General features: G+C 36.3%; 5 protein-coding genes across 12 annotated transcripts in view; 3 read left to right on the forward strand and 2 right to left on the reverse strand.

Annotated features, from left to right (window-relative positions):
- Positions 1-7,257: 7,257 nt before the first annotated feature.
- LOC127881595 (dedicator of cytokinesis protein 3-like) lies at positions 7,258-181,102 on the reverse strand. Of its 8 annotated transcripts, XM_052429592.1 has the most exons (56): positions 180,930-181,102; positions 155,459-155,554; positions 153,336-153,376; positions 150,172-150,227; positions 148,850-148,946; positions 146,102-146,250; positions 145,619-145,739; positions 144,131-144,309; positions 143,178-143,259; positions 142,594-142,723; positions 141,390-141,459; positions 140,565-140,692; positions 139,560-139,685; positions 138,478-138,504; positions 136,120-136,244; positions 133,689-133,787; positions 133,409-133,472; positions 133,044-133,156; positions 124,383-124,554; positions 122,146-122,249; positions 116,977-117,066; positions 116,123-116,223; positions 115,555-115,642; positions 111,629-111,684; positions 108,851-108,965; positions 106,917-107,109; positions 105,629-105,756; positions 104,078-104,110; positions 96,878-96,976; positions 91,005-91,283; positions 82,690-82,880; positions 79,824-79,896; positions 78,636-78,736; positions 74,996-75,203; positions 72,317-72,405; positions 50,468-50,566; positions 43,006-43,066; positions 42,532-42,657; positions 40,986-41,102; positions 39,716-39,802; positions 38,241-38,384; positions 35,468-35,609; positions 32,418-32,584; positions 30,637-30,800; positions 29,593-29,776; positions 29,271-29,390; positions 26,320-26,426; positions 25,643-25,694; positions 23,973-24,110; positions 22,480-22,510; positions 21,899-22,009; positions 20,722-20,742; positions 14,887-14,952; positions 13,905-13,921; positions 12,245-12,309; positions 10,333-10,504 (listed from the first exon to the last, which is right to left on the reverse strand). In XM_052429592.1, the coding sequence occupies exons 1-56, from the start codon at positions 180,973-180,975 to the stop codon at positions 10,471-10,473; spliced, it is 5,922 nt and encodes a 1,973-aa protein (XP_052285552.1). In that variant the 5' UTR covers positions 180,976-181,102; the 3' UTR covers positions 10,333-10,470. The 8 variants fall into 8 exon arrangements, with proteins under 8 accessions (XP_052285546.1, XP_052285548.1, XP_052285549.1 ...); XM_052429586.1 differs by lacking the exon at positions 13,905-13,921 and having other exon boundaries at positions 7,258-10,504; XM_052429593.1 differs by lacking the exon at positions 20,722-20,742.
- A 1,659-nt stretch (positions 181,103-182,761) lies between these two features.
- LOC127831156 (uncharacterized) lies at positions 182,762-227,080 on the forward strand. Its single transcript, XM_052356150.1, has 11 exons — positions 182,762-182,861; positions 183,874-184,158; positions 184,825-184,919; positions 186,264-186,432; positions 187,467-187,578; positions 189,207-189,349; positions 200,080-200,218; positions 205,467-205,608; positions 212,922-213,027; positions 213,599-213,700; positions 224,187-227,080. The coding sequence occupies exons 1-11, from the start codon at positions 182,762-182,764 to the stop codon at positions 226,757-226,759; spliced, it is 3,966 nt and encodes a 1,321-aa protein (XP_052212110.1). The 3' UTR covers positions 226,760-227,080.
- On the reverse strand, positions 217,685-221,711 carry LOC127881637 (uncharacterized). Its single transcript, XM_052429715.1, has 3 exons — positions 221,150-221,711; positions 219,496-220,469; positions 217,685-219,303 (listed from the first exon to the last, which is right to left on the reverse strand). The coding sequence occupies exons 1-3, from the start codon at positions 221,485-221,487 to the stop codon at positions 218,951-218,953; spliced, it is 1,665 nt and encodes a 554-aa protein (XP_052285675.1). The 5' UTR covers positions 221,488-221,711; the 3' UTR covers positions 217,685-218,950.
- Positions 227,081-254,085: 27,005 nt separating the features above from the next.
- LOC127831158 (uncharacterized) lies at positions 254,086-274,292 on the forward strand. Its single transcript, XM_052356151.1, has 11 exons — positions 254,086-254,518; positions 254,756-254,983; positions 255,153-255,606; positions 257,490-257,497; positions 262,320-262,383; positions 262,515-262,594; positions 263,078-263,218; positions 270,994-271,290; positions 271,525-271,752; positions 271,892-272,345; positions 273,436-274,292. Exons 1-11 carry the CDS (start codon positions 254,233-254,235, stop codon positions 273,437-273,439), a joined length of 2,244 nt encoding a protein of 747 aa, XP_052212111.1. The 5' UTR covers positions 254,086-254,232; the 3' UTR covers positions 273,440-274,292.
- A 10,391-nt stretch (positions 274,293-284,683) lies between these two features.
- The window catches only part of LOC127831159 (uncharacterized), a 37,380-nt gene continuing 35,835 nt past the window's right edge, over positions 284,684-286,228 (forward strand). The window contains exons 1-3 of the mRNA XM_052356152.1: positions 284,684-284,819; positions 285,049-285,276; positions 285,429-285,808. Coding sequence (XP_052212112.1) covers positions 284,684-284,819; positions 285,049-285,276; positions 285,429-285,808 — 744 coding nt within the window. The remainder of the gene's footprint in view (positions 284,820-285,048; positions 285,277-285,428; positions 285,809-286,228) is intronic.

Consider the following 286,228-nt stretch of genomic DNA (forward strand, 5'->3'; position numbering starts at 1 on the left):
GTATGTATGATACAATCCTACAAAAATACGGAGGAGAATTGCTATTTGAATCAAATTTACGAACGCAAGATATTAAACGTATATGTAAAGACAACGAATTTCTAAAAAACATAATTCAAGGATAGAAAAAGACGTGTTAAAATTGCTATAAACATAACTTCAGCAAACATATTTTATCGAATAATAGTAAAATAAAAATTGAAAATAAAACATTGTACTGGAAAGATTGGCACGACAAAGGAATCGTGTTTGCTGATCAGTTAATTGACTTTCGCGTGAAGAAATTTTATAGCTTTACTGAATTCAAATATATCTATAATTCATCGGACAATGACTTTCTTAAATACAATAGTCTTATAAGTAACATACCAAAAGACATATTGGAACTTGCAGACGAGCGTTTTTTAACAGGATCAAGGAAAAAAACATTACAAGATATAATCAAAATATCGCACCAACCAACTAAATTTGTATACAATCTTCAGCTGTCTGAAATAAAAAATACAATTCGAATGCAGAAAATAGATGGCAAAATATTTTTTTAAATAATGAGTTAAATTGGGCCTAGATATACACGCTAGTGTTCAAAACTTGTACGGATACAAAATTTAAGATACTTCCAATATAAATTTATTATGCGTCTAACTGCTACGAATACATATCTCTTCCGGTGCAAACTGACGAGCTCTAGCTTATGTGATCTGTGCAATGAATACGATTAAGATATTGAACACTTGTTTTGGAAATGCCGAGTAGCGAAACATTTATGGAACAGATTAGCGGACTACATGTATGATTAAGGCATTTTATTATATTTTAACTACGAATTAATTTGTTTTGGACAAATGGAATATAATAAAAACATGCAAACTACATGCAAACTATTAATTTCCTTATTTACTTAATCGGTTGTCACAAAATTGAACATATAATTATATAAGGCCTATTTTGTGAAAACTTTCAAAACGTCCATAACCATTGGGCGTAGGGCTATCAAATTTGGTATGTAGAGACATCTAATAGTCCTCTACCAAATTTATGGAACAGATTAGCGGACTACATGTATGATTAAGGCATTTTATTATATTTTAACTACGAATTAATTTGTTTTGGACAAATGGAATATAATAAAAACATGCAAACTACATGCAAACTATTAATTTCATCATTTACTTAATCGGTTGTCACAAAATTGAACATATGATTATATAAGGCCTATTTTGTGAAAACTTTCAAAACGTCCATAACCATTGGGCGTAGGGCTATCAAATTTGGTATGTAGAGACATCTAATAGTCCTCTACCAAATTTATGGAACAGATTAGCAGACTACATGTATGATTAAGGCATTTTATTATATTTTAACTACGAATTAATTTGTTTTGGACAAATGGAATATAATAAAAACATGCAAACTACATGCAAACTATTAATTTCATCATTTACTTACCGGTTGTCACAAAATTGAACATATGCTTATATAAGGCCTATTTTGTGAAAACTTTCAAAACGTCCATAACCATTGGGTGTAGGGCTATCAAATTTGGTATGTAGAGACATCTAATAGTCCTCTACCAAATTTCTTCAAATTATGCCCCTTGGGTCAAATTTGACCCTGCCCCGGTTGTCACAAAATTGAACATATGCTTATATAAGGCCTATTTTGTGAAAACTTTCAAAATTTACTCGTCCATAACCATTGGGCCTAGGGCTTATAAATTTGGTATGTAGAGACATCTAATAGTCCTCTACCAAATTTTTTCAAATTACCCCCCTGGGATCAAATTTGACCCTGTCCCTAGGGTCACAAAATTGAACATATGTTTATATAGGGTCTATTTTGTGAAAACTTTACAAATCTTTCTGTCCATAACTATTGGGCCTAGGGCTACGAAATTTGGTATGTAGTGACATCTTATAGTCCTCTACCAAGTCTTTTCAAATTATGCCCCTGGGGTCAAGCTTGATCCTGCCCCGAGGGTCACAAAATTGAACATATGCTTATATAAGGCCTATTTTGTGAAAACTTTAAAAATCATCTTGTCCATAACTGTATGGCATAGGGCTACCAAATTTGGTATGTAGTGACATGTAATAGTTCTCTTCTTAGTTTGTTCAAATTATGCCCCTGGGGTCAAATTTGAAACTGTCCCGGGGGTCACATAATTGAATATGTGCTTATAAAGGGCATTTTTTTGCGAAAACTTTAAAAATCATTCTGTCCATAACCATTGGGTCTAGGGCTACCAAATTTGGTGTGTAGTGACATCTTATAGTCCTCTACCAAGTTTGTTCAAATTATGCCCCTGGGGTCAAATTTGACCCTGCCCTGGGGGTCACAAAATTGAACATACGATTATATGGAGTCTATTTTGTGAAAACTTTAAAAATCCTCTTGTCCATAAACATTGGGCCTAGGGCTACCAAATTTGGTATGCAGTGACATCTTATAGTTCTCTACCAAGTTTGATCAAATTATGCCCCTGGGGTCAAATTTGACCCTGCCCCGGGGGATCACAAAATTGAACATATGCTTATATAAGGCCTATTTTGTGAAAACTTAAAAAATCTGTCCATAACCACCCGGCCTAGGGCTATCAAATTTGGTTTGTAGTGACATCTTATAGTCCTCTACCAAATTTGTTCAAATTGTATCCCTGGGGTCAAATTGGAACCTGCCCCGGGGGTCACAAAATTGAACATATGCTTATATAATGCCTATTTTGTGAAAACTTAAAAAAAAATCTTGTCCGTAACCATTAGGCCTAGGGCTACACAATTTGGTATGTAGTGACATTGTATAGTCCTCCACTTAGTTTGTTCAAATTATGCCCCAGGAGTCAAATTTGACCCTGCCCTGGGCGTCACAAAATCGATTATATGCTTAAATAGTGCCTATTTTGTGAAAATTTAAAAATCTTCCTGTTCTTAACCATAATACATAGGGCTACCAAATTTGGTATGTAGTGACATCTAATAGTTCTCTACCAAGTTTGTTCAAATTATGCCCCTTGGGTCAAATTTGACCCTGCCCGGGGGGTCACAAAACTGAACATACGCTAATATGGGGCCTATTTTGTGAAAACTTTAAAAATCCTCTTGTCCATAACCATTGGGCCTAGGGCTACCAAATTTGGTATGTAGTGACATCTAATAAACCTCTACCAAATTTGTTCAAATAATGCCTCTGGGGTCAACTTTGTCCCTGCCCAGGGGGGTCACAAAATTGAATAAACGCTTATAAAGCGCCTATTTTGTGAAATCTTTAAAAAATCCCTTGTCAAAAACCATTCAGACTATGGCTACCAAATTTGGTATGCAGTAACATCTTATAGTCCTCTACCAAGTTTGTTCAAATTATGCCCTTTGGGTCAAATTTGACCCTGACCCGCGGGTCACAAAATTGAACATTATATACGCTTATATCTTGCTTATTTTGTGAAAACTTTTAAAATATTCTTGTCCTAGGGCTACCATATTTTGTATGTACATGTAGTGAGATATAGTAGTCCTCTACAAAGTTTGCTCAAATTATGCCCCTGGGGTTAAATTTGACCAAGCCCAGGGGGTCACAAAAGTGTACATGTGCTTAAATAGGGCCTGTATTTAAATGGGCCTTTTCACAGATTTTGGCATTTTTTAACTTATTCATTAAATGCTTTATATTGATAATTGTAAACATTGGATCGTAAAAGCTCCAGTAAAAAATCAAGAATAAAATTAAAAAAAGGAAAAGAACATTGCCCGGACCAGGTTTCGAACCAGTGACCCCTGGAGTCCTGCCAGAGTCCTGAAGTAAAAACGCTTTAGCCTACTGAGCTATTCCGCCGAGTACACATCCTCAACGTATTTTATACCTTATATAAGCAATCTTCGTAGTTTCACAAAATTTAACGACAAAAACAGAACTCTCCAAATTATTCAATCGTTTCGCGTTGCAACGCTTTATAAATTTTTAGGTTTTAAAATCGTCAAAAGATGCATATAATGGCTATATTAGACCATGGTAAATGTTCAGTATTACTGTTTCCTCACAAATATCATAACTAAAACGAAAATTTGCGAATCTGAAACAACTTTTTTCAATTTTGTCAATTTACCAAAGCGTGAAAAGATCCCTTTAAGTATTTTCACATGCAGAGAATATTTGTTTCAGCCTTTTTTCAGCAGTGGAGCGATACAGAACCATCATGGCCCTCTTGTTTTAAAGTTTTGTCAATTTACCAAAACATAAAAAGGCCCCTTTGAACATAATGTGAATTATTCATCTCAATGCATATATTTCTCAGCCGAATAAGTATACTGCCCCCAAGGTTTTGATATATTTTTAATATTTTATTTAGTATATTTCAGTACTGGTACCTTTCATTACCTTGTTCTCTTATGACCTCAATTAGATACACGCATACACAGATAATGCATAAAACACTGTTCTATTTGCTTTTGTTGATAACCCAGATAATTTGTCCTATCAAACTTATGATTAAAATTGTCCTGGTTGGTATTAGAGACAAAGTTTATTTAGTGAATAAATCTGATAAGGAGGCTACACACCAAAATACTGTAGGTTTTCACATATACCGCCCAGTTGTTTACCTCCAAATTTCAATTTTAAAAGTTAGTGGGCGTTATACATTGATACAACACTATCCAGGTTGCTAAATTGCAAAATAAATTATTGTGTAAATATAAATAATAGCCGCCTTTTTTTTCTTACAGACTGAAGGGGAAACAACAAAAAGTGGTTAACAGCAGATATGAATGGGGTAGCAATATTTTGTAATAAAAATTAAAATGTTTGAATAAAATATGAAAAATGTCTTTGTTTGTGTTTGAGCACTTCTACATTAGCAGCTTAGTTGGGCTGGTTTAAAGGTAGGTGTTACTGAGGTCTTTTTCGCGGGTAAAGGTAGGTGTGAACAGGGACTACTTTGTGTTTTTCAGTTTGGTTCAGATTTTTGGTGCCTTCATTGTACATCACATTCACGCCTGTGTAGGGCGACGAACAATAGTCCCACTTGTCCAATATAATAGATGAACAGTTTTACGTTGATACTGACGTCTCAACAACCGTAGCCCTGTCTCCCATGTGCCACGAAGTTAAATCCATGGTTTTCCCCGAGGAAGAATGACATGATGTACATAAATTCATATTTTCGCATTGCTTTACAGGAAATGCATGTGGACTGTTAATCTGTTGCTAGATTATTACAGAAGTGTCATAAAATATATTGCTATGCAACCCATGCTCTTTATCATTATGACGCTTTTTCATTTGAATTCAAAATTAAGCTTTCAAATATCCTGGATTATTTGATTGCGCAATAGTAAATGGCGACCATTTTCATTCCGATTTACTAGTCTTTTTGACTTGAGATCTTATTTCTTCTTTTTGGAATTATAAAAACAGGTAGTGCGCTATACATGGGGGCGTGCTTTACATGACAACTTAGGGTAATAAACAGAAGATACAGATATACATGTATTAACTTATTACAGATGTCACAGGGTCTTCTTTTTGGAACCTCTCGTACATATCGATAACTGTACAGGATGTCTGCTTGTTGTCAAAAGTCGCAATAATTACAAAGATATATTGTGCCCAAGTAGCGGTGTAACCAACGCAAGAGTCACCCTTAAAATATATGAATACACATACCATACAGCAAATGATGGTCATGGAACATTTAGGACGATCTACACACCGTCTTTTGATGATCACGATCATTTTCTATCAGCTGTTTGCTCTGCAAAATGCGTCACAACAGAACCGCTCATCACACGTGCCACACTTTGTGTTGCAAGAATGTATTGGATTTATCTGCCACAATGCTATAAACAATTCTTGATACTGAAAACCAAAATATCTTCAATGAACATTTTGGAGGTCTCGGTGCTTTTATTTTGTAATGACAAGCCGATATGTTAACTCTGGAACTTTGAATGCGCTTACGTAAACGTACAGTTGATAAGAACTTCACAATGATCTCGTTTTTGTAGGCGTTTTACTCATGTTCTCTATTTGATTAACTGTAAAAAATGCTTGTATTATAATTGGAAATTTTATATCCATATCATGTGTTCTCACTTTAACAAATAATGTAAGAGACGTTTCTACAAAGAACAACACTACGTTCCTGACATAGACATGAACGAACGTTACAATGGCCAAAAGAATAACTTGCCTGATAGAAATACGTGTACAATCTTTTTATTTTTTTAATAACGTTATCGTGTGTACTGTACATTCTAGTTTTAAACGGACAATTCAGTTGAAAGATTTTTTTAACGAAATTTAACTGGAATAATCCTTGGGTGACCCACTTTCTAAACTGTGCAAATGATTCTTGTTCATTGATTTTGTAATTCACCAGAGCTAAAATAGATTTTAAAAGGGAAAACTTCAAAAATCTATGTCTCTAAAACCGCAAGGGTCAGGGTTTTAATATTTGGTGTTCGATTGACAGGTGGCGAAATGTACAAGTGCAGACGATCTCTCCTTTTAAATATGCAGCATATATTGTTTCAGCAAAATTAGCCAATCATTTTAATTCATTGACTGTTTTTAAACCTTATGTCAATGTCCTGTTATTATTCCTTCCATCAAATTGAGCCGAATAGCTTATTCGCCTATTTCGTTTGGTCAGTCTTGGTCAGTCTTGGTCGGTACATCTGCTAGGATACCATTTTCTGTCAGCTGCCTTTAGACTAAGAGATAAACATTCTTGCAGATTTATAAACTAGGGAAGGCTAAAATATCTGCTAAATCTCTTAGAAATTCCCTGAGTTATGGGTCTTGAATTACCTAAAAAAAATGTACCTGTTACTGTTCTCTTAAGTCTAACAATTCATCCAACCAAACTTTGTTAATATAATTGTTATATATAATGCTTCAACCAAGTTCAATCGTCAACCTGTTTTCTTAAGAAATTGTTTACATGTATGCCAAATAAATTATCTGAAATTGGCCTGTTTCGCTTTTTGCATTCTGTAATTCTAAAAGTGTACATGAAATCTACACTCGGGTAGTTCTACAGTTTAAATTCAATCTTCAGCAAACTTCATGAAAATGTTCAACCTTATATCTTAAAGCAAAGTTCTGTGATTGAGCAAAATCCCTGTATTGTATCTTTGCCAAATGTTATTTTAATGCTAACCTAGAAGTAAAGTGTCACTAATATTTACAATTAGCATATGCTGGTAATATTTCAAGCATCCAAAGAACTACTTTGGATTTTTTTACAACACCACACAAACCTACATCTTAAGGTTTATTACCAAAATTACCATGTCAATACAACAAGAAATCAAAATAAACAGCACATACAATAACAAGCCTCTCGTGAAAATCAGTAACAAAAATGACACAGAAAACAGATTGCTGTGTTTACCCTTTACCACTTTGATACGCATTTTTCATGCATTTTTAGTCCCTTAGAAAGTTATATTAAATTGCAGACCTTTCTTACTAGATTTAAGTTTTTAAGGCTTCATCTCCAAACCTTAGGTACTGATGAGCAGCAAACAGCATAAAACCTGAACAGACTGTGAGTTACTCGCATGCTGTTCTGGTTTTATGCTGTTCGCCCATAGCCATTTTTACTTTGCTTTTGAGTGGGAAAGGGTTAATTTTAATGCCTCTAGTTAGTTAATGCGTAGGGGTGTCCTTTATACTTTAAGGTTATTATGTTTTATGAATATGGTATATAATAATCCAAATACCTATACATTACCATGTTTTATAAAGGGATATAAGGACTAACAAGCAAACAATATTTACATTGAACAAGCAATGGGGATGCATAGTTATATGTTCTTGTGTCACACGATGTACACGCAAGTAATAACAAAATGTGATAACCTGTGAGAGGGGCTGTATGATAATAGTATTTAGAGTCAAGTAAGTGACTACTTATGAACATACGATTTTTAAATGTAGATACATGTTTGTGTCTTTGCTGCCATGGGTACAAATTGTTCACTTTTTTTGTTCTATGTGCAATATTTTGTGAATCAGTAGTGCAAGAAATAAGTGTATTACAAATACACTGACTGTTACATGTTTAAGTAAACAATTATTAAGTAATATTATTCACAATTATTGTATTTTATATAAACACAGTTTACACTTCATTGCTCATTAAGCATATAAGTAAAGAAGGTCAAAATCATGTTAATATAATACAAAATCCAATGTTTTAACCCTTTACCACTTAAATAACAAATAACATACATGCTGTATACGTGGAGACATACTCTCATTGTGGTCAGTATATAATTCATTTTTAAAGGTTAGTCTAATTAACTTTACCCTTTACCACTCACTTACATATTTCGACGCATTTGTAGTCCCTTAGAAAGTTATATTTAATTGAAGACCTTCCTTACAAGAATCAAGTTTTAAGGCCTCATCTCCAACCCTTAGAAACTGATGAGCAGCAAACAGTATAAAACCTGAACAGACTGCGAGTTACTCACAGGCTGTTCTGGTTTTATGCTGTTTGCACATTGCCATGTTCACTTTGCCTCTGAGTGGGAAAGGGTTCATTTTTAGCAAGAAACCAAAGCTGTAAAACTCAGTCTTGAAACAGTGTTCAAATAGATCAATGGGGTTAATTCATAAAGATTTGTTGACTTATTTATACACAAGAGTATTTACATATATGGATACTGTATTTGCCTTTTTTATGTACAAAAATATATTAATTATAACTTTCTCGTACATATATACATGTCTCAGATTGTGAATATTTAAAATAATAAATGCAATTCAAGCTTGCATAAATAGGTTTGTTCAAAATGTGATAACAACAACATAAAACTATTTATTTCTGTCACAATCACAAACGTAATCAAAACAATACTTGCAAACTTGCAAGGACATTGTCAGGAAGATTTTTAATGAATGCAAAACTTGTGCAAGTTTATACGGGCAAAATTACGGGGTTTTGAGACACATCATGTTAAAATGGGTCGTACACAATACAAGACCAGGGGCCGTATTCATCAACCGATTCTTAGACTTAAGAATATAGAATAGACTTAGAACCAAGAAAAATGTGTTCAGTGTTTGAATACATACAGGCCTCCACTGGTGATTATGTCATTAACAAAATGTTCTATATGAAGAATAATATAGATAGAGATGTTTACTGCAGAGTTTGACTCAAAATTAAAGAAATTCTTGAATATTCTAATTTAAAGAATTTTCTTTATTCTTAGACTTAAGTCTAAGAATTGTTTGGTGAATACGGGCCCTGACCCGTCTGAGCTATGGCGTTGACATGTCAAGAGCTCCCCTTTTTGCTAATGAGGCCACGAAACCTGCATGACTTTAAAAATATCAAAATGTTGGCCTCATATGGCTTTAGACCCTTTTTTCGCATGACAAGGGTCGTATGGTTCTTCATTATTTGAATTGATCAGCAGTTATAAATGTTTATTTCACTCTTATTCAAGTATTAAGTTTGACATTTTTAAATCCCATACAACTATATTCCAAACAATATGCAATTACAATGCAAAACTCAAAGCTAAAATATAATATATATATACATAGTTGTTTTTTCATAGTATTTATAAAAAAAATATGGGAAGAAAGGTCAATATTATCACAGAGTCCTTGCCCATGAAATGTTAAGATAAATATTCAAATATCCACCATGTAAGACATAAATGTCACTTTGTGACTTGCTTTATTTGAACATACATGTATTTCACACTTAAAACAATTATCTTAACTGTTTACATATTTGGATAACTGAATATGAACACAAACAAATTAAAATGAACATGAAAGTCTCCTACATTAACATAAAAGAATAATTATCTAGCATTACAATAATTGAACAGTCAAAGCCTTGCTTTATCTGAAGATATTTCACACTTGTAAAAATTATCTGAACTGTTTACATATTTGGAAGACTGAATATGAACAAAAACATTAAAATGTCCATGGGGCTCTCCTACATGACTAACTATCTAGCAACAAAATAATTGAACAGTCAAAGCTTTGTGACATCGCTGCCGGAATTATAGGAGAATGGCTGTGCCTTTGGTTTAGGACTCGAGGGAATGCTGGGAATGCCTGAGGAGCGTCTTGGAACAGGAGGTGGGTTGGCGGGTCTCGTTGGACCATCGCTCGTAGAGGAGGAGGTGTCACTCATTTCTTTGGAGTCAAGATTCCCGTTGGCAACGTTGCTCCTCATCTGTACTGTCGGGCGTAGGTGGGTGGGGAGAGGCGGTGGAGTGGAGGTAACGGGTGACGTCTGCCGCAAAGGGGTGCCACCCTCTGACAAGTGAGTATGTCGTTGGTGGGTGGGGGGAGGTGCTGGTGAGGAAACCGGTGACACCTGCCGCACGGCTGTGGTGGCAACAGGTGATGTCTGCCGCAAGGGGTTGACGTTACTCTCTGACAGGTGGTGTTGTCGAGGGGGCAGGGGGGGCACAGGTCGGGAACCAGTGTCACCATTCAGGTGTGTGGAAAACTCCTTCGTGTCATGAGACTGGAACAGAGAGCAAGCATGGCATATTGAGACTTGAACACTGTATTTCAAGACTTGAACACTGTATATCAAGACTTGAACACTGTATATCAAGACTTGAACTCTGTATATCAAGACTTGATCACTGTATATTGAGACTTCAACATTGTCTATTGTGACTTGATCACTGTATATCCAGACTTGAACACTGTATATTGAGAATGGAACACTGTATATCGAACCTTGATCACTGTATATAGAGACTTGAACACTGTATATTGAGACTTGAACACTGTATATTGAGAATGGAACACTGTATATCGAGACTTGATCACTGTATATAGACTTGAACACTGTGTTTAGGGACTAGAACACTTTATATTGAGACTTGAACACTGTATATTGAGAATGGAACACTGTATATCGAGATTTGATCACTGTATATAGAGACTTGAACATTGTATATCGAGACTTGATCACTGTATATAGACTTGATCACTGTATATAGAGACTTGAACACTGTATATAGAGACTTGAACACTGTATATTGAGACTTGATCATTGTATATAGAGACTTGAACACTGAATATAGAGACTTGAACACTGTATATAGATACTTGAACACTGTACATTGAGACTTGATCACTGTATATTGGGACTTAAACAGTGTATATAGAGACTTGAAAACTGTATATAGAGACTTGAACATTGTATATTGAGACTTGAACACTGTATATTTAGACTTGAATATTGTATATTGAGAATGGAACACTGTATAATGAGAATTGAACACTGTATATAGATACTTGAACACTGTATATTGAGAATGGAACCCTGTGTATAGAGACTTGAACACTGTATATTGAGACCTGAACACTGTATTTTGAGAATAGAACACTGTATATCGAGACTTGATCACTGTATATAGACTTAAACACTGTGTATTGAGACTTGAACACTGTATATTGAGACTTGAACACTGTATATTGAGAATGGAACACTGTATATCGAGACTTGATCACTGTAAATAGAGACTTGATCACTGTATATCGAGACCTGAACACTGTATATTGAGACTTGATCACTGTATATAGAGACTTGATCACTGTATAAAGAGACTTGAACACTGTATATTGAGACTTGATCACTGTATATAGAGACTTGATCACTGTATATAGACTTGAACACTGTATATTGAGACTTGAACACTGTATATTGAGACTTGAACACTGTATATAGAGACTTGAACACTGTATATAGAGACTTGAACACTGTATATAGAGACTTGAACACTGTATATTGAGACTTGAACATTGTATATCGAGAATGGAACACTGTATATCGAGACTTGATCACTGTATATCGAGACTTGAACACTGTATATCGAGACTTGAACACTGTATATCGAGACTTGAACACTGTATATTGAGACTTGAACAATGTATATTGAGACTTGAACACTGTATATTGAGACTTGAACACTGTATATTGAGACTTGAACACTGAATATTGAGACTTGAACACTGTATATATAGTCTGCTTGGGCTCATCAGGGAGGACACTAAGCTTTTATGGTATTTTTCATATAAAGAAAGACTCTTCTTAGCAAAAATCCAGTTTAGGCAGAAAGTGTCATCCCTGATTAGCCTGTGCAGATGGCACAGGCTAATCTGGGATGACACTTTACGCACATGCATTAAACCCCCTTTTCATAGAGCCCAGCTTATATATAAAATATCAGTATATAAAGATAACACATACAAGCCTTGGTTTCCTTGGGGGTAAGTCGGGGGTTTCTGCGTTTGGCGATGAATCCAGCACAGGAGCTGTCGTAAGAAATTAAAATGTTATTTAACACCTTTTAAAGAGTGGCTCTAAAAGCCCAAGACATTTGCTGCAATCAAGCTAAATACATACTTAATAATATCTGATGAGCTTTGGTCCTTATTTGTAACAGAACAACAAACACTGGTTTTACCTAGACTTTATTATGCTCCCCTCAAATTTATTTTGGGGGGAGCATATAGTTCCTGCTTCGTCTGTCCGTCAGTGTGTCTGTGTGTCCGTCCGTGCTCAATTTTTGTCTGGGCTATTTCTCAGAAACTAATGACCGGAATTCAATGAAACTTTATGGGAAGCTTCACTACCAAGAGGAGATGAGCATATTATCAGCGGATTCTGGTCAGATGATTTTCAACAGAGTTATGTCCCTTTGAAATTTTCTACAAACTGTATATATAGTGCAATTCTTGCCCAGGCTATTTCTCCCCAACTACTGACTGGAAATCAATGAAGCTTTATGGGAAGCTTAACTTCCTTGAGGAGATGCGCATGTTATTTGTGGGTTCTGGTTAGATGATTTATTTAGAGAGTTATGGCCCTTTGAAATTTTTAAGTTGCTAAACCATCCATTGTATTATTTTTGTCTAAAGTTATGCCCCTTTCCTTTTATCTGAATACATAGTGCAATATTGTGACAAAAAAAAACTTTGGGGAGCATCACCCGTCTCCGATGGTTTCTTGTTCAACTAGCTAGGACACAGTGTTCCAGATGAGATTCGCATAAAGCATGGTGCTTATTTGCCAAAATTTGTAATATTATCCCTGTGTTAAATTTTCAATATACCACGTGTTTTATTAGTATATATTTCATGTAACATGTATTTATATTTTAAACATCATCTTTAAATAATTAAACTAGTTTCCCTGGGAAAATTTGATTAATCTATGAAAACTGAAAATAAAATTTCCTGTGTAACAACGTGATGAAATAAAACAAAGGTATGGTGTGGAAGATGGTACTGTGCCCTTATGTCTAGGCCAAGCTCAAGCACTGTCAAATTCTCAACACCGTCACTAAATGTATTATGAAATACCAACGTTTTTTATTGTTTAAATATTTTAACTACATCAATCAAGAAATGTATTATGCTCACATGTGACTGTCAACCTCTAACCTGCCTCGGAACTTAGGTTTGAGCAGGTTCGACTGTATCTATTTGGTAATTAAATGAGCCTCGTTTCTGGGTCCACACAAGCTAATCAGGGAGAACACTTTCTGTTTTAATGAAATGTTTTCGTTAAAACGAAGTCTCTTCTGAAAAAATCTACTCTAGGCAGAGAGTGTTGTCCCTGATTAGCATGTGCACACTGCACGGGTTCATCCTGGGTGCAACTTAAGCAGATGTTTTAAGCCCTGTTTTCCCAAAGAGAGGCTCATACTTGGCCAGATATTTCCACATTGACCAATATATTATGAATGTGCAGTCCTGACAAGGTTTTGTGACATACATAGGAGCAGAAGTGCATAATGCTTTGTACTTTGAAAGGGGCGTACAAAAAAATGGCGGTCAGGTTGGAATATACATGTTTCTAAAAATACAAGGTAATGGACTTGTTTTATTTCTATTTTGATAATTACATTTGTATCCTGGTTTCCTGTAAAAGAAAATGTTAATACCATACATGCTGTATACTTGGAATAATCCTCTTATTGCGGCTAGTAGGGAATTCCTTTTTAAAGGTTATTTTAAATTACCATTTACCACTTAGATACGTATTTTTACGCATTTGAAGTCCCTTAGAAAGATAAATTTACTTAAAGATATTTCTTACTAGATTCAAGTTTTAAAGGCTTCATTTCCCACCCTTAGGTACTGATAAGCAGCAAACAGCATAAAACCTGAACAGACTGTGAGTGACTCGCAGGCTGTTCTGGTTTTATGCTGTTTGCACATAGCCATTCACTTTGCTTCCGAGTGGAAAAGGCTTAACTTATACTGTAATCCCATATGGTTATGAACCTTGGTGCAACACATACAAAAAAATGGCAAAAATCAAATATCTTATCTGCACAAACCAACTTTCTAGTGGTCAGAAACGTTTTAATATATCTATTTTTTAAATATTTGAATGAATGATGAATTTAAAAATCAAAAAGCTGTACAAAAAAAGAAGACCCTCAAAATGATTCATAAAGCCTATAAAGGTATATACGAAAAGCAAGGACGTATAACAAATCGCCTTAATTAACCTAAACAAAGCTACTGTTTATAAACAATTTTACTTGACAAACAATTTAAGTGCGTGTTTTTTAATGCTTGTTTTCATACACAATCCAAAAAACCTATTATGGGAGGATCAAAGAAAGTTTATCAATGATAAAATAATTTTATGTGACATTGAAAAGTCTATTTTAATTGGTTATTTGTAACTTGACCATTATCAAATTATTTTGAAAATCGTCATTTTACCACACCGTGAACAATTCCCTTGAATTGTCAATTAAATTAGTAATTTTAAATTTTACCATTTTCAAATTAAACGTGGCTTTAAAACACAAAAACAATCAATATCCACAGATAGTACTTTACAATTCTCAGAATATCTCTAAATGAATGTACCTGTTTGAGATGTATTTAATGTTGGTGTTAACAGACCGGCATTTGGTGTTGATGGTATTGTTGGAGCTGAAAAAGAAGTGAAAAATGTATAGAAATAAAAATTGGCATTTAACAGAATTTTCATTAAGAAACCTAAAAAAACACAGCGGATCAGTTGCTCCAATGGACAATTTCCATTTCTGAAATAAAATGTAACCAAATTAAATTGGAATCTGATGTGTCTTCTATAATAAAACATTACTGGAATAAAATATAACAAATATTGTAATGTTAATGTTTTTAATTTGTTCCAAAAATGCACCTAAAAACTGTCTGTCTAAAGCTTGAAAACATCCAGGTATTATTCAATTAAGTTCACAGTATTTTGTTTTACAGGTAAGTAATAATGAACTGCCAATCATTTTGTTTGTAACATGACCTGAAATTATTATACCAATAACTTTTTATTTGTGTTTAGCAGTTTAAAAACTTAAATTATACATGTTATATAATACAAATTATGACATTTTTATCAGTAGTATTTGAAATATGTTTTAAGGGTTAAACATACTTAAAAATGTTGTACATATATTTGAAATGTCAAAATATTTTATGATATTCAAGAATTAAGATATTTTTTTTTATAATTGATGCCATTGCAGGGTTTATTCAGGTAGAACAAACATGTTATAATGTGCAGTAGAGTTATTATTTAAGAAATGTACTTATAAAATGTACTCAATTTCAAGTCAAAATGACTGCCACACCCTCATTTGGCATGAGACTTTTAAGTATTTCCATGACAACACTATCACAGGAAGTATACTGACAAGACATGACAAACAAGAGGGTCTGAAAGGCCCAAAGTCGCTCACCTGAGATAACAAGATATTATTGGGACAAATCTTCTAACCAAGTTTCATGAAGATCGGAAAATAAATGTTGCCTCTAGAGTGTTAACAAGGTTTTACTATAGCCATTTAAGGAAAAATGCCCCGCCCCTAACAGCCATGTTTTTCAACAAACCGGCATCATTTTTGAACTTGTCCAAGATATTATTGGGATGAATCTTCTGACCAAGTTTCATAAAGATCGGACAGTAAATGTGGCCTCTGGAGTGTAAACAAGATTTTACATATATAGCCATATAAGGAAAATCCCCGCCCCTTGGAAGCCTTTTTTTTAAGCAAACATAATTATTTTCAAATTCATCCAAGATATCTTTGAGACCAATCTTCTGACCAAATTTCATAAAGCTTGGACAATAAATGTGGCCTCTAGAGTGTTAACAAGGTTTTACTAAAGGGATATATAGCCATACAAAGAACAATGCCCCGCCCCTGGTGGCCATGTTTTTAAAGCAACCAAAACCATTTTCGAACTCATTTAAGATATCATTGGGACAAATCTTCTGACCAAGTTTCATGATGATCGGAAAATAAATGTGACCTCTAGAGTGTTAACAAGGTTTTACTATAGCCATATAAGAAAATAGCCCCGCCCCCGTGGTGGTCATGTTTTTCAACCAACTGGCATCATTTTTAAACTCATCCAAGATATTATTGTGATGAATCTTCTGACCAAGTTTCATGAAGATCAGACTATAAATGTGGCCTCTAGAGTGTTAACAAGATTTTACTTTAGCCTTATATAGCCATATGGGGAAAAATGCCCCGCCCCTTGGCAGCCATGTTTTTCAAGCAAACGTTACTATTTTCAAACTCATCCAAGATATCATTAAGACCAATCTTCTGACCAAATTTTATGAAGATTGGACAATAAATGTGGCCTCCAGAGAGTTAACAAGGCAAATGTTGACGCCGCACAACGCACGATGGACAAAAAGCGATCACAAAAGCTCACCATGAGCAAGTTGTGCTCAGGTGAGCTAAAAAGCCATCACAATGTCACCAGCAAAGACAAGTGAGAACACATTGAGTCTGGGTTAAAGAACAAACAAGCCGAACTAAACTTTTGTGAGAAGATGGACTTCAGAAGAATTAAAGTAGTATATGAAACATAAATATTGCATATCAATTAATATTTCTGACCAAGTTTAATGAAGATTGGACTAAAAATGTGACTTCAATGAAACAAAATTTCTCTATAGCCATATAAGGAAAACTGCACCTACCCCTGGAGGCAATGTTTTTCAAAGAGCTGGAACATTTTTCCAACTCGGCACATAACTTAAAAATATTTATTTCTACCAAGTTTTATTTAGATTTTCTGACGACAAAGACGGGAATTAAGTGCGAGTTATTCTGCTATAATTTTGGGCAGAGCCTAATATTAAAGAATACTGGTAAAATGTACATGCTTTAACACCCCACATAAAAATTGTTGCAAACTTAATAATATTTCTTTATAACTTGTTTTCACAATAATATTATATGCCATGAAACAATCCATAACCATATTTCCCTTAAAGACACAAACATTATAAAACATGTTGTGTTAGCTGACATGTTACATTTGCTCAATTTTTGTTTTATGAAAATGGAGCCATGTTATTATGCAATGGTAAGATGGCTTCACCGATACGCACCAGTGTTTACTCATTGTAAGATGGATTTACCGATACGCACCAGTGTTTTTACTCATTGTAAGATGGCTTCACCGATACGCACCAGTGTTTACTCATTCCCTTCTCAAAAACATGTATTTAATGCGCATTAAACGCAGCATTGGCATTCTCTATACTTTTCGGAATTCACAATTCTGTTTTGCTGTTGTTTTTTTACATAGAATTTTCTAAAGGATGTCAATTTTCACTTTAAATACAAACAAACAATAATTTTGTACACTTATAAACATTCAACTGCATAATTTTAGAAGAACCAATACATAATTTATAGAAAATTACTTAGCTTACATACAAAATAAATAATCCATTGTTTTACACTCAACAAACAACAAAACAGCGCAAAGTTGTACATGGAAGTGAAAATGAAAAATAGCATATATTTCTCAGACAATGAAACACATTCAAATCGAAAAATATTTTGAGTAAATGTGTAACAAACTACTTCCGTTTGAATCAAGCCTGAATAATAGCATTGTTAAGTATACACATATAGCAAACAATTGTTTCAGCATTTTAAACATTTACAGATATCATAGTGTGCCTTGACATGTTAAACACTGTGCTGATGTCAGAGAGTATACATACATTTTTATTACCTGATGTCTTATATGAATGATAATTAATTATTTTTTGCTATTTCTTCGTCGAAAAAGAAATTTGCAATGTTTTAAACTGTTACCGGTGAATATCAAACTGTTGACCGGTCAACAGTTTGAACTGTTGCCCGCTGGAATAATGACATCATTTCGTCGAAAAAAATGACGTCATTTTAAAGTTAAACAGTCAAAATTATTTATTTTATCGATTACTGTTGTGTGTAAATAAAAATTTAGTTTGCAGTTATTTCTATGTTGGAAATTTGATCAGGTAATAAAACACTTATTTAATGGATGCTTGGTGAACAGTCAAAACTGTTGTCCCTCAGTATCAGGGCTGACATTTGGAACTGTTGCCCTCGGCCTACAGTACCAAAGTCATCCCTGATACCTTGGGAAACAGTTTTGACTGTTCACCGCACATCCATGAAATAAGTGTATAATATTTATTGAGCCTCATCCTTTGAAAAAGGGGTTTAACGCATATGGGCAAAGTGTCCTCCCAGATTAGCCAGTGCAGCATATGGGCAAAGTGTCCTCCCTGATTAGCCAGTGCAGCATATGGGCAAAGTGTCCTCCCTGATTAGCCAGTGCAGCATATGGGCAAAGTGTCCTCCCTGATTAGCCAGTGCAGCATATGGGCAAAGTGTCCTCCCTGATTAGCCAGTGCAGCATATGGGCAAAGTGTCCTCCCTGATTAGCCAGTGCAGCATATGGGCAAAGTGTCCTCCCTGATTAGCCAGTGCAGCATATGGGCAAAGTGTCCTCCCTGATTAGCCAGTGCAGCATATGGGCAAAGTGTCCTCCCTGATTAGCCAGTGCAGCATATGGGCAAAGTGTCCTCCCTGATTAGCCAGTGCAGCATATGGGCAAAGTGTCCTCCCAGATTAGCCAGTGCAGCATATGGGCAAAGTGTCCTCCCTGATTAGCCAGTGCAGCATATGGGCAAAGTGTCCTCCCTGATTAGCCAGTGCAGCATATGGGCAAAGTGTCCTCCCTGATTAGCCAGTGTAGCATATGGGCAAAGTGTCCTCCCAGATTAGCCAGTGCAGCATATGGGCAAAGTGTCCTCCCTGATTAGCCAGTGCAGCATATGGGCAAAGTGTCCTCCCTGATTAGCCAGTGCAGCATATGGGCAAAGTGTCCTTCCTGATTAGCCAGTGCAGCATATGGGCAAAGTGTCCTCCCTGATTAGCCAGTGCAGCATATGGGCAAAGTGTCCTCCCTGATTAGCCAGTGCAGTCTTCACAGGCTTATTAGGGATGAAATTTTCTGCTTTCTAATTTTCTTTTAAAAGAAGTCTCTTCTAAACAAAAAGCAAGTTAAGGCAGCAAATGTTGTCCCATGATTAGCCTATGCAAACTGCACAGGCTAATCTGGGACAATACTTTACGCATATACATTAAGCCCGCTTCCCAAGAGCATGGGTCATAGACTTTATAATGGTGCTTAATTTCTTGTTCTTAATTCAATCGGGTTCTTATGCTCATTAAGGTGATAGTTGACCCATTGGGTTCTTATGCTCATTAAGGTGATAGTTGACCCAGATGATTATATCAGAAACTTTCCTTGTCTTATAATGCTAAGTAACTTTTTAAGATCCTTTTAATGGATATATAAGCAATATAAACATGCTTCAGTATGCATGTTTAGTGATAACCACAAAATGGCTAGCACACCGGCTTTATACACAAAACCATAAGGATTCACAAACTGTGGGTTAAATCCATGAAAAAATATGTTAAAATTTTCATTTGAAGTACAAAAAAGGCAAAACTGAGAACAAAAGTTATGAGGTACAAAAAGGATTTTTAAAAAAGTTTTTCAAAGAAGCAACAAGTAGCGTACATTCATCTGACAGAAGTTGCATTTCCAGAAAGCTTACTTATATTGATAACAGGCGTTTCCTTCCTACGATGACGCATGTGACGGTCTTCAACTGTTCAAAAGGCACACACTTGTTCACACTTTACACATACATTAACCACATCATGGTGAAATGACATTGAGTAACATTAAAAACAGTTTTCAAAAAACAAATTTATATTGTGGGCATAGGAAAATAAAAATAAAATGGCAGGAACTTCATGCACACAAAGCAAACGTTTCTCAAAAATCATGTTGGCGAAATACTTCATACTAGGTTCATCTAAACATTTTTTTTTAACTGTTAACAACTATTTCACATAAAAAACACACTAATGTTTGTGTAATAAAATAAACAAAAATATATCCTTTAACAAAGAGCTGCGAAGGAAAATGTTTTTGTTTGTTTTTTGTCATTTTTTGTGTGGGGGGGAGGGGGTTTACAAAATTGGTAATATTCCCTAATTTTAACATTCCTGAGCAATAAGGTCAATCAGCAAGCCATGCATTTCTCCAATTACTATTTTTGCAACAATAAAAACTAACAGGACAACAAGATTCTGACAGTGGGTTCAAATCAAGACTCTGTGTACATCAAGCTCATTTCAAACATGGCGCAACCGAAAACTATCTCACAGCAAGCGCACAAATGTTCATACAGCCAACTAAACAAATCATTTCTTTTGGCAGGTAGTTAAAATAAAACCAAGTCGGGATAGGTAGAAATAAAAACAAAATCTGGATAGCCCAAACCTTTGTGTGCACTTTCATTACAACATTACAACACTTGCACATGAGTTGCCTTACCTGATGGATATATAGGTCTCTCTGTAATGCACAATGTACAGCAAAGCATGAACTATAATCATATCAATTTACATATATCATTTCTTGTTTTGAACACACCCTATAAGTTGAAATCTGGATATCCACTTTTTTGGAAAACCCCATCTGACATGTAGGTTCACACAACACTTGTAACAAATGGTAGTTTCACAATCTGATTTAGTTTGTGAATTTCAAAATATTTCGATAGATCAACATGGTTTGTAACCGAAGTTTGATGTGTTTTCCAAAATCAATAGTAAATTCCAGACTATGTCTATTAAATTTGTAAAAGCTGGTTCTGGGAAAATGAGGTTTAATGCATGAGCATAAAGTGTTGTTCCAGATTTACCTGCGTAGTTCAGACAGGCTAATCGGGGACTGCAATTTCCGCTTGTATGGTACTTTTCATTTACAGATTACAGATAAGTCTTTTCTTACAAGAAAATCCAGTACACTGGAAAGCAAAAGTGTCACCCTGATTAGCAAGTGCACACTGCACAGACAAAAGTGTCACCCTGATTAGCAAGTGCACACTGCACAGACTAAAGTGTCACCCTGATTAGCAAGTGCACACTGCACAGACTAAAGTGTCACCCTGATTAGCAAGTGCACACTGCACAGACTAAAGTGTCACCCTGATTAGCAAGTGCACACTGCACAGACTAAAGTGTCACCCTGATTAGCAAGTGCACACTGCACAGACTAAAGTGTCACCCTGATTAGCAAGTGCACACTGCACAGACTAAAGTGTCACCCTGATTAGCAAGTGCACACTGCACAGACTAAAGTGTCACCCTGATTAGCAAGTGCACACTGCACAGACTAAAGTGTCACCCTGATTAGAAAGTGCACACTGCAAAGACTACAGTGTCACCCTGATTAGCAAGTGCACACTGCACAGACTAGTCTGGGCTGACACTTTATGCACATCCATAAAACCTTGTTTTCCCTCAGATTGGTTCAAATGTATAATAGTTTTAGTTATATATATTTATGTAATACTTGATGTTGAGCATGTAACAAGTGTAAATGGTTACTGGTATTACTTTAACATCATATTCAATCGATTCATGACCAATGCAACTCAAATAATGCTAACCTAATCATTTCAGACACCTTATATGAACAACATATCTCAGAGAGTTCAGTACGATACCTGAAGGTCTGCGTTTGGGTGGTATACTGGGTACAGCTTTTCTTTCTGAAAAATGCTTGACCACTGTAGAATGACGAGGCAGATTGCCGGTGGATACGGACATCTTTGAAGCTGTTCAAACACATAGTGATTTACAACACTGAATATGTGCACAGTGCAAAGCCCTTGAAAAAAGGGAGAAAATACCGTTTATTACAGCATAAAGTCATTTTCATTGGTATTTGCATACAACTGAATACAATTTCTGAACTTTATTTGACAGAACAAAAAGATTTGATTCACTTCATGTTTAACCTTTTAGAAAATAACATAAATTGTTTAGCCAAGATCTAATAAACTAATTTTGTTGTTGACAAGTTACTTACAAAAATAAAAAAATGACAATTTAACGTATCAATATCTGCAGGGTGACAAAGTGCACATTTATAACAAGAGAAACCTAACAAAAATACAAACCATGTGATCATTTGTAGCATAGTTTATATTTACTATTTAAGAATTTAAAAATTGACTCAAGGTTAATGTAAACAGACTGCAGTTTATAAACACTGAGTGTTGCATATTTTCTATAAAAAACTTACCCTTTAATAAGGACATCGTTTCATTTCCTGGCTGAAAAAAACAACAACTTTATCATCATCATTGACAGCAACAAAACAAGCATCTTAATAGTTGTAAATATAATTTAAAATGCCTTTATTTACACACATGTTTCTGCTATCCAATTTTTATATTACAGTAACTAGGCATGTTTAAATTTATTTAATGACTTCTACAAACTACAAATGCAGTATTTCTTCAAAGAGTTTTTAATATTGATACATTGTAGTTAATGGTTATTATTTAAAAACAAGCATTCTTATTATTTTAGGTACTAATACTTTTAAAAGCAAACTTTCTTTTAAGAAATCAATTTTACTAATATTTTAATATAGTTTATATGTTTAGAACACAGTTACATATATGTAACAAGAAACCGTCGGAGACAGGTGATGCTCCCCAAAGTTTTTTTTTTGTCACAATATGGCACTATATATTCAGATAAAAGGAAACGTCTTGAGGGCACAGTAGTTGGGGGGACAATAACTTTTTTATATAAAATTTCAAAGGGCCATAACTCTGTGAAAAATCATCCGACCAGAACCCGCTGATAATATGCACATCTCCTCTTGGTAGTGAAGCTTCCCATAAAGTTTTATTGAATTCTGTTGATTAGTTCCTGAGAAATAGCACGGACAAGAATTGCACTATATGTACAGTTAATGGAAAATTTCAAAGGGCCATAACTCTGTGAAAAATCATCCGACCAGAACCCGCTGATAATATGCACATCTCCTCTTAATAGTGAAGCTTCCCATAAAGTTTCATTGAATTACGGTCATTAGTTGCTGAGAAATAGCCCAGACAAAAATTGTGGACGGACGGACACCTGGAGGGATACATGATCATACGACCAGAACCCACTGATAATATGCACATCTCCTCTTAATAGTGAAGCTTCCCATAAAGTTTCATTGAATTCCGGTCATTTAATGCTGAGAAAAAGCCCGGACAAAAATTGTGGACGGACGGACACCTGGACGGACACACGGACGGATGGACAGACAAAGCGGCAACTATATGCTCTCACCAAATTTTTTTGGGGGAGCATAATAAATGTACAATCATTACTTATAAATAAGTTATTACATTTTACTTCCAAAATATTTAAGGGTTGAGAGAAGTAAGTAAAGTAACACAATTATATTGGTTACAAATAGGAAGATCTTATATTGTTGGCTACGATATCACATGAAGATCTATTATGATCACAAGGTTAAGCTTAGAGAAAGAAACACGTTCATTAGTCATTTAAATTATTATTGTCACACTACCTACACCCCGTGCAAAATGTATGGGAGAATAATTCAAAGAAAATGACTGAGTTAAAATTTAGCATTGAATTTAATAAGCTTCTACCATCTCTCAATCTCAGTTTCCATTTCAATATGCACTGGAAACGAAATACACATTTTTAAAGCAAACATAACAATCCAATATTGCCTGTTTCCATGGTTACCAAGTTCTGACAAACCTGACTAGCATTTCCATGGAGTTGCAGGGAGGAGGGCCTGCTGGGGACCGGAGGGGGTCCGGACCAGGTCCCTTCCTCCGGGAAAGGGACATAACTCCACCTGGTCCTGTCTGTTGGGGCAAAGTTAAACAGGACATCCTGTAGAGAGGAGGCAGTGCAAGCAAGTGGGTTATCTGAGTACACGCCAAGCAGATATAAGCAGAAGAGGTCCAAAGACCACAGAACACGGCTGGTAATCTCTGGTGCCACCTCTTTTGTGTGCATGTCGTCACATAGGAAGATGTTTTATTAAGATTGTTAAATTAAAAAAATCTCTGTTCATAAGTGCTACCTTGGTAGTATGTTGGCTTTTTTATGCCAGCGGATCAAATGATCGGGGGTAAATTGTTTTTGGCCTGTCTGTCTGCCATTGTATGTGTGTGTCAGTCCCAAAACTTTAACCTTGGTCATAACTTATGCAATATTGATGATAGCAACTTGATATTTGGCATGCATGTGTTTCTCATTTAACTGTACAATTTTAGTGGTGAAAGGTCAAGATAAAGGTCATCCTTCAAGGTCAAAGGTCAAATAAATGACTTCAAAACAGCGCCGTAGGGGGCATTGTGTTTCACAAACACAGCTCTTGTTTAAACTTATCACTGAAAAGAGGCAGAGCCAGAGACTATCACCCATGACAAACATGGAAAACCTGATCCCTTTTATTCCAGAAAACAATATTGTCACATTTACATGTTTATTGTGAACAGAACAATAGCTTGCAAGACTTCTTGTCTCCTGATGAAAACAACACTTTTAATATTCAAGTTTCTTAAAGTAAATTTTAAATATTTTACTACTTTTGATACTCCTTTTTTTTCTTAATGTTTTATATATAAACTGTGAAGAATGATTTTTTCATAAATATACAATGTGCACATTTTATCAAAATAATGATTGATTGTAAATCTTATGATTAAGAATGTATGTAAGATGTAATAAGTGTTGTATTTCTTCAATCTCTGTAAAAAATTGCTTCATTTAGTAATCATCGGTATTTAGTATGTCATGACATCAAATACTGTGGAATCTATTGCATCGTGGAGTAAACTTTCAATGCGCTTTTTAGGCAGTTATGAATTATTTACATCAATCATTATATAGTAAATGTAAAAAATTGATTATGAAAATTATATTTTTCAGGAATTCATGACTCAACAGTGCTTTGCAAGCATGTTTGCTCTTGAATAGTATGTATAATTAGTTCTATGTCATACCTACACCAGCGCAGTAGATTCTGTTCACTCTAGTTTCTGTTTCTATATTCACTATTTAAGTCAAGTGACAACAAAATATCATTTTAATATTTAAATTAACTTTGAGATTAATGCAATGAGTCAAACTATAGTGCCTGCATCATTGAAATGAAAATTCTTATTTTGATAGCACTTACCATTCAGAAAAAAGTTCCTTAGAAAAATATTTCATTATATTTCAAGAGAACAGAACCTAGAGTTAACCTTTGTTGTGTGTATATCTGTCTAATATGTGTCTAATATATTCCAGATATAGGCATTAAAAGCTCTGTGTGTGATGGAGTACAAGATATAAGCACACATTAGAAGGTGAAGGTGGTTGCCATGGTGTGGCCATGTAATTGCTATGGTTACATGGTTGCTACGGTAACCTACCTGCGGTGGGATGTCCACTTTGGGCTTAACTTCAAACGACACTGCTGAGAAACTGAAGAAGAACATTGTGAACTTTTACTTGACATTTGTTATGTACAAATTATTTCAAACATTATTACAAGCAACATAAATTCAAACAGGTTAATTACGAAGAAACACACGACTGTAACTATAGTATAAGGAATATATTTTGTCTTTACACTTTCTTTATTATTTTTAGTTAAAATACCAATCTTTGTATGAAAGGGTTTATAAACTGAATTAAGTTTAAGAAAACTACATTACATAGTAAAAATGTATTGTAAATCTTTTTATATTTCTAAGAATGTGTCCATAAAAATTGAACAAATGAAGATCAAAGCATATATTTCCTTCAATGTAAAGGGTTTTCGCCAATTTAAACAGTATTTAAATGACAATCAAGCCACGCTTTAAAAAAAAAGGGGTTAACAAATGTGCTTAAAATTGTCCCAGATTAGCCTGTTCAGTCAGCACAGGCTTATCAGGGACAATACTTTCCGCATAAACTGGATTTTCATTTAGAAGAGACTTCCTTTAAACTCAAAATTCCATAAAAGCAGAAAATGTCCTTGCTCGACTTTTTCAGAAGAAGGCTCAATGTTTTTTTTCTGGGTAAATGAAGGGTATCTTAGCACAAGGCTCAAATGAATATGTACCTGCCACTAGAGCTAGATTGGCCGAGTTCACTATCTAACACCTGGCTGGTCAGACTCGTCTGGGACACCTGGCTGCACAGACTGACCTGGGACAGGTGCAACTCTCCCTGTAACATGTGCCATAATGTACACAGACTGACCTGGGACAGGTGCAACTCTCCCTGTAACATGTACCATAATGTACACAGACTGACCTGGGACAGGTGCAACTCTCCCTGTAACATGTACCATAATGTACACAGACTGACCTGGGACAGATTCAACCCTTCCTGTACCATTATGTACACATGTAACTCTCCTTGTTACATGTACCATAATGAACACATGTAACCCTCCCTGTAACATGTACCATTATGTACACATGTAACCCTCCTTGTAACATGTACCATTATGTACACATGTAACCCTCCCTGTATCATGTACCATTATGTACACATGTAACCCTCCCTGTACCTTTACCTGTGACATGTACCATTATGTACACATGTAACCCTGCCTGTAACATGCACCATTATGTACACATGTAACCCTCCCTGTAACATGCACCATTATGTACACATGTAACCCTCCCTGTAACATGTACCATTATGTACACAAGTTACCCTCCCTGTAACATGTACCATTATGTACATATGTCATGTATGGAGAACATATGTAAAAACAATAAACAATTACTTAAATCTATTTATTTTGAATGTTCCATTATGTACACATGTCATGTATGATGAACATACGTAAATAAATTTACATTTAGTTTAAATCTATTTATGTTAACTGGATTGAATCTCTTGAGCCTTTGGCATCTTGAAAAGCTCTCAGGTCTTATTCCTGGGAAGAACCAGTACTTGGTATCTTTTGTGGAGATCTTAAGTACACTCCCACTATGGGGATCAAAAACCCATGAGCTCCTGGTCAGTAGGGGGATACCATATCCAATACGTCATTGCGACTTTAAATAAACAATATAAAATAAATAAACATAAATATACATTCTGTTTGTAGGGACCCGATTGCAAAGCAGTGACATAGGTGCTTCAGATGCCCACCAAATTCCCTCCTTTTCAACAGCCCACACCATGTAAAAACAGTGGTGTAATGGGTATGGTGTCTGCCTAGCGAACCGGAGGTCACAGGTTTGATCCCAACTGTGGAAGTGTTCTTTAGATCTCCCAAAAGACACTAAGACACCAAGTACTGGTTCTAGGCCCAGGAAACAGTGTTTCAAATAAGTAGTAAGTACTTCTAATGCAATCAAGCTAAAATAAACTAGAGCTTTGTCACAGACGTGACGAATACCCCCACATACCGCATTGACACAGAATATTTTGCATGTTGTCTTCACACAAAAACAGCGGACACCATGCTCAATGTTTAAAACGCACTAAGTGACAAGTGACCTAGTTTTTGGCCCGGCAAGGACTATGTTCGAACTTGGCCTAGACATCATCTAGATACAACTTCTGACCAAGTTTGGTGAAGCTCGGATAAAAACTACTTGAATTAGAAAGCAGACACCATGCTCAATGTTTAAAACACACTAAATGACCCTGTGACCTAGTTTTTGACCCTGCAAGACCAATATATTCGAACTTGGCCTAGACGTCATTGAGATACAACATCTGACCAAGTTTGGTGAAGATCGAATGAAAAAAACTTGAAATAGAGAGTGGACACCTCATACAGACAGACAGACGGACTGACCGACAGACAGACAGACAAGCTCACTCGTATATACCCCCCTAAACTTCGTTTGTGGGGGTATAATAAATTTAAACTAAACAGTGGTTTGAGTGACATCATTAGATAGCTCAAGCAGTATAACTCTATGTATTTTGCAGAAAATGATAACATTTAACATGCCATACATTTAAAATTCAAAGCATATTTATCTCAATAATCAATGTTAAGCGTTCACAGAAATATGAAGTATAGTTTATTCTTAGAACAGGCACCTCTGATTCAGATTAATTTCAAAATCTTATCTGAAATGAATCTGAATGATACGATGGAATAACCCAGTTTGGCTTCCATTCAACCGGAAGTGCGCATGAAGTTAATAAAAGCTAGACAAATGTCCCACTTTTGCCCATATTGAAGCCTTGAAACCCTTAATCAACGTTGAGTTCACAGTGCTTTCATTGAGTAAATTCCAGTCAAGAATGGTTCGCGGAAAGAAAAGTATTTAAATTTATCACTGTCTTTGTGTAAGGATGTTGCTGTTTACCTGGCTTGTGAGTTGTGAGTGTATCTTTATAATATCACATGCTACAATTACATGGTGTCAGAACTTTTTTGGGGGAGTTAATTTAACAATTACAGAGCCTTGTTTTTTACTTCTCAACTACTCACCACCTAGTGCACGGGGACCTTTAAGAAAAATATTATATATATATAATATAAATGTACATATTTATATTGTATAAAGAATATTTTCTTAAAAGTCCTTGTGACCTTGGCCCTTAACCCTTTCCCACTAAGATATGTATTTTCACGCAATTGGAGTCCCTTAGCAAGTTATATTTAATTAAAGACCTTTCTTACTAGATTCAAGTTTTTAAGGCTTCATCTCCAAACCTTAGATACTGATGAGCAGCAAACAGCATAAAACCTGAACAGACTGTGAGTTACTCGCAGGCTGTTCTGGTTTTATGCTGTTTGCACACAGCCATTTTCACTGTGCTTCTGAGTGGGAGAGGGTTAAGTCACCAACTAATTCTTAGAAATATGAATAAAGAAGTCTTCATTTTAAAAACAATACCTGCACGTTTACAAAGGTATTTTTTCAATTAACAACTTGTTCTTAATTTAGAGTTATATCATAATAAGTCTTCACTTCCATGCTGGACTTCACTTCCCATTTGTTTCAAAACATAACTGTTTATAAGAGTATTCTTTATTTTTAGACTCAAATCTAAGAATTTGTTGGTGAATACTGTCCCTAGTGTACGTACGAGATCTTGCAATTGGGACCTCATCTTCTTGAACGCCTGCTCCAGATTCTGATGTAGAGGCATAAGGTCGGGCGGTACAAACTTCTTGTGCATTTGCATACCTCTTCCAAGGACAGAGATCTGCAAACAGAAAATAAAACAAACATATGTGACTGTTACATAAGACAATTAACGGTATGTAATATTCATTATACTTCAATGTCACTACTTAATACCATGTACTTGCTTTACAACTATTCAAATAATAACAAATACATGTATAATAACTAGGTCTGACATGTGAATTATATCTTTATATTTATTTAAGTTGTTTGCCACTGACTTGCTCTGTGAGGAGTTCCTTCAACTGCGTTATGTAGATGGCGTCCTCAGGGTGTTGAGATTCGAACTCGGTGTTTAAGAAAGCCTCGTGGAACTTGGAGACCCCTCCCTGTACGACAGCCTGGATCGTTCCGTTCAGTCGCATCTCCAACTGCGTGAAGTACAGCTTGGGATTGGCAAGGCACCTGCAAGTATACACAACGCATGGCACCTGCAAGTATGTGCATCACATGACCCTGCAAGTATGTACAACACATGGCACCTGCAAGTATGTACAACACATGGCACCTGCAAGTATGTAAAACACATGGCACCTGCGAGTATATACAACACATGGCACCTGCAAGTATGTAAAACACATCACACCTGCAAGTATACACAGCACATGGTACCTGAAAGTATGCATAACACATGACACCTGCAAGTATACACAACACATGGCACCTGCAAGTATATACTATGGGAGGGCTAGGAAGATTTTCTTATAAGATGTCATGTACTGTTTCTAACCAGGGAACAGAGTCTTTGGTATTGATGTATTTGAGCTAAAGAAAACTTAACTAACAACATAGTAACAACACTATTACTAGTCATGGCAAGAATAAATTACTTGTTTGAGAGCCTCATGCTTGGTAAACAGGGTAAAATGACACTTTCCACTTAAATGGTATGTTGTATATTTTTAAAGAAAGTATCTTCTTAGCAAAAAAATCCAGTTAAGGTGAAAAGTGTTGTGGACTGCACAGGCTAATCTGGGATGACATTTTAAGCACATGCATTTTCTATAGAGCACAACTCAAATGTGTTTTCACAGTACCTGTCAATGAGAACCTACAGTATGTGTATTCACAGTACCTGTCAATGAGAACCTACAGTATGTGCATTCACAGTACCTGTCAATGAGAACCTACAGTATGTGTATTCACAGTACCTGTCAATGAGAACCTACAGTATGTGTATTCACAGTACCTGTTAATGAGAACCTGCAGTATATGTATTCACAGTATCTGTCAATGAAAACCTGCAGTATATGTATTCACAGTACCTGTCAATGAGAACCTGCAGTTCCCCATTGCGCTGTTTCAGTTGTTCTAACGCAACCCGTATTGGCGACAGCATCTCCACCTCCATGTCAATGACCTCAAACCAGCGCAGTATACCCGGGAATTTGTATGCAGTCTTCATCTTCATACGCTCAATGCAGAGCGTCTAAATAAAGCATGATTATGCACATTTGGCCGTTGTCCACTCAGGCACTACTTAAAAATACCCGGGTGCTCTTTTGTATACAACAATTTTTCCCAGGTACCAAAAACCCGCTTAAAGGCACCCTGCCATACTCAGAGGTATATTTTTGTATCTTTTCTGTACCCAAAATAATTTGTACTATAATTAACAAGATATGTGTTTGTCAGAAACACTATTTCCCCTTCTGCGCCACTTTAAAGCTATATATTTGACCTCTGACCTTGAAGGATGACCTTGACCTTGACCTTTAACCACTCAAAATGTGCAGCTCCATGAGATACACATGCGTGCCAAATATGAAGTTGCTATCTTCAATATTGCAAAAGTTATGGCAAAATGTTAAAGTTGGAGCAAACAAACAAACACACAAACCAACCAACAGAAAGGGAAAAAACAATATGTCCCCAACTATAGTGGTGGTGGACATAAAAACACTGGTACTGTACTTTTGAGTAGTACCTGAGCCAACAATGACCAATCGAGCCATAGTTGGCAATATGCAAAATGATCAAACAATTCATAAGATGTATTAACTTTGCTGACTAATTTATCATTTGCTTAATTAATGCATATAAGATACATAATGTAGTTTTTATGTCTTCTTTTCATAGGTCTTTTTTTTTTAAACAAAAAAAAAATATTAAAAGATAGAATATTTAAAAACAAGAGCTGTCACCATAGGATGACTTATGCCCCCTATAAACGCTTGATAGAAGTTTCGAGCTTTTTTCAAAACCTACACGCAGATTTCGAAACCTAAACGCGGACCCTAAGTTCAAGGTCAAGGTCACAGGCGTCAAAATTTGTGTGCATATGGAAAGGCCTTGTTCGTATACACATGCATACCAAATATGAAGGTTATATCTCAAGGGACATAGAAGTTGTGAGCATTTTTCAAAACCAAAACGCAGATTTCAAAAAGTAAAAACCCGGACCCTTAGTTCAAGGTCAAGGTCACAGGGGTCAAAATATGTGTGCGTATGGAAAGGCCTTGTCCGTATACACATGCATACCAAATATGAAGGTTATATCTCAAGGGACATAGAAGTTATGAGCATTTTTCAAAGCCTAAACGCAGATTTCGAAACCTAAACGCGGACCCTTAGTTCAAGGTCAAGGTCACAGGGGTAAAAATGTGTGTGCGTACCAAATATGAAGGTTATATCTCAAGGGACAAATAAGTTATGAGCATTTTTCGAAACCTAAATGCAAAGTGTGACGGAAAGACAGACAGACAGACAGACAGACGGACAGACAGACTGACAGTCCGATCACTATATGCCCCTTTTCTTCGAAAGGGGGCATAAAAATCCAAGTACAGCATATTAATATAATTTGTAAGTTCTGTCATCATGGGGATTTTAGCAGATTTGAAGAAAACTAAAAATAAACGGGTTAACACTTGAAATAAATTAACTAAGAAGTGAACTCAGAGCATATTCCCCCATCAAGAAAATAGCGAATTACTAGAAATAGACAAATTGGTTAAAAATTATGTGTGAAACTTGTTTGTTAAACATTCCTGTAAAACTACGACTAATTCTGCCAGCGCGAGAAAAAAATTAAGCTTATACTGACCTTGATTTCGTTGTCAGGGTCCTTGACCCCTTGGTGGTATGGTCGGTCAAACTGGAATGTGTCAACCTCATTGCACATATAGAAGTTGCGGATCTCCAGAGGAATATCCTTCCCATAGAACTCTGGCCGATCCTGCGGGATTGGCTTCACAGAACAGATCTGTATGACTGGGTTATCAGGTCAAGGTCATATGGTTCTTGTATAATAATTACATGTATATGGGCCATGCTCTGTGAAAAGTGGGTTTAATGCATGTGTGTTAAGTATCATCCCAGCTAATTAGGAACAACACTTTCCGCCTAAACTAGATTTTTGCTACCAAGAGACTTTCTTGAAATGAAAAATTTCATAAAAGCGGAAAGTGTCGTCTCTGATTAGCCTGTGCAGACTGCACAAGCTAATCTGGGATGACACTTAATGCACATGCATTAAACCCGCTTTTCACAGAGCAAAGCTCATATGTATAAACTTTGTATGATAAGCCTATGTATAAACTTTCAGTCATTTAGACTATGGGAATTATAAGATTTATGTTCTTTTTTGTCAAATTTATTATATACCAATAGTAAATTAAAAGAAATAGTTTACCCATAACACCTTTAAAATTAGTATGTTTTTCTTTTCAAAATTGTTATTAATTTCTTCTTTTATTTTGTTTGGAAATTTCATTGAATTTACACATATATGTATTGTATACATTGTATTATTTTTTTGGTTAACATTATAATATACTGACACATGACATTACTTTATTTAAAATTGTATGCTCTCAAGACGATGTAAATATGTATCAGTCTTAACAAACTGTATGTTATGTTCTGTTTTTGGATGCATCATCAAGGACATACCAGCAAATGTAATTTGCTTATACCTATGGATTTTTAATATAAGTTAATTATTTAAGAACACAGACATTGTCTGCACATGATAAACCGTGGTGCTTTCAATCAAGGTCATTTAATACTAATTAGCTCATTTTATAGGTAGAACTTCATTTATGATGTTTAATTATAAATGCTCTTCAATACTTGCTAATTGTTGAGAGTTTGAAAGTTTTTAAGTCGTGATAATTTGGTCCATTGGTTACTCAACAAGAGCATCGCATAACTGGTGCCAACGCTCGGCTGGGGGTGCAGTTTTGAATAAATGAAAAAATGAAAGCTTGTCAGATTATTATTTTTTTTTAAAGAGGTAACAGTGACTTTGACCTTTCACGTAGTGACCCAAAAATGGGTGTGGCGTATAGAACTCATCAAGGTGCAGCTACATATGAAGGTTCAAAGTTGTAGGTGGAAGCACTTTGATTTTAGAGGCAAAGGTAAGGTTTTAGCACGACGCGGACGGCAGACGACGAGCTGGTTATGACAATACCTCGGGTTCTTTCCGAAAACAGCCGAGCTAATAAAATGAGTCAAAAGTTATGCTTTTTTCTAAATGTTGATTTGGTCAGCATTATTAAATCGAGTCATAGCATAGGGTGAAGGTCCTAAAAAGTGAAACAACAAGATGATTTGTTGTTACAGGTGCACAATTTGTTTTTGCTTTTTGGTGTTGACCCTCTTTCAATATATAAGATATGCTTTTAATAATTAAAGAGTGTTCAAATAAGTAAACAACTAGTCATATGTGTGTATCAATGTATAATCAACATTTTGTACTTGATCAACCCCAAATAAGCTCAAAGGTCAAACTTAATAACACTGGAGTAACATTTGTCAACAACTTAAGTACGCAGTCAGTGTGTCTGCACAGTCCCAAGACCTTGGGCGGAAACGATCAGAGGAAAACATGAAATCTGAAACCAAAACACTTGAAAACCTCTTAGCACACTTGCTAGGTTTGGCAGCATTACAGGACTACTAGTGAACGCTGTAACCCTCCCATTCACAGACCATCACATACAGCCCTAGTTCGAATTTGCCGTGGCCTAATGGATAAGGCAACCGCCTTGCAATCGGGTGGTCACGGGTTCGATACCCACTTCAGGAGCATTTTTAAAAATCTTCTCCAGGTACTGGTTATAGGCCCAGGAAATGGACTCGAGAGCATTTCTATAAGCCTAAGGCTTGTGATGCAATAGAGCTAAAATAAATAGGTTTAAACTTAAATACAGCCCTAGTCATTGTATCAGGTACATACTTTGTCTTTTTTAGTTTCAGTTCCGTACCTCTGCATGCAGTTCATTTAATGTTATAATTTTTTATAACTAATGTAACTGAAAAATTTCAAGACTAAGATATGGGTATGCAAAACTTACTTATCCATTACTAGTCATAAATAGTGAGATTCACACGAACAAAATACATGTACGTAAAAATCATACATCGTTGATGTCATGGAGGGAAAGTATTTCAGATTATTTTAAAGCAGTAAGTAGATCAAAATAAAAACATAGCATCTAAAAAAATTCTCTACCAAAATGATTACAATCCGACATTATTGACTGGGTCGCCATTTACCAACTGGTTTCACTGAGTCTTGTTCTGTGAAATCTTTGCTAAAGGCATGTGCTTACAGTGTTGTCTGTGAAATCTTTGCTAAAGGCATGTGCTTACAGTGTTATCTGTGAAATCTTTGCTAAAGGCATGTGCTTACAGTGTTGTCTGTGAAATCTTTGCTAAAGGCATGTGCTTACAGTGTTGTCTGTGAAATCTTTGCTAAAGGCATGTGCTTACAGTGTTATCTGTGAAATCTTTGCTAAAGGCATGTGCTTACAGTGTTGTCTGTGAAATCTTTGCTAAAGGCATGTGCTTACAGTGTTGTCTGTGAAATCTTTGCTTAAGGCATGTGCTTACAGTGTTGTCTGTGAAATCTTTGCTAAAGGCATGTGCTTACAGTATTGTCTGTGAAATCTTTGCTAAAGGCATGTGCTTACAGTGTTGTCCTTGATAAGCCTAGGCAGTTCACCTAAAATGGATTTTTGTTTAGCAGAGACTTCTTTTAAACCAAAAATTCCATAAAAGCGGAAAGCGCCTTCCAAGATAGCATTATGCCCAGTTTTCCCAGAACCATACTCGGCTGCTTTCCCGCTCCATGGCAACCAAGGATACACTGTTGTTCCCCATCCTTGAGAGCCTCATTCTCAGGGTTGTTGTTGCGGATGATCTGAGCCAGCGGAAACTCTGCAGAAAGGTGGTTGATGATTGTGGCCAGCTTGAGGCACTCGTCTCCGCGGTAGATGAACTGCTTGTTCTGTGAAATATGGGAAGAGCCTTTAGCATGAAAGAGGAAGATAAACTTCTTGTTCTGTGAAATATTTCAAGGGGCTTTAGCATGACAGAGGTAGATAAACTGCTTTTTCTGTGAAATAGGGGCAGGGGCTTTAGCATGAAAGAGGAAGATTAACTGCTTGTTCTGTGAAATCTGGGCAGGGGCTTTAGCATGAAAGAGGAAGATAAACTGCTTGTTCTGTGAAATCTGGGCAGGGGCTTTAGCATGCAAGAGAAAGATAAACTGCTTGTTCTGTGAAATATGGGCAGGGGCTTTAGCATGAACGAGGAAGATAAACTGCTTGTTCTGTGAAATATTTCAAGGGGCTTTAGCATGACAGAGGTAGTTAAACTGCTTTTTTCTGTGAAATATGGACAGGGGATTTAGCATGAAAGAGGAAGATAAACTGCTTGTTCTGTGAAATATGGGCAGTGGCTTTAGCATTAAAGAGGAATATAAACTGCTTGTTCTGTGAAACACCGGACAGAGCTTTAGCACGAAAGAGGAAGATAAACTGCTTGTTCTGTGAAATATGGGCAGGGGCTTTAGCATGACAGAGGAAGATAAACTGCTTGTGATGTGAAATACAGGCAGGGGCTTTAGCATGAAAGAGGTTGATAAACTGCTTGTTCTGTGAAATATGGGTAGGGGCTTTAGCATGAAAGAGGAAGATAAACTGCTTGTTCTGTGAAATATGGGCAGGGGGTTTAGCATGAAAGAGGAAGATAAACTGCTTGTTCTGTGAAACACCGGACAGAGCTTTAGCATGAAAGAGGAAGATAAACTGCTTGTTCTGTGAAATATGGGCAGGGGCTTTAGCATGAAAGAGGAAGATCAACTGCTTGTTCTGTGAAACACTGGGCAGGGGCTTTAGCATGAAAGAGGAAGATAAACTGCTTGTGATGTGAAATACAGGCATGGGCTTTAGCATGAAAGAGGTTGATAAACTGCTTGTTCTGTGAAATATGGGTAGGGGCTTTAGCATGAAAGAGGAAGATAAACTGCTTGTTCTGTGAAATATGGGCAGGGGGTTTAGCATGAAAGAGGAAGATAAACTGCTTGTTCTGTGAAATCTGGGCAGGGGCTTTAGCATGAAAGAGGAAGATAAACTGCTTGTTCTGTGAAATCTGGGCAGGGGCTTTAGCATGCAAGAGGAAGATAAACTGCTTGTTCTGTGAAATATGGGCAGGGGCTTTAGCATGAACGAGGAAGATAAACTGCTTGTTCTGTGAAATATTTCAAGGGGCTTTAGCATGACAGAGGTAGTTAAACTGCTTTTTTCTGTGAAATATGGGCAGGGGATTTAGCATGAAAGAGGAAGATAAACTGCTTGTTCTGTGAAATATGGGCAGTGGCTTTAGCATTAAAGAGGAATATAAACTGCTTGTTCTGTGAAACACTGGACAGAGCTTTAGCACGAAAGAGGAAGATAAACTGCTTGTTCTGTGAAATATGGGCAGGGGCTTTAGCATGACAGAGGAAATTAAACGGCTTGTGATGTGAAATACAGGCAGGGGCTTTAGCATGAAAGAGGTTGATAAACTGCTTGTTCTGTGAAATATGGGTAGGGGCTTTAGCATGAAAGAGAAAGATAAACTGCTTGTTCTGTGAAATATGGGCAGGGGGTTTAGCATGAAAGAGGAAGATAAACTGCTTGTTCTGTGAAACACCGGACAGAGCTTTAGCATGAAAGAGGAAGATAAACTGCTTGTTCTGTGAAATATGGGCAGGGCTTTAGCATGAAAGAGGAAGATAAACTGCTTGTTCTGTGAACACCGGACAGAGCTTTAGCATGAAAGAGAAAGATAAACAGCTTGTTCTGTGAAACACCGGACAAAGCTTTAGCATGAAAGAGGAAGATAAACTGCTTGTTCTGTGAAATATGGGCAGGGGCTTTAGAATGAAAGAGGAAGATCAACTGCTTGTTCTGTGAAACACTGGGCAGGAGCTTTAGCATGAAAGAGGAAGATAAACTGCTTGTTCTGTGAAATATGGGCAGGGGCTTTAGCATGAAAGAGGAAGATCAACTGCTTGTTCTGTGAAACACTGGGCAGAGCTTTAGCATGAAAGAGGAAGATAAACTGCTTGTTCTGTGAAATATGGGCAGGGGCTTTAGCATGAAAGAGGAATATAAACTGCTTGTTCTGTGAAACACCGGGCAGAGCTTTAGCATGAAAGAGGAAGATAAACTGCTTGTTCTGTGAAACACCGAGCAGAGCTTTAGCATGAAAGAGGAAGATAAACTGCTTGTTCTGTGAAACACCTGGCAGAGCTTTAGCATGAAAGAGGAAGATAAACAGCTTGTTCTGTGAAATACGGGAAGGGGCTTTAGCATGAAAGAGGTAGATAAACTGCTTGTTTTGTGAAATACAGTAAGGGGCTTTAGCATGAAAGAGGTAGATAAACTGCTTGTTTTGTGAAATACAGGACAGGGCTTGAGCATGGGAAGTCCTAACTTGAGGTTAAAGTATCCAATTATTTTAAAATCAGACATGTGAAATAAAAATTATACATTTAATACATTTTTTTAAATACTTTGTGCAAGTTATAACATTTAAGGCTTTTGCAATAACTATGCCCAAGTTCAAGGGCACATACGTGTGTGACACTTACTCTCACAAATAAAGGGAAGCTCTTCCCATAGTAGGTGACCCTGTAGTAGGCCGGCTCCTGGCGCGGGTAGAAGTCTTCTGGATTGTCCGGGTTCTCTCCGGGAACAGCCTCCATGATCTTCATATAGAACGAGGCCTTCTGTTTCTGTAGTGCACAGAGAAATACACATTGACTGATGTAAAATAAACAATGACTGACGTGAAATAAACATTGACTGATATAAAATAAACATTGACTGACGTAAAATAAACATTGACTGATGTAAAATAAACATTGACTGACGTAAAATAAACATTGACGATGTAAAATAAACATTGACTGACAAAAACAAGAGATGTGTTTGTCAGAACTACAATGCCCCCTACTGTGCCGCTTTGATTTTTATATTTTTTTCATTTGGCAGGTACAGATAATTATCTCCCTTTGAAGCTTATTACTTTCCTTGAATTTGTTTTGTTGACCTTTGACCTTGATAGATGACCTTGACCTTTCACCACTCAAAATGTGCAGCTCCATGAGATACACATGCATGCCAAATATCAAGCTGCTATCATAATCGACAAAGAAATTATGAGCATTTTTCAAAACCTTAACGCGAAACCTAAACACAAAGTGTGACGGAAAGACGGACGGACAGACGGACGGTCCAATCACTATATGCCCTCCTTCGGGGGCATAAAAAATAACATGAAATAAACATTGACTGACGTAAAATAAACATTGATTGACATGAAATGAACATTGACTGACCTAAAATAACTATTGATATTTTTAGAACAACTTACTTAGGTACAATTGTGATTTGTTCTTGGAAAACAGGGTTTAATGCATGTGTATTAAGTGTTGTACCAGATGAGCCTTTGCAGTGTGCACAGGCTAATCAGGAATGACACTTTGAGCTTCACTGGTTTTTCGCTAAAAAGAGACCTCCTTTCAAAGAAAAATACCATAAAAGAGGAAATTTTCATCCATGATTTGCGTGTACAGACTGCACAGGCTAATCTGGGACAACACTTTACTAACAAGCATTAAGTTCAGAGCAAGTCTTGATTGATAGTACACCATAGGATTTACAGCAATGCCAACTTTGCTAAGGCCTATCATACCTAGCATAGATGCAACCAAGAATGTGTGCAAGCCTTGTTATATGAAAGGATTAAGACCTTGACACTCAAATCTTCCCTTAAGCTTAGTAACACAGAAAAGTCTAACAATTAAACATGGCCAACTGGACAGAATAACATAGGGTAGTTTTCAAGAAGATCTCCCAGTTTCTTGTACTTTTAAGTTTTGCTCATAATATTCTGCAGGACAAAAGACGGTAATAAACAAAGACAACTGGACAAAATAACAGAGTTAGGCTTACAAGTAGATCTCCCAGTTTCTTGTACTCAAAGTTCTGCCCATAATATTCTGCAGGATTTTAGATGGCAATAAACAAGGACAACTGGACCAAATAACAGAGAGTAGCTTACAAGTAGATCTCCCAGTTTCTTGTACTCAAAGTTCTGCTCATAATATTCTGCTAGGTCCTTACACAGGGGCAACGCATACTCCCACACCTGCAAGAAACATGTGAATGATAAATCTCACAACATACATACTCCCACACCTGCAAGAAACATGTGAATGATAAATCTCACAACATACATACTCCCACACCTGCAAGAAACATGTGAATGATAAATCTCACAACATACATTTGCGTCTTGCTCTGAAAAAAACGGGCTTAAATGCATGTGCGTAAAGTATTGTCCTAGATTAGCCTGTGCAGTCTGCACAGGCTAATAAGGGACAACACTTTCTACCTAGGATGGATTTTCGATAACAATAGATGTCTTTAAACAATAATATATTAAAACGGAAAGTGTTCTCCCTGATTAGCCTGTGCAAACTGCGCACTCATTAAGTCCCATTTTTCCAGAGCAATGATCAATCTATTCAAAATTTTCACATAGAATGTGCACGCACCTACTCAATGTGACAATAATCAGCTTCCAAAGTTTTTGTGAATGAAATGTCCCATTCATATATCTTGCCCCTCAACTATAAAAACTCTGTCAATTGTATGCTTTAAAATATTAACTATGATTTCCATTAATTATCTATTTTTGAACAACACATAGACTGTGACAAGGCGTGTTGTAGGTGGAGAGGTTGATGTATTAACCCTTAACCACTTAGATACATATTTTCACGAATTTGTAGTTCCTTAGAAAGCTTGATTTAATTTAAGACCTTTCTTACAAGATTCAAAGGCTTCATCTTAGATACTGATGAACAGCAAACTCCATAAAACCTGAACAGACTGCGATTTACTCACAGGCTGTTCTGGTTTAATGCTGTTTGCACATAGCAATTTTCACTTCCCTTCTGATCGGGAATGGGTTAATGAGGTTTACTATGTTTATTGTATGAAGGTGGCAAAATATGCATAGGTAGCTGGAGTATAAAAAAGTAACAAATTTTTCAACAAGGGATCTGGCGCCATTTCAACAACCAATTCTAAGACTTAAGAATAAAGAATAGACTTAGACTCAATAAAAACACATCACAGTTTGAAAACATGTATATACAAGTTATACATGGTGCATATATTATTAGCATAATGGTCTTAACAAATACCTGTATAATTATTGGTGTTCACTGCCATGGAAGACATAACTTTCAATTAATTATAGAACACATCATACTTAAGTCAAAGAATTGGTTGGTGAATACGGGCCCAGCTCTAAAGGTTCATACCTTGCCCTTGTCGAAGGAGTTGATAATCTGGCGGTACAGCATCTCCTTCCTGTCGCGTTCCTTTTGCTCCGTGTATGAGAGGCCTGCCGGCAGGAGCTTGTCACTCCAGCCCAGGGACTGCAACAGACACATCAGCAGGTAACCATGGTTTCCAGGTGACAAAAGACACATCAACAGGTACCCAGGGTTACCATGTGACAACATACACATCAGCAGGTAACCATGGTTTCCATGTGACAACAGACTCATCAGCAGGTAACCATGGTTTCCATGTGACAACAGACTCATCAGCAGGTAACCAAGGTTTCCACGTGACAACAGACAAATCAGCAGGTAACCCTGGTTTCAATGTGATAACAAACACATAAGCAGGTAACCATGTTTTCCATGTGACAACAAACACATCAACAGGTAACCATGTTTTCCAGGGCTACCATGTGAGTTGGGACAACATTGGCTTGGTCTTTGTCATATAAAGGGATAAAAGCAATCCAATCATACATAGCAAGTCAGGATTTCAGATAATGTTTAGGAAAATAGCATGTCATTGTCTGTACTTTGCGAACAAAGGCATAATAAAAGAAACCAGCACAGTATATTAGTATTTGATAAAAGGTTTTGGAGGAACATGAAAGTATTTTTTATCATATAACTTGACTTTCTTAGCAAAACTCCAAGGTTAATAAGTAACTGACATGCAGAATGTAAGCACTGTATTTGTGAAATTTGTGAAACAGTTCTTAGCATGATAAAGCTGCATTATCATTCCTTTAAATTAGCCTACAAAATAAATTGCACATTGGAATCCCCAGTTCCTTTTCACCAACCCATTCTTAGACTTTAAAATAAAGAAAAGACTCACAACTAATACATTATTATTATGAATTTGAATAAATAGAGGTTACTAATGATCTTATGTTTTAAACAAATTTTTCTTAATAAAGATTAATTATATTAGAAGAGTTAAATGCCAAGTTTAACTCAACAATTATACCTTTATATTATACCTCACATAAATTTGTTTCTTCTTTGCGTATATATACTACACATGTCCGTTATTTTGAATAGTGCGCGGTAAAGATGCGCGCGCATCTAGTCAGCGGGCGCTATACAGTATAGCGCCCGCTGACTAGATGCGCACTTATCTAATAGTGCCCGCTAGAATGTCAGTTATTTGTAACATTTTTTGTGCAAGTTTTACAACACAAATATTTTTCGAGTACTGTTTCCTTTGTTTACAAAATATCGCACATATTATTAATAGTAACTGATAAATATTAATGGAATTTATATTGTGTTATTTATTTTTATTTCTATTGACATTTATCTTCACAAAAATGTTCGGTATAATATAAGAAATAGAAAACCTCACTGAGGGCCCAATGGCAGAATAGTGACCAGCCAGGCAGCCCCAAATAGTATATGGACCTCAGCCTTGAGGTTTTCTTAAATAGAACATTACAGTTTTAAGAATATTCCTTATTCATAGACTTAAGTCTAAGAATTTGTTGGTGAATACAGGGCTCTAGCTCCCACTACAACTGACCTTGGCGTACAGCTGCAGCGTTAGACCAGCCTCTGCGTAGTTATTGGCAACCATGTGTAGCTCGTGCAGTTTGTTCACATAGCGGATGTACATCTCTTCTCGATTCAACTCATCTTTGTAGAAATTCTGGATTTCATGGCATACACTTTGACTAACATTTTAATGTTGTTTTTATTTTTTATTTTTTTTAAAACATTGCATATAGTTTAAAAAAAGAAACACTAAGTTTTCTTGATTCAAAACATTGTAATTAGGATTATCCTTGTGTTAAGATAATTAAGTATCTCGTAAAGAAGTATGAGTTTTTCATCATGTAATAAACAAATAATTTATTAAGTCACCACAAGGAGATCAGCATCTAATTTGTTTTTTGTTTTAATTACAAACATTTTTGAGGTTAAATTTGCATTCTTAATAAACAAAATGACTAATTAAAAGGTTTGCAACCTAATGGTGAATTCAAAGGTTACACACCAGTATATTGAAAGTGCAATGCATCCGCTTGTCTTTGTTCTCATCACCATCAACAACTTGTCTGCAAATAAACAAGAACTGCGTGTTCCAATAATGGTTCAAGACATTCAGACCAAATAAGTGGAAACTACTTGATGATATAGTAAATTACTTAGCACCGTAACATAGGGGGCATTTGTTCAACATTTATTGACCACCATACTGACAGCATCATTTGAGCATCGTTCTGGGAAAAGGGGGTTTATGCATGTAAGTAAAGTGTCATCTTAGATTAGCCTGTCCAGTCTGCACAGTCTAATCAGGATGACACCTTCCACCAAGACTAGATTTTTGTTTAGAAGAGACTTCCCGTTAAACGAGAAATTCCATAAAATTGGAAAGTTTTGTACCTGATTAGCCTGTTGGGACTGCACGGGCTAATATCGGATGACACTTTACCCACATGGATTAAGCCCTGTGCTTAAAGAGCACAGCCCATTTGTTCTAAAACATCATAAAACCTTTACCACTTAGATACCTATTTTGACGCATTTGTAGTCCCTCAGAAAGTTAAATTCAAGACAAGACCTTTTTTACTATATTCAAATTTTAAAGGCTTCATTTCCAACCCTAAGATATAATGAGCAGCAAACAGCATAAAACCTGAACAGACTGTGAGTTACTCGCAGGCTGTTCTGGTTTTTATGCTGTTTGTACATAGCCATTTTCATTTTGCTTCTAAGTGGGAAAGGGTTAAAGAGCACAGCCCATTTGTTCTAAAACGTCATTAAACTAAATAGAACCTTTTACCGTATCATTGCTCGATAAGCCCTCTGTGTCACCATATTCCGACAAAAAGGTTTTATCAGCACCATTTTTTAATTCCCAAATGTCTAACGCTTGGATTAGAAACAGTAAAACAAAATTCTCTAGAAGCTTTCACAGAGTTTAGGACATAAATAAATGGTGCCACAGACCTGCAGATTTTAAATAACTTACTAACAGGATATTTGTATACCCCACCCATGGTTAGACCAATTAATTATGTAGCCATAAACTTATCAAACGCCTTGCATAAGTGCTCAAATTGATTATTTCCTCTATAACTTACTTCTCAAGGACTTCTGTGTGCTCTTAAATTTGCCACATGTGCTCCTAGTTGAACTTTTCAGATTTGCTCCTGTTTTTGCAGATATGTTTTCCTACATTTTTTTTCTGAACATATGGAATGCGCAAAATTGGTCAATTTGTCATGTAATCGTGTTGAATTAATAACAAAACTCTTGACATCTAAGACCTCACATCAGCATTAAATTTAATTTGAATGAGATTCAGGGTGACAGTTGTGAGCATATGGAAAATGTAATTGGTCTTGGTTAAGGAATTCAGACCGGCACGCTTCGTAAAATACATGTACAAACATGTGAGAACACACTGGAATAAGACATCAATCTAGGAATATACAGTCTTTTTTTTTTACAATACATCATATGCAGTTTTACCTCTTGCGTTGGTAATTTTGACATGCTATAAAATAGACACAATACTTTGTGGGCATTCAAAAAATACACACAAATACAAAATATTACAAACATTTTCAAATAAATTTTGCTTCATGCCTTGCAAAAAGGTTTTGGTAAATAACAAGAGTACTCGTTTAATAATTTACAAAAAGTGTGGGATTCTCATTTGGTCAGCTGATATGGTATGGTAACTTTGTTAAGTAACTGTCCAATGTCAAACAAAGCAGATAAGTTTTACTCTTTGAGTGCTGGAACCCAGTTTTGAAGGTCTTTGCAAACAGTTTGGATCCAGATGAGACGACACAGGATGTGGCGTCTCATCAGGATCCAAACTGTTTGCTATTCTGATAGTATTCTTTGAAAAAAATCAAAGAAAATGCTAATTTTAGAAATGCAGCAGCCGACATTTTAGCAGATGACAAATTTCCCAGCTTGCAAAGGGTTAACATTCTAATGTGTGAGGCAAAACATGCTAATTTTATCATAATCTGTTTGTAATAGATGTAGATCAACAGATCAATAACTGCCCAGCTGTCTGTAACCCATTCATACAAGTGTTTACCTTGCAAGCATGATGAAATGTAAACATGCCTTCTAATCCAAACACCTAGTCTTCCATATTCAGTGATTTTTTTTGCGGATTTATATCTTACAGCCTGTGCCTTTTTTGATTGGGAAAAGTAACGGGATAAACCATTGCTATTCAAGTATTGGGAAAAATGTAACATTATTAATATGATACAATATAAGTCCCCTACCGGCTCCAACATTGTCAGAAATTCCACCATTTTAAGATTTTTAAAAATATATATTTGTTGCCATATCAACCAGAATTTATGATGTAGGAACAAAATAAAATGATGTTCATAATGTCCATATTGCCATCTATCCATATTTCAAGTTTCATGAAAAAATATTAAGAACTTTAAAATTTATCGCAGGATCCAGAAAACCACCATTTCAGCAGTATTTCTAATCTATTTGTTGTCATAGCAACCATAATTTTTGACGTAGGAACCAAATGAAATGACGTGCATAATGTCCATATTGACATCTATCCATGTTCCAAGTTTCATGAAAATATATTAAGAACTTTTAAAGTTATCGCAGGATCCAGAAAAGTGTGACAGACAGATTGACTGATTGACAGACTGACTGACTGACAGACGGAGCGCAAACCATAAGTCCCCTCCGGTGAAACCGATAGGGGACTAATAACAGTATTCCAATATTTTATAAGTGAATGTTTAACTGCATTTTAAAGGTTATGTAATTAAGTGTTAAATAATTACTGTATATCCCTCTATATAATAAACTCTATTAACAAATTATTAAGTTTATTGGAAAAGTTCTGCATCTTTTTAAGGTAGTTTTGGTCAGATTTCGGGAAAAAAATGTTACTTTTTGCCATTGGGAAGCAGCTTGTAAGAGGCTGTAATGTGGGCAAAAAAATCACTACTATTGTTTACAGGGACATCTGATGATAATCAAAGACTAATTAGGCACCTGTGACTAGAAATTTGTGCAAGTGTTGGTCGGTTCTTAAAATCATTAGGCACATAATATATGCCCAGATGTTCATCATGTTATTGGAATTTCTGCACAAAGTTTCCATGCCCTTTACCACTTAGATATATTTTCACGCATTTGTAGTCCCTTAGACAGTTATATTTTATTTAAGATCTTTCTTACTAGATTTAATTTTAAAAAGGCTTCATTTCCAACACTATAATACTGATGAGCAGCAAACAGCATGCTGTTTGCACATAGCCAATTTCACTCTGCTTCTAAGTGGGAAAGGAATAGAGTTTATGGCATGACTTTCACCCTCTATGTCAATACATCTTGTGAAGTGACCACTATGTTGCAGAGTTTTAATGCATCCAGCTGTTGTTTTGCTCTGAAACGTGTCAAAGCCTGCAATGAATTTGTAATTATAACTTTTATAAGTATTATAAGTTTTGTTTGAAACTTTCATAGATGTGAATTTGCAAAGATACTTCAACAGGAAAAAGTAACACCAAGTTGTTAGGAAAGCCTAGCATGATGAAAGCCTGATAAGCCCTGCCTAGTGAGGAGATACACAGATGGACAGGGACACTGAGGTACTAGGGCTCGATTGTTCATTGTCAAAATATTAAGTAATTAAGTATACCTAAGAGTACCCGGGATAAATTAAAGTAATACCCGAGCTGACAATGACCGATCTAGCAGAACTTGGGGTAAACCTATAGTCTCATAGGGGACTAACAAAATAGGTTTCATAATAAATTACAGAATACACTTAAATGCAGATATTTAGAAGAAAAAAAATCAGTATCTGGTAATCAACTTATGCACATCTGTTTTCCTGAGTCAAAATTATGTCAAAGTCAATTATATGGTTTAAGTATTTTTCTCGCTAATAAATTACTGCCACTTCAAAAAAGAGGGATCTCAACTTTCTACATTTCCTGATTCCACATGCTACCTGTCCAAGTTTCATCTACCTGGTAGTTGGAATTTTCAAAACTCTGAGTATCATATTATGGGCAATATAGTGCATTACGCATTAGGTACTGTTAAAGTTTAGTCTGGGATATATTCTTTAACTGACTCATTGATGGTTCATACAATATTTATGCTGCAAAAATGCACATGAACATGATGTATTGCCATGCTTTTGGATATTAAAAGGAATGTCTAATATTATGTTTAATTACAGAAGCTCCAAGGTTGACTCAGTGTCAGATCCTAGAAGACTTTCACATCCAAAGTATTAATTCAAAGTTTGATCAAAGTTTCCATGTGACAATCGATTTAAAGTCCAAACAGAAAAACTTAACAATCATTTCAGCTGACTTAACTAAAACAATCACTGTGCATGAATATTAAAATAATTGTATTATTTGTGCAATTATAACTGTTTTTATAATGTCGCTTTAGGTGCAGGTTTTTATGATTTCCTCTGCCCTAAAAGAGCATGACCTATGAACATGCATCCAGAGATGCACATTGTAACAAGCAAAGTTAAAATGGCTTTTGCAAACAGCATAAAACCAGAACAGCCTGCCAGTAACTCACACTCTGTTCAGGTTTTATGCTGTTTAGTGCTCATCAGGTATCTAAGGGTTGAAAATGAAGCCTTTAAAACTTGAATTTAGTAAGAAAGGTATTTAATTTAATGCAACTTTCTAAGGGACTATAAATGCGTCAAAATACATATCTAAGTGGTGAAGTGTTTTATAGCCACAGGTTTTTATGTTTTCCTCTGTTTACCTCTGCACATACATCCATAGATGCACATTCAGGTTTTTTTTCCCCACTTTTTGGGAAGATAGCCCATGGCTTTGGAATTGGGAATTTTATCGGCATTTTCATGAAATTGGGAAAATAAATTTATCAGCCTTTTTTCCACACGAAAAGTCCACTGATTAGGGAAATTCTAAATTTGATATAACTGTTTATTATCATTCAAATTAAAAGAACAAAAGCATATAATACTTTATTAGATGTAATTGAATTAAAATTGAGATAAAATACGCATAAGACTTCTTTCTAAAAAAAAAAAAAAAAAATTTTTTTTTGGGGGGGGGGGGGGGGGGAAATTGGGAATTTTTGCCACATTTTGGGAAAAAGTATACTTTTTGGGATTGGGAACATAGCCGAATTTCGGCTATAAAATCGGGCCAAAAAAAACCCTGACATTGTAACACCTTGCAATTGCAGGAAAGAAGTGTACTTCATTAACCACCTCATGAAATCTCAATGACAAACAATCCATTCAGCATCTGTCAGTGCTTTCATGTTAACACTTACTTCCACCATCACTTGAAAACTTGAAAACTTCATGGCATCGAAGATACAGTCTTTCAACATTTTCTCACACTCAAAAGTGGAATATTAAACTAGACTTTAGCTGAAAGTATCATAGACATTTGTCATAACATTTTGGGAACAAACAAGAGGATTTCTTTCAAGGGCTCCTTCATAATCATGATCATAATCAGGCTTCAAGAAATGTGAGTTGTTTAGCAAATGTTAACTACTTCCTTTGAAATTAGGCTGTTAACTTGAATCATCGTCACTGCTAGGCTCTTGTTAAACATGTTCAATGTATGGCACACATTATTTCTATAATAAAACAAAAAGGGATGTATGTTTTTGCTTGTGGGTCAAATGTGGGATCTAGCAAGGATCAAATGTGGGATCTAACAAGTGGTTTTGTGATGCAAACAAATTTCTTAAGTCCCTACACATAACCTTAAGGGCAAAGCTGTTATAGCAAATGATCAATGAAACACATCAATTATAACAAGGGCTGTTTGTAAAACATGCATGCCCCCCATATGGGCTGTAAGTTGTAGTGGCAGCCATTGTGTGAATCAGGTTTTCTGTCACTGTAACCTTTGACCTAGTGACCTGAAAATCAATAGGGGTCATCTGCCAGTCATGATCAATGTACCTATGAAGTTTCATGATCCTAGGCGTAAGCGTTCTTGAGTCATTATCCGGACACCATCTGGTGGACGGACCGACAGACGGACCGACCGACCGACATGAGCAAAACAATATACCCCCTCTTCTTCGAAGGGGGGCATACATATATAATTCTAAAATAATATTGTAATATATTTTTAAAGGAAATAAATTGATATTTTTTTTTGGTCTTTATTCAAGTATTTTGTTTGTCACTATACAGTAAGTAAAATCCTGGCCTTAAACTAAATCCACAATTGTTGTATGCAATGTTCAACTTGCCATGTACAATCAGTTGAACACAAATGTAGTTATCCTTAGTAAGCATTCTTCTGAAGGAAACAAAACCCTGAAAAATTATAGATGTTTCAGACTTCCAAACATTTCTACAATGTTTAAACCAGTGATTTTTTTTGCCCATTTGGGAAAAGTACTGGTACGAGCCCCATTGAGAGAAAAAACCCAGAAATTGGGAAATTTCCCGTTGAGAAGCTTCTATATTGGGAAATTGGTGTATTTGATTATTTGCTCCCAAATACTTTAAAATTGATAACTTAAGTGTTTTCAAGTTGTCAATATTATATTTACTAGGTTCAAGCCATAGAGCTGAATAGGGAAACTAACTAAATGTTGCATTTTATTTATTATTTTTTACAGTAATTGGGAAATTTGTAGTTTTTTTTTCTTATTGGGAAAGTGCCGTTTTCTGGTACTTTAAAAAGAAGGAAAACAATTGCTGTTTATACCTATTTATTATCGAATGACTATCAAAAGCCAATGGCTTAATGAGACACTGTAAGTCTGTTTCCTGGGTCGAACCTGTACTCAAGTGTCTATATGAAGCTCTTTATTTAGAAGTGGGACCTCCAGATCACTAGACAGACATGAAATCTTTAATGCCACTATGTTTCTTAAAAAATAAACGTTTTACACCGGTGTTATCCACAATGACAACTTAAAAATCATTGTTAATAAAAAAACTTCCCATAACTTTAAGAATAGTAAATTTAACCAAAGACGACATTTTTGAACAACTAAACTCTTTTCCTCTCAGTGGCAAAGTGAAAATGGTTATATGCAACCAGCAAAAAGACAGACCAGCCTTTGAGTCACTCGCAGTCTGTTCAGGTTTTAAGCTGTTTGCTGCATATCAGGACCTTATAGTTGGAAATGAAGCCTTTAAACCAAAAATCTACAAAGAAAGTCCTTAATCTAATATGATTTTCTAAGGGAATACAAACACATCAAAGTGCGTAAAAGGGTTAACCCTTTCCCCCATAAGAAGCAAAGTGAAAATGGCTATATGCAACCAGCATAAAATCAGGCCAGTCTTTGAGTAACTCACAGTCTGTTCATGCTTTATGCTGTTTGCTGCTTATCAGTACCTTACCATTGGAAATGAAGCCTTTAAACCAAGAATCTACTAAGAAAGTCTTAAATCTAATATGATTTTCTAAGGGAATACAAACGCTTCAAAGTGCGTAAAAGGGTTAAAGACATACCTGTAGTCGAGGAGTTTCTCCAGTAGGTGGGTGACGGACGTGACAAAGTGCTCCCCGGTCTCCTTGAGGTCTGGCTCTGACCTTACACGCTCCATCAGCCTGGAGAAAAACTTCATAGTGTCAGATCACCTCGACCACGTATATAGTGTCAGACCACGTCCACCACGTATATAGGGGGAAACACGAAGGGAATAGTGTCAGATAACGTCAACCACGCATAAAGTGTCAGATCACGTCGACCACACATATAGTGTCAGATGACGTCGACCACATATATAGGGGGAAACACGAAGGGAATAGTGTAAGATCACTTCGACCGAGTATATAGGGGAAAAACACGAGGGGAACACAGGGTGTGAGGTCACATACACCTTGCTAACTGTCCCCAATATTGACCTCTCTCACCATATGTGGTAAGAAATGTTGATTTTTATACATTTAATTCTACAGCTGCAAGATGTATCAAATAATTTAATATTCTTCCTTGCGTTTCTAAACTTACAAGTCAACCCACAATTATGAAAAATTTAAATTATATCCACAGTTTTACTTGATATTAAATTCTTCCTTTATTTCACGTATTAGAACTGTCCCTGTTTTGTAATGAATGGCTGTTTCATAATATTCCAACATTAAAATGTCGAGTTAGACATGTTCTTATTTAAATGCATTCAAACATTTTATATAGGCATTTCTGTCTACAACTTCCACAAACAATTGTTCACATAAAAGATCTTCTGATATATATCCTATTTTCTGCAAACCTACACAAAAGAAATTATTTCCACTATGGCACTATCTGTAACATTTTAATTTATATGCATATTTTCCTCCCTTTATTGAAAGTTTTTAAGATAAATAAATGTGCAAATCTTCCAAAAAAAGGTTAATAAAATATAGTATATCTTTCCTTTATGCAACACAACGCAAATATTATTTATTGAGTAATTATTGAAGATTATCTGTTGAATTTATTTCTATACACAATATTTTGTTTCAGTAATATCTGGATTGCATTTTTGCATGTTCACTCCACTTTCATATCCATATTCCGTTTTAAGTTTTCTGTTTTGATATCAAAAGGCTGGGAGCAATTCACTTATCCCTCATCCAATCAATAATTGGCACCAACTCAGTACAATTCTTCTGGGCAGGAGACCATCAACCAACTCTCTCCAGTTCCTAGAAATATTGCTGCCAACTATTGGCTTACCAGATATGCATTAATTACTCCAATTTGAAGAAGAACTATTTAAAGTCCGCTAATAAGCAATAATCTTTTCAAATGATAACTTAAAGCTGGCAACCTCTCCCTTTCAAGTTTTACAGACAATGTGCTTGCTTCAATAGAGCAAACATATGTTCTCTCAGTTGCTACAGATATTAAAATCTACAGGCAGTCTTAAAATGCCTCAAGTCATAACGGCAATGAAGCTAAAACAGTGGAAAAGTAAACAAGCCAAAGGTGTAAACTATTCTGGCAGGCTTCTATGAAGAGGTAAAGTATTTAATTCCAGGCCATCTGCCCCCCTTGAGGCATTTTATATGACAATAACCATGTGCAAAGGTGAGGGTATTGCTATTTAATATATGGATTAATGTCCCCAGAACATCCTTTATTTACAAAGCCTCAACAAATCTTCCTAATTGAGGTTCCAGCCCAACTCAGGTAAATTCGCCTTAACAAATCTGCCTTATTAAAGTTCCAGCCCAACTTCAAGTAAATACAATATTTAAAGAAACTTCACATGCAGATTTTGTTATTTTGAAAAATGTCATTCATTATGTTTACCAACAAACCGATCATGTTTTGAATATCTAAACTAATTATTACAACTGGAAAAAAAGTTGAATACAAATTATTGCCTACCCCAGGATTTGAACCATAACCTCTGGAAGCAAAAGCTAGAGGTATCTACCACCGCACCATGCAGGCTTTATTATTGTTCAATTAATTATAAACACTATGTTAGTGCAACACTTATTTACTAAGTTATCAAGGCATGACAATTGTTTGAGTTTTTACCGACTTCAAATGATGATTATCCATTAACAAACAAATATTTTAAGCAATTTTCAAGTTTTTTTTCGCTGACTTAAACTCAATGTTAACAGTCTTCTTTTTTTTTAGAATCTATCACAATTATTTTAAAAATCATTTTGAACAAGTCCCTTTAAAAGTAAATGTTTCACAATTGCTTACGCTTTTGGGCATTCAGCCCGTTGGATAAAACAAATATCAGTTTGTCACCATTAGTAGGTACCATATGAGATTGTGAAGACTTATTTCAGAATTCGGTACATGAAGACAGAATCTCTGGAAACCATTTGTCTCATTTTATTGCTTTAAATTTACTTCTCAAATGCAGGAATACCAAATTCTTTAGGATTGCAAATTGAAAAGACAGGCAGTTTCTAAAACAAGAAAGATCAAATAGCACTTTTAGAAAAAATAGTTTCCTGTTCCATACAAATTAACTGAACTCTGGAGATAAAGAAGAATTAAAAATGCAGGAAAATCTCTTTCTTCTTGCTTGGGAATTGCAAAGACTGGCAGTTTCTGAAACAAGAATGGATAAATTGCATTTTGAAAAAATATAAAGCATCCCGTCGCATACAAATTGACTGAACTCCGAGGAAAGAAAAGAATTTTAAATGTACTAGAGACAAAAAATATATGTGAAGCATTTTTTAAATCCTTCAGATAAAAAAAGTTCATAATGAACTAAAACAAGAGATGTGTTTGTCAGAAACACAATTCCCGTGTGTATTTGAGATTTATTTACAGGTCGTCCAGCGTCTTCTCGACTACAGATGTATCGACCTGCCCCTGTGACCCTTCAGGGGAGAAAATGTCATTAGTACATAAGATTGCTATTATTAATTTAAAAAATGAAGCAGTATATAACTGACGGTATGTGTTATTATTTCTATCTACCGCTAATAGTCCAACGGAATATTATATTTTATCTAAGTAGCTCGTGTCGCGCAAAAATTTAAACACGTGCAGTCGCACAACAGGAGCGATTCCGCTTGGAGGCATCAACAGTGAGACGCGATTAATGATAAGTGGGTTTTTGTAGGCCGCTATTACCCCTGCACTTAGTTCTAGTCTCTGTTCAGCGTGTTTAGGGCATATAAAGAAAAGATGTTCAAACGTGTTATGAATGTTGCACTGGGGGCAGAGGACAGTTTTGTAATAGTCGCCGTGCAATCTAGTCACCCTTAGGCGCATGCGCAAGTAAGCCCTGTCCTCCCTTTTAATGGGACTATAGATGTTAATCTTATGGCTAGGGTTGGTTAACAGCGGTAAATTATGATCGGCGCAGTACATTGACCATTTGTGATCCTGTTCATTATACCCTTTTTGGTTAATGATTGCAATTAGTTCGCGCGCGCTAGGCTTTAAATCAGAGGGTAGACCTTCATGGGAACCTATTCTGGCAAGTTGGTCAGCGTGTTCGTTACCTGGAATGCCTACGTGACTCGGGATCCATACGAATTGGAGAGTGATATTGTTGTTTGCTAGTTTTGTGATTCCCTTTAATGTTGCACATATTAGGTCGGGACGCGTTTTCGATGATCCTGCATTAAGTGCTTGTAAGGCGCTGAGAGAATCGGTTAATATCGCGTAGTTTGAGCGTTCGTGAGTTTCAAGTTCGTTAAGCCACTTTATGGCGCTGTTTATTATAGCTAGTTCGCAGGCAAATATAGACAGTTCTTTATTGTATTTTACCTTGCACTGATGTATAATGACATTTTTGGGTTGATACACTACAAAAGCCGCGCCTGCTATTTCAAGTTCCTCATTTTTGCTACCGTCAGTGAAAATCTGGGCGTAACCCATATTTATCTGTTACATAGTTTTGAGCTATAGAGCCACTGTTTGGGTCGTTGTCGGATTTTTTAATTAATGTTGTTAGATGTAAGTCAATATTTGGTTTTGATAGATTTCTTAAGCTAAAGTATGTAGGTTCCTGAGTTTTAATGTCAATAGTCTCATAATATTTGCCTAGCTCGAGCACGTTCTGCGCGTACGGGAGACCACTCTTCTTTTTCCTTTTTTGGTAGGCCGGGTCTTCAGTAACACTAAGATTAATTGGGAGGTGTGGTCCCATAGATAGCGTGCGCGCGCGGTATTTAAGTTGGTTAATTTGCCTTTGTTGACCCAGTTCTATCATTCCACATTCAGCGTGCAGCAGAACGGTGCTTGTAGATTTACGTGTACCAGTTATAATTTTCAGTGCCGTATTTTGGATTACTTGTAATTTATTGAGTAATGTGTCACTGGCTGAATTGTACGCAATGCTTCCGTAGTTTATTTTTGCCCAGATAGTGGCTTTATAGATACGCATAAGGGCTTTTTTATCCGTACCCCAGTTGTTTCTTTGGATGCATTTTAGAAAGTTGAGGTCCTTTTGGCAGCGTACAACTAGTTTAAGGATGTGGTCTTTCCATGTTAAATATTTGTCAAATGTCATACCCAAAAAAGTAATGTTGTCAAGAAGCGGAAGAGGAGCACCACATAGAGTAAGTTGTGGGGAGTTAGGGGTTTTCTTAGATCGAGTTGCTTTACGTGCATTGGCCGCTACTTTTTGTGCACTGGCAAGGAATAAGATTGCTTGGGTTTTTGTGGGATTTATTTGGAAGCCATACGATGCGCTCCAGTTTTCTATTGCAGTTAGGGCTTTTTGGATTTTAGTAATTGCTAGATTCGGCGATTTTGATGTGGTCCATATTGCACTATCGTCTACAAAAAGTGATAAATTGATTAGATCAGTGTTATTTTGTGAATTATGTGCCTTAATTTCTCTGTCTAGGGTGTTCATAGTCACGGAAAATAATATTGGAGATAGGACACTACCTTGGGGACAGCCGTTTATAGTCTCAACTGATTCTGATGTCGCGTCATGCAGTCTCACTTTTATTTTACGCGTTGTAAGAAAAGCTGCAAGCCAGTTGAGCATTTTACCCTCTATTCCTAACGTATTAAGTGTTTTAATGGCGTTTTCGTTCCATAGTTTATCGAATGCAGCTGTGAGGTCTAAAAATACGGCTGCTACGGTTTGACCGAGATTTTGGGCTCTTTTAATATCAGCTTCAAGGCGTACTAAATGATCTTCGCAAGAGTGGTTAGATCTACAGCCCGATTGGACTTCTGAGATTTTGTTATGTTTTTCTAGATACGCGCAGAGTCTCGGTTTTATCATTTTCTGCATTAGTTTGGTGAACGTAGAGGTTTAAGAGATCGGCCGATATGAGGCTGGAGAGTCTTTAGGCTTATTGATTTTAAGGATCGGAATTATTGTGGCCTCGTGCCATTCATCAGGAAGAGTACCTTCAGACCATGATTTATTATAAAGGGCAAGTAATTCTTGTTTCCCCGAGAGTGGAAGTTGTTTAAGTATCTTATAATGGATGTAATCGTCGCCCAGCGCGCCGTTTTTGCATGTAAGGAGAGCTGATTCGAGCTTGAACAGGCTAAAAGGAGCATTGTACTTGTGAGTTTTTTCCTCGGTAAGAGATTGTAGCCAGACAGGAAATTCATTTTTTGTTTTTATTTTCTTTGCAATAAATGTTTCAGAGTAGCCTTCGTCACTGCTTACTTTTTGATAATGTTGTACCAGGGCAGAAGCTTTATCTGCGTTAGATACAAGAACTTCGTTGATAACGAAAGATAGGTGTATTAGTAGGGGGTCTGCCTTGCATGCGCTTAACTTGATCCCATAGTTCTTTGCTAGTTGTTTTATGTGAGAGATTATTACAAAATTCGTTCCAGCTTTCTAATTTAGCCTTTTTTAATACTTGTTTAGCACTTTTGCGGGCTTCCCTATATTTGTCATACATAGGTCCGGTTCTGATTCGGATACATTTTCTCCTACATTTTTCACGATATTTAATGGCGTATGTGCATTCTTGATTCCACCATGGTACAGACCGTTTGAGTTTTTTAGGTGTTTTGCTTACAGGGATTGAGTTATCAAGCGCAGTTTTAAGTTTTGTTATATAGGATTTAAAGTAAGAGTTGGTGTCAGTATTATCTACATTAGGAAGGAACTCATTATTACACTGAGTTTTAAAGTTGTTCCATTGTTCAGGTGTGGCTTTGTGTATTTTCCATTTGTGTTGTGTGGACGGAAGGGTATTCTCTATGCTTGTCTTAATGTTTATTATGATTGGAAGATGGTCATTTCCAAACGAGTCGTCAATGACATTGAAATCGCTTATAGCTTAAAGATGGGCTGAGGTAAGGGCTAGATCGATCGCGCTGTCGGGTTGATCTTCGCGATCAGACAATCTCGTTATTTGACCGTCGTTAAGGAAGTTTATGCTGTTATTGTTAATTAATTTTAAGAGATTTTCAGAGTTATCGTCGCATCGTGGATCACCCTCGGGGTTCCAGCAGGGGTGTTTTAGATTGAAACCGCCAACAATAATATTATTCTTTCTATGTTCAACTGAATGGAAAATTTTTGCATAATTTTTACACGTATTATCTTTAGTTTGAGCATATACGCATTGAATGCGGAATGATTGGTGCTTAGTCAAGTACAGTGTGAGGGCACACGATTCAATAGGGCAATCTTGATCAATGTTTATTGTAGTAAATGAAATGCCCGATTTTACATATATTGTTACCCCAGTGCCTATAAGTTTTTCTCTTTGTTCACCTCTCACAGGTTCTTGATATCCTTTTAAATGAACTTGTCTGTGATTACTTTTGTAGTTCGTTTCCTGGAGACATACTACATGCACTTCGTTGTTATTAACATAATTTTGAAGCTCGTACATTTTTGCATTTGAGTTATGGGTAACCCCTCGGGCGTTCCACGACATAATTGTAAGACTGTTTATATTATGAGTATGAACTGTCGCAGACATTGAGGGTTTGGTGTGTTAAATTGACCTAACGTACGGGCTTAAGGCTACTGGATTAACTTAATATATTCCGTACGCGTGGCGAAAGAAGACCGGAAACGGCGGTGCAATCGCGTGTCCTTTGCGGAGGCTATGGCGCATGATCGGGGTCGAGCTGTAACGGGCCATGCGTAGCCGGTTTCTATGTATATTGAAGGGAGAATACGCGGGGTGGTCGGATATCCTGTGTCGTTGCTGATGATGGCGTTGTTGCCTAGGTTGTTGTTGTTGCCTTGTTTGTTGCGGTGATGGTATAGGATTGAGCATTTTTTTAGGGTGATCTGAAGTTTGTGAGCTGGAGGGTAGCTTATGCTGTTGTTGTTGCTGATGGCGGAATGTATGTTCAACATTGTTTGTGGCTACAAAAACACAATTCCCCCTATTGCGCCGATTTGAAATAAAATTTCAATTTATCATTTGGCAGGTTTAGAAATTAACTCCCTTTTAAAGCTTATTACTTCCCTTGGATTGTATTTTTTGACTTTTGACCTTGAAGGATGACCTTGACCTTTCACCACTCAAAATATGCAGCTTCATGAGATACACATGCATGCCAAATATCAAGTTGCTATGTTCAATATTGCAAAAGTTATTGCAAAACTTTACTGTAAGGTTTAAGTTTTGGGACAGAATGACAGACGGACAGGCCACAAACAATATGCCCCCGATCAATCGATCCGGGGGCATAAAAAATAACCATTAAAACTGTGTTTCATAATTTGATAATTGTTGACCATGGGACGTATAGTGGTAGGATGATTGTCTATTTAACGTATCAAACTTCTATGACTGTGTTCAAAACACTTTGAATACTGTTTTCAATATTCCTTTTATATGATTATCCTAAACCCTGCAGAAATTACAAGCTAAAGTGAATACATTATTTCATTTCTCTGCACAGTTTCTTTTCAGCTGCAGAAAAAAAACACAGACAATTAACAGTCAATTAATTTTATCTCAGCATGGTAACACCCACCATTGTGTAAGAAATCAAAGCCATCATTAGCAGCCACAGAATCTGCCCTTATCTCAAAGCCCCCAAACTTCGCCCCCATATGGCAGACATTCATTTTCTCCACAGGTTCTAATTGGCTTCTGACTGCCTCAAAAATGTGATTTATATTTGCTATACATTCAATATAAAAATACAGCTACAGGTTTTTAAGAGCCAGGTATTGGGCAAAGGAATAAACATGCCAAAGACTGCTCCAAAAATAATTTGAATGATTTCCTTTTTTTCCTCCTGTGCAACATTTTGACAGCTTCCTTTTTATTGTCAGGCATATTAATTTATATTATAATTATAAAATGGGATCATGACTGATATATTTAGTGAGGATTTAACAACACTGCTCAAACAAGTTTGCAGTGTATGTTTGAAGGAAATAAAATAAAATACTTTTGTTTGTTATAAAAACAAAAATAATATATCAGGAAATCTAATGTAATGTCTATAACTTTCAAGTAACAGTTATTAAAAAAAATATTATGCTTTTTCAAATAATTATTACCCTGATCCTTAACTAAGCTTTAAGTAAGACAAATATATTGTTTCAACAATTTTGTTGGCAACATTAAAAGATTGTTTTCATGATAAACACAATATAATTTTAGGAAAAATGAAATTCCAGAAACAATCTGAACCATTTATCTTTCACTGAAATTCTTCTGATTGAAGGACGTTCTTGAATTTCTTTATGAAGGCTGTCAAAACAATAACAAACAAGCATTTTCCAAATAAAGATGGACTGATATAAGACAGACATTTTGAAGGTTCCCTACATCCACTTATATTTCGGTGGCCTGGCATATTTTGACAGGAGTTCCCTGCAGTTTTAAATGTCATACAAATCTGACACTTCTTATAGTACTTCATTGTGTTCAATGAATAGTAACCGACATATTGTATACAGAAAAAAGTCCACAAAAAGGACGAAAAAGTGTTCTTTGGCGCGGCATATAATTATGTGATGATTGGCATCTACAGATCCTCAAATACGGGGCCTATATTAACCAACTGATTCTAAGACTCAAGTTTTCTTAATATTCTTAAAATTCATATGTGCTATAACTATTTGAAAGTCAGCTCTAGCATAGCAGGTAACACATCTGTAATTCTGTGTTAAGAGCAATATGTAAATGAAGTAAGCATACAACTAAGCCTGTATATTCAAAATGTGATGTATTTTTATTTATCCTGTCACATGCCTTTAAATCAGCCCGATAACCAGGTAACCTAATATCCCAAAAGATATTAGGCTAGATGACCACGTTATCTCGAATATCCGTCAGTTGCTCTTCGCGCATGCGCATGCCTGTACTATTTCCTTTTAATAAAATATACTTATTTCAATTTAAAAAAATACAAAATAAATGTAAAGTACTGTTTGTTTAAACATTATTTTTTTAACAGCATAATTTAGTCTTTGTGTATTGAATTAATAACGATTGACTCGATTTCTGTGTTGTTTAACAAGATGAAAGCTAGCGAAGCGTTTTGCATGACGTGACATCACAATATTTTAGTCGAGTGTTTTTTTTCCCATATTAAATATTTAAACACAAAATAATCGAAAACTAGATATTTTAGAAACATTTCAACGAATGTTATAAATGTGACAGGATAAATAGAATAATAGGTTGGTGACGTGGATGGAAAATGGTTATCTGGCTCGTCGGAGGATCTTATTGGGTGAGCCGATAACTTCCTCTGACTTGCCAGATAACCATTCTCCATCTACGTCACCAACCTATTATTCTCTATATAGTCCAATTCTTTATTCTTAAGTCTAAGAACGAGTTAGCAAATACGGGCCCTCATTGACTTTTAAATTAATTGATACTTTGAATGTTTTATATTTACGCTGTTGATACACGTTATTTTTAATAGAACAATTCATCAAGGTCATATCAATTGCACCCTGATATGCACTTATACATATAAGTTTTATATTTTTGCTTTTGATACATTTGGAAAAAAAAAGAACAATTTATCAAGGTCACATTAACTGTGCCCTGACATGCACTTATAAGTATCCCGGTAACCTACAACCTCTAAGTTCCAGTGCACAGGTCTGGTAACATTCAACTCTTGAAACCAAATTGAAGAATAAGAAATTAGATCTTTGTTTTGGTTTAAAACCTACATTGACTGCACACATGGTTTCTTGTTAATAGCCCCTTAAACTGCAATTGTACCACGGAAACTGGGCCAGTGTGATATCAAATAGGGGTCATTTAGTGAATGGAACATTTTCAAGGTCACTGGGAGCATGCTGGGGTCATGTAAAGCTTGACATAGGTTGTTATGGATACCAATGTACATCCTAAAGCTAGTGGCCATTACTGGGATATCACAGATTCTGCCGTAAACATAGCAATCAAAGTCAAATTAATAAAAAAAATGTATATAACACAGTATTATGTGAAGTTGGAATAAGACATCAATTTGGGAAATTTATTGTGTTTTTTCAACTGCATAATTTGCAGTTTTACATGTTGTATGTATTTAGTTTGACAAATTATAATTATAATAGATACTTGCATATATAATATCATCATTTAAATTGATTTTAATTCAAAACTGGATTATTCATTGATTTAAAAAAAAATCATAAAATGAAACTGTGTCCATGAGGCACATAAACACTGTTAAAAATTCAGTTAAAATTATAAAAATACAATAACTGTTAATGAAAAATCATGGAAATTTGCTTATTAAGCTTGAAGTATAGATAAAATATTTCAAAACTAAATTCAAATCATAGAATGAATAGTTTTGTTTGAGAAAATCACCAAAATAATGTCCATTTCCAGTTTGATTTCTTATTCCAAATTCACATAATACAATGTTAATATATAATTCTAGGATAGCAATTGAACACATATTTCCTGTTTAGCATTAAAAAAGAGGACTTCTAGCCCAAACAAACCACAATATACAACATATAATGTTGGACAGAGATGAAGCTGGAGAGCAGTCAGAACTTCTGGTATTTGTGAGAAAAATATTTGCCATTCTTGTAAAAGAGAAATATAAGGGTGAGCGAAATCTTACCGATTTGACTCAATAATTACTGTATGTACAAAAAGTAAATAGCAGTTTTCCATAAGGCATGCAGGAAAATCCAGATCCTGCTAACACTGTTCCATCAAGCTTAACGTAAACAATTATAAGTGAAAGCAACCTCCAACTTTCAAATAAAATCAAAGCGCTGAAGGCACTGAAGATGTTCGCTATTGCATAATTTAGCACGCAATTCATTTTTGAAAATCAATCGCAAGTTTGAAATGAACACATGCCATTCAACTTTATTAAGTGTGTGTCGTAGCGCACGGGCCGAGTTTTGTGTGCACTTTTTATCATCCTTATTATTTCATAGAAATAACGAAGACAAAATAAAAACAACATGCTTTTTGGAAGTTCTGAAAGCATAGAAAGTATGATGAAAATGGTAATGATAACTTAATATAAAGAAAATGTGCAGTCACCATCATATTAAATGAATATTTTTTTCTAATATCAAATGACTATCACACCCAGAATATAAATTCATAATGAAAGTTCCGTGTACAAAACTTTTGATTTTTGACACCATATACAAATTCAAAATATACAACAATCTTCCTATCTTGTATATGGAGGAATAAAAGTATATAAACATTGCTGTTTATGCTTAACTTATTACCCGAGCAGTTCACACGGTGTCAACAACGCTAACATAAACATAGGTATAGAGCACTAATGCGCTTTTAGGCGTAGCTGTTTTAGTTTTCATCTTAGTGACTTTTACATAACGCCAACAGACACGCATGAATATTTTCGAATATTTAATAAGCTGATTCGAGATACAACCTCTGAATTTTTGCTACATCACTGCGTATGTGCTCAATTCAAAGGATGTAGCACTGTTCAGTGTACGGAATTCCGGACTACTCTCTGTATGCTCAAACGACACAAATTGTGGCCCTGTTACAATTACGCGTTACAATCCATCTCGCAGAATTTCACTTTCGCCTCCAAGATGAGTAAACAATCATTAGCGAAATAGTATAGTGTCACGATAAGAGAAAATCGTCTAATTATCATACCACAATGTTTGCCGTACTTGGTCAGCACGTCTGGAAATCATTCCTTAATGTGTGGATAGGCTGCCATTATTAACAAGTTTGCTATTTTCAAATCAATTTTGTATCAAAAAGCATTGTTCTTAAATGTGGCATTTTCAATTCGCAATGAGATTTGTAATGACCCTCGTCATGCGAAAATGGGTCTTATTCCATATGCGCCCATCATATAAATAGCCCACTCAGCTATCCCTCCTTCTGGTAAGGAGAAAAATAACATATTGAGTAATTTTAAAGCGAACAGCATCCCCTATGGCCTGACTGCGCAAAAGCACATGTTGGGTTTAACAAACACTTGCCGAAACGCATAAGACCCATTTTCGCATGACGGCGCTATTGACGTGTGATTTAAATGTGTCGAAAGAAAACTGCGTTTAAATAAAATATAAACATACGATATATTTCGATAGTGAAGAAAGATACTCATAACAAGGCATATCAGGACACATATGAAGTGCTCTCCCGTAGTATATTTTTTATTTACTCACACTAATGTGTGGTTTGACAATGCTAACACACATTTCATGCGGTGAATATGCAGCTTACAAGTGAAAAACACAACACAATAGTTTAACTTTTGTTTAATTGTATTTAATTATTTAGAAAAGTAAATTGCTAACTTTATTTCAAAGTCAGCGTATACGCCGACTACATTTTAAAAAGACATTTATTGTTATAAATATATTTAATATAATATATTAAGTTGTTTTCGGTTTTAGCGATTAAAAAGCATTTTCGAGGTTGCCTATAGTATGCCTGTAGTAATTGATGAACTCATATCCAACTGTCTATGTATTGAAAACTGTGAATATAAACAATCTTAACCTTCTACTAACCTTCTACTATTGCATTCGTATTATTATTATAAATTGTTTGTTATATTCGGGTTTAGCAATTAGGAAACTTTTTTTTGTCTATCGTATATAAATTGAGAATATAAATAAGCGTCAACTTTTTCCCGAATCTCTCAATTTACTACCTGTACTACGTCATTGAGTTGTATGCGAGAGCGTAACCTATTGCGTTGTTATAACCCATAAACTTTCCTTTGTTTATCGACAGGCGCATCTATTAATAGCCTCATATCATGAATGCCAAAACAACCGGGAAAAAGAACCACGTGACCAAATAGGACGCAAAACGCAAATACCATGCGACTACGACTTTTATTATGTAAGAACGCTCCGCAAATCCTTTGAAGTCGGAGCCTTGTGATTGCTATTACGTAAATAATTGACCTCTAACTGAAGTAAGCAAAGGAAACGCAGCACCTAATTGATCCATTCCTTCTATATGCGAAGGAGATTGAATTTTACTAATGTATGGTTTGCCTATTATAACATACATTATAATGCGGTAAATATGCGACTAACAAGTAAAAAACACTATAATTAAACTTTTGTTTTGAATTAAGTTATTTAGAAAACAAAATTCCAAACCTTATTTCAAAACAGCAAGACTACATTTTTTAGGGAATATTATTGTTATATTTAAATGTTTTTTAACAGTTTCATCGATAATGAAACATTTTTGTATGTTGTCTATCGTATCCCTGTAATAATTGTTTAACTCGTGGTCAACGTATTATTAATTGAGACCTGTGAATATAAACAAGCGTAACCTTATACTACTGCGTTATTCTCACACGGACTCCCCTTTGTTTATCGCCAGCCTCAGATTTATGAATAAGCTGAGCGAAAATACTACGTCACGCACACGCAGCAGAAAGTGAACTATTTTAATCATTCATAAACAATCTCCTCCACGACACGTACAATACGATCATCGTTTATTGATTCTTTTCTATAAAACACCGTTCGAAAATATTGAATGTAACACTATATTAATATAATGTTTCCATTTGTGAATACACATAATTGGAGAACTCAAACCTCTTGCATAAATTATACAACTCTTTCTTGCGCGGATACGCAAGTTGGTATTAGGTTAATCATACCTAGGCCGTATCGATCTGAATTTCACACTAAGCACTTTAGACGGGCGCTAAAGCGCCCATCTAAAAACAACAGCATATTACCCAGTAGCTTGAAATCTTATGGAACCGGTCAATTTTTCTGGAATGCTACATCTCCTCACCTGTTTAGTGTTAATTCACAGATTACTGGAATGGTTGCCAGAAAATGTCAGCAAAAAGTAAATATTTGTCTGAAATTGTTGTCTTCATAAGCCAAACCAGAGTACAAAAAGGTTTAGCAAGACAAGCGTGAACATTCTGAGGCGGTTTCCCAAGCTTACAGTCAAAATTTAGAAAGAAATCTAATACAAATATAACCGAGTTCTGTACAAAAGATCAAAGTGACTTTTATATATCGTTTGGTTTTTACAGGGCTATTTGCAAGGAAAAGCGAAGTTTCTAAGATTCAGCCTTTTTTTAAAACAAGAATGCCTTCTCTTAAACAAAATCTCTTGAAAATATTGCGCCAATTCGAAATAAAAATGAGTAGTGCTTACTATTAGTTTCTAACTGTAACAATTCACACGCTGAAACTTTTGGACAACAAAGTTTGTAACTTTGTCAGGTAAAAAAGATGCAAACTTCTATAATAATGATGAGAATGTATACTCAAGACTGTTTGAAGATTTGAGAAAACATTGTAACAAGAGCACCGCATAACGGGTGACACGCTCCCCTACGGTGCAATTTTGAATAAATGAAAACTTGTAAGAATTTCTTTTCTTTTTGAGGTCACAGTGACCTTGACCTTTGACCTAGTGACCCCAAAATGGGTGTGGCATGTAGAACTCATCAAGGTGCATCTACATATGAAGTTTCAAAGTTGTAGGTGGAAGCACTTTGATTTTTAGAGCCAATGTTAAGGTTTTAGCACAACAGCTGACGTCAGACGGCGGACGGTACGACGAGCTTTCTATGACAATACCTCGGGTTTTCTCCGAAAACGGTGAGCTAAATACTGAAAGCAAGGGGCATAGGCCCTGATGTACCCACCTGAGGCTATAGCCATCTTAAAAAATGTCTCGTCTCAAGACAGCCATATTTTTAATTGGACAGACCTCATATCTCAAAGTGTTCACAAGCTTTTTCTTCCACGTGATCTAGTGACCAATTTTTTTCTGTTACTGACCTAGTTTTGAACTCAACTTCTTCGTTAATATGACCTAAAATAGCTTCTAGCAAAATAGCTTTTGACCCTTTGTTACCCAGTTTTGAAACCCAACTGATACATGGTTGTTGAAGACCCATGATGGATGACCGACAAACAGCGATACAAAAAGCAAACAAAGAGCAGGTTGTGCTCAGGTGAGTGAATCAAATTGTGTGTTAACCTATCCAATCTCCCTTCATACAGGGCTTCATGATCAGGAAAAAATGTTCTATGTCATCTAAAGAAATATAAGGCACATTAAGTCCCTTATTCCACTTTTGTACACAAAACTCCACATATGTACAAAACAACATATGTGTTTGTCAGAAACACAATGCCCCCTACTGCGCCGCTTTGATTAAATTATTTTTTTTCATTATAACAAATATTACTTCCCCTGTGAAAATGATCTGTACCTGCCACATGATAAATAGAAATTATCGCCCTTTAAAGCTTGTTACTTCCCTTTGATTTTTTTTACCTTTGACCTTGAAGGATGGCATTGACCTTGACCTTTCACCAATCAAAATATGCAGCTCCATGAGATACACGTGCATGCCAAATATCAAGTTGCTATCTTCAATATTGCAAAAGTTATGGCCAATGTTAAAGTTTTCGGACGGACGCACAGCCTGACGGACAGTTCAACTGCTATTATGCCACCCTACCAGGGTCATAAAAACCAAACCTTTATCTAAGAGTTATGTAGGTAGACTTGCACTTCAAAAATCAGGTAAATATCTGAAAGCGTTTCACACTAAAAACCCCAAAAAGTGTTATTTCAGAGAAATTGTTTAGTCCAAGGCTGACACTTAATTAAAAACAAATGGACCTGAACAAAAGTAAAAATAAAATGCAAATTCTTCTGTAATAAAATCCATTTTTCAAAATAATTATGCAGAGTTTTATTCCAAATATTTTTCATGTTCATGTTACATCTCTATTGTTTTACTTTAAACAATGAATCAGTATGCTGTCATATTTTACCTTTTTTTAGAAATGATTATCTACTAATAACTTAGCAAGACAACATAGAGATTTCATTACCACATGATTTTAATCCCTTAAGTCTTTATTATAACAATACCCATCCTATCCCTCCTATCAGCTCATCCTTTGCAATGTAGTCCTATCAGCTCATCCGTTGCAATGTAGCCGATATTATCAATTTTATTTCTTCCACTGTTTAACAGGATGTTTTAAAGTAATCCTGGTCAACAACCCCCAGCCTTTTGATCTCCCATCAATGTACTTTCACAATATGGGGTGAGATGGGAGGGCTATTATCATTATCATTTCAGGCTTTTAACATACACTTGATAATGACACTGTAACTGTATGGTCATGTTAACCTATCTTTATAATCCAGGCAGACAATACAGTTTGTCCTGTGCCTACTTTCCCATATAGCTCCTTGTACGACTGTATTATGTGAATTTTAAATAAACATTGAACTTGCTATTGACATCATATTGGTGATCTTTCTGAAACAAACCTATTCATTTAATGTTGTTAATGCTTTTTTTGGAATAATCAGCTATAATCTCACTATACTTTCAGTTTAACAAACACTTTTACATGGCTTTGACAGTATTTTTTATCATTTTAACTGTATTTTTAAACTATGTTCATTCACACATAAACATGGTTTCATTTATAGAGGGTTAAAAAAATCCAATTAAACTTTAAGTTTTGTAGTAGCTGTGTACAGTAAAAAGATGCAATTTTATATGCAATTGTCTATTTTACTTATAATGTCAACATTACTATATACAAGGGGTAAAACTGCATACAATGCATTGTTGAAAAAACACAAATGTACATGTATTTCAAGATTGACCTCATATAAATTCACATAAACGTATGTTTTATGAATATCTTACATTCAGTTGGGTGTTATAATAAGAATATTAATTTTATTAACAGAAAGCTACCTACACACAAAATTTCAGTGCAATATCTTCAACCAAATTGCAGTCATTGAGCAGAAACTGTCTCTTTGGCTTGTCACACGGCAGACCGTGACCAGAAACAACCAATTTACATCCACAAGGTAGAAGCTTGATCTAAGCAAAGTATCATCAAGAGTGTTCATTGCAAACTAAAGTTATTGACCAATTACCATCTTTTTTGATAAAGACACCTAGCTGTCTGCAATTTTTAATAATTCATTCATATTAAAGTATCTCCACTTAACGGAAAAAGAAGATAATTATCAAATAGATTTATATTATAAACAAATGATGTGTTTGTCAGGAACACAATGCCCCCTATTGCACCACTTTGAAGCCATATATTTGACCTTTGACCTTGAAGGATGACCTTGACATTTCACCACTCAAAATATGCAGCTCCATGAGATACACATGCATGCCAAATATCAAGTTGCTATCTTCAATATTGCAAAAGTTATGGCCAATGTTAAAGTTCTGGACGGACGCACAGACTGACAGACGGACTGACGGACAGTTCAACTGCTATATGCCACCCTACCGGGAGGCATACAAATAAAAAAATTGTGCAATGAGCCAATAACCAATAATTTTCTTCTATATCACATAATGGTAGGCATTTTTATGCACAAAGTTTATGCAAAAGAAATACCTGGTGTCTGATTTTCTCCTCTGTTTTTTCTCCGCTGCCTGACATTTGGAGCATGTGCAGTTAGCAGAACAGAACACAGAGGAAGTTCTGCGGTATGCCAAACTTTTGAGACGCACCATTTTAAAACTTAAAATATATTTTACACCTAAAAGATTTTAAAACTGTTTTTCATTGTGGCAAATTAACTCCAAACATTGTTCCTGGCTACCATTTAGACAAAAAACTATGATGTCAAAACCAAAGCCACAAGTATTTCATTTCCCATTTTAGTCAGAAACAGTTTTCCACTTATCAACACACATATTTACATCATTCATTATAGAAAATTAAAAAGCATATAAAGATACAATTTTAAAGAACTTTCATGTCTAAACTATTAAATGCACAGTATTCCATTATTCCCAGACCTGCAATCTCAAAGTTTGAGTTAAATCCATTAATAACTAACACAGGAATCATCACCAAATCTTGTTCATCAACCAGTTTTTATGTCTTTGTACACGGGTACACAAATACCAATTCTGTCCTCAAATATACTTAAACAAATCCTTATTCTTCTGAAGCAGCCACGGTTGTGAATTTTGAAAATTCTATCAAATCTACCATTTTATTTGATCCAATCTATTATCTATTTTCATTGTAACAGAGTAATAGAACTGAGCACTTTAAACACTTAGCACAAATCAGGATTTATTTTTCCTTTACAAGATTTTTATATCTTGGCAAATATCATTACAACTTGTATCAAAGGCTATAAAAGACATTGACAAAATTTACCGAATCCGCTCAATTTAATTTCGATTTAAAGGAAGCCTTTCATGTAAGTCCACAAGCCACGCTGACTGACAATATGTCATAAGCGTCCTTTTTTTTGACAAACATATCCCAATCACTCATATTACATGCTTCAGATGAAACTATTGAACTTCCCCAGGCCTTGAACAATGGAGATAATTGAACAATACAGTTGTCATGGTAATCATTTTCACAAATATTCGCACCATTCTCTAAAGTAAACAAATACTTGTCTTTAAATCATTAAAGAAATCATTGTTGAGAATAGAATATTTGCCATAATTTGATGGTCAACATTTTAAAGAGTTGTTTGCCAAGTTTGCCTTGCATTCTCAAGGGTTAACAGGTTGAAAGTCCATCAATGAAAAAATTGACATAAAATTTTATGTTCAAAATATGCTTAAATTTGGGGTGGCTTTATGAAACAAACAATACTTTAAAACTGCATTAAGCAAATAGCCAACACTATAGCCACCACTATTATAAGCTAGGGTGAAATTCTGAAATAAATTCCTTTGATATTTCCCTGAGATGAGCTGTAAGCTATTTTATGCAATTACTAACAAACAATTTTCAACATTATATTCTAACACAAATCTTCATTTCTATAACTGAGTGCAAGTAAAATTAGCAACAATTATTTTAATCTATTTATGAACAGTGAACTCTATATAATATTTTCCCTTCAGACTAATCCAACAATATTCACAAACTTCTCTTTTTATGGTAACACTGCAGTCATGTATCCTTAACCCTTTGCATGATGGGAAATTTGTCGTGTGCTAAACTGTTGTCTGCTGAATTTCTAAAATAAGCATTTTCTTTGATTTTTTTTTAAAGAATACTATCAGAATAGCAAACAGTTTGGATCCTGATGAGACGCCATGTTCTGTGGTGTCTCATCAGGATCCAAATTGTTTGCAAAGGCCTTCAAAATTCGGTTCCAGCATGCAAAGGGTTATTTAGCTAGACAAAGAACATGAGAAACAGCATCAGAGAGTCTTTATCACCAAAAACACACAGTTTATAATGTTAAATTAAGTTGCAAACTGTTTTCACATAATTTTAAAACCAGAAATTTATTGTCATTGTGATACAACAGTCAATAAAAAAATTCATGAAATGATTTGACAAAGTCTCAATTGATTTGTTTTATCTGACCTTTGACCTTAAAAATTATTGTGATCTTGCCTTTTTACCCAGTGACCTAGTTATAGTGTTTGCCAATCATGATGCTTGTAAACGTATACACTGCAAATTGGTCTTTAAAACCTTATTTGCTCAAGACTATGTTAAAACAGCTGATCTTGATGTGTGATTTGACCTTTGACCTATAGGTCAAATGCCAAATTCACACATCAAGATCAGCTGCTTTATAGTGACCTGGTTTTTGTGTGTGACGCTCAAGTCTCATCATGCTGGTCACTTTCAGCAGTGCTTTTTTGCAAATCCATCCAAAGGTTTGCTCTAGACAGAAGTATTAAGCATTTATTTAACAAAGAATAACCTTTGCCCTTGAATTGTGACCTTGATTTTTGACATAGAGAGTTGCTTTTCAGAAGTGGCACTACAAACCATCAAGCATATCACTTTTCCAAGGCTAGGTTTTCTTTTAAGTTACCTACACACTACATTTGAATGCAATAACTTATCCAAATTGAAGAAATTGAGAAGAAACCATTTTTACTATCGTTTAGTAACATTGCATTTGACCTTGAGCTGAATAGCCTCAAATACCAACCTCAGCTTGACCTTTATTCAAGCTAACCTTATTTAAAACTGACATTATTTATTATTAAAGAGCTGGCTACATATATTTGGGATAATGCTATATATAGGGGCATTATATTAAATAAAGGCAATTAGGCTCGTTATCCAACTCGTTTGAGATATTATAATCATAAAAAATTGTCAATTAATTTGCAGATGATCAGATTAAAACTACTTGAGTTAATGAGATGGCATGGTTCATTTTGCCAATTTTATCATAATTCAATTGCCATCTTTCAAAAGTTCTTTATGCGATCTGATTGGTTATCAAACTTGGTCAAGATATATTACGCCCCCACACATTTTTACAAAGTTTCCGGATGATCTGATTTAAACTTTTTGAAATAATGAGAGGCCATTGTTTTCTTGACTGCTGCTCTCCCAGCGCCTACTGCAGGTGTTCCAATTATATGCCTTTCAATTATATCCTTCCAATTATATGCCTTCCAATTATATGCACCATTTTTAAAACGGACATTCAACAATCCATGAATCCATTTAATCATAATGCAATACGTGTATATTTAATGATGACACATGATGTTCATTTAAATGGCAACACTGAAATTAAATAAATGCTTACATTTCAAAGGATGAGAATGCATCTTTGAAATGTGCAAGAGTAACCCTGATGTATCTACTAAACTCCAATATTAATATTGGAGTTAAGTAGATACAATGTTACTCTTAACCCTTCATCAATATGTTTTTATATAAGAAAATAACATAAGCGTCGCTCTGAGAAAAGGGGGCTTAAAGGAATCAGTAAAGTCTTTCCAACATTAGCCTGTGCAGCCTGCGCATGCTAATCAGGATCAACACTTTGAGCCTTAAATGGATTTTTGGTAAGTAGACAACTCATTTAAATAAAAAATACCATTAAATCAGAAAGTGTTGTCCTTGATAAGCCTCAGCAGACTGAACAGGATAATCTGGAATGACACTTTATGCACATGCATTAAAACCTGTTTTTCCAGCGCAAGGCACAAATAGAACAAGACTATTGCCAAGCAATATATGTCCCCTACCGGCTCCATCATTGTCAGAAATTCCACCATTGTCAGATTTTTTTTATATTTGTTGCCATAGCAACCAGAATTTTTGACGTAAGAACAAAATAAAATGATCTGCATAATGTCCATATTGCCATCTATCCATATTCCAAGTTTCATGAAAAAATATGAAGAACTTTAAAAGTTATTGCAGGATCCAGAAAACCACCATTTTCAGCAGTATTTCTAGTCTATTTGTTGCCATAGCTACCAGAATTTTTGACATAGGAACAAAATGAAATGACGTGCATAATGTCCATATTGCCATCTATCCATGTTTCAAGTTTCATGAAAAAATATGAAGAACTTTTAAAGTTATCGCAGAATCCAGAAAAATGTGACAGACAGACTCACAGAGCGCAAACCATAGGTCCCCTCCGGTGAAACCTTTAGGGGACAACTAGTTACACAGTTACAGTAGCTAGTGGAACAAGTATCAGCTAGTAGAATTATCTTACATTTTGTGGAACAGCTCCATGTACTGATCATCACCCATGTGCTCCTGGGTCAACAGGAAGTCAAGCCTCTCTATCAGGGAACTCGCAACCTGAACAAGAAATCACTGCAAGGTCTCACTAAGCTATTTTATGTATTTAATGTTTTTCTGTTGTTTATAATGAAATATCAGTGATGTCCAAGACACAATTCACTGTTTCCAACAGCGAAAAATAACAATGAAAATCTCTAAATTTTTCACTGCTTGACTGTGTGATATGATGATTTTTTGACATTATGGCATTATCGGAGCAAAATCTGCCCACTGAACACTTTTTAAATGTAAATAAAGGGTAAGAAAAGCATTTAATATAAATAATATTAGTTGGTTATTGCAAGAGTATCAATTTATTCTCCAGTGATCATAGAAAAGAAATATATATTTGCACTTATGGCTGCACCATTTGTCATAAAAATTGTTTCTATTATCGCTTTTGAATTAACCCTTTACCACTTAGAGAGATAAGTTTTTTGACGCATTTGTAGTCCTTCAGAAAGTTGTATTTAATAAAAGACCTTTCTTACTATATTCACATATTTAAGGCTTCATTTCCAACCCTGGTGAGCAGCAAACAGCATAAAACCTGAACAGACTGCGAGTTACTCGTTTTATGCTGGTTGCAAAAGCCATTTTACTTTGCTTCTTATTGGGGAACGGGTAAAAATTGATAATCTACTGTAACCTACAAACATCCTCTATTTATACGGACATTCAGCAGTAAAATAATGCTGAATAGTTGAGGAGCAATACTGAATAGGCAACAATCATATATCTTATGAATGTGACATTAATAAGTAACTTTTTTTTTAAAGAGTTAAAAAGAGTAGGCAATTAGTTAATACAAAGTAATCATATGGCGATAATGGTGTTCTTTTGGAAGCATAGCCCAAAATAAGAGTTTTTTTTTTTCTAACAATACAAAACAAAATGTTCATGAGAAGTTTCATGAGGTATCAAGGAAATATTTAAAGGGCCTGAGTGTCCAACCAGACATGTTATTGATGTTTCACACCTTCACATCTGTGAAAAAAAGCATCCTATGCTCAAAAACCTATTTGCAAGAAAGTCATGTATACAATGTGCAACTTGCATATCTAAGCGATGATCATATGTGCTTGTAAGCCCTGAAATTATGAGGTACAAAAGAGAATTGCATATTTTCTAGCATTTTTGTATTTACAACCATCTCTCATTCACTTAGTTTATATATATATATATACATATATATATATAAAATTTTCTTGAACTTTAATCATGATGTGTGCATTCAAAATTTTTATCCCCACGCTTTTTGAAAGTGTGGGGATATTGTGGTTATCTCCGCCGTCCGTCCGTCTGTCCGTCCGTCTGTCCGTCCGTCCTGGCCACTATCTCCTTCTACACTATAAGCACTAGAACCTTGAAACTTTCACACATGGTAGCTATGAGCATATGTGCGACCCTGCACTATTTGGAATTTTGATCTGACCCCTGGGTCAAAAGTTATAGGGGTTGGGGTGGGGCCGGGTAAGACTCATTTCACTCATTTTTATGCCCCCCCCCCCCCCCCCCCGGTATGGTGCATTGGCCATAACTTTTGCAATATTGAAGATAGCAACTTGATATTTGGCATGCATGCGTTTCTCATGGAGCTGCACATTTTGAGTGGTGAAAGGTCAAGGTCATCCTTCAAGGTCAAAGGTAAAAAAAACAAATCCAAGGGAAGTAATAAGCTTTAAAGGGAGGTAAGAAATGAACCTGCCAAATGATAATTTTTTTTAATAAATCAAAGCGGCGCAGAAGGGGGCATAGTATTTATAACAAACACATCTCTTGTTTTATGTTATTTTACATTAACTTCTTCATTTCTACACCGATTCACTTCCAATTGATACTGAACATCTCTTATGACAATACGGTCAATCTCAACTATGCATGGCCCCATTACTAACCCTGGGGTGCCCCCTGGGTCAAACATGTGGCGTGGGGATACGTGTCGGCCTCTGCCGCGCCATTTCTAGTATAATATATATACGGGGATAAAAACTATTCACATGAAATAAAAATAAAAATATAGACGCCATATGTTGTAAAATGTTTACCGTAAGTGTCAAGGTCGAAAAACTGGCATAACTTTTGTAATTTTATCAGAGGATGATAAAAATACCAAATGCATGACGTCATATAAGCAGGAATAATGTATGCGTGTTTTTATTTATTGAATTTTATTGAAAAGTTAACAGAATGCCTTAACTATTACATTAACATACTTAATCTAAACATAAGAACATTCTACAAATGTAAGTTTGTCAACATAAAGAGGTTGCCGCGGCATAGTCGATATGGTGTCCTCCTAGCGACTGGGAGGTCATGTGTTACACACCCACTGTGGGAGCATTCTTAAAATCTCCCCGAAAGACACTAAGTACTAGTTCTACCCAGGAAAAAGACTAGAGAGTGATTCAATAAGCTTTTGGCTTTTGATGAAACCAAGGCAAAACAAATATGATTTAAACTTAACTAAAACTAACTATAAAGATGAAAACTCTAGATTAAAAATCAAATAGTTAAATTTCAGAATATTAATAACAATATACAAAATATAAACATAAAACGACGAACAAATACAGTTTTGTGAACATGAAGATTTCAATCCACATACTATATTGAAGTGTCCATGGACCTTCTGCTCGCACGCCATCATGTCAAAAATAATGGGCAGGGTGGCCTTGCGCACCTCCACGGCGGGGACCAGGGTCAGCTGTAGGAACGGGCCCATCAAGGCAGGCATGAAGTTGCGACGCAGGACTCCCAGCGACTGCCACAGCGTCTCAACCTGCACCCCCATCAGTACACGCATGTCCTGGTATCTGGCATAGATTGAGGCAAGGAATAACAAGAGTTCCGCGGTCGGAGATGACCGCATTGAAGCCGGATTTTTGATTTAAATGACAGGAAAGTACCTTTCGTGTTTTTGTCAATGCAATACTTAAATTACTGAAATATTGTTCACTGTCAATTGAAAGACTTTAAAATGACCAGTTGTTCTCTTGACCAGTGGTCATCTGTTAGTCATGGCAAAGTCCATGTCCAAGCATACGAAAGTTAAAACAACTTTTAATTTTTAACATTCAAGGTCACAGTGACCTTGACCTTCAATGACCTTAAAATGACCAATTGTCATCTACTAGTGCTGGCCAACCTTCATGTCCAGTTTGAAGACTGTAAGTCCAAGCATAAGAAAGTTATACCATGAAATAAGAATTTTAACATTTTTACATTCAAGGTCATGGTGACCTTGACCTTAAAATGACCAGTGGTCATCTACTAGTTCTGGCCAACCTTCATATCAAGTTTGAAGACTCTAGGTCTAAGCATACCAAAGTATTAACAACTTTAACATATTTACATCCAAGGTCACAGTGACCTCGACCTTCAAATGAATGACCTTGAAATGACCAGTGGTCATCTAAGTGTGCTTGCAAACCTTTACGTCAAGTTTGAGATTCTAGGTCCAAGCATACCAAAGTTACAACAATTTTAACATTTTAACATTTAAGTTCACAGTGACCTTGACCTTCAAATGAATGACATTGAAATGAATGACCTTGAAATGACCAGTGGTCATCTAAGTGTGCTTGCAAACCTTTACGTCAAGTTTGAGATTCTAGGTCCAAGCATACCAAAGTTATAACAATTTTAACATTTTAACATTGAAGGTCACAGTGACCTTGACCTTCAAATGAATGACATTGAAATGAGCAGTGGTGATCTTCTAGTACTGGCCAACCTTTATGTCAAGTTTGAAGACTCTAGGTACAAGCATACCAAAGTTATAACATGGAATAAGAACTTTAACATTTTTACCTACCAAAGTTATAAGAACTTTAACATTTTTACATTCAAGGTCACAGTGACCTTGACCTTAGAATGAATGACCTTGAAATGACCAGTGGTCATCTAAGTGTGCTTGCAAACCTTCATGTCAAGTTTGAAGACTCTATGTCCAAGCATACCAAAGTTATAACAATTTTAACATTTTAACATTTAAGGTCACAGTGACCTTGACCTTCAAATGAATGACATTGAAATGACCAGTGGTCATCTTCTAGTACTGGCCAATCTTTATTTCAAGTTTGAAGACTCTAGGTACAAGCATACCAAAGTTATAACATGAAATAAGAACTTTAACATTTTTACATTCAAGGTCACAGTGACCTTGACCTTCAAATGAATGACCTTGAAATGTCCAGTGGTTACTTACTAGTTCTGGCCAACCTTCATGTCAAGTTTCAAGACTCTAGGTCCAAGCATACCAAAGTTATAACAACTTTAACATTTTGAAATTCAAGGTCACAGTGACCTTGACCTTCAAATGAATGACCTTGAAATGTCCAGTGGTTACTTACTAGTTCTGGCCAACCTTCATGTCAAGTTTCAAGACTCTAGGTCCAAGCATACCAAAGTTATAACAACTTTAACATTTTTATATTGAAGGTCACAGTGACCTTCACCTTCAAATGAATGACCTTGAAATGACCAGTGGTCATCTGTTAATCCTGGCCAACCTTCATGTCAAGTTTGAAGACTCTAGGTCCAAGCATACCAAAGTTATACCATGAAATAAGAACTTTAACATTTTTACATTCAATGTCACAGTGACCTTGACCTTCAAATGAATGACCTTGAAATGACCAGTGGTTACTAACTAGTTATGGCCAACCTTCATGTCAAGTTTCAAGACTCTAGGTCCAAGCATACCAAAGTTATAACAACTTTAACATTTTTTATATTGAAGGTCACAGTGACCTTGACCTTCAAATGAATGACCTTGAAATGACCAGTGGTCATCTGTTAATCCTGGCCAACCTTCATGTCAAGTTTGAAGACTCTAGGTCCAAGCATACCAAAGTTATACCATGAAATAAGAACTTTAACATTTTCGAGCACGCCGCCCGCCCGCCCGCCCCCCCGCCCGCCCGACAACATCAATCTATAAGCCGAGATTTTTTCGAAAAAAATCCGGCTAAAAATGTATGAGCCTGACTCTGGGAAAATGGGGTTTAATGCATGGGCAGGGGCGACACTTTCCATCTAAATGGAATTTACACTTAGCACTTTCACTTCTTTATAAAGATCTTTGTAACTGAAACTGATAAAGCTGTCATTCGTACATGCTAATGTTCAACCTAATATCTAATAACATCAAGATCATAACAGGTGCCAGGTATCACATTATTTGTAAACAGCGGTAGACCCAAGAATAACACTTTAGTCTAGTGAAAACCGACCTTCAAGTTTCCTACACAAGTTGGCAGGTACACAACACCTCAAACTCGTTCAAGGCCAGGTAGACTTATTTTAGTCCCAAAATAAACAACAGCTAAACACCAATGTACAAAACGTTAAACTGAACGAATCCTTGTCTTTTGATTTTAGTTACTGCTTTAGACGATCAAAATGGTTGGCATTTTACAAAAGGAACAAAGAAGGAGCAAAGTAACACTAAATAAAACAATGTAATTGACAAAAAAGGACTCTACATTTTGAATACTTAGTCTCATGAAGATTTTTCTGTCAAAATTACATTCATCATAATAATATTACTATGAACTGTTCACTCTGTTTCTATGTGTAGAAAGTGCTAGCAAATCTGAGTGTTTAAGACAATAATCTGTCAAAACGAAATGTAATTTGGTATTGTAAAACAACGAAAAAATAAATTTCGAACAATTTTAGTATTTGAGCCTTAGTTTAAACTTATTTATTTTAGCTTGATTGCATCCAAGGCCTAAGGCTTATTTGAAACGCTCTTGAGTCCGTTTCTTGGGACTAAAACCAGTACATGGTGTCTATGGGGAACTCTAAAGAACACTCAATCAAAACCATGACTTGCCGGTCGCTAGTCAGACACCATACCCACTTCGCAATGGCGACCTATTTGTGACATACTCTGGGCAAACAGGGTTTAATGCATATGCGTTAAGTTTTGTCCCAGATTAGCCTGTGCAATCTGCACAGGCTAATCAGAGACAAACCTTTACACCTAAACTGGATTTTCCTTTAAAAAAAACTTTGTTAAACAAAAACAACATAAATGCAGAAAGTGTCATTCCTGATTAGCCTGTGGGATGACACATGCATTGAGCCCTGTTTCCCACAGGGCAACTCAAATGTACTTTAGTCAGATGAAACAAAAACATATTATTTGTATACCTTTACATTTCATACACTTTCAGCATAAGTTTTCTTGGATTAAAGTACAACGGCGTGGCAGTTCAAACAACTATTTCTGTGTTAACCTGTTTCTGAATTTCTCTGCTTTCACCTCCGAGTACCGGTCCAGCTGCAGGCTAGGCTGGGTGATGAAGGCAACCACCAGGTTGAAATACATGTTCCAGATCTGGGTAAAACATGGTTAACAGTTTTCAAAACATGGTTAACAGTGGTCAAAACATGGTTAACAGTGGTCAAAACATAGGTAACAATAGTCAAAACATGGTAAACAGTGGTCAAAACATGGGTAACAGTGGTCAAAACATGGATAACAATAGTCAAAACATGGTTAACAGTGGTCAAAACATGGGTAACAGTGGTCAAAACATGGTCAATAGTGATCAAATGGTCAAAACATAGGTAACAGTGGTAAAAACATGGGTAACAGTGGTCAAAACATGGGTAACAGTGGTCAAAACAGTGAATATCCCCACAAGGTTGAAATACATGTTCCAGATCTGGGTAAAACATGGTTAACAGTGGTCAAAACATAGTTAACAGTGGTCAAAACATGGGTAACAGTGGAAAAAACATAGTCAACAGATGTAAAAACATGGTTAACAGTGGTCAAAACATGGGTAACAGTGGTCAAAACATGGGTAACAGTGGTCAAAACATGGTTAATAGTGGTCAAAACATGGTTAACATTGGTCAAAACATAGGTAACATAGGTCAAAACATGGTTTACAGTGGTCAAAACATAGGTAACAATAGTCAAAACATGGTTAACAGTGGTCAAAACATGGTTAACAGGGGTAAACAAAATGGGTACTAGTGGTCAAAACATGGTTAACAGTGGTCAAAACATAAGTAACAGTGGTCACACATAGGTAACAGAGGTCTAAACATGGTTAACAGTGGTCAAAACATAAGAAACGGTGGTCAAAACATTGCTTTAAGTTGTCAAAATATTGTTAACAGTGGTCAAAATAATGAATACCACCACCAGATTTCAGATGTGGGTAAAACATGGGTAACAGTTGTCAAAACAAGCAATGTCATCACTTGGTTGAATTGGGTAAAACTTGATTAACAGTCAAATGTTAGTGTTACTGCTCATCAGTACCTTAGAGTTGGAAATAAAGCCTTCACATTTAATCTACTCAGAAAAATCCTTTATCTTATTTGTTTTTCTAAGGGACTCCAAATGTGTAATAAAGAAAATAAATAATGCAAATCTGAGTGGTCAAGGGTTAAGGCTCCAGAGTAGTTACCTCCACAGAAAAGTCCTTCGTGAAGTGTTTCTGTATGGCGTCTGCAAAGTGTTCCATCGACAAGAACATGATGCTGAAAAAAAAAGGTTTTCCTTATTGCAATGTGGGATTTTATTATTAGTCAATGGCATTTTACTGATCTTGTACGTGTGGTACAGCATCACTTAAATTAGACGCATTTAAATGAATTTCTCGGATTGAGTACCATCCTTTTCATTTGCAAGTTAGCTGTTCTGTATAAAGTAATTTCAACTGTTGGGGACCACTATATAAAGCTAAATGCCAAACAAAACAAATCTTGGCCTTGCTTTAGAGAAAAAATATGTTGTCACTATATTAACCTATTTTAATAACGTGACCCACAGGCATTGATAGTTGTGATCCATTGGACAATATTAAATAATCTTTGCAATCTCTATCTGATGTCACTAACGAAAGCTGTGGGCCATGTGCTTTGGAAGAATTTTATTCAGTTATTATCCAACACAAATCTATATAAATCATACTCAGCGTTTTTTCCCTCCAAAATTACAGCCTCTTACAGGCTACTTTCAAATGGCAAAAAGTAACATTTGTTCCCAAAACACTCTGACCAAAATAATGTTTTGTTTTTCCCAATGGCATGGTTTATCGATCACGCTATTTTTCCCAATCCAAAATGCACAGGCTGTAAAATATGAAGCCAAAAGAAATCCCTGTCATATGATCCTGGAGTGTGGCTGATTCTGACCCAAGATGCATGATTTAAAGACACTTTGTTAAGGACCATGTCATGATGTTATATACCAAAAAGATTTTAACAAGAGGGCCAAGATGGCCCTAGTTCGCTCACCTGAGAGGAATCGGTTCATTCAATCTTTACCACACGTCAAACTTGACCTAGATATTATCCAGACAAAGATCCTGGTCAAGTTTCATCATTATTGAACCAAAACTCTGGCGTATAGAGTGTTTTTGGTTTTGTAAGATTTGACCGGGTGACCTATATTTTGAGTTGACCCCCCTAACCAAACATCAAACTTTGCTTACAAAAATAAATATTATGACCAAGATTCATAAAATCTAAACAAGATTGTGACCTCTATAGTGTTTACAAGGATTTTGTATAATATAATGAAAATTTGGACAACCTAAGGGCAATAATTATGGCATTAATTATGTGATTTTGCTCATTATCAAACTTGACTGAGATTTCATTCAGCAACTTTGATAAAGAATGCTTGAGAAATGTGAATGCTAGAGTGTTTACAAACCAAATGTGGACGGGCGGACGACAGACAAAGAAAGCCAATCCTAAAACCTCACCTGAGCAATCAGGTGAGCTAAAAAGTGTGTTTTACCGATCTGAGCCATTTTCCAACTTGTCAGAGAAATCAATAAAACCAATGTATTGACTAAGTTTCAAGATGATTAGGTAAAAAATGTGACTTCTATAGTGTTTGATCACAAGGTTTCTCTCTAGTCACATAAAAATTGTGACTTCTAGAGTGTTTACAAGGTTTCTCTATGGCCAAATAAGGACACTGGCGGTGATGTTTTTCAACAACCGGAACCACTTGTGAACTCAACCAACATATCATTAAGATAAACATTTTGACAAAGTTACATGAAGATTGGGCATGAAATGTGACTTCTACAGTGTTTACAAGTTTTTTCTTTTTTTTGACCTAGTGACCTAGTTTTTTACCTGGCACGACCCAGTTTCGAACTCGACCGAGATTTCATTGGGACAAAGCTTCTAACCAAGTTTCATGAAGATCGGAAATAAATGTGGCCTCTAGAGTGTTTACGAACAAATGTGGACGGACAGACGACGGACAAAGACCGGTCACAAAAGCTCACCTGAGCAATCAGGTGAGCTAAAAATTATGTTCTGACCAAAGATGCATTATTTAAAGAAACTTCGTTTAAGGACCATGACATGATGTTATATTCCAAGAAGATTTTGTAACTTTAATAAGTCTACATAAATCATGACACCCCTGGTGTGCATCCAGTTTTGACCCATGGGGCATGATCTAAATACACTTCGTAGAGGACCATAATAATTTGTTAGACAACAAATATAAATGCCCGACAATCTATTCAAAATAGGGGCTGCACCACCACAGATGATTTGAATGATAATTATTACACAACAAGAGCACCGCATAACGGGTGCCACGCTCGATTGCGAAAGCTTGTCAGAATTTTTTTTTTTTTTGTAGAGGTCACAGTGACCTTGACCTTTGACCTAGTGACCCAAAATGGGTGTGGCGTGCAGAACTCATCAAGGTGCATCTACATATGAAGTTTCAAAATTGTAGGTGGAAGCACTTTGATTTTAGAGCCAATGTTAAGGTTTTAGAATATTCAACCTTTCCCAAGAAGCAATGTTAAAATGGCTGTATGCAACCACCATAAAACCAGAACAGCCTGCGAGAAACTCTCAGTATGTGTAGGTTTTATGCTGTTTGCTGTTCATCAGTGTCAAAAGGGTTTCAAATGAAGCCTTTCAAACTTGCATATACATGTAATGAGCAAGGCCTTTAATTTAATTTGATTTTCTAAAGGACTTAAAACTCTTCAAAATGTGTATTTGAGCAGAAGGGTTTTTAAGGTTAGTGATGTAAATGTATCTTGCTGATTTTTTAACATCCTTTCTACCTGTCAAAGTGAGATTGATCACACACCTATTTAAAATGGTGGCCACAGCACCACATATTATTTTAATGATATTTTTTTATGTTATTTATGACAGAAAATCTGTGATTTTCACTAGCATTGAACTGATTAGACCAACTTCACATGTTTCACATACATATCATACCTGCATATAATGCACCAAATACGAAATATAAAGGTCAGTAAAATAAATGCATCATACTGATTAGAGACCATCCTCATGGTGGACCAGTCCTGGGGGAAGATATGTGGGTCAACCAGCACCTTGAACACCAAAAGCACCTTCATGAGGAAGCCGTGAAGTTTCGGGCCGCGGTGATTCACAAACATCAACGCCGAGAAGTGCTCATCCTCCATCAGACGTAGGTTCTCTAGTAGACACGCTATGAGGCCCTGAAGTAAAAATGTTTTAATTCCATACAAGACCCTTAATTAACCATTACCACTTAGATACGTATTTTGACGTGTTTGTTGTCCCTTAGAAAGTTACATTTAATAAAAGAGCTTTATTATTAGATTCAAGTTTTAAAGGCTTCATTTCCAACCCTTAGATACTTATGTGCAGCAAACAGCATAAAACCTAAACAGACTGCAAGCTACTCGCAGGCTGTTCTGGTTTAATGCTGTTTGCTCTCTTGAATAAAAGGGGAACTATGCAGTAAATAAAAAACTTGGTAAATAACTTAGAGAAGTAAAAGGGGGATACTTCATACTAGACCTTAAGATTAAAGAGGAACTTGATATATGCCCTGAAAGAAAAGATTTTTGTGATATAAAATCATTGAATGAAAACTTGATACATGACTTGATATTCGACTTGAAATAAATGGGTACTAGATAAATGGCCATAATTAAAAGGGGGACACTTGATATGTGTTAGATGGGATTAATTTGATGTGAGACTTTAAAATAAAAAAAGCAACTTTGATATAAGACTGCTTACTTAATTGAAGAAACTTGATAATGAGACCCCGAAGTTAAAGGAGAACTTGAATTGCGATCATGACATAAGATGGGAACTAATTATTAGTATTTGAAGTAAAAAGGGGAATTGGGAGAAAGGGAGAAACTTAATAGAGACTCTAGCAAGGTAATATGGGAATACTTCATATAAGACGCTTGATAAAGTGAGTACACCTGAAATAAAAGTGTAATGTGATACAATACCCAAAATTAAGCTTGAAACTTGATATGCAACCTGAAGTAAATGGGGAACTTGAAAAATGGCCATAATTTAAAGTAGGACAAATGATATAACACTCTGAATGTTGAAGAGGTAAACTTGAAAAGTGACTGCAAAGTAAAACAAGGAACTTTGATGTAAGATTTTGAAACTAAATGGGGGAAATTTGATGAGATGCTACAGTAAAAGGTAAAACTTGATATGAAACTCTGAAGTTAAATAAGTAAAGGTGAAATCATACTGTGAAGGGCTAAACTTGATATAAGACTGTAAAGTCTGTGGTGGAAACTTGATATGAGACAGTGAAGTTAGATTGTGGAACTTGATATGAGACTGTGAAGTTAAATGGGGGAAATTGATATGAGACTGTGAAGTTATATTGTGGAACTTGATATGAGACAGCAAAGTTATTGGAGAAACTTGATATGAGACTGTGAAGTTAGATTGTGGAAACTTGATAAGAGACAGTGAAGTTAGGTTGTGGAACTTGATATGAGATTTTGAAGTTAATAGGGGAAACTTGAAATGAGACAGTGAAGTTAAATTGCGAAACTTGATATGAGACAGTAAAGTTAGATAGTAAAACTTGATATGAGACAGTGAAGCTATATTGTGGAACTTGATATGAAGTTAATGGGAGAAACTTGATTTGAGACAGTGAAGTTCGATTGTGGAATTTGTTATCAGATTATGAAGTTAATAGGGGAAACTTGATATGAGACAGTGAAGAAAGATTGTGAAACTTGATATGAGACAGTGAAGTAAGATTGTGGAACTCAATATGAGACTGTGAAGTTAGTTTGGGGAACTTGAAATGAGACAGTGAAGTTAATGGGTGAAACTTGATATGAGACAGAGAAGTTAATGGGTGAAACTTGATATGAGACAGTGAAGTTAATGGGTGAAACTTGATATGAGACAGTGAAGTTAATGGGTGAAACTTGATATGAGACAGTGAAGTTAATGGGGGAAGCTTGATATGAGACAGTGAAGTTAATGGGGGAAGCTTGATATGAGACAGTGAAGTTAGCTTGTGGAACTTGATATGAGACAGTGAAGTTACGATTGTGGAACTCGATATGAGACTGTGAAGTGAAAAGGGGGATTCTTAAGTTCTCTCTTTGTGTCTCCTTAAGTGCATGGCTGATTAAATTAAACACCAAACTTGCATTAAAAATTTTATATGATAAAAACTTCAAATAGTTAAATGAGCATAAACATCATAATAATAAATAGGTATGTTATAAACCCATGGCCAGTGCAAATAATAATACAAAGCTAAAATAACACATGTACAAATGGCAAATAACAACAACATCAATTCCAGAGAAAACTACTTTGTTTATAAGAAATACATTAATTATTTAATGTTGGAAAGCTGTTGGTGCAAATGAAATGTATACTTTATGAATGCTTCTATATTTACTTTGTTGACTCAAGATGCACCACATGCTCTCGCAGGTATAGAAATTATGCAATGAATACATGTACTCTCCAAATCTTCATAATTCCCCTATTTCAATGCATTTTTTTGTTACTAGACTGGACAGATCTTCTCCAGAATCAATTTATGCAAAGTTTTTTTTCATAAAAGTTTGTGAACTGGAGTTTTAAGGAAAATATGAAAATAATGTTACTAGAGAGAAAAACTGTACAAAAAGAACAAAACAAACAATAAAACTGGAAAATAATATTAGAATCCTGTTGGAAACATGTCATGCCCATTGTCAATAATACCTGTAATCATTTAACAAGCTTAACCAAGCACATGTTTGACTTTGAATCTATAGTTTGACCTTGACCTTTGCCAAGGGGCATGAAAATTACTAGCTGAACCAAGCACATGTTTGACTTTTGATCTTAAGTGACCTTGACCTTTGCCCAAGGGGCAACAACATTACAAGCTGAACCAAGCACATGTTTGACTTTTTATCTAAAGTGTGGACTTGACCTTTGCCCAAAGGGCAACACAATTATTTGTGACACATATATGCTAAATTATTTGTAAAATTGCATGGTGAATGATGCAGTTCAATTGCAGACAAACTGTATTAAGCCAAGATTGGTCATACAACCTATAAATGTGACCTCGACATTTGAGGTAGAGAGAAAGGCATTACACACAGCATGTAGTCATATGATAGTGGTCATTTGTGATACGTTATTTTAAAATTGCAGAATGAATGACAAAGTTATAGTTCCGACAAGCACCGACACATGCAGCTATGCATGCACACACTCTCGACCGTTGTGAATGCTGTATTCAGCATTTCATAACAGGCACAACAAAAATCAAAATAAATCAGAGCCTTTTGAATAAATGCATGCTTAATGATAGATATGCACATAATGCACAAAATTGTGAACATTTTTTTCTTATTTTAATGAAAAAACAAATTAAGAATAGTCTCACTAAAAAACATGGAAATGTATGTTTGTTTTAAGTCACCATCCCCTTTTTCACGAAAGTCTTTGAAATGAAAATTTAAGTTTACTATGAACATAAATGTTTAAATTCGCATGGTCATCATTTCCAAAAGACTCAAATTAAGGCAAATTAATGTAAACAGGAAGAACCAACAAAAAGTTTAAAAATTCAATCCAGCTAAAAAAATCCCTGACCACAATTTAGATTTAACCTGGGCCCTCCCAATTCCTGGAAGGAAGCCACTCTACCGTGTCACTGTAAAAGCCAGCTCATAACGCAAGGCAGTATAAAATCTGCTTATATCTACCTAATACAGGTATTAATTTTTTGAATGCGCTATTTCAGCTTCAAGTACTATCTCAGAGGGGGTAATCATGTGACAAAAAAGATGGCAACGTCCATGCCGCGACAGTTACTTTTTACCCTTTTACACCCTTTATTACTTGTATTGATTGTAAAAACGCCGCTCAATTTCAAGCCATATCAGCAAGAAAGTGATGAGCGTTTATTTGGTATTAATATTTGCTATTTATCGCGAATTTACTCGCTGCAAATTTTCTAGCTGGAGTTTTTATTTTGTGACCCGCTAAGAAAGTTTGCAACAAGTAAAGTCGAGATATAGAGCGAATATTAATATGATATGAATGCTTATCACTTTTTTGCTTTGACACATTTGACTGATATTTCATAACTATGTGGAATATATAGAACACTATTCTTAGAATCAATGGCACTAAACTAAATAAATCAACAACCCTTTACAATTGTTTTTAAGGTGACTGTTCTGATAATACAGTGTCTACATCACTATTCTTTGAATATAATTGACAAATGCAAGAATGGAGCTTTAAAAGAATAAAGATGGATGTTTTAATTATAATTAATCTTCTAGACTAAATCATGCTTTCATGATTGTCATACAAAATATACAGAGGTCCTTAACAAATAATTAAGGGCTGTGCATAACAAAAAGAATGATAGCATGCATTTCAGTTAAAACAAAGTTGATAGAAATATTATATACTTATATAAACCCTATAAACATATATAAACTTAACTTTAATTTCCAGAAGACTTTCTTTTTTTTTCTTTTTTTTAGTCAGGTATTTTATTTTTAAGAAGTAATTAATTAGATATTCTCCATATAATTTTATGAACATTCAGAAGACAGAATCTCTATCATATACATGTATTCCTAGCATAATTATATGATCTGAATTTTGGGAAAACCAGGCTTAATGCAAGTGAAGTCTGTACAGGATAATCTGGGACTATGATTTCCGCCTACACTAGATTTTTGTTTAATATAGACTTTCTTTAAAACAAAAAATCTGTAAAAGCCGCAAGAAGACTACACAGGCTAATCTGGGATGATACTTAACGCACATTCATTAATCCCAGTTTTCCCAGAGTATCACCAATATACAAAAGTATGGCATTTCCCCAGGATTTTGACCAGGCACAGTGGCAAGGCAGCGCGGAAGGGAATTGATGCCGGTGGGGGGTACCATTTCGCATATAGATTTTTTATTTGCATCCTGTTCTAAATAAAGGTCTACAATACTTTAGACCTATTAAAAGAAATATTTGTTAACTCTTTGTTTTTACTCAATTTATTTCATTAAAGTCATGTAATATTAACAAACAAACATAAAGACATGATTGGAAAAACAAGCACCACTGCAAAATTAATTTTTAAGTCCAGGCACTGCGGGCCAGCTGTGCTAAAACCGCCTGGGGAAAAGTCTGATTAGTATGGCTATAGATCTAAAAATTCTAACCATTTACCTTCTACTACTAAGATAGCGCAGCTCATAAAGTCACTATGCTTGTCATGCTCAAACTACAGCATGCTAATACAACAGGTAGGGTTATCCTCCAGTAAATACCAAAACAACTAGAATTTCCTTGTTAATAACATGAAAATAACGTTAAAATAATGTTTTTTTAATTATGTTTTCACTAAAATAATTATCGCATTAAAATAAGAATAAATATGGTTTAATCCAATGATTTCTGAATAATGAATCAAATTTTATATTAACTTTCAACATGGGCTGTTTGTAAAACATGCATGCCCCCCATATGGGCTGTCAGTTGTAGTGGCAGCCATTGTGTGAATACGTTTTTTGTCACCGTGACCTTGACCTTTGACCTAGTGACCTGAAAATCAATAGGGGTCATCTGCCAGTCATGATCAATGTACCTACGAAGTTTCATGATCCTAGGCATAAGCTTTCTTGAGTTATCATCTGGAAACCATTTTTCTGTGTCAAGTCACCGTGACCTTGACCTTTGACCTAGTGACCTGAAAATCAATAGGGGTCATCTGCGAGTCATGATCAATGTACCTATGAAGTTTCATGATCCTAGGGGTAAGCTTTCTTGAGCTATCATCCGGAAACCATTTTACTGTATCGAGTCACCATGACCTTGACCTTTGACCTAGTGACCTGAAAACCAATAATGGTCATCTGCGAGTCATGATCAATATACCTATGAAGTTTCATGATCCTAGGCATAAGCTTTCTTGAGTTATCATCCGGAAACCATTTTACTGGTTCGAGTCACCGTGACCTTTACCTTTGACCTAGTGACCTGAAAATCAATAGAGGTCATCTGAGAGTCATGATCAATTTATCTTTGAAATTTCATGATCTTAGGCGTAAGCGTTCTTGAGTTATCATCCGGAAACAATTTTACTGGTTCGAGTCACTGTGACCTTGACCTTTGACCTAGTGACCTGAAAATCAATAGGGGTCATCTGCGAGTAATGATCAATGTACCTATGAAGTTTCATGATCCTAGGCGTAAGCGTTCTTGAGTTATCATCCGGAAACCATTTTACTTGTTCGAGTCACCGTGACCTTGACCTTTGACCTAGTGACCTGAAAATCAATAGGGGTCATCTGCGAGTCATGATCAATGTACCTATGAAGTTTCATGACCCTAAGCATAAGCTTTCTTGAGTTATCATCCGGAAACCATTTTTCTGTGTCGAGACACTGTGACCTTGACCTTTGACCTAGTGAACTAAAAATCAACAGGGGTCATCTGCAAGTCATGATCAATGTACCTATGAAGTTTCATGATCCTAGGCATAAGCGTTCTTGAGTTATCATCCGGAAACCATTTTACTGGTTCTAGTCACTGTGACCTTGACCTTGACCTAGTGACCTGAAAATCAATAGGGGTCATCTGCGAGTCATGATCAATGTACCTATGAAGTTTCATGATCCTAGGTGTAAGCGTTCTTGAGTAATCATCCGGAAACCATTCGGTGGACGGACGGACGGACATACGGACGGACCGACATGAGCAAAACAATATACCCCCTCTTCTTCAAAGAGGGACATAAAAATTGTTTTCCCAACTTATGAATGAATATTAATTCTGTTTCGAAGCCTCCAAATTCTGATCACAAATAATTAACAAGAGCACCGCATAACGGGTGCCACGCTCGGCTGCAAAAGCTTGTCAGAATTTTTATTTTTTATTTTTTAGAGGTCACAGTGACCTTGACCTTTGACATAATGACCCAAAATGGGTGTGGCGTGTAGAACTCATCAAGGTGCATCTACATATGAAGTTTCAAAGTTGTAGGTGGAAGCAATTTGATTTTAGAGGCAATGTCAAGGTTTTTGTTAAAGTTTTATTTTAGAGGTCACAGTGACCTTGACCTTTGACCTAGTGACCCAAAAATGGGTGTGGCATGTAGAACTCATCAAGGTGCATCTACGTATGAAGTTTCAAAGTTGTAGGTGGAAACACTTTGATTTTAGAGCCAATTTTAAGGTTTTAGCACGACGCCTACGGCGGACGTCAGACGAGCTGGCTATGAAAATAGCTCGGGTTTTCTCCAAAATCAGCCTCGCTAAAAATCAAATTTAAATGGACATAAATACAGAAAACTTGAGGATAACTACAGTACAGCCATTGCGGAACAAACATAATCCTCGGCTACGCCACTTTCAGAATATTAGAACGCTGCGGCCGCGTTGTGTGTTCACTAGGCGTATTGCCAAGATAATATAATTGAGAATGTTTGTGTGTCTTGAGCACTTTTATCGTAAATATTTACAGGAATTTGCTTTAAAACTGGAATATACGGGATTATCCGGTAATGATTAGCGATATCAACTGTATAATATAAACAAAATGAAACGACTTTATATACGCATAGTCAAACAATAGTTATAATAAGCTGAAAAATAATATAAAGACAATAATCATACTACGCGAAAAACGCACACAAAGTAACTTAAAGTACATTAGCTGATTCTACAAATGACAATGGTAAATGATAATTGCAATATTATTAATACATGCCTGTGATAATCATGTTTTGTTTTTATAAATTTGATTTTTTTATTAATTTGCATTCCTTTAAAATAATAATTATTTCTATCCAGATAACAGCAATTACTCTAGAAACGGGAATGCAATCACTAAAAACAAAACAACAGCATGTTTTTTTATTAACTATTTTATCTATTATGAATCCGCGCACATTAAATTAATTATGATTTTAAATATTATTATATTTTTTCTTTAATTTTTTTTTTTACTAACTAATCATTCTAAAAAGATTTTGATTTGAAGATGCGCATCGACTTGGCGTCATGTCGAGGATCGCGGCTTGCCTCTGCATGTCTCGGCAGACATTTGCGAAGCTTTGCGGCAAAATACACTTGCCGCCGCATACTGACGCGGCTTCAACAGCCGACTCGGCATCGACTCATTGCGCCTTGCCTCCGCAGATCGCAAAATACGTTTGTTCCGCGTCGGCTGTACTGTACTTCTGCACCATAAACAGAAACCCAACAAGATGGGGGAATACAAGACTTCATCCAAGTTCATACAAGGCTACAGCCAAGGCCAAGGTCAGTGAAGGTTTACAACATACACAATGCTGGGATTCAAGATGGCGGGTGGATACTGTCTCTTCACAACCTGATTCTGACCCGTTGTCCCCGGGTTCGGTCTCAAGGAAAGTCTTAAATGCCTTGGAAAATACAACATCCTCTGATGCCCGTGGTAACTTCAATCGACTATTAGGAAAGGCAACATCCTCTGACGCCCGTGGTAACTTCAATCGACTAAACTTTGTCTCGTGCTTCATGGTATATGCACTATGTGTGTGGCTTTTTCTTATCTTCACTCTCGGCAAAACCTTTCGCCTCGGCTATTGTTATATTAAGACAGACTTTATGATAACTTTTTTTTCAGGAAAAATTTTGTTTCTTTAAGTACTCTCTATGAACTGCAGCTTCACTACATTACACCATTTTAACCATTTACCACTTAGATACCGTAAATACACGAATATAATATGCACTTTTTTACCTGCCAAGTTTTTCATCAAAGGGGGGAGGGGCAACTGAGCTTACGGTAATTGTCATGGCTACACCGTATATTACCATACATGCTAAATAAACCAACCATTGGTATTATAGATATATTATAATAATACTTATTATTTTATTATTATAATTATTATCGTTCTGAATATTGTCAAATGGAATTAAATGTTATAAAAAAATAGCGTCTCTGTTTCTTTCTTTTGCACATTGCAAAATTGTCACATTGGAATCAAATCAACCATATGTTTGTGTAAATAAAACAATCAAACGTAAAATAAACAAAAGACAGAGATATTTATTTTGCAACTGTCATGACAACAGCTCGATAACACATCGCAATCAATATTACTGTGAAACAGATGGTTGATAACGCCAAATTGATTTGGTATTTTCATAACACAAAAATATATTGACACATTTTTTCGGAAATGACAGCGTCATGGCCGATTTCGGACACTGATTTTTTTAGTGCGTATTATACTCAGATTTTCAATTTTTACCGATAAATTTGGACCAAACTCAGGGGTTTGTATTATACACGAGTGCATATTATATTCGTGTTTTTACGGTATGTATTTTTACGCATTTGTTGTCCCTTAGAAAGTTATATTTAATGTAAGACCTTTCTTATTCAATTCAAGTTTTAATCCCTTCATTCTCAACCATTAGAGACTAATGAGCAGCAAACAGCCTAAAACCGGAACAGACTGCGAGTTACTCGAAGGCTGTTCTGGTTTTATGCTGTTTGCACATAGACATTTTCACTTTGCCTCTGAGTGGAAAAGGGTTAAACTATCTAGACATGCAGCTTGTTTTTATGACAATATTTGCTATGCAGTTTCACCTTTTTGCATTTATGAATGTTCACAAATAATCAGTAAAATAAACACTAGCATATATATTGGCATCATATAAAAAGATTTTTCAACAACACTGGATTTTGTATTGGCTTTTATTTCAGATTATAAAATGAAACTGTGTTCATTATATAACTGTTAATAAAAAAGTCATGAAAAAGTGCTTTTTCTACTAACAGTATTGACAGAAAATAACACAACTATATGCAGAGCATTAAATGAACAGTTTTGTTTGAGAAAAACATGAAATTGATCTTATTCCAAATTTACATTATAAAATGTAAAAATTAATTATCACTTATGTAAGAGGAAGTATTATTTAACAATTTAATAGGCAGTGATATATCAAATATAGCTATTATTAATTAATATTATAATCTAACTTCTTCCTTCTACTTTATGCCCACATGCAATTTTGCTACAGAAAAAAAATGCTTCTGTTTCAATTCCAATTACACCAAAACTACAAACGATTTTATTTTTTATAATAAAAACAATAGATAAATCAAGTGATCATAAACTAAATAAGGCCTTTAATCATAACCAAATCGTATCGATAGAGCAATCAAAATGTCCATACTCAACAAGTTTCTAAAAATATACATTTGAACTATGCTCTGGGAAAAGCGGGCTTAACCCTTTGCATGCTGGGAAATTTGTCCTTTGCTAAAATGTCGTCTGCTGAATTTCTAAAAATAGCATTTTCTTCGATTTTTTTCAAAAAATACTACCGTAAAAACGCAGTCATAAGTCGAGATTTTTTACCTCCAAAATTTGATTAAAAAACCGGTATCGACTTATGAGGTGGTCCATGAAAAAAATAATGAAATTCCATGAAAAAAATAATGAAATTCGACGAAGATTGATCCCCGCGGCAATAGTTGTTGTTGTTGTATAAAAAAATTGTTGATTTACGACTAACAAAACGTCGTATTTTTACTGATACTTCCCAATTAATATAATCACAGTTTGCAATAACTCTTGTTTTTATTTTGATAATTTAATCCAAAGTCTTCATGTAAGCAGGTGTTGTTTTTTTACTGTTCATGTAAACAAAGAATCAAGGACATTATTTAAAGTCTCGTGAAAATTCGCAATATGTGTGAATCGACAGTTTGACGTCATCAAAGGAAAGCCGTTTCCTGTCAAGAAGCCATAAAGAACACCTTTCTCGCCGACAAAATTGGATTCCTTTGTTTAGAGAAGCGATATGCTTAACCATGGTTTGTAACTCGCTTGCAATCGTTCCATTATGCTTGAGCACGTGTATAGCTCCGCCTTTGAAACTGTTTCAGAGAAAAAGGTGGAGTTAGCGGTCTCTTGGGTATGTCAATCATTGTTATAAAAACACGTTTTACCGAGACACTAATCAATTGCTTTGACAGTCAGATTAAAAGTACAAAGATTGGATTACAGTGATAATATTGTTTCATCGGATTAAAAGCGGAAAATAGTTTGTGGATAATTACTAGTGTGGATTATTGAGTGCAACCATTTATTAATTAGATAAACAAAAACACAACTGGAGTTACGATAAATCTTTGAAAATGCCTGGCAAACGCAAACGCCAGGCTTATGACAATGCATTTAAATTACGTGTGATAGAGTTTCCGGAGAATTTAAATAACAACAGTGCTGCTGAACGTGAGTTTGGTATAAGTGAGAAACTAGTGCGTCATTGACGTCATGTGCAATGTATAGAATACTACGGCAACTTCATGTACATTTAAAATGGCGTCCGTTTATGAAATTCGTAAACAGAAAATTTCTGACTCGACTTATGAAGCTAACATACTAAAAATCTCCAATTTTGGTACCAAAGTATACCCCCCGACTTATGAGCCGGGTAGACTTATGACTGCGTTTTTACGGTATCAGAATAGCAAACAGTTTGGATCCTGATGAGACGCCACGTTCTGTGGCTTCTCATCTGGATCCAAACTGTTTGCAAAGGCCTTCAAAATTCGGTTCCAGCGCTGAAAGGGTTAACCGCTTTTATGCATGTGCGTAAAGCATTGTCCCAGATTAGCCTGTGCATATCAGCTCAGGCTAATCTGGCTTGTTGAATTCCATCTAGACTGGATTTTCTTTCAGAAGAGACTTCCTGTAAACAAAACATTCCAAAAGTGTTGCTGCTGAGAAGCCTGTGCTGATTGCACAGGCTTGTCCGGGAAGACACTATAAGCACAGGCATTAAGCCCAGTTTTGCCATAGCCCGACTCACATATATAAATATGGCTATGTCATATAGCCGTAAAAATGCTCACCAATATTAAACTTCTCATTGTGGAATATATTTTGGCATGAATAACATCATAGAATTGTTTTGATTATTCGTATTTGCTTTTAACCCTTTGCATGCTGGGAAATTTGTCTTCTGCTAAAATGTCGTCTGCTGAATTTCTAAAATTAGCATATTCTTCGATTTTTTTCAAAGAATACTATCAGAATAGCAAACAGTTTGGAGCCTGATGAGACGCCACGTTCTGTGGCGGCTCATCTGGATCCAAACTGTTTGCAAATGCCGTCAAATTTCGGTTCCCACACTGAAAGGGTTAAATGTGTACCTGTACAGCAAGTCAAATGATAGCATAACAGTATTTGTGATGGATACTTCTTAATCTTTCGAAACTTATTCCAATTGGAAAAACTTATATATATTAACTGAAAATGTATTTTGTTATGTGTACAGTCCAACCTGTCCGAGCAACCGCCTGTAAATAGCGACCAACAGTCAATAACGACCACACCGATTTCCTCCCGAACGATTTCACTATATATTGAACCTGCGAATAAAGCCCACCTGTGAACAAAGACCAACGACCACCCTTTTACATTCCCAAATCTCTATTTTGATAACTTACAACGACCACTGCAATCATAAAAAACAACGATTACGCAACTTTCAAAACACAAAATGGCCGCCAGGACGCTGCGTAGTAACGTGATACACACCTTACCAGTGGACTCGTCGGTCGCTATGGAGATATTGGCAAGTGACAGTTTATTGCACTCGATAGCAGTTGTTTGTTTATTTAACATGCATTGCTAATTGGTAGTCGCCTGCTTCTTTTATGCATTTGACAGTTTGTCAAAAGTGTAAAAATTTGCCTTTGTATTTAAGTGACTCGCGATTAATGTACTAATTGCCGAAAATATCAAAGACAAATTTGGGGCTTTCATAAACTAATTAACTAAATTAACGGTTTCATATCATTTACGATGTCTATTAAAGACAAAAATTTTGATAGTCATTCTCTTCTTAAATTTCTCCGTAATAAGACGTTCATAGATTATAGAAAAGTAAATTGTCAGTTCAAGTTAACCATCATGGCTTCCAAGCGTAAGTTCTTGACGTTGGAAGAACGCGTTAAGGTCATTAGTTTGTAAGGTAAAGGACACAGTTGTAGACGAGTGGCTAGTGATCTTGGTGTAAGAAAAACTCAAATTCAGAGCATTTTAAAGCGTAAACATGAGATTATGGACGAATTCGAGGAGAACGTAAACTGTGAAAGTAAATGCCCTAAGCGTGAGTCGGAATTCGCGTCAGTGAATGACTTAGTGCATAAGTGGTTTGTTGACGCAAGTGCACGGCTCTTGCCTGTGTCTGGACCTATGATCCAGAAGTTTGCGTGTGAGTTAGGATATTTGGACTTTAAGGCTAGCAATGGCTGGCTCGAGTCTTTTGTAAAAAGAAACAGCATTGTATTTAAGATTCAGAGTGGTGAGCGGGGTGAAGTCAAGAGTGAGATTGTAAGATGTACATGTACGTATACATGTATGTCAATAGTTATTTATACAGTATATGATAAATAAAATAAATAATAAAAACATAAGGGAATAAAAATACAACATGTAATAAATATACAAATGTAAAACAAAACTGTGTTTTCAATCCTTTATTTCATTATACATGCATAAGTATTCAAACATTTAAACAATAGAGCACATACATAGATAAGGTACCTGTTAAAAAACTACTAGCATATTTTGCAAAGTCTCGATCGACCCTGCGAATAAAGACCACCTGTGAACAAAGACCACAACGACCAAATCCCTTGAGTGGTCGTTATTGACAGGTTGGACTGTACTCATAAAGATGTAATTCAGGATAATGTGGGCGAGCTATAAAATGTACATCACTAAAATACTGCATATGACCAATAAAATAACCCAGTTAATAAATCTTCAATTTTATAAGCCCATGGAATGTAAGCAGTGTTTTTTTGCCAAATTTGGAACCTAAATATGGCCACATTCCTAATGACAAAGAGTATAGATTTTTCACAAATGACAGCCTAAAATTCTCAATTGAAGGTTTTAACAAATTGAAGAGAGAATTGTTTTTCACTTTAAAATTATATCAAAATTGTTCATCTCCCTATCCAGCTATATAAGTTTAACCTTAGTTAGCATACATTTAAAACAGAATTTTAAATTTAAAGTACTTGTTACACAAAATACCAATGTCCTGTTGTGATATTTCCATTACAAAGCTAGGGCCCCCGTCCCCCAAAAATGCACACAAGCAAAAATTATATACTAGTAGATAATCTTACCACAGAGGCAGGGTTGGTGCTGAGCTCAATAATCTGCTCCAGGGTGGCATCGAACAGCGTCTCCATGATGTTCTTGATGTTCTCGCGAACACTGTCCGTCTAAAACACATACACCAAGACATTCATGGCATCTAGGGTTGTTTAAAGATTTTAAAGTCCCACAAACACTCAAAATCAACGAGGTTTACGAAATTTTCATTGATTTTTAGTATTAATGGGGCTTTAAATTCCCCTTTTTTGCATTTCCTCTTGAAAATATTGACCATGTCCTGTGAGCTTGAATCAGCCATCTTCCTTGCCCAGTTTGCCCTACATTATGAACACACAAACATGTTACCATTAATATTGCAGAACTAGATTACCTCCCTTGTATTATTATTATGAGAGATGTCACTGTTTGGCAGAAATGAACCATATACACATCATAAGAATTAGTATTTCAGAGAAAAAAATGTATTAATTAATATCTATTTAATGCTTTTGGTGGTTTATAGAGAAATATCAATGAAATAAAACTGATATTTCACTGTTTCAAATGGAAATAAAATTGAAAGTTATCAATATTTTTCACTGCTTTACTGTGAAATGACGTCATTTTTTTACGAATTGACGTCATTATACCAGCGAAATTCTCTGGTTTAACTCTTTAACAATATAAATAAAATAAAATAAAACAAAAATTTGTTGGATTAGGTGGAATGTCGATGTAAATTCACTTGTGATCATAGAATATATATATTTTCTATGATCACTTGTGAAATATAATCAATATTCCACCAAATCCAACAAACATCCTCTATTTATACTAAAATACTGTTCATAGGAATTTCTTTCTTTCCAATTAATAAATGCATGGTATGAAACACAGCAATTTATATTGACACATAAATTAGTCAATATAAAGAAGTTAATTTGCATAAGAACAGTTGCAGTGTAATGAATAATAAATATTTTTATTGAATTAAAAATGTGTATGAAATACTTGCTGAGTAATATATTATTAGCTTTTATCCCACTTTTACAGCGAATTCGGTTGATTAAAGCCCGTTGATTAAATATCATCTATAATCAACGGCAGGAAATGACGTCAATATTTAGATAAAATGACGTCATAAATCCAGTGAAATTATCCAGTCAAACTAATTTTGTTTAAACAAAAAGGTTTACAAAATAAAAAGTGGGATAAATAGAATAATAGGTTAGTGTTGATTATAGATCAGGTTTATCATGCTCGGCACGAAAACGAAAAAGCACTCACCAAGGCTCGTGCTTTTTGTTTTCTAAGCCTCGCACGATAAACCTGATCTATAATCAACACTTACCTATTATTCTCTATATTTAACATCAAAGTGTAATAAAAGATGATATATTTTGACAAGTTCACAGCTAAAATACCATATTGGACAAGCCAATGTCCAATTTGACTTTCCATATGCCAGCCGTGTAGGAGCATTCATGTCTTTAAATGACGTTGTGTGACTTAAGCTATAAACATAATTCTTCTTAAGAAATATGAATTATAATTTTTTTATTTTAAGTCAAATTTATATCGAAAGCCTCAGGTTTATAGAAACGCTCATCTATGTTCAAGAGAAGATAACTCTAGTACATGTGCATCATGGGGGATGGACAAAGTGTCTTGCAAATATACACTTCATGTTGATAAAAAGTTTCAATTAAATGCTTGAGGTATGTGAAAGTAGTTCACTTGAAAATCTTACAACTTTATAAGAGCACTTCTGAATACAATTTTGTTCAAAAGTTTGTAATTGAAGGAGAAACAATATTGGGCTGTTGGCATACATGGGAACTACTACCATAAACATACTCCAAATAAACTATATAAAATTAAACACAATATGGTTTCTATGATACTACATGAGAAATTTAATAAACAAGCTAGGGTTTTTTGTTGGATACTAAAACTTCACATAAAATTAGATTACCTCCCTTGTATATTATTACAGAGATGTCCCTGTTCAGTTCGAATTTCCTGATCTGTTATGTTTTTTAAAGGGAGAACACCTAGATCTGGAAAAGGATTTACGTATAAAACTGCAGTTCATGTTCATGCAACACAATCTATATTCATATAACATAATGATACTTGTACTAAACATTTATGATTACACAGAAACATACATGTATACAGGCATAATATCTTAACCAATTTATGCCTAGCGTCTAGAAAAAAGGCCTTTGCAAACAGCGAAGACCCTGATGAGACGCCGCATGATGTGGTGCCTCATCACGGTCTGAGCTGTTGACTCAAAGGAATTTCTGTAAAAAATATTCTAAATATAGAAATAAATATACTAGACATCCCTAATTTTGGAAATAAATTGATCCAATTTAGGATGGGAGAGTCCACTAGGCATAACTGGGTTAAAGAAAATTCACATGTTCCTCAGACTATTCAACAGTAAGACACCTTACTCATCTCAAGCAATCTCTAAATCTTACATAAAACAAGACTATTGCCTAGCATTATAAGTCCCCTACCATTTCCAGGATTTTTTAATTTAAAAACAAAATATATTTGTTGCCATAACAACCAGAATTCTTTACGTAGGAACAAAATTAAATGACGTGCATAATCTCCATATAGCCATCTGTACATGTTTCAAGTTTCATGAAAAAATATGAGGAACTTTAAAAGTTATTGCAGGATCCAGATTAGTGTGACAGACTGATTGACAGACTGACAGACAGAGCGCAAACCATAAGTCTCCTCCGGTTTCACCGGTAGGCGACAAAAAACGATTTAAAAGGCCAATTAGTTTCTTCCTAGACCATTACTTGCAAATTGATGAGCGATTTAGTTGCTTATTAAGCTTCACCACATTATTTTTCCAAAAGATGTTTTCATAACATTTGGTTAAGATAAAACCTGTGATTTGTAATAAGTAGGGAAAAGTCTTTACAACAAAATTTACTACCACCATACTGCAAACAATTACAACAAATTCATAAAGGACACACCAAATTTAATCATCATGTTCGTCTGATTTTCCGTACCTAAATAGTCAAACTGTTTTTCCCGCACAGTGCTTTTTTCCCCGGGCTGCTTCATATTTTTTTAAAGAAGAGTTTTTATTATTCTAAGCCTATGTATTTGAAAGCATAAACTTCTTTACTTCTCATAACACAGTAAATAGAACATAACATCAGCAATTAGCTATCTAGTCCTTTCTTTAACAAAAAAATAATTTTCCAATTATATATGTACATAGTTGTTCTCAAACAGCTTGTAACAATAATATGTTTGCAGAAATCATTCGCTCAGTGACCAATTCTTCTGAATGTGAGGAGATGCCCATATTAAAGTGGTTCAATTTATGAACAAAGGCCTAAAGGCTGTATGTCCCTCATCTGAAACATGTAGAAACTAACCTGCTATGTGTAGATTTTGTGATGTTGTGTAATATCTGTGGTTTTATCTATGCTTTTATTCTATACGTCACAGACTTAATGCGGTCTGAGACAGTATTAGAACAATACAAGTTTTTTCTATACACCTATTAAAACAAGAGATGTGTTTGTCAGAAACACAATGCCCCTATTGCGCTGCTTTGAAGCCATATATTTGACCTTTGACCTTAAAGGATGACCTTGACCTTGCACCACTCAAAATGTGCAGCTCAATGAGATATACATGCATGGCAAATATCAAATTGCTATCTTCAATAATGCAAAAGTTATAATAATTGCAAAACTTTAACCTAGGTTAAAGTTTTGGAACACACACAATGAATGACAGACAGACAGACAGACAGACAGGCCAAAAACAATATGCCCCCGATCTTTCGATCCGTGGGCATAAAAAACATGACAAGTAGTTTTTCCCTAAAAACATGGGCATGCAAACATTGGATCCTAATGACAATAATACTTATGCTAATTTTGACACTTGAAAACATTGGTTCAACTGTTTTGTTGAGAATGCTCTTTAATAAATAAATCTAGTTTAAACAGGATCTTAGTCACCATAAAAAAAAATGTGTAATAATAATACTTGATTGTTTTGTCACCAACAAATGCCATATCACATGCAGGACTCGCCACAGGATTCTGTTAGGTCATAAAATCAAAAACAACAGTTGGTAAAAAATATGTCTCCTTTATTAATGTCTACATTCCTTTGGAACTTTTATAAGCACATAATATAATATTTGACTATTTAAAAACAGGGGTGCCCCTAATTTGGAAATTCAGGGAAACCTCTACTCTTAAAGACCTTGAGGAAAGGCCTGATATGTACTTTAATGGTTGACTGCTAAACCTCTATTCAAAGACCAGCCCGCTATTATGACCACTTCATGAAGTCAATTGAGTGATCTTATTAGCACGGTTTAACTTTGTGTACACAATATTTTGTCATATTCTGCGCTATTTGCTGACCTCCAATTTCATTGGACATCAAATAAAATATTGTATTTTTATTTAAATTACACTCACTGCCTCAAGTTTTTAAAAGTTAAAGTCTGTAAAACAACTTATCAATTGCTGTGGCTTAAGAGACATGAACATGAGATGTGTTTGTCAGAAACACAATGCGCCCGTTTGATTTATTTATCTTTGTTTTTGATTATATCCCTTTAAAAAAATATTACTTCGCTTGTAAAAATGATCTGTACCTGCCAAATGATAAATAAAAATTATCTCCCTTTAAAGTATATTACTTCCCTTGTATTTTTTTACCTTTACCTTGAAGGATGACCGTGACCTTGACCTTTCACCTATCAAAATGTGCAGCTCCATGACATGCATGCCTAATATCAAATTGCTATCTTTAATATTGAAAAAGTTATGGCCAATGTTAAAGTTTTCGGACGGACGGAAGAGGGGTGGACTGACAGACAGTTCAAATGCTATATGCCACCCTACTGGGGGCATAAAAAGTTGTACAGTATGTTCATGTAAAATATACGGCCAGTGAAACCAAGCAAAACAAGAAACCGTCTGAGACGGGTGATGCTCCCTAAAGTTTTTTTTGTCACAATATTGCACTATATATTCAGATAAAAGGAAACGTCTTGAGGGCACAGTAGTTGGGGGGGACAATAATTTTTTATAGAAAATTTCAAAGGGCCATTACTCTGTGAAAAATCATCTGACCAGAACCCGCTGATAATATGCATATCTCCTTTTGGTAGTGAAGCTTCCAATAAAGTTTCATTGAATTCCGGTCATTAGTTGCTGAGAAATAGCCCAGACAAGAATTGCACTATATGTACAGTTAATGGAAAATTTCAAAAATTTCAAAGGGCCATAACTCTGTGAAAAATCATCCTACCAGACCCGCTGATAATATGCACATCTCCTCTTGGTAGTGAAGCTTTCCATAAAGTTTCATTGAATTCCAGTCATTAGTTGCTGAGAAATAGCCCGGACAAAAATTGTGCACGGACAGACAGATAGACAGACGCACACACGGACAGACGAAGAGGCGACTATATGCTCCCCCAAAAATAAATTTTGGGGGAGCATAAAAATTATCTGTGTTCTTCACAAACAAACAAACCCCAAGGCAGTGTCCCTTATTTCATTTCTTGATCAAATATATAGGGCAAGGTCAAGGTTAGGTGGATTGAGGATGGTCATATGTGACAACAGTGTAAGTCTCAAAGAAAACAAGAAGTGCTGCTGATAATAAAAAACTGTAAAATAACTTGAAACTATCACAATGGAGTGGTTTTAATTATCATGAATAAGTCAAAGACCAGGTAAAAGTGATGTTAAATGATATGCATGATATAATTATGGTGATAAACAGGAGCAAAATCCAGGTGTTCATTTATAAATGGTTTTGTTGATGTTATTGTGAAATCATTAAAATTGTGTTATATGAAAATCAGGTCAAGGTCAAATTGCAATTGGTGATTTGGAACAGTCATCAGCAACAGCTTCTTTACACTTTCCCACTCAGAAGTGCAAACAGCATATAACCAGAACAGCCTGCGAGTAACTCACAGTCTGTTCAGGTTGTATGCTGTTTGCTGCTCATCAGTATCAAAGTGTTGGAAATGTAGCCTTTAAAACTTGAATCTAGTAAGAGAGGTCTTTTATTAAATTTAACTTTCTATGGGACTACAAATGTGTCAAAATACGTTTCTAAGTGGTAAAGGGTTAAGTATCAAAGTTGCAGATGGTGCTGGACCAAAGAGAAAAATCTACTTATCCTGTCTGGGACAGAAGGACGGAAGGAAGGGAGGACAGACTTAAAGATGATGAGACAAACAGGACAATAACATGAGACACAACAATTCAATCACTACACACTGCTAGTTTCAACAACATAACTTCCACCACCAGTAAAAAACATGAACTTAAAACTGGGATATCCTTACAATCACAACAGACATTATAGTAACACTGTATTATGTGAATTGGGAATAAGACATCAATTTGGGAATAAATTGTGTTTTATCAAAAGTGCATAATATGCAGTTTTATATGTTGTATTTATCTAGTTTTACAAATTATAATTAAAACATATACTTGCATATATAATAGCATCATTTAAATTGATTTTACTTCAAAACTGGATTTTTTATTAATTTAAAAAAAAATCCTCATGAAATGAAACTGTGTCCATGCCGTACACTTTAAATGATAACAATTCAATCAATGTTAATGAAAAAGTCATGGAAAATTTCTTATTACGCTTAAATTATAGATAATATATTACAAAAATATATGTAGATCATGAAATGAATAGTTTTGTTTGAGAAAATCACCAAAATGATGTCCATTCCCAGTTTGATGTCTTATTCCAAATTCACATAATACAGTGTTTAGTGTTTTTGATACACAATATCATGTTGCACTACCATGCTAATGATCTAAAAAACAATGAAGCAACATTTAATATGAGAAATATACTGATCTACAATGTCACTCCCAACTAGCGTGCAGTTTTTTTCAGTTTGAAAATGTCGTTCTTTTCTTTTACAAATAGCAAATAGCAACAATCTAAAACAGACTTTGAGAAATTAATACTTATGCTATCTGGCCCTTAGCTGAAAGTTGAAAATACTAAAATATTTCTGGCACTTTAGACTTAGAAGCGCAGCAGAAACTATGGTCTAAAATGCATGAACTGCCTTTCAACTGACATAAGGACAAAAATATGCCCAAAAGATCAAATAAACCTGTGCCCGCAAACATAGGGTGAAAAGGGATAAAGATGGAACATACCCCAAAGTCAATTAGACGGTGTGTTTCTGAAGTCTAAAAAAGTAACAGCAAACATACACTGAAAATAGTGTTCATTCAACATTTACATTAGTAATAACATATAAATTCAATGAAATTTTAAGAAAATTACAATTTGATAAAAATTTGCAATTCTTCAAAGCACATATAAAAGCAAAGTAAGTACTCAAGAAACATGAACATTTCGCTAAAACATAATGTTCAAATGTTGGACTTATTTCTCATTATAAAGCAGATACCAAATACTGTAAAATTATTTATGATTGTTAGCAAATGACTTTTGTGGACACACAGACAATTCTTGTTTTTTTCTGATTTTGGAATAAAAAGAAATAACAAAAAGTAAATCTCCCATGGATATACATGATTTTACAGTATATCTATTTCCAGAAATGGTGACCTTCAGGTTGAACTCACCACCAAATATGTAATCACCAGCAAAGTTTTCATTTTTAGATTCTATTTATATGAAATTCATTACAATAGCTCACTACATTATAATAGCCCAATGCTGTTTTAAGTAACAGTGACCTTGAATCTAACCATCATTATGAAATCAAAAGCGAATACGTGGTAGTTTATGTATGAAGTTTCATGGCAATTATCGGTTTGATACCAGTTTTGGACAAGAAACTTATGGTCTCAGTTATTTTCTGCACTCAATAAGCAAAAGGGTAATAACTCCAAAAATACTGGAGCAAGAGTTATGATACTTGAACTCTGACTGAGAGAGCTTACAAAAGTTACCCACCTTATTCTGTGAGAGAGCTTACAAGAGTTACCCACCTTATTCTGTGAGAGAGCTTACAAGAGTTACCCACCTTCTGTGAGAGAGCTTTCAAGAGGTACCCACCTTCTGGAGCTGGAATATCTGATCCATGACGTCCATGTACAAGAGTTATGTTACTTGAACGCTGACTGAAAGAGCTTACAAGAGTTCCCAACTTTCTGGAGCTGAAATATCTGATCCATGACGTTCATGTACAAGAGTTATATTACTTGAACTCTGATTGAGAGAGCTTACAAGAGTTACCCACCTTCTGGAGCTGAAATATCTGATCCATGACGTCCATGTACAAGAGTTATGTAACTTGAACTCTGACTGAGAGAACTCACAAGAGTTACCCACCTTCTGTGAGAGAGCTTACAAGAGTTACCCAACTTCTGGAGCTGAAATATCTGATCCATGACGCCCATGTACAAGAGTTATGTAACTTGAACTCTGACTGAGAGAACTCACAAGAGTTACCCACCTTCTGTGAGAGAGCTTACAAGAGTTACCCTCCTTCTGGAGCTGAAATATCTGATCCATGACATCCATGTACAAGAGTTATGTAACTTGAACTCTGACTGAGAGAACTTACAAGAGTTACCCACCTTCTGTGAGAGAGCTTACAAGAGTTACCCACCTTTTGGAGCTGAAATATCTGATCCATGACGTCCATGTACAAGAGTTATGTAACTTGAACTCTGACTGAGAGAACCCACAAGAGTTACCCACCTTCTGTGAGAGAGCTTACAAGAGTTACCCACCTTTTGGAGCTGAAATATCTGATCCATGATGTCCATGTACAGCTCTATGGCCAGCTTGGTCTGGTGTTTCTGCTCCAGGCAGCTCTTCACCTCCTTCATACACAAGTCCAGCAGAACGTGACGTGATACTAAAACATCCCGGATAAAACATATGGGAGAACAGGGTGAGAATGATGGTTAGTTTCATTTAAACATACGGATTGTGCTCTCTGAAAAGGGGGTTTATTGCATGTGCGCAAAGTGTCGTCTAAAATCAGGGACGACACTTTCCGTCTCAACTGGATTTTCGTCAAAAAGAGTCTTCCTTTCAACGAAAAATACAATAAGAGCAGAAAGTGTCGTCCCTGATGTGCATATGCGAACCGATGACACTGTACACACATGCATTAAACCCCCTTTTCACATAGCGCAGCACATATTCATTTAAGTTTGATTGCATTCAAAGCTATAGGGATATTGAATGCTCTTGAGTCCGTTTCCTGGAAGAACCAATACTTGAAGTCTTTTGAGGTGATCTACAGAACGTTCTTAAAGAGGGGATCGAACCAGTGAACTCTCAGTCACTTGGCAGACACCATATCCACTTCACTATGGCGACCTCTAGCGTGATTAATAGTGACCAAACAAATTGACCTGGTCATAAAAGCCAAGAAGTCAGGAATTTTGTATCAGAAACCCATGACAGAGAGAACAAACATGCGGCTTCTGATCATTGATAACCAGGAAATTTAAATGGGCCTAAATTATTAAAATGTAAGCTGTTTTAACAAGTTGTTATGGCCAGTTAAATAGACCAGCCTTGTAATATTGTGCTAACAAAAAATATTGAATCCTAGTAAAAGTAAGATATTACTAAAAAAAAACATTAACAACAAGCGATGTGTTTGTGAAACACTATGTCCCCATATATTTGGCCTTTGACCTTGAAGGATGACCTTTACCTTTCACCACTCACAATGTGCAGCTCCATGAGATACACATGCATACCAAATGTCAAGTTGCTATCTTCAATATTGCAAAAGTGTACATTAAATTAGCGATTTTGACCCATATATTTGACCTTTGACCTTGAAGAATGACCTTGACCTTTCACCACTCAAAATGTGCAGCTCTATGAAATACACATGCATGTCAAATATGAAGTTACTATCTTCAATTTTGCAAAAGTTATTGCAAATGTTAAAGTTTGCACAAACAAACACACAAACCAATCAACAAACCAACCAACAGACAGGGCAAAAACAGTATGTCCCCCACTATAGTGGTGGGGGACATAAAAACTCCATACCATCACATTTGAAGAGCCTCGTACTGACAGTCCTCCTTAGCAACTCGAGTTTCACCTTGGTGATGTCATCAGGAAGGGAGGTAACTGGCGGCATCCTCTGGAGAGCCTCATTTACCAGCTGGCTTACCTCCCTTTCCTTGAGCACCTCCAACAAGGGAGTGTACACGGCATGCAGGTAGGTCAGGATACAGGACTGCAATCAACATAAATGTTACACTGAATAAGCTGAAATGTATAAGGGTCAGTAGAGTTCAAGTCTGGGCATATAAGCGTGTAATTTATATAATTGTGAGGCAGAATATAGAATTGCAATCGATAAATAAAGTTTAAGACTACAAGGTCATAACATGAACATTATGTTAAACCATGCATTGCAGGTAACATCTGAAGCCACATGTAATGCACTATGGTATTTGTATTACTCATCTTCTTCTGTATTTTCAACAGTTTTGTATTTGTTTTTGTAATAGTCTAACTAAAATTTTGTGCAACGAGTAAATACATGTATAATAACTGCAGATAATGATTGATTTATATTATTTATGTATGTACTATGTATAAAGTTCAACAACATCGCTTACTCATAACTTAAGTACTCATAATAAATATGTTGATAGTATTATTAATGTTGTTATCAATTGCATGTACTTAAATGTGTTCACATTGGTCATCGGCCTTTTGGAAATATTGTAAATAAAATCTTGAAATCTTGAATCTTGTAACAAGTTGTGACAATGAAAAATTGGAACCTGGGGCAAGAGAGTTTCAACTCCAGAGGCATCATGTAAAAATATTATAAAGAACCATTCATTGTTACATGCCAAATATTACACCTTTCGACCTCGCAGTTTCAGAGCAAAAGAGTTTTGTAAGTTCTTTTGCTATATAAGTCTATTTGAAATATTTGACCCTTGCATTTGGCCAGTTTTAACATGGGGGTCATGACTAAAAAGAGGGTCAAAACCAGTAAACAATTTACCATACCAAATATGACACATGGACTTCACACTTTCAGAGATGAATATTTATACTAATAAGGTCTTTAATAACAATAATATTGTTTCAAAAATTTAAAGCGGAAAAAAGGGAACAACTTTTGTCATTTTTAACTTAAGCCAATCAATTCAAACATGCACGTCTTAATATCATATGGAACAATCCTAGAAAGTTTGAAAGTTGTACATTCGAAAATATTAACAAACTTTTCTGTAATTTTGTTTACGGACAGACAGATGGAAAGACTGTAAGATGTCTATGAAGATTCCAGTCAATCACCCTTGACTTGATAGCAGGGAAGTATAACTATCGTATAAGGCTCTTTCTGGGAAAACTGTGCTAAATGCATGTGGGAAAAGTGTCATATCAGATAAGCCTGTGCAGTCCGCACAGGCTAATCAGGGAAGACACTTTCTGCATACAACGGATTTTTATTTCCATGCAATCTCCTTTAAACTAAAACTTCCATATAAACGAAACATGTCGTCCCTGATTAGCCTGCGCAGACGGCACATTAAATCCAGTTTCCCAGAGAGAGGCTCATATGATGCATTTGAAATGCGAGAAATTGTCTTATATATGTAGTATTCATTATAAATGCGAGAAATTGTCTTATATATGTAGTACTCATTAAAAATGCGAGAAATTGTCTTATATATGTAGTATTCATTATATATATCTCACAAAGCCAATAAGCTTAGAATAACGTAATACTTGTTGAAATTATTAAACAACGTTTTTACATTATGTGGTCACTAAGTATTGACCTCTTCCATGTGACATTCTCACTAAACCATGTTCTATTGCATTCTTTTTAAATCGATCTTTCTTCAAAATGATTTATGTTTTGTATTTAATTCAAATGCATGCTATTATTGCATATGTTAAAGTCAAAATATACTATTCTGTTCCGTTCTGTTGTTGCATCGACAGCTCACCTGATTGGACTGTAACTTCCTATCAGTGGATGACAGCATGGTACCGATGGATCGGAACAAACCCTGCAAGTTGTCCTGGAATTCTTGGGCATCGCTTGCCCTCTGATTAAACAGGCTGAAAAACAGGAAAACATTCATGACACACTGGAGACAGTTAGGCAATATTTGCCAATAACTTATGTCTAATCAATCATGACATACTGGAAAAAGTTAGGCAATATTTGCCAATAACTTATGACTAATCAATCATGACACACTGGAAAAAGTTATGCAATATTTGCCAATAACTTATGTCTAATCAATCATGACACACTGGAGACAGTTAGGCAATATTGGCCAATAACTTATGTCTAATCAATCATGACACACTGGAAAAAGTTATGCAATATTGGCCAATATCTTATGACTAATCAATCATGACACACTGGAAAAAGTTATGCAATATTGGCCAATAACTTATGTCTAATCAATCATGACACACTGGAAAAAGTTATGCAATATTGGCCAATAACTTATGACTAATCAATCATGACACACTGGAAAAAGTTATGCAATATTGGCCAGTATCTTATGACTAATCAATCATGACACACTGGAAAAAGTTATGCAATATTGGCCAATAACTTATGTCTAATCAATCATGACACACTGGAAAAAGTTAGGCAATATTTGCCAATAACTTATGACTAATCAATCATGACACACTGGAAAAAGTTATGCAATATTTGCCAATAACTTATGACTAATCAATCATGACACACTGGAAAAAGTTATGCAATATTGGCCAATATCTTATGACTAATCAATCATGACACACTGGAAAAAGTTAGGCAATATTGGCCAATAACTTATGTCTAATCAATCATGACACACTGGAAAAAGTTATGCAATATTGGCCAATAACTTATGACTAATCAATCATGACACACTGGAAAAAGTTATGCAATATTGGCCAATAACTTATGACTAATCAATCATGACACACTGGAAAAAGTTAGGCAATATTGGCCAATAACTTATGTCTAATCAAATTGTATGCTTGTTCAATTTCAAATGTACTAAATAAGTTCATATGTCATATAAAATATGAGTACCTTTTGACAAACAAGACAAACGCAATGGCTTCAGGGCAAGAAATCATTTGAACAAATCTTGGAAGTATGTTTGTGAAGATTTGGTAAAATGTGTGACTCCTCAGTTATTAAAATGTTTGATAAAGCCTTAAATTGAAACTACACCACACTGGCAAGTCTTTCTCACTCGAATAAATGTTTGTGTTTCATAAAGGTTAATAAAGGTTGGAAAAAATGTTTTACTTTTACAGATCTCATCTGAAAAAAATATCAGAGAAATGTTAATGATGATTGGGCAGAAAATGTGTCTTCCTGATTATTAACCCATTACCACTTAGATATATATTTTTCACGCATGTGTAAGTAAAATTTAATTAAAGGCCTTTCTTACTAGATTCAAGTTATAAAGGCTTCACTTCAAACCCTTAGATACTGATGTTCAGTAAACAGCATAAAACCTCGCAGGGTGTTCTGGTTTGATGCTGTTTGCATATAGCCATTTTCACGTTGCTTCTGAGTGGGAAAGGGTTAACAAGGTTTCACTATTGCTTTAAAAGGAAAACTACCCCATCCCACAGGTAGCCATGTTGTAAAAAAAAACGAGACTGTTTCAAAATTGTCAAAAATATCATTAGAACAAAATGTTCTGAGTAAGTTTCATGAAGATTGGACAAAATATGAATAGAATGTTGAAAAGTTGTGATAGAAATAAGTGGAGAACTGCCCCATCATGACAGCCATGTTTAATATTTAACTGGAATCATTTTTGAACTTGGCTGACATACAATAACAACAAGAAAATCAGTAAGTTTAATGATTCTGCAAAAAAGCGACTTATAGAATGTTCACAAGTTTTTTTACTAAACTTGACCTAGTGACCTCATTTTTGAACCCACATGATCCAATTTTGATTGTCACATAGATATCATTATGACCAATATTTTGACCCAGTAAGTTTCATGAAGACTGGGCAATACAAGCCACCTCTAGTGTATGTGTGTTTGCATTTCCAAGTTTATGAAGTCATTTCCACCCCTCAGGCTCTATTATGTGTGGAACAGCACTCCTAAATAATTAACTCATGAAACTTGGGATGAATTTTGAATTTTAGCTGCAATTTCCAGCTATTTAGTTATTACTTAAAGACTTTGATTTTTTGGTTTGGTGTTGTTTCGTGGGGAGAAGCTGATGTACCCGGAGTTAACCCCACCTTTCCAGAATGGTGACCATTAACCCATTTATGCCTAGTGGACTCTCCCATCCTTCTAAATTGGATCAATTTGATACCAAAATTAGAGATGTCTAGTATATTTTTTTCTATATTTAGAATATTTCATACAGAAATTCCTTTAAGCAAACAGCGCAGACCCTGATGAGACGCCGCATCATGCAGCGTCTTATCTGGGTCTTCGCTGTTTGCCAAGGCCTTTTTTCTAGACGCTAGGCATAAATGGGTTAACCAAACTCACATGCTTCCAGGAACAGCTAGGGATTGAAGCCGTGTTGCCTTGGTGAGTAGCGCATTTACCAACCACTGCGCTAACCAAACAGCCATAAGTGGCCCGTAGAGTATTCATGTGGTTAGTGTCGAAGATGGACAACACAAAATGAACGACAAATATGATACAGAAGGCATTCACAAAAGATCACCATGAGCACTTAGTGAAGAGTTGAAAAGTTACAGTGCTAGTGAGAAAGTTCTTACTCTTTTTGTTGCAGAAGCCTTGATTGCACTATGAACCGAAAGATGAAATCTATCACCTGCAACAAAAAATCAATATTTCGTCTTATTTAGTTTTGTTGTTAGAACAACATACAAGGTCTGGAAAAAGTATGTATAGTTAAATGGTGAGAAAGTTGTTAATAAAAGATAAAAAAGCTTCATAAACAAAAGTTATCAACATATGAAATAAGCAAACCAAATATGAAATACATTTTAATTTGACTACAAAAAATCTTCATAAACAAAGAGCTACCTAAATATAAAATTAACAAACCAATTATGTAATAAATTTAAGTTTGTCTACAAGAAAGCTTCATAAACGAAAATCTATCTACATATGAAATAATTTAACAAATATGAAATACATTTTAATTTGACTACAAGAAATCTTCATAAACAAACAGCTACCTACATATATAATTAACAAACCAATTATGTAATAAATTTAAGTTTGTCTACAAGAGAGCTTTATAAACACAAATCTTCACATTAAATAAGCAAACCCATGGAAATATGTAATAAATTTAAGTTTGACTACAAGAAAGTTTCTTAAAACAAATCTATCTACATATGAATTTGACTACAAGAAATCTTCATAAACAAACAGCTACCTACATATTAAATTAACAAACCAATTATGTAATAAATTTAAGTTTGTCTACAAGAGAGCTTCATAAACACAAATCTTCACATTAAATAAGCAAACCCATGGCAATATGTAATAAATTTAAGTTTGGCTACAAGAAAGTTTCTTAAAACAAATCTATCTACATATGAAATTAACAAACCAACTATACAACAAGGGACAATTGTCACAAAACCAGGTTTTCAATTTGAAAAAAAAAGTCTGATAAAGGGAGACAATTCAAAATGTGATTGTTACTGATTGTTCCTAGTTAACCCCCTTGTGTACAATTCAATATATTTTTAGTCGTGGCGACCTTAATTTAAAAGTCTGATAAAGGGAGACAATTCAAAATGTGCACTATTACTGATAGTTCCTAGTTACTCCCTTTGTGTCAAATTCAATCTATTTCTTCAAAGTGTGACCTTGACCTTGGAGATATCATCGTAATTCTTTCGCATGACACACTGTCCAATGATTGTGAACAAATGTACAGAGTAATTTTAAAATCTCACAATGAATGACATAGTAATGGCCCGGACAAGATCATTTAATGCCATTTTTGACCTTTGAACTCAAAGTGTGACCTTGACGTTGCAGATATCGACGTAATTCTTTCGCATGACACACCGTCCAATGATGGTGAACAAATGTTCCAAATGATTTTAAAATCTCACGATGAACGAGTTATGACCCGGAAGCTTGTTCTGCCCGCCGACATTCACCAATCTAATAACCAGTTTTTTCCTTCCAAAAAAACCTGGTTAATAAATTTATGTTTGTGTACAAGAAAGCTTAACATAAACGAAAATCTATCTACATATGAAATTAACAAACCAATTATGTAATTAATTAAAGTGGACTACAAGAAAGCCCTAAACAAAAATATATCTTCTTATGAAATGAGCAAACCAAATATAAAATCAATTTATGTTTTTCTACAAAATAGGTTTATAAACGAAAATCTGCATACATAGAAAATAAGCAAACAAAATAGGTACTTTAAGTTTGTATAATAGTTGTTTCTTACAACACACACCATGCCATTCTTTTAGTTTCTGTTCATCAAACATCTGCAAGAGAGCCTAATGGAAACTAAATATTTAACAAGGGCTGTTTGTAAAACATGCATGCCCCCCATATGGGCTGTCCGTTGTAGTGGCAGCCATTGTGTGAATACGTTTTTTGTCACTGTGACCTTGACCTTTGATATAGTGACCTGAAAATCAATAGGGGTCATCTGCGAGTCACGATCAATGTACCTATGAAGTGTCATGATCCTAGGCAAAAGCATTCTTGAGTTATCATCCGAAAATCATTTTACTATTTCGGGTCACCGTGACCTTGACCTTTGACCTTGTGACCTCAAAATCAATAGGGGTCATCTGCGAGTCATGATCAATCTACCTATGAAGTTTCATGATCCTAGGCATATGCGTTCTTGAGTTATCATCCGAAAACCATTTTACTATTTCGGGTCACCGTGACCTTGACCTTTGACCTAGTGACCTCAAAATCAATAGGGGTCATCAACGAGTCTTGATCAATCTACCCATGAAGTTTCATGATCCTAGGCGTATGCATTCTTGAGTTATCATCCGGAAACCATTTTACTATTTCGGGTCACCGTGACCTTGACCTTTGACCTAGTGACCTCAAAATCAATAGGGGTCATCTGCGAGTCATGATCAATCTACCCATGAAGTTTCATGATCCTAGGCGTATGCATTCTTGAGTTATCATCCGGAAACCATTTTACTATTTCGGGTCACCGTGACCTTGACCTTTAACCTAGTGACCTCAAAATCAATAGGGGTCATCTGCAAGTCATGATCAATCTACCCATGAAGTTTCATGATCCTAGGCGTATGCGTTCTTGAGTTATCATCCGGAAACCATTTTACTATTTCGGGTCACCGTGACCTTGACCTTTGACCTAGTGACCTCAAAATCAATAGGGGTCATCTGCGAGTCATGATCAATCTACCTATGAAGTTTCATGATCCTAGGCGTATGCGTTCTTGAGTTATCATCCGGAAACCACCTGGTGGACGGACCGACCGACCGACCTACCGACCGACCGACATGAGCAAAGCAATATACCCCCTCTTCTGCGAAGGGGGGCATAAAAAGAATAGGAAAACTCATTATTTATCACTCTAATATAGGGTATTTATAAATATATATAAATTTATTTATTTATAAATTTGTACTATTGTTCTTTTACTTGGCACTTTTATTTTGAATTTAATACAAAAAATGGGGAAAAAATCATGACAGAGCAATAAGATTTATTAAAAAAGAGTGTGTATCTACATATGAAAAACTGTAAGTAAAATAAAAGTTACCCACATCAAAATTCAAGAGATTTTCGTAATAACTCTCTCAGTTTTCAGACACTGTAAGTTTTTGGACACCCTCTTTTTTTAGCAAAAGTAATTATTTTTCGTGACTCTTTATTTGCAGACATACGGGTATTCAACCATAATTAATGTCTCTTAATTTTCAGATAGTATATTTTACAGCACTATTCTACATACTTTGGCCCTGTTTTCGCTTTTCTTGTGACACTTCGAGCATGGATTTTTAAAACCCGATTAAAGTCATAAAACCTGGCAGATGCTTGCCTGAGGGCAATTGACCATTACATTCGCTTTAGTGGGTAAATAACCACGTACACCGGTAGAAAACAATAGCATTTGAACCAGTTTCGTCCTGGGGGAGATCTAAAGAACGCTTCCAGAGTGGGGATAAAACCCGTGACCTCCGGTGACTAGGTGCCGTAGGAGGACACCATATCCACTATGCCATGGCAACCTTGTATTTTGTGTCTCCTATTTTGTATATGGCTTTTTTTCTTGTTTCTTTTGCAATACAGCCATCATGAATATTCTTATATAAAAGATATTTAAAAAAACCTACAAATCAGCACTTAAAATAGTGTTTTAAATGAAAACACCTTGTCAGACCCTTTATTTCTACATTCTTCATGCTTTGTTTCGCATACAGAAGACAGTCTATCTGATAATGGGGCTTAATGCACGTGCACAAAGTTTTTTCCGAGATTAGCCTTTGCAGTCCACACAGATTAATCGGGAACGAAACTTTCCGCTTTTATGGTATTTTTCACTAAAGTAAGTCACTTCCGAACAAAAATCCAGTTAAGGCGGAAAGTGCTGTCTCTCAAAAGCCTGTGCGGAATGCAGAGGATAATGTTGGGCGACACTTTACACATGTGCATTAAGCCCTGTTTTCCCAGAGCAGAGCTCATATGTTACGACACCTGAAAGCTCTGTATAAGTTGAAGATTCTGTTTCTCATGATGAACATAGGCATCGTCCACCATTCGCTGGAAACACGAGCAAAGGGGTCTGAAAAACAGAAAAGTCGTAACTGAGGAATAAATGAGCTCAAACAATTCTTGATATGCAATCCATACCATAACATGTGGCTACACCATTTTAAAACATTGCAATATGAAAGCAAAATAATATAATGCTCATGAAGGCCCTTACAGTGACTACCTCTTTCATGTGAGAAAAAGTTTACAAATATTTTAATTAAATATACACTGATTGCAACTGGTGGCAAAATGATCATTTTTTTTTAATTTAAGATTTCTTTATGATAGCCCAGTTTACCACTTTCAACATGCCATTTTATTAATTTGTAAACAAAAACTTGTTGCTTTTAAACATATGAAAGTAATAGGAATTATGCATTTAAGAATTAGATTGCAGTTTAAACCTTTTTAGACATAAATAAGTATCTTCAAATAAAGCAATGATCCAATGTTTCTCATAATTAAGTAAATAACTGCACATGCATGGTTTGGTTTATATGTCACTTACTTATGCACCAGAGTGGCGGAGAATGTGTCTGTGATGTAGGACTCCAACACTGGCTTGAACATTTCATACCGCACATGGTGAATCAGAGTGAAAATGTGCACCTTGAAATCAAGAGAAAATATTGATACATGGGAAAGCATGGGTAAATGCATGTGTGTAAAGTGTCCTCCAAGATTACCTTGTGCACTCTGAACAGGCTAATCAAGGATGACACATTCTGCCTAAACTCGATTTAAGTATAGAAGAGACTTCCTTTAAACAAAAATGCCATACAAGCGGTAAGTGTTGTCCCTGATTAGCCTGAGCGGCCTGCACATACAAATCTGGGATGACACTTTACACACATGCATTAAGCCCGGTTTTCCCAGATAAAGGCTCACATGATTAAAACAATACTTAATTTCTTCATTTTGTTTTACAAAGCATGTCAATGTCAGCAGGTAACATTTGTTTCTGTCCATGGCAATTTCATTGGCTTTGAAATCATATCTATCAATATAATTATTGATCAAACTTAACAGAGGCTTATGTAACTGTGAGAACAAAATCTGTGTTACAAAGGCCTTTCCTTCTGCATAAGAAAATTGCATTTTTGAGAGCAATAGTAAAAGCAAATTATGTGGCTCATGAAACTGTGAGTAAAAGGAAATTGAAAGCTAATATCCAACAATTATTGTTATAATTGGTCAATTAAAGGTTAAGACAAAATAGTTTTATATACTCTTTTTCAACATTTAGTGTTTCCTTTAATATTTTGAAATTAATTATGTTTTTATATCATCAATTTGTAAGAATCATTTATCTGAATTGTTTCTTTAAAATAATGTATGCTTGATTTGGAGAATATCAATTACCAGGGTTTTGAATATTTTTGGAGCACACGTTTCTATGGCAACCCTATCTGTCATCATGTCAAACAGGGAGTTGAGAATGTCATGAAGGAACTGAAAATATACAAGGACACAGCTTATAGGTTTCTGGGCTCGTATTCACAAAACCATTCTTAAATTAAACAAGAGGGCCATGATGGCCCTGAATCGCTCACCTGACTAACCTTGCCACATCAACTTAAATTCTATCAGCCCATATACAATCCCAAGCCAGATTTCATTAATTAATACATTCTGACAAAATTTCATTAAGACGTGATGAAAACTGTGACCTCTTTCACTTACACAAGGTTTTACTAGCATTGGCCCGGTGACCTAATTTTTGACCCCAGATGACCCATATACGATCAGGGCTCCCCCTGGCACAAAAATTTCTATAGCCAACATTTTAGCCAAATGTAATTTTTTGTAGTAAAATTTTAGAAACTGTAGCCAGAGTTTTAGCAAAGCATTAGAAACCACCTGATGACAGTCTAGGCTAAGGGGTGTAAAAGAAGAAACTACAAAACAAAGCTTTAATATGTTTATTACTATAATCATCATGTGTGCATAACAAAAATAAACAGTTTACAACAAACCATTTATAGAAGTACATACATCATAACTCAAGCACATGTTCATAAAATAAGCATATGATAAATTTACATTACATGAGCACATGATATCCTGAACATACATTTTAGCAGAAGCCCATAATCCACATCATGTGTGCATAACAAAAAAAACAACAGTACAACAAAACATTTATAGATATACACACATCATAACTCAAGCACATGTTCATAAAATAAGCACATGATAAATTTACATTACATGAGCACATGATATCCTGAACATACATTTAGCAGAAGGCCATAATTTGCCTCAACTTCAATCCAGCCAAAATATTGAAAGCACGTTTGAAATCAAACTTTTCCATTGGTGGGCTTCTATGGACAAAATCAACAAGTTCTCCAAGTTTTCAATTTTAATAGAATTTCTGAGAGATGTTGAATGTCAATTCCCGTTCTACCAAGCAAATTAACTACATTCTCATACTGTGAAACCATTTATTTTCGACAGCACAAAATTTCGTCATTTTTATAAAAATGACGATTTCGTCAGCACTTAAATTCGCCGATTTCTGATTTTGAATTTAAAAAAAATGCGTCAGTCAATATCCGATTTGTGTGTAATACATATGTCAATAATTTTAAAATAAATAAATTGATACATATAAAATAGTAATAAGTGTGGTTAAACGCAAACAATCAAACAACAAACAGCAATTAAATATTCTTTATTAATTTGTGATAAATACGCATGTTGATCACACATCGTCATCTTTTCATTTGGTTTATTGTCTTTCATCGGCATTCGCTGCGTGATGGCTAATATGCAACACCCCTGAAAAACACAATGCACCTAATGGGTAATAAAGTTATAAACAATTAGCGCTAATTCATTACCATTCTACATAAACGAAATCAACGCATTCGATACAGCTGTAATGCACACGCGTTTTAAAGAAGTGTCACGTGTCAGTTAAGTACCTTGTGTAATCTACATCCCTTTGTGTCAAAACCGGATTAATCTTGATTACGAAACAGCAGTGAATGTGTGCATGGATTATGTTGGAATTTAATGCCTCATGTCTACGGTATAGTTTTAAAATATTGTTCAACTTGGTGTTTGTTTTTGTTCAAACATAGAGCATGATTGTTCGTTAGGATCTTAAATTCGCCGATCGGTCGACTGACGAAATTTATAAAATTTAATGCCTGACGATTAATAATGGTTTCACAGTATATGCTCTCTGCATTTGCTCTTTGAAGTTCAGCCATTTCAAACTCATCAGTTTCCAAAAGTATAACATAGGTCACCAAATTTTGCTTCACTGAAATGTCTGTACTCTCATCGATCATGATACTGTACTTGCATGATGTCTGTATCTTCTGGAGAAGATCACTCCTCAGAACGTCTGCCATACAGTTTTGAAATACCGACACACTGGAGCTGTGTTCATATGACGTGTGGCTGTCAACTCGAAGGTCATTGAGCTGGGTTGCACCCTGAAATTATATTAATACAAATTTGCATCCTGAAAATATAATTTAAAGTATTTCAAGTATATTTTGCTCAATATTTGTAGCAAACTTAAACAAAATCAAATTTTATCAATCAATTTAAAACAGATCAAATTTGTTTTAAAGATGTTTTATTTATTTTTTTACCTGCAAGACACACAATCTGTTCATGTCTGGAACCAGCGATGATGCGAGAGGATGTTGTGCAGCAAAGTACACATTAGTCATAGCCGACACTACAGCCGCTTCACTTTTGGATATTGCTGCAGCCTGCGCATTTGTCATTGATGTTTTCAGACTTCAAGCTTGTGAGGCCTCTTTGTGATCTGAAATAAACAAAATTAAATATGCTAAATTTCAAAACAAAAAGCTCATTTCGAAAAGTGTCAATATATATTTATTATGAACATAACAAAATATTATTGTTATTTTTAATATATTATTAATAATAAAAAAATTGTTCATGTATATTCATTTTAATATTGATTGTCATTCTTTTTTATTACCTTTTGATTTTTCGTGTTTTGAAATGTTGTCTTTTTTCAACATACTTCACCCAAAGTGAATGAATTTGATTTTTGAAACTGTATGCATTTTTTGCAATACATCGTTTTTGATTTTGCATTATAGTCTAACCACTTGAATTCCGAAAGCCAAACATCTTTGAATGATCTATTATCAGATTTGAATTTTTTTTAGACCGTGTCATTAGATTCGTCAGAGTATAAAGGACGCTTATTGCCTATGGTCGCCATAATGGCAGTTGCAATTTCCGACACTTTCTCCAAAAATGTCAAGAGTTTTGTACCCATTCATCTATCGTCATTCACAATTGTAACACATTTAGCCTTTAATCATTACATTCATTACGAACTTCTTGAAATTAAAATCAATTATCAACTTCTTTACTTACGTTCATTGTGTGACTAAGTTGATAATTCGCTAACGGCTTTTACTCAAATTGATTGAAATTGGCAGCAATCTTTAATCTTTAATCAGTTATTGTTTATTTAAGACGATAAGATGTACGATTAAACCATTGTTTTGTTTTCACACCAGTCATTTTCCTTTGTCTCGATGACCGGTTCTGACCGGTGTTAATGCCGACTGCGTATCAATTTTTCGGGTCAATAACACGGCAATGTATTGAAGCACAGTCTACAGCTGAAAGAGTTTATTATCTGGAACGGCATTTGTTAGGAAAAAAAATTGTTCGCCGAACGTTTATTTTATTCGCTGAATTTTCGCCATTGGCCAATCTAGCGAACGGCAGCCGGAGCCCTGTAACGATTCAAAATCAGTTATTATCAGGATAAACATTCTGACCATATTTCATTAAGATCAGATGAAAACTATGACCTCTATTGTCTACACAAGGTTTTTCTATTATTTGACCTAATGACCTAGTTTTTGACCCCAGATGACCCAAACACAATCCCAACCCAGATTTCATCAAGATAAACATTCTGACCATATTTCATTAAGATTGGATGAAAACTGTGACCTCTATTGTCTACACAAGGCTTTTACAAGGTGTTCTATTATTTTACCTAGTGACCTAGTTTTTGACCCCAGATGACCCAAATACAATCCCAACCCAGATTTTATCAAGATAAACATTCTGACCAAATTTCATAATGATTGGATGAAAACTGTGACCTCTATTGTCTACACAAGGTTTTTCTATTATTTGACCTAGTTTTTGACCCCAGATGACCCAAATACAATCCCAACCCAGATTTCATCAAGATAAACATTCTTACCAAATTTCATAAAGATTGGATGAAAACTGTGACCTCTACTGTCTACACAAACAAATTGTTGACGGACACAAGCACACACGCATGCACGCACAACGGACGCCGGACATCACACGGTCACATAAGCTCACCATGTCACTTCGTGACAGGTGAGCTAAAAAAGAATAGACTAAGAGCCAAGAAAAAAAAAACACTCTGACTTTGAATATGTACAGACTACAAATTATTGGCGACAATAAGCTGTCGTAAATAAAGAATTACATAATTAAATGTGCTTAATGTCAGGTTTGGCTCAATGTTATATAAATTCTTGAATCAATTTAAAGAAAAGCATTTTTTGCTCAGTCTTAAGAATTGTTTGGTGAATACAGACCCTGGAAGACATGCAACGTTTTGGTGGCACAAAAATGAGATGTATCATTATTGTACTGGAATATTACTTTTCTCATGTTAAGGCAATACCAAATTGAAGTCAATGGCATACTACAAACATATACTGGTACATGACTATGATCATTATTGGATATTGGTCACCATTTGTGTGCAGTTGTGAACCCCGCATTTTTCTCAAATTTTCTTTCGTCAGTCTATAAAGGATTAGTTAAGTTTACCTTTTTTTTGGTTTGCAATTAAGTGTTCCAAAAATATAATTTCAAAAATACTACAAGTAATAGTACAAGATTTTATGGAAAATGATACATAAACTTACAAACATAATTACTTTTGTGTATACCATCAATAACTTTAAAATAGTAGTTAAAATCAAGGAACAAAGGGACTTTTCTTTTTTTAATAACTGTCTTATAGGATATATTTGACAAATATGTTACCAATAAGGTCATAAAAGAACATCACTGTACTAGGTCATCAAAATATGCAATATAAATAGGTAACCTTCTAAATCAACAACCTGTTTTACAACACAGTCATCAAACAAGGTCATTTAACTAGGTCATTAATCTGGGTCATTGAACAAGGCAATTTAAGTTAGTTATCAATCTGGGTCATTTAAGAAGGTGACTTAATGGGACATTAAATGAGATCATGGGTTACCTTGACAGTTTCATCACACTAAGTTATTAAACTAGGTCTTCAATCTGGGTCATTTAGAAAGTGTTTAACTAGGTAATCAAACTAGGTCATTTAACTAGGTCATCAATCTGGGTAATTTGACAAGGTGATTTAACTAGGTCATCCAATGAGGTCAATGGTTATCTTGAAAATCTCATCAAACTATGACATTTAAATAGGTTGTCAATCTGGCTCACTTTACAATGTGATTTAATTAGGTCATCAAACGAGGTTACCTTGACAATCTCATCCTCCTTCATCTTGCACAGGGTGTCCAGACTCTGGTCCAGTTTACCCTTGAACTCCTCCCCTCGCCAGTTAAGAATGCATGGCAAATCACCTGCAAACGAACAACAGAATACATGGCAAATCATCTGCAAAGGGACAACAGAGTACATGGCAAATCACCTGCAACGAGACAACAGAATACATGGCAAATCACCTGCAAAGGGACAAAAGAATGCATTGCAATAACCTGCAAAGGGACTACAGAATGCATGGCAAATCACCTGCAAAGAGACAAAAGAATAAGTGGCAAATCACCTGCAAAGTGAAAACAGAGTACCTGGCAAATCACCTTCAAAGGGACAACAGAACAGATGGCAAATCAACTGTAAAGGGACGAAATGCATTGCAAATCACCTGCAAAGGCGGAACAGGTGTTATTAAGTACATGGCAATCACCTACAGTTGGCAAAATGCGTGATTGAGTACATGGCAAAACACCTGCAAAGGGACAACAGGCGTGATAAAGTAATGAAACATCCCAGCCCAGTTTAGAATGCATAGCAAATCACCTACAAAGGGACAACAGGCATGATATAGTAATGCAACATCCCAGCCCAGTTTAGAATGCATGGCAAATCACCTGGAAAGGGGCAACAGGCAAGATTGAATGCATGGCAAATCACCTGCAAAGGGGCAACAGGCAAGATTGAATGCATGGCAAATCCCCTGCAAATGGGCAACAGGCAAGATTGAATGCATGGCAAATCACCTGCAAAGGGGCAACAAGTGTTATTTAGTGCATGTCAAATCACCTGCACAGGGGCAACAGGTGTTATTAAATAGTGAAGCGCAATGCCTCAACCCCACTGAGACCATTTTCGAAATCAAAACTTTTTCCATCTTTATATTTAGTCTCAGGTTAAGTCTTAAGGACCTTGACATGATGGCAATTTATACATGTCCCTTATCTTAGACAACACATATGAATTTATTTCATGCACTACCTATATCTTGTATTATAAATGTATACAAGTTCATGAAAAAATGCTTTTTGGGCTATTTCCTTACTCCCAATTTCAATCCATGTGTCACCACTAATGATAGATCAGTTAATTTATGATTTCATATTGAGAACAATTTGCACAACTATGTAAATTACCGGTAGCTAATTTTGTAGTACTTTGAATATTTAGTAGTTAGGCAATATAAAGATAATCTCGATCAAAGACTAATAACAGCACACATTTCTCATTTGTGTTTTATAATAGTGTAGAAGACTAGAGCTGCAACGATTCGATCTGATGCATCGAAAACCGGTTTTAAATGCGTCGATTCGATTAGGATACCAACCCTACCAAATTCGATTCGATTCTTTAACATATATAGACATAGATACGTAAAGCGCGCTGTACTCTGATTATTTGATATGGGAAGTTATAGGTTTTATCTTTACCTGTAATTACGATGCGCGCGATTGGTTACTTATTACTTTAATCATCCAATCAATAAGCGTGTTCCGGTCTACTGGCGGAAAAAGCGTCAAAATGGCTGAAAAAGTTGTGGCCGACAATTGAAATTATCAGATGCGCATAAAAAGCTAAAATCAAAAGTGTGGAAGTATTTTGGGTTGGGATGGTAGCCCTTCCGATAAAGCTATGTGTAAACTGTGCTTCACTGATGTGGCGTACCATAAGTCCGGCTCAACCACTAATCTAATACAACATGTCAAACGCAAACATAACGTTGATTTAGCAGGAGGTAGCACCAGTGCCACTACTAAATTTGCTAGTCTTTTTTATGTGTTTTATTGAAATATTGACATAGTTTGTCAGAAAATTGGCAGTTCTTGCTAACTATTTCTTACAAATGTTAATATAACCCACTTTCAACAGTTTTTAAAACACTGTTGAACCAACCAAATTATATCAGACAAACACACAAATGCCTAAGATATCTAGGTATGCAACACATTTGAACAGAAATGTTTATTTTGAGGCAGAAGAGTGAATATTTGATAAAACTACGTTGAATGATAAATCGAATCGAAACAATCGGTATCGGACTGTCTGAAATCGAATCGAGCTTTTGGTGAATCGTTGCAGCTCTAAAGAAGATGTTAAGTTCTTTAACATGTTTAGAAGGATACTTCTTGTGATACTTAAAAAATTCCAATACTTATTCATAAAACTATTTTTTTTTGTTCCTATGAAAAAGCATGAACAATTCTTTCCCAATTATTTCTTACCATTCTGTGTGAATTTTCCAGAACACAAAAGCGTAGCTATGGTGAGGGATTCCCGTTCGTTGGCCTTGGAGAACATGTGTTTTGGAATGTTGTTGATCTGCTGGGGATCGTTGAAATCATCCAGGAGGAACGGCAGACGGAAAAACTGCTTGGGATGATGGTTGTCTGAGACCTAGTTACAGTAGTGCAGGTTGGTGAGTACGAGTCTGACGGGAAATATTGAGCTTTCTGGGAAAAGTGGGCTTAATGCATGAGCGTAGAGTCATCCCCGATAAGACTGTGCAGTCAGTAGAGTCATCCCCGATAAGACTGTGCAGTCAGTAGAGTCATCCCCGATAAGACTGTGCAGTCAGTAGAGTCATCCCCGATAGGACTGTGCAGTCAGTAGAGTCATCCCCGATAGGACTGTGCAGTCAGTAGAGTCATCCCCGATAGGACTGTGCAGTCAGTAGAGTCATCCCCGATAGGACTGTGCAGTCAGTAGAGTCATCCCCGATAGGACTGTGCAGTCAGTAGAGTCATCCCCGATAAGACTGTGCAGTCAGTAGAGTCATCCCCGATAGGACTGTGCAGTCAGAGAGCGTAGAGTCATCCCCGATAAGACTGTGCAGTCAGAGGAGTCATCCCCGATAAGACTGTGCAGTCAGTAGAGTCATCCCCGATAAGACTGTGCAGTCAGTAGAGTCATCCCCGATAGGACTGTGCAGTCAGATAGAGTCATCCCCGATAAGACTGTGCAGTCAGATAGAGTCATCCCCGATAGGACTGTGCAGTCAGAGAGAGTCATCCCCGATAAGACTGTGCAGTCAGAGAGAGTCATCCCCGATAAGACTGTGCAGTCAGATAGAGTCATCCCCGATAAGACTGTGCAGTCAGTAGAGTCATCCCCGATAGGACTGTGCAGTCAGAGAGAGTCATCCCCGATAAGACTGTGCAGTCAGATAGAGTCATCCCCGATAGGACTGTGCAGTCAGATAGAGTCATCCCCGATAGGACTGTGCAGTCAGAGAGAGTCATCCCCGATAAGACTGTGCAGTCAGATAGAGTCATCCCCGATAGGACTGTGCAGTCAGATAGAGTCATCCCCGATAGGACTGTGCAGTCAGAGAGAGTCATCCCCGATAGGACTGTGCAGTCAGATAGAGTCATCCCCGATAAGACTGTGCAGTCAGATAGAGTCATCCCCGATAGGACTGTGCAGTCAGAGAGAGTCATCCCCGATAAGACTGTGCAGTCAGATAGAGTCATCCCCGATAAGACTGTGCAGTCAGTAGAGTCATCCCCGATAGGACTGTGCAGTCAGTAGAGTCATCCCCGATAAGACTGTGCAGTCAGAGAGTCATCCCCGATAAGACTGTGCAGTCAGTAGAGTCATCCCCGATAAGACTGTGCAGTCAGTAGAGTCATCCCCGATAAGACTGTGCAGTCAGAGAGAGTCATCCCCAATAAGACTGTGCAGTCAGTAGAGTCATCCCCGATAAGACTGTGCAGTCAGAGAGAGTCATCCCCGATAAGACTGTGCAGTCAGTAGAGTCATCCCCGATAAGACTGTGCAGTCAGAGAGAGTCATCCCCGATAAGACTGTGCAGTCAGAGAGAGTCATCCCCGATAAGACTGTGCAGTCAGTAGAGTCATCCCCGATAAGACTGTGCAGTCAGAGAGAGTCATCCCCGATAAGACTGTGCAGTCAGAGAGAGTCATCCCCGATAAGACTGTGCAGTCAGAGAGAGTCATCCCCGATAAGACTGTGCAGTCAGAGAGAGTCATCCCCGATAAGACTGTGCAGTCAGAGAGAGTCATCCCCGATAAGACTGTGCAGTCAGAGGAGTCATCCCCGATAAGACTGTGCAGTCAGAGAGAGTCATCCCCGATAAGACTGTGCAGTCAGAGAGAGTCATCCCCGATAAGATTTTGCAGTCAGAGAGAGTCATCCCCGATAAGACTGTGCAGTCAGAGAGAGTCATCCCCGATAAGACTGTGCAGTCAGAGAGAGTCATCCCCGATAAGACTGTGCAGTCAGAGAGAGTCATCCCCGATAGGACTGTGCAGTCAGTAGAGTCATCCCCGATAAGACTGTGCAGTCAGAGAGAGTCATCCCCGATAAGACTGTGCAGTCAGAGAGAGTCATCCCCGATAAGACTGTGCAGTCAGAGAGAGTCATCCCCGATAAGACTGTGCAGTCAGAGGAGTCATCCCCGATAAGACTGTGCAGTCAGTAGAGTCATCCCCGATAGGACTGTGCAGTCAGTAGAGTCATCCCCGATAAGACTGTGCAGTCAGAGAGAGTCATCCCCGATAAGACTGTGCAGTCAGAGAGAGTCATCCCCGATAAGACTGTGCAGTCAGAGAGAGTCATCCCCGATAAGACTGTGCAGTCAGAGAGAGTCATCCCCGATAAGACTGTGCAGTCAGAGGAGTCATCCCCGATAAGACTGTGCAGTCAGAGAGAGTCATCCCCGATAAGACTGTGCAGTCAGAGAGAGTCATCCCCGATAAGACTGTGCAGTCAGAGAGAGTCATCCCCGATAAGACTGTGCAGTCAGAGAGAGTCATCCCCGATAAGACTGTGCAGTCAGAGAGAGTCATCCCCGATAAGACTGTGCAGTCAGAGAGAGTCATCCCCGATAGGACTGTGCAGTCAGTAGAGTCATCCCCGATAAGACTGTGCAGTCAGAGAGAGTCATCCCCGATAAGACTGTGCAGTCAGAGAGAGTCATCCCCGATAAGACTGTGCAGTCAGAGAGAGTCATCCCCGATAAGACTGTGCAGTCAGAGGAGTCATCCCCGATAAGACTGTGCAGTCAGTAGAGTCATCCCCGATAGGACTGTGCAGTCAGTAGAGTCATCCCCGATAAGACTGTGCAGTCAGAGAGAGTCATCCCCGATAAGACTGTGCAGTCAGAGAGAGTCATCCCCGATAAGACTGTGCAGTCAGAGGAGTCATCCCCGATAAGACTGTGCAGTCAGTAGAGTCATCCCCGATAGGACTGTGCAGTCAGTAGAGTCATCCCCGATAAGACTGTGCAGTCAGAGAGAGTCATCCCCGATAGGACTGTGCAGTCAGTAGAGTCATCCCCGATAAGACTGTGCAGTCAGAGAGAGTCATCCCCGATAAGACTGTGCAGTCAGAGGAGTCATCCCCGATAAGACTGTGCAGTCAGTAGAGTCATCCCCGATAAGACTGTGCAGTCAGTAGAGTCATCCCCGATAGGACTGTGCAGTCAGTAGAGTCATCCCCGATAGGACTGTGCAGTCAGAGTCATCCCCGATAGGACTGTGCAGTCAGAGTCATCCCCGATAGGACTGTGCAGTCAGAGTCATCCCCGATAGGACTGTGCAGTCAGTAGAGTCATCCCCGATAGGACTGTGCAGTCAGAGTAGAGTCATCCCCGATAGGACTGTGCAGTCAGTAGAGTCATCCCCGATAAGACTGTGCAGTCAGAGTAGAGTCATCCCCGATAGGACTGTGCAGTCAGAGTAGAGTCATCCCCGATAAGACTGTGCAGTCAGAGTAGAGTCATCCCCGATAGGACTGTGCAGTCAGAGTAGAGTCATCCCCGATAGGACTGTGCAGTCAGTAGAGTCATCCCCGATAAGACTGTGCAGTCAGAGTAGAGTCATCCCCGATAGGACTGTGCAGTCAGTAGAGTCATCCCCGATAGGACTGTGCAGTCAGAGGAGTCATCCCCGATAAGACTGTGCAGTCAGAGGAGTCATCCCCGATAAGACTGTGCAGTCAGTAGAGTCATCCCCGATAAGACTGTGCAGTCAGAGGAGTCATCCCCGATAAGACTGTGCAGTCAGAGAAGTCATCCCCGATAAGACTGTGCAGTCAGAGAGAGTCATCCCCGATAAGACTGTGCAGTCAGAGAGAGTCATCCCCGATAAGACTGTGCAGTCAGAGAGAGTCATCCCCGATAAGACTGTGCAGTCAGAGAAGTCATCCCCGATAAGACTGTGCAGTCAGAGAGAGTCATCCCCGATAAGACTGTGCAGTCAGAGAGAGTCATCCCCGATAAGACTGTGCAGTCAGAGAGAGTCATCCCCGATAAGACTGTGCAGTCAGAGAAGTCATCCCCGATAAGACTGTGCAGTCAGAGAGAGTCATCCCCGATAAGACTGTGCAGTCAGAGAGAGTCATCCCCGATAAGACTGTGCAGTCAGAGAGAGTCATCCCCGATAAGACTGTGCAGTCAGAGGAGTCATCCCCGATAAGACTGTGCAGTCAGAGGAGTCATCCCCGATAAGACTGTGCAGTCAGAGAGAGTCATCCCCGATAGGACTGTGCAGTCAGAGAGAGTCATCCCCGATAAGACTGTGCAGTCAGAGGAGTCATCCCCGATAAGACTGTGCAGTCAGAGGAGTCATCCCCGATAAGACTGTGCAGTCAGAGGAGTCATCCCCGATAAGACTGTGCAGTCAAATGAGTCATCCCCGATAGGACTGTGCAGTCAGAGGAGTCATCCCCGATAAGACTGTGCAGTCAGAGAGAGTCATCCCCGATAAGACTGTGCAGTCAGAGAGAGTCATCCCCGATAAGACTGTGCAGTCAGAGAGAGTCATCCCCGATAAGACTGTGCAGTCAGAGGAGTCATCCCCGATAAGACTGTGCAGTCAGAGGAGTCATCCCCGATAAGACTGTGCAGTCAGAGGAGTCATCCCCGATAAGACTGTGCAGTCAGAGAGAGTCATCCCCGATAAGACTGTGCAGTCAGAGGAGTCATCCCCGATAAGACTGTGCAGTCAGAGAGAGTCATCCCCGATAAGACTGTGCAGTCAGAGGAGTCATCCCCGATAAGACTGTGCAGTCAGAGGAGTCATCCCCGATAAGACTGTGCAGTCAGAGGAGTCATCCCCGATAGGACTGTGCAGTCAGAGGAGTAATCCCCGATAAGACTGTGCAGTCAGAGAGAGTCATCCCCGATAAGACTGTGCAGTCAGAGAGAGTCATCCCCGATAGGACTGTGCAGTCAGAGAGAGTCATCCCCGATAAGACTGTGCAGTCAGAGGAGTCATCCCCGATAAGACTGTGCAGTCAGAGGAGTCATCCCCGATAAGACTGTGCAGTCAGAGAGAGTCATCCCCGATAAGACTGTGCAGTCAGAGAGAGTCATCCCCGATAGGACTGTGCAGTCAGAGAGAGTCATCCCCGATAAGACTGTGCAGTCAGAGAGAGTCATCCCCGATAAGACTGTGCAGTCAGAGAGAGTCATCCCCGATAAGACTGTGCAGTCAGAGAGAGTCATCCCCGATAAGACTGTGCAGTCAGAGAGAGTCATCCCCGATAAGACTGTGCAGTCAGAGAGAGTCATCCCCGATAAGACTGTGCAGTCAGAGAGAGTCATCCCCGATAAGACTGTGCAGTCAGAGAGAGTCATCCCCGATAAGACTGTGCAGTCAGAGAAGTCATCCCCGATAAGACTGTGCAGTCAGAGAGAGTCATCCCCGATAAGACTGTGCAGTCAGAGAGAGTCATCCCCGATAAGACTGTGCAGTCAGAGAGAGTCATCCCCGATAAGACTGTGCAGTCAGAGGAGTCATCCCCGATAAGACTGTGCAGTCAGAGGAGTCATCCCCGATAAGACTGTGCAGTCAGAGAGAGTCATCCCCGATAGGACTGTGCAGTCAGAGAGAGTCATCCCCGATAAGACTGTGCAGTCAGAGGAGTCATCCCCGATAAGACTGTGCAGTCAGAGGAGTCATCCCCGATAAGACTGTGCAGTCAGAGGAGTCATCCCCGATAAGACTGTGCAGTCAGAGGAGTCATCCCCGATAGGACTGTGCAGTCAGAGGAGTCATCCCGATAAGACTGTGCAGTCAGAGAGAGTCATCCCCGATAAGACTGTGCAGTCAGAGAGAGTCATCCCCGATAAGACTGTGCAGTCAGAGAGAGTCATCCCCGATAAGACTGTGCAGTCAGAGGAGTCATCCCCGATAAGACTGTGCAGTCAGAGGAGTCATCCCCGATAAGACTGTGCAGTCAGAGGAGTCATCCCCGATAAGACTGTGCAGTCAGAGAGAGTCATCCCCGATAAGACTGTGCAGTCAGAGGAGTCATCCCCGATAAGACTGTGCAGTCAGAGAGAGTCATCCCCGATAAGACTGTGCAGTCAGAGGAGTCATCCCCGATAAGACTGTGCAGTCAGAGGAGTCATCCCCGATAAGACTGTGCAGTCAGAGGAGTCATCCCCGATAGGACTGTGCAGTCAGAGGAGTCATCCCCGATAAGACTGTGCAGTCAGAGAGAGTCATCCCCGATAAGACTGTGCAGTCAGAGAGAGTCATCCCCGATAGGACTGTGCAGTCAGAGAGAGTCATCCCCGATAAGACTGTGCAGTCAGAGGAGTCATCCCCGATAAGACTGTGCAGTCAGAGGAGTCATCCCCGATAAGACTGTGCAGTCAGAGAGAGTCATCCCCGATAAGACTGTGCAGTCAGAGAGAGTCATCCCCGATAGGACTGTGCAGTCAGAGAGAGTCATCCCCGATAAGACTGTGCAGTCAGAGGAGTCATCCCCGATAAGACTGTGCAGTCAGAGGAGTCATCCCCGATAAGACTGTGCAGTCAGAGAGAGTCATCCCCGATAGGACTGTGCAGTCAGTAGAGTCATCCCCGATAAGACTGTGCAGTCAGAGAGAGTCATCCCCGATAAGACTGTGCAGTCAGAGAGAGTCATCCCCGATAAGACTGTGCAGTCAGAGGAGTCATCCCCGATAAGACTGTGCAGTCAGAGAGAGTCATCCCCGATAAGACTGTGCAGTCAGAGAGAGTCATCCCCGATAAGACTGTGCAGTCAGAGGAGTCATCCCCGATAAGACTGTGCAGTCAGAGAGAGTCATCCCCGATAAGACTGTGCAGTCAGAGAGAGTCATCCCCGATAAGACTGTGCAGTCAGAGAGAGTCATCCCCGATAAGACTGTGCAGTCAGAGGAGTCATCCCCGATAAGACTGTGCAGTCAGAGAGAGTCATCCCCGATAAGACTGTGCAGTCAGAGAGAGTCATCCCCGATAAGACTGTGCAGTCAGAGAGAGTCATCCCCGATAAGACTGTGCAGTCAGAGAGAGTCATCCCCGATAAGACTGTGCAGTCAGAGAGAGTCATCCCCGATAAGACTGTGCAGTCAGAGAGAGTCATCCCCGATAAGACTGTGCAGTCAGAGGAGTCATCCCCGATAAGACTGTGCAGTCAGAGAGAGTCATCCCCGATAAGACTGTGCAGTCAGAGAGAGTCATCCCCGATAAGACTGTGCAGTCAGAGAGAGTCATCCCCGATAAGACTGTGCAGTCAGAGGAGTCATCCCCGATAAGACTGTGCAGTCAGAGAGAGTCATCCCCGATAAGACTGTGCAGTCAGAGAGAGTCATCCCCGATAAGACTGTGCAGTCAGAGAGAGTCATCCCCGATAAGACTGTGCAGTCAGAGAGAGTCATCCCCGATAAGACTGTGCAGTCAGAGAGAGTCATCCCCGATAAGACTGTGCAGTCAGAGAGAGTCATCCCCGATAAGACTGTGCAGTCAGAGAGAGTCATCCCCGATAAGACTGTGCAGTCAGAGAAGTGGGCTTAATGCATGAGCGTAGAGTCATCCCCGATAAGACTGTGCAGTCAGACGTAGAGTCATCCCCGATAAGACTGTGCAGTCAGAGGAGTCATCCCCGATAGGACTGTGCAGTCAGAGGAGTCATCCCCGATAGGACTGTGCAGTCAGAGGAGTCATCCCCGATAAGACTGTGCAGTCAGAGGAGTCATCCCCGATAAGACTGTGCAGTCAGAGGAGTCATCCCCGATAAGACTGTGCAGTCAGAGAGAGTCATCCCCGATAAGACTGTGCAGTCAGAGAAGCTAACGTAGAGTCATCCCCGATAGGACTGTGCAGTCAGAGAAGCTAACGTAGAGTCATCCCCGATAGGACTGTGCAGTCAGAGAAGCTAAGCAGGGATGACGCTGTATGCTTTTATGGTATTTTTTTCATACAAAAGAATGCTCTTCTACATGAAAATCCAGTGTAGGTGGAAGGTGTTGTTTTTGATAACTCTGTTCAGACTGCACAGTCTAATCTGGGATGACACTTGCCGCACATGCATTAACCCCGGTGTTCCCACAACAAGACTCAATTGTATTTTCCTGATGTTCAGATCTCTTGGAATTGGTGACTGCCAGTTGTACAGTAATATCTATCCTCATGAAATGCTACAACGACTGAGCTTAAAACATGCAGCTGCCATTTGAAAAAAAAGTCATTTATTTGAGGGTAGCTAATCTAGGTATTTAATGACTAAATTTTAATCTATAACAAAGAATAAATGCGCAAATGCGAAATAAAATCCCGAGCTGAAGCACAGACAGTGACTATGACATAACTTTGCATCTGCTATCATCAGTAATCTTACACCAGATATGTGTGCTTACACAAAGTAGATATTAGAATTTAACATGCACAAAAAAACACAAAAGAAACCAGTAGACACTTAACAGCAAAACTTTGGATATTAAAAATTTTCTAGTCAATATCCTTTTATATCATGTTTGAATGTTATACCCAGGTCATGAAATAATTGTTTAAAAAAAGATTCTAATTTGCATAATTCAATTGACTGGTTAACCAATGAGTAGACTGGTTTTCAAACTACCAGATTGGTTTATAATAAAGTAGAATCATTACCTTGTAGACACACAGTTCATGCAACCCGTCCCGTATAACGATGTTAGACTTGTTTGTGACGCGAAAGAACGCAAAGCCAAACATCTTTCGACCTGAATCCTTCTTTTGAGAAACTGTAACGCAAATGTTAAGTTGTAAATAATTTCTATTGCTCTTAATGTTGACAAATGAAGCATCAAACTGGAGTAAAGATTTGTTTTTGTTTTATACCGCCAATATTTATTGACCAATAAAGGATAAAAACTTCTTAATACATGCATTATATGGAAAAAACTTTGTTCAATGAATGTAACACATTGCAAACATCCCTCAAAACCTAATTTATATGATAAGTAATTTTTAAAATGCAGAAACAATATAGCTACCTGAACAGTGGAAGAGCTCAAAGCAAACATGGCAGCCTGGGAACGTATCTATGGGAACTGACAACTGAAAAGAAATGACAACAAAGTGTCCAAGCAGAACTGAACAAGAGCTTGTAACATAAGTCACTTATAATATGTTTACCCACATCTTGTTCCTTTTGTATTCAAGGCATACAGTCCAAATATTATTTTAATTCTTGTTTTTCTAAAGGCTTATTAGAAGTTGAATTACTGTCTAATTACTGCATCAAGCACAAGCATCCTTACAAAAATGTCTTACTCTTATGGTTTCATCCCACTCAGCATGGTTGCTATGGTAATACACAGACGACTGGTAGCTATTCAGGGCTTTCTCCCCACAGCCATACACAATGCAACCCTGGAAGCAGACATGGTACAATGCATGTACGATAGTACACAACATAGAGTAATGATGATAAGAGATACAGTACAGACAAGGAATATTGTATGTACAATGGTGCACACCGTCGTATAATGATGGTAGATATATAAAGTATTAGGATAAACTTAGAAATAAAAAATGCAAAGTTTGAACTCAAACTATATAAGCAAAAATTTCTCTTATAGCTACAAAGATACATAGCTATATAGGGATAAAGACCACATCAAAAACATTTATTAGCATACAAGCAAGATATTAACAAGAAATCGTCAGAGACAGGTGATTCTCCCCAAAGGTTTTTTTGTCACAATATTGCACTATATATTCAGATAAAAGGAAACATCTTGAGGGGCATAACTTTGGACAAAATAATAAGATGGATGGTTTAGCAACTTAAACATTTCAAAGGGCCATAACTCTCTAAATAAATCATCTAACCAGAACCCACAAATAACATGCGCATCTCCTCAAGGTAGTTAAGCTTCCCATAAAGCTTCATTGAATTCCAGTCAGTAGTTGGGAGGGACAAGAATTGCACTATATGTACAGTTTATAGAAAATTTCAAAGGGCCATTACTCTGTGAAAAATCATCCGACCATAACCGGCTGATAATATGCACATCTCCTGTTGGTAGTGAAGCTTCCCATAAAGTTTCATTGAATTCCGGTCATTAACTGCTGAGAAATAGCCCGGACAAAAATTGTGCACGGACGGACGGACACACGGAGACAGACGAAGCGGCGACTATATGCTCCTCCCAAAAATTTTGGGGGAGCATAAAAACATATTACCACAAGATGTACGTTTATAATATGAACATCATGTACTCTTTATTCATTGTATTTGAGTCCTGGAGATGTTTTTGTAGTTTTTGTGCATTTATGTCTGGTTAAAAATTGTCTAAATTGAAAATGATTTAAATTTCAACGTGTTTTAACGGAAACCATCCTTATTTTTTGCAGAAACAGAAAGAATTAAATTTGTTCTCTGTACAGGTTGATTTTTTTGACACGTTGTACATAAGACTATGTTCCATATAAGTTAAATAGTTTAATACAATTTTCTTTTCGAATTTAATTAAAATCTTGACATAGGTATAGCTGTTGAGTTTTTTGGAAACAAAACTAACGGGTAGTGTCAAGGTGACAATTGTTCCAAAATATATATCTATGCTGGGGATCAAAACAGTTCAATTATTGGTCTTTCATACAATTCACTGAAGGCTAATGCTTACATCTCAATATTCCCTTAACTCTCTACGTACGGGAACCAAATTTTGAAGGCCTTTGCAAACAGTTTGGATCCAGATGAGACGCCACAATATGTGGCGTCTCATCAGGATCCAAACTGTTTGCTATTCTGATAGTATTCTTTGAAAAAAGTTGAAGAAAATGCTATTTCAGAAATTCAGCAGATGACATTTTAGCAGACGACAAATTTCCCAGCATGCAAAGGGTTAAATTACTAACATAAATCTTACAATGCATCAGCCATGCTATGGGAAAATGGGGCTTAATACACGTGCATAAAGTACGGTATAGATTAGCCTTTCCAGTTTTGTATTTTTTGTTTAAAGGACGTCTCTTCTAAGTGAAAATCCAGTATAGGCGGAAAAGTCCCATCCCTGAGTAGCCTGTGGGGACTGCAAACGCATATAAAAAAAAGCGAAATCAGGTCCCTAGTTCAAATGCAAGTGTCCGCATATCTGTGGTGATTAAAATATGAAGGCCAGCCAACATTAAACTGAAAATATGAGCCTTTTATTTACCAAGGCTGTGGCAGGGTGTACAGGCTGGGGCTTATTTCCAGCACTGTGTCCCCAACAAATGAGCCAATTAAGCCATGGAAAAATGGAGCTTAATGCATGTGCATAAAGCGCAGTACGCACAGGCTAATCAGTAAGGACTATTTCCATTTGAATGGAATTGTTAATTTAAAGGAAGTCTCTATTAAACAAAAATCTCGTCTAGATGAAAAGTGTCCTCCCTAATAAGTCTATGAGGAGTGCACAGGCTAACTTGGACAGCTCTTCACCAACATGCATTAACCCTTTGCATGCTGGGAAATTTGTTGTCTGCTAAAATGTTGTCTGCTAAATTTCAAAAATGAGCATTTTCTTTGATTTTTTTTCAAAGAATACTATCAGAATAGCAAACAGTTTGGATCCTGACGAGACGCCACGTTCTGTGGCATCTCATCTGGATCCAAACTGTTTGCAAAGGCCTTCAAAATTTGGTTCCAGCACTGTTAGGGTTAAGTACCATTTTTCCAGTGCGAGGCTCTAGTGTTTCATGATGTAACACCTACCTTGACCTCCTGACCTGATTCGTTGTACACTGTGACCTTGACCTCTACATTTTTGCCGGAGGTCTTGTTCCCACGCTCAAGGGCCGCTTTTTTTAAGGTAACATAGAAGTCGTTGCGTATTTCTCCTAGAAGACGGGCAACATAAATTGATGATATAAAACTATTAGACATCCAAATTATATTTCTGCTTATTTAAAGCAACAAACTACCAAGTTTGGTATTTGCGTTAATCCAACAAATAAATGTGCAAAAAAAACAGACAAGCAAGAAACCCAACAAAAATCACTGACTGATCATGAGTTCCAGATCTTTTTAGAAAAATATCAAAAACCGTATTAAAATGTAAAATATAAATTTGAAAGTACCATGCCATGCTAAAAATATGTTTTACAACACAGCACTTTCAGTTTCAAACAAAGAACTTGATGAAATGGAGAAAATACTAACCAAAATATGCATAATTGCCATGAATATTTGAATTACATATACATTGTAGTTTGAAATAGCGTGCAAACAGAATTATATTGGCATTGTTATGAAATATGCTGACATTTCAAAATTAAGTATTATTTATATTTATTAAAGCAACTAACACTGTTTACACTGAATAAATTTTACAATTGTTTTCACCTGACAACAACAATATTTAGCTTTGTGAAAACTGTCTAAAAAATTTCCTTCTACAAACTAAATTAATCTTTTTTACAACTTGTATCATAAGAGCTTTTATAGACAGAACAGCAGTCTTGTACATGGTTATTTTTTTCCAAGCAGGATGTCAATCAGTTTTAATAACCTAGCTTTAGTAAAAAGTTTATTATTATTTCTGTAACAATAGCAACAACAATTTTGGTGTGGCAAAATTAACAAGGGCTGTTTGTAAAACATGCATGCCCCCCATATGGGCTCTCAGTTGTAGTGACAACCAGTTTGTTGCCACTGTGACCTTGACCTTTGACCTCGTGACCTGAAAATCAATAGGGGTCATCTGCAAGTCATGATCAATGTACCTATGAAGTTTCATGATCCTAGCCATAAGCTTTCTTGAGTTATCATCAGGAAACCATTTTACTATTTCAGGTCACTGTGACCTTGACCTTTGACCTAGTGACCTGAAAATCAATAGGGGGTCATCTGCCAGTCATGATCTATGTACCTATCAAGTTTCATGATCCTAGGCATAAGCGTTCTTGAGTTATCATCCGGAAACCATTTAACTATTTCAGGTCACCGTGACCTTGACTTTTGACCTAGTGACCTGAAAATCAAAAGGGGTCATCTGCTAGTCATGATCAATGTACCTATTAAGTTTCATGATCCTAGGCATAAGCCTTCTTGAATTATCATCCAGAAACCATTTTAGTATTTCAGTGACCGTGACCTTTGACCTAGTGACCTGAAAATCAATAGGGGTCATCTGCTAGTCATGATCAATCTACCAATCAAGTTTCATGATCCTAGGCATAAGCGTTCTTGAATTATCATCCGGAAACCATTTTACTATTTCGGGTCACAGTGACCTTGACCTTTGACCTAGTGACCTCAAAATCAATAGGGGTCATCTGCCAGTCATGATCAATGTACCTATGAAGTTTCATGATCCTAGGCCTAAGCGTTCTTGAGTTATCGTCTGACAACCACCTGGTGGACAGACCGACAGACCGATCGACAGACCAACCGACATGAGCAAAGCAATATACCCCCTCTTCTTCGAAGGGGGGCATAATGAAATAACATGCATATGTGTCATTTTCTGTCCTCATACCTCAAGAACTTTTTGAATATTGCAAGCTCCAGATTTTAAAAAAATATGACAACCATATAGCAACCACATTTTTTTTTTCTAAACAAAATAAAAAAATAACATAGCATTCATATTCTCCATATGGCCCTCTGTTCATATCTCAAGTTTAATTAACCTAGCTTGCATACTCTATGAGTTATTACAGAATCCACATTTGGACAGCATGAGCACATGAAAGGACAAGGCATTTTTATAATAGTCCCATATAGTCCCTTTCATAACACATACAGTTAGAGAACTAATCAAGCATAAATCTGTCTTGCATGCAAAACAAGAGCATATTTCTATTTACACTGCAATCACACCTGTAAAAACATGACATGAAAACCGATGGATCAAAATAGCATGAACAACCCAATGATGCAAGGGACAAATCTCCAGAGTATTACAGCAAGTATACAAGCTAACAAGATCAGCATGATACACAGGTGCAATACTTAAAACTGTGTGCTAATTAATATACTCAGATGTTTTTATTTTAAACAGGTAATTTGAAGCAATGTCCTTTCAAATGTGTTTTGAATATTGGAACAAGCTAGCTGCTTGCTTCTCACCTATGTGTCCTGGGCTTGCAAAAGTCACTGCAAAATTTCCAATACACATTGAGTCTTAATTAGAGTAACTAGATAACTGTGCGAATGTCATTTACAGAAAATATACTTGAATAAGTATACTATACTTCCGTAAAAAAAGACATTAACACAAACTTAAACAGAACTGCTAAGTTAAATTTTGTAATCATTGTTTAAACAAGTTTAAGGAAAGAAAAATACAATGATATTTGACCTTGAAGAATGACCTTGACTTTTCACCACTCAAAATGTGCAGCTCCATGAGATACACATGCATGCCAAATATGAAGTTGCTATCTTCAATATTGCAAAAGTTTTCAAACTTTAACCAAGGTAAAAGTTTTGGGACAGAATGACAAACAGACAGACAGACAGGCCAAAAACAATATACATAAAAAGAGGACATGATCTGTTCGTTTTTTGGTTTGTTAAGATTTTTTGCATTTTAACAGTATTTAAGTCATTTCATGGTTGCATTTAAACTACTCACACTTTTCTTGGGTGAGCTTGTTTACCAGTTCTAGGTGCACATACTTATGCCAGTAAATGACCAATGCCCTACTTGAATCAACGGTACTGTGAAATTGGCCTCATAAATTGAGTCCTGTTCTATGTAAACTGGGCATAATGCATTTGCGTAAAGTGTCGCCCCAGATAAGCCTGTACAATCCGCACACGCTAATCAGGGACGACACTTTCCGCTTTTATGACATTTTTTGTTAAAATGAAGTCTCTTCTTAGCAAAAATCCAATTTAGGTGGAAAGTGTTGTCCCTGATTAGCCTGTGTGGACTGCACAGGCTAATCTGGGATGACACTTTACGCACATGCATTATGCCCAGTTTTCTCAGAAGGCGATTCAATTATTTCATGGCCATAGATATGACTCAATGGCAAATCCTCACACACGTTATATGACCGTTAGGTAGCCTGTTATAGTACTTATTTATGACTGTTCAAGGTGATACACTAGGTTCAAAACACTCTGGTAAGAGAAATTATGGACAAAATGAAGGAAAACAACAATCACTGACATTTTCATCAAATTTATGCATACAAAAATACCTGGTGAAATGATATCTGCAAAGCCAATCTTTTGAATCAGTGCCACTCCTTTTGAAAACATTACTGGATTCTCTTTTTTCACTGTCGTTAGATCACCATGGAATACTTGGACAGACACAGTCAACACTGAAACATTAATTACCAGGCATTTCATTAGCATTTGAATAACTAATTTCACTTACTGTTCTTTATTTTAAATGAATTAACAGTATCAATTAACAAACATTATTCATACGCATGTAGTTACATGCAGTCTACAGAAATAACAGTACACACAAGAGATAAGTTATGCTGCAGTTATAAAGGTCTTTGCAAAATTCAACATGATATGAATTTTAAAAAAAGGTGCTACATTAAACTTAAACAAGAGCACCTTGACCTTTGACCTAGTGACCCAAAACTGGGTGTGACGTGTAGAACTAATCAAAGTGCATCTACATATAAAGTTTCAAAGTTGTATGTGGCAGCACTTTGATTTTGGAGCCTATGTTGAGATTTAAGCATGACACGGACGGCAGACGGCGGAGGGCAGAGGCCGAGCTGGCTATGACAATACTTTGGGTTTTCTCCGAAAAAAGCCGAGCTAAATATGGTTCCAGTTATAAGCATTGGCCTGTGACCACATATTATAACCGGGTGCTGAAGTTTCACATTTATATTTGTAGTAGATATGGACAACTTAAACTGATTTTTTTTTAAAGAAAACCTTAAACTGAATTTATAAGTGCAAAACCTTAGCCTGAATTTTGTAAGTGCAAAACCTAAACCTGAACTGAATTTTATAAAATAAAACCTTAACCTGAATTTTTTAAGTGCAAAACCTAAACCTGAATTTTCTAAATGTGAAAAGGTGCTTATTTAGCCCATTAACTAGTTATGGGCCTTAAACAACAACAACAAAAACAAATCGAAAGTTTTAATTGAACACTTGAAGTATAGCTACAGAGATATATAGAGTTGCTACTATTTCATATATCTTATAGCTTATCGCAAGTAAAAACGTACCTAGACCAAGTTTTCCGGTTTGCTGCGCTGGAAGTGATTCCAGACTTTTGTCCTTGTTCTCCTGCGTAAGTCTGTTAATGTGTTCTTCATGGAGACCAGCAAAATGTGGTTCTGTTTTGTCCGTAACGCTGCAAGCATTAGATACATGTAATTGTGAAGGTGTATTTTCTTTTGATTCATATAGCTGTCAAATTTTTTATGTGCAAATTTGATTTGTTTAGTGGCGTGCATAATCAAGAAACATGAATAATGTTTGAAATGTGTGAAAAAACAACAACGAATAATAAAAAGTTATGTGATGTATGCTTTGCACAAAAAGTTGTAACTTGAAAATGTAACATAGAAATACAAGTACAAATAATGCTTGCAATAAATATTTGAACATTGGAAACTGTGGTGTTTGAATACATTATCCTATTCCCTATTGCCAATAACTATTACAAGACCTGATTTTGCTCCATGTATATGAACTGCATTTTGACACAATTGTAGTCCCTTAGAAAGTTACTTTAAATTAAAAACCTTTCTTACTAGATTCAAGTTTTAAAGGCTTCATTTTCAACCCTTAGATACTGATGAGCAGCAAACAGTAACTCGCAGTCTGTTCAGGTTTAATGCTGTTTGCACATAACCATTTTACTTTGCTTCTGAGTGGGAAAGGGTTAAGCATACTCAGGTTTCTTACTGGTTATTGGCAAAAGGGAATAGGATTATGTAGTTTTAACATCAAACAAAGGGGCTGTATTCTTTTACAACAAAAGTTTATGGTACGGAGAATTACTTTCCAATTTAAGATGACTCATTTATATAAATAATAATACGCACTTTTGGATTTTTATAGTAAAAGTCCACATTTTGACTGCAGATGACAGCGAAGCTATTGTAAAGTTCACCACTGAAAGAAGGACACATTCACTTGTTAATGTCATGAACAGAACAAAAGGGGACATTTACTTCAGGAGGAAAATTTCACTAAGACAACATGAAGTTGCTCACTTTCAAGTCAAGGAACATCTCTCAAATTGTTTGGTTGTAAGTACTACGTTACCAGAAATTTCAGAATGTTTTCTTTGTATTTATTCATATTACAAAGAAAGGTTTTATTAAGTAACTATCACACACAGCAACAACAACATTGCATTGCTTAAAATGAAGACATCACGTAGATAGAGGATTCTGACACAGAGTCAAGGAAAATTAATTACAAAAAGAAAGCAACATAAACAAATGTGACACTTTCAAAATTTACCAGGGCCTCTTGAATGTGAGAATGTCAACTCCCCATCCCTAAAATAGTATTATTTTCCCAAGAAATATGCCTAGACATACCACATCAGCCTCCCTACTATCCTGTTAAAAACAACAATATGGTGAGCAATGTTGTACATTATAGTTATTGAAGACCTTGCTGACGTTCATAGCTCTGACGCCCCAGGTTACTCAACACTAACGTACATACATCTGACGCCCCAGGTTACTCAACACTAACGTACATACATCTGACAACCCAGGTTACTCAACACTAACGTACATACATCTGACAACCCAGGTTACTTAATACTAACGTACATACATCTGACAACCCAGGTTACTCAACACTAATGTACATACATCTGACAACCCAGGTTACTCAACAATAACAAACATACATCTGACAACCCAGGTTACTCAACACTAACATACATGCATCTGACACCCAAGGTAACTCAACATTAAAATACATATATCCCTCACCCCAGGTTACTTAACACTAACATACATACATCCGACACCCCAGGTTACTCAACACTAACATACATACATCTGACACCCCTGGTTACTCTACACTTACATACATACATCCGACACCCTAGGTTACTTAACACTAAAATACATACATATGACACCTAAGGTTACTCAACACTTACATAAAAACATCTGACACCCCAGGTTACTCAACACTTAACATACATACATACGACAACCAGGTAGCTCAACACTAAAATAAAAACATCCAACAACCTAGGTTACGCAACACTAACATACATACCTCCAACCCCCCAGGGCCTCTTGAACGTGGCTCTGTTGTTCTTCTTCTGGTTCTCAGGCTTCATGCTGCCTTTGCGGTAGATCTGCGCCACCAGGTACAGCTCCTTCTCTAGCTCATCACTCGTCAGATCCTGCACGAGAAATACAGATATACTTGTGAAAAACTGGGTGAAATCCCCATGTGCCAAGGTGTCAAGTGATCAACATTTATTTTGGTAACCCTTTACCACTTAGATGGGTATTTTCACGCATTTGTAGTCCCTAAGAAAGTTATATTTTATTAAAGACCTTTCTTTCTAGATTCAAGTGTTTAAGGTTTCATCTCCAAACCTTAGAAACTGATGAGCAGCAAACAGCATAAAACCTGAACAGACTATGAGTTGCTCGCAGGCTGTTCTGGTTTTATGCTGTTTGCACATAGCCATTAACACTTTGCTTCTAAGTGAGAGAGGGTTCAAGTTAAATTCCAACTAGATTCTCAGTTTTTATAGAGGAATTTCCTTGTTCAACTGCTAATCCATCACCAATCAGCCTTTTATCTCTAGAAATCCAAAAAAGTTTGAGAAGACCCAACACTGTACATACTGTAAAGAGGCCATAGTAATCGCCCAGCTTGGACTGGTCTTCCGGACCTCCTTCCTTGGTGTAACATACCATGAACTGCTCCCTACAATGTAACATACCATGAACTGCTCCCTTCAATGTAACATACCATGAACTGCTCCCTACAACGTAATATACCATGAACTGCTCCTTACAATGTAACAGACTTATCAGGGACGACGCTTTCCGCTTTTGTGACATTTCTTCTCTTCTTAGAGAAGATAAAATAAAGGCTGAAAGTTTTGTCCCTGATAAGCATGTGTGATCTTTTTGTAATATATCAGGCAAGGCTTAAAATAATATAACGGCGAGGTTTGCCGAGCCGTTATTTTATTCATGATACATGAATAAATGATACATGAATGAATTTTATTCATGATACATGATACGATACATATGTGATGCAGGACAGATATGACATATGTGATGCAGGACAGATTTACAACATACGTGATGCAGGACAGATTTACAACATACGTGATGCAGGACAGATTTACAACATACGTGATGCAGGACAGATTTACAACATACGTGATGCAGGACAGATTTGCAACATACGTGATGCAGGACAGATTTACAACATACGTGATGCAGGACAGATTTACAACATACGTGATGCAGGACATATTTACAACATACGTGATGCAGGACAGATTTACAACATACGTGATGCAGGACAGATTTACAACATATGTGATGCAGGACAGATTTACAACATACGTGATGCAGGACAGATTTACAACATATGTGATGCAGGACAGATTTACACATACGTGATGCAGGACAGATTTACAACATACGTGATGCAGGACAGATTTACAACATACATGATGCAGGACAGATTTACAACATACATGATGCAGGACAGATTTACAACATACATGATGCAGGACAGATTTGCAACATACATGATGCAGGACAGATTTACAACATACGTGATGCAGGACAGATGCCCGTCCTTGACCTGATACAGGGACAGCATGGTCTCAGAGGGATCGCCCACATTACAACCAAAGTTCTTGAAAGAGATCAGCAGGTGATGGGTGATTATCCCCAATTCCGCTATTACCTCCCCTTTGGAGGACTTCTGCCGCTTGGTTGTGTGCCGTTTCGGCTAAATGACATGAAAACAAAAAATTACGACATGACATTTGGTCTAAATGGCATAAAAAAAAATCAACTTAAATTAAAGAAATTTTAATTTTAAGATTTGTTTTCTCCAAATGATAACCAGGTTCCTAAAAGCCATCTGAAGATTAATTAAAATGCGGCTGGTTCAAATTCAAGCAAGTTTGTATCATTGTTTTTGGCTTCAGGTAGCATAACAAAAATTTGGAATAACCTGGAAAAACTGCTTTTTAAATTTTACTTTTACAATACATGAATGTGTAAACTTCAAAACAGTTCATTGACAGACTTGTATTCATTGTATTCATAGTTGTGAAGTAAAGAGATAGTATAAATGAAATTAATCACAGACAAGAAGTTTACATTATTTCCATTTGTACTCAAACTATAATATTTTATTGATATACAAGATATATATATGCGAGACCCCCCCCCCCCCAAAAAAAAAAATCCAATAATAAATTTTACCCTTATAACATATTTTTCTTAAATTATATATTGACATGCATTTTTCACTTTAGATCAATATGTGGTTGCCATATGAATTTTGAGAAACCTAGTAACAGGGCAAATCTTACACAGCAAAAAAGTGTCTTTTGTTTAGAAATTATTTTTTTCTTAAATAAATAAATAAGCAAATAAGCGCAATTCTTGAGAAACATTAATCATCAGTAAATGATGTGATTTCTGATTCTGATGTCATTTAGGGTATATGATTTAAACAAATGTTTCTTGTTCTGATAAAACTGGGCATAATACATGTGCATAAAGTGTTGTCCCAGATTAGCCTGTGCAGTCCACACAGGCTAATCAGGGACGACACTTTCAGCCTAAATTTGATTTTCGGTAAGGAGGGACTTCCTTGAAACTAAAAATACCATTAAAGCGGAAAGTGTCGTCCCTGATTAGCCTGTGCAGTCCGCACCGGCTAATCAGGGACGACACTTTCCGCACATGAATTAAGCCCAGTTTTCTCAGAACAAGACACATATGAGCCTCAATCTGGGAAAACAGAGCTTTATGCATATGCAAAAAGTGCCAACCCACAGGCATATCTGGGATTACACTTTGCACTTTTATGGAATTTTTTGTTCGAAGGAAATCTCTTCAAAATGAAAAATCCAGACTAGCGGAAAGTGTCTCCCCTGATTAGCCTGTGCGGACTGCACAAGCTTATCTTGTTCAAAGGAAGTTATAATACACAAGCTAGTCTGGGACGACACTTTATGCACATGCATTAAACCCCGTTTTCCCAGGGCGAGGCTCGAATGCATTAAAAGGAGCTGGAAGTGCACCTTGTCATCCTGGGCTATCTCGGCACTGTTCATATGAATTCTGTACAGGTTACACACGCTGCAGCAGTCAACATCCACTTGTTCACCATCAATGCGCGGAACCAGATCGATACCCAATTTACTAAAATTAAAATAATACGCACATGCATGATGTCCGCAGAAACACCAATTATCATTTATTATCAAATAAATTATCAAAAACTTTAGTTTTTGATTTGCATTTTATGCACATTCACATAAAAAAGCAAGGCTATTGTTAATATAAAGCATCAAATTCATTCTTAACATGTTCAATACATTATTTTCCCTAATAAATCCTGATAATGATGAGATTAAATATAATAAAATAATCGTGCATAAATATGTACTATGCCTCACTCTATAACCGGAAAACCGCTTTGAAAATTTCTTTCCTTTAATATATAAATGAAAAAGAACAGTACACTTTGGCAAACAATTGGAACTTCTGAATCATTCACATACGCATTTCCCCAGTCAATTATGCTGACTATATCTCTACGTATATCTCGAGCGTCTGTGGAAGACAGGGTATCATTTATGAGCTGGCTCCGTAAGTTGATCAGTTCTTCAACGTTCTGTCTCACCTTCGCCAGTAGAACACTTTTCTCACCCTGAAATTTATTGTTTGATTAACTTTTTTGTAACAAAAGAGAGGCAAACATAAGTAAATGGAATCAACTTAATATCTGTATGGGTCAGGTGAAACTTGCTCTGTGAAAATCATGCGTATTGCGTGTGTGTAAAGGGTTGACCTAGATAGGGTGGGACGACCTTTTACATGTCCCGAAAAAAAACACAACAGTTTCACAGAGCCAGGCTCGATTTAATTTCTCTATAATTTATGTGAAATGACAGAATTTAATGATTCTGTGCTGAATGGGACTTATTTCTGTAGAAAAAATTAAAAAGAACCAGACTATTTGAAAAATAATTCTCTTTTAAAATGATTATCCTAAATACTGTAAAATCATTATTACAAGTATTCTGGGAAATTAAATTTGGTTGGTTTTGTGGGTTGGCTAATCCACAAATTTAACAAAAAAACATTAGAAATAAATGACAGACACAAATTCCTCTTTAAAAAAAAATCAGAATCCAACAAGATGTGTTTGTGAAACACAATGTCCCCCTATATGATGTTTGACCTTGAAGGATGACCTTGACCTTGTGAAGGATGACCTTGACCTTGACCTTTCACCACTCAAAATGTGCAGCTCCATGAGATACACATGCATGCCAAATATCAAGTTGCTATCTTTAATATTGCAAAAGTATTCATAAAATAAGTGATTTGGGCCACATATATTTGACCTCTGACCTTGAAGGATGACCTTGACCTTTCACCACTCAAAATGTGCAGCTCCATGTGATGCACATGCATGCCAAATATCAAGTTGCTATCTTCAATATTGCAAAAGTATTTATAAAATAAGCGATTTGGGCCACATATATTTGACCTCTGACCTTGAAGGATGACCTTGACCTTTCACCACTCAAAATGTGCAGCTCCATGAGATACACATGCATGCCAAATATCAAGTTGCTATCTTAAATATTGCAAAAGTATTCATAAAATGAGCGATTTTGGCCACATATATTTGACCTCTGACCTTGAAGGATGACCTTGACCTTGAACTTTCACCACTCAAAATGTGCAGCTTCATGAGATACACATGCATGCCAAATATGAAGTTGCTATCTTCAATATAACAAAAGTTATTGCAAAATGTTAAAGTTGGCGCAAACAAACCAACAGACCAACAGACAGGGCAAAAACAATATGTCCCCCACTATAGTAGTGGGGGACATAAAAATGTATGTGTCCTTGAAAAGTCATTGTTTAACCACAAAATTTAATAAGTGATTTTGAAGTAATACTAGACTGTATGGCTTATACCCCATTCACAAATAAGTAACTGCCACCTTCCAGTTAGCAGTTTGCTTTTCATGCTGAAACAACTTAAATAAATACATTAATTAATTAATTAAGTGAATAACAAGAGCTGTCTCCATAGGATGACATATGCCCCCGATAAACACTTTGATAGAAGTTATGAGCATTTTTCGAAACCTAAACACATTTTTCGAAACCTAAACGCGGACCCTAAGTTCAAGGTCAAAGGGGTCAAAATTTGTGTGCGTATGGAAAGGCCTTGTCCATATATACATGCATACCAAATATGAATGTTACATCTGAAGCGACATAGAAGTTATGAGCATTTTTTTAAACCTAAACGCATAGTGTGACGGACAGACTATATACTCTCCTTCGGGGGAATAAAAACTGGGCCATCTTTTCGTGGGATCAGAAAGAATAGAAACATGTTGCCAGGATGCTGTCAAAGTGCCGGATGGCATTTTCTTGCAAATATTCAGTGGCTGAAATTTTGACAGAAACGCCAGAGGTGGTAATCATGTGACAAACATAATGGCAATGCCCATGCCAAAACAGGTATTTTTCTCAGTTTTACATCCTTTAATACTTGTTTTAATTGTTTAAATGCAGCTCACTTTCCAGCCATATCAGCAAGAAAGTGATAAGCGTTTATTTGGTATTAATATTTGCTTATTAATCTGACTCTACTCACTACAAATTTTCAAGCAGGAGCTGGGAAGGCCCATGTTCAAACTTGGCCTTAAGATCATCTAGATACAACTTCTGACCAAGTTTGGTGAAGATCGGATGAAAACTACTTGAATTAGAGAGCGGACAACATGCTAAATGTTTAAAACGCACTTAGTGACCCAGTGACCTAGTTTTTGACCCGGCAAGGCTCATGTTCGAACTTGGCCTAGACATCATGTAGATACAACTTCTGACCAAGTTTGGTGAAGATCGGATGAAAACTACTTTAATTACAGAGCGGACAACATGCTGAATGTTTAAAACGCACTAAGAGACCCCGTGACCTAGTTTTTGACCCGGCAAGGCCCATGTTCGAACTTTTGCCTAGACATCATGTAGATACAACTTCTGACCAAGTTTGGTGAAGATCCGATGAAAACTACTTGAATTAGAGAGCGGACACTTAATACGGACCGACAGACAGAACGACCGACAGACAAGTTCACTCCTATATACCCCCCTAAACTTCGTTTGTGGGGGTATACAAATATTCTTGGAGGAAAAGGCCCTATCTAAAAGACCCTATGAGGTTAACTACTTGTTTCTTCTAGTAACTCGATCTACTCTCGAAGCATAATACCTACCGTAGCTAGCTGTTTCCACATGTGACTCCACTCCCACAATACGTATGACACTTCCCTCGCCATGTGATCTTCTACAGGCTTCACTGTTTCGTACAACCTAACACGGGAATCAAGACTAAATTAAATATCTAATCAAAAACAGATATTGTTTAGCATTGCCTATTATATTGCAAGCAAATGTGTAAAATTTTGATTTCATGGCATGTCAGTCGTTCAAAAAAGCAACATACCTAAATGTGAACATTCTTTATCCCTTTACCCCATAAAACGCAAAGTGAAAATGGCTTTTGTAACCAGCCTTAAACCAGATCAGCCTGCGAGTAACTCGCAGTCTGTTCAGGTTTTATGCTGTTTGCTGCTCATCAGTAACTAAGGGTTGTAAATGAAGCCTTTAAAACTTGTATTTAGTAAGAAAGGTATTTAATTAAATGTAACTTTCTAAGGGACTACAAATGCATCAAAATACCTATCTAAGTGGTAAAGGGTTAAGGTTAGCCGCGCCCTGGCAAACCTGTCATAATGCAGTCTGGAAAGGCTAATAAGGGGACTATAATTTCTGGCTAGACTAGATTTTTGTTGAAACAAATGTTTTCCTTTAAACAAAAAATTCCAGTAAAATTGAATAAGTTTATCAAGAACACATGCATTAAGCACTGTCAAATAAACAATGAACAAATAAAAAATGAACAGCTCTCTGGCAGAACGGGACTAAATGCATGTGCGTAAACTGTCGTCCCAGACTAGCATGTGCAGTAAGGCTAATCTGGGACAACACGTTCCGCCTTGACTTAAATTTCATTTAGAAGAGACTTTAATTGTTTTTTTTAAAAGCCATTTAAGTGGAAAGTGTCAGTAACCTGTGTGGACTGCACAGGCTAATCTTGAATGACACTTTACCCACATGCATTATAAGACTTATTACCAAGAGTGAGGCTCGTACCATAAAGAAAACGAGCCTCACCAGAACCAAAGCCTGCGAATTTGTCTATCTGCACAATTTCAAACTTATCTCTCACACTCTTTGGTGCAAATCAGTTCTTTTGTATCATATTGGACAGAGCAGAGAATATATCTATGGAAGAATTGGCTTTCAGTACTGAAAACCAGCACTGACAGGGGTTGAGAGCTTTTAATGAGAAGAGGACCATTTTGAAGAAGTTTAACACTGAAATTATTTATTTTCCTAATTTTCAGAGGAGAAAAGTGATACATGAAATGAGGTTCCCCTAACAGGCTTAGGTCTTGCAAACCTTTTAATGCCTAATATAATTATTTATATAATTAAAGAGGCGTTTCTTATCTAAAAATTCTGTTTCTCTTACCCATTGTTTTCCACTGTACATTTCTTGATGTGTATTATTGATGCTGGAAATATACCCTTCAAAAGAAAACATAAGTTCAAGTTGAACAATAAAACAAAAGCAATGCCAAGGTCATTTTAGAGTGTCTGACTTAGCCATGCAGACCATATTTATAATATGCATCTAGGATGTCTTTTCATTTAAAAGAGAAGTGAAGACTTCTAAATGTATTTGAGCAAACACATATTGAAGGATGAATTATTTTCATAAAAAGCAATCTTGAAACTTCATGTATAATTAGTCTTTCTTAATACCTTATTTTAAGTATTTCATTTTTTAAATATCAAACATTCTAGTTTGAGTAATAATATCAAACACTGTACATGCTGAGCATCATGGACAAAATGGGTCTCGTGCCGTATGAGGCCAGGGTAGGTCGAGCTCTGGCTGGTCAAGAGTAACCCTGTCCGCCAATGATACCACTAAGCCATGCATGACTTTATAGCAGACAGGGTATGTGGGAATGCGCAGTCCAGTATTGAGCTACGCTGCCTGCATATGGCACACGACCAATTTTACTTCATTGAATTCAACATGAATTCGATTGTGCTCAAGTTTGTAGCTATATGCATACTTGACACATTTTTATTAAAATTAAAGCAATTGTGAGTGTATCATATAAATATCAATCATAATCCCTTTAAACATGGATAAAGAATAAAAAACCTTTTGTCTTACACAATTAAATACACCAATGCACCAAACACTATAAAAGGACACAAGATTATCAGTAAAAAAGAGGACCCCATGATGTGCCTTTCCATTTAATAATTATGGATAAATTGTTCATAAATTGGCAATTATTTCCCGAAAACCCCACGGAGTTGAACAACATGACAAACTGCAAGGTCCCCGTGGTGTACTGGATATGGTGTCCGTCTAGCAACCAGAAGGTCACGGGTTTGATCCCTACAATGGGAGCACTCTCCCACAAAGACAACAAGTACTGGTTCTAGGCCCAATAAAATGGACTCGATCGCGTTTCAATAAGCTTGAGGCTTTCAATGCAATCCAGCTAAAATAAATAGGTTTAAAACAAACTGCATGTCCACCCAGTAGGGCTAGTGCACATTAAGTTTCATCAATTCGGGTCGTTAGAGTCCCTGATATCATACACAGAACTGTAAAATTCAATAGAAAATGTCATTTCATTATTCAAAGGGCAAATAGTCCATGAAAAACTATTGGGATTTTGCATGTGAAGTGCCATAACATTCAGATAATTAGTGTCTGGTATCAGTCACAGAAAGCAATTTTTACTGAAAGTGGAAGCATATAAATGTTCATCAAAGCCTGACCAAAGTCTGATATAAATTCCTGAGAAATCGCGCTGAAACAAACATCCATTTTAAAATGACATTAATAAACAAAGGGTAATAACTGTCTCAACACCGCATAACAGGTGCCACACTCGGCTGCGAAAGTTGTCAGATTTTTTTTTTAGATGTCACAGTGACCTTGACCTTTGACCTAGTGACCCAACAAGAGATGTGTTTGTCAGATACACAATGCCCCCTACTGCGCCACTTTGAAATAAAGTTTCAATTAATCATTTGGCAGGTATAGACATCATCTCCCTTTAAAGCCTTATTACTTCCCTTGGATTTTGTCCAATCCAACAGGGGGGGGGGGGGGAAGGTCTGTATACAGTCAAAATTGACCAAGTCAGACATCACTGACAACCAAGGCCTGTGGTTTATCAAAGAGATCATAGCCAGAGTCGATCATGTATCTATGGACATATGTCCACATGTATGTAATGAACATCAAAGAAATTATAATTATATCATTTAAAAAAAAAACTTTGACAAATCAATCATTTGAGTTATAAATAATCAAAATAATAAATCTGTACAGTAACTGTGAAAAGAACTTCAATTCTTGGTAAGGAAATATATAATATGAGATTTATAATTATATAAATTACTTCCCTTGAAAATAATTGTCTCTAACAAATCTCTATTTTTAGTAGCAAATAATTAAAAGCCACTACCAAGACTGTGATTGACCACTCAAATGTGCAGCTCCATGAGATACACATGCATGCCAAATATATAAAGTGGCTATGTTCAATATTGAATAATTTTCTCCCCTTTTAAAGCTTGTTACTTCCCTTAAATTTGTATTTTTTACCATAGACCGTAAAGAATGACCATGACCTTTTACCACAATGTGTTTGTCAGAAACACAATGCCGCCTACTGCGCCGCTTTGATTTATTTAACAAAAATATATACATGGGCAGGTCAGATAACTATGTCCATTTAAAGCTTATTACTTCCCTTGACTTTGTTTTTTTTCGACCCCAGACCAAGGATGATGTTCACCTTGAAATTTTACCACTTAAAATGTGCAGCTCCATGAGATACACATGCATGCCAAATATCAAAGTGCTTTCTTCAATAGTTAAAAAGTTATGGCCAAGGTTTAAGCACGACGCCTACGGCGGACGGCGGTTGGCGGACGACGAGCTGGCTATGACAATAGCATGGGTTTTCTCCGAAAACAGCCTCTCTAAAAATCATTTTACCGGAACCATCCGACAGGATGCCCTTGTCCACCATATAAGGCTGCTGCATAGCAAGTTTAGATCACCTTTGCATCATTTGAGTCTGAGATCTCACTGGGAGGGTTGAAGACTCAATCCAAAAATGACATTCATAATCAAGGGGCAAAAAATCCATGAAAAATCACTGGACTGAAACGACCGGACAATGATACGCATGTCAACCATATAGGGATGGTGCATATTGAGTTTCATCAAATTCTTAAATGCCTGAGATCTCAATGGGAATTGAAAAAAGAACATATTTATAATCCAAGGGCAATAACTAACTGAGCAATCATTGGACCATTGGATGTTGCAATGCAAGTTTCATCAACATAAGTGTCTGACATCTCAGGAACTAAAAAGAGCGGAAAGGCTGACATCTAGAATGATCAAAATGAATATCACGATAGACCCAGACCAAAAATGCTTTAAAAATTAGAAATCAGACAGAGAGACGAAGCAGTGACATTATGCTCTGCCCTTTTGGGGACCATAGTTATACTATCACAAGTTATATCTCCATATTCAATGGAAAGTTGTTGGACATCAATGTATATTACTAAAGTTGTAAATACCACTTTTTCTTTGTTCTTCATGGTTGTACCTCGATACCATGCTGGAAAACAAGAAAACAACAGAATAACAAATGTTTATTTTAAGTTTGTTTTTTTTAATTTACAGTAAGTTTAGTAAATATGTATGTCTCTACTATTAAAGTTGTGAATTTTGTTCCTTCAATTTCCTCAAAATGTGCCAAAGTTGTTCAATCTTGTGCAATATTTTAAAGGGATCTTTTCACGGTTTGAAAAATTGACAAAATTGAAAGAAGTTATTTCAGATTCGCAAATTTTCGGTTAAGTTATGATATTTGTGAGAAAACAGTATAACTGAACATTTGTCATGGTCTAATAAAGCCATTATATGCATCTTTTGACGATTTAAAAACCTAAAAATTATAAAGCGTTGCAACACGAAACGATTGAATAATTTGGAGAGTTCTGTTGTTGTCATTTAAATTTGTGAAACAACGAAGATTGCTTATAAAACATATAGAATACGCACTTTATGTATGATTGGCAGGATAGCTCAGTTGGCTAATGCACTTTTACTTAAGGATTCCGGGGGTCACTGGTTTGAGCCCTGCTGCAGGCTATACTTTTTTTTCCTTTTTATAAATTTAGTTTGGATTTTTTACTGGAGCTTTTAAAATTTAATGATTACATTTATCAATATAAAAGCATTTAATGACAAACTTCAAAACATGCCAAAATCTGTGAAAAGGCCCCTTTAATTGGTTGATCATCAGGGCTTGAATCTAGGTATTAAGTTTTAAAGGCCTATTTTCCAAAAGTTGGATATTCGAAGTCTGGAGAAATTTTGGGGAAGTTTGTTCTATACTTCCATAAATGTTATTTGGAAGTACAAGGAAGACTATTGACTTTCTAGATTTGAACTTTCATGTTTTGCATGCCTATTTGAGTAGGTTCTATAAAAAGAATGACAGTCATGGCTTAACCAAACAAAACTGCACAGCTTAATTTTTTTTATTTGTATTGCCATGCTTTGTATCATATTGGAATACATCTATCATGTTAAAAAGAAATCTTTATAAATGTCATGATTTATGACTGATGTCTCAACATAAAAATACTAGTCCATTATTTATTTTTGAAAAACTTAATATAAATTGCGTCCTTAAGTTATTGTGTAATCTTTAAATGGGCCAACATACCCATATATGCCTGACATCACATAAATTTATTTTTGTTTTCAACTGATTTTCAGTAATAGTTTGTACATATTGCATCAATCTAAAAACAGTGTTTGATGCGCACACAATTAAATACTTTAACCAACATTATAGACCAATAAAATTTTGTCAGTTGGTAAGGCATATTTATAGAAATGTTATAGATCTAGTACAAATACTATTTAAGAATGATATTGTATTGCATAACATCATATCAGTTTAATTTTAACAAAAAACGTTTCGCTAAATTGTCATATCTGATAAAATTATGTGAGCCAAACACTTCTGAGTTGGATGGGAAGGAAGACAGCACGTTTTTTATAAACACGTTTTTGAAATCTGTTCATGGATAAATTTAAGACAACTAAATGACTATACATGTATTAGGCAGAAAATTAATACAGTAACGTTTTTCGTAATATAGGACAAACAAAATAGTGAAGACTTTCCAAATTAAGGGATTTCAATCCAAAATATAATGGACTAATATGAATTTAGGAATTACTTGAAAACTTGCAATAAAGTTTTGAGATTCTAATAGGTCAAAATGAATGTTTTGTGTAAAACAGATGTTTGTTAATAGAAATTTAACTGACCCATAAAAATGAAATGAAATACTGTTGAAAATGGGCCTTGGCAAAAATCCAAATAAAAACAATTGTTCATGTTAATTTTGGCTTTGATTCTTACTGGTTGCTCCAGAAAACTGGGCTAAATGCAAGGGCATTAAGTTTTGCCCCATATAAGCCTATGTGATCTGCACAGGCTAATCAAGAATGACACTTTCCATCTAAACTGGATTTTCTTTTAGAAGAGACTTCATGTATAGAAAAATTTCGGAAAGTGTAATTCCTTATTAGCCTTTGCAGTCTGCACAGGCTAATCTGGAACAAAAATGCATGCACATGCATTAAGCCAATTTTTAACAAAACATCTTTATATTCCTACCTGTGGGTCCGGATCCATACTTCTCCAGAATATGTACGGTGTCGCCCACCTGAATAGCCAAAGATTTGGACTGGTCTCCTGCATAGTTGCCCACCGCTGTAAGTAGAAACATACTAAATAGAAACATTCTGGTTTGAGCATAGTTGCCCATGGGTGCAAATAGAAACATGCTGATTTGAGCATAAATGTCCATGGCTGCAAATAGAAACATACTGATTTGAGCATAGTTGTCCATGGCTGCAAATAGAAACATACTGATTTGAGCATAAATGTCCATGGGTGCAAATAGAAACATACTGATTTGAGCATAGTTGTCCATGGGTGCAAATAGAAACATACTGATTTGAGCATAGTTGTCCATGGGTGCAAATAGAAACATACTGATTTGAGCATAGTTGTCCATGGATGCAAATAGAAACATACTGATTTGAGCATTGTTGTCCATGGGTGCAAATAGAAACATACTGATTTGAGCATAGTTGTCCATGGCTGCAAATATAAACATACTGATTTGAGCATAGTTGTCCATGGCTGCAAATAGAAACATACTGATTTGAGCATAGATGTCCATGCTGCAAATATAAACATACTGATTTGAGCATAAATGTCCTTGGCTGAAAATAGAAACATACTGATTTGAGCATAGATGTCCATTGCTGCAAATAGAAACATACTGATTTGAGCATAGATGTTCATGGCTGCAAATAGAAACATACTGATTTGAGCATAGATGTCCATGGCTGCAAATAGAAACATACTGATTTGAGCATAGTTGTCCATGGCTGCAAATAGAAACATACTGATTTGAGCATAAATGTCCATGGGTGCAAATAGAAACATACTGATTTGAGCATAGTTGTCCATGGGTGCAAATAGAAACATACTGATTTGAGCATAGATGTCCATGGGTGCAAATAGAAACATACTGATTTGAGCATAGATGTCCATGGGTGCAAATAGAAACATACTGATTTGAGCATAGTTGCCCCATGGCTGCAAATAGAAACATACTGATTTGAGCATAGATGTCCATGGCTGCAAATAGAAACATACTGATTTGAGCATAGTTGTCCATGGGTGCAAATAGAAACATACTAATTTGAGCATAGTTGTCCATGGGTGCAAATAGAAACATACTGATTTGAGCATAGATGTCCATGGCTGCAAATAGAAACATACTGATTTGAGCATAGTTGTCAATGGGTGCAAATAGAAACATACTGATTTGAGCATAGATGTCCTTGGCTGCAAATAGAAACATACTGATTTGAGCATAGATGTCCATGGCTGCAAATAGAAACATACTGATTTGAGCATAGTTGTCCATGGGTGCAAATAGAAACATACTGATTTGAGCATAGTTGTCCATGGGTGCAAATAGAAACATACTGATTTGAGCATAGATGTCCATGGGTGCAAATAGAAACATACTGATTTGAGCATAGTTGTCCATGGCTGCAAATAGAAACATACTGATTTGAGCATAGTTGTCCATGGCTGCAAATAGAAACATACTGATTTGAGCATAAATGTCCATGGGTGCAAATAGAAACATACTGATTTGAGCATAGTTGCCCATGGATGCAAATAGAAACATACTGCAATGAGCATAGTAGTTCAGCACTGAAAATAGAAACATACGTCTTTGAGGATTGTCTTTGCTCATGTTCTGAGCAAGTTTCATAAAAACCTCTAGAATGTCGACTAGGTTTTCTAGAAAACTTCCCATACCCCTTGCAGCCATGTTTCTCAACCAACTGAACCATTTCTGTCACGGTCTAGATATCATTTGGCCAAATGTTCTCAGCAAGTTTCATGGTGTGACTTGTAGAGTTCACAAGTTTTTTAAATGTAATTTTACATAGAAACCTAGTTTTTTACCTCAGTTTTAAACTGGACCAAGGTATATAATCACTGGGACAAATGTAATGACCAATTTTCATGCAAAATGGGCAATAAATGATGCCTCTAGCGTGTACACACAGTTTGTATGCATGACAGACTACGGACAATTATTTTTTTGTAAAAAGGGCAAAATGGACATGTTGTTCTCAGATGAGTTAATAAGTGAAAACAAATGTACATATACTGCTTAAGGCATTGCGTTGAAGCTGACAAAAATAAGATGACCAGATTTTAATACATGTGTGTGTTTCATTGTGATTTCTACCTAATTGACCATCAAGCAAGTCCCATCCATATAGCCTGAAACCTTTTTGACAAGAGGTCAACAACAATAACTTCATGTATCCAGTGAACGAAAACAGAGTGCTGAATTCTCTAGTATTCAAATAATGTCAACACCAATATTACTAATAAATTAACATAAATAAGCAGTGTTATTCACCAACCTCAATGCATATACCGGGTATACATTCATATAAATTTAAAATATTTAATGACATTTTTCTAAGAATGTGCATGTTCATTTGCTAACACTAATTATTTGCTTTGTAGTCTGACATTTACTGTGTAAATTGAGTGGTTAAATTCACATTTGTATGAAATGGTTACTATTAAAATAAGATATACTGTTGTAGCAATACATGTATTATTGCCGACAAATGTTTGATAATTTGATCTTCACTACAGAATTTTTTGACTTTCTGATAATTAACTATTTAGTACCATTATAATATGATCTCCCATCAATCTAATATTTTCAGAATATTTGTTTTCAAAAGTTATATATAAAAGCATAACAAAACATACATGGATGTAAAGACTTCATTATGACGTAAACATGTGACAAATCTGCAATCAACATGCATTAAGCATGTTAAAATGTTAAGTGTAAGTTTAATTTATGTCCTTATCATGCAACTTCAGAGTATAATCATGACATGAAATTATAATAAGTAGACAGCTAAGCACGCTCTTGATGCTTATAATCATCGTTTGTAATGTAAACATGCCTGACAAGCAATTAATCCTCTATCGTCGGCTCCGTGCGAAAATGTCGTAACTAGGTTTTGGCGCTAAAAAAGATTTTGAAAATATCACAGTGATGATAAAAACCCGCTTTCCGTGCGAAAATGTCTAACCTCCTAGCCAAACAGGCGCTTAAGCAATAACCATGTGATTATTTGGGAATTTTTCATTGGATGCCGTACTTGTCCGTCAAAACCTCGTATCTCGATATGTACACAGTGCGGATGATCGAGTTTGTGTAATCTCAATTCATTTTGGAAGAACAGCTAATGTAAGTATTCTTAATATGTTTTGTATGTATTTAAAATCACTTCTTCAACAAATGTTATTGTATTTGATGGAAAATTTGTTTGAAAAAAAACATGAACATGTTCATTGAAACATGTGTGCCCTGTATAAAAAAAAATATTGAATACATTTTGCATGTTGTATCTTCTTTTTTACTCGTAAAACAATGAATTTATTTGATTCAACCGAGAGAATGTCAATAATTGCAGATCTGTAGTTTTGGGTATTGAAGTGAATATAATATTGAAGTGAAAATCTACTATCAACAAAATAAACAAGATACGGCCTTTTCGCACAATGACTTTGTGTGACTTAATCACTAACAGATTTGTTTGCCTTTTTGTTTTCTAACATGTGTATACATTTAAATTGGTAATTCTACAGATGCATGCATCAGTCTGTTTGTAAGGTCTCGGACATTTTTTGATATTTGCTTAATATATCACATAACTTTAACATGGTACATTACTGAAGTCTGAACACATTGTTGAAACAGAAACTTAAATCTATCGTTATTAAAGATTATTTCTTTTTAACGACAACGCTATTAACTTAAAAATATAATAAGTTCAAATGCACTTCTGTGTTAATTCAGGACTTAATGTGTCGCCATAAAGGAGGCTCTCGTATTTCATAATCTTTTATTTTTTCAGGTACATGGCTGTTTCAGATGGCTTAACTCAGGTAACCTACCTGAATTCATTTTAGTTCAAATATTTCGCTCTCTGGATCCGCACGAACTACTTCAAAGTATAGCATTTACAAACAGGAGATTTCATGAAATAGTACATACTATTTCAATTTTATGGAGGCACTTGTCGATGGAAAATCAGCTTGAGATATCTGTGATAGATTTACAAAACATTCTGAAACATTCGGTCGCATTCTTAGAATTTCTTATTCCGTGTGCTCAATTACGTTTTCATTCCGCAAATATAGACTGTTTGTTTGTTATAGATCTCTGTAATGCCAGACGGTTGTATTGGTTCTATCTCACTGAGTGTACATTATCAACTTTGTATTCCATTCCGTGTCTGCCAAACATTGAAATACTAAATATATCAGAATGTCGAAGTTTGGTGGATGAAGTCATTGGAGTGATTTCGTCTTTGCAAAATTTAGATCAACTGTACGTGCCCTTCACAAACATTGCACCTGAAACAATCCTTACTATATGTGAACCATTGACTCAACATCGTTCAAGAATACTGAAACCAGAGTTGTTGCATTTTCACTTAACACTGGCGAGTCAAGATGAGATTTCGCTTAACAGATTAGTAAAAAAACGGTACATAAAGTTGTCTTTACATTTTTACAGAATTTGAAAGTAAAGATGTTTTCTAGAGGTAGAATCTTAGTAAATCTGGCCTTGAAAACACAGTCTGAGCCTCATTTTAATACTGACGATACTAGGTCAGACAGGAGAAGTTTTACTATACAGGGGCCAAAAATTGAGGAACGCAAATCTACAAGCTACGAAAAAGACAAGTTCACTGAAATCGATAAATCAACTTCTGCAACAAATTAAACCAGAAAATAACCCATTTCTATCAAGACAAAACTTGGAAATGATGATGAAATGTTAATAGCTACAAAACGTGATATTAACAATAACAACCACCTATCGGATAACGATGAACCTTCTAATATATCATTTGATAACGATGACAATGTAGCAGACCCAGATTGGAAAGACACTGATCCTCGCAGTTCAGATACATATGACTATCCTATGGACAACAATGAAACTGACTACCAAAACGTGATAGAAACTTATGTTACTGAAAGTAAGGTTAAAAAACAAAACAAGTTCCGAAAGATCATTTCCAAAGAGAAGTTCAAAAGAAGAAACGAATGAGAGGTGAACAGTATTTAGGGGTGAGGAAAGATAAAGATTCAGGTGTGAAATCGTATTGGGTTGAACGTGCTGGACGATTGCTTTGTCCAAGAAAATATGGGAAAAGTGCACTAAAACCAGCAAAACAAGACACTGTCCAAACTTAGATGATGAACACAGAACGATGATTTTTGATAAGTTTTGGGGAAAAAAACATGGATTGGAAACAAAATAAATTATATATAATTAACCAAGTGAAAAAGGTTGAGGTTATGGAAAAAACGACAGGAACACCTTCGTCGAGCAGAAGGAACTTTTTGTACAGGTACTATCTGACAAAAAGAAGTGAAAGAATCCCAGTTTGTTGTAAGAGTATGTTTACAACAACATTGGGTATAAGGGAGAAAACAGTTTATAACTGGCTGAACGATTCAGAAAGTGGCATACCAAATACTGAGGAAAAAAGATAATCGGGGAGCTAAAGACGAATACAAGAAGCGTGAAGAGTCGGCCAGAGAAAATCTGAATAACATTCCAAAACTTGATTCACACTATTGCAGGGCTTCTTCTTAGCTCTTCTGTATATGGGAACGTAGACAACGAAGATTACCAGCTTCATATAAAATTTAAAGATGAAACCAGGCAGAGCAAACATTCAGATAAGGAAAGAGCGCAGAATGACCCAACCAGAGAGAGAGAGAGAGAGAGAGAGAGAGAGAGAGAGAGAGAGAGAGAGAGAGAGAGACAGAGAGAGAGAGAGAGAGAGAGAGACAGAGAGACAGAGAGACAGAGCAGTGCTCCAGCTAGGATTTGAAAAGGGCAGGGGGGCTTTTTTGTCAAAAGGGCACTTCGACGCGCAGTATTTTGTGAAAAGGGCACTTTCGACGCGCAGTATTTTGTGAAAAGGGCACGTTCGAGCGCGCGGGTGTTTCTGGAATGCTTTCTATTGCATGTTCATTTATATGTTATAAATAATTGTATTATTCCCATTATTATTAAACCATTTAAATATAATGTCTACAATGAGGATTAAACTAATTACAATGTAATAAGAGATTTATGAACTATCATATGTAAAAAAAAAAAAAAAAAAAATTTTTTTTTTTTAGGGGGGGGGGGGGGGGGGGCAGGGCGGAAGTTCGTGGGGGCAGGGCGAGGTTCGGGAGGGCAGGGCGCGGCGCCCTTCGATTTAGGGCCTAGCTGGAGCACTGCAGAGAGACAGAGAGACAGAGAGAGAGAGAGAGAGAGAGAGAGAGGAGAGAGAGAGAGAGAGATAGAGAGAGAGAGAGAGAGAGAGAGAGAGAGAGAGAGAGAGAGAGAGAGAGAGAGAGAGAGAGAGAGAGAGAGAGGAGAGAGAGAGAGAGAGAGAGAGAGAGAGAGAAGAGAGAGAGAGACAGAAGAGAGAGACAGAGAGAGAGGAGATCTCGAGAGAGAGTACAGACATCGAGACGACATAGACCCTGATACAGCTAGATAGCCCATATCATATAGACAGAGAGAGAGCTCGATCTAGCAATTATCAGCATAGATGATAGAGATCAGATATAATCGATATATGAGATAGAGACATATATACGAGAGACAGAGAGAGAGAGAGACAGAGAGAGAGAGAGAGAGAAGTAGTAGTCGTAGTCGTAGTAGTTAGTAGTAGTAGTAGTAGTAGTCGAGTAGTAGTAGTAGTAGAAGTAGTAGTAGTAGTAGTATGTTTTGTTATATCAGAACTTGCCTTTAGGACGTTTTCAAATGTTCCCTCCATATAATCCGCGTCTGTGATTGGCTGATTATCTTGTGCGCACAATATAGCGATTGTGTTTTCAAGTCTCAAAAAAAAAAGAGACGGGAAAACAGAACTTGTGTTTTCCGCTCCAAAAAAAAAAGACGTGAAAACAGAACTTTTGTTTTTACATCGCCAAAAAAAAAGAATCCTGAAAACAGACTTATTTTGTGTTTCCCAGAGTTAATTTTTTTTTGGCGACGGGAAAACATAAGTTTTTTTTTTTTTTGGAGCCGTGATGTGCCACCGTACGTATCCTTACACAGGGTGTTTAGAATTCTGGAAGAAATACTTTTTGTCATATTTTGTCTCAGTATAAAAGTAGCATTTCAGAGGTCATAAGAACCCAGAAAATTGCTTGTTTATACATATGTATGGAAATTGCTTGACCCCTTGAATGTCTATGTCGGATTATTCTCAGTCTTTGGGCACATAAGAGCCTGTCGGTACAAGCTGTGAACTCCTTGTCAGCAAGCATCAGTCTGCATTATATACTCTATTGCCAGTGATCTGAACAATTGTGAACAATTAAAGGTTTTCTATTCACATCTTAAATCAATTCTAGGTCATTGAAAGTGTTATCAAACTTCTTTTTTTCTAGATAAGTGATCAAGTGCTCAAATAGAGCTGAAAATCGTTAGTTAGTATTGTTAAAATATCATGAAACATTTTATCATAACATGTACTGGCACTTTATTGGCCATGTAATATTACTGGTGACATACCCACCACATTGAAATCAGAGTATGCAAAATCACAGACGTTTCATATGTACCTAACCAAGCTGATAAAGTCAATCCCATATTGTAGCTACCGGTATCTTAGTTTGAAGTAAATGTTCAAAGTCAACAATCTGGCCTAAGATGTTTCAACAATAAATGATGTTGATAACCCAAAATGTCCTATTGATGTTCTAACATTTAACCTGTTTTTTCATGTCAAGTGATTTCATGCCATGATATCATTCATATAGGTTCTCAAAGGGAGGCCCATTTTTATTTTGCCTTGTTCCTAAATTAATTTTAAAAAAGTAAACAAAAAAGGGTCTCACTTCACTGGAATCAGGCTCAAAAATTGTGAAACAAAATCATGACCTTGACATTATGACAGGAATTAATGGGACTTGTTTTAAGTATACAAACCAAGACTTATTTTTTTAAATCTTTTCAAGTTTGTGACAAAATATTATATTAAACACGTAATTTTGAAAAACAACAACAATAGTATATGGTTGCATCAGACAATCCTTAAGTTCATGCCTATAAATGGTAATCTTTATTCCTCAAATACCCCTTCATTTACTTCTTATCTATACAAATCTCAAATAAAATACCATGTATTTTCTTACTTATTGCAAACAAATGAAAGAAGACTTATATAATTTTCAATACATTTTCTGTATTTGGCAAAGCATGAGGACAGGCTAGTGTCTGCATCAAACATCATAAACATCAAAATGATAAAATAATTCAACAAATGCATATTAAAACAAGAGCTTTCTCCATCGGAAGACATATGCCCCCAAAAAATGCTTTTTCGAAACCTAAACACAGATTTCGAAACCTAAACGCTGACCCTTAAAGTTCAAGGTCAAGGTAAAAGCGGTCATTTTTGTGCACATTGAAAGGCCTTGTCCATAATATACACATGCATACCAAATATGAAGATTACATATGAAGTGATATAGAAGTTATGAGCATTTTTCGAAAACCTAAACGCAAAAGTGTGACAGAGAGACGGGCGGACAAACAGAGGGACAGTGCAATCACTATATGCCCACCTTTGGGGGCATAAAAACATGTCATTCATACACATATACAATATCACGCCTATTTTGTTTTTCATCTCCAAGTTAACCAATACCTTAGTTATTAATAAAGTACAAAAAAGAAATCAAAGACAAACTTTGAACAATCTTTATAGTTCGATTGTGTCCAAAGCTGAATGACGGAAAACTGCCAAACACACTCTCTTTTTTTTTCATCGTGCACACTTTCAGTATGCCCAGGCGTTCTTATTCATAAACTCAAACGATGAACATTATATTACCCATTGACAAATACTGAAACAAGACAATTAAATAATCACTTGAGACATTTAAATGGCAGGAAATTCAGATTCATGTACTTTATGGGCAACTGTTTTTGGAATTAAGTTCCTCATGGTGATCATTTGTGCTCTATATATTAAAATGGGATTGATTCATGAAACTTCTAAGATTTTTTGTCTAATTTTTTATAAATCCTAAATCTGCATTATCTGAGGGCCTTTTTGTGCAGTCTATAGAAAACATACTAAAAGAAGGTTTGAGTACGAACATGTACCTAATCACTTGAAAAAAATCTTCCTAATATGATTGTTTTTTCAACAATACCTAACTAGAATAATTAATGGTAAATATACCAGTACTGGTACTAATAATGTTAACCAGGCACAGCAGAAACAGTTGCCATCTATCTGGGCGTGTTAATATGAACTGTAATTGTAATATGATCACCATGTACTATGAAATGCATACTATAAGTGGCCTCATTTACCTCACAGCACAAGACAAGACATAAAGTTTCAATATTGAATAACTAGAACAGCTTTTTAAGATACATTTTGACTAAAACTTGACACTTTGTGAAACATTTCCTTCATACAGAGTTAAAGGGGCCTTTTCACGTTTTGGTAAATTGACAAAATTGAAAAAAGTTGTTTTAGATTCGCAATCTTTCGTTTTAGTTATGATATTTGTGAGGAAACACTTAAACTGAACATTTACCATGGTCTAATATAGCCATTATATGCATCTTTTGACGATTTAAAAACCTGAAAATTATAAAGCGTTGCAACGCAAAACGATTGAATAATTTGGAGAGTTCTGTTGTTGTCATTTAATTTTGTGAAACTACAAAGATCACTTATATCAACTATAAAATACGTCTCGTCTACATACTTGGCAGATCATGGCCGAGCGATCTAATTGGTTTTTACTTCTGGACTCCAGGGGTCACTGGTTCGAGCCCTGCTGTGGGCTACTTTTTTTTACCTTTTTTAAATTTTATTCTTGATGTTTTACTGGAGCTATTTAGGTCCAATGTTTACATTTATCAATATAAAGCATTTAATGAAAAACTTCAAAACCTGTGAAAAATCTGTGAAAAAGACCCTTTAAAGTGATATTATGGGCATTTTTCACTGTTGAATTGAGCTGAAAAGAATTAACAGGTCAAAAGAGTTAGTTAAAATGTGGTTACTGACCAATTATCTGCAACTCATCTTGCTACGAGTTGTTTATAAAAAATATAAATTGTATTCATTATTTTACATTACTGGTGAGTCCTCTAAGCCGAAATTATCCGTAAAACAAAATAGTGCCTTTGTGTCATATGCACAAATCTGCACTTAAACTAAATTAAGATGCACATCGTAAATCGCATCATTTCTGTTGTCAGTTGTCAAAACAAAAGTACAGTTGATATTCAAATGCATTATTTTTCTCTTTCCGGGATATTGTTTTAGTATGTTGATGCTGCATTAACAAATATACATGTATATGAAGTGAAAACACCAAAAATAAACAACGGTTGCAGTAGACACCTTTAAACTATAAGATGCCCATAATATCACTTTAAACAAATTAAAAAGTAATTTATTCTCTTTTAGCACAATTTTTCTAGTTTCTGAAAGATGCAATCCATTTAAAATTAATAATATTTTGTAAACAAAATCAGTAATTGCAAGCTTTTCCTCTTTACAATCAAATTTAAGGAGCTTGCTTTAGCAAACAGCTTTCTTCTGTGTTGTTGGATTTAGTAATAGACGAATCCACAAATTTCATTTATGATCAAAGAAATGTGCAAATTATCTAACCACAGCATATTCTTGTCAGTTACCAGTACATTATTTAAAACAAAAGAGCTTATTGACAGTAAGTCCAATTTGGGAAAAAATATATACTTTTTCCATTTGGAATGGGCCCCACTACCGGACACATATTTGAATGGAAAAAAAACTCTGATCTGTTAACCCTTTCAGTGCGGGAACCGAGTTTTAAAGGCCTTTGCAAACAGTTTGGATCCAGATGAGACGCCACAGAATGTGGCGTCTCATCAGGATCCAAACTGTTTGCTATTCTGATAGTATTCTTTGAAAAAAATCGAAGAAAATGCTAATATTAGAAATTCTGCAGACGACATTTTTGCAGACGACAAATTTCCCAGCATGCAAAGGGTTAAGTAGTTCATCCCTTCACCTGTGTACACAATCCAGTTCAGTCTATTCTTTGACTTGATTATAAGGAATTTACTTATATTATAGACTCAAGAAATACAAGGTACTAATGCACAGCTAGGGTTTATAATACCTGATCAAATATACTGATTGGTACAGTGGACCTGCATTAAAATGAGCTTCTGTGCTATTTAAACTATTTATCACATTTTCAACAAAAATATAAATTTCTTGTAAACACATTATCCCTTATTCTCAAAGTATCGACCCTGCTCATTGTATAGTGTCTTTGAAAAAAAAAATCAACAAGCAAATCCGTTGAATTGATATCTCCCGCCAATCTGCTTCTGGACACAAAAGTATTATATTTGACACTCAAAAAAGCATTTTTTTCAAGATACAAATGGCCATTACTCCGTTATTAATAGATGGTGTACAATGCCATTTAGCTTGCATCATCACCTTATCCATATAATATACTCATACCAAGTTTCAATGAAATCCGCCAAAGCACTTCCAAAATATGGCTCTGGACGGACGGACAGAAAGAGGGACGGACGGACAACGCCAAAACAATATCCCTCCGCCTATGGCGGGGGATAAAAAGTGCTGAACAGTTAATGTTTTTCGTTTTTTAGAAGTTTTTATTTATTTGCTGTTTATTAATGACTGTCATGATAATCTTTCTCATGATTTCTGGTTTTGACATTTGAAAGTAGGTCATGTTTATTCCAGGCGGATTATGATTATACATAATTGTGTTAGTTTGTTTTTGGTTTATTAGTAGGTTTATCAAATGTTGAATAAGCTGTTTAATTGTGAAAAAATATAATAATTTAAGAAAAACAAGAAAGATGAACAATGGTTTTGTTTTTCCAATAAAAAAAAATATATAGACAAAGATCATGCGCATCAAAGTTACAAACCTTAGCAACCAATCAGAAGGGCCAATATTATGAGAAACGATGTTCATGATACTGATTACTTCATGGGGCTTAGTCTCGCCAGAATTTCAGCAAAATATTACCAATTTTAATGCAGTTTTGTTGTTATGTCTAGGAACACATAAAACTATAGATTGATGTATTAAACATGTATGTTTTTCAATCTTTTAACTTTACATATTTAGATGTTTTCATTAAGAGGGCCGATACTACGGATACACATGCTTAATGACATACAAAAAGAAAGAACAAATCCCTTTAAAGTATGTTTAAATCCCTTATTATAGATTATTTGTTTTTTCATTAAACATAAGACGTCTCAGTAGCTATTATCTATGAAATTGTTCAAGATAATCATCATTAACATCCCTAAAACAAACAACACTGTCACCAGGAGACGCTCTGCATGATAAAAAGGCTGGGTCAGGAAATAGGCAATAAAACCAAAAAAATATGTGAGTTTCATGTCTCCATTATTGCTGTTAAAACAAGCCCAAATGCTACAACATTTTATCAGATTTTGTCATATTTGTTCTTATTTTTATTTACTTATTTGTAATCAGCTGTTTTTGGCTATTTCCAGCTGAGGCCCAAAGTTTCAATATGTCTTGCATACATCCGTAGCTTCCTTACGTCACAATAGTTATGTGCCAATACATTTTTCCTGAGATCAAAAAATACAAAATTAAGAAAAACAATAGAGGGGGGGGGGGGGGCAGTGGAATTAATCACAATTTAAGATATATTTCAAAAAAATAAAATAGACCCATACATATTGCATAATAATATTTTTATTAAAATGTATTTGATATAAGAATGTAGAATCCATAGAATCACCGTAAAACTGCCTGCTGGTTTCCCCCCAATTTACAGTATGCAAACTGTTCATTTTACCGCCATTTCGTAAACTGTTTCAAGGGTGCAAATACATTTTATAAACGCATGCTAAGCTCTTGTCATCATGTACATCATATATGTAAGTTTTAAAATCCTGAATTCTTATGCATATGATTTGATTAATAAACACTGATGATGATCTTAAATGCGTATGTTTCTATAATTATTCAGAAGTGAATGTAGAAATGACATTGCAATCCCAGTGCTTGCATTTCATTAAGCTGATATACCATTAAAAATATTTTGCTGAGTTTTTAAGTTTATATATAGTTAAATTTATCGATTTAAAAACATTTTGTACAGAATGTGGTAAATTATTGTGCATACAATCTTTCATTCCTCTGCAGTTTTTATTGTAGTGCATGCACATTAAGCCAAATGTGGCAAACATTATTAAATCTAGTAAAGATGTCAGACTGACACAGTGACATCTGACCTTTATGAATATCATGTATGGGTACACCATTATTGAGTTGTAAAACGATCATAAATAACAAAAAGGAAAATCACATAAAAGAACAGATAAATTTCAAGCCAACAAAAATGGTGCTCTTTTTTGAGGGAAATTGCAAAAAATAGGGAAGTTGGATCCAATAAACCAAATATTTACAAAAAAATGCCTTAAAGCGGGTATATACGATTTTTATATGTGCTGAATTGTAAAATATTGATACAAATATGTTATAATAACACACAATATGCAAGAAAAATGATACATTTAAGACGAATTTCATAAAATACAGCAAATACAAATTAGCGCCCCGAGCCGATTGTGACGAAGATAATTCGTAATTATTTTCCTACAATAACCGATGCATTCGTCTTTTTAGTAAGTGTTCGTGTGTCGTATGAATCGATATCGCTGCAGGAATTTCAAATGAACCGTTAAACTAAATTTAGATTCACATCGTACATGCATGATATACATGCTGGCGAATTAGGCTGTACAGCCTTTTTCGATTTCAGAATTAAATATCTGGCTTATTTAGCATTTTTCGACACATGTTCTTTTTAACTTTTATTTTAGTTTATATTGAAATATATGTATAATAAGTTTTTACACATTTTATATTAATAAATAAATATTTGACAAGATCGTATATACCCGCTTTAAAGTTTAAGTGTAACAGGTTACCTTACTTATTGCACATTTTCTTTTTTTTTTCCTGTATACAAAAGTGAAGCTTTAAAGTCATTTCATGCCCAATTAAAAAATTTGAATGAATTTGATGTAAGCTTTTATATAAAAAAAACACTCTTCGATCATTACTATTTAGATTTATCCTTTAATGGTTCCATCTTTCTTTCACCAAAATGGACAAAAGCCGTATTTTTAAAGAGGTTAATGTATCATCAAATTGTCAAAGCAAATGACCTTAAAGAAAAGACGTTCAGCTGCAAATCAGAAAGAAAAGATGATTATTTGTTCAACAGCAACATTGTGAAACATTCACAAAAATATGCAAAAATGAATGTCAGAGGCAGGTTTCCATTATAATAATTAAACTTTGTAAACCAAATTTATACAGGCTTTTACAGCAGTGTTTTTTTCCCACCATTTTGGGAATGGAGCCCACTCCCTTTGGATTGGGAAAAATCGCGGCATTTTGACCTAAGTTGGACAATTAGTGGTGTTATTTTAGTGCTAACAAATGCTTCAAAAAGGAGAATAGAAGTGTTTCAAATATTAAATAATTTAATAAAGTGTTACTTGTAGAGCTGGATGGGAAATTAACTAAATGTTGATCTAAAAACAAAGGTTTTTTAAACCTTGAATTGTGAATTTTTAGCTCCCATTTGGGAAAAAAATATACTTTTTTCCATTGGGAATATGGCCAATTACTGTACCCAATTTTGAAAAAAACAACACTGTACAGACATTGTGTTGACTGAAGGCTGCATTCTCAACACAACCTCCATACCTTAATTAAGGTGTTTACCACAATCTCAAATATAGTACTATGTTAGTGCTCCATTAGAACCAGATGTTAAAAACCCAAGAAGTATGTTTGAACAGTGCCAATCTAAAGTTATCTGAAGTATTACTTCTTGATTGATATAATAATTAATTAATTAATAATAACTATATTAAAAAGAATAATATATTTTTGGATCTATGTTTAAAATGCTCTAATGATCTAAAAATGGTCATCTTAGAAGTACCTCTTATGTGTAGTTTTCAGGTTCAGCCAGGGGATAGCCTCAGACTGCACATGATTTAAAGTGAGCAAGGCCACTTATGAGAAAACCAAGTCTTGCAGACTTTACAGTGGACAGGGTAGCTCCTGACCTTGCAGGACTTTACAGTGGACAGGGTAGCTCCTGATCTTGCAGGACTTTACAGTGGACAGGGTAGCTCCTGACCTTGCAGGACTTACAGTGGACAGGGTAGCTCCTGATCTTGCAGGACTTTACAGTGGACAGGGTAGCTCCTGACCTTGAAGGACTTTACAGTGGACAGGGTAGCTCCTGATCTTGCAGGACTTTACAGTGGACAGGGTAGCTCCTGATCTTGCAGGACATTACAGTGGACAGGGAAGCTCCTGATCTTGCAGGACTTTACAGTGGCCGGTATCTCCTGATCTTGCAGGACTTTACAGCGGACAGAGTAGCTTCTGATCTTGCAGGACTTTACAGTGGACAGGGTAGCTCCTGATCTTGCAGGACTTAACAGTGGACAGGGCTGTTCCTGATCTTGCAGGACTTTACAGTGGAAAGGGTAGCTCCTGATTTTGCAGGACTTTACAGTGGACAGGGTAGCTCCTGATCTTGCAGGACTTAACAGTGGACAGGGTAGCTCCTGATCTTGCAGAACTTTACAGTGGAGAGGTAGCTCCTGACCTTGAAGGACTTTACAGTGGACAGGGTAGCTCCTGATCTTGCAGGACTTTACAGCGGACAGGGTAGCTCCTGACCTTGCAGGACTTTACAGCAGACAGGGTAGCTCCTGACCTTGCAGGACTTTACAGTGGACAGGTAGCTCCTGACCTTGAAGGACTTTACAGTGTAGAGGGTAGCTCCTGACCTTGAAAGACTTTACAGCGGAAAGGTAGCACCTGATCTTGCAGGACTTTATAGTGGACAGGTAGCTCCTGACCTTGCAGGACTTTACAGTGGACAGGTAGCTCCTGACCTTGCAGGACTTTACAGTGGACAGGGTAGCTCCTGACCTTGAAGGACTTTACAGTGGACAGGTAGCTCCTGACCATGAAGAACTTTACAGTGGAAAGGTAGCTCCTGATCTTGCAGGCCTTTATAGTGTTCATGGTAGCTCCTGACCTTGAAGGACTTTACAGTGGACAGGGTAGCTCCTGACCTTGAAGGACTTTACAGTGTACAGGGTCGCTCCTGACCTTGAAGGACTTTACAGTGGACAGGGTTGTTCCTGATCTTGCAGGACTTTACAGTGGACAGGTACCTCCTGACCATGAAGGACTTTACATTGGACAGGGTAGCTCCTGATCTTGCAGGACTTTACAGTTGACAGGTAGCTTCTGACATTGAAGGACTTTACAGTGTACAGGGTAGCTCCTGACCTTGAAGGACTTTACAGCGGACAGGTAGCTCGTGATCTGTCAGGACTTTACAGTGTACAGGTAGCTCCTGATTTGCAGGACTTTACAGTGGACAGGTAGCATGTGATCTTGCAGGACTTTACAGCGGACAGGTAGCTCGTGATCTTGCAGGACTTTACAGTGGACAGGGTAGCTCCTTATCTTGCAGGACTTTACAGCCGACAGGTAGCTCCTGTTATTATAGGACTTTACAGCGGACAGGTAGCTCCTGACCTTGCAGGACTTTACAGCGGACAGGTAGCTTGTGATCTTGTAGGACTTTACAGGGGACAGGTAGCTTGTGATCTTGCAGGACTTTACAGTGGACAGGGTAGCTCCTGACCTTGCAGGACTTCACAGTGGACAGGGTAGCTCCTGATCTTGAAGGACTTTACAGTGGACAGGGTAGCTCCTGACCTTGCAGGCCTTAACAGTGCACAGGGTAGCTCCTGACCTTGAAGGACTTTACAGCAGAAAGGTAGCTTGTGATCTTGCAGGACTTTACAGTGGACGGGTAGTTCCTGACCTTGCAGGACTTTACAGTGGACAGAGTAGCTCCTGACCTTGCAGGACTTTACAGTGGACAGGGTCGCTCCTGATCTTGCAGGACTTTACAGTGGACAGGGAAGCTCCTGATCTTGCAGGACTTTACAGTGGACAGGGTAGCTCCTGACCTTGCAGGACTTTACAGTGAACAGGGTAGCTCCGGACCTTGCAGGACTTTACAGTGGACAGGGTAGCTCCTGATCTTGCAGGAATTTACAGTGGACAGGGTAGCTCCTGATCTTGCAGGACTTTACAGCGGACAGGTAGCATGTGATCTTGCAGGACTTTACAGTGGGCAGAGTAGCTCCTGACTGGCAGGACTTAACAGTGGACATGGTAGCTCCTGACCTTGCAGGACTTTACAGTGGACAGGTAGCTCCTGACCTTGAAGGACTTTACAGTGGACAGGGTAGCTCCTGATCTTGCAGGACCTTACAGTGGACAGGGTAGCTCCTGATCTTGCAGGACTTTACAGTGTACAGGGTAGCTCCTGATCTTACAGGACTTTACAGTGGACAGGGTAACTCCTGACCTTGAAGGACTTTACAGTGTACAAGGTAGTTTCTGATCTTGCAGGACTTTACAATGTACATGGTAGCTCCTGATCTTGCAGGAATTTACAGTCGACAGGGTAGCTCCTGACCTTGCAGGACTTTACAGTGGACAGGTAGCCCCTGACTTTGCAGGACTTTACAGTGGACAGGTAGCTCCTGACCTTGCAGGACCTTGCAGGACTTTACAGTGGACAGGGTAGCCCCTGACCTTGAAGGACTTCACAGTGGACAGGGTAGCTCCTGACCTTGAAGGACATTTCAGCGGACATGGTAGCTCCTGACCTTGAAGGACTTTAGAGTGGACAGGTAGCTCCTGACTTTGCAGGACTTTACAGCAGACAGGTAGCTCCCGATCTTGCAGGATTTAACAGTGGACAGGATAGCTCCTTACCTTGCAGGACTTTACAGTGGACAGGTAGCTCCTGACCTTGAAGGACTTTACAGTGGACAGGGTAGCTCCTGATCTTGCAGGACTTTACAGTGGACAGGGTAGCTCCTGATCTTGCAGGACTTTACAGCAGACAGGATAGCTCCTGACCTTGCAGGACTTTACAGTGTACAGGTAGCTCCTGATCTTGCAGGTTTTTACAGTGGACAGGTAGCCTCTGACCTTGAAGGACTTTACAGTGGACAGGGTAGCTCCTGATCTTGCAGGACTCTACAGTGGACAGGGTAGCTCCTGATCTTGCAGGACTTAACAGTGGACAGGTAGCTCCTGATCCTGCAGAACTTTACAGTGGACAGAGTTGCTCCTGACCTTGTAGGACTTTACAGTGTCCAGGGTAGATCCTTACCTTGAAGGACTTTATAGTGGACAGGGTAGCTCCTGACCTTACAGGACTTTACAGTGGACAGGGTAACTCCTGACCTTGAAGGACCTTACAGTGTACAGGGTAGCTCCTGACCTTGCAGGACTTTACAGTGTACATGGTAGCACCTGATCTTGCAGGACTTAACAGTGGACAGGTAGCTCCTGACCTTGAAGGACTTTACAGTGGACAGGTAGCTCCTGATCTTGCAGGACTTTACAGTGGACAGGGTAGCTCCTGATCTTGCAGGACTTTACAGTGGACAGGTAACACCTGATCATGCAGAACTTTACAGTGGACAGGTAAGCTCCTGATCTTGCAGGCCTTAACAGTGGACAGGGTTGGTCCTGATCTTGCAGGACTTTACAGTGGACAGGGTAGCTCCTGATCTTACAGGACTTTACAGTGGACAGGGTAACTCCTGACCTTGAAGGACCTTACGGTGTACAGGGTAGCTCCTGACCTTGCAGGACTTTACAGTGTACATGGTAGCTCCTGATCTTGGAGGACTTTACAGTGGACAGGTAGCTCCTGACCTTGAAGGACTTTACAGTGGACAGGTTAGCTCCTGATCTTGCAGGACTTTACAGTGGACAGGGTAGCTCCTGATCTTGCAGGACTTTACAGTGGACAGGTAACACCTGATCCTGCAGAACTTTACAGTGGACAGGTAAGCTCCTGATCTTGCAGGCCTTAACAGTGGACAGGGTTGGTCCTGATCTTGCAGGACTTTACAGTGGACAGGGTAGCTCCTGATCTTGCAGGACTTTACAGTGGACAGGGTAGCTCCTGATCTTGCAGGACTTTACAGTGGACAGGGTTGTTCCTGATCTTGCAGGACTTTACAATGTACATGGTAGCTCCTGATCTTGCAGGAATTTACAGTGGACAGGGTAGCTCCTGATCTTGCAGGACTTTACAGTAGACAGGCTAGCTCCTGATCTTGCAGGACTTTACAGTGGACAGGGTTGTTCCTGATCTTGCAGGACTTTACAGTGGACAGGGTAGCTCCTGATATTGCAGGACTTTACAGTGGACAGGGTAGCTCCTGAATTTGCAGGACTTTACAGTGGACAGGGTAGCTCCTGATCTTGCAGGACTTTACAGCAGACAGGTAGCTCCTGATCTTGCAGGACTTTACAGTGGACAGGGTTGTTTCTGATCTTGCAGGACTTTACAGTGGACAAGGTAGCTCCTGATCTTGCAGGACTTTACAGTGGACAGGGAAGCTCCTGATCTTGCAGGACTTTACAGTAGACAGGGTAGCTCCTGATCTTGCAGGACTTTACAGTTGACAGGGTTGTTCCTGATCTTGCAGGATTTTACAGTGGACAGGGTAGCTCCTGATCTTGCAGGACTTTACAGTGGACATGATGGCTCCTGATCTTGCAGGACTTTACAGTAGACAGGGTAGCTCCTGATCTTGCAGGACTTTACAGTGGACAGGGTTGTTCCTGATCTTTCAGGACTTTACAGTGGACAGGGTAGCTCCTGATCTTGCAGGAATTTACAGTGGACAGGGTAGCTCCTGATCTTGCAGGACTTTACAGTGGACAGGGAAGCTCCTGATCTTGCATGACTTTACAGTGGACAGGGTAGCTCCTGACCTTGCAGGACTTAACAGTGGACAGGGTAGCTCCTGATCTTGCAGGACTTTACAGTGGACAGGGTAGCTCCTGATCTTGCAGGACTTAACAGTGGACAGGGTAGTTCCTGATCTTGCAGGACTTTACAGTAGACAGGGTAGCTCCTGATCTTGCAGGACTTTACAGTGGACAGGGTAGCTCCTGATCTTGCAGGACTTTACAGTGGACAGGGCAGCTCCTGATCTTGCAGGACTTTTCAGTGGACAGGGCTGTTCCTGATCTTGCAGGACTTTACAGTGGACAGGGTAGCTCCTGATCTTGCAGGACTTCACAGTGGACAGGGTAGCTCCTGATCTTGCAGGACTTTACAGTGGACAGGGTTGTTCCTGACCTTGCAGGACTTTACAGTGGACACGGTAGCGCCTAATCTTGCAGGACTTTACAGTGGACAGGGTAGCTCCTGATCTTGCAGGACTTAACAGTGGACAAGGTAGCTCCTGGCCTAAAAGGACTTTACAGCGAACAGAGTTACTCCTGACCATACTGCGCAGATGTGCATTCTGGTCTGTAGCTACGATGGCAATGTATTGCATAAGACCCATGCTTGACATTTGTTTAATATGAGTTTTTTTATGACAGGTTTATCAAAAAAACATTTTCAAGGACACAATCCAGTATGGTAAACAATAATCAGAGCTTGACGTAGTGATTTAAGTATGCATACAAGATGTGTATATATTTGTACAGAAAGTTTAACTTCCTGATTTAATCACTGCAATGTATATTTTCAATATCCATTCAAAACCAAACAAAGTATTTATCTCTTCATTCCAATCATTTGAAATCTCTTAGCTTCCGTGTTTACATCTGTACAGGGTATATTTTCTAGCCAGCAAGAAATTGAAATCATGATTAAAACTTAATAACATTTGGGAGTTAGTACACCTTAAAAGCTTATATGTGAACATTTGTAGGAATCATTCTTCACATTTACCAGACTGTATAGTTTCATTCAGTTGTTAACCCTTTGCATGCTGGGAAAATTGTCGTCTTCAAAAATGTTGTCTGCTGAATTTCTAAAATTAGCATTTTCTTATATTTTTTTCAAAGAATACTATCAGAATAGCAAACAGTTTGGATCCTGATGAGACGCCACGTTTTGTGGCGTCTCATCTGGATCCAAACTGTTTGAAAAGGCTTTCAAAATTCGGTTCCAGCACTGGAAGAGTTAACAATACAGGACAAAAAAACAACAAATTGCCAAATAATTTGAAAATCTTAAATGCTGTTACTTTATCAAATTCCAACATATAATGTTGAGGTTCTAACCTGCTTACTAAAAATTCTGCTTAATTTACTTCCTATAGTTATTTCATTAATATGAGCCAGTTTACGTCACCGTTCACACAATCAATAGAGAAAAGTTCATGAAGATATCATTTAATTATTTAAGTTAATGCTGTCTGCTTTGCATGCACTATTTAGTGAAAGAAGGATCTAAACTAATGACAAAATAAGTTACCAGTATAAGACATCTACATGTTTAGACTTTTAAAACCAAAATTTTGTAATATATCTCTTCTTCCCCCAGCTGATGTATGCAAATATTTTATATTTAATGTACAAACGCATGCAAAGATTAGTTATTCATAATTCAAACTGCATTGGGGCTACCAGTTAAGTTAAAGGTGGAAAAATTCCTCTATAATTTTGCAAAAAGTTATTTATAGACACACACACATAAGTCTCAAAACCCCCTTTTGAATATAGTATGAGCAATCTGTTTACAAGAATAATAAAGATCTTTAACAGAGACTTGTTGATAACACATTTGTTCTACATGTCTCATCCACACTTCCTTGATGCAGTTTAACTTATGCAAGAGCTTGTTATCATGTGACATCTGCAATCTTAAGAATTAAGTGTTTAAACTTCAAACAAATTAAAAGCTACTGTAGCTACACTTTGGCATATGCAAACAGTTTGTTGTATGAAAATTTACTCACAAAAACAGATACTCTAATACATCCACATGTAGTTTAGGTATAAATATTATGATGTCTTTTTTTTTTTTACAATAAACACAACTCTTGGATGTATACCATACGAAAAACAATGTTAACTAATTTAAATTTGATATGAATATTATGTTTTAAAAATACCCAAAAATGAAATCTCTGAGCTTTGTTTTATGAAGCCTTTTATGAAGTTATTATCGTATAAAAGCGAAAAAAAAGAGTTCAATACCTAAGCATGGCAAATTTTGACCCCGTGGGCATGATTGGAACATTTTTTGTATAGACGACAACTATACAAAAACTACAACAACATTAATGAGCTCTAAAGCATACAGTTGCTTTTTAGACATATTCAAATAACACAGATATAATACATGGATTATAATTAAATACGAAATTCAGTGAAGATAGAAGTAAAGAAAAAAATTAGCGATTAATAAAACAAGTAGTACCAGTTTTAAAATTGATCTTGATTCTGACAAAAATATTTATACATTAATAAATTTAATTTGTTTCTTAATTCTTCTGTATACAGTCTGCATTTTATGTTTTAAATCTTAAAGATTTCTTTTTTATTTTAAGTTTGCATTCACAAATGAAATTTAACAGCCATATTTAAAAATGGGGTTTTACTACTGTATTTCTAATATCTATTTATATGGGACATAAAAAAAAAGAATATCGCAATTACTCTAAGTTTTCGGACACTATGTTTTCGGACACCCCCTATTTTGGCCAAAATAATTATTTTTCGTGATCTTTATTTTTGGACAATCGCGTTTTCCTCTATCATTAATGACTCAAAATTTTCAGACACCATACTTTACAGCGCAATTTTACCAGATTTTGGCACTTATCTTGTGACACGTTGATCATGGGGTTTTACAGACGGATTAAGGTCATAAAACCTGGGAGATGCATGCCTGATGGCAATGGACCATAACATTTGCGTAATTGGGTAAATAACCATGTGTACCGGTAGAAAACAAACCCTTCACCGTACAGCATTTTAAATGATATCTTCCTATTAAGGAAGCAGTATATTTAATGTTTTTAATTTTTTGTTCTGTATCATTTTAGGCAAGAGTAAGCAAAGCTGTGAAGTTGTTTTTATTTTTAAGTAGAAACACTATTGTGCATTGCTTTATTGCTTTTATTTCAATATAATGTAATTTTCGGACATTCAATTTTTGTGTCTAAATTTTAAGACACATGTAATTTTTTAATATTTTCCGTATCTAAATTTTTGGACACAAATTTTTATCCCCCGCCATAGGCAAAGGGATATTGTTTTGGCGTTGTCCGTCCGTCCGTTTTTCTGTCTGGAGCCATATCTTGGAAGTGCTTTGGCGGATTTCATTGAAACTTGGTATGAGTATATATATGAATAAGAGGATGATGCACGCCAAATGGCATTGTACACCATCTGTTAATAACGGAGTTATAGCCCTTGGTATCTTTAAAAAATGCTTTTTTAGCTGAGTGTCAAATATAAAACTTTTGTGTTCAGAAGCATATTAGTGGGGAATATCAATTCAACGAATTTGTTTGTTATTATTATTTTTAAGTGTCAGAAAACTTAAGACATATATACTTAGGGTATTCACTGTCTGCAACATTTAGATTACAAACTTTACATTTTCTGTCATTTCAAGCTATATGGTTGTATAAACCATGTTCATTTCTAATCAATGTGATGATAAACAAAATAGTTTTCCTTGAAATGGTATCTGCATTTAAGTTATCCTTGATGTAGTGAGTCTTTGGTAATAGTTTATCTCACTGGGCCTGTGATAATCGAATGATAAAATAATCATTGATTGATAAGATTGTACATGCATGTTTGTTCAGACTATTCTGTTAGGGTCTCTTGCTAAGTCTAAATGTCAACCAACCTAGTTTCTCAAGTATTAATGTTATTGTTTTATACAAATGTAATACCTCTGAGCCCTTTTTGAGTTAGGGAACTCCACTGTCACATACCAAATATCAGAGGTGTGTCACACACCGTGTGAGCCTTATGGTTTCAGAGAGAAATATATTTGTGTTCTGATGACCTATATAATATGCAGTGGACTTGAACAATTTGATAGAGGGCAACCAATGATCATTCTTGTTCAGTTTTGTTAATATATTCCCTGGAGATGTACACTATGACTTTGTAACCAAACATGTGTGCCAGTTCACATTTCCAGGAAGGTAGGAGTTCATTCAATTATTCAGTCATTTAAGTCTGCAGAACTAATCCAGCTCAGGCAATAAAACAATTGTTTATCAATCCCCTCATTTGTGATGAAAAAATCCAAAAAGCCTGTTAAAAAATAATAAAAAAGATACACAAAATATAGGTAATCAATTTACACATTGCAAAGGTAATTATTTAAAGTCAAATTGCTTGAAATTACTTCAATTAGTTATTTGAGGTATTGATCTCCCTTAGTTCTTAGTGAAAGTGTTAAGTCTGATTTGTGATTTTTTCAAATCTCGTAATAGTTTTTTTTAAACTAAACTTCATTTCTACACACCAAAAAGATAAAATGTCTTAGATTTTGCTATTGGAATTTTGTCCAAACTTAACAACCAAATGTTGAAAACAATAAAATTAAGATAAAATATACAAAATAGAATTCTCAGAGTATTCTCCTCTTGTAAATAAGCAAATATATTGATATTGGAATTCAATGAACACTATTACTTTCTTTACAAAAACTTATCAACATTTACCTGTCTAAAGCTGAAACTCGTGCAAATGGTATCATTAAAACAAGAAATAATTGCTTTTTATTTACTTTGTTATTCTTTCGTACGCTCTATCCACCATATTGGGAAACTGTCGTTATGTTGCCAACTTAAAGTTGTGTCGCTATGGGTTTGGTCACAGTACACCAATATTTTGCACATCGTGATATTTGTAGTAACCTAAGTCGATAACGATGTCGAACTGATGTCGAATATTTACGCTGTTCCAAAATGAAAATGTCGGCAAGAATAGCGTGTAAAAACATCATCATGCTTTTTAAGGTTGCATGCAAAGGATAATGTCTGTAGGCTGCCATTCAGGTAAATTTAATGTGTTTTTGAAGTTTATTAACCGCTTTCCTTAATAGGTAACGAACGACGTCTGTTTAGTGATGCGCACAAAATCTGTGTGCAGAACTGCTATTGTGTTTATGAAGAAGTGCATATGTACTCCCAGAGCCGCCATAGCAAAAATTATCAAAGGCTTTGGGAGTAAATTTATATGGACTAGACGGTTGTGGTCCTTTCATGATATTATAAATATAAAATAATTATACATCTTTTTGGCCAAACAAAAGATGTCTCCAGCTTTGAAATGTTGAACAATTAAGTTGCCCAATTGGCGATGAACAAGAAGAACTAAGCCGTGCAGATGGATATGCTAAACTTTTGAAACGGATATTGAAATGATAATTCAATTCAATAATTCTCATGAATGGTGCAAAGTATAAATTTTATACCGAATAACAGACGAAATGGTCAATGTCATAACATACCAACTCCAAACTTGTCCGAGGATGGGGTCCAAGAACTCATCGGCATGATTCTACATAAATTCCACTGTTTTTAAAATGAACTACACTCAAGCATTTTCACTTCCTGATTTATCTCTGTCAAATTTTACGCCATTGTTGTTTTGATCACATGGTTTAAATAACTACATATTTGCAGTGCACACAGGGTATGACTAGATACCGAAAACAGTACTGTTTTCGCGAAAACAGTAACATGCACCGAAAACAGTTAGATTTCCCACCTTTACATCGTGATAGTGGCGTTAAACTATGATTTTAATGAATGTTTACTCCAGTACGCATTTAAATTATGCTTTATGTTAATTATTTATTTTTTTACGAAAAGCATTTTATTACTGTTTTTAAATTGAAGCATTATATAATACGAGGACATGATACCGAAATCAGTAAATTTACCGAAAACAGTTAAATTTCCCACCTTTACCTCGTGATATTCCCGTTAAATCATGATTTGATTATATGATTACTTCAGTAAGCATTTAAGCGAAGATTCAAATATGTTTAAGACAGTACCTGTAATTAAGTCAATGGTAATATAAAAGAATACATCATCAAAAAATATATTTTATTATTTAACACATTTTAAATATAGTATTTCTGGTAGACAAAATTAAAGTAAACACACATAAATATTTTACATAAAGACAATCTGGAAATAAATAACATGTCATCATAAGATGCATAATATGACGTTCGGTATCGGACCGTGTTTTAAAGTTTAAACATGTGCTGATCGCAAACGAGAATTAAGACAACAGCTTTAAAGCCTATTAATAATCCCAGCATAAGGGAATGATAATCACAGCATAAAGAAATATTTCATTTAGATGCATAATGTGTCGTTCAGGATAAGATGGTGTTAAACATGTGCTGATCGAAAACGACAATTAAGGCAACAGCTTGACGTCAATTTTTACAGTTTTCTTTTAGCGGATGGCGTTCTTGATCGCTCGGCTCGTTTTCTCTTTCGTTGGCAAGGTTTTTTACAGACAGAAGGTGTTTTAATCAGTGATCTTGATCCATCAGTGGACACCACTACATTTGGGTGAGACTTCCAGTAGTCACATAAGAATTTTTTTATTTTCCGTTCTCGTTGTTCTTCGGATAACATCACCCAAAGGTCGATGGACACTTGGTGGTGTTTGAATTGTTCCGTCAATCTAAAGTTACCCGTACCTCGCACGGCCCTACATCATTCCATTCTTTCTTCATCAACGATCTGCTCTACCTTTGATATGAATTTGCTGAAGTCCATTAACTTCCACTGTGTAGCCGTTTTTAATATGTGATTGGCGGATTCACAATTGTTGTTAGTCCACCCTGTACGTGCTAACCTTTCCTATTAAAGACGGTTTGATAACAAAATCATTTAGTTTCGGAACCAAGTTGTTGACAAAGTAAGGTAGAAACTATTTCCCTCGGACATTTTCATCTTTTGATGTTATTAATCTCTTAATTCTTTCAAGTCGTACATTGTAAGTATCCACATCAACTGCCTTAATCAATCCATTTTCGCCCAAAACAAGTTCATTAATTTCTTTCCGGTCTGAGATTGAGTACCCTACCTTGTCTTCCATGTACCTGTTGGTGTTTTCTTTGAGGTGACGGGTGCACAGCACATGTGTAGATCCAGTGAGACACCTACTTATAGCATTTCTTAGGGCTGTTTCTCCGTCTGTCCCTACGGTCAATTTCGATATTTCGGTGTCTGTTAATTCATCTGCTACATCGTGAAGAGGGAGCTATACGCTTTCGTAGTGGAATATGTATGTATGAACTTTGGTTCAAAGCAGATGGGGGACTCACCAGTCGATCTGTTCACAACAGAGATATCTTTATCCACCGTCGGTGTTACGTGGAATTCCCAGAGATTGAAGGTTTTATCCATGCCCAGTACTTTGCCGTTGTTTTCACAGCAGAATCGCTTTATGTCTCGGATTTGCTGTGAATTGAAGAGTGTAATTACACGGTGGTTAAATCCATTCAAGTGCTTAACAGTTTGGACGAATGATGATGTTTTTGTAAGTTCTTCTAAGGTTATAATCTGGTCAGCTGCGTTAGAAAGCCAATGGGTGTCTATCTTATTTAATTCGTATTTCATATTCCGAATTCGCTGGTTTGCAAATTATTTTTTCTCCCTTTCAACGTCTTTAACTGAGCGGTGCTTCACCTTACTTTCTAAATGCCTCCCAACTCGTGGTTTTGTTCTTATATATTTCACATTTTTGTCTATGTCTTTTACAGAGCCATAGAATTGCCTTTCTAGAAATGACCCTATGTACTCTACTATCGCAATGTTGTTTGATATTTCAGGCATTATGTTCTCTGTCTTTTCTACCAAAGTCACCCTTTTCTTAAACTGGGAGGTGTCGCTGTTAGATGCTTTGAGTTGTAAGTAATATCTGTGGATGAAAATTATTTCTGTTTCAGCTGGCTGAGGGTCAAATGGAACATATACTTTCTTTTTATCAATAAATTTTACGAAGCAGTATTGGCCTTTGTGTCGGTTAACAGTAGTGAGTTTCCCAGATTGTTCGATAAAGGTTGAACATGGAGTTGCACCTTTTACCCATGACCCACAATCATCCCAGAAATCCGACTTATTTCCGTTGGCTCTTTTTTTAAATGTTTTCTGAATTGTCGACAACAAAGAACATTCCATCTTTCCGACACGGTTATTTCTTTTGAGGTATAGACGGAATGGCTTTGAGTGTCTTGATATATTAACTTCTACTGACCGAAATCTAACCTTTTTGTTTAAATCGCCACCACCGCATCTATTTAATAACATACGCAAAGATAGTTTAATTGACCGTTTTTGCTAGGTTAATCAGAATGTATCAATTCATATTCGCTGTTAAGATCGATTTGGTAAAGACCAATAGAAATGCTTGTTAGAAATTAGGTTCGGCGGTACAAACAAAATGGAGGAGAAGTGAATTCAGCGAAATACGTCTGAATCACGTTTTTTCTGTACATTTATTTACCAAGGACTGTCGAGTAAAAATGTCTAAGATTGCTCACACTTTCCAAGATAAAGCACGAACTGGGGATGTTGTCATTTCAGAGGCAATCTCATTTGACAGTTTATTGCTCTCAAAAACTGTTCTCAATGGATTAAAAAATTCAGGCTTTGATAGACCATCTCCGATTCAACTTAAAGCGATACCTCTTGGGAGATGTGGTTTAGGTAACAATATCCAAGTACCAGTTTAATAAATTTATAGACACCTACAATGCTTTTTGTTAACCTGTAGATTGGTAGCACTTGGTGTTTTACTTTAAAGGGGCCTTTTCACAGATTTTGGCATTTTTCAACTTATTAATTAAATGCTTTATATCGATAAATGTAAACATTGGATCGTAAAAGCTCCAGTAAAAAATCAAGAATAAAATTAAATAAAGGAAAAAAACATTGCCCGGACGAGGTTTCGAACTTGTGACCCCTGGAGTCCTGCCAGAATCCTGAAGTAAAAACGCTCTAGCCTACTGAGCTATTCCGCCGAGTATACATACTTGACGTATTTTATACGTTATATAAGCAATCTTCGTAGTTTCACAAAATTTAACGACAAAAACAGAACTCTCCAAATGATTCAATCGTTTCGCGTTGCAACGCTTTATAATTTTTAGGTTTTAAAATCGTCAAAAGATGCATATAATGGCTATATAAGACCATGGTAAATGTTCAGTATTACGGTTTCCTCACAAATATCATAACTAAAACGAAAATTTGCGAATCTGAAACAACTTTTTTCAATTTTGTCAATTTACCAAAGCGTGAAAAGATCCCTTTAACTATATTTTTCATATTTTTTCGAAGCTTAAGTTTGTTTATGTCAACCCTGTTTTACAGATCTGATTGTGCAGGCGAAGTCAGGCACTGGGAAGACATGTGTGTTTTCCGTAGTTGCCTTAGAGACTGTGCTCACAGACACAGCCTCAACACAGGTGAGAAGGATTAGAAACAAACACTTGGTTCACAGTCTCCCACCCAGATCTTTAAGTTCTTTGTCTTAAGTAAGTTTTTCATTCTTAGGTTTCTAGCATTATTTTTTAAGTTAGCTTTGCCTTGACCATTCAATTGCGGCAACCTCAGCTCAGCTTAAATCATTTTATGTTTCATGTTGTTTTTTATGTATTGCTTTGTGTAGGAAATTGGTAATTTTCCTTAAATAAAAGACCAAGACTAAGCAGACAAGATTAATCTTCTGAATTTAAACAGGTGTTTTATCATTCTGTAAATAACTAAATATCAAATATTAAATGTACATTAAAGTATATTAGACGACAAATATTGATAATTATCCCCACGCTCCGAATTGGAGAGGGGGGATTATGTGGTTATCTCCGCCGTCTGTCCGTCTGTCGTGGCCACTATCTCCTCCTACACTATGAGCACTAGAACCTTGAAACTTAAACACATGGTAGCTATGAGCATATGTGCGACAGTGCACTATTTGGAATTTTGATTGACTCCTGGGTCAAAAGTTGCGGCGTGGGGAAATGCGCCAGCCGCGGCCGCGCCATTTCTAGTTGTTATTATCCCACTAAGGTGGAGGGACATAGAATTGGCGTTGTCCGTCCGTCATTCAGTACGCCCATCATTCAATCTGTCTGTCTGTCTGTCCGTCCATCCGTCACAAAATTTAAAATTGGCTGGGGACATCAATTAAATTAAATTAATCCTGACTGAGCTAAATGTTGGAAACTTATGCTAATTTGGGAGAACAAATGAAGCTGAAACTTGTAAAAACCCTTTTGAAATCAGATACCGTGTGATTTTTTAATGCAACTACCATCTGTGCATAAAATAGACCAAGTTGTTAGAAGCTTTGGATTAGATGGGTCTTTCCAAAGCTGTAGAGAACTAGATTACAGCTATTGAATTGATAGTTAATGGGATATTTGAACTGTGTTATTTTTTGTTCAAATTAAGGGCTGAAATTGTCAACCTCAAAAAGGATATATTTTCCACAAATGACAGCCTAAAATTCCAAACAGAAAGTTTCAAAAGAAATTTTAAAAGATCGCAAACTAAAGGAAATCTCATTATACAGCTCTTGAAGTTTAGCCTCTGTAAATGTTTTATTGAAAACACAACAAAAACACACAGAGATTTCCCAGTTTTAGTTAAATGGTGAAATTTTTCTTATTCAAAGAGCCCAGACCTTATTCCTTAATTCGCCATATTGGTGCAAAAAGGTACCATGTGCCTTCTAACTTCAATATCACATGGTACCTTTTTGCACCAAGGGGGCATTATATCGTAAAGCATTACCACTGTTTACACAGATCCTGGTCCTGGCGCCGACACGTGAGATAGCGGTGCAGATCTGGGAGGTGATGACAGGCCTAGGGAGCGCTATGAAGGGACTCGAGTGTCACACATTCATCGGTGGGATGCCACTGCATGAGGACAGAATGAAGCTAAAGAAGTGTCACATAGCAGTGGGCACTCCAGGTAAAATGTTTTAGTAGGAAGGCTGGGATTTTAGATTGTTTAAACCAAGAGCTCTGTTGAATGATTCCTTTTCTGAAATGTTTAAAAATCAGAATAACAATTTAGTTATAATTCAAGTTGCTTGTATGCTTTTTAACCAGTTTTTCCGAATGAAAAAATGGTTATTAGATTGGCAAATGTCGGCGGGCGGGTGGATGGTCTGGTGGGCTGGCGGACGGAACAAGCTTTTCCGGGCCATAAGTTTGTCGTTCATTGTGAGATTTTAAAATCGTTTGGCACATTTGTTCACCATCATTGGATGGTGTGTCGCGCGAAAGAATTACGTTGATATCTCCAAGGTCAAGGTCACACTTTGAGTTCAAAGGTCAAAAATGGCTGTAAATGAGCTTGTCCGGTCCATAAATATGTCGTTCATTGTGAGATCATCAAGGTCGCCACAACTAAAAATATATTGATTTTGAAACAAGGGGGGTAACTATGAACATGTAACAATGCACATTTTGAGTTGTCTCCCTTTGTCATACTTTTTTTTTTCCAGATTGAAATCAAGGTTGCCACGAGTAAAAATAGTTTGCATTTGAAACTAGGATGGTAACAATGCACATTTTGAATTGTCTCCCTTTATCAGCCTTTTTTTTACAATTGAAAACCTGGTTTTGTGACAATTTTGTTCCTTGTTACTTATTAGGTTAATGGATTTTTTTGCATATTTATTTTCTTTTAAAAACTTGATTTTGCTTTGCAATATACCACTTTTAATTGATTTTTATTTCCCATTGAGAAAACATAATGTATTAAGGTAACACCTGCTGCAGGCAGGCAGCGACATTCTGGAAAACAGCATTCAGGAAAACTCCAGCAACCAGAAAAATATATCCGCTCGATTTAATTTTCCAGAAAGTTCGGATCATCATGAAATTTTGGGATAATGTTTGTGGGAATAATCTAATAAAGAAATTCTAAGGAGATGCACCAGTTTTGCACTCAACCCTCTCTATGGACACTGTATAACTGACATTGGAATGTGTTTCTAGGGCGTATAAAGCAGCTGATAGAGGGCGGTGTTTTGTTGACTGACAGCATCAGGTTGTTCATACTGGATGAGGCTGACAAGCTGCTGGAGGAAAGCTTTCAGGAGCAGATAAAGTACAGTGTTTTTTTTCTCCATTTTGGGAATGGGGCATGGGTATGTCCAATTAAGAAAAAATGATGTCCTTTGGACTTATTTTGGGAGACTTTGGTATCATTTTTTTGCTAACAAATACTTAAAAATTATGAATAAATGTGTTTTCAATATTATATTAACTAAGATTTATCTTTAAGAGCTAAAATAAATTAAATGTTGCAATATATATTGTGGGGGGGGGACCTTTAATTGGGATTTTAGGAAGTTATTTAGGAAAAATATATACTTTTTTGAGAATAGAAATGGGTAGAATTTCGGTCTTAGATTAGGTATAAAAAAACAACACTGAAGTATGTGTAAGAGTTGGGTGGTTTAAAGGTGAACCTGTGCTTAGTCAGATCATTGATGTTTATTGTTTTGCTTACAAAGTTCAAACTTAATAATACTATCCAGGGCCCTCAATCTATCAAATCTGCTGCCGAATTTCGGCTGCAGTCCCCCACCTGAAAAGTATATTTTTTTCCCCCAAAAACTGAATTTTTTTTCCTCTCAGAAAATGTAAAACAAAATATTAAAAAATCGCCGATTTATAGTTGAAAATTGACTCCAATATATCACGGTCCGTTATATCGCTTTGTCCAATATAGTCCTAATGAAAAAGAAGTCTTGTTTCCGGTTACCCGACCTGTTTTTTAACCGCCGATTTATAAGTTTTTTCTGTTATAAAATCCGCATCCGAATTTAATATCCAAAATTTACGCAACTGCGGAAAGCGTCTGAATCGTTCAGAACTGTTATTTTTGTTAATGTTTTGTTTCTTGACATTTGTTCTAATCAATAAATGCTTTTTTCAAAATGCAGTCTTCAGTTTTCAAAGAATATTTATTTGTACAGTAATTTACAGATATAGACAAAAGCTTTTTCTGTTTCAAAATCCGCGTCCGAATTTTATGTCCGAAATTTACGCAACTGCGGAAAGCGTCTGAATCATTCAGAACTGTTCTTTTTGTTAATGTTTTGTTTTATTCACATTTATTCTAGTCAATAAATGCTTTATTCAAGATGCAGTCTTTAGTTTTCAAAGAATATTTATTTGTACAATAATTTACAGAGAAAGACAATCTGGATCAAACATCTTCTTATTAAGAACTATATCTGTAAGTTAGTACTATGTCGTCATGCATTTCACACTGCTGATACCTGAAAATAATGACTTTCTCATTGAGTTAAATATTCAATTAAGTGTTGTGGTAAGAAAAAAAAGCCTACCTACCAACCCACATTTAAATTAGATTACTGTTATAGTCATTAAATTGAGTGAAAGTCCACCTTTCTGTCCTACAGACAGTCACATATATAGAAATATATGTTTATAACAGTTGAACACAGTTGTTTTTTTGTTTTTTTTTAATTCCCCCATTTACAAAAAACTCCCCCTCCTAAGGGCTGCGGACCCCTTCCCCCAAAGTAGTGTGAGGGCGCTGCTATCAGCAAGTTATGCGGATTATATTTAACACAAATAAAAGTCACCTATCGTAAAAATAATCGCAGCATTTACATTATTGAAAACTAAAGCTTTTCAAAAATGCATTGACAATACTCTATGGACTGAGTGTAAAGTTCACTGTGTGTTACCTGCCCACTCCAGCTGGATCTACTCCATGTTGCCTGACAACAAGCAGATGCTGGCCCTGTCGGCCACCTACCCAGAGTACCTGGCAGACCACCTGACGGCCTACATGAGGAACCCCACCTTCCTGAGACTCAACATCTCAGATCCAGCTCTGTTAGGTATTACCATAAAAGCATTTGAGCCGAGCTCTGTGAAAAGGGGCTTAATGCATGTGCGTAAAGTGTGGTCCCAGATTAGCCTGTGCAGTCTACACAGGCTAATCAGGGAAGACACTTTCCGCCTTAACTTGATTTTTGCTGCGACAAGACTTTCTTTAAACGAAAAATATCATTAAAGTGGAAAGTGTCGTCCCTGATTAGCCTTAGCACAGGCTACTCTGGGACGATACTTTTCGCACATGCATTTAACCCCCCTTTCACAGAGTACGGCCCATTTATATTCTTTGGCATGAAATTTTGTCATTCTTAAAAAAAGGAAAATGTATGGATTAGATTTTGAAAAAAGGAGGAATTTCGCGTCTGTCTATTTCCGATGTGTTTTGTTTAACCCTTTACCACTAAGATACATATTTTTACGCATTTGTAGTCCCTTAAAAAGTTAAATTTAATTTAAGACCTTTCTTACTAGGTTCAAATTTTGAAGGCTTTATTTTCGACCCTAAGATACTGATGAGCAGCAAACAGCATAAAACCCGAACAGACTGCAAGTTACTCGCAGGCTGTTCTGGTTTTATGCTGTGGGCACATAGCCATTTTCACTTTGCGTCTGAGTGGGCAAGGTTTAATTTGTGGAATAGGTCAACCCACAAGTCAATGCCAATTAATGCCCCAAGAATGACAATGATTTTGCAAAACTAGCTCAGCCGGTTTAAGTTAGGCTACTTATTTCTTCCTTTTCCCACAAAATCTGTTCATTTTTGTAGACAATTTAATTGAAACTGAAAATATTTGTAACCGCCTTGAATTGTTGATATGCAAGACTAAAATATAAAATGCATTCATCTACTAATCCTGATTTTTGTGTCCTAATAAAAGGTATGGGCGTAATAAAATGTGTGTTTGTGAAACAATCTATTTTTATATTTCTCATGCTAATGAATTGCCACTTTACAATTAAGGATAGATGTTTTCGATACAATTTTCACACGCAGGGATTAAGTTATATCTAGGTGATGTACCCTTTAACTAAGTCATCATCATGGCTGCCATATAAAATGTTACTATTTAGTTAATGATTTTTTTTTAAATATTTGGTAGATTATAAAATAAATATTGCAATCAGTAAGGTCAATAGTCAATTTGTCAATCCTATGAACACACACTTGAAAACTCAAGACACTTGTTTACTTTGCTTTGCCTTGGGCAACAATATGTCCTTGGTGGTACATTATTTATTGTGTGCTTTTGTATATGTCAGTTTCATGGGTCTACCCTACCACACAAAAGCTCACACTGTGTTCTATGTCAGGTATACATCAGTTCTATTTATCGGTGCCCTACCACCCAATAGCCCACATTGTGGTCTATGTCAGGTATACATCAGTTTTATGCATCATTGCCCTACCACCCAATAGCTAACGCTGTGTTCTATGTCAGGTATACATCAGTTTTATGCATTATTGCCCTACCACCCAATAGCTAATGCTGTGTTCTATGTCAGGTATACATCAGTTTTATGCATCATTGCCCTACCACCCAATAGCTCACACTGTGTTCGATGTCAGGTATACATCAGTTTTATGCATCATTGTCCTACCACCCAATAGCTAAAGCTGTGCTCGATGTCAGGTATACATCAGTTTTATGCATCATTGTCCTACCACCCAATAGCTCACACTGTGTTCGATGTCAGGTATACATCAGTTTTATGCATCATTGCCCTACCACCCAATAGCTAAAGCTGTGTTCTATGTCAGGTATACATCAGTTTTATGCATCATTGCCCTACAACCCAATAGCTAACGCTGTGTTCTATGTCAGGTACTGTAAAAACATTAAATTTCGTGTGGTTGGAATTTTCTTGGATTTCGTTGTTCCGCTGAACCACGAATTCAAGTACCAACGATTATTTTTACATGTTTAATCCGAAATCAGTCCTTTCCGAATGTCATTGCCGACATTCTCTATTGTTTTCGGTTATCTGAGATATTTGATTGAGATATGCTAGGTAATACAATATGTTGTTTTCTTGATAAGTGTTTGGGTAATGATACTTTTAATATCATAAATACGTTACCTGTTATCTCCAGCTTACCCCTTTCCAAGGGAGTTATTTCATCCGGAAAATATTCAAGCGCTGGGAATCGTCCACCTCTATAAGAATCCAAATCAGGTTAAACATAGTACAATGCAACCTAACAGGAAATCAAGAACCACAACTCATCTTTCCTTTCCGGATAAAACCATGTGCACGCCTATTTTAGGCTCAGGACTTATGTGTTCTTTTCACTGTGTTTTTTGCGGAGTTTAAAAGGATTAAGTTTATTTATCTTTTATTTGTATCATTCGGTTTATATTTCTATTCTTTTTGTTGCAGTAATTGTCATATTTCTGCTTTTGCTGGGTTTCTTTGTTTGCATCGTCGCTCATGTACATGACGTCATGAGCACGTGAACCACGAGGAATTCGTGCCTATTCCCCAATAAGTAATTGAGGTCAATTGGACAGCGTTCTTTGTGTTTACATTTTGTGGTTTAACTTTTTATTTGAATTTATAATCATTAATTTGTCTTTTGTAGGTTCTTTCTGTTTCTTTTATTTCAGAATGAACTTACAGGATAGAGGTTCTTGTGGTCATATCAGAGCAAGGTGGGATTCCCACGATACTTGCTTGGCATGTACCGGTTGCACATTTAATAACAAATGTGCGGTTTGCGATTTGTGGGCTTACGATGCATGGACAAAAGCAGGTCGCCGGAGGACGTCGATCAGCCGCAAACGCAACGAACCTCCATCCGACGTTGATTACCCGGTGACTCCACTGGTCAAGGATGACCAGCGGTTTTGTCAGTCACTGGGTACCGGGCAAGATGGTGTTGTTGTCAGTCGATCGTCATCAGATCTTATGACTCACAACATGCATACCGGCGACATTGATCATGGAACGACTGGATCAATGTCAGACCACATGGCAGCCGCCATTCTACGGTCTTTGTCCGGTGACGTAACCGGTCATAATATGACCGGCCGGTCACCGGTCCGGTCCGGTCACCGGTCATGTCACCGGTCCGGTCACCGGTCCGGTCCGGTCACCGGTCCGGTCCGGTCCGGTCACCGGTACGGTCATTGATCACCGGTCCGGTCACCGGTCTGGTCCGGTCCGGTCACCGGTCAACAGTCATCAGTTGGGCCTGCCACCGATAACACCAATCGCCGGTCAAGAAGAACTCGGTCTTCATCATCGGCGTATTCTTCTACATCCGATTCGTCGTCGAATACACCGTCTTCATCAAGGAGTGGACATCGGACACGCTCTTCTTCGTCGAGCAGTTATCATCGTCGCGGCGCTCATAAGCGATCACGTCGTCACTCACGGAGACGGTATTCCAAAAAATCTCGATCTCATCGCAGCCGATCCACATCTCGACAGCACAGCCGATGCAGATCTCGACATTGCAGGAAACGAGGACGTCGGCAACGTTCACGTAGACAGCATCGGACTTACCATACATATAGTCGTTCACCATCGTGTTCCGTTATGGAATCGCATGTTTCCATGCCAAATGTGTCGGTTCCAACGTTGACTGCCACACGTATTGCATCTTCAGAAGCTCATCTCACTTCTACGGCGTCAGTGTCAACACCACGGGTATCATCTACAGTATCTAGTCGTGTACCCCCTACAGCTACCCTGTCGAATCCTGATACACTATGGATACAGAATTCGGCAGGACATTTTGTACCGGTCAATGCTGATAATTTACCTTCTTCCGGTTTACATTATCAGTTTATTGACGTCGGGGATGATCATTCGCTGTTACCAGACAATTACAATCCGGTACAAGATATTCTCACTTCTGTTCCTGCTGATTCTATACAAACCGCTGGTGTTGTAGAGAGTGAGGCTGATTCAGATGCAGAATCTAATGTTGAGACGGATCAATATTTAGCTCCGATTGGTCAGATCTATGAACTGATGTTTCGTACTCTTGGTGAAGATTACTGTCCAAGACCTGCTGAACTGTCTTCAAATGCGACGATTTCTGTGACAGAACAACTTTTTCGTACATTTGATCCCAACAGGGTTATTAAGTCGACGGCTCGTCCTGACCCACGACTTCCCATTGGTTCTACTGTTCTATCTGTTCTTCGATCATTGGAATCAGCTAATAAGACTATTCCAAAACAAGGAGAAACATGGAAAATTCCTAAGGAACTAGCTGATCCAAAACACCAGGAAGGTAGTAAAAGTTACAAACCTCCTGTACCACATGCAACATCTGGGTTGGATTTTTCAAAACTTCCGGTTCCAGATCCGGACATGAGCAAGCTATCTCTTGTAATGCCAAGTGGTTCCAATTCAGTTTCTGTTCCGTTTTCAATGTTGGAAACTTGGGAAATGAGGGAACGTAGATCATTAGGTTTGACTAACCAAATTGACTTCATGCTAGCGACAATTTTACAAATGGTGTGTGATTGGTCGGAATCTGTTCCGGAGGAACTTCGTGATTTGTTAATTCATCTCTCACGGACCACACTGGCCTTATCTCACACTTCTGCTTCTTCAATGTCCGAGATACTAAGGATTCGTAGAGATCTTATCCTTACTTCTTTACCTAAAGATTTTCTGTTGGAACCTGGTATGAACTCGCTCAGAACAGCTCCTCTCACATCAGGGTTTCTTTTTGGTGGAAGGATACAAGAAGCAATCACAGCTGACAAGGATGACCAACTTCATGCTTCTTTAGCTAGAAACAACTCTGGACAACGCCAAGGGGTCTTTAAGCATCCTGCTTCTAGGCCACCAGCAGTTCCAGCATTCAAGACGACTAAGAGAAATAACCTTTTCTCTAAAAAGCCTTCTTTTAATCCACGGTCAGGTCCTAATAGGCAGTCTTCCTATAACAGACCTTCTTTGTCACACAAGTCTTCTAATAAAGATTCTGGGAAAAAGGGCCAACCCAAGCCGGGACAGAGGAATTTCAAACCTTCTACCGGCAGGGGCGCACCTCCTGCTTATCAGCCCTAGGTCCCTTCCCTTTCTACCGCCACAACCTCCGATGCCGGAAATACCAGTCGGGGCCAGACTTTTCCACTTCTCAAATCGATGGCTTCAAATTACTTCAGACGCATGGGTTCATTCTCTTGTGACAAAAGGCCTGACTTTTCAATTCGAAAAAAGGCCTCCACTTTCTCGCGTCCCTATAGAGCTGGTATCTCGGCATCCTCATATTCCAGAGTCCATTCTCGGGCTCTTGGAAAAACAGGCGGTAGAAAGGGTTCAAGATCCTTATTCTCCAGGATTTTACAGTCGTCTTTTTCTTGTTCAAAAGAAAAATGGTTCCTGGAGACCATTAATAGATTTAAAAGTGTTCAACATGTATCTCCTCAAATCAACTTTTAAAATGGAGACTCCTTCTTTCATACAGGAATCCATCAAACCCCTGCACTGGGGGGTGTCTTTGGATCTGGAAGATGCTTACTTCCATGTTCCTATACATCCCAACTACCGAAAGTACTAGCGATTCGCCTTTCAAGGCCAAGTCTACCAGTTCCGGTCTATGCCTTTCGGGTTGGCGACAGCCCCACGAGTTTTTACCAAACTAATGTCGGCAGTCGGATCACACCTCAGAGTTCACGGGATTATTCTTCTTCAGTATTTCGACGACTGGCTCTTACACCAGCTCGATCGTCAATTGCTTCTGTACAACCTAGAATTCTCTTGGAAGGAGCTCCTGTCGTTAGGGCTCCTTCTCAATGCAGACAAATCAGACCTCATTCCTTCACAGGACTTTACGTTTGTGGGAATGAATTTCTTGACCCACATCAATCGGGTCAGAGTGTCTATTCAACGTATATCAGACCTTCTAATGAAGGTCAACTGGGTTTTGTCCCAATCTCATATAACAGCTCAAGAATTCCTCTCTCTCAACGGTATCCTGAGCTCAGTAGCAGACTTTGTGCAGTTGGGATGTCTCTTCCTACGTCCTCTTCAGCACTATCTCAGCTTGTTGGAAATGGTCTCCAGGCAATCTATTAACACAGATTCCAATCCTTCCCTCCTTAAGGTCTCATCTTCAGTGGTGGCTAGACGAGGAGACTCTGTTGGCAGGAGTACCCCTTCTTCCCCCGCAACCGTCATTATATCTAATAATGGATGCGAGCAAGGAAGGGTGGGGTGCTCACCTGGAACCTCTCAGTCTGATAATGTCAGGGTTGTGGTCTCATCAGGAATCTCACCTTCATATCAACAATCTAGAAATGCGAGCAGTATTTCTAGCTGTATCTCATTTCCAATCACATCTTCTTGACTCTTGTGTGATGGTGTCAACAGACAACACATCTGTGGTGGCTTACATCCAGGCACAGGGGGGAACACATTCTCAATCCCTGTATCTGGAAACCAGAAAATTACTTGTTCTTTGCAAAACACTCAACATTCATCTGCTGGCAAAATATATACCAGGTCGCCTCAACGCCCTGGCGGATGGTTTGTCTCGCAAACACCAGTTACTTCCATCGGAGTGGACACTTCATCAAGAAGTGACCAACCAGATCTTTTTCAAGTTCGGTTATCCCCTGGTCGATCTATTTGCAACCAGACACAATCACAGACTTCCTCTGTATGTGAGTCCAGTTTACGATCCAGCAGCGTGGGCAATCGACGCGCTTTCGTTCGCATGGGACCAACTGGACGCTTACGCCTATCCCCCACCCATTCTAATTCCCCAAATATTGGGGAAAATCAGGGTGAGCTCTTGCAGGATACTCCTGATTGCCCCTTGGTGGCCCAGAAGATCTTGGTTCAACGATCTTCTCAGTCTCCTGTACGATTATCCCAGGAATCTTCCTCACAGGTCAGATCTTCTGTCTCAAAGCGGCAGACTACATGCGGACCCAAAAATGTTCCACTTACACGTCTGGCCGTTATCAGGCAATCTTTGCAGAAGAAATGTTTTTCTGTCAGGGCTTCAACCCTCGTTGCTTCGGCAAGGAGAAAATCCACCAGAGCAGTCTATGATGCTCGTTGGAAACTCTTCTCCAATTGGTGTTTTCGAGGGAAAATTAATCCCCTCAATCCCTCTGCTAGACGAATAGCGGATTTTCTCATTTATCTTTTTGATGATAAGAAACTTTCTCTTAGTTCCATCAAAGGATACAGATCTATGATTTCGCATACATTGGCTTTCACTAAGTCTTCACAAGTCTGTGCTGATCCAGCTATTTCAGAACTTGTTCGAGCTATGGAGCTTAGTCGTCCTGTATCTCGTACACTTGCTCCTAAATGGGATTTAGCTTGTGTGCTTGATTCCCTTATTAAGGCTCCCTATGAACCTCTTGATCAGGCTTCATTACAATTCCTAACATGGAAGACCGTTTTCCTTCTTACTATGGCTTCAGCCAAACGGAGAAGTGAAATTCATGCTCTTTCTATCGAGGATAGTCATCTTCGTTTTGACTCTTCTGATGGTTCTGTTACATTGTTGTGTCAGTCAGGATTCCTTGCTAAAAATCAACTCCCCTCTATGGCTTCCAAACCCTTCAAAGTTCCAAGTCTATCTAGAACTTGTGGACATGAAGATGATGATAGACTCCTTTGCCTGGTCAGGGCTTTGAAGTTCTACCTTAAAAGGGTAAAGTCTATTCAAGGTTCTCGCAAGAGACTTTTCATTCCATTAAAAGGGGGGGGGGGCGATGTGTCTGCGGCTTCTATTTCTCGTTGGATAGCCTCGACTATAAGGAAAGCTTATTCTTCTCTTTCATCGAGGGATTTATCCCTGTTTAAGATAAGACCGCATGAATTAAGAGCTCTTTCGGCTTCGTGGGCTTATATTAATCAGACCCCACTATCTGAAGTGCTTCAAGCTGCTTTCTGGAGGAATCCGACCACCTTCTCCTCTTTTTATCTTCGTTCTCTTGAGTGCCAACAAGACAATTTGTATAAGTTGGGTCCTCTTGTAGTGGCTCAAACTGTAGTTTCTTCTATGGCGTAAGTACACTGGTGCCATCCGAGAATTAAGTACTATACTGTACTAACAAAGATTATAAGAGGACTTGATTCTACTATCTCTGGCTGTAAACCGTCTATATGGGTTTTGCTGTGATGGGAAAAAATATGCGAACCTTCCCGCCGCAGCTGCAAAATCAGCTAGAGATAACAGGTAACGTATTTATGATATTAAAACAAATTTTCGTAAGTAAAATTTATTTTAATTATTAAATACTTACCTGTTATCGGTAAGTCCCACCTCCCACCCCGCTCATCGCCTTTTTATGTTTGCGTAAAGGAAAGATGAGTTGTGGTTCTTGATTTCCTGTTAGGTTGCATTGTACTATGTTTAACCTGATTTGGATTCTTATAGAGGTGGACGATTCCCAGCGCTTGAATATTTTCCGGATGAAATAACTCCCTTGGAAAGGGGGAAGCTAGAGATAACAGGTAAGTATTTAATAATTTAAATGAATTTTTCTTAAGAAAATTTGTTTTTAAATCAAGCACGGAATTTAAACTGTACATCAACGATTGTCCTCTTTTATGTGACGTCTTCAACTTAACAGTTTGCAGATTTATCACATATGTCAATTAGTGCCAATTAAAGTTAAAAGAGACATAACGGTTTTTACACCTGTATTTTGGGGACCTTTTTACTCAATTGTTACTACTAGGGGACCGATTGAGCAGATAATTGCAAATATTGTCAAAACAACATTGATGGCAATTAGCGAGCGGGGACCCACAAGATATCCGCTTATTCGCTCTTATCGACAATTATCGGCAACACTTTCATGCTTCAGTGCACATTAATCACAAGCCTTGCTGTCAACACACATTAGCAGATTATTCTTCATTATTACTCTGGTTGTTTTAAGAAAAGTTAAATTATTATGACTCAATCTTCCCCGAAAATTTAAAATCCACGAAATTACGTATCAACGAATAAGTTGTTTTTGATTAACCACAAAATTTCATACCGACGAATTTCTATATGTTTACAGTATACATGTATGTCAGTTCTGTGCATCATTGCCCTACCACCCAATAGCTCACACTGTGTTCTATGTCAGGGATACGTCAGTTCTATGCATCAGTGCCCTATTACCCAATAGCTCATGGTGTGTTCTATGCCAGGTATACGTCAGTTCTATGCATCATTGCCCTACCACCCAATAGCTCACACTGTGTTCTATGCCAGGTATATGTCAGTTCTATGCATCATTGCCCTTTCACCCAATAGCTAACGTTGTGTTCTATGTCAGGTATTTGTCAGTTCTATGCATCATTGCCCTACCACCCAATAGCTCACACTGTGTTCTATGCCAGGTATACGTCAGTTCCATGCATCATTGCCCTACCACCCAATAGCTCATGCTGTGTTCTATGCCAGGTATATGTCAGTTCCATGCATCATTGCCCTACCACCCAATAGCTCATGTTGTGTTCTACGCCAGGTATTTGTCAGTTCTATGCATCATTGCCCTACCACCCAATAGCTCACACTGTGTTCTATGCCAGGTATACGTCAGTTCCATGCATCATTGCCCTACCACCCAATAGCTCATGCTGTGTTCTATGCCAGGTATACGTCAGTTCCATGCATCATTGCCCTACCACCCAATAGCTCATGCTGTGTTCTATGCCAGGTATACGTCAGTTCCATGCATAATTGCCCTTTCACCCAATAGCTCATGTTGTGTTCTACGCCAGGTATATGTCAGTTCTGTGCATCATTGCCCTACCACCCAATAGCTCACACTGTGTTCTATGCCAGGTATATGTCAGTTCTATGCATCATTGCCCTTTCACCCAATAGCTCACACTGTGTTCTATGCCAGGTATATGTCAGTTCTGTGCATCATTGCCCTTTCACCCAATAGCTCACACTGTGTTCTATGCCAGGTATATGTCAGTTCTATGCATCAGTGCCCTACCACCCAATAGCTCACACTGTGTTCTACGCCAGGTATACGTCAGTTCTATGCATCATTGCCCTACCACCCAATAGCTAACGTTGTGTTCTATGTCAGGTATACATCAGTTCTATGCATCAATGCCCTACCACCCAATAGCTCACACTGTGTTCTATGCCAGGTATATGTCAGTTCTATGCATCATTGCCTTACCACCCAATAGCTCACACTGTGTTCTACGCCAGGTATACGTCAGTTCTATGCATCATTGCCTTACCACCCAATAGCTAACGTTGTGTTCTATGTCAGGTATACATCAGTTCTATGCATCAATGCCCTACCACCCAATAGCTCACACTGTGTTCTATGCCAGGTATATGTCAGTTCTATGCATCATTGCCTTACCACCCAATAGCTCACACTGTGTTCTAGGCCAGGTATACGTCAGTTCTATGCATCATTGCCTTACCACCCAATAGCTCACACTGTGTTCTACGCCAGGTATACGTCAGTTCTATGCATCATTGCCCTACCACCCAATAGCTAACGTTGTGTTCTATGTCAGGTATACATCAGTTCTATGCATCAATGCCCTACCACCCAATAGCTCACACTGTGTTCTATGCCAGGTATATGTCAGTTCTATGCATCATTGCCCTACCACCCAATAGCTCATGTTGTGTTCAATGTCAGGTATATGTCAGTTCTATGCATCAGTGCCCTACCACCCAATAGCTCACGTTGTGTTCTATGTCAGGTATTCATCAGCTCTATTCATCGGTGCCCTATCACCCAATAGCTTATGCTGTGTTCTATGTCAGGTATACGTCAGTTCTATGCATTGGTGCCCTACCACCCAATTGCTCATGCTGTGTTTGAAGAGAAGACCAAGGCCCTGGTCCACCTCCTGTCCAGTGTCAGCTTCCAGCAGTGCTTGATCTTCTCAAACCTCCAAACAAGGTTTGCTGTCTTGTAGTCTTTATGCCAATTGAAAGCAACCTTTTAAAAAGTAGCTCTCTTGAGAAAAGATTTAGCAAAAATAAGTCAGTATATATTTTCTGTTTTTAGAGAAGATTTTGTAAAAATATGTTTTATTTAAGTATATATTTTGAGTTTAAATTAGCATATAACTTTATAACTTACTGAAATTTACCATTACATTATAAGCTCGACAATTATATATGAAATATATATAGTGGAGCTATCCTACTCACCCTGGCTTCGGCGTGAGCGTGCAAATTTTGAAGTTTGCGTACCACCCCAAATATTTCCTATGTCCCTTGACATATTGCTGATAAATCTATGTTAAAGTTTGGGTACCACCTCAAATATTTTCAATGTCCCTTGACATATTGCTTTCATATTTTGCAAACTTTTTTACCAACATGACCCCAACTTATTAACAAGAGCAGACAACTGTATCAAGCATTTTGTAATAATTATGGCCCTTTTTTCATTTAGAATATGCATATTATTGATAAATCTATGTTAAAGTTTGCGTACCACCTCAAATAATTTCAACGTCCCTTGACATATTGCTTTCATATTTTGCAAACTTTTTTACCAACATCACCCCAATCTATAAACAAGAGCAGACAACTGTATCAAGCATTTTGTAAGAATTATGGCCCTTTTTTGTCTAAGTAACTGAATATTTTGTTAAATTTTGTGTTTAGATCCACTTGACTTCTAAAGTATCAAAGCTATTGCTTTCAAACTTCAAATATTTTCTTACTATCATGAGGGTACTGTACCTGGCAAGTTCAACTTGACCTTGACCTTTGAATGACCTTGACTCTCAAGGTCAAAATAATAAATTCTAGTTAAATTGCCATAACTTTTTTTATTAATTATCAGATTTTATTAAGACTTTGACAAAACAACACTTACCTTAATACGACAATGGATTCCACTCAAACAATACCCCACGCCCCAACCCAGAATCCCTGCCCCCCCCCCATTTTTTTCTTTCATTTTTTTTTATTTTGAAAAATCGTCTAATAAATGACCACACCCCACATTATACCCCCCTCTCAACCCCACCCCCCTACCCAACCCCAAAATTATTATTTTTTTCTTTGAAACATGGTTAAAAAACAACAAACAAATATTTATTTACTTTATTTTTGAAGGACCGTCCAAACTGCCCACCCAAGCTATTGCTATCAAACTTGAAATAAAATCTTATTAGTTTGTTTTATGTCTTCACAAATGTTCAATAGATTGTGGAAAATATACCTGAACTATTACCTTTACCTTATTGAATAATTTGAACATTTTCCCCATGATGGCTTACGTTATACTGTCAAGCTTACGTTATACTGTCAAGCACTCGAATAGTCGAGCGCGCTGTCCTCTGAAAGCTCTTGTTTTTGAAAGAGTTATCATATAAGGTGGTTTACAGAAAATGTAAATTACACCATCAAAGGGGAAGAATAGTCAAGTTTTTTTGGGACAGCTTTGTTTATTTATCATTTTACCAACCTGTAGGTTTGTTTAACCTTTTCCCACTTAGAAGCTAAGTGGAAATGGCGATGTGCAAAAAGCATAAAACCAGAACAGCCTGCAATAAACTCGCAGTCTGTTCAGGTTTTATGCTGTTTGCTGCTCATCAGTATCTGAGGGTTGGAAATGAAGCCTTTTAAGTTTGAATCTAGTAAGAAAGGTCTTTATTTAAATTTAACTTTCTAAGGGACTACAAATGCGTCAAAATACTTATCTTAAGTGGTAAATGGGTAAACCAATTGAAAGAAACCTCTAAAAGGTACGCTGTCTTAATAGAAGATTTTGTAAAAATATATGCTACGTCGGTATATATTTTTTGATTTTAGAGATGACTTTGTAAAAATATTTTCTATTTAAGTATATATTTAAAGTTTTAATTTTGCATAAAACTTACTTTGTAACTCTTACTAAAATTAACCATCACTTAATTTTTATGCTCCCCCAAAGTTTTTTGGGGGGAGCATATAGTTGCAGCTTCGTCCGTCCGTGCGTGTGTCCGTCCATCAGTGCACAATTTTTGTCCGGGCTATTTCTCAGCAAATAATGATCAGAATTCAATTAAACTTTATGGGAAGCTTCACTACCAAGAGGAGATGTGCATATTATCAGCTGGTTCTGGTCGGATGATTTTTTACAGAGTTATGGCCCTTTGAAATTTTCCATTAACTGTACATATAGTGCAATTCTTGTCCGGGCTATTTCTCAGCAACTAATGACCGGAATTCAATGAAACTTTATGGGAAGCTTCACTACCAAGAGAACATGTGCATATTATCAGCGGGTTCTGGTCGGATGATTTTTCACAGAGTTATGGCCCTTTGAAATTTTTAAGTTGCTAAACCATCCATCGTATTATTTTGTCCAAAGTTATGCCCCTCAAGACGTTTCCTTTCATCTGAATATATAGTGCAATATTGTGACAAAAAAAAACCTTTAGGGAAACCCGACGGTTTCTTGTTTAAAGAGTTTATTATATAATGTGGCTGACAGAAAATGTAAATTACACCATCAAAGGGAAAGAATAGTCAAGTTGTTTTGGGACAGCTTTGCTTATCATTTTATCAACCTGTAGGTTTGTTTAACCTTTTCCCACTTAAAAGCTAAGTGGAAATGGCTATGTTTAAAGAGCATAAAACCAGAACAGCCTGCAATAAACTCACTATCTGTTCAGGTTTTATGCTGTTTGCTGCTCACCAGTATCTAAGGGTTGAAACTGAAGCCTATAAAACTTGAATGTAGTAAGAAAGGTATTTAATTAAATTTAACTTTCTAAGGGACTACAAATGCATCAAAATACCTATCTAAGTGGTAAAGGGTAAGGGACTACAAATGCATCAAAATACCTATCTAAGTGGTAAAGGGTAAGGGACTACAAATGCATCAAAATACCTATCTAAGTGGTAAAGGGTAGGGGACTACAAATGCATCAAAATACATATCTAAGTGGTAAAGGGTAAGGGACTACAAATGCATCAAAATACCTATCTAAGTGGTAAAGGGTAAGGGACTACAAATGCATCAAAATACCTATCTAAGTGGTAAAGGGTAAGGGACTACAAATGCATCAAAATACCTATCTAAGTGGTAAAGGGTAAGGGACTACAAATGCATCAAAATACCTATCTAAGTGGTAAAGGGTAAGGGACTACAAATGCATCAAAATACCTATCTAAGTGGTAAAGGGTAAGGGACTACAAATGCATCAAAATACCTATCTAAGTGGTAAAGGGTAAGGGACTACAAATGCATCAAAATACCTATCTAAGTGGTAAAGGGTAAGGGACTACAAATGCATCAAAATACCTATCTAAGTGGTAAAGGGTTTTGATAACAATGACCAACCAGCTTACATGCATGTAAATGAAGTAGATGGACCCTTGGTGTTTTAGTGGTGAAATTGTTATCAGTATTTGAAAGAAAAAAAATCAAGCTAGAATAAACAGAGAAAGAAATAGTATCAGTTACTTAAGAATATAAGACTCAACAACAGACATGTTTTTTTTTATCCCATCCTATTATTTACAAGCCATTGGATAAACTTTATTTTATCCTTAAAAATGTTTGTTCGACTAATGCAGTTGACACAACTTACTTGACACAGACAGAGACATAATCATTTTTCATGGCCTTTACCTCATGGGGCAGAAAAAATTATTCGACGTAAAAGAGTTTGCAATTTGTTTTTGTATTTTAAATAGTAATATGTACAAAAAAGGTATGTACCAAATTGAATATTACATAATCATACTGTTCTGAGAATGTGCAACAATCTTGTTGGTTGTGTCATGTGACTTCACTGAACTGGTATATTTATCACATCATAACATTGTTTTTGATGACTCAAATGTGCTCTTTTCATACACACCAAAATGGATTGCTCCTTCTCTTAATGCACTGATATTCATTCAACCCTTTTCCTCTCAGTGTGCATTAAGTTCCTACCATTTAAGTTTTATTTTGATATGCCCACAATATAAATTAGTTTTTAGAAAACTGTTTTTAACTCTTTCTTTCAGAAGATGGGTGAAATGGTTGTATGCAACCAGCATAAAACCAGAATCAGCTTGCATGTAACTGGCAGTATGTTTAGGTTTTATGCTGTTTGCTGCTCATAAGTATAAAAGGGTTGGAAATGAAGCCTTAAAACTTGAATCTAATAAGAAAGGTCTTTAATTTAATTTGATTTTATAATTGACAACAAAGGTGGGAAATTGCGTTTCTAAGCGGCAGCAGGATAACTCTAACCTGGTATTCTTTTAATCCCCTAGGGCCATGAACTTAGCTGACATGCTGAACAGCAAGGGTTGGCCCACTGCCAAGTTGGTGGCTAGTACTTTGTTAGCTTCTCTCAGTGCTGTGATATTCATTAAAGGCTATCATGTAATTCTCTCTATTCACTAGGGCCCACACCCTTGCTGATGTGTTGAACAGCAAGGGTTGGCCCACTGCCAAGTTGGTGGCTAGTACTTTGTTAGCTACTCTCAGTGCTGTGATATTCATTAAAGGCTATCATGTAATTCTCTCTATTCACTAGGGCCCACACCCTTGCTGATGTGTTGAACGGCAAGGGTTGGCCCACTGCCAAGTTGGTGGCTAGTACTTTGTTAGCTACTTTTACTGCTGTGATATTCATTTAAGGCCATCATGTTATTCTCTCTATTCACTAGGGCCCAGACTCTAGCGGATATGTGTTGAACAGCAAGGGTTGGCCCACTGCCAAATGGATGGCTTGTACTTTTAAGGCCACTCTTACTGCACTAATATTCATTAAAGGCCGACATGTTATTTTCTCTATTCACCAGGGCTCAGACGCTAGCTGATGTGTTGAACAGCAAGGGTTGGCCCACTGCCAAGTGGATGGCTTGTACTTTGTAAACCACTCTTACTACACTGATACTCAGTTTACGACAATGTATAATTCTCTCTATTCACTAGGGCCCAGACTCTAGCGGATATGTGTTGAACAGCAAAAGTTGGCCCACTGCCAAATGGATGGCTTGTACTTTTAAGGCCACTCTTACTGCACTGATATTCATTAAAGGCCAACATGTTATTCTCTCTATTCACCAGGGCTCAGACGCTGGCTGATGTGTTGAACAGCAAGGGTTGGCCCACTGCCAAGTAGATGGCTTGTACTTTGTAAACCACTTTTACTACACTGATACTCAGTTTACGACAACGTATAATTCTCTCTATTCACCAGGGCCCAGACGCTAGCTGATGTGTTGAACGGCAAGGGTTGGCCCACTGCCTGTATAGCGGGATGCCTGGATCAGAGGGACCGCAACCATGCCATGGCCAAACTGAAGACCTACAAGTGTCGCATCCTCATATCAACTGATCTGGTATGCACTGGCTTGGCTGTATATTCTTAATTTGGGCCTCACTCTGCTCTGGGAAAACCGGGCTAAATGCATGTACGTAGGTGTATTCCCAGACTACACAGGCTAATCAGGGACAACACTTTCCATTTTTTGGGGATTTTTTGTTTAAAGAAAATCTCTTTAAAAAATCTGGTAATATGATTATAGGTGCTACCTAATTTACGGGCAAAAGCTTTATAAGTTTTTTGATAACCATGTATTTTTAATAAATATATGGACATGATTCTGTTCAAAATGCTATAATTGTTGCAATAATTAAGTAACGCATCCAAAAAAAATCAATCTTAAAACGATTTACATGTTCTTAGCTTAAAGATCTAGTTGCAATAATCCAACTCCCAGCTATTGACCCTCCGGGTCCTGGGAGCTGTACGTATGTACTCATAAAAGCTCAGAGCATTCAAGAAGAACTACTTAAAGATCTAGCATCTTATTTTTTTTTTGTTTTCTAGCCACAGGAATTTAAAGCTGGTTCGGTGGCTGTGGTATAGTGGATGGGGTGTCTGCTAACTGGCTTAGTCATTGGGACTGGGAGGTCTCTGTATTGATCCCTTAAGTGGGAGCATTCTTAAGATAACCCTAAAAACATACTATGGCGTACCATTTGGGTTGAAAGTCAAGAAGACCTACAAGGTAAAAAGAGAAATGTACGTCGAAGTACAATAATTGTACGTCGACATACAAATATAAAATACACTTCGAAGTATATATTTGTACGTCAAAGTACAATTTGTACTTCTACATACATGTTTGTACTTCGACGTACACATTTTCTGAACAGCCAATCAAAACATTTGTCTCTTGAGCCGCTTTTCCTTCAGATTTATTCATAATAAATGTTTAAAATCTCTTTAAATTGAGGACAAAATGAATAAAAATATCAGAATGGCAAAAAAAAACACATAGAAGTTTCAAGTATTTAATGCCTTGAAATAGATTATATACACATTTTAAGAAGATTAAACTGTGTCCTTTTCAAAATAAAAATTATTCAGCATATTGTGAGTATTTATTGATAATGGGGGGCGGAGTATCACGACTGTCCAGCGCATTACTGTGTAGGAAATTCCCAACAGTAACCAAACAGTTACAAAACATTAACGGGATAAATAATGTATAATAACCTCCCCGTTTGTCGTATTTTGTGATAACCATAACTTGCATAAGTCAGAGGTTAATTCCGCCACGCCAGGTCAATAAATACGCACAATATCTATGAGTTAGCGGTTGATAGTCGCATAATTTGGTATAAATTATAATAATAATAATGTTTAATAAATACGCACAATATGTATGAGTAAGCAATCGATAGTCGCATAATTTGGTATAAATAATAATAATGTTCAATGTCAAATATCTCTAAAAGCAACAGATGTAAGGTGTCTTCTGATTGGCTAACACTCAAGGGTCGGTGAAAATTGTACGTCGAAGTATATTTCTCGTTCTACCTAGTAGGTCTTGTAGACTTTCAAGGTCATGGTACGTCGTATAGACACTAAGTACTGGTCCTACCCAGGAAACAGTTTGTTTCATCAAATGTCTCAATTCAACTTGACAGCTTGCTAAAGCAGTTGCATTTAGCATACAGTATTTGATTAAACATAATCAAAATCATGTGATGAGTCAAATCAATTTTGATTGACAAATTTGACAGGGTTTTTTAAATCCAATAAGTCTTAGACTGTCAAATAACACACACTACGTATTAAAAGCCATACCTGGAGCTTTCGTCTGTATACCACTGACTTCATCAGAAGAATGATTTCTACTGTTGGGAAACGTTAACACCGCTAATTGTCTTCTTATTTATTATCAATGTATAATTATGTGTAACAGCATAACAACATACTTGTTTCGCAATTAAAATATTTAATAAATACAGGTATCTTGCAGGTTTCTAATTTTCTTTCGCAAACTATTGTTGAATAGTTTAAATTTTGTCGCCACTATAAAACTAGCCATTTTGTAGCAATTCTTAAATCACAGTCTAAACTGCATACACTTAGCTCTATAGTTACAATTTGAATGCAAATATAAGAATGCATCATGTTATATCATCCATATATTTTTATTTAAACATTCAAATAACACATAACACAGTACATATGTAAAAAGGTATGTGGTATTGTGTGGAGATACAAAACACTTCACATCATTTATTTGCACATAAAATAATTGTGACAAAATGAGTAATACTAAAACACTGTCATCAACCTACAGAACAAGAATATTTACGTATATGAAATTACAAAGTGGTGTTATTTTATTACCTTTTACAAAATTAACAATGCTGGTTTTCTACTAGCCATAAAACATTTATCATGGATTAACAAGTAACAACCAATTTATTAATTACACAATAGAAAGGAAATCATATTAATTGCATTATTCATTTACTAAACAAGTTATTTGCTACTGTTTAGAATTACACTATCTTTCTAAAAATGATCACAACAGGTACTTAGTGCTTTTACATACTTGTGGTAAGTTTTGTATTACTAGTTTGACATTTATTGGCAGACACTTGTCGATATACAGACTAAATTTGCATGGGAACTTTCATATTTGTTCAGCATAATTGCCTTCAAATTGTTAATTTAACAACCCTTTGACATTGTTTGCACATCTGATCTTATTATACCAAAGCTGATTTTTGTTTATAGATAGACAGATATAGACTTTTTAAAGTTCACACATGTTCCATTCAAGTAAACCAACAGAACCAATAAAGACCACCACAGATAATAACTGTGTATATAGCTTGGAAATTTTGATAGTTCAGGAATCCCTCCCTTGTTGATTTCTGTAAACCAAAACTGTCAGTTTTGCTGGGTATAATGGCCTCTTGCCTTGGCAAAACAGCTTAAAAACTATCTTAGAATTTGATCAATAATGCAGACAATTTATAAATGTCTTGTTTTTGTTGATTTTGAATCTGGAAGATTTTTTACGTAAAATTGTGGTACAAAAATCCAAAGGTAGCGGATTTTGTGGTTTTAGGCCTAAACTTATTATAGTGATATGTAACCTTTCGGGATATCGGTAATGTGATAGCAGACGAGGTGTAAATACGTTAAAAATTAAAGCTAAAAGACTAAAAAGTTAGATCGGAATATCTTTAAATTTTGTGAATAAATTTGTTTCTAATGGATAACTACGACAACTTACCAGAATATTGCTCATGATCACACGTAAAACTTCTTTCTGAGAGCGAATGGAAAATGTGTTACGAATTCTGACAAATAAACAGTAGGGTGTCGTTATTGGAATACCGCGAGAATACTGGAAGAATAGAGATGCCAACTATAATGTTTAAAACAAATAATTTTTTTACAAGCGTTTGTGATTTGTCAGGATAATAATAACAATAAGATATCGAAAAGATCAAAGCAAATAAATTCGACAAAAATCTGAGATTCGGCAATATATTTAAGACGGGTTATGTTCACGTAAATTGTTTTTGGTAAAGACTGTAGTGAACCAGTCTTCGGCTTATACCCACTGAAGAGTATTCAGGGGAGATAATTGAGTAATGACTTGATTCTGGAACGGTTGCGAAGAAAAACAAATAATGCGAGAATATTTAGTGCGATTTGCTACACAATTATGATGTCATTGATATAATTTTTTCTGAGGTATGTATTTACATGTGATTTAGCATATGTCAAAGTGTTTTTGATTTGTTCAAGGTCATAAATAGCATCGCGAAAATATATGTCGTGTGGCAAATTTTTTGAGGCGCATCCATATGTGGTATTCTTATGTAATTTGATGTCTAAATTTCCATATGTATGAACGGTCAACGCCCGCTTCGCGGGCTTTTGCCCGTATTAGTGCAAAATGTCGTCTATGATTAATTAGCCTTTGTGGACTGAGCAGGCTAGCACAACACTTAACACACATAAGTAAATAACTGGTTTAATAGAGATCCGCTCATTTTTTTCCTATACTGTATTACATTATCTGTGCCAAGAGGCATTATGGTACTCTTTGGTAGCTAGGTGACATTGAAATCTCAGGGCTTTTGTGGTTTGGCTGAAATATAGCGATTTAACATCCAAGGGGTCACTTTTAAGCAACCCATTTGAAAGATTAATAAAAAAAATCTTACTGGACATTAGGTCTGATAAACATTAAATTTTACCGGAAATAAATGAATTTTACTGGACCTTGTTCTTCTTTAAATGAACAATAGAAAATAACTTGTATACAGTTTATTATTATCATTATGATGTTCTCAATGTTTAACAAATCTAAATACAATAAAATAACAACGAAATTTACTCCTCAAATCAAACCTATTAAATGTATTTTAAAACTTTCAATTTAAAGTGAAGAATGCTTTGAGATTGTTTAAACATTACATCAAAAACTAGTTGTGTTGCCTACGTCACAAAACAATGTGCAATATTTGACAGGTTCTAAGAATCGCACTTGGATTTTGTGATATCATCAGTGAAAATAGTTGGTAAAATCTGTTCTATTAAGAAGTTCAATAATCTATTGAAGTAAAATGAACAAAAACAGGTCCATATGTTTTCATATTCCTAGTTTTGTTTTCATTTTTAACCAAATTGTTGAAAATTGTTTTTTTTGTCAGACACTAGGTCCAACAATTTTGGTAATAATACAAAGCTCAGCAAATTTTATCGGAAATGTCTGAGGTCCGATGTCTTTCGCATGGGTTGCTTTTGAGATCAATGGAAAATTTTTAAGGATGATTACTATCAGTTTCTGGAATTAAATAGTCAATGCACAGCCAATATACCGTAATTACTCTTTGTTTTCGGACACTTAAAAATAATTATTTTTTTTCGTGTCCGAAAACTTAGATACGATAAATATTCACAAAATACAGGTGTCCGAAAACTTAGAGTCGAAAATTGAAGTGTCCGAAAATAACGCCAATTATATCAACGACTACCGGTAATAGCACGCGCTTGTAAAATACCATGCCGTATAGTACAAATTACAGTTATATATGTTTGCACTGCATTTTAAATAATTTTAAATGCTTAATTTATTTGACAGAAAGTTACTACAAGGTTGTACTTTGACCAACGAGTTCAAAGATGAGCATGTGATGCACCGATACTCGCTTGTATGAACCTGTAATTAACGAAATAAAAAAGCAAACTTTAAATTATTTGTTTGTTCATTTCCGATAGTTGTTGTCGAACACCTTCCATTGTTCGTAAAACTTGGAATCCTGGGTGCATCACACTTTGAAGCGTTTAGTATTTGCCACAGTTATTTTACTGAGAAGGCGGAGTACCATTGCGGTAGATAATTGAACTGGTAATTGGCACTACCCCCGGTAATTGTCATAACGCTTATGCTATCGGGCGAAACCATTGTTTAATACCGGTTTACAAGGTTATTTACCCAATAACGCAAATGTAATGTTCCGTTTCCTTCAGGCATGCACCTGCCATGTTTTATGATGTTAATCTGGTTGTAAAACCCCATGATCGAAGTGTCATTAGATATCGAAACAGGACCGAAATTTGGTAAAATAGCGCTGTAAAATATACTGTCCGAAAACTTAGAGACATTAATTATGGACGAAAACTCGTGTGTCCGAAAATTAAGAGTCACGAAAAATAATTATTTTTGCTAAAAAAAGGGGTGTCCGAAAACTTAGAGTGTCCGAAAACATAGTGTAATTACGGTATATATTTTTTAAATGTTTTAGCACATTTGTAAGCATCACTTCTCACATTAAATGCACCTCCATGTCGCTTGGTTGCACAGCCTATGATATTCCATGTTCCCAAACATGCCAAAGATCCTGATCTCACGTGTTTTTATTTGCGTCACTTATTGCTAGTGATAGATGTATCGTTCTAAAAAAAAGCCAATTTCAGTTGTATTTCATTTTCATGGCCTGGTCTAGTAAAAAGATACTATTACCCTTTGTAACACTTTAAGTTAAAAAGCTGTCAAAACAACAATTTTCCATATCAAAAAAATTGTTTTGTGACAGATACACATTGATGTTTCACATATATTATTAGCGAGGCTGTTTTCTGAGAAAACCCGAGCTATTGTCATAGCCCGCTCGCCGTCCGACGTCCACCATAGGCGTCGTGCTAAAACCTTAACATTGGCTCTAAAATCAAAGTGCTTCCACCTACAACTTCATATGTAGATGCTCCTTGATGAGTTCTACACGCCACACCAGTTTTTGGGTCACTAGGTCAAAGGTCAAGGTCACTGTGACCTCTTATATAAAACTTAAACAAGTACCTTAACATTGCCTCTAAAATCAAAGTGCTTCCACCTACAACTTTGAAACTTCATATGTAGATGCACCTTGATGAGTTCTACTCGCCACACCCATTTTGGGTCACTAAGTCAAAGGTCAAGGTCACTGTGACCTCTAAAAAAAATCAAAAAAATCTGACAAGCTTTCATAGCCGAGCGTGGCAACTGTTATGCGGTGCTCTTGTTTACTTTAGTTTTAGTTTTGACGGATTTTCTGAAAATAGTTTGTATATTTTGCATCAATCTAAATTTAGAGTTAACCAACGATTGGTGAAATAAGAACAGTGGTCGACGCGTGCACATCGTATTACACAATTTACACATGTTTAATGAAATAACTCCGTCCCGATTGGATATGAAATCGAGGCAAAGGGGATAACCCACATTTCACTTTATGGACTCATGTGTGTTTACTTCAGGAAATTGTAGAACGTTTTTGTTCATGAAATTCTTAAACACATTTATAATCAATATCTACTGGGACATAATAATTTGTATAAGTAATATACTGACTACTGACTCAAGTAAAGGTATAATGATTGATCTTTTTACGTGTCCCGGCGCGATAGTCCGGCTTTTGGTCAAATATCCCGAGAATTTTTATGGATTGTCCCAATTCAGACCTGAATATTTCTGGAGTGTATTATGTTCCATACAATTTTCTCTAGCTTGCCAAAATGACTGGAAGTCTATGGGTATATGTTTGAAAATGAATGTTTTAACAGAAAAAGAGTCTAAGAGTTAAACAACTTGAAAGGGCATAAATAAGTTAAATGTTTTTGTAAAGTTTTGATATGGAATGAAAAGGAATGTGATGAAGTTCGAATATGGGTGATAGCTTGTTCAATACTAAAAGTAATGGTTGAGTGTAAGGTCTGTTCTAACTTCCAAGATTATGAATGAGGGGGTCTTTTTTGAGGTTTTTAGAGCAAATTGCTACATCAAAGACTAATTCTGTAAACATCGAGAGGTATGTATTACCAATTCAAGAATTATTTATTCTGTAGACATCGAGAGGTATTGATGCTGACAAGGTCAACCTGGTAGTCAACCTGGATGTACCTAAGGACCACGAGACATACCTGCACAGGATTGGGCGCGCTGGCAGATTTGGTAAGGCCACCCAGGTCACACTTTTTATAACCGTTTTCCGGTCAGAAGCAAAATAAATAGCGCTATATGCAAACAGCATAAAACCAGGTCAGCCAGCAGTCTTTTCAGTTTTTATGCTATTTGCTGGTCATATCAGTATCTTTGGGTAGGAAATGAAGCCTTTGACTCGTGAATTTAGTAAAAAAAGGTCTTAAATTTAGTTTAGTTTCCTAAGGGACTACAAAAGCGTTATAATGCGTACCTGAGTGTTAAGAGGTTTATGTTACTAGATTGACTTGATCAGTTTTATTTAATAAATCATTACCATCAGGTGCTTATATGTTAACATGCAGTAGTAGATTTTCTAGTCACACTGGTAAAAGAACTACAAAACAAGTTGCTTTTTTATCTTAACAAAATTTTCACTTAGAAAATACTTTTGTTTCACCTAAAAATACCATCGAAGCCGAAAGTGTCGTCCCTGATTAGCCTTTGTTTACTGCACAGGCTGATGTGGGACGACACTTTACGCTTACGAATTAAACCCTGTTTTCCCAGAGCAAGGCAAATTTATTTCTTCTAATTTATCCAGGTTCATTCGGTATAGCGGTGACGCTGGTGAGTGATGGACAGGAGCAGCTCAGTCTGGACTCCATACAGAAACGTTGCAACACCCAGGTCCTACCCCTGCCAGGTATACTATGAAAACGGATAACTGGGGCGAAAACAGGGCTTTGTTTCCTTAATTGAGAATGGCAGTTATTCACAATTTTTAGAAGTTTGAGACTCAAATTTTCACAATTTAGAGTTGTTGGCGCCTTAAATGTTCACTATTTTAAAAAGTTCTTGACTCATAGAAAAGTTTGTAACTCATTTTTTTTACAAACTGAGAGGCCAAATGACCCTTCACAAAGGCGATAAAAAAAGCCTTGGAATAAATGGTGGCATTGGAATTGTCCTAGAACTACACTGTAACTCCAATATAACGCAGAAGACGGGGTCCAAGCCACGCAATAGCATTATAAACGGACAGCGTTATAAGTTTTGAGCATATTTATTTAAGAGGGCTATAAAAACAGGTAAAGTATAGCCTATAATATAGGTCCTGTGTATTGTCATGCTGTGTTGTCATCCGCAAATACATGCATATAAACTGAATCGAACGATAACAGTATACATACCGCTTTTCTAATGTGCACATTTATCCGATAATCCAATATAATTACAACATCACTTACGAAAAAATAATGTTAAACATTTATGACAAGAAATATGTTTACGAATTTTGTAAACAAATTCATATGCCTACGCCATTTTTCAGAAAAATTAGTACAGTGCATTATGGGAAACAGCTTTCATTGGACGAGCGAATTTAAATTTAGATTGAATGCAATACGATACATGTACAAAGAAATATTTTATTGCGTCATACGCAGCATGTTAAAAACGTGCTTTCCGTGGACTTTCTGGTAACGGGCACAAATTTAAGTGCATCTCTGTTAACTATTACACTGCGTAAGCATGTAAATAAAACCCAGGATTTTTTAATTTCTTTTTCGTATACGTACTGAAACATTAAACACACACACAGATATTTTTATTTATCAAGCATGTGTAGCATATAATAAACGATAACACACTTACACAGCCATAGTTTATACAATGAAATACAATACACGATAAATACAAAACATAAACAGGTAATCGTTTTTAATAACTTTAATTTGATAATTATTCCGCTTGCACTTGCCTTATTGAAATTAGCGCACTGAACCGCTCTGATAGGGAATACATGTAATAAACACGGACTCACGAGTTTTCACTCCTTTATTGACATTACACAACAGATTAACACCAATTAGCTGTCGAGTGTCGTTTAACCTCTAATCGATTAAAATCATTTAAACGGACGGATAAAGCAATCAAGCTGTGATCGCCGGCTTCTTTGAATTTTCTGAAAATAATGTATGAAGTTGCATAACATGGGTTTGAATCAGAAATGGAAGGTTGGAGAAAAAACGGGATCCAAGGACCCCCCGCGTTATATTGGACACAGCGTTATAACGGACCGCACTATATTGGAGTTACAGTGTATTGTCAGTTACTTTTTTCATAAGTATGTGCAATTAGTGGACCAGCTAACCCACAAGAAAGTGTGAAGTTAAATGATCAAATGATCAATCGATATCACTGAAATGCTGATGAAAAAAACAACAACATAATAAAATAATAAAATAAAAAAAACATCAATAGAATTGTAGGAAACCAACGCAAGTTCTTAATGGTTACATGTAAGCCTTGTTCATAGGTTTGGTCAACAACTGGGGAGCCTTGATACAACAACTTCCTGCAAACCTGTTGTAAAAATGATATCAGACAGCCTTATTTCAGTCAGTTATCAATGAAGTGGTGTGATAAAACTCTAACTGATATATTTTTTATATCATGTCAAAAGGTAGTTGTTGCACAAGTCCATGTTTGCAAATAGGGTTTAATACTCAGAATCAACTATTATCACCATTTTTGGTAAATCAGAAATCAGAATCAAACAAACAAACAATATTATAGCAAGATGTAATAAATTGTAAGACCCAAAAAGCAAAACCAAACCTGCCATTTTTTTTTTACTAATATATCATGAAAGTGCTCATTATTAACAAGTCAAACATCATATTCATTCCCACAAAAATGCAGTGTTGTTGCGAATAGTTTTCATTTTTTCCTCTTAAAATGGGTACTAAGGTTTGATACACAGAAAAAACAGGTAATTGCCTTGTTTTTAGCTGGACTATTATATATGAAATATATATAGTGGAGCTATCCTACTCACCCCGGAGTCGGTGTTAGCATGAGCGTTAGTGTTAGCGTTAGCGTGCAAATGTTTAAGTTTGGGTACTACCCCAAATATTTCCTATGTCCTTTGACATATTGCTTTTATATTTTGCATACTTCTTTACCAACATGACCCCAACCTATAAACAAGAGCAAACAACTGTATCAAGCATTTTGTTAGAATTATGGCCCTTTTTCCACTTAGAATATGCATATTATTGATAAATCTATGTTAAAGTTTGCGTACCACCTCAAATATTTCCTATGTCCTTTGACATATTGCTTTTATATTTTGCTTACTTCTTTACCAACATAACCCCAATCTATAAACAAGAGCAGACAATTTTATCAAGCATTTTGACAGAATTATGGCCCCTTTTATACTTAAAATATGCATATTATTGATAAATCTATGTTAAAGTTTGCGTACCACCTCAAATATTTTCTATGTCCTTTGACATATTGCTTTCATATTTTGCATACTTCTTAAACAACATGATCCCAATCTATTGACAATAGCAGACAACTGTATCAAGCATTTAGACAGAATTATGGCCCCTTTTATACTTTGATAATTGAACATTAGGTTAAGTTTTGTGTTTTGGTCCATTTTACTCCTGAAGTATCATAGCTATTGCTTTCAGAATTGGAAAACTCGATAACTATCGTAAGGGGACTGTACAGGGCAAGTTGCATAACTCTGGTTGGCTTTTTAACGGAATAATGGCCCTTTTTATGCTTCCCCAAATTTTTTTTTGGGGGGAGCATATAGTCGCCGCTTCTTCTGTCCGTTCGTGTGTCCGTCTGTGCACAATTTTTTTCAGGCCTATTTCTAAGCAAATAATGACCGGAATTCAATGAAACTTTATGGGAAGCTTCACTACCAAGAGCAGATGTGCATATTATCAGCATGTTCTGGTCGGATGATTTTTCACGGAGTTATGGCCCATTGAAATTTTCTATAAAAAAATTATTGTCCCCTAACTACTGTGCCCTCAAGACGTTTCCTTTTATCTGAATATATAGTGCAAGATTGTGACAAAAAATACCTTTGGGGAGCATCACCCGTCTCCGACGGTTTCTTGTTTGTCTTAGTAAATTTAAATATTTTGTTAAATTTTGTGTTTAGATCCACTTTACGTCTAAAGTATCAAGGCTATTGCTTTTAAACTTCAAATACTTTCTTACTAACATGATGGTACTGTGCCTGGCAAGTTGAATTTGACTTTGACCTTTGAATGACCTTGACTCTCAAGGTCAAATTAATAAATTTTGCTTAAATTGCCATAACTCCTTTATTAATGATCACATTTGATTCATACTTTGACAAAACAACACTTACCTGACATATCACAATGCACTCCACCCAAACCATCCCCCACGCCCCACCACAGAACTCCCCACCCTATCCCCTCCCCCCCACTCCCCGATTTTATTTTATTTTTTCTTATTTTTGAAAGATTATCTATTTAATGATCACACACCCACATTATACCCCCCCCCCTATCCATGATGGCTTACCTTATACTGTTAAGCACTCGAATAGTCGAGCGCGCTGTCCTCTGACAGCTCTTGTTATATATCAGGCTCGGCAAGAATATAAAAAATTCTGAGCTTCACATGACATATTACGCAACGAAAGGGCAGTTACCTATTATTTTCTTTTGGTATGCATATACATCATTTAATGCCTGACCCATTAACCACCCTGATGTTAGCTGTAGTTGTTAATTTCCTATACACCAGAGGTAATTATTTGCTGTATTGTTGAATAATAATGATGATGTAGAATGTATTTGTTAAAAATATGTTGTTAAAAAGGAATGTGTCAATTGAAAAAGACATATCTCTTATTGCAGTATATTGTTGTTTCAATCATGAATAATTCATTTAATTTTAGAGACACAATTTTCATCATAAGGTGATAGTTGTTAATTTGAAACTTAATTAGCATACATTTATATCATTCCTCATTTATATTTAACATATTTAAAAGCCAACATTTATTTGACTATCAGTGCACATGACTTTTTTATGCCCCTGAAGGTGCATATAGTGATCGCACTGTTTGCCTGTCTGTCTGTCACACTTTTTTGAAAAATGCTCATTACTTCTATGCTGCTTCAGATGTGACCTTCATATTTGGTATGCATGTGTATATGGACAAGGCCTTTCCATACACACACACATTTTGACCCTTTTGACAAGGTTTTGAAATCTTCGTTTAGGTTTCGAAAAATGGTCATAACTTTTATGTCGCTTCAGATGTAACCTTCATATTTGGTATGCATGTGTATATGGACAGGGCCTTTCCATATGCACACAAAGTTTGACCCCTTGACCTTGAACTTAGGGTCTGCCTTTCGGTTTCAAAATCTGCGTTTAGGTTTTGAAAAATGCTCATAACTTCTATGTCGCTTCAGATGTAACCTTCATATTTGATATGCATGTGTATATGGACAGGGCCTTTCCATACGCACACAAGTTTTTACCCCTTTGACCTTGACCTTGCACATAGGGTGTGCATTTAGGTTTCGAAAATTTGTTCTGTTATTTAGCTGTCTTACATAACTATCAAACCCTTTTTCGGGTCATATGTCATCCTATGGAGACAGCTCTTGTCTTGTATTTTTCTTCAAAAAACATGAGTTGTTTATTATAAGAACTTATAGGCTACAAAACCACACATACACAAATGGCACACATACCAAATACTATTAGTTTAAAAAAAAGCATAAATGACAACAAAATATTTATCACTCAATAATTGCTAGTAGATCATGAAAAACATAAGAATTAATAGATAAATAAATTTCAAATCAACTTCATAATAACTTATGAAAAAATATGTATGAAAACATGACATGAAGCCAGACTAAAGAAATAATCAACAGTATAGATAGTTGTCAAACATGCTTGTTTTAAATGATGTAATCTTAAGACATTGAAACTCATTTTCAAAATAAAGTTCAATTACTTGTTAATAACAAGAAATGTTTTTTCCTGACCAACTATTAGATAAAAACCTTGATAACATAAAAAGCTATTGAAATAAATAAGAAGAAAAAACATGTATTAACGTCTTGACATAAAAAAAATTACACTTGAATGGCTATTTCAAGTCCATTACAATGATTTTACTGTTATTAGTTAATCCCACAATCATCTGATGAGTGTTGGTGTTGTAGCAGACAGACGCTGGTTGGCCGAGTCCATCTTTCTGTAAAGCAAGAGTTGCCAGTTTGTGTCTTCCCTCACCATCAATCTGTATGACAGTATGGGAGCTGTATCCGCTGACAAGTACTTGTCCTGCAGGTGTAACATCTAGACCATATGGTCCTTGTACTTCAGAGTGCTCAAAGGTGGATATCAGGGTCCCATCTGTAGCCAGAGTGAGGAGCTTTTGCTGCTCATAGTTTGTGACATAGATCCTGTCTCCAGCAGGACTCACTGCACATTTCCACACTGCAAAATACAGAACAAGTGATTTATTAGTACATAAGATTTATAATATATGCATTAACACTATTGTCCCTTTGTATCTTTTCTTTTTTGTGTACAATTATTTCAAAACTGTTCATAAGTATTATCAAATATTTTAAAATCAACAACAAAGATAATCTTTTGTATTGTATTTTTGGGAAATTAAAAAGTTACCTCTAAAAATGTAACCTGCATCCTCATACAACTTTTTCACGAGTGATCCAGTGAGAGTGTAGTGGTACAGGGCTGCGCCAGAGGTGATATACAATGCTCCCTGATGGTGGGCAATACCTTTGACATCATGCTGTAATGAAAATTTCCTCCCATTCACCAGCTGCCCATTGCTCACAGAGATAAACTGCACATCTTTATTCATAGTCACAGCCACCTCACTGGATGTGATTTGGCAAATGCTTGTTGGAGAATAAGACACATCACAGTGAATGGACACCTTGTAATGCTGGTCCAACAGCTTCAGTTTATTATTATTGAAATCTGCAACAATGACCTGGCCACTAGGTAGACTGCAAATGCCAGTGATTTCAAAATCCTGAACCCTGTCACTCGGTATTCTCAAAATATACTCTGATTTTCTTGTTACAGTGAGAGACTGCATACTGTCTAAAATCCTTCCTAGACTAAACTGTTTTGACAGGTACTGCTCAATGTCAGTGTTTGCTCTGAATATTATTGAACTCTGCACCTTAACAGGGTTTTCCTTCAGATATGAATCAGACTCTTGTATTTTATCCTGGCATTTTCTGCTTACTATAAACTCGAGATCTTTCCTACTCTTATCACAAAGGCTATTTACAGCTTCACTGAGTGTTTGCAAGTCATCCTTTAGTCTGCTGCAGTTGTCAACATCTTTCTTGAGACAGATTTGCAATGAGGTCCGAATTGCATCCAGTTCTTTCAAGGTTATATTTTCTAGTTCATCCAAAGCAGCATTTAATTTCTTTTTCAGGTCTCTAATTTCGTGCAGTTTTTCCCTACATGATTCCTCTATTGACTGAATTCTGCCCTCTTGTTTACTCTTTACTTTATGTAGTTCATCTTCAATAGTTTGCAGATTGTTTGATACCTGTTGCATATCAAATGACTTGGTTTTGACTGACTCAGAAATTAGAGTCATCTTTGTGCACTGTCTGAAATAGCAAAAAAAATCAAAATTACCAGAAGCGTCATTTATACATTTGCAATGTGTAACTGAAATTAAACATTAGCAAGTATCATGTCTTATAATCAAAGCAGGACATTTCTAAGCAAACACTTTTGAGTCTAAACTGTAGGCTCATCCTGAAAATAAAAAAAAACGTAAGTGTACGACACAGTAAAATGTTATATTAACAAGAATTTTGCAGTATTGATAAACAATGTAGTTCCCTTCCATTCAACACTTCGTCAAATTAAGAATGTGTAAACAAACAATTTATGCCCCATTTTTCAATTTAGATATCTTTTTATAATCTAGTAATAATGTCCTCAAACATTGACAATTTAACATTGTGTAGAATAACTGTTAAAATGCATACAACAACCATGTTGTTGATGTTTGATTTATTCCATTGTAAGCAGCCAACTTTCTATAACTGCAATAACTAACAAGCATTAGACTCATCACGGATTGTGCTAGACTGTATAGAACCACTTATACCAATGTTCAAACAATGCTGACTAATTTTGTTTATCATTGGTTGATTCATTCAAATAATTAAAGTTGATTAGGTATGTTGTTTGTAAATAGTTTTATATGGATCAGCTTTGTTTGAACCGTCTGATATTGGTGGGGGTTTCTCAATCTATTCCAGGGCTGTGTGTAACTTACCTGTGATTTAGTAAAACACAATCCGTACAACACAATTGACTGTGGTCCTGACAAAACATTTTCAGTTTCTTGTCTTTGTGGACATCACATTTCAGTAGCAAATCCTCCATTATCTTTGTAAGAGGCCATTTATTTGTTTCTTCTCTACCATATTTGGAATGTTTTGCATATATTTGATCATGAGGATCAATGCATTTTCTGCAGAAAAACTTTGTACACGTTGCACAAAAATAATCTGCACTTTCAAAAATTGTTCTGCTTTCGCAACCTCCACAAACATAGTCTTTCACCAAATCTGAACCACTATTTCCTGAATCTACATGTACAGGTGTCGCCATTTTGCAATAGATATTGTGAACTGTCCTTGGTTTTGAAATGCTATGTCTCCACTGTGATTATGATCCCTTCGCTATTACCATTATGAGTATTTATGAAGGCACACACAGTTTTTAATTAGAACATTAACCCATATTCTTAACTTAAACTTTTGAATATAGATAAATTATGTTGAGTGTTTTAACCCACAACCCAGTTAAAATATGCACTGAAGTACAAATCAATAGTCAAGTTACAGAAAATACCAGGTGTATAATTCACTTAACGTTTCACTGATAATACAGGGACAAACCATTTTCTGAAAATAGGTTGAAACATGATATGTATAGTTCACAAGCAGTCTCTTGGTAGTTATAAATCGTCTGCTGTCTCAAAACATTACGTCGAAGCACACTATCTTGTTTGATCTTGGTGTTTCTAAACAAAATTGTATACACATCTGCATCTAAGATTTTGTAGTCACTATGGATTGAGAAAAAAGAACTTCATTAAATTTCAGTCCAGTACTTGGAAAGTCATGAAATAAACTTTTTAATGAAAACTATGGTTGGCCAACTATGCCAATATAAATAAAAAATGCTTCTCATAGAGACAATTCCTCTTTTTATGAAAATAGGTGGATAAGGAACATGCATGCAAGCCCAATTTTATGAGATTTAAATTCTCTGTCCTATCAACTTTTAACAAGGCAGTTCCTGTCCTGATATGATACACATGTAAATGATAATAAACTCACAGCAGTTTCAATAGGTACAGTCCTCAGATTCAAAGCAGGCATGTCAACAACTATAAGGATAATCCTGAGAAATATAACATGCTCAGGCTGTACACAAAACCAGCAATGTCTAGAGATCTTGACACTGATTTAAGAATTAAGAATTTTAGCCCTTCATTTAACGATACATATTTTCCCATAGAAAATTGTTTTGTTTGTGACACTGTTATTTCACACTTTTAATGTCAGTGGTAAAAGCCTAAGAGCATGAAAACAAAATTTGTTGAAGGAGGAAAATTATATTGTGATGATATAATTAACTATGTAAGAAACAAAAATCTTGCAATCATATTTATGGAATCCCAAAGAGTTTTTAAGTTGCTGCCCTTGTATTGATTATCAAAAAGTCAAATATTGATCTGGTAATTATGCCCCCCCTCGAAGAAGAGGGGGTATATTGCTTTGCTCATGTCAGTCTGTCGGTATGTCGGTCTGTCGGTCCACCAGGTGGTTTCCGGATGATAACTCAAGAACGCTTGGGCCTAGGATCATGAAACTTCATAGGAACATTGATCATGACTCGCAGATGACCCCTATTGATTTTGAGGTCACTAGGTCAAAGGTCACGGTGACCCGAAATAGTAAAATGGTTTCCGGATGATAACTCAAGAACGCTTATGCCTAGGATCTTGAAACTTGATAGGTAGATTGATCAGGACTCGCAGATGACCCCTATTGATTTTCAGGTCACGAGGTCAAAGGTCAAGGTCACGGTGACCCGAAATAGTAAAATGGTTTCCGGATGATAACTCAAGAACGCTTATGCCTAGAATCATGAAACTTCATAGGTAGATTGATAATGACTGGCAGATGACCCCTATTGATTTTCAGGTCACTAGGTCAAAGGTCAAGGTCACAGTGACCCGAAATAGTAAAATGGTTTTCGGATGATAACTCAAGAACGCTTATGCCTAGGATCATGAAACTTGATAGGTAGATTGATAATGACTCGCAGTTGACCCCTATTGATTTTCAGGTCACAAGGTCAAAGGTCAAGGTCACGGTGACCCAAAATAGTAAAATGGTTTCCGAAGGATGACTCAATTACGCTTATACCTAGGATCATCAAACTTGATAGGTAGATTGATCATGACTCGCAGTTGACCCCTATTGATTTTCAGGTCACTATATCAAAGGTCAAGGTCACAGTGACCCGAAATAGTAAAATGGTTTCTGGATGATTACTCAAGAACGCTTATGCCAAGGATCATGAAACTTCATAGGTACATTGATCATGACTCACAGATGACCCCTATTGATTTTCAGGTCACTAGGTCAAAGGTCAAGGTCACGGTGACCCGAAATAGTAACATGGATTCCGGATGATAACTGAAGAACGCTTATGCCTAGGATCATGAAACTTGATAGGTAGATTGATCAGGACTCGCAGATGACCCATATTGATTTTCAGGTCACTAGGTCAAAGGTCAAGGTCACATTGACAAAAAACATATTCACACAATGGCTGTCACTACAACGTAGAGCCCATATGGGGGGCATGCATGTTTTACAAACAGCCCTTGTTTTATATTAAATTATCATAATCCCATATTTGTAATTTCACAATCAATATTAAGGTCACCTGAGCACAAAGTGCTCTTTGTGAACTATAGTAGTCTGTCTATGTATGGCGCCTTGCGTCATGTGTTATCAACATTTATCTGGTTACCACACAAGAGGCCACTTTTTTCATCTAATCCTGATGAAACTTGGTCAAAATGTTTATCTAAACAACATCAGTGCCAAGTTCCCTGTGTTATATTGGATTTTTCCTGTCTTTTGCTGCAGTCAAAATTTATAGCCCAAAGTAGTTTCAATAAAGAGATATTTAGAAAGGCCTTAAATTTAATTGGATTTTCTAAAGGAAAAGATATGAGTCAAAGTGCGTATCTGAGTTGTAAATTTTAAAGCCAATTCTAATTTCAGATCCCATTCCCACCGACCTAACCAACCCTGGCACCCCCGTGTATCTTGATGACCTCGTCTCCAGTGAGGTCATCAATACAGCTGCAAGGCATCTGGTGAAGAAGGGAGGTACCTATCAGCCAATAAAAAACGCTGGTAAAACGGTCGTGGAAACGGGGAAAACTGAAGTTTTGGGAACTTTGTCTGCTGGTAAAACGGTCATTGAAACTGGGAAAATTGAAGTTTCTGGAACTTTGTCTGCTGGTAAAAAGGTCATGGAAACGGGGAAAACTGAAGTTATGGGAACTTTCTCTGCTGGTAAAACAGTGTTGGAATCGGGTTATACAGAAGTTGCTGGAACTTTTTCTTCAGCTCTACAAACCTACGCTGATTCAGTCTCAGCTGATACTGGTGATACTGATAAAGATGAGGCTGATCTGTCTAAAGACAACTGTTCAAACGAAGATAAATTTAGGGATATTACAAATCACATAGAAGCCAAGAATCAAGAAGATCTTGATGATTTTGAGACATTAAAACCTGATGCAAAATGTACTGAATGGAAAACAAACATGGGAAATAAAATGATAACTTCCAATGGAGTTATTTGTGAAAAACCAGAAGCTGATAGTAGTTCTAGTGTTCATTCAAAAGCAAACAACAGAGACATGTCATCTTCTGGATTGTTGGTAGTAAGAAATGCACATAGTTCTGCACCATTTAATGCCTTTGGTCAGAAATGGGAGAATGGAAGTGCTCAATATTCTGCTCCCGGTCTCTGCAATATCAATGATTCTCGCTGTGAGCAAGTAGAAGAAGCAAAATTAAACAACGGCAACATTTGTGTGTATAAGTCTGATACAAATGAAGGTCAATCCAATGGTGATTATTTAGGAGGAAAAGGTGAATTGAAAGGTAGTCATTTTACTGTATTTTGTAAAGATAAGACTTCCAAGTGTAGAAATATTAAAAAGCTTGATTTAGTTCAGTTGTTTCAGTCAATGATAGGCTTTCAGCATTCAGGCAAAACCTGCAGTTATGCCTCCAACATGGAGTCATTTACACGCTTCAAAGATAATGAGGATAGCACTTGTTATAGTACTGAACCAGAAATAGCCTGTGTCATCCCAAACACTAATGAACAAAACACTGAAGCATTATATTTGAAGGAAAATGTTGCTAGCATTCAAGAGGCCCTAAATGAATGTGGTAGATTTAGACAAGCTGATATGCCTAAACTGTCAAGAGACCATGGTCAACAACAGCTTTCAATACATGAAGATGAACAAGCAAAATCAGTTTTAGAAATCTCTACAGGTACATCCAACAACTTGACAGATTGCATGGATTCACACATAAAAGCCGAAATTCCATATAAATCTGGTAATCAGAACACAGTTCCAAGCAAGTTTTGTTCCAAACTGGAAGTCAGTCCACCTATACCCTTGGAAAGAAAATATAAATCAAATCAATCAAAATCTAGACCTAAGGCTGCTGGTTATCGGAACAAATTCGCAGTTGCCTACTTAATGCAAGATGGTATGATTGAAAAGGAAGAGGAACAGGTTGATCAAATCATGTCTTATGAAAACAAAGATGAAAAAGTTTCTCAAGTAAATGAAGAAAACAAAGAACCATTGGAAACATACTACGATAATGTCAACAAAGGAAACAAAGTTTCTCAATTAAATGAAGAAAACAAAGAACCATGGGAAACAAACTGTGAGTCTCAGTGCCCAGTATTGTACAATCTAGATATACCAATTGAAACTAATAAGAAGTTGATGAAGTCAAAACATTCAGAATTGAAGGAAGAGCTGCTGAAAGAGGGGAAATTAAGCCGAGGTTTACAAGAGTTGCAGGAAAGGCTGCACAAAGAGTGGCAGCCAAGCCTTGGTATCCAAAAGCATGCTGTGAATGAAACTGATGATTCCAGTGAGGACTCCCTCACAGACTCTACTGAAAGTGGTTCAGTCACCGATAATGAAGACAGTTCTTCTGATGACTTGGTTCCAAATGCTCAAACATTGAGTAGAGCGAAGTCAGGATGCTCAACAATTATTGAAAATAAGAACTTTAGTTTGAGGCACCCACCATTTCCAAAAGCATCAAGACAATCAATCCATACAAGCAGTCACCAACAAGATCAACAGAAAGAATCAGTAACTGTTCCTCTGCATTCCTACAAAGGTAAAACAGCAAAATATTCCAGTGATAATGATTCCGGAGCTTCTGGGCAGAAAGCATGTGTTAATGGTGTGGAGAATGATTATGAAAGGCGAATGCACAACTGGCATAATGAGTATCAGAGCTGGTGTGCAAGGTTTCAGAGCCCTAGTATGGCACATTACTCTATGTTTGATGGACAAAGTGGTGCCAGTGGACTTTATGATAGCTACACGTATTCACACCCTTACCCGTACTACAACAACCCATTTGGTTTTTACTCACAAAATCCTGTCAGCTACCATGAAGGTGTTACAAGCTTGCATTCTGGAAATTTTCGCAGACAGTTTAATGACCAATTTGAAATTCAGAACCGGTATTTGAAGGAAATGAGCCGGTATGTATGGAATACCAGGCAAAAGAAATAGCAACTGTGTGGTTTTCAATAATCAGAATAACATGAATGTGTTTGATGTGCCAGTTGATTTAAACTCCTTTCATTTGATCATTTGATAACTCTTTGATGTATAATTTACTGTGAATCAGTTTATGCCTGTCTATTGTTTTATTGACAGCTTTACTGCAACACTTCTTGAAATTATGATGGCAAGTCTGAGGTAGGGCTGTCTGAATGGTGATGCATTGAGGAAACGGACATATTTTGATAGCTAAATATCTTTGTCTCAATCATAAATAATAACCTGTCATTTGTCTGTCAGATTGTTGTTCAATATAAGGAATGTAAAATATATCAGGGCTTTCCTTAGACCTCCAAACTCAAGAGTCAATGACTCTTGGGACCAAATTTTCAAGAGTCAAAATCAAATTTGTATGAGTCATAATAATAACGCAGGAGAGTCAATGATCTTTTGTACTTAAAGCGAATTACTGAGATATATATATATATATATATATATATATATATATATATATATATATATATATATATATATATATATATAATATATATATAAAGCAACAAATTTAGAAATATCTAAACATTTATTGCTTAATATATTCCAGTTAATAAAAGAGATAATGCAAACATACATTGTGACCAACATTGTGAAAAATACACTCGCACTTGTAGTGACATACATGTAATATATATCAGGGGTGTCAATTGTCCCAAATTCGAAATACGGAAAATTAAGCAGAGATTCAGAGACCGTAGGATAAAGGGAATAGAGGGCAAAGCCCCTCCAGCCCTTGCTTATTGTTATTCTTTATTTTCTTTCTATGTGCAATTTCTTGCGAGTACAATGCAAAATTTTATCAATCAGACCATCCGTAACACCGCATGTGTATTTGTCATTCTATAAAAAATGTTATAAAGACCGTTGGAAATAAATTAAAATCAACGAACCATACCGTATCCGAAAACGGGTAGAGATACGTCGTTTGCGAATGAAATAAAATATGTGTTTTGTTTGTCTGCAGAAAATGAAAGCCAGTAATAAGTAACCTAGCAAATACGCAATTAATATATAATTCGGTTGACATATTGTTTTAAGTATGATATTGCAGTGCTTTACTTTGCTAATAGATAATTTATAGTTGGCGGACAACTATAGCAACGTTCGTAGAATGGTACGGTTTTGGGAAAGTAGCGAAGATGTTTTAAAACAAAACAAAAAGATGTTTCGTCAGTTACTTCTCATGTCAGTGCCAGCCGTTTACCATCAAAATACCTCCTTAAACTAACTAATTGGATTTCCTATCATCTCAAAATCAATCGACCCTGGACGGCTCAAATCCGGATTTAATTATTTCATGTGCCATCTTTACCGAGGACGTGCGACAAACACGCCGATTTTCTATGCCGTCTCAAATGGTCAATTATTACACCTATGTTGTAATCAATTAGCAGATGCAGCATCCAAATTTGTCACTTTGCCACACGGTCAGTTATACCAGTTCTTTGGTTATTATTAGCAACTCTGATGCAAAGAGTGTAAATTTACTTTGTAGACAGTACATATGCCAGCATAACTTTCGCGCGTCTTTGAACGGAGCAAACATGGAATAAAACAGGGTTGGGTACACTGTATTCAGCATTGGAAATACATTCTGACATATTGTGGAAGTATTTCTCAAAATATTGTGGATAGGGATGTTGTAATTATATATTGGATATTATTAAAACTGACGCGGTGAGTCCATTCTGTTTTGGTGGGTTGAATACATGTCGTTTCTCCAAACAGCTGATAACAAACGCTCAGATAAACAATGGAACGTTGATACATGCGTCATCGAACCAGCAGTGTTTTAATTGGTCATTATTAGATTTCTCAATGGGCAAAACTCCGCCTACTGGGCGGACTTGTGCTTCAATGATTGGAAACGGGCGATAACGGTTAGCGTCTACCAAAAGATACTCTGCCCCAAGCCAATTATCGATTACTCTTAATAACTTTTGATCTCTTTGACGCAAGTCGGTACATTCCCCCGGGTCAAATGTGACGCATGACGTAATTTTCTCAAGAGTCAAACTAGGGTATTCTGTAATTTTCAAGCGTCAAAACCCGGGAGCTCGGGTCAAAGGAAAGCCCTGTATATGCAATTGAAACTGTCTGTCGGTTGGTTATTTGGTCAAATGGTACATATGTAGACCTTTTTGTTTCCACACAATATCTGGTTTGGTTTGCTGTTCTCTTTGGAGGAAAGGAAGACACCTGTCAATATTAAGGTTATTTAGAGAAAGGTCAAAGTCATATGTCATAGGGTTTGTAATATGAAACTAATTCCATAAATCAGATCTCTATAGAAGCCTTAAACCTAGGAAAATCTTTGACCTCACACAGTTTGATGTCCAATATCAGTGGGGGGGGGGGGGTTGCCCAAAATTACAGTCTCTTATAGGCTGTTTTCCAATTGCAAAGGATAAAAAGTCTGCTTCCAAACAGCAAAAAGTAACATTTTTTCCCCAAAAAATCTGACCAAATTTCCCTCCAAAATAAGCCAAACTTTTCCAATAAACTAAATAATTGGTTTATTGAGTTTATTATACAGTAATGTGATTCCCAAGCAGAGTATATTATAAATTTTAGGAAGCAGTTGAACATGCATTGATAAACCGTTGGTAGACTGTTATTTTATCATATAAATAATGTTTAAATTTTCCAAAATTCAAGGTCTATCACGCTTTTTTAACCAATCTAAAAGGCACATGTTGTTTTATATAAAGAGAACAAAATCACTGTATACCGGTATGCAAGGTCATGCAATGTATAATTCCAAGCATGATTTTAATAATATATTTTCTGTTGTTTAATAGTTTAGTATTAATCTGTATTGTCTTATCAATAAAATATAGACTTAACAGCCTTGGAACTTTCCAGTATTTTCCAGGATTTTCATTTTACAAACATGTATGATTTACTGTCATGCATTTGCTTGATTTACATACTTAATCGGAAATGCATGTGGGGATGTGTAAAAGAAATATTGATCTATGAACCTACAAGGATTTCTTGAGCGCATTTAACAGAAATTCAATAATCACGATTGCACCACTCTTATAATGAGGGTTTTGTGAATTAAATCATGACAATATGTAAAATATCGCATAGTTTATGTAAATTAATGTACTTGTTTTGTAATCATAAATCGTTCCTGTTGGACCATAAAATTGGCTAGCATATCTGCCAGTCAGTATTTATTATGTTATGCAATAGGAATCTGAATAATTCAAATGTTAATGAGGGAATACTTTGGTGTCGTATACATTTTATAAAATCAAGGTAGTTTTTCCCCATTAGCAACGAAATTTAAATTAATTGGCATGGTGCAGTAAGTGACACTAACGATACTGGGTTAAATATGTAGGTATTTGTAAGTTGTAACCTAGACACCTGACACTTGAATGTTGCATGTTTTTCTGCACTGTTAGAGTGGTGTAACAGTTGTATTTATACACAAGTGTAGCCGCAAATATCTGTATTAATTCAATTATCATTAATTCTCCCTTTAGATTTTATTGTATGGTCACCAACATTAGCTTTTATATATATATATATATAAAAGCTAATGTTGGTGACCATACAATAAAATCTAAATGGAGAATTATTGATAATTAATACGGTAAGTGTACTAAAACGGGAGCTATAGTACTTCATTATCCCCCGCCAAAGGCGTCCTTCCGTCCATCCATCGGGCACTTTTGTGTCCGGAGCCATATCTTGGAATTGCTTTGACAGATTTCATTGATACTTGGTATGAGTATATAAATGGATAGGAGGATGATGTTGGTGTTGTCCATCCGTCTAGAAATATTTGTGTCCAGAAGTATTATGGCGGGGGATATCAATTTAACGAATTTGCTTGTTTTTTCAAGCAGGTTTCTTTGAGAACATAGCTGAAACTGTGTTTTTTACATGCTAGGTTGCATTTATTTCGTTATTTTTTATGTCTCCCACTATAGTAGTGGGGCACATATTGTTTTTGCCCTGTCTGTTGGTCTGTCTGTCTGTCTGTCTTGTCTGTCTGTCTGTCTGTCTGTTTGCGCCAACTTTAACATTTGCAATAACTTTTGCAATATTGAAGATAGCAGTGCTCCAGCTAGAATTTGAAAAGGGCAGGGTGGCTTTTTTGTCAAAAGGGCACTTTCGACGCGCAGTATTTTGTGAAAAGGGCACTTTCGACGCGCAGTATTTTGTGAAAAGGGCACGTTCGAGCGCGCGGGTGTTTCTGGAATGCTTTTATTTGCATGTTAATTTATATGTTATATATAATTGTATTATTCCCATTATTATTAAACCATTCAAATATAATGTCTACAATGAGGATTAAACTAATTACAATGTAATAAGAGATTTATGAATTATCATATGAAAAAAAAAAAAAAAAAAAAAAAAATTTTTTTTTTTTTTTTTTTGAGGGGGGGGGGGGGGGGGGGGGGCAGGGCGGAGGTGCGGGGGGGCAGGGCGGAGGTTCGGGAGGGCAGGGCGCGGCGCCCTTCGATTTAGGCCTAGCTGGAGCACTGAGATAGCAACTTGATATTTGGCATGCATATGTATCTCATGGAGCTGCACATTTTGAGTGGTGAAAGGTCAAGGTCAAGGTCATCCTTCAAGGTCAAAGGTCAAATATATGGGTCAAAATCGCTAATTTAATGTACACTTTTGCAGTATTTCAATATTCAAGATAGCAACTTGATATTTGGCATGCATGTGTATCTCATGGAGCTGCACATTTTGAGTAGTGAAAGGTCAAGGTCAAGGTCATCCTTCAAGGTCAGAGGCCAAATATAGGTGGCCAAAATCGCTCATTTTATGAATACTTTTGCAATATTGAAGATAGCAACTTGATATTTGGCATGCATGTGTATCTGATGGAGCTGCACATTTTGAGTGGTGAAAGGTCAAGGTCAAGGTCATCCTTCAAGGTCAGAGGTCAAATATATGTGGCCCAAATCGCTTATTTTATGAATACTTTTGCAATATTGAAGATAGCAACTTGATATTTGGCATGCATGTGTATCTGATGGAGCTGCACATTTTGAGTGGTGAAAGGTCAAGGTCAAGGTCATCCTTCAAGGTCATAGGTCAAATATATGTGGCCCAGATCGCTTATTTTATGAATACTTTTGCAATATTGAAGATAGCAACTTGATATTTGGCATGCATGTGTATCTCATGGAGCTGCACATTTTGAGTGGTGAAAGGTCAAGGTCATCCTTCAAGGTCAGAGGTCAAATATATGTGTCCCAAATCGCTTATTTTATGAATACTTTTGCAATATTGAAGATAGCAACTTGATATTTTGCATGCATGTGTATCTCATGGAGCTGCACATTTTGAGTGGTGAAAGGTCAAGGTCATCTTTCAAGGTCAAGTATATGGGTCAAAATTGCGCATGTAATGTCACTTCTGCAATATTGAAGCTAGCAATTTTATATTTGAAATGCATGTGTATCTCAAGGAGCTGCACATTTTGAGTGGTGAAGGGTCAAGGTCAAGGTCATCCTACAAGGTCAACATCATATAGGGGGACATTGTGTTTCTCAAACACATCTTGTTTATTTCATGTCTTCTGTGGTGCCCATCAAATGATGTTGTTTTTTCCTTTAGACATTATCAGTATGCTTTCAGAGGCTTAAGCTGGTCATAAACAGTTTGATTGTTTACTGCTGTTAATTGTGTATTGTTTTTCTTCATTCAAGTACGGTTCAACCATGCTAATTGCAATTAGCCGCTTATATACGTATATCATTTACCACACCATTACATATAACTTAAGTTATGTACATTTAATATTTACTTCATAGCACACTATTCGTTTGATTTTGTTATCTGTAAGGTTAACACTTGACGTTTTAGTAGGACTTGCATTAACAAAACGTTTGAGAGGTACCCCCATTTTTTGCCATTGAAGTTTTAAGACTTTAAAAACGCTTAAGAATCCAATATATAAAATTGGAAGTGACATATACATAAATCAACTTTGTGCAAGGCCTGCATATTTTGATAAATTCAAGTTGAAGAGATGTCTTAAACATACACTCTATAAATAAAATCATGACTAAAGCCAAATAATAGCTTGACTTACATTACTGATACAATAGTGTGAAAATTGTTTTGTGCCACAAATATTTCGCGCAATACATTAAAAACTTTCAAATACCAAGAGCTAAACTTAAAAAATCTTAGGCCAGAAAGAAATGTAGACATCAAGTTTTCAAACATTGACACATTAAAGCCCCAACTGCGAGCAAATTCTGTAAATTTCCCAACGTTAAGGCAAGCTAGTGGCGTATTGATTTGCTGACACTCGTCTATCCACCGCTTATCACAGGTGGTTATCGTGTGGAAATGATAATAATTAGTAAAAACACCATTTTGAATGAAAAATAATCAAATTTCAACGAACAATCAACTTATCTGAAAAACAAGTCATATAATCGGCACAGATGCTGAGCGTGTGGCTATGATTATAATTAGTAAAAACATCGTTTTGAATGAAAAATGATCAAATTATGGCGAAAAATCAACTTCTCTGGAAAAAAATCACTATCAAATATATATAGTAATTTTTCCAGATAAGGTGATTTTTCGCTATAATTTGATCATTTTTCATTCAAAATGATGTTTTTCGGTGTAGCTGATTAACGTCACTTTTGACCTTAGGTGACCTCGAGGTTACATTCATAAAAATGCCTGCGGCTACCCACGAATGAATACCCTCATTTAGTCCATTGGCTGATTTGAGAATACCACCAGAACATTGGAAATATGGCCGCGTCTTTCTAACACTATTTTACTGCGTGTTCAGCATGAAACAATTTTACCTCTTATGAAAAGGCATGATAGATGAAAAGTTTCACATCAATTCAATTTGTGCGTAGATTCTACAACTTCGTCAGTTCGCGGTTAGTGTGTGTGAATGTCGGAGTTTATATACTAGTCATCGCTAGGTCTTCACGAATACCTTATTCTGACAGGAGTTCGCGGCCAGTAAAATAATCGTTATATAATAAAGACGCTATAGCGTGAACTATAAGACGCTATAGCGTGAACTATGTGAACTGCAATTTTCTTTACACCAGAAAGATGTTAAATGAAGGTTCTTAATGTGTTTTCAACAATACCATGATAAATATTATTTTTAATTAATTTAACAAGAGTTATTCCACCATATTGACTAATGTATTAAGCATGAGCGCGATGATTCTCGATACTGGTAATACTCGAATCAAATAGCAATGCCCGACAAACCACTAAAACAGGTTTGTTCGAAGAACGCGCGTATAAATATTAAAAATATGTACAGATACTTCGCGTGTGGCCGGTTGGCTCATATGTTTTAATTTCACTTCCATTATTCTTTTCGTTTTCTGTTTTGTATCTATAGGTTTATGACCAGCAATATGTAATAATGTAAATAAGCCGCAAAAACTCCGCGTAACATCCCGTACTGCGTGTGATGCAGCTAAGAACTGCACAGAAAGACATTCGCTATCCTTGATCTCATTCATTGAACTCTACCTTTCATAAACTCCAACCACAATCAACGCCGTATATCTTTTTAAAAGATATTTCTTGTTACTAATTATAATCATAGCCACGCGCTAAGCACCCGTGCCGCTTATAATACTTCGTCACAGTTTCTGTCTTTAACTGAGCAAAGACAATCCCAAAATAAATAAAAAAAACGCTGATGATTGTACTTTTAGAATTTTACATTTCATCTCTATGCGACGCCCACATTACGCACTTAAAATCAATTTTGCAAAAGCTTATTTTATGTTTGAGTTTTACTTAGCGGTGGTTTCCCGAGGAGTAGGGTCTTTACAAGACAAACAGTCATGCTTTTAATAAACATCTAAACTTTCATTTCCAATAGACATAATACTTTTACAGGTGGTCATAAATTACCACATAGTTTCTTCTGATACCCACGTGTGTGCAATATGCACCCATAAATAACGACAATTGTCGTAGCGGCTTAAGCTTTTAAGCTTCAAATCCGTAAGAAAAATGTTTGACATCCGTTATTGAACACGGGCCAGATATTTGTGTCGCGTTCTGAGAAAACTGGGCTTAATTATGTGCGTAAAGTGTCGTCCAAGATTAGCCTGTGAAGTCCGCACAGGCTAATCAGGGACGACACTTTCCGCTTTTATGACATTTTTCGTTTAAATGACGTCTCTTCTTAGCAAAAAAAAAAAAACAAATTAGGCGGAAAGTGTCGTCCTTGATTAGCCTGTGCGGACTGCACAGGCTTATCTGGGACGACACTTTACGCACATACATATGCACAGTTTTCTCAGAACACGACTCATTTATTAAACGCCCCCGAGATTCAAACAAGACGATGATATTTGAGCTTGAATTGGCTAACCAAACACTAGCAATCGGACATGGCAAACATTAAAGGTTCTTTCCAAAAACAACAACAAGTGTATCCAATCACATTTTCAGCTAATACTGGACGTTTAACGGCCGTTTTTCATGGTTATGTGGAACATTTTATAAATGTGTATATGCGCAGGTTACAAAAAGTTGTCACACCGTCATTCCGTAGTTGGGTGGGTGTTTGTTCCGTCAGTCCTGTGTTCGTGTCCGGCCTGTAACATTTAAAGACCTTTAAATTTAGCTTTTTATGTGTATGCATGAACGGGTAGTCAGGCGCAATACCTTTACTATTTGTTCAAAGATGATGTATCGACAACGTTTTCTCCTTAACGCATTGATTCAAAATCAAATGAAATACAATGTAAAGCTCTTTACAAACGCAAGTCCAAAAAGAGAACTATATTAAACATCCGCTTCGTCTTAATTTAAGACAAGAAACCCCTTTACTTAACAATGCTGGATAATACTAAAAAAAAAATAACCGACTTTATAGACATACGCGCGTTTAAAACTGTAAAAACCGCATTCGAACGCCCAGAATCTCTGTGTAGGAGGTTCCCGTCCTCTTTAGCACAAAGTGAAATACTTAATTAGTCAAGAGCGCCGTTTTTTGGCATTCTGTTGTTTTTTTATTTTCTTCTTACTCAGTGTATATGTTTAATGAATTAATCATTCAATAACGCGAAAAAAACGTCTGGCCATCCCGGCTCTTCCGTTACGTGAACAATTTACGTTTACATGGCATAGTTCTCCATAAGTACTTTATTACTTTGTTAAATTATAAGATTCTGCTCTCTTTCAAGCCATATCAGTAAGAAAGTGGTTAGCGTTTATTTCGTATCAATAATCGCTTTATTTATTGACTTTAGTCGCCTCGAATTATCTTAGCCGGAGCTGTTAATGTGTGTTCCCGCTAAGAAATTTCGTAGCCAGTAAAGTCGAAATAAAGAGGGAATGTTAATACGAAATAAACGCTAATCACTTTCTTGCACATATCGCTGGAAAGTGAGAGGCATTTAAAAAATAATACTAAAAGTAATAAAGAGTATAGAACGGTGACAAATACCTGTCTCGGCATGGACGTCGCCATCTTGATCGTCACGTGATTACCCCCCTCTAAAATGTAGATCTATTTGTTTAGGTGTATACATTTCATATCAACATTTTTCCAACGAAAATCCAAACACAATATTGTTTGAAAGTAAAAAATTTGAGCGAAGAAAAGCTTTTGAAAGAAAATAGCTTTTGCTGAATTATTATAATGGTAATTCATTTTTTTCTTCATATGTACAAATGCTAGGTGGCTCAGTAGACGCGTTTTGTTTTCGACAGGCACTTTATTGTCAGTGCAAATAGGGAAATGCTTCTATACATAATCTTGACAAAAACGCATTTTGCTGTAAAACGAAGTTTAAATCTGGGCGCAACAATTACGATTTGCATCCGATGTTTGTTCTCCCGCTGTCGGGTATATGTTTGTTGTACAACCGGAAGTTGAACCTCCGTTTTGCCCTGCCCTATTGTTAACAGCAAATTCTCCGATAAAAAGCGATATAGTCGCTGTTTTTTGCACAAACAACATTCCTTGAGTGACTTCGTTGTGATGACCCTTGTGAATGAAATTGAAAATGGAATTTTGTTTGCACGCTGCCAATACAGTCATTGCTTACCCATTCTGCACTCATCCCCTTAAAATACATTTAGTGTATAGTTGATTCACCATTTATTTGAGCCTAGAAATATGTGTTCTTTTTTAACGTTTGTTGCACGATATTGCTTTTAAATAGCGTGCGTGTTTCTTTCCCTTGGGACTATGTTTGTTTAAGACGATCTTACCTGTAAGGGTATATTTGCAAAAGGAGCATCACGCTTGTTTGCTTTTTTCATTTGATAGATCGTCTTATTTTAATTCAGACAGACATGTACGCCTGCTTTACGGGCAAGTAACGGACAATGTCTAATACTTTAGTTAGAATGTTATTACATAGTTTATGGGTTTTCTTTTTTTTAAACATTAAACATACATAAATCTGATAAATCGGTTAATACTTGCTCAAACATTGTTATTTAATTATTTGCCATTTTATTTGAACAGAACATAACATAACAGTTTATTTAGTAAATCAAGGCCTCCGGCCCATAATGCATAACACAATAACATTATATAATACAATTTCAAAGCTGTGTCATATGTTTCTATAAATATAATATCATACATAAATGTTTATCGCCTGTAAAAGATGAAAAAGGTAACACGTTAATATCCTAATAGTATTATCATTATTCGAAGACACGATATTGCAAAATTCGGTTAATGTCTGTCCATATGAGTACCACGAATATAAATATAAATTCCTTATATTACAATACTTATCACAATGGAAAAAAGCGCGTGGTATTCGCAATCAATTATTTCGATATCGCCATTTGAAAAATGTGTACATAAACGTGATTCAAATGGTAAGTTTAAATGTCTACCAAGTTAAATCTTGAGTTTATTATAACCGCTTCGGAATTTTGCAAAGACAGTTTTAAATTTTGTTTTGGTATTCAAGGAATGGTATCTCTCGGGATCTAGATGTGTTTTAAAGTGTTTATAATGAAAACACCAACTAGAATTTTGTATCGTGTCATGCCAAGTTTGTGTAATACGTTGTTTGAATAAATTATTAAATAAGATGTTATCGCCTATTTCTTGATTTATCCATGCATAACCAAATCCGTATGTAAACAGAAGATTTCTTATTTTAGTGGCCCAACAGTCCCTTCCGATATCGTCTAATGATACAAGCATTAAATAACAGTTTCTAGGATAACGATTATTGGGCATTTGCAGTAATTTGCACCAATACCTTATACAGTTAGTATAGTACGAAATACACATAGGTAGTCTTCCACATTCTCCCAATGCAATACATGTGTCAGTGTTTTTTATTTAATCACACATTTTTTTTACAAAAAAGATTATCAACTTATCCTATTTTTTGCTTAAATTTATAACCCCAGACCTGAGAGCCATAACACAATATTGATGTTATCATCGAGTCGAATATTTTAAACATATGCGTTGGGGTTAAGTAACCATATGATTTTTGATACGCATATATTGAAAAAATGGCTTTCTGTGCTTGCATGGCTAACTTAATAAGAGCTACTGACCATGATAAGGAAGGGGTAAACATGAGTCCCATGTACTTGTAATTGGATGTTGTTTTAACCTGTTGTCCACTAAAATACCAACGTGCGCATTTTTTTAAGACACCACCTTTACGATACACGATGATTTCGGTTTTATTTGAATTGACTTCCATTGCAGTACTTTCACAATATGTATCTATTACATTTAATTGCTGTTGTAACTTTTGAACAGTTTCTGCACAGTTTGCTATATCATCTGCAAACATTAAACATACTATATCAGGTAATTGATTATTAATAAAAAAATACCAGATCCACATTTTTCTTTTAAAAGGGCAGATAATTCATCAATAAATAAATCAAAGATAGTCGAACTTTTTTGTCTCCCTGTCTGGTACCAATGTTGCAGGGGAAGAGCTCTGTTTTATATGAATTTGAGGGCACTCCCCCCCCCCTTCTAAAGAAGTAATCTTTACACATGAATGCAAGTTATTATACATTTACTTTAAAATGTAGAGGAACTTGCCATGTAGCCTCTTTTTTCGAGACATTTAAATAATTCAATGTGATTAATTTTATCAAAAGCCTTTTTAAAATCGACGTAGTAACAATAAAACCGGCCCTTTCTTTTGGTAAGATATTTTTTAATCATTGCTTGAAGACAAAAAATATTGTCCACTGATGAATATCCAAGGCGAAAACCTGTCTGAGATTCATCGATTTTATTATACGCTTCTTCCCAATCGTAAAGGCGTTTGTTAATTATACTAGAAAATATCTTATACATTGTATTTGTAATTGAGATACCACGGTAATTTCCGTGATCGGTAATCGAGCCAGATTTATGGATTGGGCATATAACACTAGTGCCCATGTAAAACACTAGAAAGTTGGAATATTATCAAATAGTAAAACGCCGCGAAATGATTTGTAAAACACGTTGTTTTTCGAGCCCGCTTGTGGAAAGTTCGATATAGCAGTCACAATGCGCCCGATGATACGTCACACCGTCCAAGCTTTTCCGATCGTTTACTTCCTCAATCATTCGGCATTTTTAACGTATGTTGCCACACACGTTCAATGTGAAGTTGACGTCTCCCGTTTAACACCCGTATCTCTACCTCGACGGACACATTCACACTTCGAGGCCAAATGTACATATTTGGTATGCATAGCGTGTCCGGACTATTATATTATTCACCATGAAACTTGCCATACCACTCATTTCCACCATAAGGAGAAAGCGTAGCAGTGTAACACCATCCCCTGACCTTAAAGGCCAATGTAACACGGAGAGATCAAGGTTCAACTTCTATAAAACAATTTGCCTGGGCTGTAACTTCATTATTCATTATGCTCATTTAAATAACATAACGCAAATGTCCATCATTACGGCGTATCGTCGTCGTGTTGGGACACGAGTCCCAAACTTAAAGTCATGGCAAAAAGAACATTTTGTTCCTATATACTTCAGTTTTCTCACGTCAGCAGTGCTTTATTAAACCTATGCTTTCCGTCCAGCATCTTGTCTTACTTAAACTTCAAAACTCCACTGTGACCTTGATCTTGAAACGACCAAAATGATTCTTCCACGCCATATGTTGTATTAATGTAGTAAACGTATGTGTCAATACGATTTGAACTACCATCTTGCACAAGAAAGTTATGGTCGGACACAAACATTTACTTTCACTATATACATATTAGGAATTTGCAAAACAATTTCTAGTCTCCAATTTGACCTTGATGTTGAAACGAGGGACATTGTTGTTGAAATGTGGAATATGTTGTAATATAAGGAATATGCATAAACTTTGAGTGTCCACTGTGCCATTGACCTTTAAGCGAGTGACATGGTTGTTGCATCAAACACGTTGGATTGATATTAATATTGGAGTAAATGTATTTCGAACTATCATTGCGTATAACAAAGTTATTGTTCTTAAACGTAATGTACCTTAACTTTAAACATATAAGGATTATGCGAAAACTCCAAGTGTCCACTCTGGCCATGACATTCAAGCAATATGGTTGTTGCACGCCACACATCTTCTTGATATTATACTGGGATCGGGGATTGAACCCGGGTTGCAGAAGTGAGAAGCGCTTGTACCAAACTACTGAGCTTACCGGACAGCCACTTCAAATGTTGTAACAATTAATGTCGAAACAATGGAGCGCAAATTAATTGTAATATAATATTATTAATATTAGTTGTCAGAATAAAATATGACGCCACTGAATATTATGTTTAAAACCTGTGCAAAAGTCAATCTAAACCTACGGCTGCAGGTTATCAGAACAAATTGAGTTGCCTACTTAAGGCAAGATGGTATGATTCAAATGGAAGAGGAACAGGGTACTCAAACATGACTTATGAAAACAGAGACATGGAAGTTTCTCAAGTAAATGAAGAAAACAAAGAACCATTTGAAACATACCACGAAAATGTCAACGAAGAAAACAAAGTTTCTCAATTAAATGAAGAAAACAAAGAACCATTGAAAACATACCGTGAGGCTTAGCCTCCAGTATTGTCAGACAATCTAGATACTCCCATTGAGACTAATGTGAAGTTGATGAAGTCAAAACATTCAGAGTTGAAGGTTAAGGTGCTCAAAGAGAGAAAATTAGGCAGATGTTTCCAAGAGTTGCAAGAAGAGTGGAAACGAAGCCTTGATATACTAGTGCATGCCTTGAATGAAGCTGAAGATTCCAATGAGGACTTGCTCACAGACTCTACTGAAAGTGGTTCAGTCACCAATAATGAAGACAGTTCTTCCGAAAACCTGGTTCCGAATGCTCAAACATTGAGTAGCGGGAAGTCAGGAGGCTCGAAAAATATTGAAAATAAGAACTTTAGTTTGAGGTGCCCATCATTTGCAAAGGCATCAAAACCAATCATTCCAGACAAGACAAGTAGTCATCAACAAGATCAACAACAAAAATTGGGAACTGTTTCGCTGCATTCCTGCAAAGATAATACAGCAAAATATTCCAGTGATTATTATTCCCGAGCTTCTGGGCAGAAAGCGCGTGTTAATGGTGTGGAGGATGATTATGAAAGACAAATGTATGACTGGCATAATGAGTACCAGAGCTGGTGTGCAAGGTTTCAGAGCCCTAGTATGGCACATTACCCTCTGTTTGATGGACAAAGTGGTGCCAGTGGACTTTATGATAGCTACACGTATCCGCACCCTACCCGTACTACAACCACCCATTTGGTGATGTTTACTTTCAATATCCTGTCAGCTACCATGAAGGTGCTACAAGCTTGCATTCTGGAAATTTTCGCAGACAATTTAATGACCAATTTGAAGTTCAGAACCGGTATTTGAAGGAAATAAGCCGGTATGAATGGAATACCAGGCAAAAGAAATAGCAACGGTGTGATTTTCAATCATCAATAATAACATGAATGTGTTTGATATGCCAGTTGATTTAAACCCCTGCCATATGATCATTTGATAACTCTTTGATGTATAATTTACTGTGAATCAGTTTATGTCTGTCTATTGTTTTATTGACAGCTTTACTGCAACACTTCTTGAAATTAAGATGGCAAGTCTGAGGTAGGGCTGTCTGCATGGTGATGCATTGAGGAAACTGACATGTTGTGATAGCTAAATTTCTCTGTCTCAATCGGAAAACATGACCTGTCATTTGTCTGTAAGATTGTTGTTCAATACAAGGAATGTACAATATATGCAATTGAAACTGTCTGTAGATTGGTTATTTGGTCGAATAGTTCATATGTAGACCATTTTGTTGCCACACAATATCTAGAGAATGCTTAGGATTATACATATGGGTTTGCTGTTTTCTTTGGAGGAAAGGAAGAGGCCTGTAAATTTTTAGGTCAGTTAGAGAAAGGTAAAAGTCAAAGGGTTTGTAATATGAAACAAAATCCATAAATCTCTATAGAAGCCTTAAACCTAGGAAAATCTTAGACCTCACACTGTTTGATGTCCATTATCAGTGAATTTTTATGCCCAAAATTACAGCCTCTTTCCAATTGCAAAAGATGAAAAAAGTCTGCTTCCCAACGGTAAAAAGGAACATTTTCCCCTAAAAATCTAACCAAATATTTGCCCCAAAACAAGCCAAACTTTTCCACTAAACTCAGTAATTGGCTTATAGAGGTTATTATACAGCAATATAATTCCCAAGCCGGTATAATATAAATTTTAGGAAGCAGTTAAACATGCATTGATAAACAATCGGTAGACTGTTATTTATAATCATATAAATAATGTTTAGTTTTTCCCTAATTCATGGTCTATCACGCTTTTTTACCCAATGAAAAAGGCACAGGCTGTAAAATATAAAGGGAACAAAATCACTGTATATGCAAGGTCATGCTATTTATAATTCCAAGCATGATTTCAACAATATATTTTCTGTTGTTTAATAGTTATACCCCCATTACCATATTTAAATATGGTTCATTCCGGGCCAAAAACTAGGTCACTGGGTCACTTAGTGCGTTTTAAAACAAAAGTTTGTCCGGGCAATAACTATGTCATTCATTGTGAGATTTTAAAATTACTTGGTACATTTGTTCACAATCATTGGACGGCGTCTCATGCGAAAGAATAACGTCGATATTTCCAAGGTCAAGGTCACACTAAGTGTTCAAAGGTCAAAAATGGCCATAAATGATCTTGTCCGGGCCATAGCTATGTCATTCATTGTGAGATTTTAAAATTACTCGGTACATTTGTTCACAATCATTGGACGGTGTGTCATGCGAAAGAATAACGTCGATATCTCCAAGGTCAAGGTCACACTTGGAGTTCAAAAGTCAAAAATGGCCATAAATGAGCTTGTCCGGGCCATAACTATGCCATTCATTGTGAGATTTTAAAATTACTCTGTACATTTTGTTCACATTCATTGGACGGCGTTTCATGCGAAAGAATTCAAGAGTTCAAAGGTCGAAATGGCCATAAATGATAATGGCATACTAATTTTGTAAAAATCGCCATAAATTAGCTTCTCTTGTTTTTTGAAGACAGCATGCAAAATATTCTGTGTCAATACAGCATGTGGCGGTATACATCACGTCTGTAACAAAGCTCTAGTTTAGTATTAATCTGTATTGTCTTATCAATAAAATATGGACTGAACAGCCTTGGAATATTCCAATATTTTTCCAGTATTTTCAATTTACAAACATGTATGATTTACTGTTAATGTATTTGCTAGATTTACATACTTAATTAGAAATGCATGTGGGGATATGTAAATGAAATATTGATCTATGAACCTACAAGGATTTCTTGAGCGCATTTTACAGAAATTCAATAATCACGATTGCACCACTCTTATAATGTGGGTTTTTGTGAATTAAATCATGACAATATGTCAAATATCGCATAGTTTATGCCAATTAATGTACTTGTTTTGTAATAATAAATCTTCCTGTTAGAACATAAAATTGGCTAGCATATACTTCAGTCAGTATTAATTATGTAATGCAATAGGAATCTGAATAATTAAAATGTTCATGAGGAAATACTTGGGTGTCATATACATTTTATAAAAACACGGTAGTTTTCCCCCCATTAGCAATGACATTAAAATTAATTGGCATGATTCAGTTAGTTTCACTATCGATGTTAGGTGAAATATATAGGTTGTAAGTTGTAACCTAGACAGCTGATACGCGCAAGTGATGCATGGTTTACTGCCGCGTTAGAGTGGTGTAACCAGTTATATTCATACACAAGTGCAGCTGCAAATATCAGTATTAATATGCAATCAATGTGCATCGTTTAACAAAGTTAAAATAATACATATATATTTGTATATACAAGTATAAATAAAAGCTAATGTTTGTTGGTGACCATACAATAAAATCAAAATGCAGAAGTAATAATTAGTGAGCTGCATAATAACAGTTCAACAGTCCACATTGCAATTAACCGCTTGTATACGTATATCATTTACCACACAATTGCATATACACGTAACTTATTAATTAAGTTATTTACATAATTACATTTAATATTTACTTCATAGCACACTATTCGTTTTGATTTTTTTATCTGTAAGGTTAACACTTGACTTTTTTGAAGGACTTGCATTAACGAAACGTTTGAGAGGTATCCCCATTTTTGCCGTCATTGACGTTTTCAATATATCAGCACGGTGCAAGGCCTTCTCATATTGATAAATCCAAGTTGAAGATATGTCTAAAACATACACTGCAATAAAATCATGACCACAGCAAAATAATAGCTTTACTTACATTACTAATAAAGAGTGTGAAAATTGTTTTGTGCATAAATATTTCGGGAAATACAATGAAAAGTTTCAAATACCAAGAGCTAAACTTGAAAAATCTTTGGCCAGTAATATTGCAGACATCAACTGTTCAAAGTTGATACATTAAAGCCACAAATTCGATCAAATTCTGTCAATTTCCCAACGTTATGTCAAGCTTGTGGCGTATTGATTTACTGAAACTCGCCTATCCACCGCTTATCACAGGTGGTTATCGTGTGGCTATGCTAATAATTAGTCAAAACACCATTTTGAATGAAAAATAATCAAATTATTACGAACAATCACTATTTGATAGTGATTTTTTAAGAATAGAAGTTTCTTTTTTTTCGTTAAAATTTGATAATTTTTCATTCAAAATGATGTTTTTACTAATTATTATCATAGCCACACGCTATGCACATGTGCCGCTTATAATACTTCGCCACAGTTTCTGTCTTTAACTGTGCTAAGACAAAACCACGATGTAAAGAACGCTGATGAATGTGCTTTTAGAATTTTACATTTCATCTCTATGTGACGCCCACATTACGCACTAAAATGTTTTTGCATAAGATAAGATTATTTTATGTTTGAGTTTTACTTAGCGGGGTTTTCCTGAGGAGGAGGGTCTTTACAAGACAAACAGTCATGCTTTTAATAAACATCTTAACTTTCATTTCCAATGGACATAATACTTTCACAGGCGGTCATAAATTACCACATAGTTTTTCTGATATCCAAGTGTGTGCAATATGCACCAATAAATAACGAAAATTGTCGTAGCGGCTTTAGCTTTTAAGCTTCAAATCCGTAAGAAAAAGTTTGACATCCGTTATTGAACACAGGCCAGATATTCATTAAACGCCCCCGATATCAAACAAGACGATGATATTTGAGCTTGAATTGATTAACTAAACACAAGCATCGGGCATGGCAAACATTAAAGGTTCTCTCCAAAAACAACAACAAGTGTATCCAATCACATTTTCAGCTAATACTGGACGTTTAACGGCCGTTTTTCATGGTTATGTGGAGCATTTTATAAATGTGTATAAGCGCAGGTTTCAAAAAGTTGTCACACCGTCATTCCGTAGTTGGGAGGGTGTTTGTTCCGTCCGTCCGGTTTTTGTGTCCGGCCTGTAACATTTAAAGGCCTTTTATTTTAGCTTTTAATGTGTATGATTGAACGGGTAGTCAGATGCAATGCCTTTAATGTTTGTTTAAAGATGATGCGTCGACAACGTTTCCTCCGTAACAAATTGATTAAAATTAAATCAAATAAGACATAAATTTAAAACAGAACGTAATCCTTTATTTCGAATTCCCGTTAATCTAGTCGTTGATCTTTGATAACGTAACTCGTTTTAAAAGCAATATAATACTTTGAAAGCCCAAACGCATGTTCAAAAAGGAACTATTTAATCTTAATTTAAGACAAGTCACCCCTTGACTTAACAATGCTGGATAATACACAAATTACGACTTCGTAGACATTCCCGCGTTCAAAACTGTAAAAACCACATTCGATCGCTCAAAGAGTCTTTTTGTAGGAGGTTCCCGTCCTGTTTAGCACAAAGTGAAATACTTATTAGTCAAGAGCGCCGTTCTTTGACATTCTCTTGTTTTTGTATTTCCTGCTTACTCAGTGTTTATGTTTGATGAATACAATCATTTTATAGTACGAAATAATGCCTGGCATACGCAGCTGTTCCGTAACGTGAACAATTTACGTTTAGTTCACACTAAGTGCTGATAAAGACTGCATTGTTACATAAATAGTTATCATTCGTATACGTAATTCTAGTAGCTTGCGATAAATCCCCTACAATGAAGACCGGGGCTTTCCCTCATGAAATATGGTTCTTGCAGCAAAAGTGTCACTAACGTCCTTTTTTTTCATTAATTGAATAGAGTCATAGTCATAACAAAACAAACTGAACGTAATTCTGTTTTTGATATAGAATTTGTTGCATGATAAGTTGATTTTTGTTCAATGGTTTGTCTTTAATGGCAATCGAGTGCATGATTTGACCCCAACCTGGGCACAACATGAATAAACTTTTCGCGAAACATGTGAAATTATATGACAATATCCCAAAGTTTATCATTGCTGTAGAAGAGTAGGAAACTTCAAAGCTATTTGCAAATATTTCGTGTCCGGCTCGCTTTCAATACACCAAACACAACACCAAACACAGTTTGCCAAAATCGACTGAAAACTTCCGCACCTTTTGTCACGAGAACCAACATGTTTCTCCGTCCAAAACAAACAGTTATCAGCATTTTACCTGCGTCTGTTTGCATCATCTGTTGCGTAGCTCTCATTTTGTTGGTGATGAACAATACGTACGCAACCAGCTTACAAAAGTTCTGTCTTTTGGTGAAGAGTTTTTTAAGTGAACTATGTGCACATTTCTCAAGCGAAAAACATAAAGTATAATAGGTCATCATTCAGAGTTTGTTGCCCTGCATTTATATAGCTAGCACAGTGCAACGGGATGCTTTTCATGTGTGTGACTCAATTCTAGTCTGCCTCAAAATTGCTCGTAAGTCCGGCCGGCGCTGTTTGCTCATACTACAACTGTGAGAACGGAAATCGTTTGGAGTCGGTTGCCAACCTGACATTGTGATGTATGTAGTAAAAAATTGTTCGAAAGATTATTAGTGTAAGTACTATGTACTCGCGCTTATTGGTTTGATGAGATGACAATATCGGCGCTCGTATCCGTATGGCTTTTCTTGTAACATGGTATTTCGATCTAATTGTCATGCCTTTTATCCAATCGAACATTCAACACAATTAAAGAAAATGTTTGCGATCATAAGATATCGGCCATGTTTGACAGTCGTCCAAATGGTCACATGATTGATTTTTGAGAAATTCAGAGCTATGTTGTCGCGTGACGATCCAGATAGCAACGTCCGTGCCGATACAGGTATTTTCCCCATTTTATATATCCTTTATTACTTTGTTAAATCATAAGATTCTGCTCACTTTCATGCCATATCAGTAAGAAAGTACTTAGCGTTTATTTCGTATTAATAATCGCTATATTTATTGACTTATAGTCGCCTCGAATTATCTTAGCCGGAGCTGTGAATGCGTGTTCCCGCTACGACATTTCGTAGCCGGTAAAGTCGAAATAAAGAGGGAATGTTAATACGAAATAAACGCTAATCACTTTCTTACTGATATCGTTGGAAAGTGAGAGGCATTTAAAAATAATACTAAAAGTAATAAAGGGTATAAAACGGTGACAAATACCTGTCTCGGCATGGGCGTCGCCATCTTGATCGTCACGCGATTACCCCTCTAAATTGTAGATGTACCTGTTTAGTGGTATACGTTTCATATCAATATGTTTCCACCGAAAATAACAACACAATCTTGTTTGAAGCTTAAATTGAGAGCGGGGAAAAGCTTTTGAAAAAAAAGCTTGTGCTGAAATATCACAGGTGGTTAGTGTGTGGCTATGATATTAATTAGTGAAAACATCATTTTTAATGATAAATAATCATATTAAAACTAAAAATCAACTTTTCTGAAAAAAAAATCACTATCAAATATTTATATATATATTTGATAGTTAATTTTTTTTTCAGAAAGTTGATTTTTCGTTATAATATAATTATTTATCATTGAAAATGATGTTTTCACTAATTAATATCATAGCCACACGCTATAACCACCTGTGTGAAATATTATAAAGGTAATTCTTTTTTTACATACATTTACAAATGCCAAGTGGCTAAGTAGACGCGTTTTGTTTTCGACAGACACTTATATATATATATATAATGTCAGTGAAAATAGGTGAATGCTACTATATATTATCTCGACAGAAACGCATTTTGCTGTAAACCGACGTTTAAGTCTATACGCAAAAATTACGATTTGCATCCGAAATTTGTTCTCCCGCTGTCGGGTGTGTGTTTGTTGTACATCCGGAAGTTGAACCTCCGTTTTACCCTGCCCTTTTGTTCACAGCAAATTCTCTGATAAAAAGCGATACAGTCGCTGTTTGTTGCACAAACAACATTCCTCGAGTGACTTTGTTGTGATGACTCTTGTGAATGAAACTTTTGAAATGATTGTCAACCTGGAGTTTTGTTTGTACGCTGCCAAGACAGTCATTGCGGACCCATTCTTCATTCATAAATTAAATACATTTATTGTAACGTTAAAATGTGTGTTCTTGGTAACGTTTGTTGCACAACATTGCTTTCAAATACCGTGCGTGTTTCTTTCCCTTGGGATTTTGTTTGTTTAAAACGATCTTACCTGTAAGGGTACATTTGCAAAAGGAGCATCACGTTTTTTTTTCATTTGATAGATCGTCTTATTTTAATTCAGACAGACGTGAACGTCTGCTATAAGCGCGTGTTACAGACAATGTATACTGCTAAAATTAGAATGTTAATATATAGGTGTTTTTTTTTAACATTCAACATACATAAATCTGATAAATCGGTTAATACTTTCTCAAACATATTTATTTTATTATTTGCGATTTTATTTGAAAAGAACAGAACAGTTTATTTCGTAAATCAAGGCCTCCGACCCATAATACATAACACAATAACATACTATAATACAATTTCAAAGTTGTGTCATATGTTTCTATAAATATAATATCATACATTTGTGTTTATCGCCTGTAAAAGATGGAAAGGGTAACAAGTTAATATCCTAATAGTATTATCATTATTCGTAGACACGATATTGCAAAAATCGGTTAATGTCTGTCCAGATGAGTACCACGAATATAAATATAAATTCCTCATATTACAATACTTATCACAATGAAAAAAGCGAGGTATTCGCAATCAATTATTTCGATAACGCCATTTGAACAATGTTTACATGAACGTGATTCAAATGGTATGTTTAAATGTCTACCAAGTTCAATCTTGAGTTTATTATAACCACTGGGGAATTTTGCAAAGGAGTTTTACATTTTGTTTGGGTATTCAAGGAATGGTATCTCTCGGGATCTAGATGTGTTTTAAAGTATTTATAATGATAACACCGATTTGAATTGTTTTTATCGTGTCATGCCAATTTTGTGTATGACAGTCGATAATACGTTGTTTGAATATATTAATAAATAAGATGTTATCGCCTATTTCTTGATTTATCCATGCATAACCAAATCCGTTTGCAAAAAGAAGATTTTTTATTTTAGTGGCCCAACAGCCCCTTCCGATATCGTCTAATGATACAAGCATTAAATAACAGTGTCTAGGAAAACGATTATTGGGCATTTGTAGTAATTTGCACCAATTCCTTATGCAGTTAGTATTGTTCGAAATACACATAGGTAGTCTTCCACATTCTCTCAATGCAATACAGGTGTTAGTGTTTTTATTAAATTTCACATACTTTTTTACAAAAAAGATTATGAACAGATTCTATTTTCTGCTTAAAATCATAAACCCAGACTTGAGAGCCATAACATATTATTGGTGTTATCATAGAGTCGAATATTTTAAACATATGCGTTGGGGTAAAGTATCCATATGACGATTAATACGCATATATTGAAAAAATGGCTTTTTGTGCTTGCATGGCTAACTTATTAAGAGCTACTGACCATGATAAGGAAGGGGTAAACATAGTCCCATGTACTTGTAATTGAATGTTGTTTTAACCTGTTGTCCACTAAAATACCAACGTTCGCAATTTTTTAAGACACCACCTTTACGAAACACGATGATTTCGGTTTTATTTAAATTGACTGCTATTCCAGTACTTTCACAATATGTATCTATTATATTTTTTTATTGCTGTTGTTACTTTTGAACAGTTTCTGCACAGTTTGCTATATCATCTGCAAACATTTAACATAATATATTGGGTGTTTGGTTATTAATAAAAATACCAGATCCACATTTTCAAATAATTAATAAATCGAAGATAGTTGAACTTGTTTTGTCTCCCTGTCTGGTACCAATGTTGCCGGGGAATAACTCTGTTGTGTATGAATTGGAAGGCATCCCCCCCCCTTCATGCGGAAGTATTCTTTACACATGACTGTAAGTTATTATACATTGACTTTAAAATGTAGAGAAACTTGCCATGTAGCCTCTTTTTTCGAGACATTTAAATAATTCAATGTGAATAATTTTATCAAAAGCCTTTTTTAAATCGACGTATAAACAATAAAACCGACCCTTTTAAGATATTTTTGAATCATTGCTTGAAGGCCCGAGATTCATCGATTTTATTATACGCTTCTGCCCCGCTTAAAGGCGTTTGTTAATTATACTAGAAAATATCTTGTACATTGTATTTGCAATTGAGATACCACGGTAATTTCCGGGATCGGTAATCGAGCCAGATTTATGGATTGGGCATATTACACTAGTTGCCCATGTAAAAGCACTAGAAAGTTGGAATATTATCAAAAAGTAAAACGCCGCGAAATGCTTTGTAAAACACGTTGTTTGTTGAGCCCGCTTGCGGAAAGTTCGATATAGCAGTCACAATGCGCCCTATGATACGTCACATCGTCCAAGCTTTTCCGATCGTTTACTTCCTCATTCATTCGGCATTTTAAACGTAAGTTGCCACACGCGTTCACAATAAGAAGTTGACGTCTCCCGTTTAACAATATCTCTACCTCGACGGACACATTCACACTTCGTGGCTTATTGTACATATTTGGTATGCATAGTGTGTCCGGACTATTATATTATTCATCATGAAACTTTCCATACCGCAAAATGTCTACCATAAGGAGAAAGCGTAGCAGTGTAACACCATCTCGACCTTAAAGGCCAATGTCAAGCATATAGATCAAGGTTCAAATTCTATAAAAACAACTTGCCTGGGCTGTAACTTCATTATTCATTAAGCTCATTTAAATAACTTAACGCAAATGTCCATCATTACGGACCTTACGGCGTATCACCGTCGTGTTGGGACACGAGTCCCAGCCTTAAAGTCATGGCCAAAAAAAATGTGCCAATATACTTCAGTTTTCTCACGCCAACAGTGCTTTATTGAAGCTATGCCTTCAATCTAGCATCTTGTCTTCCACAAACTTCAAGTGTCCACTGTGACCTTGACCTTGAAACGACCAAAATGGTTCTTTCACGCTATATGTTGTATTAATGTAGTAAACGTATGTGTTTATACGATTTGAACTACCATCTTGCACATTGTCACAAGAAAGTTATGGTCGGCCACAAACATTTACTTTCACTATATACATATAAGGAATTTGCAAAACAATTTCTAGTTTCCAATTTGACCTTGATGTTGAAACGAGGAACATTGTTGTTGAAATGTGGAATGTGTTGGAATATAAGGAATATGCATACACTTTAAGAGTCCACTGTGACCTTTAAGCGAGTGACATGGGTGTTGCTTCAAATGCGTTGGCTTGATATTAGATATTATCAATATTGGAGTAAATGTATTACAAACTATCATTGCGTATAACATATTCATTCTTATTAAACGAAATGTACCAATTTGTTTGACATTCCATAATGTACGGCAAAGGTACGAGCCGGACACAGGCTTGACTGTCAATATAAATATATAGGAAATAAATAAGAACTCCAAATATCCATTTGATATCGACCTTCAAGAGAGCGACGTGGTTTTTGCACGCCAAATGTTGTCTTGATGTGATGAACATTTTGTGCCAGTTTTTTTCGAAGTCTCGAGATCGGGGATTAAACCCGGGTCGAAGAAGTTAGAAGCGCTTGTATCAAACCACTGCGCTTACCGGACCGGGTCGCAGAAGTGAGAAGCGCTTGTACCAAACCACTGCGCTTACCGGACCGGGTCGCAGAAGTGAGAAGCGCTTGTACCAAATCACTGCGCTTACCGAACCGGGCCGCAGAAGTGAGAAGCGCTTGTATAATTGAAATAATTGAAAAATTACCTAATAACAGACCTTACAATGAAACACGCGATATTAATGATTCAATTATAAATATTTTTTATTATATATTTCAAATACATTCACACACTTTCATTCATCTTGTTTAAATTTTAAACACCTTTACTGCATCTGTACACACCAACTGCATGCCCATATAAGGAAATTTGATTTGAAATACCAGTGCGTGTTGTTCAACTGTTTTACATTTACTTTGACGTTATATGATTAACACATGCTTATGAATGCAAAAAAACCCGTTCGTCATTTTGGAAATTTAGACAAATCTTATTCGCTGCATTATTTCTTAAAAGGTTTCTAGAAAATAGCTATTTTATGACATTATAGACGTCACAAACGCTGACGTTGCATTATCGATGGTAGTTTTTTTCTCCTGTCGCAACTTTCCAATTTACGTATTGTACCAGGATCTGTCGAACTTAAGTTGCATTAAAGGATTGGGTCCTGATTGAAACGCGTATTAATAAAAATACCATATAATAACCAAATAAATAGTGATACATAATCTTCTGAATTGTACGATGAAGAAGACCAAACTCGTATATCCATATATCAGCAGAAAAATGCATTCTTTAAGAGATATGAACGTAGACTTTTACTGCAACAACTCAAATTGTTCATATGATACTATAAAGAAGTCTGAATTAAACGTCGCCTTGATATAAACAAATGTATGTCCATCACGATCACTACTTGTTAACGCTAACAATATTACTTTCCCTTGTTCAAAATTCTAATAAAATAAGCTTTAATTTGACTAGAAGCACCATAAACGGCTCCGATATATTCATTCATGATCAATGTGGTCAATTTGGCTAGTTGGTGTATGTTTAAAGACGTGTTTTTTGTATATTCGACTACCGGTAATGTGTAGGAGTCATGATAATGGCGTTAGCATACACTATCGTTATATTTGTTTTCAGTTCTCGTTGTATTTATTGCCGCTGATTAAGTTGAAGCTTGTAAATTGTTGATGTTGTTACTGCTGAAGTTACAACAGCAGTTGGTCTTACATTGTTTTAGTTGTCGCTGTTATTGTTTATGTTAGTTGTTGTTTTTAAAGAAATGCAAACAGCATAAGCACCAACATCTAGAAATATGAATAACAGGAGAAGGCGGAAAAATAACAATAGAACTAGCGTACATGCTAAAAAGCTGTTGCTGTAAACATATAGATAAACCAACCAACAATTGAACGTCTCAACGACGTTTCCGCATCGTATTTACCACTGACACGCCGTTATTAAACCACAAGCCCGCGTTTAACAGTTTAACACCACCTCAATCAGTGATGCAAGTGTCGTGGTGCATCAATATTGCGTATTTTCCTCAACATCGTATATTAACATGCATTTCATGAATCGACACATTCTATTTTTAGGACCATATAAGGTTTTTAATTAGGTTTTAACTGGGAGTTATTACATATCTATGAAACCTCCGCAATGACAACGAAATCATTTTCCATTGAAGGTATGCGCTTACGTCATTTCATAGGGAGGTTTTGTTTACAGAATGAGGAAAGACCAGCCCAAAGGTGGGCTTCTGTGGGTATAAAAGCTGTCGGCGTTTGCCAATCTCGATCAATTGAGCTACCAATCTCAAACATACAAGACGGGATAGTAAACTTGGAATTAAGTAACGATAAGAAAAAAGCAGGTTATCATCTTGCCGATTTTAAGGAGAAAACGAACGGATTTTACGAATTTAAATTTAAAAATGTTGTATATCGCTGTACTTCTGATTGTTGCGGGAATTATAAGTGCGGCACCAATCGCTGACCCACAATGCAACACGAGCGGCTACCAAATCATCCCGAAGGCGGACTGCAAGGGCTATTACCTGTGCGTGTTCGGGCGGCCAGTCGAGATGCCCCCGTGCCCCGCGCGTTCCAAATTCAGCGCGAGCGTTAACGTGTGTGTGCCCGAAGGCAGCGTTTTTGACGACTGCAAAATGGAAGGCGGCTTGCCGGTGACGGACGGGTTACCAATTATTCCTGACGCTGGTTAGTAATTTCCGGTTGTTTTGTTTTATTATTTCCGAACTTGTTTTGTTGATACATATTAAAGTGTTTACAATCAACACATGAATTGTCTACTCTGGCATTTCGCAAAATTAACGTTAACATTAACAAACATAAAATATATAAAAAAAACACTTGAAAAAATATGTAAATTTATTTCCACTAATACATATGTGTTAAACATCCAGTTTACGTGATATATATTTTTTAAATTACCAGGTCCGCTATCTATAGAGGAGCGTTGCAACATGTTTGGCGGCATAATCGTCCATCCCACGGAGTGCCAGGCGTACTATAACTGCAGCGTGCGTTACCAGACCGTACCTCGGTTGCTGGAGCAACATCTGGTCGAGTGTCCGTACCCCGAACTCTTCAACGCGGAGACCAAGCAGTGTGAACATTTTGAAAACGTGAAGTGTGGATCTAGACGAGAATTTAAAGATGCTTGTAAGTATACGTGACAATTTCAATTAAATTCTATGAATTTGATATTTTCTTGACAGTTTAATGATCGTTCTAAATTTCCATCGTTGTATCATTGATTAATACGCATTTAAAAAAATAAATAAATATCATTTAGCTTAAATGTATAATTCGCGTTTTGCTTGCAACTTAGGCGACTACAGAAGGAACGGCTGCCCATCAGCCCACTGTATTCCTTGCAATGTCCGGTTCGGCAACTGTGAGGGGAAACCCAACGGTCTTGCACCGCACGGGGCGAAACTGTGGAGTCCATACTATGTCGTCTGTTACAAAGAACGCGCCGTGGAGCACAACACGTGCAAAGCAGACGATAGCGGACGGACGCAGTTATTCCATCCGGACATGAATCAATGTGTTCCCCTGGACATGATCCCGCGAGATCACGGAGGAATGATGCCCGAGTGCGAGACCAAGTTAGACGGCCTCTACCCGGATGTGTCCGGTCGGTGTGACCGATATGTCAACTGCAAGGGCGGCAAGTACGCGGGCACTGTCAAATGCACGGTCGGCGAGGTGTTTGACTTCACTCGTGCCGCTTGTTTGCCGGAACATGAAGCCTGTGGGCCATGCGGCAAGCTCGAAAACTGGTAAATTCTATATTTTGCATCACATGTATCACCATCGAATAGTTTTAATAACCACAGCCATCACGATCACCATCATCATCATCGTCATCATCATCATCATCATCATCATCATCATCATCATCATCATCATCATCATCATCATCATCATCATCATCATCATCATCATCATCACCATCACCATCATCATCATCATCATCATCATCATCATCATCATCATCATCATCATCATCATCATCGTCATCCTCCTTCTCCTCCTCCTCATCATCATCATCACAATCCTCATCATCAAGATGTCAATTACCCCACTATCACCATCACCATTCCTTCATTATTTATTTTACGATTACATGCTTTTCTGCACGTATTTAAAAGATGTTGTCAACATATTACAAATCATCATCAACAAAACTACATTTTGAGTATTTGAACATTAAGATAAAGATAAGTGGCAATAAAACGCTCAAGATGATTGAATGATCTGTGAACTACCCCCCCCCCCACACACACACACACAGATATTAAAAAAATCAGACGTATGCAATGAGTTTGCGCGCACACATTAAACCCATTTTTTTTTTACATTAAATGACATTCGTAATTAATTAGTGTTCCCTTTCTAACAAAAATAAACACACGCTTATTTGATAAATCAAGGCATTGTTTGAGAGCGCAATTTTTGTTCCGTTGAAACTGACTGATACTTGGATAAATAATCAATATGAAATCAATTGCAGTTGAACTTTATATTCACTTATGCATACGTTTGCATTTGTGATTTTCTCTAAGTATCTTTAAACATATAGAATGAGAATAATTCTATTAAGGATTTGAACGGAATGTACACAAGTCGATAACAAACCAATTTTAAAATATTTTATTTTAAATATTTCGTATTTCATTTAAAAAATCGTTTATCAAAATACATATATCACAACACAATTCCTCAATATGAATTATATTTTAGCTGTAATCCATGATTATATATATATATAAAATTGATAATGAAATGATTCTTGTGCTCCATAAAAATGCAAACAATACTTGTATTGAATGATACCCACTAAAAACTTGCGTTTTCATGAGTGACGTTTTGTATTTCAGCTAAGAGAGTGCATCAATATTGGGTTTCGAGACTGCGAACTTTTCCAGCGTTGTTGGCCATCGCAGATTCATTTTAAAAATAATCGATTGAGTATGAACGAGTTAATGTTCTTGCTGAGTTGATTTTTCTTTCGGTGGAATAAGACATCCTTGTGTCTCAAAGTTCTGGAACAAATTCTTCACGAGTTTGTCCTACATGGACTCACTTACACATCTGTGATAACAATGTTTTCTTTGTAAAAATGTTATATATTTATATTTTATTGCATCACCTTTACGATTATGTTTTATTCGTTATGCATAATAAATAATGCCATTATTTGTTCGTTTTGTACAAGGTAGTATGACTGTATATATTGTTGTGATAGTGATAGTAATCTGCCAAATTTGCTGTACAATATTTATTTTTACAAGTATATGCTATCCATGTCTTATATCTGCTACTGTATAATGTTAACTGCATATTTTAAACAAAAGAAATATTGCAGTATCTAATTAAGCAAAGCTATGAATTAAATGTATCCACGTCAACGATACGAATACCTTTTTTAATTGTAGCTACTTCTTTTGCAAAACTACTATTTCTATAACTAATTTAAAAGACTTTTTTCTAATCATTTACGCTCAGCTGTATTTAAAAATTGCTGTGTATATTTTCAACGGTGGAAATCCTATTAAATGTCTCGATGATTGAACGTGCCTTGACGCTGAGTGTGTGTAAAGCAGAACGTAATCATGACGTGATTCTTTGCATGATTAAATGTTAATATTTGTCGTTATAGTGTTAATCGTGAGTTGCTCGATGTTGAAATCCGTGTTATATGAAATAATACAATGAAATTAAATTGGTTGGATAATTGTACACCGGAAGACTTGTTTTTTTTTTTACAATTGAATTGGGCGATATATATATATCATTTAAATGTCCCTGTAATAAAAAGTACCGAGCGAATGAAAGACAAACAAGCTTATGCACGCTAGTAAATAAATGCTATTCCAAAATGAATTACAACCTGAAAGGCAAGATAGCCCCGGATTGCTAGACTGAATTAATAGCACTATTACGATGAGTTATTGCATGATTGACGTTAAGTACTGACACAACTTTGTTATATTTTACAGTAACAGCCACACTTTGAGATTTATTTTCAAGTCATGCAACTTTATGATCGGATCCTAATTTGTTTTTTTCTGAAAGTTACGCAGAAGACATTTAAAGTGTTCAATAAATCCACCCAAAGAAAAACCACACACTTACTATGTATTTCAACTGAATAAAATAATTTGAAGGAAGTTTGTTGAATGCCCTACAATAAATATTTCTACTTCTTTTTTTAACCAGCCAGGGGGTTGCGGTTATGAAGATCTTGTAAGTTTTAAATATTATCATATAAGGGAAATTCTACCGACCGATTGCGGTAAGTTAATAACAAATACAAAAATAAATAATTAGTAAAGGGATATCACGTGGAACCATTTGAGTGACAATATTGAGAAATTCAGCCAACAGCTTCGGACAAGAAGATTTTAATAAAGCAATTATTGAAACCGGTCCCATCCAATGGCGGCGTTTTTTCAGCGAATAAATACATTAAGTTGACGACATTTGGTAAATATTAACCTAAGAAACTGTATGTGACATTAATGTTTAAGCCAGTCGGCGATTTTTGACTACCGGGGTGTATAATTTTCTTTCTTTTTGCAATATAGCAATTTTAAGAAAGCTTTTTCAATCCATGGACTTTTTTTAACAATCAAAAGAGGGTCACCAAATAACTAATATTTTGTGAAATACTTTTATATAAGTCTCAGTTGTGTCAATCACGAACATTTCTCTTTTTACAGCTGTTGTTGGCCATGGCGACCGTATTCAAGCGATTTGAACGAAGTTATTATATGTATTAAAAGACATCAAATGGACATAACTTTAGTTTTGGAAAAGTAGGCAGTTCTAACAGGCTTATATGTGTCGACATGCGCAAAGTGTCATCACTGATTAGCCAGCCTGTGCGGACTTACTCGGGGATGACACTTTACGTGCATGTGTTAAGCCCAGTTTTCACAGAACACGGATCTTTATTGTATATAATATATAATAAATTGGCAGTTTTTTTAGAGCTGTCTAAAGCGTTAAGGCTGGTTATCGAACTTGCCGATATGCTATGCACACACTCATTATTTTTATAATATGCATATTACCAATCTTATCGCTTGACACACCTCTGAAAAAATGACCATCGGATCATGAAAATGACCATATTTAACGCTCATCATCAAATTTATCTAAACTGTTTATGAACATAAAATCGTACCCAAGTTTGATTACCAGCCTGATCGACTGCGCACGCCCGATTGGGTGAAGCATTTTTGAATGATTGTCATTAAATAATTCAAAATGTGCCAAATAAATGCTCGCAACTCTTTAACAAAATATGATTAAAACGAGTGTTTTTGTATTGAGTTGGCATTGTTTGTGATTAAATATAAATCATAGAAGATAGTTAACATCTCATTATACAGCAAATTTGATTTAGTTTTTTACCTTAAATTTCAATATCCACATCTAGTCAATTTTAATGCTGATTATTTGAACAGAACATATTTTTGTCATAAGCATATACAGCTCAATTAAATACATGTTAAACAATATGACCTACCTCCTATCATCGACTGATATAAGAACTTCCTGTTGAACTGATAAAAAAAAATATCATGCAACGTTAACAAGCAGATATCAATGCAGCGGTATGATAAAAAGAAGTGAAACTCAAGCTGCTCCAGCAGTATTGCATTATTATTATACACATTTTTGTGGTCCTATATTTATGGCAAAGGACCTATTTATTTATGGCAAGTGACCCAGTGACAGTACGGCACAATACCAAACAAAAACTGTTGTTTACTTACGGAACAATACAAACCAACATACACAAATAGTAGAAAAAAAGCTGGGGTTGCCGCCTTTGAACGGTCAATGCAAAATGTATTCTCATAACATTGCAAGTCTAATTAAACAATAATAAAAGGGAATTAAAACGCATTCAATTTAATCACCAATTAATTACTCAATGAAAGGAAGGAGACCAGAACAACAGAGTTACAATTGTTTGAGAAACGACAAACTGAAATAACAACCAAATGTCAACTAAAGCCCTCCTTTTTTAATTTTTTTTTAAGAATATAGTATTAAATAGTTAATATTTCAGATCATCATCGTGCAAATACAGGAAAAAGCAGCAACATTGGGTGCAAATGATCCATATTAAATAGCTTGGTTGTTTATGTGACTGTAATATACTATGAAAATAAATGTAAAGAAAATGAATGTTATACCTCAACAGAATAACCGTATAGACTGAGACGATAATAAAAGGGCACACAAGGAGCCTCCAATGTCCATCCACCACGCCAATTTGCGAAAAGTGAAGGATTAGTTTTGTTAACAGCAGCCGTGGTTTTTGCAAGATTTATCCAACAACGAGACGTGCACATTACTTCACGATAAGAGAGATAAAATACTAATAATATATGTCTGTGGTTATAATAAATCGGCCATGTTTGACAGTCGTCCGAAGCGTCACAGTAACTACAAAGTGAGAGCGATTGATTTATGAGAAATTTTCACCCATAATCCAAATACTTGATTGTTTAAAATTACATTGAGAGTGCGGTATACTTAAAAAAAGAGCTTTCGCTAAATAATCTTTATGGTAAATAATTTGGTTTAAATTTATATATATATATACTCATTCATATGGACTTGATACGTTGCCGCTTTTTTCTACGAGAAAGTCAGTTTGATTTTGAAAATACGTAGAGGTTACTATCTATTATTTGGACAGAAAAGCATCCAGTGTTTGTTCTCCGGGCGTGTGTTTGTTGTATAACCGGGAGTTGAAACTCCGTGTTCCCCTTCCCAATTACTCACATCCAATGCAGTTATTACTAGCATATCGCTGTATCTTGCACAAACAACATTCCCCGAGAGACTTTGTTGAGACATATGTGATAAATGGGCCATTTCACAGATTTTGGCATGTATTTATGTTTGTCATTACATGTATGTGACGTCACACAGTTGTACACACATGGATTTTTACTCTCCAGAAATGTTGTGAAATAATATGGATTAAACGCGAATATCAGGACAGTTTTTCGACTAAAATGTTGCCAGTGAAATAATCAAGATGTCACCAAAGAAAAATAAAGGAACTAACATTAACAAAAGTACTAACTCAAGCAGAAACAAGAAAAACAATATCTCCAATTGAGCCCGCCAAAATTAGCACGGGTTTCTCGCATGAAAAAGCCGGCAAAACCAGATAAGATGTAAACACTGCTCAAAGTACATGTAGCACGAATATTGTAAGCAAGGAATCGCAACCATTAAACTTGACCACAACACAGACGGCTTTCGATTACAATAATGCTACAAAAGACGCCTTTTGGACAATGAATTATAATGCTGGAACACCATATTTTGGTCAGTTCGGAGTCTCTTCTCCACCATTTAACCAATTTGGAGGCACCAATCGTATCAAAACAACATGAACCCACCACCTTGGGCCGCGAGCTTGATAGAGGATATGAAAACATTCAACAACAAGTAGCGAAAATTGATAAGATTGAAGACTAAGTAAACAAAATAACGCAAAAAGTGGAACAATTGGAATTACAAGTTAAATGCATGGAAGCCAGTTGCAAATTTATCAATGAGCAATTCGAAGAAACAAAACATAAACTTAGAAAATCAGAGGATCAAATCAAAATGTTCAACGAAAAATCAAACAAGATCGAAAATGCATCGAAAGCTTCCAGACAAAATTAACGCAAATGGAAGATGCCAACGACAATCTGGAATTCCATAGCCTACGAGAGAATCTGCTCTTTCATGGCATTAAAGAATCACATAGTAAGCAAGAAAATCGCGAAGAGCTAATCTAGACACTAATATAATTAAAGATGTATTACAAATCGAAAAAAATCATCGAACTTGATAGGGTCCATCGAATAGGCAAGGAAACACCGGTGGAAACGAGACCAATAGTGGCGAAGTTCCATCATTATTCCGACCGGGAACTCGTTCGCAAAGCCTTAATTGAAAAGCATACAGATTTACGGGCACTACACCAAGGCGTTGGGATACAGCAGACGAAGGCTACCCTGGAAAAGCGACGAAATAAACAACACATAGTTGACCGGGAACGAAATGCAGGCAGAACAACCAAATGGGCAGGATCGAGACTTCTAGTGAAAGGACAAAACGACGGTTATCATGAACTAAACAATTAGGACAATGGAAAGTTAAAAATTATTTCGTGGAATATTAATGGACTGATACGAAAATTAAAGGATATTGACTTTTTAGAATACATTAATCAATATGATATCCATCTATCTCATAGTACTGCCTCACGCCTCTCGCGAGTATTATGGGCAGGGTGTGCGTTGGCTGTTAGTAAAGTAAAAGAGTAAAAGTTGAGAAAGATATCTTTCAGCAAATTAAGAATTTGTACAATAATAAGGAAAGTGTTGGTAGGTTGCTAGGAGATTTAAAAGTCATATTGTATACAAGGGATAAAAATAGATAAAAACAATTCCCATGGGTTTAGGGGCTAAGTTGGGCTACTGCCTGCTTGAAGCTCTCAAGGTCAGGCAGCATTGCGACGAGGTGGGGTAACCTTTTCCACAATACTGTGGTGCTGGGTAAGAAAGAGTACTTAAAGCAATCGTAACCTGTATGGACTTGACGAAGGCTGAGGGGATGCATTTGTCTGTTTAACCTTGTTGGGACTTGACATGATAAGATGGGAGGGATATGGCCACGAGACGGTGGTAGACTTTGTAGAAAAGGACGAGTTTGACATCTATGCGTCTGTTCTCAAGGGTGCGCCAGTTGAATGTATTTTGCAGTTATGTGACACTGGTGTAATGGGAGTAGTCATTTTTTACCCATCTAACTGCTCGCCGCTGAAACATTTCTATGTTGTGATTGTTGAGCTGAGTGTGTGGTGACCATACTGGGGAAGCATATTCAAGTTGGGGACGTACTAGTGTTTGATAGGATAGTGATTTGACCTTTTCATGTTTTGTCTTGATGTTACGTTTGAGGAGACCTAATGTTTTGTTTGCATTTGTTGTGATCCTGGAGATATGTGTGTTCCAACTTAAATCATGGCAAATGTCAACACCAAGATATTTTGCGTCCTTAACTAGGCATAGGATTTGACCATGGAGCTTGTATTGGTACGCAATGGGCTTACGATTCCGTGTGATATGGAGAACCTGGCACTTGCCAGGGTTAAACTCCATGTCCCATAGCTCTTCCCATTTCTCTAGTTTACGGAGATCGTCTTGTAATCTCTGACAGTCCGCCTCGGATGTCACTGTAAGATAGATGGCAGTGTCATCAGCAAAGAGGCGAACTTGGGATGTAACAAGGGAAGGGAGGTCATTTATGTAAAGGAGGAAGAGGAGAGGGCCAAGGACAGATCCCTGAGGCACTCCAGAGGTAACTGGGACTTGGTCAGACTTAGTACCATCTACAACGACTGATTGGGATCTGCCAATTAGGAAGGACTGGATTCAGGATATGGTCTGGTCAGAAGCACCATGTATCTTAAGTTTATGCAGTAATTTGAGGTAATTGACTTTGTCGAAGGCTTTACTAAATTCCAGTAGGATTAGGTCTGTCTGTTTACCTGATGCAAGAGTTTTCGCTCAGTCATCCACTAACTCCACAAGCTGAGTCTCCCAGGACCGCCTTTCGTGAAACCCGTGTTGCAGCTCATAGAGTATGCTGTGTTTGGTAAAGTGTGTGAATAGGCTAGATGCGATAATGTGTTCTAATAGTTTGCATATGACACATGTAAGTGATATGGGCCTATAGTTTGCTGGGTCGCTAGTGTTACCTTTTTTAAATTGAGGAGAGACGTTTGCCTTCGTCCAATTTGATGGGAGTTGACCAGAGTCTAAGGACTTTTGGAAAATCAGTGACACTAGGTCAAGGATCTCATGCCGGAGTTTCTTGAGGACAATAAGTTTGATCATATCTGGACCAGCAGCCTTATCTACTTTAAGGTTTTGAAGTAATTTCAAGACTCCATTTAGGTCTATTTCTATCTTGGGCATGATGGGATACGGTAAATTTCCTAGGGTATATCTGCATAGCTGGGATAGAGACAGAGGGAAAACGCTTGAGAAAATAGATTGGAATTGCAGGTTTAGGATATTGGCTTTGCCAAGGCTTTCTGAGATAAGGTTTCCGCTTGTCTGACATTTGAGTGGAGAAACACCTTGAGTGTCTTGTTTGGCATTCTTTATGATGGAATACAATTTTTTAGTGTTGAATTTGCTGGAGTGAGTGTCTGCATGTTGTATATCTAGGATGTGTTCAATGTAGAGTTCATATGACCTTTTTATTTTTGATTGAATGAGGTGTTTGATGGTTCTGAATTTCCTAGTGTAGGGGTTTTGACCTTTGTGTTTTTTGACCTTTTGGTAAAGGGAGTCCCTTTTTCTGATTAATCTTTTTATGTCTTTGGTAACCCAGGGGAGAAGTCTTTTGGAGCCTACTTTTTTGACAGGGACAAATTTTGAGATACCTGCCTGGATAAGGGCCTCAAATTGGTTCCAGAGTTCATCCACTGATGAGGTCTCTGCGTTTTGGAGGATGCTGACTTTGGAGGTATTGATGAAGGATTTGAGGTCATTCCATTTGGCTTTCTTAAATAATGGGAATTCCCTCGGGGCTTGCCTATTTATTTGGGGATTTAATCTGGCCTGGGCGATAATTAAGTCATGGTCAGAGATACCTGCTTGGACATTAACATGGCTGACTAATGTTGGGTTGGAAGTTATCATTTCGGTGTTATCCAGGGTGATATCATTTCGGGTGTGCTTGTTGACCATTTGTGTGAGGCTGTGATCATTGAAGATTTTAAGCAGCTTGTCATAAGACTGGGGAAGGCTACAGTTAGGTTATTCGGATGTGATCACAGTCCCATGATAGTTTGGGGGTGTTAAAGTCACCAAAGATCCATTTTTGGTTCCTTTAAGGGGCCTTGTGAGTTCAAGTGACCTGCAAAACTCCTTGATACTCTTAAGATCAATTTCGTTTGGTCTTTAATAGGCAGCAGCATACAAGGGTTTGGACATATTCATATTTATTTTCATTTTGTTAAGTGAAACCTGGACCAATAAAAAAGAGTGCAAAATCTAAACATTCAAAACTTTGAAAGCATACATATTTATGGATATTAATCTTATGGAGTTAAAAAAGGCCGAAAGCCGGAGGTATTTCTGTTTATTTTAAAATTTCATTAAAAGACAAAATATCAATTGTAAAAGTAGATGATTTTTGCATAATATGGTTAAAAATAGATAGAAAACTGTTAAATTTTGATACAGATGTTTATATTTTTTGTACTTACAATCCACCACCCAATCCGAAAGTCTTAAGAGATGTCGATTTTGATTTTGTCGAAGAAATAGAGAATAACATAGTTCAATAGTGTACCTTAGGATATACTTTTATTGTAGGAGATTTAAATTCTAAAACTAGCTTATTATCCAATATATTAGAATACAATAGACATTTGGATTAAACTTACAACGTTAATACAAATTCAAATGAACCAAATTTAGGACACATTCCGAAACGAATTAATGAAGATCATACAACTGACTGTCAAGGCCGATCATTAATCTCTCTATGCAAAACAACCAACCATCATAATTAACGGTCGTATGCCCGGAGAAAGAACGGGTAATTACACTTTCACCTCACCACGTGGTATTAGCGTAACCGATTATTTACCAACACACCACGACATATTCCTCGGGAATGTCATTCATGAATTTGAAGTACTTGATTGGAGCAAATTCTCTGATCATGCTGCACTTTATTTTAGTTTTCAAACAGTAAACAATATTAACTTACAAAGCAATAAATAGGAAACAAAACAACAAGAATTTAAAATAATATTTGATAATGATAAGTCACAAGAATTTACTTCCTTAATAGATGAAAAAATACATGTATTAAATACATTTTTTTTTCTGAAATTAATGTTAATAATCAAATTAACACTCTAACGCAATATTTACACGAAAGTAGCGTTCAGATATTTGGAAAAGTATTTACAATTAACAACAATAAACAATCACATCCAAAAGAGCCAGATTGGTTTGATAATACTTGTAAAACTGCAAAATGCAACTCCCGTAACGCAAAAAATAACTTTAATACGAATAAATCCAACCCAAATAGACAACTATTTGTACATCATAGAACACAATAGAACTCTATTTGTAGAAAAGCAAAATATAGATAAAAGATGAATGAAAGCACGCGGTTAAATAAAATTGAAAAAAACACAACCAAAAATGTGTTGGAAAACACTTAAAAAATGTTAAAAACCTAATAATAAAAATGCAGAGCATACAAATATTAACGAAATGTTCAATCACTTTAATAACTTAATCGGAAACGATGCATTCGATAAAACACATTTTGATATAAATGAACAAAATTTAAACACACCACAAACCGACACTGAACAGCTCGATTCGCCAATTCATAAATGGTTTCCGCACTCAAAGCTATGTATTCATCAGTGAAATCAGCCGTCAGGTTAAACAATCAAACATCAGAATACATCAATTCACATGCTGGTGTGAAACAATGCGACCCATGCTCAAGCATCCTGTTCATGATGTTCGTTAATGACATTATTGAAAATATTGACTTTAATATTGAAGGAATCACAACGATTAACGATATTAAATTCTTTTTATTATCTTATGCCGATGATCAAGTCCTATTTTCAACTTCGCCAACATCAAGCCGACTAATGTTAAATGACGTTGAAAACTATTGCAATAAATACAAACTGAAAATCAATACTAATAAAACAAAAGTTGTTATTTTCGAAAAAAATAACCGACACACAAGTTTTAACTTTACGTTATATGGTGAGCCGTTAGAAATCGTCACAGCATTCAAATATTTATATGTAATTATTCAAAAAGGGAAACTGGTATAAAACAATAAAATCAATATCAGAACATGGTAACAGAGCGTTTCATCGATTTATCTCTGTTTTAAACCAATATGAATTCCCAACAAAAGAAAAATTAAATCTTTTACTAAATTAGTAGCCCCCGTTCTTCACTATTCTGCTGAAATCTGGGGACAAGATTCAGGAAAAGAATTAGAAATAATTCATGCAAAATTTTAAAGAAAAATTCTGTGTCAACAAATCAACAAATCTATCGGCACTGTATGGCGATTTAGGACGATACCCCTTATCTGTGATGCGTAAATTACACATCTATAAATATTGGTTTAAAATAATATCATGTACAAATGATAGTCGCATAAAAATAATATATGAATCACTATTCAATGACGCACAACAAAACAGAACATACAACAAAAGAAATTGGGCTTATCAAATAAAATCAACACTCGAGCGGCTAGGTTTAACTTTTGTATAGACTGAACAAGAAACCCTGACAGAAAAATCTGTACAAACCTACATAAACAATCTAATAAATCAGCGCTTATTCGATCATTACAAGCAATACTGGTACAGTGAGATCAATAATTCATCAAGACTAAATACATATTGCCGCATCAAGGACATGTTTAATACAGAACAATATCTGGATATCATCATAACAAAAAAATAAAAATAGCACTAACTCAATTACGCCTATCATCACATAGATTAGAAATAGAACGAGGTCGATACCACAATATTCCTCGAGATAACAGGAAATGTAAATTTTGTAATCTTAATGTCGTAGAAAGTGAATACCATTTCTTATTAACTATGTCAATATACAAAGATTTAGAAAAACTTATTTAAAGGCATATTATCAAAGATGGCCAACATTAAATAAGTTTGATTTATTACTGAAAACACAAAATAAAAAAGAAATCATTAATCTTTCAAAATACATATATAATGCGAATTGTTTACGGAACAATTTAGAAACAAATTAATTTATATATGTATACTATATTTTCCCATAATTTAATGAGTAATAATCAATATTAATGTTAAAATGAAACTAATTATGTAGAACAATGTACTCTTTGTCTCATTATTTTATTAATAACTTTCATTATCGATGTTAGAAGAACATATCCTATGTTATGAATCTGTAAAAAATATTTGTTAACTTCTTCCATTACACAATTTTTATAATTATTACCTAATTTCATAATAATTATCATCCATGTCGTTACACTTGTGTATTATGTATAATTGTATAATGCATTTGGCTAAAAAGCAATTGTATGCCTTAGAGCTAATAAATGTTGTTGTTGTTGTTGTTGTATTGATAATGTAAACATTGGATCTAAAAAGATCCAGTAAAAAAGAAGAAAATTAAAATCAGAAAAAAGTAACCCTCCACTGGGCTCGAACCACTGGGTCCCTAGAGTCCTGGAGTCAAGTCCACCGCTTAGACCACTCGGCCATCCGTGCTCATACAATGACGTTGTATTGTATAATACATATAAATAATCCTCGAAGTTTCACAAAATTGTGCATCTGGAATTTGGTTTTTACACAGGGATTTTCGCTGTCAAGAATTTAAATGCGGACATTTTTGTTTCACTCATCCCTTTTTACTGCATAGTTAATTCACCAGCATACAAATGAAATGATTGTATTGGTTCCAATCGTTTCCATTTTGGAATGAATTAAATATATTGAGTCCACTTTTTTCAACGTTTGTTGCACAATATTTTTTTTAAGTATCTTGCATAATCCTTTTTCTCGTACAGTGTTTGTTTGAGACGGAGCATTAAGTTTACTCACGTTTTCATTTCATTTTATAGATACATATTATAATTCAGACGAACATGTTCATCTGCAATTGAGCTAACCTGACAGCCTCTTTAAACCACATTTAATTTTCATACAATCTAACGGAAATTAGTTCGTATACACTATAACTCATCTTAATTGTCAGAATAAAATATGACACCATTTAACAGTCAGTTTAAAACCTGTGCGAAAACCATTTAAAAAATACCTTATTACAACATTTACAAGGACACATGCCCGTTATTAATGATTCGATGTACGAACATTTATATAAATATTCACCCACTTACATTCAAAAGTTGAAATACCAGTACTTGTTTTCTCGCTTCTTTTGCATCTACTTTGACGTTTTAGGACCCACACGTGCATATAAATTCAAAAAACGTGTATTATATAATTGTTTTGACAAACCTTATTCATGCATAGCTCCCTTAAATAGTGTTTAAATAACACATATTTCTTAACTTTACATCCGCGACCAGCGCTGACGTTGCTTTAAAGGGGCCTGTTCACGTTTTGGTAAATTGACAAAAAAAATGGTTTCAGTTTAGCAAATGTTCGTTGTAGTTATCATATTTGTGAGAAAACAGCAATACTAAACATGTACCATTATATGCATCTTTTGACGCTTTAAAAACCTGAAAATTATAAAGCGTTGCAACGCGAAACGATTGAATAATTTGGATTGTTCTGTTTTTGTCGTTATATTTTGTGATAATACGAGCATTGCGTATATAAAATATATAATACATCACTATATGTATGAGCACGGATGGCCAAATGGACTTTGCGATACACTTTTACTCCAGTGGTCGGTGGTTCGAGCCCAGTTGAGGATTACTTTTTTTACTGGAGCCTTTAAGATAAAATGTTTACATTTATCAATATAAAGCATTTAATGACAAACTTAATACATGCCATAATCTGTGAAAAAGCCCCTTTAAGTGATGAAATACCAGTGTGTGTTTTCGACTGTTTTACATTTTCTTTGACGCTATATGATTAACACATGCTTACGAATGCAAAAACCCCGTTCATCATTTTGTAAATTTAGACCAATCTAATTTGATGCATTTTCCCCCCAAAATTATATAGAAAATACTCATTTCAGGATATAACAGCGTCACCAACGCTAACGTTGCATTATCTGTTGTTGTTGTTTTGCTCCTGTCGCCACTGCCCAATTTACGTATTGTACCAGGATCCGGTCGAACTAAATTTGCAATTAAGAAAAAACAAAAATTGGGTTCTGATTGCCACGACGCATTCATAAAAATGCAATAGCATAACCAAATAAATGATCATACATACATTTCTGTATTGTACATGAAAAAAATAAAACCTTATTTAAGAGATAGACCGCAACTCAAATTCTTCAAATGATACTATAAAGAAGTCTGAATTAAACATCGCCTTGATATAAAAAAAATGAATGCCCACCAAACTCACTACATGTTAACGCTAAACACATTATTTCCCTCGCTACAAATGCTAATGAAATAAGTTTTATTTTGACTAGAAGCAACATAAACTGCTCCGAAATCTTCAGTCCGCATTAATGTGGCCAATTTGGGTAATTGACGTGTATGTTTGAAGACGTTTGTTTTTGTATATTCGACTAATTTGTAGTCATGGTAATGGTGTTGAAATACACTCTCGTTATAATTGTATAATTGTTGTCAGTTCTCGTTGTATTTAAGTTGATCAAGCTGAAGTTTGTTAACTGTTGATGTTGTTACTGCTGAAGTTACAACAGCAGTTGGTCTTACATTGTTTTAAGTTGTCGCTACTATTGTTGTATAAAATTTGCGTATTTATAAAAAAGAAATGTAAACAGCAACAGCTAGAAATATTAATGACACAAGGGGGCGTAAACATAACAATAGCAATAGTGTGATAAATAAAAGCAGTTACTATAATCATTAACGCAAAACTTTGAACGTGACAACGACGTTTCCGCATCTTATTTACCACTGACACGCCGTTATTAAACCACAAGCCCGCGTTTAACACCACCACAATCAATGAAGCAAGTGTAGTGGTGTAACAATATTGCGTATTTTCCGCAACATCGTATATTAACATGCATTTCATGAATCGACACATTCTATTTTTAGGACCATATAAGATAATTAATTGGATTTTAACAGGGAGTTATACATATCTATGAAACCTCCGCAATGACAACGAAATCATTTTTCATTGAAGGTATGCGCTTACGTCATTTCATAGGGAGGTTTTGTTTACAGAATGAGGAAGGACCAGCCCAAAGGTGGGCTTCTGTGGGTATAAAAGCTGTCGGCGTTTGTCAATCTCGATCAATTGCGCTTCCAATCTCAAACATACAAGACGGTAGAGTAAATTGGGAATTAAGTTAAGATAAGAAAAAAGCAGTGTATCATCTTGCCGATTTTAAGGAGAAAACGAACTGAGTTAACGAATTGAAATTTAAAAATGTTGTATATCGCTGTACTTCTGATTGTTGCGGGACATATAAGCGCGGCACCCATCGCTGACCTGAAGTGCAACACGAGCGGCTACCAAATCATCCCAAAGGCGGACTGCAAGGGCTATTACCTGTGCGTGTTCGGGCGGCCAGTCGAGATGCCCCCGTGCCCCGCGCGTTCCAAATTCAGCGCGAGCGTTAACGTGTGTGTGCCCGAAGGCAGCGTATTTGACGACTGCAAATCGGAAGGCGGCTTGCCGGTGACGGACGGGTTACCAATCATTCCTGACGCTGGTGAGCAATTTCCGGTTGTTTTGTTTTATTATTTCCGAACTTTTTTTGTTGATACATATTAAAGTGTTTACAATCAACACATGAATTGTCTACTCTGGCATTTTGCAAAATTAACGTTAACATTAACAATAATAAAATATATAAAAAACACTTGAATAAGCATGAAAATTCTTTTTCACTTATATATATGTGTTAACACATCCAAATTACGTGATATATATTTTAAATTACCAGGTCCGCTATCTATAGAGGAGCGTTGCAACATGTTTGGCGGCATAATCGCCCATCCCACGGAATGCCAGGCATACTATAACTGCAGCGTGCGCTACCAGGACGTACCTCGGTTGCTGGAGCAACATCTGATCGAGTGCTCATACCCCGAACTCTTCAATGCGGAGACCAAGCAGTGTGAACATTTTGAAAACGTGAAGTGTGGATCTAGACGAGAATTTAAAGATGCTTGTAAGTATACGTGACAATTTAATTCTGTGAATTTGATATTTTCTTTACAGTTAAATGATCGTTCTAAATTTCCATCGTTGTATCATTGATTAATATAATTTAGCTTAAATGTATCATTCGCGTTTTGCTTGCAATTTAGGTGACTACAGAAGGAACGGCTGCCCAGCCGCCCACTGTATTCCTTGCAATGTCCGGTTCGGCAACTGTGAGGGGAAACCCAACGGCCTTGCACCGCACGAGTCGAAACTGTGGAGTCCATACTATGTCGTCTGTTACAAAGAACGCGCCGTGGAGCACAACACGTGCAAAGCTGACGAGAGCGGGCGGACGCAGTTATTCCATCCGGACTTGAACCAATGTGTTTCCCTGGACATGATCCCACAAGATCACGGAGGAATGATGCCCGAGTGCGGAACCAAGTTAGACGGCCTCTACCCGGATGGTTCCGGTCGGTGTGACCGATATGTCCACTGTAAGGGCGGAAAGTACGCGGGCACTGTCAAATGCGCGGTCGGCGAGGTGTTTGACTCCACTCGTGCCGCTTGTATGCCGGAACATCAAGCCTGTGGGCCGTGCGGCAAGCATGAAAACTGGTAAATTCTATATTTTGTATCACATGTATCACCATCGAATAATCTTAATAACCACAACTATCATCATCATCATCATCGTCATCGTCATCATCATCATTATCATCATCATCATCATCATCATCATCATCATCACCATCATCATCATCATCATCATCATCATCATCATCATCATCATCATCATCATCATCATCATCATCATCATCATCATCATCACCATCATCATCATTATCATCATCATCACCATTTTTCCATATACTTGCCATCGTCACCATCCCATCATTATTTATATTACGTTTACATGCTTTTCTGCACGTATTTGTCAACATATTATAAATCAACATCAACAACACTACATTTTGCTTTTCTGCACGTATTTAAAAGTATTTGTCAACATATAATAAATCAACATCAACAACACTACATTTTGAGTATTTTAACATTACGTTCACAAGTGGCAATACAGGGCACGAGATGATTGAATGACCTGTGGAAAACACACGTAGATATTTTAAAATTGACTCGAAAGCCATGTGTTTAATGTAAGTGCACGCCCACATTCGACCGATTTTATTACATTAAATGACGTTCGTCATTAATTATTTTCCTCTTCTAACAAAAATAAACACACGTCTAATTTTATAAAGCAGGGCATTGTTTGAGAGCGCAAATTTTGTTTCGTTGAAAGTGACTGATACTGGGGTAAATACAATAATTAGTATGAAATCAATGGAAGTTGAACTTTATATTTATTATTCATACGCTTGCTTTTTTATTTTTCTCTAAGTATCTTAAAACCTATAGAATAAGAAGAATTGTAATGACGCTCTGAACGAAATGTACACAAATCAATACGAGCGAATTTTAAACTATTTAATTGTAAATGTTTCATATTTCATTTTTAAAAAGCGTAAATGAAAAACCATAAATTCCAACTCCTCCATACGGAATATATTTTAGCAGTAATCCATGATTATGTTTAATTAAAATTGACAATGAAATGATACTTGTGCAACAAAAATGCAAATAATATTTTTGTTGAATGGCACCCAATCAAAACTTGCGGTTTCATGTGTGACGTTTTGTTTTTCAGCTAAGAGCGTACATCAATATTAGGTATCGAGTGCGAACTTTTCCAGCGTTGATGGCCATCGCAGACCGATTGAGTATTGAACGATTGTATGTTCTTGCTGAGTTGAATTTTGTTTGGTGGAATAACACTTCGCGGAGTCTCACAGTTCTGGAACGAATTCTTCACTTTTTTGTCCTTCAAGGACTCACTTACATATCTGTGATAACAATGTTTTGTTTGTTAATAAATGTTTTATATTTATATTTAAATATTTTAATTGCATCATCTTTGAGATAATTTATTATTCGTTGTGCATCATAAATAATGTCACTATTTGTTCGCTTGGTACTAGGTAGTGTGACTGTACATGTATATATTGTTTTGAAAGTAATCGGCCAAATTTGCTGCAAACTATATATTTTTACAAATCTATGCTATTTATGTCTTATATCTCCTACTATATAATTTGTAATGCATATTAAAAATATATTTCAGTATCTAATTAAGCAAAGCTTTTAATGAAATGTATCCATGTCAACGATACAGATACCTTTTTTATTGGAGCTACATTTTTGCAAAACTAATATTACAATAATCTATTCAACAGACTTTGTTCTATTAATTTACGCAAAGCTTTGTCTCCAAACAAAACTTGTTTATTGTGTACATTTCTAAATATGGGAAATCCTGTTAAATGTGACGTTGATTGAACGGGCATTGACGCTGAGTGTGTGTAAAGCAGAACGTAATCATGACGTGATTCTTTGCATGATTAAATGTTCATATTTTTCATCATCGTGCTCATCGTGATTGCTTGTTGTTGAAATCCATGTTATATATAATAATACAACGAAATAAAAATTGATTGCAGCATTGCACACCGGGAGACGTGTCTTTATTCACAATTGAATTGAGCAAGGTATAATATAATTATATAATTAAAATATGCATGTTATAAAAAGTACCGAACGAATTAAGAACAAACAACCTTATACAAGCTTGTAAATAAGTGCTATTCCTAAATAAATTGTACCAGGGGCAAGATAACCCTGGATTGCTCGACTGAATTAATAGCAATATAGCGATGAATAAGAAAGCATGTTATTGCATGATTGACGTAAAGAACTGAAAACAATTTGTAATTGTTTACATTAACAGCCATACTATAAAAAATATTTTCACATCATCCAAGGAGCATGAAGCTATATGATCGGATACAAATATGTTGGCTGAAAATTAAGGGGAATACAATCGAAGTGTTCAATAAATCTATCAAAAGGAAAACCACACAAATCCTATGTATTTCAACTGAATAAAATAATATGAAGGAAGTTCGTTTAATATCCTCTAATAAACATGTCTTCTGAATTATTTAACCAGCAAGTGGGTTGCGCGAATAGAGATAATTTAAACTCTAAATATTGTCATATAAGGAAAAACTTCCACGCCCATTGCGGTCAGTTTAAAAGAAATACAAAAAAGTAGTTCAGGGATATCCTGTGGTACCATTTGGTTATCAATATTTAAAAATTCAGCCAATAGCTAAGGACAAGAAGATTTCAATAAAGCAATTATTGAAATCGGAACCGTCCCGTGCCGACATTTTTATTTCAACGAATAAATATAAGTTGGCGAAATTTGGTAAATGTTAACCTAAGGAACATTATGTGACATTAATTTTAAATCCGATTTTATACTATATAATTAAAAAAAGTTATACAATACAACAATTTTAGGAAAACTGTTTGAATCCATGGACTTGTTCTTTTTTAACAATCAAAGTAATATTAATATATGTGAAAGAGTGTCACACAATTACTATTATTTTGTGAAATACTTTGATATAAGTCTCAGTTGTGTCAGACACGAATATTACTACATTTTTACAGCGTTTGGTGGCCATGGTAATCGTATTCAAATCATTTGAATTTTTTTTTTTTAATTTATCAAATGAACATTGCTGTCCATACAAGCGCAAAAGTGTCGTCTCTGATTAGCAAGCGCGGACTGCACAATATACTCTGGGATTAATTTATTTATTATAGTCTCATCCAATGTTTACATTTATCACAGTTTTGCATATATAAAACAATAAGATAAAACATTGGCCACTCATAAAATGAGTTATAAAAGACTGTTACAGCTTATCAATGTACTTTACATGACAATCACTATGCATGTTAAAAGCTATATTGCCACCACCAATCTTACTATTTGTCATACAAATTTGTTGCCAAAAAATATCCAACACTGTGAATTGTGACATAACTTCATAAATAGTTAACCACCAAGAGAAAACATTTCACCATCACGGCATACCATGATAAGCTGATTAGTGGTGATAATATATACTTCAAACCTAGTACAAACTTTGGGATGACACTTTACGCACAGTTTTCTCAGAACACTTTACGCACAGTTTTCCCAGAACACGTTACGCACAGTTTTTCCAGAACACTGATCTGTTTTGTAAGCTCTCAAGCGTTAAGGTTTGTTATCAAACTGGCTGAGATAATATGTCCAAAATCATAACTTTTATAACATGCATATAACTAATCTTATCGCTTGACGCACTTCTGAAAAATGACCATCGGATTATAAAAATGACAATATTCAACGCTCATCTTCAAACATTGCTAAAATGCATACACTTGTACCCAAGTTCGATTGCCAGCATAATCGTTTGCGAACGCCCGATTGTTTGATGCATTTTTGAAATATTGCCCTTAAAAAATAAAAAAAATTGCCAAATAAATGTTCTCAACTCTTTAACAAGGATAATCTGAATTTTTAAACGGGTGTATTTTTGTAAATTTGGAATTATCGGTGACTAAATATCAACCATGGAGTCTACTATACATCTCATAAAGCAGCACATTTGATTCAGTTGCTTACCTTACATTTTAATGTCCACGTTTCAATTTCTGTTTTGTTTTTAATGCTGATTATTTTCTCAGAACTGAATATTTTTGTCGTAAGCAAATAGAGCTTATCGTCGATAAAATACATATACATATATAACAACATAAGTTTGAAATAAAAACAAAACATATGTCATAACCGGCACAAATCCATTTAAATGAACAGAAACATGTTTTCGTGCGATTGTCACATAGATAAGGTTAATACATAGTAACCAAAAAATGTCAGACGTATTTTACTAGTTGGAACAATCATACGCATTCTGCAATTGTTTAAAACAAATTATTATACAAATGTTTGACATTTTTCGCATAACGTAATTATGTCAATCACTTGTAAGCATGATATACATTCTTGTGGATTTTGAACGGATTTGTATTTAGTTACATAGGCAAAACAATTAGTGTAAGCCAAAAATGTACTTAAAAAAAGAAGGCAATAACTAGTTTGTCTTGGCCTATGTGTCATTTTCTAAGTTTTAGTTTTTATGTGCCCGGTATGTGCGAATACTGCAAACATATTGGTCACGTATTCTTGAATGCAGTTGTAAATTTAAAGTTATTCGTGCAATCTTTTATGTTTACTTAAGATGAAAGATGGATCTCCCACTTGTTAGACAATATATTACTTATGGTTTTAACCGTTAAACTTGGTACAAGATATTTATATTATTCCACTTGATAGTGCAACATATAAAGACATATGTATGCAATCCCATTTGATGTTATCTGTTATCCATGGGTTTCTTTTTTTTAAATACAATAAGTTATCTGTTCAATTACAATAATGCAGTGATACATTTTAGACGGCTAAACAAATCTTTGTTATTGCAAGTGCACTTTTGGGCCATCACTGCTTATTTAATTAAAAGAATGTCTATTGCCAAAAAATAAGAATCCGTTTGCTAAAACATGTTACACAAAGGAATTTCAAACTTTATTGAGTACATCTTGGAAAATACTTCTGAACTGAAATGAAGTTTTAATTATCAATTACTTCACACGTGTACAATTTAACCACAACATTCAAAAGTTCAAGCCCATGGACGCCACGGCCCAAACAACCCACTAGCCCAAAGCGCGCACATGACGCCTCCGACGCCCATCCACCACGCCAATTTACGAAAAGTGCACAAAGTGAAGCATTAGTTTTGTTAACAGCAGCTGTTGTATTTGCAAGATTCGTGAGTGAGAGCCATTGATTTCTGATAAATTTTCACCAATAATCCATATAGTTGATTTATTAAAAATATCATTGAGAGTGAGGCATACCTTGAAAAAAAAGAGCGTGTGCTAAATAATCTTAATGGTAAATCATTTTGATTTGTCTTCATAAACTCATTCATATGGGCTGGCTACGTGACCGCATTTGTTTTCAGAAAGTCACTTTATTGTTGAAAATACGTAGAGGTTACTATCTATAATATTGACAGAAAAGCATCCAGTGTTTGTTCTACTTTTTTATACATGATGGCATTTCATCATCAATAAAAACACATTTATCAAAGTGAACACTTGAGAGATTTTGTATATATATAACTAGTCCGTGCATAATGTTTTACAGCATAAGCATTATATTGAACTTTTCACAATCGGACTAGAAAAAAAAAGTGATTTGCAGTGCTGTTTGTGACGTTTTACTATATAATTATGGTCCACCTTGCTAGTTTTATTTTATAACAGGTCCAATAATATCGTTTTTTATCGAGCATAAACAAAGTATTACATTGATTTATATAACGTCTTACACTCTAAAAATGACATTATACACTGTTCGTTACATGTATAAATAGCAGATGAGCATGTCCGTCTAAATTACAATATGTCAATATAAAATGACAAAAAAGGTGAACAAACTTATTGCTCCTTACGCAAATATAGCCTCAAAGGATAGTCTTAAACAAACACTTTCCCAATGGAAAGAAACACGCAAGATACTAATAAGCAAAATTGTACAACCAACGTTGAAAAAAAAGAACTAATACATGTACTTATACTCAATTCATTGGTATGTTGAGCTACACATAAATGGTGAATAACTATGCAGTTAAACATTTTAAAAGGGGGATGAGTGAGGAATGAGTCCGCATTTAATATCTTGACAGCGAAAATTCCTGTGTAAAAACAAAATTCCACATTGACTATCATTTTAACGTTTCATTAACAGGAAACGTCTCAACAACGTCACTGGAGGAATGTTGTTTGTGCAAGACACAGCTACTATATCGCTAGAAATCACTGCATTGGCTATGAACAATTGGGAAGGCGACACGAAGTTTCAACGACCGGTTATACAACAATCACAAGCCCGGAGAACAAACACTGGATGCTTTTCTGTCAATATTATAGATAGTAACCTCTACGTATTTTCAACAATAAAGTGACTTTCTGAAAACAAAAGCGGTCACGTAGCCAGCCCATATGAATGAGTATATGAAAACAAATCAAAATGATTTTCCATTAAGATTATTTAGCACAAGCTCTTTTTTTTTTAAAGGTATGCCTAACTCTCAATGATATTTTAAATAAATCAAGTATATGGATTATTGGTGTAAATTTATCAGAAATCAATGGCTCTCACTCACGAATCTTGCAAATACCACAGCTGCTGTTAACAAAACTAATGCTTCACTTTACGTAAATTGGCGTGGTGGATGGGCGTCGAAGGCGTCCTGTGCGCGCTTTGGGAGAGTGGGTTGTTTGGGCCGTGGCGTCCATGGGCTTGAACTTTTGAATGTTGTGGTTAAATTGTACACGTGTGAAGTTGTTGATAATTAAAACTTCATTTCAGTTCAGAAGTATTTTCCAAGATGTACTCAATAAAGTTTGAAATTCCTTTGTGTAACATGTTTTAGCGAACGGATTCTTATTTTTTGGCAATAGACATTCTTTTAATTAAATAAGCAGTGGTGGCCCAAAAGTGCACATGCAATAACAAAGATTTGTTTAGCCGTCTAAAATGTATCACTGCATTATTGTAATTGAACAGATAACTTATTGTATTTAAAAAAGGAACCCATGGATAACAGATAACATCAAATGGGATTGCATACATATGTCTTTATATGTTGCACTTTCAAGTGGAATAATATAAATATCTTGTACCAAGTTTAACGGTTAAAACCATATTGTCTTACAAGTGGGAGATCCTGCACTTTCATCTTAAGTAAACATAAAAGATTGCACGAATAACTTTAAATTTACAACTGCATTAAAGAATACGTGACCAATATGTTTGCAGTATTCGCAATTACCGGGTACATAAAAACTAAAACTTAGAAAATGACAATGAAAATTAAAACAATTGCAGAATGCTTATGATTGTTCTAACTATTAAAATACGTCTGACATTTTTGGTTACTATGTATTAACCTCATCTATGTGACAATCGCACGAAAACATGTTTCTGTTCATTTAAAGGGATATTTTCACGGTTTGGTAAATTGACAAAATTGAAAAAAGTTGTTTCAGATTCGCAAATTTTCGTTTTAGTTATGATATTTGTGAACAAACAGTATTACTGAACATTTACCATAGTCCAATATAGCCATTATATGTATCTTTTTACGATTTGAAAACCTAAAAATTATAAAGCGTTGCAACGCGAAACGATTGAATAATTTGGAGAGTTCTGTTGTCGTCGTTTAAATTTACGAAACTACGAAGATTGCTTATATAAGGTATAAAATTCTCATACTGTGTTTACCCGGCGGAATAGCCGAGAGGGCTAATGCGTTTTTACTGCAGACTTACTCCAGGACTCCGGGGATTACTGGTTCGAGCCCTGGTACCGGCTACTTTTTTTTCCTTTTTTTAAATTTTATTCTTGATTTTTTACTGGAGCTTTTAAGATCCAATGTTAACATTTATCAATATAAAGCATTTAATGACAAACGTCAAAATATACCAAAATCTGTGAAAAGGCCCCTTTAAATGGATTTGTGTCGGTTATGACATATGTTTTGTTTTTATTTCAAACTTATGTTGTTATATATGTATATGTATTTTATCGACGATAAGCTCTATTTGCTTACGACAAAAAATATTCTGTTCTGAGCAAATAATCAGCATTAAAAACAACCGATAAATTGAAACGTGGACATTAAAATGTAAGGTAAACAACTGAATCAAATGTGCCGCTTTATGAGATGAAGAGTAGACTCCATGGTTTTTACACTGTGATCTTTTCCTTTCAACCAACTGAAAATGCTGCCACGTTTAATTGATGGTTCATCTCCACACTTATTGTTTTTTAGAAATGCTTTGAATTCATCAAAGATAGTGATGGATTATGAAAAGTCATTTTTGTTGTCAATCTGAAAGAATAAAAAAACTATCTTTTAAAATCATATAACTTCTTTTAGTTTTAATTTCAATCATTTCATATAACATGTTCGGTGCTTGTTTCATGTCAAAATTAAAATCTAACAAAGGTGAACATGATATTATTTTACTTACAAATTTCAAGCTTACCTGTTTTATACATATCCAAAAAATCAAAATAAATGTTGTATTGGCTATTAATATTTTGCACAACTGCTAATTACACTGGTCGATAACTCTCTGAAACATGTTGCAGCAGATTCACATTTGGCCAGATATAACATCTGGGTTCATTTATTATCGCCAAGCAGGATGTTGTCAGCCTGAGAGGGTAGTGTGCTTTATGACCACAGAACAGTTAACACTAATTAATTCTGCTGATAAGCCGATGGCTAAAATCTAGCCGTCCTGGGAGTAACTTGGTAGGGGTGTGTTTGACAGTGGTCAAAATCGTCACAGGAACTACAGAGTGAGAGCCATTAATTCCTGAGAAAATTTCTCCATAAATTCAAATACTTGATTGATTAAAAATAGCATTGAGAGTGAGGCATACCCTTTTAAAAAAGAGCTTGAGCTAGATAATCATAATGGTAAATCATTTTGTTTTGTCTATATATACTCATTCATATGGACTTGCTACGTGACCGCTTTTTTAGAAAGTCACTTTACTGTTGAACGTACGTAGAGATAACTATCTATGATCTTGACAAAAACCATCCAGTGTTTGTTCTCCAAATGTCGGGCGTGTGTTTGTTGTATAACCGGAAGTTGAAACTCCTTGTTGCCCTGCCCTATTGCTCACAGACAATGCCCTGAATACTAGCGATATTGTTGCTGTATTTTGCACAAACAACATTCCTCCAGTGACTTTGTTGAGTAGTTTCTTGTGAATGAAACTTTTAAAACGATTTCATTCGGGAATTGTGTTTTTACACAGGAATGTTTGCTGCCAAGAAAGTAAATGCGGACCCATTCTTTCACTCATACCCTTAACAAAATGTTTTACGGCATAATTAATTCACCATTTATTTTACCATTCACCTGCAATTAAACACATGTAACGGTCAATATGTCTTTCCGCGTTTATCATGACGGGGGCATACAATGTGTGAACCTGTCACTCTTTTCCTCTCAAAATTACATCTTCCTTTTACAATATAAAATACGCGTCTTGAATTAAAATGTTTATGTGAGTTTTATATTTCTGTTATGTGTAGGTGCCATGGAAATATTTCATTTGTTCCACTAAGAGTTGAGTATGAACTATTCATTATTTTATCATACTTAAACATATGTTTGCAGATTTTAGCAGTTCTGTATATGAAAACTAGGTAAGTCTGTATTATTGCGTAAGTGAGCAATATGTACTATTCGGGTCCGATCGTTACAAATGATGTGGTAAGGTTTATTAATACTTTAAAGCAGCTTAAAATAGTTGTATTTGGGAAATACGACATGGTGTATGAGTTGATTCAACATCTTAAATTCTCATTCGCATGCACTTAATTTTTAAGAGCATAATATAATAACGACCACTTTTGCGAGCTAACAATTTAGTCGTATTAACAACTGGAATTTTGGAAAGATCCGTGTTTGTTCCACCCAGGAATCTAACTTAAAATGTTGTGTCCTAGCACTCATTTTTGAATTATAGCTGCAATTTCCAGCTATTTAGTTTTTACTGTAAGTTATTCAATTTTGGTGTGGTCTTATACTGTGTGTGTGGGGGGGGGGGGACCGAAGTGCCCGGAGGAAACCTATCTGTCCGTTATGGTGACAACTAACCAAACGCACATGCATCGGAATTGGAGATTAAACCCGGGTCGAAGAGGTGATAAGCGCATGTACCAAACCACTGAGCTAACCGGACAGCCACTTTAAATGGTGTTATAATCAATTTTCATACAAATTAACGGTACTTAATTTTTATACAATATTGCTCATCTTAATTGTCATAATAAAATATGACGCCACTTATCAGTCAGTTTAAAACCTGTGCAAAAACCATTGAAAAATTACATTATTACAACATTTATAAGGAAGCATACGCGTTATTGATGATTCACTGAACGAAAATAGATATTTTATAAATATTCACTCAAAACTATACATTCAAAAGTTGAGATACCAGCACTTGTTTTCTCGCTTATTTTGCATCTACTTTGACGTTTGAGGACCCAAACGTGCATATAAATGCAAAAAACATGTGTTATATATAATTATCATGACAAACCTTATTGATGCATAAATCCCTAAAATAGTTTTTAAATTACACATATTTCTAAACTTTACAGCCGCAGGCATCGCTGACGTTGCTTGAAGTGTTGAAATACCAGTGCGTGCTTTTTCGACTGTTTTCCATTTACTTTGACGTTATATGATTAGCACATTCTTACGAATGCAAAAACCTCTTGCGTCATTTTGGAAATTTAGACGAATCTTATTTGCTGCATTATTCCCTAAAAAGTGTCTAGAAAATACCCATTTCAGGATATAACAGCCGTCACAAACGCTGACGTTGCTTTATCTGTGGTTGTTTTTCTCCTGTCGCCACTGCCCAATTTACGTATTGTACAAGGATCGGTCGAACTTAAGTTTCAATAAAGGAGAAACGAAAACTGGGTTCTGATTGCCACGACGCATTCATAAAAATGCCATGAAATAACCAAATAAATGGCCTTACATAATTTTCTGTATTGAACATGAAAAGAACAACATACGCGTATATCAATATAACAGTAGAAAAAATTAAGACCTTATTTAAGGGATAGACTGCAACTCACATTCTTCAAATTATATTATAAAGAAGTCTGAATTAAACGTCGCCTTGATATGAAAATGTATGCCCATCACGATCACTACTTGTTAACGCTAAACATGTTATTTTCCCTCGTTACAAATGCTAATAAAATATGTTTTATTTTGACTTGAAGCAACATAAACTGCTCCGAAATCTTCAGTCCTTATTGATGTGGCCAATTTGGATAATTGACTTGTATGTTTAAAGACGTTTTTTTGTATATTCGTCTAATGTGTAAGAGTTGTCATGGTAATGGTGTTGGCATACATTCTCGATATAATTGTTGTCAGTTTTCGTTGGATTTATTGCCGCTGATTAAGTTGAAGTTTGTTAACTGTTGATGTTGTTACTGCTGAAGTTACAACAGCAGTTGATCTTATATTGATTTTAGTTGAAGTTGCTATTGTTCTATTTAAGTTGTTGTTTTTAAAGAAATGTAAACAGCAATAGCAGCAACATCTAGAAATTTTCATAGCAGGAGAAGGCGGAAAAATAACAATAGAAATAGTGTGATTAAAAGCAGTTGATGTAAACATATAGATAAACCAACCAACAATTGAACGTCTCAACGACGTCTCCGCATCGTATTAACCACTGACACGCCGTTATTAAACCACAAGCCCGCGTTTAACACCACCTCAATCAGTGAAGCAAGTGTATTGGTGCATCAATATTGCGTATTTTCCTCAATATTGTTTATTAACATGCATTTCGTGAATTGACACATTCTGTTTTAGGACCATATATATAATTAATTGGGTTTTAACAGGGAGTTAATAAATATCTATGAAACATCCGCAATGACAACGAAATCAGTTTCATCTGAAGGTATGCGCTTACGTCATTTCATAGGGAGGTTTTGTTTGCAGAATGTGGAAAGACCAGCCCAAAGGTGGGCTTCTGTGGGTATAAAAGCTGTCGGCGTTTGCCAATCTCGATCAATTGAGCTACCAATCTCAAACATACAAGACGGAATAGTAAACTGGGAATTAAGTAACGAAAAGAAAAAAAGCTGTTTATCATCCTGCCGATTTTAAGGAGAAAACGAACTGATTTCACGAACTGTAATTTAAGAATGTTGTATATCGCTGTACTTCTTATTGTTGCGGGACATATAAGCGCGGCACCCATCGCTGACCCGCAGTGTAACACGAGCGGTTACCAAATCATCCCGAAGGCGGACTGCAAGGGCTATTACCTTTGCGTGTTCGGGCGGCCAGTCGAGATGCCCCCGTGCCCCGCGCGTTCTAAATTCAGCGCGAGCGTTAACGTGTGTGTGCCGGAAGGCAGCGTATTTGACGACTGCATATCGAAAGGCGGCGTGCCGGTGACGGACGGGTTACCAATCATCCCTGACGCTGGTGAGTAATTTCCGGTTGTTGTGTTTTATTGTTCCGAGCTTGTTTTGTTGATACAAATTAAAGTGTTTACAATCAACACATGAATTGTCTACTCTGGAATTTCGAAAAATAAACTTTCAAAAATAAAATAAACTTGAATAAACATGTAAATTCATTTCCACTAATATATTCATGTGACAAATATATGTTAAAACTTCCCAATTATGTTATAAATATTTCAAATTACCAGGTCCACTATCTATTGAGGAGCGTTGCAACATGTTTGGCGGCATAATCGCCCATCCCACGGAATGCCAGGCATACTATAACTGCAGTATGCGCTACCAGAATGTACCTCGCGTTCTGGAACAACACATGGTCGAGTGTTCGTACCCCGAACTCTTTAACGCGGAGACTAAGAAGTGTGAACATTTTGAAAACGTGAAATGTGGATCTAGACGAGAATTTAAATATGCTTGTAAGTATACGTGACAACTAAGTTCTGTGAATTTCACATTTTCTGCACACATAAATGATCGTTCTATCGTTGTATTATTGATTTATATGCAGTTTTTCATAAGAAATATAATTAAAATTACGTTTCTCATTCGCGTTTTGCTTGCAACTTAGGCAACTACAGAAGGAACAGCTGCCCAGTAGCCCACTGTATTCCTTGCAGTGTCTGGTCCGGCAACTGTGAGGGGAAACCCGACGGCATTGCACCGCACGAGACGAAACTGTGGAGTCCATACTATGTGGTCTGCTACAAAGAACGCGCCGTTGAGCACAACACGTGCAATGCTGACGAGAGCGGACGGGGGCAGTTATTCCATCCAGACTTGAACCAATGTGTTCCTCTGGACATGATCCCGCGAGATCACGGAGGAATGATGCCCGAGTGCGGGACCAAGTTAGACGGCCTCTACCCGGATGTGTTCGGTCGGTGTGACCGATATGTCCACTGCAAAGGCGGCAAGTACACGGGCACTGTCAAGTGCGCGGTCGGCGAGGTGTTTGACTTCACTCGTGCCGCTTGCATTCCGGAACATCAAGCCTGTGGGCCATGCGGCAAACACAAAAACTGGTAAATTTGTATTTTTTGTATCACATGTATCACCATCCAAAAGTCTTAATACCACCAGTAATCACCATCATTATCATCATTATCATTATCATCATCATCATCATCATCATCATCATCATCATCATCATCATCATCATCATCATCATCACATCATCATCATCATCATCATCATCATCATCATCATCATCATCATCATCATCATCATCATCATCATCATCATCATCATAATCATCATCATCATCATCATCATCATTATCATCATCATCATGTCACCGTCGACTTCTTTGTCATCACCATAACCATCGTCATCAAGATGTCATCATCATCATCATCAACAACAACAACA

Source organism: Dreissena polymorpha, chromosome 5, assembly GCF_020536995.1.
Source record: "Dreissena polymorpha isolate Duluth1 chromosome 5, UMN_Dpol_1.0, whole genome shotgun sequence".
In the NCBI taxonomy this organism is placed as follows: Eukaryota; Metazoa; Mollusca; class Bivalvia; order Myida; family Dreissenidae; genus Dreissena; species Dreissena polymorpha.

Bases quoted from the DNA above. Each gene is read 5' to 3' on its own strand.
- LOC127831156 (XM_052356150.1), top strand. From the start codon at position 182,762: ATGGGGGACTCACCAGTCGATCTGTTCACAACAGAGATATCTTTATCC. The intron at 184,920-186,263 runs GTGAGAAGGATT...CTGTTTACACAG, and splicing joins CAGACACAGCCTCAACACAG to ATCCTGGTCCTGGCGCCGAC. The intron at 200,219-205,466 runs GTTTGCTGTCTT...TCTATTCACCAG, and splicing joins TTCTCAAACCTCCAAACAAG to GGCCCAGACGCTAGCTGATG.
- LOC127881595 (XM_052429586.1), bottom strand. From the start codon at position 180,975: ATGCCGATGAGTTCTTGGACCCCATCCTCGGACAAGTTTGGAGTTG. The intron at 43,067-50,467 runs GTATGTCTTTAA...GTTTATTTGCAG, and splicing joins GAGAAACTCCTCGACTACAG to ACAAGTTGTTGATGGTGATG. The intron at 29,391-29,592 runs GTCAGTGGCAAA...TTCTGTTTGCAG, and splicing joins AGGAACTCCTCACAGAGCAA to ATCTCTGTCCTTGGAAGAGG.
- LOC127831158 (XM_052356151.1), top strand. From the start codon at position 254,233: ATGTTGTATATCGCTGTACTTCTGATTGTTGCGGGAATTATAAGTGCG. The intron at 254,984-255,152 runs GTAAGTATACGT...CTTGCAACTTAG, and splicing joins ACGAGAATTTAAAGATGCTT to GCGACTACAGAAGGAACGGC. The intron at 271,753-271,891 runs GTAAGTATACGT...CTTGCAATTTAG, and splicing joins ACGAGAATTTAAAGATGCTT to GTGACTACAGAAGGAACGGC.
- LOC127881637 (XM_052429715.1), bottom strand. From the start codon at position 221,487: ATGGCGACACCTGTACATGTAGATTCAGGAAATAGTGGTTCAGATTTG. The intron at 220,470-221,149 runs GTAAGTTACACA...TTGCTATTTCAG, and splicing joins TGTGTTTTACTAAATCACAG to ACAGTGCACAAAGATGACTC. The intron at 219,304-219,495 runs GTAACTTTTTAA...TGTATTTTGCAG, and splicing joins TGCAGGTTACATTTTTAGAG to TGTGGAAATGTGCAGTGAGT.